Here is a 284,512-nt window from a genome sequence, read left to right on the forward strand (position 1 = left end):
AGATAATAATATGAAAATAGTCAAAGCTGCTTTAAGGGACTTTAGTAAAACTCCGATAGCCGCTGCAAAACAGAAAACAAAAATATATATTTGAGTAGGATTTCAAACATATTAATGTGATGCTAGTAATATAAATGAATGTAAATCATATTGTTTTGCCGGGGACTTCATTTATCATTTCAGTTTGTGTTGAAGACATCGTAGATAACCGAACACATGCGATACAGACATTTAGGAAGCATTAGCAGCAACGATGAGACACCAGAGCAGAGAAGACGAGCACCTCGAAATCTACATTCGTCATCGATGCCGGCCGCAACCGGGAAACATGCCGTGATGATCAGAGACGTCGGAGGAGGGCGTCGCGTCACGAGCGCCACGAGCGCCACGCAGAACCCGACTGAGCTTCGTCTACGAACGTTTTATATGTTCTCCAACCAACGACCTCATAAAGGAGACGCATTGATTTTCAAGAATTCATCAAATAAGTCTCTTCTTGATGACGGTTTCCACCGAGCGTTTCAGGTGCCGCCGGACATGGCGTCGCTCCCCGTCGGAGCCTCGGTCTGTGAGTCACGGCGGTCCGGATTGTTCTGGAGGTCCGTCGAGACGCTCTCTCGGCACGTTGGAGGCGCCCGGGACTCGATGGGCCCGGCAACGCGGCGAGGAGCGCTCTGCTGGCAGTGGAGTTTGGGGCTCATGTCGGCCTCTAACGCGGCCTCGACTGTGGGCAGTGTGGGCGGGGCGGGGCCACGCCCACTGAGGAAAGTGGGCGTGTCATTGGCGGCGCTGTCCATCGGGTAGCGCAGCATGGGGGGGGCGTTGTGGAAGGGGTCACCCAGGCTCATGTTGGAGTAACTCAGCACGGAGGGGAGGGGCACAGAGTAGGGCGGAGGACCCGCCTCGTGCAACGAGCAGTCCCAATCCTCCTCCTCGTCTTCATCTTCGTCGCCCTCCTCGTCCTCCTCATCCTCCTCGTCCTCTTCCTCCTCTTCCTCATCGGAGTCAATCGTGTCCAAGCTGTGCGTGCTGCAGTCCGACAGCCCGCTGCAGACGCTGCTGCCGTCCTCATCTTCCTCGTACGCCTCATCATCATCATCCTCCTCCTCTTCGTCTCGATGTGAATCCGCGTTGCCGGTGTTCTGGAGGTGCATGATGGGAATGTGCGGCGGGCCACTCATCAATGGGAACTGCAGGTTCGGCTGCTGCTGCTGCTGCTGCTGCCGGACCGAGGAGTGGTCGCCATGGTAACCGTTGCCGTTGGTTACAAGCTGCTGCTCCGGCTGCTGCCGCCGCCGCTGCTCCTCGCGGCTCTTCTCCAGCTCCAGCTTCATGATGGTGTGCAGGAAGTGTGTGCGCACGCGGACCGGGTTGAACTCCAGGCGGCCCGTGTCGTTGCTGCAGCCGTCTCTGGTGCAGCCGCAGGGGAAGGACATGCGGTCCACCTGGGGACAGAGAAACGGGGTCTCCAGTCCACAGCGGCAGGGGCACAGAAGGTGTGTAACGACACACCTGAACTCACATTTAATTGATTTCCATGCTTCCTGTTCAATTATGATGTTTCTTTGCTTTCAAGACTTTTCACTCTTTGGTTATGCAAGTCCTCCAAAACCTTGAGAGTACGTTCAGTGAAAACAAGGAGGCCTTTTTTTATGTTTAAAAAATATTCATAAGAGAAGCTGTCAGATTCCAGAAGGAGCCTGGAGCTCCAGAGCCTTGGGGACATGGTAGACTCTAATTAATGTCTTCTTAAAAGCTTCAGAGATTAATTGAATTTTGAAGAGACAGTGAAGAAATACAAAATAAAAATTAAACTTTCATTTGATCATTATAATGTTGTAAACAACTAATTAAACGACTAATAAATAGACTTAATTATAGTTTCATTGAATTTTGAAGAGACCGTTTGTGTAAATAAATACAAAATAAAATACAAAATAAATTAAACACATGTTGTAAACAATTAATTAAACGACTAATTTATAGATTAATTAAATTGTAAAGAGACTGTTTGTGGAGAGAACTACAAAAGAAATACAAAATTAATTAAACAATATAATGCTTCCCCAAAAGAACTTATTAAATGACTAATAAATAGACAAAATTATAGATTAATAGATTTTTGAAGAGACCGTTTGTGTAAAGAAATACAAAATATAATACAAAATAAATTAAACACATGTAAACAACTAGTTAAACGACAAATAAATAGACTAAATTCTAGATTAATTTAATTTTAAAAAGATCGTTTGTGTAAATAAATATAAAAGAAATTGAAAAATTAATTACAAATTATAATGCTACCCAAAAAGAACTAATTAAACGACTAATAAATAGACTAAATTATAGATTAATTGAGACCTTTTGTGTAAATTAATACAAAATAAAATACAAAATAAATTAAACACATGTTGTAAACAACTAATTAAACGACTAATAAATAAGGACACATATATTTAGTATATGTGAATAGACATCTGTGTAGAGAGAGCTGTGTACGTGACTAACGGGTTAGTATGATAGAGGCCTCACCACGGTTCCATTTACCTGGCACTTAATGCCGGCCAGGCTGCAGGCGCAGGTCGCCGGGTCGCACGCCCCCCGGCAGCGGCAGCCGCACTCCTCCCGGGACGCGCGCAGGGCGCGCAGCTCGTGCTTCTCCTCCACGTCGAGGCGTCGGACCCCCGAGGCGCGCAGGAGGGCCCGTCGCCTCCTGGTGGTCAGAGGCTGCAGGAAGAAGTAGTCGTCCACCTCGGTGTTGTCCACGTCCAGGTCGTCTTCGGATATGTCGTCCAGCGCCAGCGTGTCCGCCTCCGCCGAGGGCACCGTGCCGTTCTGAGTCAGCTGCAGGACGGGGACAGTGAGATCGGACCAAATATGGACGCCTACATGTCGACCAGGGGGGTCAAACTCATGTTCACCCTGGGCCACATCAGCATCCCGGCTGCCTCTTAAAGGGCCAGTGTACCTTTTAGAAACTACTCAAACATAGTGGTAAATAACTCCCTTTGCATTTGATTGTTGTTTAATCGAGTGTAGAAATATTGTAACATGAGAAGATTTCTCTAATATTATCACATAAATCCATTTATTTTGAAACCTTCAAAATAAAAGCGCAGGATATTTTTCTCCAGTTTCTTTAAGAAAAGGGGATCGTGTGTCTTTCAAGCCGTCGGGGGGCCACAGAACACGATGTGACGGGCCGTGTGTTTGACACCTGAGGTGTGATGGGAGGAACACAACATTCACAACACGAGTCTCCATCCTCCCACTGACTTTGCGTTTGATGGCGTTGAGCTTCTCCTCTTTCAGGTGATCCCTCAACATCATCCGGTGGCTGCGTTTCTGCTCCACGGCGAACTCCCAGAGGGTGAAGCGCCTCACCCCGCTGTGGCGCGGCGACATGCCCAGGGTGCTGCCGCCCTGCGTGGGCACGCTGGTGAAGCCCTGCCGCCGGTTGAAGTAGTACACCGTCACGCTCTCGAAGTGAACGCTGCGGCCGCGCAGACGCTTGGCCGGCGGCTGGAGGGACGCTGGAGCGGAGAGGTGGGAACAGGTCAGCCGGCTCTTTATTTAGGACTCAAAAAATGTGGAAGAGCCCCTCCACCAACAACAAAAAATACACTTATGTGAATAATAAATACCTCTAAATGATCCCTATTTTATTTTTCAAAGCCATGGTTGCACATTTTCTGTCTATTTGATCAATAAACATGCACTTTCTTTTTTAAGAGCCCTCACGTGTCTCCATTGTACCAGAGCCCACTAGCTGGAGCTGTCACACAGTGTGTGTGTGTGTGGGGGGGGGCTCACCGTCCAGCGGCCCCGGGGGGACGGGGTGGTTGAGGCTGTCGCTGCTGTTGCCGCTGTCGCTGCCGGAGACGTCGTCATCGGAGCCCCGCAGGGTCCGGTAAGGGGGCGGGGCCTCCTCCAGCTTCCTCTTCAGGATGCCGCTCATCGTGCGGCTCCTCTCACTGGTCGCACCTGCACAGAGGGGGAAGCTCATGGGAGTCAGGTGAGGAAAAATGACTCAATGGATGTGTACATATCAGCTGCTTCTTCTGCCCCAAAGTGACCTAAAAAAACAGTTTTTTAGAACAAGTATAGCCTCCTTAAAGTTAATTGAGTCAAACTCTCTCCATGTGTGAGCTGTGAATGTACTCCTCATTCATTATGCCCATTTTAATAAAGATATCAGACCTTCTGACCGTGTTGCCACAGAGGAGCACTTAAAAGCCGAAACGTGTGGGGCACAAAGGATTTAGACAAATATGTTTTTCTCAAAAATCCCAGCATGCAGTGCGGTGCGTTATGGTTATTAGTGTTCCTAAGTAGTCCTTTATCTTCAGCCTATGTGCTGCAGCTGAAAGGAGACATTACCAACCAATATTAGATTTTTGTGTTTTTTGGAACATTTGTGAGTTGAGTCGCCCCGCGCTGTGTGGGGACTTTGCTTAACTTTAAGATGCTAAAAACAAAGTAGAAAATGACGTCACATTGAGCTTTTCTGATATTTTGTGTTGGTTGCTAAGCGACGCTTCTAATATGTGCACACTGTCATTTTAAAATACATTTTTTTCAATATTTTTCCTGGAGCTGACTGCTTGGACCGGTAGGATTACATCATACGCAGCCGAGCCGGACGCCGGGTCGAGCCGCTTTGTCTCCTTCCTCTCAACACAGGACGCCCTCACGGCCTCGGCGCAGGTATCTTCTATCGCCTTCCTTTTTAAAAAAAAGTATTAGTTCCCTTTCATCTTCCTCTCCATCTATACGGGCTCCAGGAAACAACCTGAACACATCACCGTGGAGCCACTGAGGAGGGGGGGGGGGGCTTCTTTTTTCCCCTTCTTGGATCCAGGAGTTTCTTGTGCTGCCCATGCCTGATTATACACACACGCACACACACACACACTCACACACACACACACATGCACACACACACACACTCACACACACACACATAGACACACATAGACACACACATAGACACACACATAGACACACACAGACACACACACACACACACATAGACGCACACACACACACACACACATAGACACACACGCGTGCCCAAAGTGCACCCAAAGCCTGCTCACGTGTCCGCGTGCACGCGCGGCAACCTCCCACTCCCTCTCATGCATGTGCCCCCCCCCCCCCCCTCAAAACACCAGCAGGGGACTGACAGGCAAAAGCTGGCGTTGTCTACGCGGCGCCCGGCTCTGCCGCACCGACACTGACCTGTTTCCTCGCCGTGCCTCTCGGTGTCCAGGAAGTGCTCCTCTCTCTCTCTCTCTCCTCCGCATCACAGTGTTGTTCACCAGCGGCAGCGGAACATCCCCATGCGTCGTGATGATGCGGGGAGCGCTGCCATGATGCCTCTCTCTCTCTCTCTCTCTCTCTCTCTCTCTCTCCAGCAGCCTCTGGCACTATCTTATGCGCTCTCCCTCTGCAACCTCATCCTCTGCTCCCACTGTCTGATTCTCTCTACCCCACCTCCCCACCCACCCCTCTCTCTCTCTCTCTCTCTCTCTCTCTCTCCTCACAAAGACTTGTTAGCTCGAAGCTGCTGCCGGCTGGAGCGCTGGAGCTTGACTGAGGTGAAGCAAGCCCTTCGAGACCCCAGAGAGAGGGGGGGGGGGGGGGGGTGAATGTGGTGGTGCATGATGGGGTGGACAAGTGTGAATTCTGCTATATGAAACAGACCCTTTCCACATTTTTTCCCACCAATAATAGTCTTGCCCTCTAACCAGTAGTTGTCTCATCTAAACCTAACCCAGTATTGTTCCTGCCTAAACCTGAACTCTTGTTCCCTGAAGCTAACCAGACCGTGAGGCTGTGGATCTCTCTGTAGTGCGTCTGATAGCTGTGGTATCTTTGCTTACATATATGAGTGATGGGATTTAATATTAGGTCAAAAGATGAGACGGCATTTTTATGCTACCCAGCTAACGCCCGCGCTCGTGAACGTTAGCTGTATTTAGGGTTATTAATATTTGGTTATTTGTGGCTTTCTGGAAAACACTAAATGTTTACATTCAGGCACCCTGCTATCATCACTGTTTCTGTTCCACACTGACCCCGCCCCCATCAGAGAAGGGGAACGTTCTGAGGCCCTCACAGGAGAAAGTTTGGGGACCCTGCTCTCGCTCGATGACTCACCGCCGCCACGAGCTCCACACACGTTGAGCCCTTTGTGAACTCTTTTCGTAGACTTTGCCTCAGGGAATTACCCACAATTCACAGCAATGTGACGTTGAACCCGGGGTTACCAGTGGGGGGGGGAGTGTGTGTCCATGTGAGACCAAAAGCCTCCGATGACTTGTTTCTAACTTGAGTTCTTATTTAAAACCAAGCCGTGACGTTTTATTCAACCTTACCAAGTAGTGTAGTTGTGCACACGTGACCTTCACGTGACCTTCAGGTGGCTTTCAGGTGAGCTTCACATGCCCTTCATGTGACCTTCACATGACCTTCAGGTGAGCTTCATATGCCCTTAATGTGACCTTCACATGACCCCCGCCGCAGCATCAGGACCAAATCTGAATCGCCCCCTGAAACGCTTGTTATTTTAAATATATATAGATATAGATATCTGAGGTATTGATAGTAGCACCGCGACAGAAGAGTCAAAACGTGTAGTTTCTATGAAAGTAAAGGTTTAATGCTCAAAATGGGCAACTCCTCGAGGCGCATAATGATGTACTTCAATGCTTTCCAAAAGCTTGAATGTCCTTTTTGGCTGAATATTTAAAGATATGAGAGTATGTCGTTCCCTTTTAATATCCACAAACCAACAATAATGATTGTGTGCTGGATTTTCCTGGCTCAGGTCTTAAACAGTTTTTCTAGCACTGTATCTATATCAGGACTGTGAGATGATGATATTTTTATTATATTTCCAGACTTTTTCTTGGGAACCACCAGGACCTTTTGGCTCTCTAATACGATATTGAAGTGGAAGTATCGAGCGACCCAGCTCTCTGACCGGTTCACTGGAACATTGGACATCTGTGTGCACTTCTCTCTCACAGCGGAGACAACATAAAGTGAGAATAGTTGCGTCCATTTTATCTTAATCCAAGGGATGATATTTCAGTCTGTCCTCTAAAGAAAGTTGTCTGGAGTCCTTGGCCAGGAATTCAACATGGGAGCCAACACCGGACCTAAAATATGTTGTATTTAATAGAAGCTGACAGTGTTTTTATCCTGGTGGATCTTCTCCGGATAGTCAAATAACAGTGGAAAAAAAAGAAATTGTCAACAGAATAATCAGACATCGACTTGTTATTTGTCTTTGTGTCTACGGATGCGTGCTGTAAGCCGAGCGGCCTCATTGGACACTGGATCCGACTGAAAGTGACACACAGACCTTTGGTCCGCTCTGAATAATGTATCTGCCTCTGGTATAATTGGAGTGATACGGTGTCCTCCAAAGTACTATCGGATGCGTATATCATGACCGTTCATTCATTAGGATTGGATTCTCTGGGTTGCCTCTCAGCTCCTCCCCCCCCCTCAGTATTGATGTTTCTATTGTGGCTCTGACTCACTGCTTCAGACTTTAACTCCGCTCGTCTTTGTCTCCAGACGATGCTGGAGCTCAGCCGTCACTCCATCACTTGACCTCTGCCCTCTCTTTTCCCAGCTCACCTGAATCCGATTCTTTAAAGGACCATTTCCTAAAGGAGTTCTTCAAAGAACCTACAAAGGGGTCTCAAACGAATAAATGGATCTTCGGTAGGTGATGGTTGATCGTAGAACCACAAAGCCTTTTAGAACCGTTATTGTTCTGTCAGTGGAGTGAAACATGAACAATGCGTCCTCAGGGCCGGTGGGGTGAGTTATTATGGGCCTTCCTTGATTTGTTCAGGAATAATGAGCTTTCCTCTCTCGACCGGGGGGGGGGGGGAATCTGTTTCCTGAAAGCCCACAGATGTTCATTTTATGGCCAGTTGGTGATTTCATTTGTGTCCTCTTTTAATCCTCGTGTTTTGTTGATGCTGGCTTTGCTCTCTCACTTTTAGAGTCCCACGGTCCGAGTGTAAAAAAAGATCAGTGCCAAAATCAACCATTTCTTTTCTTTGGGAAGCTTCGTTCTTTTCTTTTGACCTTATTAAAGCCCACGATGTAGAAAGAGCTTAAAGTGGTAATCCTCCCATTCCCCCCCCCCCCCTCCACGCGATTTACGCATTCATTGAATGTGACAAAATAATTACCAGAAAGCACCATTATTACATCAACTGAGGAATATTTCATTTTTGACATGTAGCGTTCGGCCAAATTACTTTAATACTCCAATCTCTGACTCCTTCATTATACTAATTTAAATGTCATTATATTACATAACCAATTAACAGTAACACTTGATTTCATGCATTACTTGTATTACTCACTCCGTTAAAAGGTGCTTTTAAACACCTCAAAATCCACTTCTGTCAGAAAATGAGAAATAATGGTTTACCGTCAGCTTAGCGATATGCTTCAAACTTCTCCCTCCTCTCTCCTCCTTTTTTCCTCTGCCTCCTCCTTCCCTTTTCCGTCACTCCTCTTGGCCTGCCCTTACAACTCGTATCTCAATTTGCTTTTTCCGAGCTCCCATGTGAGTTTACATAGGCTTCTGTGTCTGCACGAGTAATTACAGGGCAGTGAACTTTCCTCCTTTTCTTTTCTCCTCCTCTTTCCTCCAGCCGGCACAACCCAGAGAGCCTCCAGAGCGGCGGCTCCTGCCTCTCCATCTCCGCTCCTCACCCTCTCATAACTCCCTCCGTCTCTCCCCTCGCTTCCTCACCCCCTTTTCCGAATCGCCTCTCGCAATAGACTTTCCGAGCACCGGCCCGAAGAGGAAAAGGCGGAGGTGGGTGGTGGGGGAGGAGGAGGAGGAGGAGAAGGAGAGGGTATATACGGTTTCTCTGCAACAATGGAAATTCAATCAGGAAATGGAGCGGAGGTGGCGGCAGCGGTGTCGGCGACCTCGGGCTTCGTTTCCCGCAGCTCCTCCGGGCCGCGGGTCGAGACGCCAGACGATCCGGCGGCGCTCCGAGAGGACCAGCAGGCGGCGAAGAGGATCGAGAGGTTCGACATCCCACTCGAGAACCTGAAGAGGATGTTTGAGAAGCCTGCCGCGGCGGACACTGTGAGTTCACCGGAGTCTGACTCTTTAGCCATGAACTGTACTTTATTTCGTGCCCGTGAAATTGGACTTTCGATTGAGCGTTCGGTTACTTAATGGATGGGTTTGATGCAACATTTACGAAAAGCTTTTGCGCCCTTCAAAGGAACTTGAACATGCAAGTGGTGGTGAGATCCTGCCTCAGGGAAAACAGATCCAGAGGGCTGGAACTGAACACGACACAGACTTCACTGTTCTTTGTTGTGGACTGAGTCTGTCCAGGGCTGGAGTGGTTGGCTCTACTGTTGACTTGTTTTGGGGTATAGGAACAAACAGGATGTTGCTTATCTCGGAGATTTAGTTGTTCCCGTCATTTCGTTGACCGGTGAAACAAACGCTGACAGCGAGCGTCTTTCTTTGCCAGAGAGCGGGGCGGCCTTCTCTCTCCCACTTAGTTTTTCCATCTCAGCTGGCTTCTCCGAGAGGAAAATCTACGTCCGTTGGAAGTGAAGCGGGTCATTATGAGAAAACCTCCCATTTAGCAAATGTCTGGAAGAAAAAAAAAGACCAGATGACCTACTTTGTGGTCGGACATCGAATCTGACCCCTTGAAAAAGTTCCAAGCCCAGTGGGGGGTGCAGAGAAGCCTTTCGCTTCAACTCTTAAAACGAAATCCTCAAAATCCAATGCATTATGGGGATTGTGATTGTGTGTGTTTGTGCCAATGCCCACTGGTGGCACAGACACACACACCGGCTGCCACTGGCCGACTGATATTTGACACCCTGTTATTTCGGACCTATTTTTGGGGGGCTTTATGGTTTAGCAGGACTTTATAAATAGCCGTGTAATTGGCATGTGGGCTGCTTGCAGGGCGAACCTTCTCGGCCGGGCCGGAGACCACGTATCGGAGAACCGCGGTTCTGCTGGAACATCTGCTGAGGAACATGTCCCAGATTGCTGTGCTTAATGATCCACATCACGAAAGCCTTTTGAGGCTTTTCCTTTTGTCGTCGGTGCGTTTGGTCTGCCGCGGTACGAGCCGTCACGGTCCCGAGATAAGATGCCCACTTTGGTTTTATTATGGCTGTTTCACTCTGCAGGACCCTGTTGACCATTAGGTACACCCTCTCCTGTCTCCAGACCGCCGTTAGGATAATGGTCTGACACAATGTCACTGGGCCTTTAGTGAGCTTCAGTGTTATCCGTCTTTCTTGGTCTAAAACAGTCACACACGGCGTTCAGAGCATCACGATAGCAGCAAGCAGCTACTTATGTAAAGATATAGGGACCTGAAGTCTCTCTCCCTGTGTGTGTGTTGCTATCAGAGCGTCTCCGTGGTTCGTTGACACAGCTAGGTTAAGTGCACGTGCTTTTAGTGCACGTGAAGGTGCCACCGCTCTCATGCCGAAAGTCCCGTGTTTGTGGACCTCCGCCCTCCACTGACATCTGGGCACCAGACATCAGAGAGACGCAGTTAGCAGAGCCACAGACTGTCTTTGAAAACAACTTGGGAGATAATATATCAACGCTCTGTTTACAGCTTGTTTCTGCTGCCCCCTTGTGGCCAAGAAGTCAACTACCGTACCTTTAAATTAGAGGTCGGCAACCTTTCCTCTCCAAAGAGCCATCTTGGAGCCGTATATACAGTCATATTATATACAACTATAGTTTGTTATTCCATTACCTAAACATCTCAGACATTGGGGTTCACCCTGGACCAGACAACCATCACGCTCATTATCACACCGACAATTCAGAGGTCCAATCAACCTGAGCTGCATGGAACCCGGAGAACCCAAAGGGAACCCACGCTGCCACGGGGAGAACGTGCAAACTCCACACGGACCGCCCAGACTGGGATCCGAACCCAAGCCCTTCTGTCTGACGTCTCGATCTGTCGTGATGTTATTCAGTTTGAATCCCTCTTTTGTTAAGTGGGACAGGATGAGAGTTTGTCTTGTGTTCCCAGCATGCCTTCTGTTATTATCATCCTTTCAGGATTCATTGTGAAATAAAGCACTTCATCACAGCTGGTCCACTTCCATCCGACTCACCTCTTACATTTAGTTTTCTTCGACTTCCCACTTATTTACTTCCAGCAACAAGCTGTCCAGCTGGTCCAAGCGTCGGCATGTCACATGCAGCCGTCGGAGCATCTGTTGAATCTTGGCGAGTGCTTATATGTTCCCGTGCCTGTGGTCGGTGTTGACGGCGTGTACGGGCAGTGTTCCCAGATGAGGACCAGATCTCTGCAGCCGGCTGGTTACAAAAACACCACCTGGTCTCCGACTCATCTGTAAGGCTTCATATTTCATAATGCACGGCATTTGTTTCTCCTCGTGCCCTATTTGGTTCATTTAAACGCTTGGATGTCATTGGCCGCGTAACAATGACTGGTGGATTCCCGATGGAGTCCGAGAGCAGATGCCTCATGATGCAACGGTTTATCTCTGAGTGCAAAGAGCGTGCCCCCCCCCCCCTCCTCCTTTTCTTCTCTGGAGCGGGGCCCGATCCTCCAGGGAATCCTGGCTTGTGTTTACAACATCTGGCTGACCTCCTGGTCACGACCGGGGAGAACGATGCACGTGAGACAGACGAGGTGCAACAGTGTCATGTCACATCATGCAGAGTGTGTGTGTGTATGGGGGGGGGGGAGTTCTCAGAAGCACAAACACATGCATGAGCAAACACAGGCCATGCTTCTAGAATGTTGCTCTTCATCTTTGTTACGAGGCAGCGGCTCATTAAAATGCCACGGCACGCATTATGAGTGACGTAACTCGTGGAACAAATGTTGCTGACGCTCGTGACCTGACACTCGGCCAGCGGGTGGCAGTGTAGCACCTGTGAGCCCGACTGTGTTAAAAAAACAGTTTATTTCATGTCGCCCAATATCACAAATCACGACTTTGCCTCCGAGCCTCTTTAAACCAAAGACTTTGAGAAAGCAGGAGGATCGATGTGGGGCTGCTCATCCGCTCGTTATCAGCCTGAGACGATGAGTCATCACCTGGTGGTAATTGGAGTTCATATCTGAGGCCTGAAGGCGTCTCAGACCGACTCTTCTCTGGTGTCTGAGCCGGTCAGATTATCGAGGTTCGCATAATTGGCGGAATGCCTAATTCTGATGTGTTTGGTCATTTTAAATCACGTCATACTTTGCGGTGCAGCCAGTCACGGCGAGCTAACGGGATGACATGGTGCCGTTTGGGGAAGAGGGGGAGAGGGGAACTTATTTTGGCGGAGGCCTCATGTGCATAAATTCAGACGGTGGCACCAGAGGTCTGGAATGTTGCCTCGGTTTATTTTCACAACTCGTAACGTCACTTTAACGACCTCAATACCTCACTACCTCCCCCTGGTGTCATGTCTCTGGCTCAATGGACTGAAAGGAAACTCTCACATGTTTTCTGAAGAGCTTTTCACAAAAGGCTCTTCGACCCCTTTTTCTATTCAATTTGAAAAACAGCAAGTAAAGCAATGCGTTCAGCCCTTTATGTGCTTTTCTTTAATGGCTTTTAAAGTCACCATCCTTCAGCTTTTTGAACAAAGAGATTGAAGGTCGTCACGTTGGCGTGCGGGGAAAAAAATCTCACTTAAAAACGTAATGTTGAAAGATGAGTGCTAGACGCCCTCGTGGTTAACTAGGAACCATTTCCTCGGAAAGGAATACAAAAAAAAACAGAAACCAAACAAACCAATCAGTCAATATTCATCACCCACCCTAAACGCACTTCGTTAAATGTCAAGTAAACTAAAAGCTACGTGTGGCAGCGAGAAATTGATCCAGACTTGATGAGGACACCGGCGTCCTCATCAAGTCCAATGAGCTCGTAAAAAAATTCCATTAACTTTTTCCCCGGCATCTCTTTCGTCTCAATTTCACAGATTCAAATCTTTTAATGGAGCTGGCAGCGGCGCCCGGCGGCGCGGCGCTCGTCTGTTGTGCGATGACGACTTGTTGCTCCGACAATAGTTGTTACGCGGCTCTGGAAACTCTCCGCTCCATTTGACTCGGATAACGAGCCCGGTGTTTGCTTTGTTTATGGATTTTTATAAATTAAAACGCGTCTGCTCTGTATCGCTGTCAATAAATACGACGTCGCCTTTCCCCCCCCCCCCCCCCCCCCACCAGAGGAATTGTGGAAGCATGAGCATGTCCATTCCTCCGTATGCTAATACCCGGGTAACGAATGCATATCCGCGGGCCTCGTTTTCCGTACGGATTGTTGCGTGACTCGGATTATCTTTTCTCTACTCGGACACACACAGCCCCGCGCAGACGTCTATTTATCTAATTAATACCAATTTACAGTTCTTCCCAGAACAATCCCTGGGAATCAGAAAAGGATGAAAAATGTCAACAGTGTTTCCAAAAGGCCAAGATGACGCCATCAAATAACTTGTTTTGTCCAAAATCCCAACGATATTCATTTCAATGTCATAACGGAGGAAATAAACCGTAAAATATTCACATTCAAGAAGTTAGAACTTTGACTTTTCTTTCTAAAATGACTATTAAACGATTCTCAAAATAAAACAACGAATCGCTGCAGCTCTACAGGGAACCACGGAAAGATTCCAAACCCTCTGGACGAAAGCTCAGATTTCATGGCAATCCATCAACAGTTTCCCATAAAACCCAAACCTCATGAGTCATCCTCTAGCACTCTAACCACATGTGGTGGCCATCCATCCAGAAGCTATTGAGAAACTTGGGTCTGGTGAAAAGTAGTACCAGTGAAACCGGCGTGCTCAGGTGACGTGAAGATCACCCGCATGCAGGAGCTTGTGTTACGCATCCGCACCGTTATAGCTCCAAATCCGTGGAATATCAACGATGTCAGGTTCCCCGGTTTCAGTGTATATTTGGAGAGGCTGAAAAAGGAGCCGGATCCCAAGCCACTTCAGAGTCGTCGTGTATTAATAGTCGTGGCCGGTGATGCTGGCATCGCTCACTGAGCATTAAGAGAGACCGGGGGCCTGATGAAAGAGACTGAAATGTGATTTACATTCAGTGAGCATAGGGGCCATAATGTGAAGGATGGGAAGGCAAGAGGGCAACGGGGATGAAGATGGATAAGGAGCGACAGGTTCCGGGGCGATAAAGAGAGATAATCAGAAATGGAAAGCAGGCTCATATTCTAGCAGGTAAATCAGTCTGATGAACAAATTATACTCATGTTTCAGTAATGATCTGCTTCATCCGGCCCCACAGTCTCCCATAGCAACACGGTTTTTCTTTCCTTCCCTTTTCTCATTTCGCTCTTTTTTCCCACAACTTCCTTTTCCCCCTGGAGACCCGCCTGTGTCAGATTGCAGGCCCAGTTGAGAGCCCTGATCATCATGGAGAGAGGCCCGGAATGCAGAACAAGGCGCTCGGCCACGAAATCTGTGGACGCGCGTGAATCTTTTCCCTTGAAAAATCCCGTTGCCTGAGCTACCGCGCCGTTCCGCGACCTTCCGACCGCGAGTAGCGAGTACTTTGCTCAGCGCCGCCAGCTTCTTCCTCTTTTACTTGCCAAGAACACAGTTTGTCAATAGTTTTTCTCGGGCCAGAAAGTGACCGTGGAGATTCTCAGTGCGTGACTCGTCTCTCTAAATACGGCCTAATTGGACATTTAGCGACGACAATGGAGCCGTTGCCGTCCACAAAGCGGAAGGGTTTCTGCCATTACTTTCGCCCCCAGGAGGAATGGATGCACTCGGACAAAAGGTTTTATCATTGGGTAATAAAAAATACTCATAAATTAAATCAAGTACCACCAATTTCACATTTCACAGCTAGCTAGCGGGACTTTGGTGCTCGCGAGCTGGCTAGAAGACCGGCAGCCAGGTTGGTTTACTTCGCCCTGTAGATCTAATATTCATGAAGACCTTCAGCGGAGCCTAGAGACTCCAAGTAGCTCGTAATGATGCCAGGAGAAACTATTGAAGAGGGGTGGAGGAGTGCCAGTGAAATGTTTGTGGCTGCAGGAGTAAATACTTTACAAGCTGTTTTAAGAAATCTTCTGTATACATTCATCTGCTGGGTTATCATGGATTCATCAAACATAAAGTTCAGTACTACATGCCACCAGCTGTGGAGACATTGGTAGTCTATTTATGAAGCATTCTTAGTTCGATGTATTTTACTTGTGGTTTTGTCTGTATTTTATTCTATTTCAATGTTTTGTACTATCTGGACCGTGAGTCTGAAATAAAAGTTTGATTGGCGTAAGGTGAATATACAGTACACATCATTACTGGGATCATATATTCAGTGACCATAGATTTAGCTTGAAATGTCACGATGTTCTTACATAGGTACGTTATCGTAAGAATGGACAGAAAGCTACAATTGCCATTTACGTCAGTATTCATACGTTTGTTAATATATATATATTTATCATTCCTAATATCATGAGCTTTTTGCATAAATCTAGCACACCTCCAGGGTGCATTAATGGCCCCTTAATGTGCCTGTGAATTGGGAGTTTTTGCAGCCAGAAGCTTTTTCTAAAAATTCTCTCGTTCTGGGTCAAATGTGTCATTAGCAAATGAATGGGCCCAGTTGGGGAAGCTAAATGGCTCTCCTCTGTCCTCTCCTTTAAAAGCCTCCAGTGAGCACGACACTTAACTCTGGAGACAGGTGTGAAGCAACGAACGCTGCGGAAAACACTTTGTCTTGTCGGTTGGTGAGTGAGTCAGATATTCATTTTTTTACTGTTCAGGCCTTGTGGCAACAGAGAGACGCACATCCGAACTCATCAGAACATCTCCGTGAAAGACTTGAGACTCTGTGATGTAGGCCGACCCAAACCTCCTCCTCATGCGCCGATATCTTTGTTACCTTCGCATTGAAAATGCGGAAGGTTATGTTTTGATCGCCGTGTATTTATTTATTTATTACCTTCGCATTGAAAATGCGGAAGGTTATGTTTTGATTGCCGTGTATTCATTTATTTATTTATTTATTTATTTGTATGCGTGTTACTCGCATAACACAAAAAGTATTAAACCGAATCGCATGAAATTCGGTGGGATGATTGGTTATTATCCGGGGACAATTTTATTCGATTTTGGGATCAATCGGGTCAAAGGTCAAGGTCATGAAAAGGTCAACATCTTCTTTTTACCATAGCACGGTCAATTTCTATCCAATTGGCATGCAAGTAATGCCAAAATGTTCATAATTCAATGCCCAATCTTGTGATATGCGAAGGTATGCGCTCTACCGAGTGCCCGTTCTAGTTTTCATTGTTTTTACGAAGATTCAATGTTCTAATGTGTTAACTATGGGGGGGTTGGTTCTCTCAGTAGAATCTTTACTGCTGCTCAGGGAAACTGTTTAATCATTGGCTATAATGGTCAACTCATCCTCTTTATTGGAAAAGCATTTCCATGTTGCCAATACCCTCTGCTGGCGGTCCGGGAGCAAAGCTGCCCCACGAGGAGTGTGAGCAGAGCTAAATATAGCAGCAGGTTTAGTCATAACCTCCAACCGCTCCACAATGAAGCCGCTCAGAGGGCGGCAGCAGACAGCGCTGGTGGTACCGGGCAGACAGGTGTAAAGGTGTGTGAAGGTGAAGTCTGACGTCAGTTCTGTGAAGTTTGACGTCATCTTTCCGTTGGAACCGTTCAATAATAATAATAATCATACAGTCGTATCAACTTGGACTTTTTGCGCCGTTAGCTAATAGCAAGCCGCCGATCTCGGATCCGGTTGTTAGTGGCGACAGCATGACTCAGCCCCGGGCGGCCATCTTTAGTGGGAAGATAGCAGCTATGAAGAGTCTCAAAATGAACAAACGGAAGTCTTCTCGACGGACCCCGGTAGTTGTAATTCCACCGCTTGGCCGCCGTGTGACTCAGAAGTGGTTTTATTTCGAACCACGTTGGAAACAAACGAGGAACTTGGCTTGGCGACATGGTGAAAAGTTGAGGAAGTGTCCCGCTGCTCCGGGGATACAGCAGGCAGGGCGCAGATGGCGTCAACACTTTGTCTGTGACAAAACACCTTGTTTTTCTTTTGGATTCAGAGTGATGTCTCATTAATTCGTCGTATTCCATCGACACAACGGATTTACGCCAATCAGCATTTGAAATAAAAGTTTTCTTATACTAAAATAACTGGACATATAGACGGGGGTCGTATGGTCATGGAAAACCTGGAAAAGTCATGGAATTTAAAAAAAGGTTATTTCCAGGCCTTGAAAAGTCCCTAAAATGTTTTTTTCCTAAAGGTTTTGTAAAAAATCCTGGAAATGTTATATTTATATGTTCATTTACGTGGTTTGATTACAAGAATAAGCATTTCTATAAATATTTATTCTTGTATTCAAACTATTGTCTCATTCATTTGTATCATTTAAGGTTATATTAATTACTCGTGTATACGCCGAGATTTCACACAATGTTTGGTCATGGAAATTTGCTTTAAAGTCCTGGAAGCTCATTGGTCAACACGTGTATGAACCACTAAGAATGATGTTCATTGAGTCGCACGTTGCAGACCATATGCTGTTCTCAAGTCACCAAGCGTTCAGCCTTCCTGTGAGACCTCAACACGACGCCCGTCACAATACTAACAGTCCAGAGTGAAGATTGAAAAATATATCTCACCTAGGTTTTTTTTTCTCTTCCTCACCTCGCTCTTTGAATTCAATGCTTTTCACAGCAGAATGACAAATAGAGGAGAAAGCGTGGCGCTGTTTGTCGAGGCGCCCCAGGGGAGGAGGGCTCTGACGGGGCCGCCGGCACAGCTGAGGGAGGACCCACGAAACGTTGCATCATGCACCCACGCAAACACTCAGACACGGGAGGCGACATGTTTTCTTGAAGATACCCTCTCTTTAAGCATTCATGTGAATCGTACGTCGCTGCAGGCTTAGTCCGGGCTGCCTATGTCTGTCCGTCTGTTCTTCTCTTTCCGTGTTCGCCTCCTGTCTTTTCTCCGTGACCTCGGCTGCTTGTTTGACTTTCAGTTAATTCAAGGCTGGCGTAGGAAGAAAATATGAAATGACTATTACCAAGCAACCGGCAGCTCCCTCTCTTCCCTCTCGTGTACTTTCACACTCGTCTTCTCCTCTTCTAGTGCTTGAAATATTGAAGTGCCTCGAGGGATGGGGACGTCGGTCCGTCGGCCATTTCGGTCCGGACTGAAATATGACGACTTTGGGTTTTTCTCTGGCACCACAAGCAGGTCGATGTTTTTACACGTCGAGTGAAATATCCCAACATCCACAGGATGGATTACTGCAAACGTTGGTACCAACACCAATCGCTCCCAGAGGATGTATCCGACTGAAGGTGGCTGACTCTTCTAAGTTTTACTTATACTTAGTTTTTTGACCAATCGCATACAGCGCTAATGCCATTAGCCATTCCCGTTAGCCTCAGCTGCATTCTATGTTGGATGCTAATTAGCACATGCTAACAGACTAATCTACACTAACATGATAAACATTGTACTGCGAGAGCATGTGGACATCTATCCTGTTTCATCATCCCGCTGTACTCCATGTAATTCCTGGTTTGTCCTGTCGGTACAAAGATCACTCCGAAACACTTTAGCAACTTCCAAAACCATTTTCTCCATCACAATAAACATGGAGCTTAAAGAGGCACTTTTAGATTTAATTATGCTTGAATGCCTCGCCATCAATCACCCGGCATTCAAACTCACAGAAATACTCTTTGTTCCCTTATTTCATATATTGTCCATCTTTTGTGTTGGGATACTGCAAACAGCTGTCTTTCACCTCGGCTCTACACTGTTCCACGTTTAAAAAAAGCCAATTATATTGCCAAACATATCAAAATGATGTGGGTAAATGCGAGCTACGTATATATGAAAGTAAACGGGCTGAAAGCCGATTCCATCTTTTCATGCGTATCAATATATTTTCTCACAAGAACCTCCTTCAACCTGCCGCTCGCCTCACTTGATGAACAAAAGCCCCTCGCTCCGACATTCACACGTTCATGCTCATCGATTTCATTTACACAGCATGAGTGATAGAGGCGTCGCCGCGTCCAGCACAAGCTTTCAGTCGGCGTTATTGATAAAGCAATGTACAGCAGGGGAGCAATAATACAATGTGTGCATGCATATACACATAGCACACTGAGTTATGATCAAAGGTACAACACTTTACATCTTTTCCACCATCAAATATTTTTAAAAACGTCATGTCGGCCGAGGCCTTCCGGCCCAGCGCTCTGAACAATGGCAGCGGGTCAGGCGCGAGTCCAAAGCAACCGGTGGCCTCGGGTTGGCGAACCCGTACGGCGGCGTTTCCCAGCCAGAAGCACCGCCTCCAAGAGCCGAACCGCACATGTAAACACAGCGTCCGTGTCCTCACGCCCGGAATGCACAAAGCGCTGTGCGGCGAGGGATCCTTGTGATTGAAGCCGCGGTAGCCAATCAGTGAGTCATGCGTTCCTTGGCGGGTCACTTGGCGGGTCCAGTGCTCTTCCGGCGGGCACTAAATGGACCGAGGACATGGGGGGAGGGGGGGGGGGCTCATCACTGAATGCATTTGTGAGAAAATTGGCAAGAGCAGGTTCAGAAACTGGGGGGGAGGGGCGGGGAGGAGGAAAGAAAAGCTCGCCATGCCGCCGAAGACGGAAAGACTGAGAATACGGATGGAGAAAGACGAGTAAAGAGATGGAAAAGAACAGGAACGGGGTCGCAATCCAAAAAATAAGATTTGTTCTGAGGAGTTGAGCTGGGCTCTCCTCCAAAGAATGTCACACCTGATATCGAACCCGCCGGTCTTTATGGATTCGCGCTGCTGCAGCTTCTCCAGCTTGAAAGCACTCAAAGCGACATTCTCAAGCTATTTAAGTCCAAAGTCGTGGCAGCAGAGACGGAGGAGCAGCTCCGAGTGATACCTACATGATCAACAGACACCTGACGGGTGTCCTTGAACTGCACACGACAGCTCGTTCGATGTCGGCAGTCTTTTTTTGTCGAAAACACACTGGCTCATGGTGGCCCCCCGGGCTAGCGGTGTACAGTTTTCTGTTACCATGGTTTCCCCATCACAGGTCCGAAGGGCCTCTTTGTGGGCGTCTGTCACGTGTGAAATGGTCCCAGATGGCGTTTGAAATATAATGTTTTATATTTTTTATTCTCAATGTTTTCGACACATTCCACAAAGCACTGTCCCTTATTAATAACTCTGTCAGTCTGTAAGAGGTCCTCAGAGACCACCGACGCCACCCCTCCCCCGCTCCTCTGTTCCAGAGACGACATATGGCGGGGGCTCGAAGCTCGGTAGCAGTCGCTGACGGCTGCATGAGACGTTGGGCCGTGACACGGCTGCTGTTCTTCCGGTTATTGTATTTCATAAAATGGATAGCTGCAGTTTGGTGGAATCGTATCAGAAAACATCCGGTGAACTCACAACTGGGTCTGTTTAGACGCCGTACCAATTGATCGTAAAGGATCCACCGATTAGCTGCTGTTGGCAACAAAAGACAATCCTTGCTTATCCGTGATATTATTATGATTAATATTGTTATTATTATTATTTGAGCTCATTATGCATTAAATACAGCAAATTACAATCTCTTTATTGAGATGTAATAATCTCAGGTTAGGCACAATTGCAAACTTTTTAAAGCTGATAAATGGGTTACGGCTGTTTGGGGAGTTTTGGTCGTCAAGTATTTAGTTGGCGTGCCCCAGGGTTCCTTCCTGGGTCCCCTTTTGTTTTGTTATATACTTCCTCTAAGACAACCAAAGAGAGATACGTGTTCCAATCCCTTTTAATGGCTTTTATTCAGTGGCATCCACATCTGTAACCTAATGAACTCAGGCCACCACTAACTCACTAACCCTCTCTCACACTTTCTCACCATCCACATCGTGCACTTAATCATCCCCAGAGCCAGTTACAAAATGCTACGTTTAATACCAGCATTAAAACACCGTGCGCTGGGGTGCTGCGTTTGGTAGCAGCACAGTGTGCTCACTGATTTGAGCTTCATTTAATGTGAATGCTACTTCAGAGAGAGAGAGAGAGAGAGAGAGGAAAAGATTATGCTTGTCTCCCTGTTTTGGAAAGTATGCAAATTACCGTGCATGTCTGTCAGGGATTTTGTTAAATGGGATTTTTGAGTATGTTTTGTCCTCTGGTGCATTTCTGAAATTATGGTTGACACCTTCCTCAGAGAGAGAGAGAGAGACAAAACTAGACAGATATGTGTGTGTGTGTGTGTGTGTGTGTGTGTGCACCCGCACCAAGTGGTTATGCAGAGTCTGTTCACACTCCACGGTGCTCGCAAAGCCGCTGTCGGGAAAAACGCTGCTGGGAATACAAATGAAAGACTCACACACACACACACACACACACACAGGTGTGTGTTTGTTCCCCGCACGCATCATTTGCAAGTGAATCGTCGTGTTGCTCATGCTGACAAAATGCTTCCCGGGGAACAACAAGCCTGTGCGTACCAAGGACACGGCATTTACCGCCGACGTACCTTTATCAATAGAAACGGTTACGGCGAGAGTGACTGTATTAAAACGTAACCGCGGGCTGTTTGCACGAACTCTGCAGCCAATGAACGCTGCTCAGTGTGTTCAAGGTCGAGCCGCTTTGCACTTACACACGTGTGTTTGTGTGTGTATGTGTGTGTGTCTCTCTCTCCCTCGCTCTCTCAACCAGGAAGGGACAGCCGTCCACGCCTCCCCGTCCAAAAGAGTGACGTCCGGCGATCCCACACAGGCCGACCCGTCCACAGATCACACCACGGCCGCTCTTAGTGAGTACCTGCTTGTCCGTCCGTTTTTTTGAAAGAAGGTTTTCAGAAGGCGTCGTCTCAGCATATGGCGGTGGAGGCCCGCGGCGCCGCGATTGCATCACGGTATGGTACGGTATGAATGCAACGCGGTGTCACATTTGTTCTATGAGATAAACATTTGGCAGAAAGACGCTTTTGAGAGGCAGATTGTTCATTGTTAGATAAGGCCGCCTCCCTGGCAGCTTTTTTAATGGCTCGCCAGATACCGAGCTTCCATTTCTGCGATAGCTACTCTGCGGTGGCTACCTCCAGTTTGTTTTCCACGGTAGTGCACACACACACACACACACACACACACAAACAGAAGGTACAGTCCCGTTGGTACGTAGGATCATAAAAAATAAAAATAAGAACAAGTGTTGTTCTTCTTTTTAAAGTATGCAAATATTTGGGTTATACGAAAATAAAATATTGTTTTTGTTCGCTACATAAGGAGGGAGAAGCAAAGAGAGAAATAGGACTGTCTCGTCTTCGGTAAAATAAATATAACCTTGAGATATTCACAGTTTTTATTGAGCATTAAACCACTATTTGCTCGGCCCCACGCACGTCTGTCCGTGTGATGACGATGCAAATGCAATTTGAAAAGAGAGAGACGACGAGAGCGCTGGTGACTTTAAGAGTCCAAAGTGATGGAGGTGACAGCACTCAAAGTGCGCACACACACACACACACACACACACCCTCGTAAACTCAGCCATGCGTGTTCACACCCGATATGTATTCACAACGCAGCCTGAGAGCCTCTCTCTCTCTACTTCCCCTCTAAGTCCCTAAATCTCCATGCCGGGTCTAAAATTGGATCTTCTCGACAATCTGTTGTCGTGACTGAGCGACGACTTTTGTCTTTGCTGACAAGTTGTCAGCGAACGACGGCGCTCCATCTGCAGGAGGTCAAACGACTTGAAGCGATGACATAACTCTTTGAAACGGATGCAAAGCTCGCCTCTAAATCTCCACGCTTGTTTACTTGTTTCCTCTCGTCTTACACCGCGCCGCTTTCTGGCACACGCGGTAGCGGGAGTTAAATGGGAATGCTCTTTTTATTGTTGTGTATGTACATATATATCAGTCTTCGAGACGCACTCTGCCCAAGATAATTCCTTAAAGTGGGTAAATGCTGCCAATTTGGAGATGGATTTGCCAAAAGACGTTTATTTTGTGTGTTTTAATTCATCTCCTCCCAGATTTTCGTGCCAAATGACGATGTCTTTGTAATATTATCTCGGGAGGAACAAAGACGTTCTTCCTGTCAGTTGCTGGTGCGATGCCCTTCGAGGCTGTTATGCAACACACGTTAGCACGAAGGCGTGATTGATGCGTGGAAATGGAAAACTGACGTTTGGACTATATTATGCATTAATGTGAGGCTGGCAAGTGGCTCCTGGTGAACCAATGAAATGACTTTAAAGATGTTCTTTATGCACGGTAAACTCTGTCAATGGGTGGATGACGGACACGGTTTGGTAAGATGTGTTATTAACCATCTTTTTTATTATAACTTTTTTCATGATAGTATGAGATATGTCTATTTAAAGTTGGAGACTGATCCAATGCACTTTTTTTGTCAAATTCAGTGAATATCTCCTTTGGTTCACCAGCTTCATGGAGGTTTTTAAGTTGAGCTTTAAATGTTTGTTCATACAGATGCAACCTTTCATTTATTTCATTTATTGAAGAGCAAACAGTTTTATGATCACAGTAAAAAAAAATTATATTAAAGGGTAAACGCCAGGAGATTTGAATTGAAGCAGGACATTTCATTAGATAAATACATTTTGGACCTGTTATGTTTTCTTAAATTCAGACTTTTGGATTGAGGCCTGAGACAGTTACAGTGTGTGTGTGTGTGTGTGTGTGTGTTTGTGTGTATGTGCGCGAGTGTGTCAAATAAAAACTTAACTTAATATAATCAGAGGTTTTGCTGGTATGACCAGTAGTTTATGGTAATCTAATGTTAGCCTTAGCTTTAACTTAGCTTTAACTTAGCTTTAGCTTAGCTTTAGCTTAGCTTTAGTTAGCAAACTTTAGACACTCCACATTCCTCACCGGTGGACTTGTGTGTTTGTTACATTCAAACGACTAAAATGATTGTAAAATCTTTATCAGATAAAATAGCTATCGTAGAGAGAGTCTGACATGCAGTTGCTACTTGTGGCCACAGGTGGTCGCTGTTCAGCAAAAGATACATCGGAGAAGTTTGACATTTTGTGAATCATGCACCTGTGAGCACCTCTGGAGCTCAACACACAGATTGCTCAACCAACCCTCTGAGGGGAAGAGTCCTTCTGTGAAAGATTGCTGTTTGTTTATTTCCCTTATCTTTCCTTGTTCTCCTTTAAAGTTTAAATGTCATTTAATTAGCCTTTGTGAATGCTTTAACGACGGAGGCCTCGAAAGGCCAAACGGAGACACTTTCTTTGACACACACAGTCCACACAGCCTGGAACTCACACAAATACCGTGTTTGGCTGAATATACGACGGCCTATATCGCAGGATGAGCTCCATTCTTCCACCGGCTGTTATTGGAAAATAGATTTTGAAGATGAGAAAGCACTTCTAAGATGAAGAGTTGCTTTCCATTCAAACTGAACACACATTGCATAATAAGTAGCACATTCAAACTTTCTAGTTTAGCATTATTCAGGCTACAAACTCCTTTAATGCAACGATCTCGAACACCAAAGAAGTGAAAAAAGGAAATGGCTGGGAATTTGTAGCATATTTAGATTATGCTAAATACCCCATGACTCATAAGCATTGATTAGCACATCCCAGATACCATTTAGACTCATTGTTATATTACATGGAACACTTAATCTCTTTATTGGCAATTTACTCTCACAAATTGAAGATATTTATCACATTCAGATGTTTTTTTCTCCTGAAGTTATTTTCGTTGGATAGCCCTTGAACTTCACTTTGGGGATTTTCTGAGGCCCCTTCATTGGGTATTCTAGCGGAGTATGTTTATTTTCCGCGTTAACAACAGGAAATCCATGTGCAATTTCAGTGGGATTATCAGCAGAGTGCAGCCTCTCTATAAACCCGATAACCACGCCGCCGAGAACACCTCGTGTTTCATACACAAGGTCGACCGACAGTCCTAGAGCACATCGTATGGAGGGAGTGAACTTAAAGACTCCCGGAGCTGGATTCTCACTTCTATTGCAAGGTTGGAAAAGAGTGAACATGAAGTCACGGATTTAAAAGAAGACCTTGATCTTCCTCCCTTCTTCAGACCAATTACCTGTGCCTCAACCCGAAAAGGTTTCTTACTCAAGCTTCTTGGGCCTCACTTTGCACCGCTCCACCGAGGAGCTTTCTCTGGAAGAAAAGGTTCATGGACGCCTGGCTGGAAGGCTTTCAGTGTCCACGATGTTTTTAGAGGGAGCGAAGGTGTCTCCTCGTAAATGCTGCCAATTTGGAGATGGATTTGCCAAAAGACGTTTATTTTGTGTGTTTTAATTCATCTCCTCCCAGATTTTCGTGCCAAATGACGATGTCTTTGTAATATTATCTCGGAGGAACAAAGACGTTCTTCCTGTCAGTTGCTGGTGCGATGCCCTTCGAGGCTGTTATGCAACACACGTTAGCACGAAGGCGTGATTGATGCGTGGAAATGGAAAACTGACGTTTGGACTATATTATGCATTAATGTGAGGCTGGCAAGTGGCTCCTGGTGAACCAATGAAATGACTTTAAGGATGTTCTTTATGCACGGTAAACTCTGTCAATGGGTGGATGACGGACACGGTTTGGTAAGATGTGTTATTAACCATCTTTTTTATTATAACTTTTTTCATGATAGTATGAGATATGTCTATTTAAAGTTGGAGACTGATCCAATGCACTTTTTTTTGTCAAATTCAGTGAATATCTCCTTTGCGGTTCACCAGCTTCGATGGAGGTTTTTAAGTTGAGCTTTAAATGTTTGTTCATACAGATGCAACCTTTCATTTATTTCATTTATTGAAGAGCAAACAGTTTTATGATCACAGTAAAAAAAAAATATATTAAAGGGTAAACGCCAGGAGATTTGAATTGAAGCAGGACATTTCATTAGATAAATACATTTTGGACCTGTTATGTTTTCTTAAATTCAGACTTTTGGATTGAGGCCTGAGACAGTTACAGTGTGTGTGTGTGTGTGTGTGTGTTTGTGTGTATGTGCGCGAGTGTGTCAAATAAAAACTTAACTTAATATAATCAGAGGTTTTGCTGGTATGACCAGTAGTTTATGGTAATCTAATGTTAGCCTTAGCTTTAACTTAGCTTTAACTTAGCTTTAGCTTAGCTTTAGTTAGCAAACTTTAGACACTCCACATTCCTCACCGGTGGACTTGTGTGTTTGTTACATTCAAACGACTCAAATGATTGTAAAATCTTTATCATGATGGCGCGGCTGTGTCCAGACGCCGTCGAGGTAGCTCCGCGGAGATTGTGCGCTCTTTTAGTTTTTGTGTTTATTTTTAATGTTTTCTTTGCCACAAACACATCGGCACTAACAGCATACGACCGCAGCACACTTTTGGACATAAACTTTTGCGCAAAACAAGGGTTTTTGTCCACTTTTTCCATCGATCCAGCGTGGCCGGCCGAGATCGTACGAGCGAACCACAACAACAACAGTGGAGCCGCTACTACGGGGACGACGAAAACACCGAGGGAAACGGAATTCGGAACAGACTGAGAGTTCAAGCCCACCGTCCACCTCTGCCCAGCATCCTTCTTGCTAACGTCCAGTCTCTGGAAAATAAGATGGATGATGTTAGGGCAAGGATCAGATTCCAACGGGACATGAGGGACTGTAACATCTTTTGTCTGATGGAAACTTGGCTGACCCCGCTGGTGCCGGATCGAGTCATATGCCCAACCGAGTCCTTCTCTGTTTTCCGTGCAGACAGAACGGAAGAGTCTGGTAAATCTAAGGGTGGAGGGGTTTGCTTCATGACTAACAACAAATGGTGCAACCCCAAGAACATTAAGACTCTTTCTCGTTCCTGCTCGCGAACCTGGAACATCTGACGATCTCATGCCGTCCATTCTACCTTCCCGGAGTTCAGCTCGGTCATCACCACAGCCGTCTACATACCACCACAAGCGGACACCGACGTAGCACTATCGGACCTACATGATGTGTTATGTCGGCATCAGAACAAGTATCCCGGCGGCTGTGGTGGTGGCTGGGACTTTAATAGGGCAAACCTAAAAAGTAATGCGAACTTTCACCAGCACATTACGTGTGCTACCAGAGGAAAGAACGTTGGACCACTGCTATACGCCATTCAAGAGAGGCTACAAGGCTGTCTCTCTCCCTCCGCTCGCAAATCAGACCATGCCGCCATTTTCTGCTTCCGGAGTACCGCAAAAGATCGCGGGAAGCGGTAGTGACGAGGCGTAGCGGTGGTCTGACCAATCAGAGGCTGAGCTACAGGACGCTCTGCGTGCCGCCGACTGGGACATGATCCAATCCAGTTCCAGTGACGCCAGTGAGTTTGCGGAAGTAGCAATGAGCCTCATAGCAACGCTAGCGGACACCATCGCCCCCACGGTAAAAGTTAGGGTCTTTCCTAACCAAAAGCCGTGGGTTGATAGATGCATCCGTGAAGCTGTGAACGCCTGCATTGCTGCCTATAACTCCGGTCTTGTATGCGGCAACATGGACGAGTACAAGGCAGCGGTCTATGGACTGAGGAGGGCGGTGAAGGAAGCCAAGAGGAGGTACCGAGACAGGGTGGAATCACAGATGGAGCAGCGCGACACCAGGCGCCTATGGCAGGGGCTACGGACTATCACAGACTACCAGAGCAGACCCGGCGCAATGGTGAGTGCCGGCGCATCCCTAGCGGACGACCTGAACTCATTTTATGCACGGTTTGAGGCTAGCAACAACAGCGCTAGCTCGCCGGCTAACAACAACACCGTGAGCGTAGCCGAGGTGAGTTCTACCGCTGGGGATGAACACACACTCTCTGTGACCGAGCACAGTGTGAGGAGGGCTCTGTTGAGGGTGAACACCAGGAAAGCTGCAGGTCCAGATGGCATATCTGGGCGAGTACTGAAGACCTGTGCTAACCAGCTAGCTCCAGTGTTCACCACAATATTCAACCTCTCCTGGCTGAGTCCGTGGTCCCCGCCTGCTTCAAGAGATCCACTATTGTCCCTGTGCCCAAGAATGCTTCTCCAGCATGTATGAATGACTACCGACCGGTGGCCCTCACCTCGGTGGTCATGAAATGCTTTGAGAGGCTGATAAAGGACTACATCTGCGCCTTCCTCCCTTCCTCCATGGACCCGCTGCAGTTTGCTTATCGCCCAAACAGATCCACGGATGATGCTGTCTCCCAGGTACTGCACACCACACTCTCTCATCTGGACAGCCAGAGGGGGGGCTATGTGAGACTGCTGTTCATTGATTATAGTTCAGCTTTCAACAACATAACTGGCTCAATCAGACTGGCCGGCAAGCTGATTGAGCTGGGACTGAACACCCCCCTGTGTGCTTGGATCCTGGACTTCCTGACCGCCAGGCCACAGGTGGTCAGGGTGGGCAGACACCTCCAAATCCCTCACCCTGAACACAGGATCCCCCAGGGTTGCGTCCTCAGCCCCTACTGTACTCCCTGTACACACATGACTGTGTGGCCAGGTTCAGCTCAACACCATCATCAAGTTTGCGGATGACACAGTGGTGGTGGGCCTGATCTCCGACAACGACGAGAAGGCCTACCTGGAGGAAGTTGCTGATCTGTCACTCTGGTGCCAGGACAACAGCCTCATCATGAATGTCACCAAAACTAAGGAGCTGATTGTGGACTTTAGGAGGTACAACAACAGAGGACGTACTCACCACTGGGGATTAATGGGACTACTGTGGAGAGGGTGAGCGGTATAAATACCTGGGAGTCCACATCACCGAGGATCTGACATGGTCAACGAACACAGACACTCTGGTGAGAAAGGCAAGGCAGCGCCTCTACCACCTCAGGCAGCTGAGGAAATTTAAAGTTTCCCAGAGGATCCTTCAGTCCTTCTACTCTGGAGCTGTAGAGAGCGTCCTGACAGGAAGCATCACAGCCTGGTTTGGCAACTGCTCCGCTCAGGACAGGAAGGTTTCAGAGAGTAGTGCGTTCGGCTGAACGCACTATTGAACTACACTCCCACCCTGCAGGACTTGTACACCAGGAGGTGCAGAACCAGAGCCGCAGGATCATGAAGGATCCTCACCACCCCAACAACAGACTGTTTCAGCTGCTGCGGTCAGGCAGGCGCCTCCGTAGTCACGCTGCAAGAACAGAGAGACTGAGACGGAGTTCTTTCCTCAGGCCATCAGGACTGTGAACTCCGACCTCACCAGGACCCCCACATAGACCCACACAACTGCCCCTCTTAGGCACACACACACACACACACACACTTACTGTAAATATTGTGTTTTTTATTGTAAATAGTGTGTACTTGTTGCCCTTGCACATTCCTGCTGAGCATTGCCACTTTCATTTCACTGCACACCCTGTGTGTGTATGTGACAAATAAAACATCTTGAATCTTGAATCTTGAATCAGATAAAATAGCTATCGTAGAGAGAGTCTGACATGCAGTTGCTACTTGTGGCCACAGGTGGTCGCTGTTCAGCAAAAGATACATCGGAGAAGTTTGACATTTTGTGAATCATGCACCTGTGAGCACCTCTGGAGCTCAACACACAGATTGCTCAACCAACCCTCTGAGGGGAAGAGTCTTTCTGTGAAAGATTGCTGTTTGTTTATTTCCCTTATCTTTCCTTGTTCTCCTTTAAAGTTTTAATGTCATTTAATGAGCCTTTGTGAATGCTTTAACGACGGAGGCCTCGAAAGGCCAAACGGAGACACTTTCTTTGACACACACAGTCCACACAGCCTGGAACTCACACAAATACCGTATTTGGCTGAATATACGACGGCCTACATCGCAGGATGAGCTCCATTCTTCCACCGGCTGTTATTGGAAAATAGATTTTGAAGATGAGAAAGCACTTCTAAGATGAAGAGTTGCTTTCCATTAAAACTGAACACACATTGCATAATAAGTAGCACATTCAAACTTTCTAGTTTAGCATTATTCAGGCTACAAACTCCTTTAATGCAACGATCTCGAACGCCAAAGAAGTGAAAAAAGGAAATGGCTGGGAATTTGTAGCATATTTAGATTATGTTCCCACAGAAATACCCCATGACTCATAAGCATTGATTAGCACATCCCAGATACCATTTAGACTAATTGTTATATTACATGGAACACTTAATCTCTTTATTGGCAATTTACTCTCACAAATTGAAGATATTTATCACATTCAGATGTTTTTTTCTCCTGAAGTTATTTTCGTTGGATAGCCCTTGAACTTCAGTTTGGGGATTTTCTGAGGCCCCTTCATTGGGTATTCTAGCGGAGTATGTTTATTTTCCGCGTTAACAACAGGAAATCCATGTGCAATTTCAGTGGGATTATCAGCAGAGTGCAGCCTCTCTATAAACCCGATAACCACGCCGCCGAGAACACCTCGTGTTTCATACACAAGGTCGACCGACAGTCCTAGAGCACATCGTATGGAGGGAGTGAACTTAAAGACTCCCGGAGCTGGATTCTCACTTCTATTGCAAGGTTGGGAAAGAGTGAACATGAAGTCACGGATTTAAAAGAAGACCTTGATCTTCCTCTCTTCTTCAGACCAATTACCTGTGCCTCAACCCGAAAAGGTTTCTTACTCAAGCTTCTCGGGCCTCACTTTGCACCGTCCACCCGAGGAGCTTTCTCTGGAAAGAAAAGGTTCAAGGACGTCTGGCTGGAAGGCTTTCAGTGTCCACGATGTTTTTTAGAGGGAGCGAAGGTGTCTCCTCGTTTCACTCGAGAGGGCCAGCGTGTATGTCAGGCCCGAACAACAGCAGCTTTTAAGTCATGACTCACCATCTCAAAGTATTGACTCATAACGCAACACAATGGGAAGCGTTCTGCTCGTAAGAATCATCAAATATATAATCAATTCTAGAAAGAATTTCATTTTGGAGCTAAGTCGTATATGTGAGATACCGAGTCATTATGTTGAGATAACTACGATGATATGGGAAAGTTTCTTGTTTTTTTGTTGCTTTAATTCATTATTTCGAGAAAGTTGATCATTATTAGGAGATTTAAAGTCGTGAGATACTTCCAGCCCGGATCTAGATGAGAAGATTGACACCAATCTCATGTCTGTCTGCTAGGTAGGAAGCCAGAGCTAGCAGCTGGTTAGCTTAGCATAGCATAAAGACTGGGAACTTCCTGTTCAAATTGTCAAAAAAACTGTGACCTAACTTCCTGTCACGACAACTTTCACGTCTCTTTTTGTGAACAGACTAAACAAACTGTGTCTCATTTTGTGAGCTTTCGAGGTGCCGTTTGAAAAGCCGGACGTTACTTCCGGTCTTTATGCTAAACTCGGCTAATCCCCTCCCGGCTCCACCACTAAGACAGTGAAAAGGTCCATTTAGTAGAACTATTCTATCCAGAGAATCTGAGTTTCTTGTAAGTTTTGTCAGCATGTCGTCAGGTATATACAGCGCAGGTGTAATCCCTCTCACTTTCCCAGTGTCTGTCTATAAAGCAACGAGTGTGACATCTATCTCCACTGTCTCAAATGCCATGATATTTACCGTGGTAACGAGCAGTGATTTCAAATGCCAAATGTCTCTCCGCTGCGAGAAAATGAAGGATGCCCCGACTGTGAGTCACGGCGCGGGCCGTCTGTCCATAAGGCGAAAGGCGACTGTGACATAAGGCTCAGGGCATGCTGGGCACCTCGATACTCGGGTCTAAATAAAGGCCAGCCCACTTCCACCCCCCCCCCCCCCCCCCAGTCACTCCTACGTATTTACGAAGGGGACTTCTAAAATAAAATCAGCTGTCCCTGAGCTGTCGAGCACTCTGCTGGAGCCGGTCTCCAAGCCTCGCTGTCCGTCTCTGGGATTTGCTTTCCGCGTTGGGCGACTTTTACCTTTTACTCGCGATCCAAGCCCCTCGTCTATTGGATTGGATTGTTGTGTGACGTGCAGAGCCGCCTACACGGTTAAAGGAAGGTAAGTCATCCGTGGTTTTCAGTATTATCTCTGGTTCCAACATGAGCCCCCCCCCCCCCGGCAGCCTTTCAAGGGGGAAGAGGTAGGAGACCGATTGGAAATGGTGGATGGCATTTCAGCCGATAATGAATTGGGTCTCGACGTGCCCACAGGGGGCTGGCTTTTATCGGCGCTCCGCAAAGAATGATACAGCAGCACGTTTTAAGGTTTTATCCACCGTCATAAAACATGCATGGGCCCTTTCTGTTTCCTTCCACCCGACATAACCGGCAGCAATCCGATCCCGAGTATTCTTAAAGTGTTGCCAATTGGAGAGAAAGTGCTTAGACTAGCATGAGGACGCACCCCGAGGGCGATCCGGCTCCCGTGGGAAAAATAGAGAGTTATTTTGACGGGTTTGACAGCTCAATTATTGAGCCTGTTTTGCTTTAGTCGGTGGAGGAGAAATCGCCCGCCACGGCGGACATTTCAATTAATGTAACTCGATTTGTCTCCGCTCGCGAAAAAACCTCAGCGGCCAAAAGCGGTGGGCAGTAAATACTGAAGGGAAGATTGGGTTGCTCAAGGGTTCTTCTGCGAGGAGAGGCTGCAGCCTCTGTCATTGGGGGGCGGTCCTCACACAGATCTATGGGCCCTGATCCGCCTTGAGCCTTTGCCCGGTGAAGCTCTGAAATGACTACATCTCTCTCTCTCTCTCTCTCTCTCTCTCTCTCTCTCTCTCTCTCTCCGTCCCCGGACATATTCTCCCCCCGTTTGTGACCCGGCCCTCACACCGGTGCTTTCTCCTCCAACCGGTCGTGCGGCACCACCTCCCGTCTGAAAAGGACCGTGACGGGGAGGTCGGCGGCCCCCCCGGCTCAATATAGCCGGCGAGTCGTTGCACACCGCCCCCCCCCCCCCCCGGTGACTGCCCCCCCCCCCGCCCACTCTCGCTCTCCATTAAACGCCAGCCGGGTTTCCGTCGCCTTGATTTGGAGAGATAATACGCAAATGAGCATCGAGAGGAAGAAGATCACAGCGAGTGTGGAGGAAGCTGTTCAACAGGCTGTCTGCGAAAAGCAGAAATGAATGAATTATTTTCTGATATCGATAAACAGCTTTCATTATATTGCAATATATAAGCAATGAGGAAGCCGTTATGAATGCTAATTAAACATCCGTTGGCGCCAGTGCTAATTAGAGGCGGCGTAGGGAGATGGGGACCTCCAAGTCTCAGACAATATCCTCGTCTCGTTAGACATTCAATTTGGCCTTTACTTTGTTTCCTTCCGTTGCCGTCAGAAGCCTGAAGTCTCAGACCGTGACGTGGGACGTGTGTGAGTGATGAACGGGAGCGTTGTTCCCCTGATTCTGTCGCCAAGCCGGAATTAAGGGGGCGCGTCCGCCTCATGCGTTGGATCTCTGACCCATATTTAGAGGACGTTGCTCCCGTGTATTTTCAGACGCAGCCTGACGGGGTTATCGGTTACACTAACATGCCGCGCGGAGCACAAAGCTAAAACTGGTGGGATCTCGTCAGTCGCGTCTGAATTAAGGTCTCATCATCATCATCATCATCATCATCTGTGCCTTGTTAGAACATCAGGAGCTCGAGGACTCTGGAAGCCTCTCTGTGAACTCCCTTCTCCGAGGAGCAGCAGTCTGACGATACACACGCTCTGCTCCGTTAAAATAATACATGCGTGTAAATCGATTTCCAAATATGTCGCCATGTCATCAGGTATCTGTGACTGAAAGAAGGATCAAGAAGAAACATCGCTCCGTCGCTGTCGGCCATGTTTTTTCACTTACAACCCGGGACTCTTGGAGGTCGAAGTTGGATATTTCACGTGGGTTAAATTCCGACCTCTGCGTTGTCTAGAAGGTACGACTTGTTTTCAGGTGCCGGATGGTAAACGAGCGTCGACCGAGCAGCTCGCCGCGAACACGATGTCCCCTCAGGAACGTCCTCGTGCTCGCCCCCCCGGGCGCCTCGTTCTTTCCTCTGCGCTCGTGCCGGTGACTCACGGTGATATTTTGTTATCGCAACAACGTTTCATTGAATAAAGAGCGATTGAAGAAGGGCAACCGCTGTAATAAGTATCACGGCCTGATTAATAGGCGTTCCTCCTTTGTGGACTCTCTCTCTCTCTCTCTCTCTCGTTAACTCCGGCTCCCAAGGTGCATTTTGCCAAAAAAAGCCTCCGACCACGAAGATAAAATCTTGTTCCAACAACAGCAGCTGGAGGTTTAAGATTACGCTGCAGAGAAAATGATTCCTTTTGGCTTTTACTTTAGGTTCCTGTGACTTTCGTCTCCTCCTTATCAGCCGGGGCTCATGGGTATTGTATATAGTGTTTCGGAGCAATCCAACTGATGGGGGAAAAAAACATGATTTTTCAAAAGCAAAGTAGAAATAGTTCAAACTTGTCGCCGTAACATAAACCTCATAATTGGGGAGAGCCATTTTTTTTTTTTTTTAAAGCGTGATTGGGAATAGAAAATGGGGAGCGCATGTCTTTTTGGTCGATGTCACATGAAGGTCGAGGCCGCCAGGAGGGGCTATATGGAGCCAGTGTGGTCATGTCGGTGGGCTCAGACTAAGCACTGAATCTGCTGCTAATCTCTCAGTAGCGTCACTCCATCCAAAGAAGCAGCCGCCGTCAAACCTTTTGAAGTGGAACTCACGCTGAACCTCCACTTATGATCTTGTGTACATGTGGAGAATCATATGCAATAATTTAGAGTAGGGAAAAAACCCAACGAGGCAGAAAGGCTTTTCAAAAAGAAACTGCTAAAGGTTACAGCGAGAGCAAATGAGGAGAGAGAATCATTTCTATTTAGGGGCCGCTCTCCTCCCCCCGGCTGGATGGAGGAACATCGCGGGAGCCCAAAGGTCCGGTGTGGGCGTACGATGCTTTGTAGCACAGAGGAGTCAGATGTAAAAGCAGCGGTCTTCTCTAATTGGCTATCGTCAAGGATGTGCAGTAGAAACATCCGCAGTAGAACTTTGCATCCTCGAGACGCCACATTGAGAGATGTGCTTCCTTCCTGTTTGACTCCTTTCCTTTGGTCCGTCCGCAGCGGGACGTCCGGAGGACGGGGCCCCGAGCGCCGAGGACCAGGAGGGCGAGCCGGTGTCGGTGAAAGAGCGGCGGGCGATGTATCAGGCCGCCGTGTCCAAGAAGGAAAGCGGCGGCTCCTCCTCCGCCGCGGTAAGACGACGAGACTTCCACGAGGGCGTGCGCAGACACGGCGGCCGCGGGCGTGTTCGGACGTCATCGATACGTCGGCAACGTGGCCATCGCTGATGTCGAAAGTTGTGTTCACACCCAACACCTCCTGGTCAAGTCCTCACGGGTCCGCGAGTTCAAGTCTGTGTGTGTGTGTGTGTGTGTGTATTTATGTGTGTCTGTGTGTGTAGCTCTTCTTGCCTGTATGTTACCAGTGCATACATACCGGTCAGGGCTGAGCATTTGATTCTTCCCAAAGTAGAAGTGTGATGTCACTGAACGCCGTCTCGCTCCGAGGCTGCTTAGGACATCGGGTTACCGGGGCAACGGGGCAGCGGGGCAGCTGGCGGGATGGAAGCAGTATTTGTCAAAGTGTAATGCAGCTCAGAGCTGGATGGGAAATCCAATCCTCCAGGGCGAGTCATGCAACAGTCATTTCATAGAGGGCTGCTCTCTCAGACGGCTATAATATCCCTCATTTCACACAAAAAATGTGAGACAATTTTACACAATTTTACACAATTTAAGACAATTTTACACAATTTTCTCCAAATATGCCATTTAAAGTAGGATAGCTTGTAACAGCCGATGACTGGACCGCATTAGAACAGCGTGCAGTTCAGGCTCCTTGCCATTTCCTCTGTTCCTCGAGGTTTATAGAAGTAAAATGATCTAATATTTCACACAAAAATAACAGATGCATTCGTAGTAAAGCTTCCCGATGTTGTTGCTCAGGCTTTCAAACCCAAACATTCACATTTCGTAGAACTACGTATGTTTTTACGTCAAAATACTATTTTGCCTATAGCCCTTCTGACACGTTTTTACCACTTTCCTGAATGATAATACATATAAATGTGCATAAACAGAACATGAAGATCCTCATACAGTGTATCTACATAGATGGAGGTCTGGAGGAGCAGACACACGGCAATGTGGATGCTTAAAATAATGAAAATATTGATTCTTTCAGGCGTCTAAACAATATGTTTTTCCCTCGTTCTGTCAATCAGCGCCTTATCTCGCCAACGCAGCTGTTTTTTTGACGTGGAGCTGAGGCTGTTTTCTCGCTCTCTTCAAAAGCCACCAGACTTAATTAACAAAAGCATAGAAAAGGCAACTATAACTAAAATATTCACGTCTTTTCAACATTAAATGTAAAATGTGATTTTTTGACTGACTATTTTGAGAGTTAATGGTACAAACTGATTATGTGTGTCATAATGGGGAACTGTTGACAATGCTCAGCCCTAACCGGTATGTATGCACTGGTACTGGTAACATCCAGGCAAGGAGAGCTACACACACACACACACACACACACACACACACATAAACACAGACTTGAATTTGCAGACCCGTGGGGACACAACTTTCAAAATTGAATAACAGCACACTTCACACACACGTCTTATTAAAAAAAGCATCAATCACCATGATGGTGTCGTTTTGCCTGCATCTGAAGAGAGAAAACAAGAATTCAGCGGACCTTCACACTTAAATGAAATACAAAACCCCGTCTGAGCCGTCGGTCTCATAGTAACAAGCCCCTCGAGGCCCAGGGTCACAGCCTTTTCAGAACTGATGAGGTCTGTTGGAATATGAAAGAGGGCTTTTCTATCTGCACACATCAAGTTGCTTTGTTTTGTGCATAATTCTGCTTTAAATAACCACCGTCAGATAAACTCAAAAAGCCCTCCATGTATTTTAGTTTATTAAAGCCAAATGCTAAGAATATTATCTACTAATGGTGTGGCAACCGGTAAACCTTACCGCCTACTGACAGCTGTGTGTGTGCGTGTGTGTGTGTGTGTGTGTGTGTGTGTGTGTGCAGCTGTTGTCTGCATGTCCACACAAGTGACACGTTGTTTAAAAATAGCAGGACTTCTGATGGACACCATTCAGTCTGTCTCCTCACTCCCGACTCATTAAATACTGACCTCAGGTCAGTGCAACCACACGCCTGATGCAAGGCCGCCTTCAGTGTCTGTGTGGCCACTTCACGAGAGGACCTAGTAGAGCTAAGTAGGAGGTTAGAATGGATGGTCGAACACCTAGCAGACCGCTATTTGTGTCTTGTGTTATGTACTTAACTTCTGCCAGTTACACAACAAACATGCTGCTTTAGCCACAATCTTAGGAGCTGTAAGTAAAAAACAAAAACAGTTGAGGTTCATTTTGAAAAGGTACTTTCCGTGTTATAATCGTAGACTGTTTGTTTCCTTTAATTGCAGAAGTCATGTCCATGTTATAAGAGAAACTGTATGTTTCCTGTGGATAAAGACGCTCTATTAGCATTTCAAGAGCGGCAACAAGCTGTCCACGACACTAGAGGGCGACTCGGAGCGTCATAGTTAGACGGCTGATGGGAATTAGACTGGTGGGGTATTAGACTGGTTGGGTATTTGACTGGTGGGGTATTAGACTGGTTGGGTTTTAGACTGGTTGGGTATTAGACTGGTTGGGTATTAGACTGGTTGGGTATTTGACTGGTTGGGTATTTGACTGGTTGTATATTTGACTGGTTGGGTATTAGACTGGTTGGGTATTTGACTGGTGAAGTATTAGACTGGTTGGGTATTAGACTGGTTGGGTATTAGACTGGTTGGGTATTTGACTGGTGAAGTATTAGACTGGTTGGGTATTAGACTGGTTGGGTATTTGACTGGTGAAGTATTAGACTGGTGGGGTATTTGACTGGTTGGGTATTAGACTGGTTGTATATCTGACTGGTTGGGTATTAGACTGGTTAGGTATTAGACTGGTTGGGTATTAGACTGGTTTGATATTAGACTGGTTGGGTATTAGACTGGTTTGATATTAGACTGGTTGGGTATTAGACTGGTTTGATATTTGAGTGGTTTGTATATCTGACTGGTTGGGTATTAGACTGGTTAGGTATTAGACTGGTTGGGTATTAGACTGGTTTGATATTAGACTGGTTGGGTATTAGACTGGTTTGATATTAGACTGGTTGGGTATTATACTGGTTTGATATTTGACGGGTTTGTATATCTGACTGGTTGGGTATTAAATTGGGTGGGAGTAAGAATGTGTTGTTCTCACATGAATATGTGTACAAAGACCTGCAGTACTTATCTACAGCGGTGAATTCTGGGTCGTTTCCCTGCTGAACCGGTCTGAACCGGTCTGAAGACGACTGTGTGTCATTTGAACGAGAGATGTTGTTTTGATGTTGCATCGACGCAGCTTTCATACCCAGAAGTAGTCAAATATTGATAACGTGGTGCCCTGCCATAAAATGTTGCTGACCTCAACTCCTCTGATATAACTTGCAAATCGCACTGTACCCCTCATTTGAACAAAAAGTGTGTGTGTGTGTGTTCAACATCAACACACACACACATAGAGCAGCGAGCTTCACATATATATTGTAGTTTCCCAGAGGCGATAGGCAGAGACCTATATATAAATGTTTTATTAAGAAAGTAATTTACATTCCGAAAAGTAGATTATTGCATCAAGTAGTCAGCGAGCATCCTTGCCTGTGTCTGGTGGTGTGAGGACCACGTCTTCCATACTGATGAGGAGCAAAGGGTCTCCTCCTCGAGCTTTTATACTTTTTAGTTTTAAGGAATAATTCCCCCTGTAGCTCATTAAAAAGTATAGAAAAGCCCTTTTTTGCTGCATCAAACTGATCCACTGATGTTTTTCCTCTCTGCTGCAAGTTAGATTTTAAAAATACATGCATTCAAGTTTGGGTGTGTGCCATTTCTGAAATTCCTGCCAGAAATATACACAGAAGATACGTTTAGATTAGGATGGATTTCTCTTGAGTTCATCCCAGAAAGGCCTCGACCTTCCTCTGTGTCTCTCGGTCGTCGTTCAGCTACATCGCGGTGCGTTGCCCTCGGCCCTTCATACCTTCTGGAGGATTGCAGAGGAACCATTCATGTCACGTTCAAGAGAACACCGGCGCTGCTCACGCTTCTCAAATATTAGCATAACGGCTCTTGCGTTCCCTTTGATATCGGCAGAAACCGATTCACGATCAATGAGAGCGGAGCACGGTTCACCTCGAGGTCAATCACAATCTCCCCACTCTCCCATAGCGACGGTTCACAGTGTGTTTTCATTCATAGATTGATCACCGCGTGTGTTCCCCTCTGCTTGGTAGGTGATGGGTGAGTCCGAGGCCTGTTCGCTGCCCGGAGGCCTGGCCAGCGTGAAGAAGCAGTTCGAGAGCCAGGAGTTCTCCTCGTCCACCTCTCAGTCCAGCGTCGCCCAGTTCCACTACGAGCAGAGATCCGTCCAGGTGAGAACTTTGACCTGGTCATCAGGCAAGCGAGAAGATTGGCTATTTAGGACCCTATTGAAATTGCTAGGGGTATTATTATTACTCAGCATTTTATTTTAGAATAGCAGGCGCATATTTGGGGTTCTTAACAAACCCCAAAACTCATCAAATGGTGAAAATAGACGTATGATATAAACGTCAAATTTGGGTTTTTTAAAAATTGCTCACTAGCGCCCCCTCAAAGTTTGACCGCCGACGTCCCTCACCCAGAAGGTCTGATTGACTTGAAATGGTTCACACATGTCCACTTGGACCTGCTCTTCAAATAAGCCTCTCAGACCCTTAAGCTCCGCCTTCTTAGATTTTCGGCCATTTTGAATTTGGTGAAAAGCACATAATTGGCCAGTTCTCCGACACGCCCATTCTGCCCCTCCCCCATCTGCTCATCGCTGATTCATCGAGCGCACGCCGGATTCACGGTCCTTGCTGAATGCTAAATTTCACAGAGGGGTTGGTGAGGGGAAGTGTCTATTTGATCAAGTTATTGCCTCTGCGCCAAGTTTCCCTCACAGGTGTAAAGCTCGGGTTTCATTAAACTGGTCGTACGTCGGGGGGGGGGAAAGCGTTATTATTCTGACATCAGTGGTTTCAAATAAAGAGCACACGCCCAGCCTCCATGTAGCTTTCACGTTACAAGCACAAATATTGTATTTTTATTTCATCTCTCTTCAAATGTTCTTGAATCTCACAGAAGGGAAAATGGCCGAAGTAGTTTTATACTGTAAAATCCTCTTTTTTTTAGTGCAATTTAAACTGTGTTTTTGTATTCCCCAATGTAAAAATATCTTGCTGTTTCTTACAGCTCGGTGGCGTGTGTGTGTGTGTGCGTGTGTCTTTGTGTCATGTGTGGTGGATTTGAGGGAGGATTTCACACTCCCATCGCTCTGTGTTTGACAGGAGACGTCAAGCTCCTCCGAGGTGACGGTCAGAAGCAGCGGCAGAGAGGTCGTCCACGATCAGCGGGAGGTAAACATCGGATGACTCCGTTTAACCTGCAGAGAAACGACGGGTGGAGAAACAGACCGGGCTGCACCAACAAGGTGGAACTCCATCTCGAGTTTAGCGAAATGAAAATGAGTGAATCCAGATGGAAACAAACAAGGAGCTCCGTTGCTAATCTCCTCTCAGTAAACACAACTCACCAGTGCGACAGTGTTCACTGGAGACACGAAGTCGTGGGAGCTTCAACAGCTGCTGTGGAAAACAGTAACAGCGTGAAGCATTTTGGGTTGAAAAAAAAAGCGGAATACACAGCGCTGTGTCATCGGCGTCTGATTTAATATGGAATATATGCAATTCCAGTTATTAACTTACACTTCTATTGTATTGAATATTTATTAAATAACTATTTTGAAAGGATTTTTTAATGGATACTCATCTCAAGTACCCCCTGGAGGGCCTTCACATACCCCCAGAGGTACATGCACCCCCATTAGAGAACCATTAGAGAACCATTTGAGAACCATTGGTCTACACCAACCACTTACCTGAATGATTACGAGCAACCACGGAAGTCCCCGGCTAACGCAAACACCCGCTGCATTGAGACCTGTCGGCATTCTGAGCAACAAGCACATTTCTTTATATTTTAAGTGACAACGTTCTGTTGCCAACATGCACACAAATGTTTTTAAAGACATCGGCTTTGAGAAAAACTTGCTGGCTGGAAGTAAAAAACAAACAGACAACGGCTGAGAAGGAGAATAAAACTTGTTCACGTTCAGGAAACAGAGCCGATTCCTGGCTGAGTCGATATCTTGAGGGGGAATTCTGCAGCAGCATCATGAAACTCAAGGAACTGTATTATTTTAGCTGGATCCATTTTAAAAGTTACACTTTCTCAAACGTTGGTTTGAATCATAATTTAGGTTTAGAGTCAGATCTGAAGTGACATTTAAATTCAATCTTTCTTCATATTTTTGTTCTTTAATTTAAAATCATTGTTGCTTGCAACCCAGCCTCAAAGTTGGTCGAATTAAATCTAGATTAGATATACACAGAATGTCCCTCCAGCAAAGTGTGTTTCACTCCAGTAAAGCCACAGTGCATTTGTGGAGAATTATTATTATGGAAAATATCATAATATCACATTTAGCGACGTTGATAGCTGTGAACACAAGTTTATGGCTATTCGACATTACAAAATAAATCAAACATTCGAGCATTCGAGTGCTAGAGGCGCTTTACTTCAGCTGTATATATATATATATATATATATATATATATATATATATATATACAAATTGTGTGCTGAATAATTTGGTTGTAATTTAATTTTTTATTGATTTAGTTTCTGGTATTTTATTTTATTCGTATCATTTATTTACTTTTAGATTCTGTTGCCTTCAACACATTTACAGTGCACTGATTGTGCCTTTTGGGGAGTGAATTCAATTACTTTATTAACTATTTAATTTTATTTCAAAATGATTTTATTTTAATATGCATGTACTAATTAAAGTCCTCTGTGGCAAATCCATAATTTGTGATATTGGGCTGTATAAAATAAACTGAATTGAATTAATTGGTTCCCTGTTGTTATATGTACATATATTTGCTCTGGTTCAGGTTTTCTGAAGGGCAAAAGAAAGCACTCAGCATGTGTCGCCATCTTAGCCCTGAGAGGCTGCTAGTAAAGCTCTTTGATTAATTCTGAACTTTCTGCCCTGCTCGATATATAAAATTAGCCTCATGCTAAGCCTTTAACTCCTCACTGATTAAAAACAGTTGGGGTCTTCAATGCCGTCGCCAGTTTACTGATGATTTATCTTTTCACAGGTGATCCATGATGAACGAGTGCTCCAGAACAATGTGGCTGCCAGTTACGGGAACCACTACAACGAAACAGGTTATTGCGCTCATGGATTTCAAGTTGTAATTTGCACGTTTTCATCACAGTGCCGCTTGTGTCCTGTATATTAATGATCGTTCTCACTACAGCTGAATAAGAGATGAGCAATGAAAATGAGTTGGAGTGCAGATGATTCTATTCAGTGCATAGCAGCAAATCTAATCGGGGCAAAGTTAGGAAGGTAAAATATTGGATAGTGGAAATTGGGCAATCACAGCTGCATGGTTTCAGAAAATGAAAACTACTCAGGTTTTTAATGAAATGATTTATTTCTCTTTCCAATGCCCCTGAGCTCTCTCACTGCGAATGACTTAATGAGGCAGCCTTCTTCTTCTGTCTAATTCAGTTATGCTCATTGGAGGAGAGGACCTACCAAAGGTTTCCACTCAGTCTTTGAAGCAGCAGTACGAAAAAACGATTGAGGAGGCCGCACCAGTCAAGGAAATTAAGGTAATGATGCCGTCTATTTATCTCAAAGAAGATAGTTGGGCTTTTTTCATGATATATCAGTATGAAGATGAAGCCACATAAAAAATTGCCCATATCAGTTGATGGAGAATACATTGGATTGGATAAAAGACCTAATGTTATTACACAGCCATGTTTTTTTTCCAGTGAAAAAATATTTTTTTAAACTCAAACAAGAACTCCAAATACTGTCTGCAGTTAAAGTGACGCTCAAACCAGTAATTACAAACATACATAACTGAATATGTCTGGGTTTAACGGACTGGAGGTGTGTCTGTATTTGTTTACATCGAAATAAGGTATATTATTTGGTGCTTTTAGACATACATTTTATTTTGAAAGTTGAAACTTCGTTTCCTAAATCACTCTGTACTTTGAAGCTATCCTTTCCTGTGCTATTTATGACATAATACCATTTTGAAATTTCTATTTTCAACACCCTCACTGTCCCTCTCTCCTTAACCAAAACCACTTACGAACCATAGGTTGATGTGGATTTTAACCAGTTTCAATGGGCACCAGTGAATAAGTCCTCCAAAGCATCAAGCATGACAAGCTATGACACCTCTTCCACCTTAAAGACGGCCACTCTCACGGCCTCATCATCAGCATCTGCCTCCTCATTGGCTTATGAGCTGACGGATCATTTCCCTCCTCCGCCCTCGAACCTGTTACAGGAAACCCCTGATTATGTCTCTTCCCAGCCCCAGGAGCCAGCCTCCCAACATAAGCATGCTCTCACTAAGGAGCAGCACTTTAAAAACAAGAGTACAGCTGAACTAAAGCGCCTCTACAAGCACATCAATCCAGAAGTTCGCAAGAACCTTGAGGAAGACTTCTTGAGTGAGCTCACCGAAGCAGAGAAAAGGGACATGGAAAGCGAGGAAATGGTGGGAGACGTCCAGCTGGCATGCTATATGTTCGAAAATGACGGCAACGGCTCGAGTAAGTGTTCGAGCCCCGACCGCGAGTACCTGGAATGGGACGAGATCCTCAAAGGCGAAGTGCGGTCCATGCGTTGGATGTTCGAAAACAAGCCGCTGGATACCATCAAAGACGACAACCTCGATGAAGACGAGGTGGGGAATATCGCCCAGCAGGAAATCATAGCCGGCAAAGATGTCCGACACACAGCTTGGATGTTTGAGACTCAGCCCATTGACGCTCTGGGGACCGAGGCTACCGATTCAACGGAGCAGTCACAAAGAGCGGCCGATCTCGCAAGAGGCGATGTCCGCACCGCCACGTGGCTTTTTGAGACGCAGCCACTGGATTACCTGAATAAGATCTACCAAGAAGACGAGCAGGAGGCGGACGTCGCCGAAAGCATCACCGGCGGAGATGTGAAAACCGCCAGATATCTCTTTGAGACGCAGCATCTGGATTCCATGGGTAAAACGGAAACTATTGAGGAGAGCCACTTCCTGAACCTGAAGTCTGAGCTGGAGGAGATCAAAGGGGATGTGAAGACAACCACTCGCATGTTTGAAACCCGGCCCATGTGTGTCATCAGGGGGGATTCGGGAGAGATGCTGCAGATCACCACGATCCGCAGGGAGGAGACTGAGAAAGGAGACGTCAAGACGTCACGCTGGATGTTTGAAACCCAGCCTCTGGATATAATTAACAAAGACCCCGCGATGGTGAAGCTGATATGTGGCATATCCATGGAGGACAACATCGAAAGAGGTGTGAACAAAGGTAGGTGGCTTTTTGAGACAAAGACCCTTGACTCCATTCAGGATGAGGAATGGGAAAGTTCCAGGAAGCAAAAGGAAGACGTGATTGGTGCTGATGTGAGGAAGCACTGTCTGGTTTTCGAGACTCAGGCTATGGATACTCTGAAAGACAATGCCAATGCTCGACCTTTGTCTTCAGAGGAGATTGTAGGAGGAGATGTTCAATCAGCCAAACATCTGTTTGAAACCGTACCCATGGAAGATCTGAAAGAACTGCTGGAAGTGGGAAAACTTCAGAAAATGGTTGCATCTGAAGAGGAAAAGGGTGACGTGAGACATCAAAGGTGGGTATTTGAGAGCCAGCCACTGGAGAATATAAGGGAGGAGAAGAAGGAGATGACGAGAACAGTGAATGTCGACACACTTGACAAAATAGATGTGACCAATTATAAAGAAAGGTTTGAAAGTATGGATTTAAGTAAGTGTGAAGAAACACAGAAGATTCAAGTTGAAGGTGTCACAAGTGGATCCGTCAGATCCAACAGAGTTCTTTTTGAATCCACCCCGATGTACGCTATGCAAGACAGCTCTGGCCACTACCACGAGGTGAGGACCGTGAGGCGTGAGGAAATTGTAAAGGGAGACGTGCGAAGCTGCAGATGGATGTTTGAAACCCGTCCGATTGATGAGTTTGACGAAAGTTTAGCCAAGTTTCAGATCATAAAAGGTATATCCAAGCAGGAGGTTGAGTCGGGGGATGTCAAAACAGCAAAGTGGTTGTTTGAAACCCAAGCGCTCGATGCGATAAAATCTAATTTTGAGGATGAGGAACATACAACGAAGGAAGATATTGAAATTGAGAAAGGGGACGTTAAGACTTGCAGGTGGCTATTTGAGACTCAACCGATGGATGCTCTGTATGAAAAGGTGGAAAAGAGCGAGGCTGACGTCGAGGAAGTTCAAAAAGGTGACGTCAAAACGTGCACTTGGCTCTTTGAGACCCAGACACTTGACAACATACGTGATCATACAGAGTCTGACACCATTCTGAAAACCTGCACCGTAAAGCAAGACGACGTCCAAGGAAAAGACGTGCGAATGGCCCGCTTCCTTTTCGAAACCGAGAACCTGGAAAATATCACAGGTGAGGACGTTGGTTCTTTCAGGAGGGTTACGGAAATTAACATCCAGTCGGGTGATGTTTCCAGAATGAAATATATCTTTGAGAATCGCTCGTCTGACATTATGACCTCCACCTCTGAGGAAACGATGCACAGGCTGAAGACGCTGCAGGCCAAGGACATCCAAAAGGGAGACGTGGGGAACTGTACCTGGAAGTTTGAGCATAATCCAATTGATGCCATCCGTGACGAATCAGTGGAGGAAAAGGAACGTCCCACTGTGATTGACGTTCAGGGCGGTGACGTTGATAAAGGCCGCTTTATTTTCGAGACTTACTCTCTGGATAAAATTAAAGAGGAGTCCACTGAGACTGATATTACTAACATCACGAGTATCTTTAGAGATGAAGTCGAGAGGGGGGATGTGAAAAATTACACCATGATATTTGAAACTCAGCCGCTGTACGCCATCTGTGACAAAGAGGGCCATTATCATGAAGTAACTACAGTTACGAAGGAGGAGATTATTAGAGGAGATGTGGTGGGGGCTCGATGGCAGTTCGAGACAAAGCCTCTGGATTCAATTAGAGATTCCGAGGAGGTCTATGTTATCAAAGCTGTCACGGAGGAAGGCCTCAACAAAGGAGGCGTTAGCACTGCGAGGTGGAGGTTTGAAACGCAACCTCTTGATGAAATTACGGAGGGAATAAAAGAAAGTTCGAAAACGGTTGCAGATATCCAAGGCGGCGACGTGAAGACAAATACGCAGCGATTTGACACCGACGAGATGTCGCAACGGTACATCAGAACCGTCAGCGTCAGCGAAATCCAAAAAGGCGACGTCAGATCTGCCACGTGGATGTTTGAAACCCGCACAATTGACGAGATCCGGGGCGAAGGCGCAGAGTACGATGGCATGGAGAGAGTGACAAAAGAGGAAGTAATGAAGGGGGACGTCAAACAGTCTGTGTGGCTCTTTGAGAAGCAGCCCCTTGACAGTATCAAAGAGGACGACGACACAGAGCTTGTGGTCTTAAAGGAGGAAATTCCACAGGCCGATGTGAAGACGACGACATGGCTGTTTGAAACCACACCGATCAACGAATTCAACGAGAGTAGCATGGCAAAAACACACATCATTGGTAAAAGCATCAAAGACACACTTGAGGAGCTGTACTGTCAGAAGATGGTGGATTCACAAGGTGTTCTCATCGAGGCAGATGAGGTCGGAGATGTCCGCATGGCAAAGTTCAAACTCATGAACCAGGAGGCTCCACAGATCCAAAGAGAAGAGATTATCAGAGGGGATCTGAGCAACATAATGATGAACCTCCTCAACCGCGGAGAGATCACTGAAAGAGGGATAACGATCGACAGGGTGGAGCGGGGCAACATCAACACCACGGTGAAGCAGCTATTCAGCCAGGAACGGGGAGTTAATGTGGAGAAAGAGGAAATTGTCCGCGGCGACATTCAAGAGGCCGTAAACAATTTGCTCAGGAAGGAGGGCTCCTCCAAGCGTGGCATTCTCATTCAGGAGGATGAGAAAGGAGACGTGAGGTTGACGATCTACTCACTCTTAAATAAAGAGGAGCGGGCCAGCATGGAAAAAGAGGATATCATTCAAGGGAACGTCAGCAGGACCCTTCATCGACTTCTCTCCAACTCGGGAGGAGAAGACTCGAAAAGGATACGGGTCGGAGAGACGGAGAGAGGCAACGTCAGCTTTTACTCCACGTGCATTGAGTCGGGAGCCTTGGATTATCTGAAGCAGCTTCAATACGAACCCGGTGAAGCTCAGGAAGAAGTAACAAAGGAGAATATCATCGGCGGTGACGTTCAGGAGACCAAATTCTTGCTGCGGAAGAATCATCAGCAGATTGGTCGCACGGTGGCAGAAGACGATATAGTTCCCGGTGACGTGCACCGCAATGTGAAAGTCTTCATGACGGAGCCTGCCGTCACCTACAGAAACCTGGAGAAAAAGGATATTGTCAAAGGTGACCTCAATGCAGCCCGAGATTCACTGACGCAAGCTATCAATCAGAAAGTTTTAATCGAGAAAGAGGAGGTGGTGAAAGGAGACATACCCACGACGTTAAGGTCTCTGGAGGAGGCCCAACATCAAGCCAAGGGAATGGAAAAGCCTGAAATTGTCAAGGGAGACATCAGAGGAGCTCTCCAGTCCCTGGAGAAATCTGCAACCACGAATACGGAAACGACAGTTGAAGATCTGGTTCCCGGTGATATCAAAGGTGCCCTGAAGTCCCTGGAGGAGGCCACGCAAGCTGTGAAAGAGGTTGAGAAAGAGGAGATTCTCAAAGGGGATATCCACACTGCCCTGCAAAGCTTACACGAGGCAACGAGTGAGAAAAGGACTTTCCAGCATCAAGTGAGCGAACAAGGGGATGTTAAAGGCACCATCCAGCTCTTGCTCGAGCCAACGACTTCTTCCAGACTGCGGCGCAGGGGCAGCATCGAAGGAGACGTGAAGACGTCGATGAAATGTCTCTATGAAGGACAGGAAGCAACGCAGGTGGAAAAGGAGGAAGTCGTAAAAGGGGACGTTCAAGGAGCGATAAATAATCTAATGCAAAGGAAACAATACTCGAATCCGAAACACACGCACCCCCCTCAGAAAGCAAAAGTGCCCGTGAAGAATCCATTAACGGTGAAGCAGGCGGAGCAGGGATGCTTGCATGACGCCGAGAGCGAGAGTGAAGCAGTCGATCCGGCCCCCGCTGTGAAAAAGCTCTCTCAGAGCCGTGAGTCACAGAAGCACTCGCAGAGGCACGATGAAAGCAAATCAGTGGAAACACAGGTAATAACCCAAGAGGCCCGCTCGGTGACTGTAGCCAAAACAGAGAATCCCACTGGGGCCTCTCAACAGAAGAGCACGAAAGTGCTGCTCCCGCAGAAAATACAAGCTCCTAAGCCTGTTACGATACAGAAAAAACAGACGACTAATAATGATCACGCGGAGATCAAAGTGGCTGAAGCTTGCGTGACAAAAGAGCTGCGGAGCGAATCGCAGACCAATGCTTCAACCAAGCAGGTGTGCGAAACAAAGTCAACCAAACGGGTGCAGACGACGGTGACGGAGAGGACCGTCGTACGCGAGCAGCACGTGTCGTCGGAGCAGGTGTCTCAGAAGCAAATGGAGAACACGGCGCTCACGCAAAAGCAGAGCGCTAAAAACACGACGAGCGATCACCGCAACCTCGACACGAGGGCGAAAGGCGCGATCAAAAAGGCGAAGCCAGAGATTCACTTTCCTCCCCCTCCCTCTTCGCCGCCTCCCCCCTCGGAGTCGGAGCTCTCGCTCCCTCTGCCGCCCTCGCCGGTGCCGGAGGGCCCCGCGTTCCCCCGCCCTTCTCTCACGACTCAGGACAGCGACCTCCCGCCTCCGCCGCCTCCGCCTCCCATGGAATGCAACCGCGAGCTGGATTTCTTTCCTCCGCCTCCTCCGCCTCCACCCTCTGTGGGCCAAGATTTTCTCCCACCACCTCCCTCGCAGCAAGAGCTCTATGCAACGCCTCCTCCCCCCGTGAAGCTGGGCAAACCGATCGGAAAGCCTCTATTCAAAGTGCCCGAGCAACCGGAAGCGCAGAAGCAGCCGGTACAAGTGAAACCCAAATGGCAGAAAAAGCAGCCGACTCCTCCACCACCACCACCACCTCGGCTCCCTCCCAATCAAGCAGACACGTTGTCAACGGAGCGTCACGAAAGAGCTGGAGTTCAGGAAGTAAAAAAGGAAACGACCCAACAGATTAGAACAAGCCAGCAGATTCAGTCAGAGTCAACAGCAGTGTCGACGACTAAAATACCAAGCGTCCCACATGTGAAACCGATGCAAAAAGAGAGCCCAAAGCCACCGAAGAAAAGCTTCGTCCCTCCTCTTAAACTGCCTCCGCCTCCTGAACCCGCTCCAGCGGCAAAGCCCAGGCCTTACGCCCGCAAATTTAAAACCCCTCTCATGCTCGCAGAGGAAAAGTACCGCCTACAAACGGAGAAAGAAGAATCCGAGAGGATCAATGTCACCACTCCCACGTCACCACCAATTAAGATGCCCTCCTTTGCTGCAAGTCCTGAGCTTCACGCGGCATTAGGCATAGAGGCGGAAGAGGCCACGGAAGTCACACAAGCAAAGAGAGAAGAAGCTAAGATTGTTTCTAACGAAGCAATATTGGCTGCCAAGAAAATCCCTTCCCAGATCCCTTTGAGCAAACCCTCGATCTCAGTTTGCAATAAGAAATCAGCATTCGGATCTTCAAATGTGTCCGTGGATAAAAAACACGTCGCCGCCGATCACTCAGAAAAGACGGCCTCCGCTGATGTCGTGAACAAGAGTCAAACCGCACACAGGCAGCAGACGCACGCTGTCTCTGTTTCTCAGGCCTCAGTTATTGAAAAGCAGTCATGCGTGAACGTGGTCACTTCTTCAGTCACGGAGCAGCAGCAGTTGATTAAGAAATCCAGCAGCAGGTCTATCGCTGTCCAGGAAAATGCAAATCTCCAAAGCCAGGCTGCGGTCACATTGAAAGCAGAAGATGTGACGAATAGTAATGCACCGCCGACACGGGAGGGGGAGACGAGTCCCTCTCAACCCACTAAAATTCCAAAGGTAACTCCGAGCTTCAAGGTGAAAACCTTTAAGATGCCAACGGAGAGGAAAGAGGAGAGAAGTGAAATGCATTTACAGCGGGAGAAAAGTAACGCGTCGCAGAGCAGCCAAACAAAAGTGAGTCAGAAGAACAACCAGCTGACGTCGGCAAGAACCGAGGTGAAAAGAGAAGTCAAGGAGAAGAGCAGTCGCGTGAGCCCACCTGTAAAGGAAGTTGAAGTGGAGGTTCATCTTAAAAAGGGAGAGCGGCTGCAAAAGAGTGAGACTGATATAAAGCTGTCGCCATCAGTTACTGTTCTAATCCCTAAGATAACATCTGCAGCAAGTCATCAAGGACAAAGCCATGTCTCTGCCTCCCACAGTCAGCAGAGCGTAAAGGCAGAGCACGTTCGCCATCGCAAGGAGGAGGGGCTGGTGACTGAGAGCGTGGTACAGCAACGCGTTCACAGACAAGAGGCGGTTCACATGCAGCAACACATGAAGGTGCAGGCGGCGGATGCGAATGCGATGCAGATAAAGGCGGCGGAGTCGAAAGGTGACCCGGTGGGCGTGTCTGTGCAGAGGACGGGCGGAATAGCCCGTAAAGACGAGTCTCATTCGGGAGAAATCACAGGTTTGGAGAAATGTGATGTGATGCAGAAGCTGCTCGCTGAAATGAAAGAGCTCGAAGGCACAGCGAGCAAAATAGACTCCGACGCTGTCAGGGTGATTATAAGCCGACTGCCGGACTGGGCGATGGGCTCGGAGGAGAAACATAATTTCAGCGAAATTGCAAAACAGCAGAGCAAGAAAAAGCTGAAAGAGATGATGGTCTACGTGAGAAATAATTGTCACGCAAAGTGCTGTGCTCTTTTGAAAGAGAGCTCGACGGCCGCGGAAAACGAAGCGCCGCCGACGCCTCCGAAACCGGACGAGAGCGTCAGTATCGGCTCGTCCAAAAGTGAAAGGAGGCTGGTGGAAGAGAAGGTGTCCCTCCAAGAGAGGAAGGTGCATCAGGAGTGGAGGGAAGAGGCCGGTCAGAGGGTGTCCTCCCCTTTAGCGAGCATCCGCTCTCCGTCACCCACTTTTATAAGCATCGAGTCGAGGAGGGTGGACTCGCCGCTCCGGGTCCCCTCGTCTCCACCGCTCAACAAGTCAGTCGGCACGCCTCCGCCGCCTCCACGCCGGCCGTACACGCCCACGTCTACGTTCAGCAGGGCCACGCCCTCCCCCACCCCGAGTCGCTCCGAGAAGCTGGTGAAACTACGGGACTCCACCTCCGAGCTTTCTCGCGGCGCGACCCCTCCGCTTCCCACGCCGGCGCCCGAGTGGTTAGCGGCCCAAAGGGAGGTCTCGACGGAGGGACTCGAGCGAGAGGTGGCGGACGCGGCGGAAATGTCGGACTCCATGCAGACTGTGAGGGGCAAAAAGTCTTTCTTCGAGGAGGCGCAGAAGTCGGAGGTGAGCAGGATGTACGTGCGGAAGGACCCCGTCGACATCCCCGAGCGTCTGGCGGCCGACTCCGAGGAAGGCGGCGAGGCCGTGCCGATGGACTTTTCGAGAGAGGATCTCCCGAAGGTCGACCTCTCGGAGCTGGTGAACAGATTTGAATCTCCGCGACCGAAAGTCTACGCGAGAAGAGAGCCTATCGTCATCGCGGAGCGGCTGGGCAGCGACGCGGAGGACGCGGAGGCCGACCCGCCGAGAGCCGACGACGTTCCCTCGTTCAACGTGAAGGCCATAGCGGATGTGTTCGAGACGGGAGAACACGGATCTCAGGCGGCCCGAGACCTCCGAGAACAAATAGAACGACGAGAACCAGGATCGGCGGGCCGCTCGGAAACGACCGCGGTCACCGAGCGATTCCGCGTCGCCGACGACTCGGCGAGCGAGACGCTCCGAGGAAACCCGCCCTCCTACGCCGACGTGGTGGGGGGCGCGGTCCCGACGGTGGCCGTGCCCCCCGAGGCCTCCACCACCGAGGAACTGCTGAGAAACTTCCAGCAGTCCTGGGCCGAGAGCCAGGAGGCGTTCCAGAACCTGGGTTTCAGTGTCACGGAGCAGAGGACCGTGACGCACCGGCAGGAAACCGTCGTGACGGGTAAAGCGAGCGGCGAGGCATGAGGATACTAAACGGGCGTGGCGGTGTGTTTGCCGTTGTGTGTGAGAAGTCGAGAGCATCGCCGTGCATCGTGTGCAGAGGGCGGAAGCATTAACATCGGTTTGACAATGTGACATGGCGTGATTTCCTTCTGGGTGCTGCTTCCTGTTCATGCGCCTTCCGTTTTGAATATCCACAGGTGACACTCTGTCCTCTCGTGTCGTGCTGCTGGTGCATGAAGCTGGCAACATAACAAACTGGTATCTCTCACGCCTGGGTGTGTGATGGCGAGACGTGCTTGAAGTGTCTCGAGCGAGAAGAAAATGAGTTGGAGATTCACCTTTTATTCTACGTTCATGAAGGGATTACAAAACAAAAGTCACTTTTTGATGCATGGAATTAATTACATGTTCAAAGCTTTTACATTAATTATGAAAATCACTCTTAATCCTTCTAACACAAACAATTTAAAACAATAATAGCAATCATAACTCTTAGTGACACTTGTTTTTGTTTGCTGCCATCCATTAAACATCCAACACAATAAAATTAAAGTTTGTTTTTTTATTTTTGTAACATTTCAGGTCACTAACCTACCTTGAAAGAGTTCTGTCATTTGAGTCGTACTGTAAAGGATTTAAGGCCTTAATAAGTGCTTTATAAAGAGCCGAGAAAAGGAAGCGATTAACATTTTTAACATGACATTAAAGTTCTTTCTTTATTTCTTTGCAGAAAATTCGAGTTCCAGAGTCCGAGCTGTGTCAGGCGTGTCGCAAGAGGGTGTACCCGATGGAGTCGCTGTTTGCAGACAAACAAAACTTCCATAGGAGCTGCTTTCGCTGTGAGCACTGCAGCGGCAAGCTCAGGTGACATGTGATCTACGGTGACGCTGTGTCACAGAGCCAACGCATTCTCCTCCTTTAACCTCTCGTTGTCTTCCTCCTCCTCTCCAGCCTCGGGAACTACGCCTCTCTCCATGGACGAATGTACTGCAAGCCACACTTCACGCAACTGTTCAAATCCAAAGGAAATTACGACGAGGGATTTGGACAGAAACCACACAAAGAACTCTGGAATAATAAGCACCAGGACCATCCAGCTGAAAAGAACAAGGTCAAGTCGCCGTCGCCTGAAAAGAAAGTCACCGAGTCCAGAATCCCCGCTGCCCAGAGCACATTAGTCGCTCCGGAGGACGACAGGAGGAAACCAGAAGATGAAAGCAAAAAGCTCGCCACGAAGATTTCTGTCGTATGGCCTCCACAATCAGATTCTCCGAAGAAATCCTTCGCTATGGAGGAGGAGTTGAAGTTGGTTAAACCATCGTGGCCCCCGAAGGAGGGCTTGGCTCAGGAAAATGAACATCTAAATCACCCCTCAAAGTCGTCATTAGAGGAGACCGATAGCCCCGCGGCGAAAGCACAGCATGGACCTGAGGAAAAGGACGAGATGCGAGAGAGAGCAGAGGATGTGAAAAAGACGGAGAAGACTCCGGCTCAGTCGAGGGCTCCGGGGGTCACTCGGGACGAGGCGAGTGTTACTCACGCTCGAGAAACTAGAGAATCAAACAGTGGCTCCCAAGTGGCTTCTGAAATGGACTCTGAAGTAGGAGGAGTTGTGGAAGGCAAGAAAGTACCGCGGGGGAACGGCGAGGACGGCGCTGAAAGGATGGAGGAAGTGAGAGTGAAAGGACACGATGGGCAGACGGAACGTGCAGCGGGTGAGAAGGAAAGCCGAGGGGAGAGAGATAAAGAGAACGCTGACAGCATGGACAATGGGGAGGCGGGAAAGGTCACCTCGATAGACGAAGAGGAGGAGGCGGCGGGACGGGCGCTGAATGCAAACTCCAACAATAACAACAACCACGGCCAGACGGCGCCGGATCGCGACTTCGTGTCTCGAGGGCCGAGCGAGGTCGGGGAAAAGAAGGGAAGTCTGGCAGCGGATCGCGGCGAGGAGGACGGCGCCTTCGCGCTCGAGGCGGCGGCGGGGGGTGCCGAATGTGCCGAAGCCACGGACATTTTCGCCGGCCTGAGCACCGGCGGCTCCGGCCCGCTGTCCGATTTCAGAGCGCCGGACGGCCTTTTTTCGGACTTCGCGACTGAGGCGAGGGACGGAGCGAGCTGGGATGAGGATGAAGAGGAAGAGGAGGCCCTGACCGTCGAGGAGCAGATCAAGAGGAACAGATACTACGACAGCGACGACTCTTGAGCTCATTTGACCTCACGTCCATGGAGAGATGACCTGCCCCCTTTGAATCTGGCGGTTTTTGGTACTGCGTTTAAAGACGACGCTTCAATATCCAGCCGCGTGTGATGGAATGCACCTGGTGTGCAGAGAGCGTCTGTTTCTCCTCGTATGTTTCTTAGTACGCATATCTATATTTTTGATCGCCGACTGATCCAAACAAAGGCTATATTTTCAAATCACTGCATTTATTAAAAACTGTGTTTCTTCCTCTGAATGAATGTGCGCCAGATTTCTTTTTGTGTCTAAATAAAGAGGTTTCCCCCCCTTTTTTTGTCATTTATGTCACGTGTTGAAATAAAACTCCACGAATGCGCGACAATGTGAGTTTTTAATCGGGGAGTGCACAGACCATAATAGTTAGCCGTGTCCCCTTTTGTGTGGCTGGCTCCTTTCGATGAATATGACCTATCTTTCGAAGACCTGTTGAGATCTCTTTGGGGAGAAAAGGCGTATTGATTTTCACTGATGGAGCAGGCCTGCTGTAGCAGTTACAGATTTTTCCATTAGGTGGCCTTTGTCGCCGCTGACAGATTCCAGCCCCTCTTTTTGGTTACAGCGAGAACACGCCGGGGTAATGAGAATATACGGTACTGTTAATTACACCGGCAACAAACAAAAAAACTACTTTAGAGTCAGACAAGTGATGGCTCTCCGAGTTCAGAGCGGGTCACGATGCCGCATTGTGCTGACTGCTCATTTAAGTTGGGGGAAGGACGGTTGAAACCCCTCCAGAAATGCAGTTTGGCGTCTTCTTTTTTTTTTTTAATTGGTGCTATTTGTCTCCCCCAGTAACGTTTCCAAAAGTAGATGCCGTTTCGTATCGTTTTTAATTGTTTTATCCAACTGCCGAACAATTAGAAACCCAGACAACTGTCCACCCAATTAGATAGGAGAGGCAGCGATAATAAAAACGGCCCACACAGCTGGCATAGATACTCAAATCGGTGCTACATTTCGCAATGAAAACTGCAGATGTATCCATGAGCCCTGGTGCTTGACAGAGTGCCACATAAAGGGACCCCCCCCCACCCCCGCCCCCAAACGTGTTGTGAGCGGTTTTATGATGACATTTCTCGTAAAAAAGTGTAGATTTTCTTGAGTAATCGGGTCACGACTCCTGAAAAGAGATTTATTGCCGTCTGTTTTTCTGAAATGTCTTCTTTTTTTTAAAACGCTGTGAACACCACAAGCTGATTGCCATGGTCCCATTATATATATAATATATATATATATATTATATATAATATATCTTGATGGCAAGTATTTCCCAAACGCTAAGCAACTTTCACTAAAGAAATCTAGATTGATAAATATCACTGCAGGGGAGAGGAAAAATATGTTTTTATCTGTTTGGTGACGTTATTTATATCACAGGAGAACAAGTAGAAATTTCTTTAGCTGTGTTTATTACAGAGCCTATTTCAGGCATCCAATCAGAAACACATAACAAAAAAACAACGGTAAATTAGCTGAATTGATTCATCAAATTTTCATCAATGAATTTGATTTTGATCAACTAATCAATTTACAGACTAATTGTGAGTATTTTTATTAAGATGGGCTTTCAAAAAAACCTGTCCAATTTAAGATGAGGACCTCAAAAGGTCCCTGTGCCGCTAAACCGGGAAGTGGTGTTTATTGCCCCCCCCCACACCCATATGACGTCACACCGCCCAGGCAGAGCCGGTGGTGTGACGTCATATGCGTCAAGTCAATCTCAGTTAATAATCACAGCCGGTCCGATTGGCCGACATCCCGCAACACAGCCGCCTTCTGATTGGACGGCTCCTCTCCTCCGGTCCGCTGCTCCCCCCCCCCCTCCTCCTCCTCCCCTCAGCCTTCCACCAGCGTGCAGCCCGAGACACACGGAGCAGGAGGAGAGGAATCCGCGCGCGCCTTGTGGAACGGACGTTAGGCTGGAGAGAGGACCCGTTCGGACACCGGAACCCGGAGGAGGACGACCCCGGTAGGTGCTCCGACATGCCGAGAGAGCCGGGTCACAGTCCGCGTTGTGGTCGCACTAATTGCTCCTCTCCCGTCTCCGGACGCCACGGTTAGCTGTCCATGGAAGTGAAGTGAGTTGACGGGCTTTGCTTCGATGTGGTGTCACGCCGCTGTGTGACCTCTCTGTGTGTGGCGGGTCACCGGGTCGGCTCTTCTGCTTTCCCGACTTTCCCCCGGCTGACGGCGGTTAAACTTGGCTGTTCGGCTACCGGAGCCCGTTTCTACGTAGCGTTGTAAGGAGCCGCTCGCGTGCACGCGAGGTGGGAACGCGCGAGCCCGGAATCATTCTCGTGCGTAATTTGGTCGTTTTTAAGTGCATGCTACTATTTCTAATTAACTGTCTGCTCTATGGCAGGTGTGTGTGCGTGTGTGAGAGAAAGAGACGGTATACATCCAGATTAGTGCACGAGCGCATCCCATAATGCCGCGCGCTCCACGAGCAGCGAGCACGATGATTTATCCCGCTGCTCATCCGCGTCACTTAACGGGAACTCGTAACAATCCATCAGTCCGGTGTTCCTCTGCGTAAAAGGGGGATGAGAGAGGCACTCGCCGGGCTTCATCCCCCCTCCCCCCTCACCTCGCAGTCGAGGGGGGTCACTGCAGCGTGAACAGCGTGGTCTTAATGAACCCCTCCATTTCTAAAGCTGTAAAGCTGAGCGTCGCCTTCGCCCCGTGTCATGTTGCCTCTTCTGGGGGTCCTTAGCGCTGGCTGTCCCCCGGTTCTTCATTCGTCTCATGTAAATGCAGTGGTTTTTATCTCAATTAGGCAAATATTATATATATTAAGGAATCTGAAATCAATTAACTTATTTTTTACAATATATATAAAAATCAATTAACAACCTCAAACATATATATTGACTTTTTTTACAATATATACTTTTTAAAAAATCATTTAAACAACTTTAAAAAATATATTTAGATTTGTGTATATATATATATATATTAGTTAAGGGATCTGAAATCAATTAACAACTTTAAAAAATATATATATATTTTTTTACTATATATATATATATACATTCTTTTAAATGAATTGACGACTTAAAAAAAATAATTACATTTTTATATATTTTGTAAAAAAATAAATATGAGTCAAGGGATCTGAAATAAATGTTAAAAATATATATTTATATTTTCATATATTTTGCAATTTAATTTGTTTAAATATATATTATTAAGTTGTTAATTGATTTCAGGTTTAAACTTCATCACGCAATTTGTATTTTACACCCGGCAGACTGTGACTGCCTCGGATTGATGAAGGCGGGTCTTGTCAGAAGATGTACCCGAACCAGACCTTATGATATCCGATTATTGACTTATATTGTTCGTTATTCACTTTAAAAGGTTCTCAATGAAACAAAAAAGATCTCCCGTCTGGAATTAGTGTCTTCACAAAATGTAAGGCAACCCATAACTATAGGATATCAGGATAATATGGCGATTGACTTTGGCCTGCATTATCACAACATGAATCCTCCCATGCCTACTGACGCCTGCAGGTCCCCAAACTTTAATTCTTCACAATTAAACCCTTCTGAATCTCGTCGCATCCCGTATATCTCTTATTATCTAGGACTGCTGTGTCGTGTGCATCACATCGTATTGACGTCCTGCGAGAGGAAGCCAGCCCCTGGGCGAGCATCTCACCGGCTGGGTTCAACTCATTTCAGAATGTGGGGTTTTCTGGCATCCTGTACGAGTTATTGGGCCAATGAAATTGAGGTCATCGTTTGAGACGAGAAGCACTAAATAATCCGAGAAGAATCCAGAAGAAGCCCTCCGGCAGGACTGGGTTCTCTTAATTACGTCATATTTTTTTGATTGGAATCCCCCCCCACGGGACATTAACTATCTGACATTGATGAATGGCATTTGTTAAAAGTGTGACGTGAAGTGTATTACAAACCAGCTTATTAACTCATAATTTAAATGCCCTTTTTTTGGGCTGCTGCTTTCCTCGTCAACACCCTTTGGAGGCGGAGTCTGCATTTGTTTCCCAGAATGCAACCAGGTGGCTGCTGTGCTGCTTCAGTGAGAAGCTAAATATACACGGAGGGGAACGGGCTGCGAGTCAAACGCTTCTTCATTAAGACGTTGGAGTGTGCTCCGTGCGTCTGCTTTGCAGTTTTCATTTCCACTTAAAATGAGTTTTCTCCTTTTCAGAAAGGGCTGTTTTAAAAAATGGCAAAAACAGAAGATTAAGTTACGTAATTAAGAGTTTTAACGAGCTGCGGCAAGAGACGTCTCTCAGACGGCAGCTGTGGATTTCTCCGGCCGTAACGACGGTACGTTTACTCAGCGAGTCGGAGAAACACCAACAAAATAATCTGTCGGCTGTCCAGTTAATGAGCGCTCTGCACGCCAGCGCTGGGCCGACGCCGGGGATGGATCCCACACGGGGTTTCCTTCTGGATTTAGTTCCACGTTTGGCAAAACTCTGAGATTTGTTCAGCTAAGTAATCTCCGATCAGCCGTTTCATCCCACACGCTTTACTGTGAGCGCAAAGCAGCAGAAAACAAACGAGGAGCAGCTTCTCTTTCAGCTGGAGGAGCCACAGACTCCAGATCAGCTCTGCTGGCGTCAGATAGTGTGGAAAAGGAAACTTTCATGGTCCGTTTGGTCTGGGGGACGTTCAGAAAGACTTGTCCGTCGAAACAAAGAAGAAGAAGAACTGCATTGCTGTTTAAATCTGCGTGGACTTGACTCACAAAGGACCCGGTTCCGATCGCACACAGTCGTGAGTCGTGTGTCGAGGTCAGCAGAAAGAAAATAGGAGCGATCTTTTAGAGCTCACAATACAGATCGTTACCCCAATGTTAACTGAATAAAGCGTGCATGCGTCATGATCGGCAACGAGAGAGCATGAATGCACCACGACCAGCAACAACTACCCCAGGGGGTCTCTGAGGGCCAAGGGGCCAGCGGGCCCCTGGTGTGTGTGTGTGACTCGGTTGCAGACGTCCATTCACTGGAATGTGAACTGGCACTGCAGAAATCTTCGATCTCGGGGGCTGGGGAGGAGGAGGAGGAGTGTGTGTGTGTGTGGGGGGGGGCATTAATGTGAATGTCGCCTTTGATTCACATCATATCAACATTTCAAAATGAATCTTCCGAGTCGTAAATCAGCAGCTTCAGTTTGTAAAGAAGGTCGCCGCTTAAATCAATGATGGGCCGTGCGGCGCATCGCTGTGAGCTAACGCTAACGCTAGAGTAGATCTGCGAGTGGCATCGGGGGTCAAAGGTCAACACGGCGTGACCTACTGGAGGAATACAATATCCTCCCAGATACAGTGTTCTCCATCTTGCTTGTTGCAGTCATTGGAAATTAATTAATTTACAGCCCATAAAGTCCCCGGGGGGGGGGGCATGGATGACCCTGACCTTAAACACGAAGAGCATTATTGTTATTAATTTGGCTCTCTTTGTGAATAATAAATGACCAATTTAATCGCCGCCCAGGATGAACGGCTTCTGCGTGACGCCTCGTACTTCACGGTGCATCAGATTCCACGTCTGCCTGACGACACTGATCACCGAGAGGAGGAGGAGGAGGAGGAGGAGGAGGAGGCGGCGACTCGCAGGGCGGCCATCTTTTATAAAGCTAGACAGCCCCCCCCCCCCCACACACACACACACACACACGTTCATAAGTTTATTGCATCATTCGGTAATCTCGTTGGCCAGAGCTGAAGCCACGTGCGCCCAGAGTTCTGCATGTGACTCCAACAGACCCAGAGGAGTCCAGCTCACTGTGATCCCCCTCCAACAGCATGGCACCGCGCCATAAATAAGCCAATTATATCTCGCTATATTTACTGGATAAGACCCCCAAAAACACAGTGAGAGCAAGGACACTAAATGCCATGTTGTTCATCCATTTCCCTGCTTTTGTTGACCAAGATGACCGATGATGAGCCGTAATCAGCCGCGATTATCCCCAAAAAAGGCTCAGATGGCAGATTCCCTCTTTTGCTTTGCGGAAGCATCGCGTGAAAATACCTGAAACGACCAGGTTCCCTGTTCCCCCTGTGCAAGGCTCCGGGGTTTATAGCGGTTCAGTTACACGGATGTAGTCCACAAACCCTCCTCACCCCACCCTCCTTTGGTTCTTCTTGCTAAATGAATGCGATACCTGAGAGTGCAGCTCGGCCGCCACGGAGGGCCGCGTGAACTATGATATTTAATTGATTTTGAGTGCAAGCATATTTAATGTGGAGCACTCTTATCTGCATCTCATCCCAGTTGGTCTTGTTAAGCGCCTTCACGCCCAGCTCCAAGGGGAGTGGCATTGGAGGGAATGCAGCAATCTTTTTTTGGGGAGGGGGGGCCGGATATTGTCTCCAATAATTTATAGATTGGTTCAATCAGAAAGTGATGCTGCTCTGTCGTTCTGCTGCATTCAGCATCTGATAACACAACTACAGTCATAGGGATATTCTATGACACTATCACAGAGATAAAGATGAACTGGTTCAGCGTCAAATACACCATTCAATGGGAAAGGATGTAATAATAATATATATTAATGCTAAGAATAGAGAGATCACAAATCAGTGGCTCACAATTTTAATTTGGGTCCATATCCATAGCTGCAGGGATTCACCGCTCACACCCAGGATCTTTGAGTTCAGCGCTCAATATTGATGGTGGTGAAAGCACGAGTGACTCGGGTATCTGGTATTATACCTGCGAGTTTAATTTCCAGTAGAGCTGAGATAGCGTTGGTTGATCCTGAGTCTCTTTGCTTCTCTGTCTTCAGTAAGCTGTGCTACAGCTGCAGCAGTAAATACAGCATGGGGGAAATAACATGAATGATGTATGATCTGCATGCATGATGCACTTAACGTCCTTCAAAACCATAATCAGTTTGTTTTTTTATCAACATTGATTATTTATCACAATTATTCATTAATTTTAAAGACAACATATTTGTATCACGTTTAAATTATCAATAACTTCAATTATTGTGCTACATTCTGGCTAATATACTAACCTCTGCATCAGATTGAAGGAAAATATACATATAAGCAGGGTAGGACATTTACATATTATTTAGGGGGCAGTTTCTTCCCCCACTGACTGAAACTCAGGGGCATTTAAAAATAAATTGAGGGACACTTTTTGAAACTTGTGAAAGAACATTTAACTTTTGTTCCAAAATAATAAATATACTTATTTAGGTGTACAGTATATGTTCAATTCAGTTTATTTTGTATAGCCCATTATCACAAATTACAAGAAACTAAAAATTCAGGGAGCAGGAAAAAAAAACATAAATCAGACAATCATATTCAATTATATTCTTATTTCTTTGTGGTTATTTATTGTTAATACATTTTCTATACAACTATTAACAATTATAACGTATATATTTTTTTATAATTCAAAATTATATGTATTGATTTATTTATTGAAATAAAACACTATTAAATTATGGGGGCATGTTTTGCCCCTCTAGTGATATCGGGGCAGCATTATATTTCTCCGGGGTGTTTTTCCCTTTGCCCTGGTGTGTTTCAGACGCTGAATCTAATAGCATTAACACTTTTTACCCCAAACTAAATCAACAGCTCACTTCCATGTCGTGTTCCAGTCCGGCTAATGTACTAAACGTATTCGCCTGAAGCAAAATATAAATCAAATGTTTCCCCAAAATAAAAGGCCAACTAAAAATAAACAAGCCATCCCAGAACAACAGAGCCACTCAGCGGGCCCCGTAGCTCTGGTCTAGTGTCTGGTCCATTTTCCTGAAGCCTTCAATGCTCACAGGATTTATTGGACTCGCGTCTTTGGCCAAATGAAATGCAGCTGTTGTTATTATTCTATTCAGTGTGTCTGTGAGGAGGACGGATTCACAAAAGACGATTCAAGAGTGATTGTGAATCACAGAATCAATTCTGTAATGTTTGTAGCTCGTTCTCAAAGAGCTCTATCTCATTGAGTCATTTACTTGCCATGGAACAGATGTAAGGAAGATAAATAAACAAATAACACCAAAGTAAAGCCGTACAAATGATAATAATACAAGACCTTTAACTCGGCACATATTCTTGATCTTTTCTGTATGGTCACAGTTTTACCACAAAAACTGTTCCCCTATAGATTTCGAAGTCATTTAATTTCTGCAAAAATGCAAAGAAAATGTTGTGCGGGTGTCCTCTGATGGCAATTAGATATATTTGTGTTTAGGACTATTGCTCGGCTGAAGAAATAAAGAACATTTCTAGCAGAAATCCCTTTGGGATCTGAAAAAAACCACAACCGTTTCTCATCATCTGACCTTTTCAAAGATCTAACGATTCACACAAAAACAGTCTGCAGAGACGAAACCACAGGGAGCCGATCGGTGTTCTTACATCAGGTCGATGGCAAAGACCCATGTGGCCAGAACTCAGATGACGGAAAACAATATCGGCAGGATATATATCGGACTGTGTGCTCTCTTGATTTATTGCAGCATAGTCTGTCGGTATAATCTCTTCTTGAAGCGTGTTTGTTTCGAGGCATCCGGGAAACTTTTATTTATTGTTGTTATATTTGCACTGCGGGCAAACCATTCATCTCTCCAGAATAAGCCTGTGCATTTGCTGGCGTATTGATTTAAATGCCGTGTGCTGCCCTCCATTAGCCGCCGAGTTCTGACTGCACACATGATCTGAAAACGATAATCGACTCGTCTGAAGCGGCGGTGCTAAAGATCCTTCCATCGGCTCGGGTAACTCCAGGAATGTCTTTTCTTATCTCGTCGGGAAGCCGTGGAGCAGGGCGTCTGTGGGATGCACAATGCGTCCCCTCTAATATGTGAACCCCATGCATTTTTCACCATTGCGGTTGATTACATTCCCCGTCATGATTTTTTTTCTTTCTTCTTCATATTTAATCAGCTTCAGGCGCTTCGGGTTTTACTCGCACGAGAGTGGCCATTAATATTCAGTGAGCCCTCATTTCAGACATGCATTTACTCCGCTCGCATTCACCACCACGCCTTTTCATTTCATGGACTATGGGAGGAGTTCTTGCGGAAATAATATATTTGCTGCTTAGTATTTTGTGACATATCCGAGACCTGCGCGATTTAATGACGCTTCTTTTTACCATTATTGAGCTCACGATTATTTATCAGGATCAGTCATTGATTTTAGGGGCGATATATACAGTATAATTGCACTTTCACGGAAACAGCACTGGAGTGAGACCTCTGGATCTCCTCCGCATCTTCATCCTGAACCCTTTCCCAGAGTTTTCAGTTCATGAAAGTCGGCTTTAACGTTGAGAAGGTCTTGATGGATATCGGTTGTGCTCAGCCCCCGAAGGCGCTGGACAAACAGCCAACCGGAGGCTTCAAAACAACGGGTTACCTCACGGGGACAAGTCGCCCCTCAGTGTACTGCCCTGACCGCTCTCCTACAGGGAGGCCACAGCGTCCTAAAAGTCATAGTATAGTATGCCAAAATATGTCAAAAATAAAGTCATAGTATAGTATGCCAAAATATGTCAAAATAAAAGTCATAGTATAGTATGCCAAAATGTCAAAATTAAAGTCATAGTACAGTATGCCAAAATATGTAAAAAATAAAGGTCATAGTATAGTATGCCAAAATATGTCAAAATAAAAGTCATAGTATAGTATGCCAAAATATGTCAAAATAAAGGTCATAGTATAGTATGTCAAAATTAAAGTCATAGTATAGTATGCCAAAATATGTCAAAATTACTGTGGAGTGCAGCTCCCAGCCAGGTGAGCCTGCCACCTCCATCTCATCAACACACGCCGCAACGCCACGACATCGGTGAGCGCCGCGGGAGTCGGCCGGCTGCTTCCCGCGCATTCGGCCCCATTAGGAGCTCGGGTCAGCTCCGGCTGTGTGGGGAGCAGGCGGTGGAGATGGCTGGACCGGATCCAGACCTCCACACACACTTTATCAAGCCGTATGATCTATTGAGGGAGATATCCGCAGCGGTTTTCAAATAAAAGCAATAACTGCGGCGTGTCGTGCCAAGCCGGACAGCCACACCTCCCCGACTCAGTCGTGCATACGGACCTGCCCCCCCCCCCCCCCCCCCTGTCGTCTTACTCCGGTGTATCACCAGCTGCTCCCCGTGGATGGCTTATTGCCTTTTCCACCCTCATCCGTCCGCCTGGCTGAAAGCGGCCTCCCAGGAAGAGATTAGCGATCCAATAGCTTGTGGAGCGTCCACCTCGGCAGCAGGTGCTCCAGAGGGATGATGAGAACAGGACTTCATCACAAGCGGCCGGCCGCGCCTCCTCGAGCCCAGGCAAACTTCTCGTGAAGCCAGAGCAGGTTTCTGTGCTTTTGTTTTCATTCGGAGGAACTGTGTGCAGAGTGTTTCTGAAATGAATGAACCGATGATAGTGGCGAGTGTTCTGAGCGTGTGGATTCAAGACGTGGACTGACTGACATGTGGTGGAATGGATTTGGATGTAGCGCTTGATAATTAGTGATTCATCGCGAACATTACCAGGATAATTAATTACAATTAGACAATGACAGTGACAATTAGACTTAGTGTTTTGGCCCATGACAGCCAGCCGGCAGTAAGATCAAATCTGTATGTCATCAAAGATGTTCTCAACTGCTAGCCTCACATTCTCTAACTCATTTTGGACCCATAATGACTCATTTCTAATATGCAAAAAAATTCTACCAATGGATTAATAATCTCCTGCTCATCGTTATTTTTATTTTTTTATACGTGATATTTTATTAAGGTATTTTTTACAGAAATGCAACCTTCAAAAGTAAGAATACATAATAGTAATAAAACATCAAAATAAAGTAGAAATAAACAATGCATCTGGCCAAGAAGGAAACACCCAAATAAAAATGTTCTTCAATTTTCCTTCTCCTTAATCTGAGCCTGGATTGTGACGCACACAATCCTATACAGATGGTTCTCTGTTGTTTTGGTCAGACTAGCTACCTTATTTATTCTTATAAATTCTATTTCTTTTTCTAATTTCCATTATTTTGCCTGATGTTGCAATTACGATATGATTAGAGGGAATGATGTGTATGATGTGCAGGCCCGGACAATATTTAATTTTAAAAAGGGTATTTTTTAAACCCGTACGCAGCCGATCGTTGATGCTCAGAGTCCGCGCTCGGTGACGGTCACAGGAAAACATGCTCTGGGACAATTATTCACTATTAATATATTAGAAATTGGGGTCCGTAACCACGGTGCGATGTTGGTGGTGGCGGCTCGAGGTGCTTTTTATTTGGGACCAGAACATTCCGCTGTTGTGCAGATGTTGTGTACCCATTGAAACCAGGACTTCTTGGTAATCACTTCTCACGGTTTCTCAGCCCGTGGTCGGTCGTAAGGAGTGTTGGCGCGTTGGAAACCCCACTGGAGGTGTCACATTGTCCTGTTGCATAACACATTTCATGCAAAAGCCATTTTACTCTCTTTTATTTTATTGACTCCTGCTTTATTACGCTATTCACTCTTCTGTTCCTCCATGTTTGTCTTGTGTTCTCTGGCTCGTTTATCCTTCGCAGCTCCCTCTCGGGCTCACCAGTTAACTGTCACCTGTGGTTTTATGGAGCAGTGCAACTCGTTCTACCGTGGCGTCTGGCTCCTCATTATGACGGCCCGTGGGTATGAAACACTTGTGGAACTGTCCTTAAAGATGAGCTGAGCGGTGACTCTTGCGATACACAGAGACAAAGCACCGTGTATTACAGAGTTTATTTTGTAGAGCTCGCCGTCGATAAAGAAGGTTTCTGCCAGCGGAAGATAAATCAAGTATGGAAGTGTGCCGCTGAAAATGTACTCATAAAACACTATCAGTGGTTATTTATCCATGCAAAAGATTTTTGTGAGCCAGAGTCATAATATGAAAACAATATCTGCGGCTCCACAGCCGTAGAATAGTTTTCTTGTTTTATTATACCTCCTTCTGATATCAACCCTCCTCCCAGAAGACTGCACAGACAAGGGGGTGTGTGCATTTTATTTTGATGGGCGTCACAAAGAGGACACACCTGATGGCGTGACTGTGACCCGGCTCGACCCATGAACCCTCCTGGCCTGCTGCAGGCTGGCTGGCGAGCGGCGCGCTCTCCTCTCAGAGGGTGAGACACCGACCTCTCCTTGGCAGTCGGTCCGTCGTCTGGAGAAGAAGAGAACAAATAAGACGGCTTCTCAGGGGTCAAAGGGGATTATTTTTAGCACATAAATATTGAAACGACACTCGTTTTTAAGATGAGGCTGGCGGTGAATTGAAGTAGCTTTGCGTCCTCGTCGTCATCTTCGCGGCTCTCGACCCGGCCGCCCTGTCGCGAGGCTCGGCCGGAGAGCTCGTGCAAGAAGCGTTCCAACTAAAGACAACATGATCAGTCAGTGCAACTCATGTAAAATTCAGCTCTCATCATAATGCCATCAAGCCATGTGACTCCAGTCAGTGGAGTGACTGAACTCTGCTGTCTGCTTGTTGTAGTTCGTTCATCATAATCACAGACAGTGAGGGCAGTCTGTCAGCTGTCTGTCAGTCATCGCTCCTGGTCTTTGATTTTTTGGATTTTTTTCCAAACTCCACTGGACGAGTTTTTCAATTGGTTTTTGAACATCATGAACATTTTCATCTGGGATTGTTCTGAAACTCAGACCCGTTCACGTCAGCTCACATCAGCTCTACAGATCCTCAGATTTAAAAATTATCATAATAATACATATATGAATCCATTTTTGACTCCTCATCTGTCCTTTCCAAATAATATAATAAATGCAATTTGCAATCAATCACAATAAAACAGATTGCTCTATCAGAGAAAAAAAAAAAAAAAGTTTTGTGAGCTTTTTGTTTTGAGGACACAACAGCAGAAAAGCCAACTCACGGGTAAGAAGAGACCTGGCAAGTCGCCAAGAATCGGCTGTCGCGCAGGCGTAACCTGTTAATGCCATAACGTAAACATACACGAAGGTACAGGCATTTTTTAACATTTATTATTGTAGCTTTTGGTTTATGTCGGTGTACTTTGACTTTGTATAATATGTGAAGTATCAAATAGGTCTTTCCTTTCATTTCCCCCCCCCCTGTAGTGGTACGTTCCACAGCTGGGGAGCACCTGGAACAAACACGGCTGTGTAAGCGAACCTTTTTTCAGGCGTTCATAGATCAGAGGATAGATCTTTCATCCAGTCTCAGAAGAAAACAAAGACACCTCAGAAAATGTTCGAAACATTTATTTTGGAGATCGACAGGGAACGTCTCCGAGATCGACCGGTCGATCGCGATTGACGGGTTGGCGACCACTGAACTAAAGCTTCTACTTTGAGGTCTTTTTGCGGTCGAAATATCTGAGAAGCAGCGAGAAAGGGAGACGGAGCGAGAGACACTAAATACATTTGTAACTAGAACGGGCACTCAGTAGAGCGCATACCTTCGCATATCACAAGATTGGGCATTGAATTATGAACATTTTGGCATTAGTTGCATGCCAATTGGATAGAAAGTGACCACGCTATGGTAAAAAGAAGATTTTGACCTTTTTCATGACCTTGACCTTTGACCCGATTGATGCCAAAATCTAATCAAATGGTCCCCGGATAATAACCAATCATCCCACCAAATTTCATGCGATTCGGTTTAATACTTTTTGAGTTATGCGAGTAACACGCATACAAATAAATAAATAAATACACGGCGATCAAAACATAACCTTCCGCATTTTCAATGCGAAGGTAAAAAGCAAAGAGACGTCGATGAAAGGGTCTCTGCTCTGCCGTTGGATGTGCGCCATCTTGGTGGGGGATAGGGAACGCACCGACCGGGGAACAGTCGGGCACAGGTGCAGTAAAGGATCTTCACTAATTGAGTGAAGTCGGGGAGCCCAGGTGTGCAGACGCTAGCCGGGGTTAGCCGCGGTGCACGGCTAACGCAGAGAGCCCTCCCCTTCCGCTGTTCTCCTGTAATTGCAGTTGGCCTAATCTGTCCCCCGGCGTCCGGTCGGTGGAGAGGAATCCGTCTGGCTGGAGCACAGATTTGCAGCGTGGGCTTGGCATTCAATTGGCCCGCGAGATGAGGAACAAATGAAAACTGAATTACCAGGCTGGGAGATTAATGGAGGGAAATGAAAAAGGACAGATTGGACAGCGCCGGCGTTAGACGTGTCGGGGGAGCAAAGGTGGATGCCAGCCGTCAGACTCTGGCACCCAGAGGTGCCTCGCGTTCCAGCCAAATGATAGGCTTGTCATAATAAAATAGGCTGAAAAGTAGCCTGAAATTAAATGTGACCGGCATCTCCTCCTCCTCCATCTGAGAGCAGCTCTTCTGAACAAGGAGAACCCGCCCGGCGAGAGTTACGTCATCACAACGTCAACAGATACCAGCTGGAGCTCGGAAAATGAGAATCACTGTGTTCTCCTTTTTTCTTTTCTTTTTAAATGTCATTTCTTTTCTTATCTACGTCTCGATGAGCTTTATTTTCCGTTAAAGTAAAAATATATTTACAATGCGGTAAATATTGTACGTTTCTGTATGAACTTTCTGTATCATCATTCAGTCATTTTGGTATTTTTCAAACAGTTTGTCGACGTGATTGTAACATGTAGTGAAAACAGTAAAGTAGAATATGAACTATTGCGCAATTTTGCTCCCACAGTTTGAAAATAGCTAATAATATATATTTTTTAATGTATTTACAACAACGAATCGATAAAAATTGATTATTAAAATAGTTGTCACGAATCAATAATGAGGGGGCGGGGCTTATCTCCAATGTTTTTGAATAAAGGGTTTGAAATTAATGTTATTTTTAATCCAATGAATCTATAAATTAACCAACAGATTAATCGATTATTAAAATAATCGTTAGTTGCAGCCCGAGTATTTATTTATTAACAAGTTTTTCATGATTTTAGGCATCTAACAATAATCTGCATAGTTGGTCAATGAAAAAAGAAAAACCAGAAAGCGTTGCAGTGTGAAGGGACCGAGTGAGTTCAGGGTCATGAGCCTCTTCCCCACATGACACAGGCATGTCATCTTGACTACATCCCGCTGTTGCTCGGCAACCGACGTCTGTGCTTTGCACCCAACATGCTGAAGTTGGGGTAAAATAGCTTGATTTGCCAACCTTTAATTAATCCGGCCGTGATTGGCCGTTCCTCGTCACATGACAAAAAGCAGTTTTATCTCGGGGGAACAGCCTGGAAAAAAGCCTTCATTTTATCCTCAACACCGGTGTAAAGTTTGACTGTGAAATGTAGACTCATTGTGAAACCACTCCATGGGAATCCTAAAGCATCCGGAGTGAGGCGAGTCGTCGTCTGTTCATCTGCATCTCCTGTTTCGCCTCCATATTTAATTTAACCGCCACAGGTTTGACATTTGACATATTGTCATATCGACCGTATGCAGGCGTTGTATTTCATTCTAATCAATACGCCCATTGAGAAATGCAACCGCACGACATGGAGGATGCCATTACACTCTGTTTGCTGTCCGTTGCAACGCCTCCCGCTCGTCCAGGCCGCCGCGTCCACACCACCGACTTCTTCTTCTTTGCATCGACACTCCTGACAGCCAATGAACCGGCGCTCACACGGGCGCCGTCGTGCTTCTGGATTATGGATCGGGCCTTTAATAATCAACGACGCCGCGGTTGTCGCTACAGATTAGCGGCGTAATCTCCAGTCCGCTCCGAAATACTCTTGACACTGCGACTCTCTCGGCGGCAATAAAAAGCCCCGGCTTCAGGCGGCTGCAGATAATGTTTGCCGCCATATTGGTTTCCATAGAGCAGCATCGTGGACTTTTTTTTAACACGCTCCGCCGCGTGTGAGTCTTCTGCCGGCGTCACCAGATGACAGGTGTCATCAATATCACACCTGCCACAATGTGCGGAGCGGCGGCGTTCTCCCAGCTGGGTTTATTTACTCACAGACACTATCAGACGTAATGATACTTCAGTGTGAGGCAAAAGACTGCTGTGTGTGTGTGTGTGTGTGTGTGTGTGTGTGTGTGTGATCATTCCAGTGGTTTGATGATTCCAGCCGCACAGGAAGTTTCATTTGTCGCCTGTCTGAACGTCCAGGTGAACTGGCCACACACAGGCCGTGACTGGGGGGGGGGGTTTCTGCTCTTCAGTCCACTGAAGACCTGTGTCTGGTCCAATCGGAGGAAAGTACCCCCGACTTCGCACAATTAGAGTTCAAGATCTCTCAGCGATGGACCAGGAATAGCCCAATCACGCTGGGATGGAACCCATGTTGCGTAATCTAATGAAACCCAAGAGTCTCATCCTCACAACTCTCATCCCAATTAGAAACGAGACGCTGTGAAACACGTGGGTGGGATATAAGTCCAAAAAAAGAACAGTTGGGCGGAAGTGTAAATTACAGGAGGCCCTTCTTCGCTCGCTCCCCCTTTAAGTGAATGCCAAGGGAACTTTGTTAGCGAAAGGTTAACTGGGTCGTTAGGATTCGGCCCGCGGCTCGTCTCCGTTCATTTATGGATCCGTTTTTGGGGCGAAGGCAGCGGCAAGATTTCAATCGCAGAGCGCCGTGTCGACGCGAGGCGCTCCGTGTCTTTGACTCACGGGTAGGGACGGGTATGTTTTTATTTTTTATTGCTAAACCGATACCGGTGCCTAAACGGTGCCTGAACCGTTCCTTTTTTATTAAACGCAAAACAACGATTGCCCACATTAAAGAAAGGCTTTTATTTAATAGGCACATTGTTTAAAATTACCATAAATATAAATAATGCAAAATCCGTGGCTTCAAATTACATCTTGAAACTTTTTAACTTTGACAACAGTTTACAGTATACTTAAATAAATATGAAGAAATACAAACGCACACACTCTGTCTACAGCTTCAAACTTCAGCGATTATTCTAAAAGCGGTACCGGGTCGTCGGTACCGGCAGAGCGTCGCCCGGCAAACTAAAACTCTCATTTGAATAAATCCCACGATGACGACATCCGAGTAAGTCAGCTTCCAGGTCCTTTTAAAATATCCGGCTTCGACAGCGCCGCTGGGTCTTCATTCCCCCCCCCCTCCAGCGCGGCATGAAAACAACAACACTTGTCAGCCTGATGCTCGTCTCGGTTGAGGAAAGTGCAAAGACGTTGGGTGGCGCCGGCGTCTCTCCGACTGATTAATGGCGAGAGGTGGAGGACCCACGTTGTGGCTTTGATGAGGCAATTTGTAAACCATGTGAGGGAAAACCATGGCGGTTCATTTCATTGCGCTGCGTCTCCGGGGACGCATCAGCACGGCTGCTACTTCCTACCGGGAGGTGTTGCGCCCAAGAATAAATCCAAAGATGCTGATGCACGGGGGAGGGGCGGCATTACAGCTCACTCTTTAAGGGCCTCCACTTGGAGGCAGGGTTGGAAACTGGCATCTTATTGTCTCCAGTTATGACGGCAGAACCAGAGACTATTAACGCCGGCGCTTTCGTCCCCGTGGGCGTGCGGAGCGCCGGCAGTTGATCGAGTAGCCGTGCGTTTCCAGAGCATCTCCAGACTATCAAAAGCAAATGATTTCTTCAGTCACTGTCTGTTTATTTTTTCACTGCTAACACGCAAGAAGAACATTTTTACAGGCAAAGCAGAACAGAACGTGTGAGTCACAGTATTGCGAGGCCAAATATATAACGGTGGAACGGGATGAAACCATATAGCAGGAGCAGGGATATTTCTGTAGCGCATTTAATATACATGTATACTCATTCAGTGTGTACAACGTCAATAAAAGGAAATAGAGTATGATTAAAAGATAGGACAAAGTACATACAATAGAGTAATTTGATCAAAAGAAAATACGGAGTCCATCAAAGACATTCTACACACATAGAAGCTCAATCGTGGGGCCCTGAACACATCCTCCAGGCAGTTGTTTACAGAAGGACGTTGGCATGGTGGAAACTAGAACGGGCACTCGGTAGAGCGCATACCTTCGCATATGACAAGATTGGGCATTGAATTATGAACATTTTGGCATTAGTTGCATGCCAATTGGATACAAATTGACCGTGCTATGGTAAAAAGAAGATGTTGACCTTTCCATGACCTTGACCTTAACCTTTGATCCCAAAATCTAATCAAATGGTCCCCGGATAATAACCAATCATCCCACCATTCCAAATTGTTCAAGAAGATTTTTTTTTTTTTTTTCGTGACCTTTGACCCGATTGATCCCAAAATCTAATCAAATGGTCCCCGGATAAGAACCAATCATCCCACCAAATTTCATGCGATTCGGTTTAAAACTTTTTTTGTTATGCGAATAACACGCATATAAATAAATAAATAAATACACGGCGATCAAAACATAACCTTCCGCATTTTCAAATCGAAGGTAATAATGGGTTCTTCCTGATTCTCAATGACCTTGTTATGTTCTATTTATTTTGTATTATGGATTCCATGCCTAAAGGATGCTTTTCAGTCGTATCTGCCTTTTGGGAAAGAGGTTGTTCAGTGTTTTGAGAATGAGAGGCCTTGTGCATGCACATACAGCATGTTAAGATGAACGGGATGAGAATTCAAAGTTTTAAGATAATAAGTGCAGTTATTTGTGTTCTTTTTTATTCAGAAGTGAATAGAATTGTCGGATACTTAAAAACAAGTACGTCTTTTTTGTTCGTCAAGGAGAGAAATGGCATATCTTTGGAAGGTTAGATGTTTGTAAAGTTTTCATTCATAAATTAAAATCATTGCCAGAATGCAGCAAAAATTAAACTTATAAAAGAACATTTCTGGCAGGCATACCCCGGACCCCCCTATCACTTCTTTCCTTCGGCGTTTTGTTATCGCAGGACCTGGACTCATGCAAAAAATCTATCTATATATATATATTATTAATGTCTATCAGTAAAGGCATCCTTTCCGCTTCATGAGCCCTCTGCCGGCTTGAGGACGAGCTGTGATACGTCTGACTGGTTTTCTGTTGAGAGACTAGATGTGTGAGAGCCAGTCAAACACACCCCATGATGCTGGAAGGCCAGCTGCTGTCCAACCCGGCCCTCGGGCTGGGGGGGACTAATTGGCATCTTGGGAAATTGGGAACATCTTTGTGAATTTCCTGCTTGGTCTGAAGCTGTGTTCTCGCTCCACTTGCTGTCGGGATGCGGAGCGCTTCAGTTCACGCTTTCTAGCTTTGTCTCAGTCCGTCTACGACGGGACGCTGAGTCTCGGCTCTGAAAAGTAAAGCCGATACAGAAGTGACTTCAACTTGGATTCTCTCTAGTGATCGGCTCCTTTGGCTGTATAGAAGTCTAGAAGAGATTAACTCCTTTGGTTGTGTATAAGTTTATGATAGATTGACTCTCCTTTGGTTTTATTGAAGTCTATGAGAGCTGTACTCTCCTTTGGTTGTATATAAGTCTATGAGAGATGTACTCTTGTTTGGTTGTATAGAAGTATATGAGATATCTAATGTCCTTTGGTTGTATATAAGTATATGACGGATTGACTCTATTGGTTTTTATAAAAGACTGAGAGATTGACTCCTTTGGTTGTATAGAAGTCTATGAGAGATTTACTCTCCTTTTGTTGTATAGAAGTCTGAGAGATTAACTCACCTTTGATTGTATAGAAGTCTATGAGATTTGCTCTCCTTTGGTCCTATAGGGGTCTATGATATAACAACTCTCCTTTGGTTGTATAGAAGTCTATGAGAGATTTACTCTCCTTTGGTTGTATAGAAGAGAATGACTCTACTTCTCACTCGATTCTCACATTCTTTGACTCCTTTCACCATGGATGCCTCAGTACTTAAGGTGAGTAATGTATATAGCAATAGTCATATTACTGGTTAATATTCCCATTAAAGTGATCAAGCTAATGTCATTCTCGTGACACAGTGACCTCATATACCGTATATACACACCGCGGTGAAATGCTGGGGAGGTATGAAAGAAAGAGCAGATACAGTCCAAACCTAATCCGAATCCTTTGTTCCCGTTCCCATTTATTCAAGTGATTTAATTGGTCGCCCGTCTGCATCCATCCAGCTTCGTTTTACAGTTCCTGTCATCACTGTCGTCGTTATTCAGTCGGTTAATGAGAGCCATTGGAGATGCGGCGTACGTCTCTGAACTGGACACATGGTGGTGGATTAACTCATTAACAGCACTGCTCCTCTGTTACCGTCCCTCCTGACACGCCTCTGTGCGCAGCAGGGAGTTTAACGTGTAATATCAAGATCACATGAGCAGCACCGGCATATGCAGCGGGTTGAACGCCGGTCGTCTCAGCTGCAGGTGTTCCCACCAAATCTTGGTTAATTTGCTTTTATTTGATATTTGCTAGAAATGGCCACAAGTGAAATGCTAATCTCCATGTTAATATCTTTGCAATAAACTAGTCGCTGGGAGTTGTGAGACGTCACCGAGGCGCCGCCGCTCGGCCTGCAGCGGCCGTGTTCACGCCGGCGTGTTCGTTTCCCAAAGCCTCGCTCGGCGGACGGATTCGGATGCTCGTGTTTCCGTGTTAACAAATGCAGCGGCGAGCGAGCGGTACGGCGCCGTGCCGCCATCGTCACCGAGTGCAGCGGCACGGCAGCTCGACAGATCGGCTTCCGGTCGGGCGGGAGGTCCACTTGAGAAGTCCTCCAGAAGTCAGCGGCTCTGCTGAACCCGGTCCTCTTTAATTGTGGATGCTGGTCCTAGGCGCCGCTAATGCTGCCCGCAGCGTTGTCACGGTTCAGAGTGGAGGATCGTTGTGTTTCTGTTTTTGTGGATTTTAACGATTCTGGTTCAGTTTCATTTTTTGGTCTCTCATACAGCCTAAAATACTGTTTTATTGTTATTATTATTATTCCCTGTGCAGACGAGTAGACTCTGATCGTGACCTTAAAATCAAATCATGGATTAGGAGAAGTGTTTTACTCGTTCCCTCTCCCTTCCCAAAGTGTAATTGTACCATTCCTTATCTGTCAGAAACCTATTCACCGAAAGCTCTGCAGGGCATTTCAACTCAGAAACATAATCATTGGTTCTGAGAGTGATCCGAGTGGTTTAGGAACCAACAAGCAGAACCAAAACTGTCATTTCTGTAACGCGCCCTGTGAAGCAGCCTCGATCCTGGAGACACCGATGTGCTCAGGTACTTGTATTATAAATGCATTTCCCTTTCTGACCTCCAGCGAGCATCACTGCTGCATCCCGTTCAGCCACACATTGAAACCTGCATGACATTAGAGACGACCTGGAGCGATGGATGAGTCGACGGAGCAGAACTGGCTCGTGCTACGATTGGCCAATCTTTGTTTGAGGGGCGGGACTTAGCAAAGGGTAATCTGAGGGGGGAGAGTCGTGCTGTAAACCTGATCATGTGCACTGCGTTGCCCTATCAGAGGCATTTGGTTTGTATTCATGGAAAGGACTGATGTTCCTCTTCAAGGGGCGGCAGGGAAAATACCAAGACATCAATCCAGAATCTGTACTCCGATATTTCCTCACAGTTTTGAAGTGAATCGGCAGAGGGGATGACGTCTGAAGACAGAAGAGATGGCAACAGCGAGGGCTGGATACTCCGACAGACCCTGGGAAGAGACGATTTTCTGTTTTGCGCTCGGCTCCACGCCGCAGCATGCAGACATGAATACAGAGAGCCGGCTGGAATCGGCTCTGAGAACTGGAGCTCGGCACAATATGGTGCCGCTAATCAGTCCCCTCAGCTGCCGTCCAAACCCTGCAAACAAAACAGACTCGCGCACACACACACACACAAAAACACACTCCCGCCGCCTAAACAATCACTTTAGCGGGTGTTACCTTTTTACAATTGCTTTTCTTTTATCCATTCGACACACTTCCACTGGAAGTATGTGCTCTGCAGCTTACAGAACACACACACTGGATGCTGTTTTCCATATTGACAACTATTCTTCGCCAGGCATAATATGTCATCTTTAAGTCTCATTTTTTATGAATTTTCACACAAACCAAAAAGTTGATTAGTCGATCCTCTGAGAATACTTTAGGGGGAGGGTTTCCTGACGTCATACATTTTAATGGCAACATCAAATGAGGCAGGATTAGTGATGTATGTCTGCTTTACAAACAACTATAAAAGATGGTGTAAGGTGTGAGAGAATATTGATTCATGAGTATCATGATATTATGTTTTTTGCATTGTATAGGTTCTCAAAAACACAAACATGTTGACCGATATTTAAGCCAATGGTAGTTGCACTTCAAAAACTAACAGGCTGACCTCCATGTGACCTCCATGTGACCTCCAGTGACCTCCATGTGACCATGACTTTGAATTCCCTCCGTTTGAAAGGTGTCCTATGGAAGAAACAACATCTGCCTCCCCTTCCCTTGTGAATGTAGATTCAAATACATTATAGATGATTCGTGGTGATCAAACAGCTCAGAGTGACAGTATGAGGGGGGGGGCAGGGGGGCACACTTTCATTCACACCGCTGATTAGCCACCACCAGCTCACACAGAGACGTGAGGAGAGAGTATTGGGTGTGTGTGTGTGTGTGTATCCTCTGCACCCCCCTCACCCCATTCCCACATCAGTCTCACCAACACATGTTTACTTTTCACTGCAGCAATGCATCAGCCCCCTGGAAGGGTGTGTGTGTGTGTGTGTGGGGGGGGGGGGCATTTTGACATGCTGTTTCCAGCTGACAGGTTCACAATAATCACTTCACGACTCCCATGAAATTTGCTAATAAGCTGTTCGCTGACTGAAAATGGGGCTTTTTACCGGAGCGACGTGCGCCTGTGAGAATTCACAGGTTTTTTTCTCTTCTTTTTCCCTTCCTCCTTCTTCTTCTGCTTCCCCCCCTCTTCTTCGCTCACTGATTCGACAGCTGCTGTTCTTGATTCTCTCCGTGGCTATTTCACGAGGATCCATCTGCTGCCGCGGAGAGCGAGGGGCCGAGGGGGGAGCAGTGCACACACACACACACACACAAACGCACAGGCACAGATCAAATACTCGCAAACGCACCTTGGCGAGAGCGGTGCTTCTTTATTTGTGGGCTTTCACACGCTGAACATGCTCGCCAACACCGAACAGGCGGTTGGAAACACACACACACACACACACACACACGTAGAGAGTGTATTTATGATTAATTTAAGGTTATCTTCATTGACAAATACAGTGCTTTGAAAAATAAGGACCTTTCTGAGTGAGCACCAGCAGTAACACTTGCCGGTGGAGGTAACGGGCCGAGAGGAGCTCAAAGGGAAGGCCGACTGACTCGCGGATGTGTTCTTGTCAATTTTTGACGTGCACATTGAAGCATGTGAGACACAGAAGAAAGACCAATTACACTCGGCGCCTTTTCTATTTGGGCCAATTTGAACAAGAGGAGCTTTCTTTTCTTTCTCTTTCAGCGCTTTTGTGACTTCTTTCTTTTCTCTTTCTTATTTTCTGCCGTTGGCCGTTTCCTTTTTGTCTCCTTCCACGTGCAGATTATTCCTGCGAAGTACCGTCAGCGCTGTCCTCCTTCCACCCCGCCACAGACTCACATTCACTTTATTTACCCCTTTGTCTCCTCTGGAGGCTGCGATTCTATCGCCTCGGCGCGGTTAACGACAGCCGTAATCCCATTGATCCGGAGAACTGATCCCTCCTAATCCTTGAAGCGGACAGTTGTGCAATGTGATGCTGGGAGCCGCGGCTTTGGACCGCCGACGGCGTCGACTACAAAGAGGCAGTTCTTTGTGAGAGCCTGATTTGTCGTGGGCTTTTCAACGCGCCGCTATCGGGGGAGAAGACGAAAGAGCATTTTTCCGATGAGCCTCGGGGGAAATGAGCCCCGACTTTACCCGCTTGCCTTTCTCTCCGCTTCCTCCTCTTTTCTCCACATCACTCGGCCTCTGTGCAGCCTCCCTGAAAGCTTTATTTATTCCTGATGACACACACACACACACACACACTTACCCGTGACTGAGTGCTCCTCGTTACAGTACATGTTCAGGTTTACTTTGTCCGTCTCATAGATTCCCTTCAGCTCGACGACGAGTGTTCGAGGAGCCGCCGCGCGGCGATGGAGCGATTCTTGATTTTCCGGCAATTTCTTGATTGATTGATTGATTGATATATTTATTTGTCGTTTGCCAGAGTACAGGTACAAAAGCATCGAAATTACAAGAAAGGGTGGATGAAAGATTACAGCATAACATGAGGGAAGAAGGCGAGAAAACACCAACCCCGACTATGCCCGAGAGGTACAGTGTGGGAGCAGGAAAAACACCTTAGCACATAAGCACATACATTTTAGACATGACTTGCAACGAGTAGGAAGGGGAGGAGGTAATCCAACAACTGGGTGATCTAAGCCCATCCATTGGGGCAGAAGGTAACCAGCACCGACAAGCAGCCAGCCGGTCCGGCGCCAACATAGCAGCGCCAGCCACAGCCCGTCCGGTCCCACTGGGGTGAAAAGCAGGCGGCGTGGGATGGGGGAGGGGTAGTGAATGCAATCAGTATTATTGAAAGTTCGTGTGCGTGTTCTGGTATGTCGTCCTCCCAGGCCACAACAGACAGAGTTCTCAGTCCATAAGATGGTCGTTGCCATGGAGATAGCCTTGAAAGGTCCTGGAGAAAACAACCACAGGTGTCTGTGGATCGGGGGAAGGGAATGAGATTCTCACTTCAGAGGTCTTCAGGGGAGTTGTTGTTGTTCCAGTAACGGCCTTGGCCAAGGCCCGTTCTGGTTGAGGCTGCCGAAAGCAGATAAGATTGGGTTTGCTTGGACTGCCAGCAGCTACCTCCAATTTGCGCACCTGCTATTCCACCACTTTCCTCCCATTTTTCAAATCGATCCAATTTCGTCGGGCAGCCTTAGGGGGCTTTTAACGGCTGTCACCGTTTCCTTAATTTTCCGATAAACCAGGGCAACGCCAAATCCAAACAGCAGAAATCCTGTAATCATAGTTCCGAATAGGTAGATGTCATCTACGTCCTCCACGGAAAGGCTGCTAGGCACACGACACGTCCATCGTGTAACCAGCTGCAACGTCCCGGCAGGACGGGCAGGTTCCCCCAAACCCAAGCTTCTCGGGAAATGAGCCCCGACTTTACCCGCTTGCCTTTCTCTCCGCTTCCTCCTCTTTTCTCCACATCACTCGGCCTCTGTGCAGCCTCCCTGAAAGCTTTATTTATTCCTGATGACACACACACACACACACACACACACACTTACCCGTGACTGAGTGCTCCTCGTTACAGTACATGTTCAGGTTTACTTTGTCCGTCTCATAGATTCCCTTCAGCTCGACGACGAGTGTTCGAGGAGCCGCCGCGCGGCGATGGAGCGATTCTTGATTTTCCGGCAATTTCTTTCACAATACGCGTGTTTTGGCCCCTTCCGGAAAAAAACGCCGCACTGATTGGCCCCCGGTGCATTTACAGCTCAAATCAAGGCGTCGGGGCCGACGTGCGCAATCAGCCAAATGCCGGCGACGCGCTTCCTTGCCGAGGAGCGCCGCCGGAGAGCGCCTCGCTCCGGAGGCGCGGTGATGAGCGGCGAGGGCGCGGAGGAGATCCAGTGAAATGGCTTCTGAGCGGCGTCCCTCGTGGTGGAGAACAAAACCCGAGGAGCAACACTTAGAACCGTCAACTCTGAGACCCACGTCAGCACGATGACCCTCCCATATATCTCTTTAACGGCACAACAACACAAGAACAATTACACGGTGGACTTGATACATCGATCGGGAGAGAACACACACACACACACACACACACATATAAAACAATCTCTCTGCAAAGCCCATCTTTATTCGGGGTGAGAGATGCGCGCATCACTCCATCATTCCACGATAGAGAAACGGGCCGAGAGATAAGAAGTGTAAACTAAAGGTGCGTTTGCTTTCCCTTTTTTTTAAATCAGCGGGCCGCCGTGGTCACGAGGACGCCTCCGCCGCCTCTTTAGCTCGCCGTTTAGCACGCTGATTGCTCATCAGCCGCCTCCTCCGAGTGTGTGAACCTCGGTTCTATGTGGTGTGTGTGTGTGTGTGTGGAACGTGAGCGGCTTGCTAACGGAGGTTCCTCCGGAGCCGAGCTGACAGCCCGACAGGCTAAGCTCCGATCGGGGGAACCGAGGCACGCCACTCGAGTCCGGGGGCAGGAAGTTCTTTCCCAATTACCCAGCGTGCACTGCAAGCCTATTAGCCAGTGACGGCGCTCCATCCTGACCTTGACGTGGCACTTCCTCTCTCTCTCTCTCCCCTCTCTCTCTCTCCTCAGCTTGATGACCACGATAGTCGACACGTTGCCTTTCTCTCTCAGGGATGTTCGAGTGGCAGCGAGGCTCGGCCTGTCTGGAGCCTAACAGTCTATATATATATATATATATATATATATATATATATATAAATAGACTGTTGGGCTCCAACTGTATGAAACCTTTTTTTGATTCTCTTTTGAGTCGTTCTTCTTTTCTTCCTCGGCTGCTTTCAGCGTTTCTGATTGGATGATTTGCTGCTTTTCACATTTTTCATACCTAATATTTTGGGGGTTTTGGGTCGTTGGACACAAATTGATCGCGTTTCTGTCATTTTTCATTGCAAAATGCCAAATATTTGCTTCTCAAATGAGACGATTTGAGATATATTTTTAGTTACAAACGGTCAATTCTCAAAACCCGTTAATAATGCGAGTGTGTCCCTCTTCTTCATCAGCATGTAGTAATGTGAGTGAATGAGAGCTCCTTCCAGACAGGAACCCCCCGAGCTCTCCAAGTGAAACATCCTCCTCTTGAATACATTCATTGGACTTGTGTTATCCGAGTTCAGTGTGTGTGTGTGTGTGTGTGTGTGTGTGTGTGTGTGTGTGTGTGTGTGTGTGTGTGTGTGTGTGTGTGTGTGTGTGTGTGTGTGTGTGTGTGTGTGTGTGTGTGTGTGTGTGTGTGTGTGTGTGTGTGTGTGTGTGTGTGTGTGTGTGTGTGTGTGTGTGTGTGTGTGTGTGTGTGTGTGTGTGTGTGTGTGTGTGTGTGTGTCAGCATCAGCCACGGAGGCTTATTAATCAAGTGAAAAACTCAATTTGAGATGAGAGAATTTTGATTTGACCTTTTCCCGAGCGCGTTACGAGCCTCGGATGATCAGTCCTCTTAAAAGAGGAGCGCTCCCTCCACCTCCTCCTCCTCCTCCGCGGGTCACACTTAGGCCTTGTGGTTCCGGTCCAGATGGACTGGAGCCTTCGTCCTCCGTCTGCTGCTTGAAGACGAGTGGCGCAGGTCAACTCATCTGTTCAGAGACGCTTCTACTCTCTGGTTCTACCGACTGACAGCCTCAGTAAAATATGTTTATTTAATAAGTAACGTTTAGTTTGACGGTCTGACTCTTAAGAGCATCTTCCAACATTGTTTACGGTCTTTTGGTCATCAGTCGTCCTGACCTGGCTCTCTGTTCTCCTCTTCCTCTCTCAGGCATGTGATGAAGACACGGAGCCCATATCCACCGAGACGAGAGCCAGCTGTGTCAGGTACGCTGACCTGGGATCAGTCAGGGTGCAGCCCTACTTCTGCTTTAAACAGGCCTGTCACAGACAGAGAGACACACAGACAGACATATACACACAGACATAGACACACACACAGAGACACACACAGAGACAGACACACACACACACACAGACATATACACACAGACATAGACACACACAGAGACACACACAGACATATACACACAGACATAGACACACACAGAGACACACACAGACATATACACACAGACATAGACACACACAGAGACACACACAGACAGACACACACACACAGACATATACACACAGACATAGACACACACAGAGACACACACAGACATATACACACAGACATATACACACAGACATAGACACACACAGAGACACACACAGAGACAGACACACACACACACACACAGACACAGACACAAACACACACACAGAGACACACACAGACATATACACACAGACATAGACACACACAGAGACACACACAGAGACAGACACACACACAGACATATAGACACAGACACACACACACAGAGACACACACAGAGACACACACACAGACAGACACACACAGACACACAAACACACACACAGAGACACACACAGAGACAGACACACACACACACACAGACATATAGACAGACACAAACAGACACACAGACACACAGACATAGACACACACACAGAGACACACACACACAGACACACAGACATAGACACACACACAGAGACACACACATACACAGACATACACACAGAGACAGACACACAGAGACATAGACACACACAGAGACACTCACAGAGACAGACACACACACACACACACACAGAGACATAGACACACACACACACTTACACAGACATACACACACAGACACACACACACAGAGACGCACAAAGACGCACAAAGACATAGACACACACGCAGACAGAGATACACACAAACATACAAGGCACTGACATACTGGCATAAAATACATACAATTAATAATGAAGTTTTTTCTATTCAATATAAAACTATTTCTCGCGTAGTAACAAGCTCCTCCCCCTGGCTGACGGCAGCAGCGCCTGCTTGTTTATGAACATCGTGGCCGACTCCGTGCGCGGGTCCTCTGTCGTCTCCGATCCGCCGGGCTCGGGTTGTTCTCTGATACTCGTGGAAGGTCGCCCGGCCCCGAGGGGGCGCGGCCCTGGAGTTGAGGGGGATCAGCCCATTTACACAGCTAACGTCAGCCGTGAAGAATCATAAAGACCCTGACTGTGTGGCTGTGAACATCTGGAGGAACGCTGGCCTCGAACGCCACGCCGTGTGTGTTAAATACGACATTCAGAACATCCTGCTCTCTCTCCACCCCCCCCCCCCCCCTCGGTGTCGGCCCGCAGAGACTCAATCACTTAGCATACGTAAGTCGGATGCTGCGTGCGAGCTAAAGTTCAAATCCCCGCCACGCGCTTCCCTCGGCGCCACGGGCGAAGTCTGCGGGAGAAAAGGTCGCCTCGCACGAAGCAGAGAGGAAACCGCCCGGCTCTCACTCCCAGCCTCACCTCCTCCCTCTCACCCGATCGCCACCCGGCATGACTTACCACATGACTCAGGCCACAGTAACTACATACAACTAGAACGGGCACTCGGTAGAGCGCATACCTTCGCATATCACAAGATTGGGCATTGAATTATGAACATTTTGGCATTAGTTGCATGCCAATTGGACAAAAATGTATCGTGCTATGGTAAAAAAAAGATTTTGACCTTTCCATGACCTTGACCTTTGACCCGATTGATCCCAAAATCTAATCAAATGGTCCCCGGATAATAACCAATCATCCCACCAAATTTCATGCGATTCGGTTCAATGCTTTTTGAGTTCTGCGAATAACACGCATACAAATAAATAAATAATTAAATACACGGCGATCAAAACATAACCTTCCGCATTTTCAATGCGAAGGTAATTAGCATGTTCTAGCCTCGAGGAGCGATGGCGCTGAAATCCCCGAACGCCATCAATGAGGAGGAGCCGGTAGTCGGCTGATTGAAATAAAAGCTGTAGTCGGCGAGTACGGAAGCTCGCGGGGGGGATCAGAGGAGCGGGGCTTTTTTTCTCCGGCTACAAGGAAAGAAAAGCAAACGCAGGGCTTCAAAGACGCGTCTCATCACCGCCTCACGCATCACCGCCCGGTGAAGTGTCGAGTGGAAGGAGGGAGCGGAGGTATCGACCCAACGGCATCGCAGAGGAGATTCAGCCTCCTTTGAAGCCCCTCCCCTTCCTCCCCGGACCAGGACTCTGGGCGCTTCTGGGACTGCACATCGTGAAAAGCAGCACTCCAGTCGACTCTTTTCAAATATTCGATCGACCCTCGAGTCGGACGATGCGATTTCTTTTTTCTTGTACTAATTTAGCGGAATAGAAAAACTATGATGAACTAGAATGGGCACTCGGTAGAGCGCATACCTTCGCATATCACAAGATTGGGCATTGAATTATGAACATTTTGGCATTAGTTGCATGCCAATTGGACAAAAATGTATCGTGCTATGGTAAAAAAAGAGTTTGACCTTTCCATGACCTTGACCTCTGACCCGATTGATCCCAAAATCTAATCAAATGGTCCCCGGATAATAACCAATCATCCCACCAAATTCCATGTGATTCAAGAAGATTTGACCTGTTCATGACCTTTGACCCGATCGATCCCAAAATCTAATCAACTGGTCCCCGGATAATAACCAATCATCCCACCAAATTTCATGCGATTCGGTTCAATACTTTTTGAGTTTTGCGAATAACACGCATACAAATAAATAAATTAATAAATAAATACACGGCGATCAAAACATAACCTTCCGGCATTTTCAATGCGAAGGTAATTATAGTTGATACACTGCAGCCGAGCGTAACGTCCGCACATGATTTTACTTCCTCGATGAAGCGTCTTCCCTCGCTGCTATGTTTTTAAAAGCATAAAGTATTGATTTTAAGATTAATCTGAGCTTCGTAGTTTGCTCTTGTTTAAAACATTATTTTTTATCTCTACAGAACTCGCGATATTGCTCTTGATTTCATCATAAAGCTGGGTATGAGACTTGCATGAATTTCAATAATAGATGGATTCATTGCTCAGCCAGTCCAGGTATTAGTCTGCCCCCACAGCGAGGCGCTAACTGATCAGCACAAGCCGGAGATGCAGGCGCTGTTTGCATAGCGCCATCACAATTTATCAAATACACCTCAGCGGGCACTTTATCATGTCTCAGGAGCAATTTCTCAACACTTTCTCCCCGTGAATACGTCACGCCGCCGACTCGTACATCTTCCCCGACCGCTCGTCCGCCGGTTTGAAAGTGGGACGAGATGTCGGGGAGCGCAGCGGCGAGGGCGCCTCGAGAGACTCGTGTGGTTGTAACTCATTAGTGGGTTTCGCTGATCAATCACGGCGGTCATTAGGAACACCAACCTCCATGTCGGCCTCGGGGGGGAAATCCGTTTAGGCGCAGCGGGAGGTAAAGCGCTTGATGAGTTTGAAACTGGACGTTTCCCTCGGAGCGGATGAGCTGTAATGGCTCCGATTGCTAATTAAAAAAGGAATTTATCTCCAAAGAGTTTTTGAGGGGAGAGCGGATTGTTCCCCCGTGGACGGAGATAATATATGGATGTAGTGACAGTGAAATAACCTTTGGTTTTGTTCTCTCGCTTTAATTTTTACGGTCATCATCTTGGTTTTTTGCCGTCACTATCATCGTTTTTTCCCGTCACCATCTTGTTGTTTTTTGCCGTCACCATCTTGGACCTGGATTGTGTCGCGCCGAACAAATCAGCCCATCGATGAGTCGATGACCTTGCGCCACAAAGCCTGGACGGAGGCGTTCAGGGCCCCGCGGTCACTTCAAGGTGTCGATGCCGTGTTTTGTTTTGCGTCCCGTCCACTTGAGCCGAGAGCTCTGGCGTTCAGAGCGTCTCTTGACAAATGAGCGTTTCATTTGAAGTGAAGGTCGCAAGCTGCTTTTGTTTTTAAATCGCTGAAGTGAATCCCGTCTTTGTAAACACGTCAACATTCACGTTTACATGCGGTGACACTGCTGCCGCCTCCGATCCCAAACGTCGTGACGGTCAACAATGTAGAAGCATTAGCAAAGCATGCAGGAGTGAGACTTTGTATGGATGTAATGTATTAGAGCGGGTCAGTGTCGGCACAGTGTTGGACCAGAGTGTTGCATTCTGGGACATTGTGACTGCCCCAGGTTGTACAAGTAGTAGTTGATACTAGTGAATGAAATTCTCTTATCAGCGTCATGGTCGCCAACCAACCTGAACACACACAATCCTCCTCCTCCTCCTCCTCCTCCTCCTCCTCAGGAATGTGCTACAGAGAGACAGCTGTGTATTTTCTGTTTGTGAACAGGGAGAGGAAAGAGGAGTTCAAGGACTCGATAAGGGCTCAGTTCCCCGGGGGGAGGGGGGCTCCCTCCCCCCTCCCTCCCACAGATACAATGATGACTCCCCACCCCCCCCCCCCCCCGCCTGGCCTACCTGCCTCCTTCCTGTCCTCCATTTTGACACTGAGCCATGAGGCTCGCTCTGACCTTGCCGCAATTTTTTGAAAATGTGGGCCAACGTGGCTACACACACACACATACACACACACACATACACACACAGATAAGTGTACATCTACTCTGTTTTTAGGTCCCTATCATCACAAGGTCCAGCAGTCTACAGCTCTGCAATTCAGCACTCCCTCCATCTCTCTCTCCCTCTCTCCCTCCCCAGCCCATCACACCTCCATTATAATAAGTGTCTGCGGCAGTCACACCGTGGCACCGCGTGCCCCCCTCAGTCATCAACGGCATAACCCCTCCACACCTCCACCCCATAACCCCTCCACACCTCCACCCTCCCTCCCCATAACCCCTCCACACCTGCGTGTTGGTAATCCAAGCAGGTGCGAACCATTTGTCATTCCATAGATAGCATTTGCATAAAGGTGAGTGTGCAGCAATAACTCTGAATGTGACAATATTTAGAGTTTAATACTCGTCCTGTAAATTTTTTATTTGGATGTTTCAAACGAGGCTTTAATCGGAGCGGAGCCTTTTTCCGAGAGGCTGATAGTAATCAGGTCTCAGGACATTTCGATTTTGCGTCTCAATTTGTGTGTTTCATGCTAGTTTCCTGTTGACTGTTGACTCCCGTCGACACGTTCGCACCATGTTCACGAAGACAATAAGTTCCCCTTCAAACATCACCCTTTATATTATTTCACTATTCTGGCATTGAAGCTTTGAAGAAGAGCGATGCTGTACAGCAAGAGATTGGAGAGATCAGAGGGACTGAATTGTATTTCCGTGTGTGTGTGTGTGTGTGTGTGGGCGGTTGTGATGTGTGCTGGCAGCATAACTATCAGCAGGTGGGTGTGTGCAGTGCAGTAGCATTTAAAAAGTACGGATGTGGCGAGCGCCAGTTCAAACGCTCTTCGTTTAAACTGAACTATGAGCTCAGAGTTCACCGCGTGTCTCAATCTAAACGATGGAAATAATCCAGTGAAGGCCGAGCAACAATTACATGTGTTCTTTTAAAGCATACTGCGAGAAATAACCGGGCCTGCCTCAGTGATCCCGCCTCCTTGTTTCTGGAGGCAGGTTGCCATGGGACCCTCGAGGAGAGATCTGGATGTCGAAGCTGAACCGGAGAGAAGGAATTGATCCCACACCTCTTCTCTCTTCTTTCCACCACGCCGCCGCCTCCTTCCCGCTTTGGTGTAAGGATGCCCGTCCTGTCGGTCCCGCCCCCTCCTCCGTTACGATTGGTCGGCTGGCGAATATGGACGATGACCGTCGCCTAAACATGCAGCGCTCGCATCGCTAATAAATCATAAAGGAAAATGTCGTGTCAACGTCGATTATGTTAAATTGTGCACCTGCCCAGAGGACGTGAGCTGTCAAGGTATTTTTTTAAATGAAGTCCTGTGGGGATGTTTCTGATGTAACGGGTTAAAAGGAATCTCCAAACATCAGCCCATGAAGTGACATTAAAACCGTGTGAATTGCTCTCAGATATTCAGCAGTGTCGTATCAGCCCCCCCCCCCCCCCCCCCGGAGGTTATTGAGCTTGAAATGAGAGAATAAAACAAACCTGGTGAATTGCACAGATGGGTATCTGGTGTGTGTTTTCCGTCGGCCAATCACACGGCAACCTTTCTGTCCCCAATTTGTGTTCAACAACTCCCACGTGGTCCATTCGAGTGCAGCCGCTCACGGTGCTCAGCCGTGTCCTCTGATTGGTTCCCCAAAACAACTCGGTTTTGCTCTGAACTACTATCACCTCCACTTATTCTGAGACGGAGACGTGTCCGACGCCACGGCAACGATAATCAAGAGTCATCAGGAGGTTTTTCCGCGAGGAGCTTTGTCCATTTTCCGTTTCATTTCCCCCCAAAGTACGCGGTCGCGAAACAAGGCGCCGCAGCGTTAAGAGTTCATCTCGGCCTCACGTTGGGGGAACGCTGGTGAACACGGCGGAGCCAATTGCAAATTGTTCTGAGCCGAAACAGATGAGTGTTGGAGTTCATTAGCGGCCGGCTAATTGGCGACGCACTGTTGCATCGTTCAGGAACAGTTGGACATAACGACATTCTCTTGCATCCTATCAACGCCGATACACGACGGTGGGGAAGGAAAAGAAGAAGAGCAGCCTGAACTCAGAGTACCGTGACGTTGATTTCAAGTCTTGCATTCATAAAAATAGGCCAACAAATAATAAATTGGCCGTTATAACCATGTTTGAGCTAGCTCGTAGCTAGCGGGAGCTACGAGCTAGCGCTATCCGTTTTCTTCCAGTGCTCCATGAGAACGGCTTTTACATGGAATACGGCCCAAGAAGTTCTTTACATCGTCATTGTCAATCGTCGTTTTATGCTCTCTTTTTAAAAGTCTCGGTTTAGCACCGGTATCGAAAAGAAGAAAAAAAACGATACCCATCCTTATTTATGTTGGACAAGTGAAAAACAAACTTTCAATCTTCTGTATGTTCAACAAAAGGAAAATTGTTCAGACGCCGATTAGGAAATGTAAATATGTGCATCCGTGGCAACACGGATCATCATTTATAACACTCGTGTTCAAAAAGCCGGAAGGCAAAGAGCAACCGCACGGTGATGCCTTCAGGGAACCTCCGTCGTCTGCTGCGTTTTGTTTCCCACCTTTACGTGCGTGTAAATAGACACTGACATCCACGCAGGGGACCGCGGAGCCCCCCGATGGGCGTCATGGGGCTTTGAGGTTGACTAAAGCAATGTTCACTGTGTGAGGTCACAGCCTCCTGTATCTCCGTCCCCTGGGACCCCGGCAGAAACGAAGCCTCTCTGGAGGTTCCTATCCGTCGCCGTAGTTACCGTGGTGGGATATTTCTGTCTCCTCACATCTACTTGTGTCTCTGCTTTCTGTTTGTGATTCCCGTCACAACATATATCACATTCATGCATCTCCGTTGTAGCGGAAGATAATCGCAGAGCTCCCGCAACAATAAACGTAAATGACCATTATTTGTACATGTGTGCCTGTAATAGAAACACACACACAACTAATATTCAGCATGAAAATAGTTTCCACAAATGTCTTCTTCCTCGTTTCTCTTTCTCTCTTCGCCAACTCTGCCGTGCGGAGGCTCCGCCTCCCCGCGTGGCTCCGCCTCCCCGTCAGCCGCTCACACATTCTCTTTGAAGCCACCAATATGTCCCCATTAGTCCACCTTGATGTTCAGAGAGCAGCAGAACCTCCCCGCGCACCGACTCGCTGCAGTGGGTTATGCAACGGGCAGAGAGGTGACATCACATATCAGAGACGAAATGAGACGCTCCGATTGGCCCATTTGGTGTCGGTGAAAGCTAAGAACCTAAAAGTAACAGTTCAATTTAGCCCCCACGCTCTCGTAGACTCGAGGATGAACTACAGAGATGCTGTTGGTCAAGCAGCTCAACCTTTACCTCACTCATCAATTCATATGCTAATTATGTCAATAAAGCCGTGGTTTGAGTTTGCAATTGGATCCCAGCATTATATCTCACTTTTTTTAATATCCACTGGGCCGACCTGCTGTGGAGCTGACCTTTACTCCCAAATAAAACCGTCTCCCAGTAGTGTGGCGTGTGGCCCGAGCCTCTTCCACGCCAGGGGGAAACAATGCACCTGGAAAACTAGCAACTAGGAACCAGGGCCAGGTCAACTCCAACTTGAAGGTAAAAAAAGATCTTTAAAACTTTATTAGGTCCCATGAACGTCAGCCCCATCTCCCTCCTACTTCCACACACACACACACACACACACACACACACAGCCTTCATGAGGCAACTTAGCTCACAGGACGATGTCTGCTGGGTATTTTCTCTTGATACTCTCCGGCTGCACAGCTGGAAAAACATCAGGAATAATTGGCCATTAGTGTATTTGCGGTAAAAGAGCATAAGCAAAAGCTTTTTAAGCAACACTGGTGTCCGCCTGCTCACGGGCGGACGTTCCTCCACATCGCGTGTGTGCGCTTGAGGAAACTACATTAGAGTCATTACTTCACCGCAGGTTACTGGCGGGGAATCGGGCGCCGCTGCTGCGGCGGTTCCGGCCAAATTGCGCTCATTATGGGCGCCTCAGTTCAGAGCCGGGACCCCGTTTGCTCGCCTTTTGCGTGGCTCCTGGTATCAGCTGAACAAATCTCATTAAAGGGAGAAGACGGACCCGGAGAGGAGGCGAGATCAAACCGTAGGAGGTAAATATTGACAGTGAGGCAGCGAGCCCAACCAAACCGACATTCTTTTTGTTTTGTGCCTCGCGGCTCGACTTTGTTCTCCTACATTCAGATTTCACGGACGGACCGGCTCTGTATGATCTGGCTTCAAATAGTAGCTTTCCCCAGTATATATTGGGTTTCTTAATTGGACTCTAGTTGAAACCAGTCTTGGGATTTAACTAACGCTACAAGCACTTGCCCCTTGGCTTTGAAATAATGCTAAATACATAAAGCAGACGCTGCTTTGTCGTCTGTGGACTCTGGATGTTTATCACACACTTCTGTACTATCTGATTTACTTCTGCAACCGGAGGAGTCATTGACTCGAGAGAGTGCAAGTTTTAAGACACTTCCTCTTCAGAACCGAAGGTTGCCTCCTGGGCAGTACCATTCCCCCCTCCCCACCCCCCCGTGCCAATTGCCCCTGAAAAGACGCCAAAATCTGGAGCACGACCTCACAGCGTGCCCTCCAATTTCGTGGGTTGGAACGCATAGCCGGCGTATCAATACGGGACATTCAGAGACAAACATGTATTTTCCATCAGCCATACTTGTATCGTGTAATTAAACATAATTGCACATTCAGAGCTCGATGGGTCTTGCTAATTGGCCCCACATTATCGACCATAATTACCACTGTGGCCGCAGGATAATGTGTTTTCTGCGTCTCCATTGTCACTCATTGTCTGTTGGAGGAAGCATTCCACATCAAGTGCTTGTATAAATGTTTAAGGTAGTTTCTAAACTCGGATGCAGAGGATAGAACGTATCAGCCCACTTTATTGAATTCCGAACCTCTTTGAGGAGTGACAAATAATTGGGCGAAAAAAAGAAAGAAAACCCGTCCTTGGCTTTCAATTAATTATCTTTTATTATTATTTTTTATTTTTATAACCAGAAATGGTTCTTCTATGGCTTCACACTGAAGAACCATTTTCTGTTCCCGATGGCGCCTTCATGGTTCTGTGTGTATTTTATATATTTGGGCTGTGTATTGGCAGTATTGAATCGCGATACAGGGGTATTGATAATACAATACTGTAAGCAAGGTGCTATATTAATTTAAACTTAGGAAAACTATCATAGTATAATAGTTATTTTCTGAAATTTTTTCATTGTGTGTAAATATTTGACCCCAGATTTCCAGGCTCTGTATTTATGTTATGCAGATTTATTCAGTCGGGAGGTCTGTTTGAGATCAAGAGACCCGAGAAGTAATTACACATCTACAAGCCACCAGATGAGGCGCACATCACGGCGACACGCTAATTAAAACAAATATTATCAATGATATCAGCACAACAGGAAGTGATCAATGAACGCTTCAGAGAGCAGGAACCTTATCTCAGTGGGAGCGTTCACAGTTTATCTTTGGGTCAAGCTTTACTCGATCAGATACGGAGCTCATAAGCTGCCAGAGAAATGGCCCTTTGTACTTTGACTTGTTTTGCATCAATTATATTGAAATGCATGTATTAGCAGAACGTTGCCAATGTGTTCCTGATGTCTAACAGACGGCAACCTCCGGCTCTGAATAGTAACGCCAAAGCTGTTTTAAAAACCGTAAACCTGCATTCTTCCTCATGGACAGCAGGGGGCGACTCCTCTGGTTGTACAGAAGTTTATGCTTCATGTGTTAAAGCTGCATTCTCTCTCCTGACCACCAGGGGGCGACTCCTCTGTTTGTACAGAAATGTATGCTTCATGTGTTAAACCTGCATTATCTCTATTGACCACCAGGGGCGACTCCTGGTTGTATAGAAGTATATATAATGACTCCACTTCTCTCTTGAGTTCTAAGTCTTCTTCTATACAGCATGACGTCATCGTCATGCTCATTGGCCTCCAGTGGTGAGGAGGAGGAATATCTCGTAAATGAAAACGCAGACGACTTGTGGCTCCCTTGAGTACTGCACGGCGCTGTGATGTCGGGTCTCTACGACCCAGAGTACCGAGTAGAGTCTCTTCTCTTATTTTGAAGGGACGAACAAGCCCAGTTCTTATGTTCAGGGCTTGAATTTGCCTTCAAATTAATCCTCAAACCATACCTGAACCCTCTTATTGCACAGATCGTCTCGTCTGATCCGTCATCTCTCTCTCCCCAAAGCTGTGGTTAAGAAGTGAGGCGTACCTCAGTCACATCTCCACCACCTTCATGGTTCTCACCACAGGTTCTTCTTCTAATTCTCCCTTAATTACAACGAGCCATCACCTGAGCAGTGTAGCAATCAGCACTTAGCTTAATTAAACCGATGGAGAGATGATCCGTAAACCCTCACACTGTGTTTTAATTAAGTCGTTTAATGGTCGCTATACTGCTCACCAATAAAGCCCCGCGGCGTCTCGTGGTAGTCAACGTTGTCTTTATGGCCGCGGCGCTCCGATAAGACACAATTATAAAAGACTAAATGATGTATTAGAGTCGCGTTGCGTATTTCATGATTTGTTTTTACGACATTACCAGATGATTTTATTTCCGTCTAAGTGCACGAACACCACCAGTAACCTGGAGCTCTGGAGTGGAGATACGCATTTAAACCACGAGGGGGAATCGGGTGTTGAAATTAAGCACGTGGGACTTATTCAAATTTTTTTGGGGGGGTGAAATGTTCCTGTAATATGAGTCAAGCCCCAAAAGAAAAGAGATAAATAATAGAGTCCACCTTACGTCATGTGAATGTTTTACTTGAAAGAGAGCACGGCTACGTCTTTCTGAAGAAGAGGACATGAGGAAAGCCTTGAGCTGCCCTCCTCCTCCTCCTCCTGGGCAAAGAGGTGTTGGCGTTTCTCTTCACTTCAGATACATAAAGGTGAGAAATTAGTCTCAGGGTCTCATGAGTCTGAGGCGACGCCCCCCCCCCGCCCCCCAATCGATCTCAGAATGATCAGCCGAGTCGAGTCGCCGCCACAGAGAGGGATCGGTCTCATCACAGGTGCTGTGAGAAGTCACCGCCCCATCGAGGAGGAGGAGGAGGAGGAGGAGGAACACACACACACACACACGCTCTGCTTTACTCCTCCTCCTGCTGAAGGTCTTTCCTCTGACATTCATATCAACTCAAAGCTGCCAGGCGGCAATATGAGGAGCTATATTGCTTTTCAAAACATTATTCCATTGAGAATAACCGTGACCTCAAGTGACCTCCGCTCGGGTCCTGAGGAGCTGTCGCCAATAAACTTGGCGGTATTTTAACTTTTTGGGGAGTCAGTGGGAATATCCCCCCCCCCCCCCCCAAAAAAAGTTGCCGTGTTTCATCTATGAAGCGACTACAGATGGAGGTTTGCAGTCTTCTGTTCTCACCTTTCACAATAAAAACTCAGAAATACAATATTCTACATGTCATTATTTAGATTATTTGTTGTGGTCACGTACCCCGTGTGTAGAGGCCTTCAAACATATAGCAAAATGCACATACACATAAATAAACATACTGTAGATGCTCCGCCCACGCTCAAGTATTCACACACACACACACACACACATCATGCATCATCCCTGTGATCTGTTTCCAGAGGGCTGCCCCGACACAAACAAAGCTCCGTTTAGGGTTAATGCCGCCTGTAAATACTCCTCCAGCCAATAATGATCGGCGCATCAGAGGTGGAAAGTTCAAATATGTGCAGTGTGTGTGTGTTGGGTTAAGCCCAAATTGCATCTTCCAGTACAATGAACAATTGTAAAGGGGTTTTCTTTTAGGTGGAAGCCAAATGAAATGTACTCCCACGTACACGCTAGTCACATACATTAAAAAAAAGAAATGTTCTCTCTCTCTCTCTCTCTCTCTTCGCCGGTCTGAAAGGTGGAATCACTTATTTAGCGGGGGCTATGCCCAGACCTCACGCCGACTGGAGATAACGGCCTCGCCTCGGAGGGCCCCGTGGGAGCCGGACCACGGGGTTATCCATTAATATTTATCTCCCTTCTCTGACATCCACTGGCAGACATCTGTCTGGATTTTTACACGTCTTGCAGTCGCAGATGAATCTCTCCTCACGTTTATGCAAATGAGCCGGTTCCCTAGTGTGAATTTTTAAAAAAATCGGGAACCTCTTATTTAAAATGACACGACATCTCGACTGAACACGTCCGTCAAAAGTCTGAGAAGATGACGACGTGTCTAATACAAGAGGCTGGGGGAGGAGCCTCGCTGAAGCTCCGCCCACACAGCAGCCACATGACCATGACACCAGTTAATAAGTGGGCTGGAACAGACCAGCTGTGGCTCCCCGGCTACTAAAGCTCCGTCACCCACCACACCACGGCACTGGAAGATTGAGATATACTTTTTTTGAAATCGTGAACTTCCAGCTCGGTTCGATTCCCAAACCCCAGAATCATCAGTTTACTCTCAGACCACTAGCCAATAACCTGGAATCTTCACCAGGTTTAACTCTGTTCTCTTCAGAGGGGATCTGTCCCATCGCATTACGCCTATTTAAAAATAATTTCAGTTAAACTTTCATGAATACAATATCAATATTTCACGCCCATCCACTTAATATTTCTCAATCAGCAGAAGAGTCCAGCCGTGTGACTGAGTCAGATACCTCTGGACGATAGATCTGGACATGTGGAGTTCAGTGTTGCACATTTCACTTCTTTAATCCACAATTTGTTTCTTATTGAAAGCAATCAGAAGTAATTCCTCGTAAATTGTTGCTGTATATGTCGTGTTGTAGTCTGAGCTGCTGTTGACTCGCATGAAGTCACAATGAACACGAATACCAGTGAATATCTCAGGAAGCGATTTACACATGGGAATATATCTTGTTTTTGATCAGTTATTATGTAAACGTCATACGTAGGATTTACATATTTAATTCAGTTTGAAAAAACATCCTGTTAAAGGTGAAAATGTAATTTGTGAATGTCCCAAAATACAGTGATAGTATTTATTCTTACCTGTGTTTAAAACTGGACACAGTATAGAGGACAATGGTGTGTGTGTGTGTGTGTATGTGTGTCACATGGAGAGACAGTTGAGGTTATCTGCAGGAACCTGTGAGTGTGTCTGCTGCCCTGTGTCTCTGCATCGTCTCTCTGACCCCCCCCCCCCCCCCATCACTGTTCCCTGGAGTCGGCGGTGTTATCTAGACAGGTGCAGTTGTCTGCGCCCTCCTATATAATGGGATGTGCTGGGTCTGAGATGGTGTTCCTGATACCTCTCCCCCCCCCCCCCACACACACACACACACTCACTCTCTATGTTAGGGCTACTGCTGATCCTCTGTCTGCAGCAGCTCCCTTCCAGGTCTTTACTTCGGTCAATTAGTGGGTTGTGAGTTGACCAGCTGCCTTATAGAAGCGCTGTCTGTACTTGGGAAGTTTACTAACTATTTGTGGTTTGTTCGCGTCGTCCACACTAGACACGCCGGAGAGGGGGCGTGGCTTATCTGACCGCCACATGTAGTCGGATGGTTTGTGTTCACGTCTCCGGCCTGAAGGCAGCCGCACCCGGACCAGGACTTTGAGACCAAAGGATGTCGCATACCAGACAGATGTGCAGTCTGGATGAGGGCTCCGGTTCAGAGGCTTTTTAATCCAGCCTCGAACTGCAGTGTTTCATAGGAGGAGGATCCTCTGAGGGAGGATGAGGGTCGTCTTCATGGAGCATCCGGCGTGTGCGCGTTGAGATCTGGACGACGATGTACTTCGAAGTGATTCATTTAATCAACTAAGTGCTGAGAATACCCCTTTGTGGGTCACTTGTCTCTATTTCTGTCCCACCCATCACAAGCTGAGTGGTGACGGCCTCGTGGAGTGAAACACTTCATGCCGTGCTTTCACTTCAATTTAGCGTCTGGTAGATTTGGGCCATTTACGGGCGAGAAAAGCTGATCTCTCAGAAACGTTTAGGAGTATTTAAAGCTGCATGTTTATCTTTTTACTGTCAAATGTGTGTGTGGTTTAGATCTGGTGCATTCAATGGCGGTGCCTGTCCTCAGGAGATATCACTCACAGCATTATGGAAGTCTGATTCGTTGTTTTGCTGATGGATGCAACAAAAGGAAAATAAAATTATGGACAAACACCCCGAGGGACCTTCCAGAGCCGGATCGATGGCCGAGGATTTACAAGCCCATCAGAGGCTCATCGCCACGGCTTTTAGTATCGGAGGCGCTTGTATACACTTTTCATAGGCGGAAGGTCGATGTTGGAGGGGAAGGGGAGAGAGAGGACGAGGTGAAGAGGTGATCAAATGAAAACAGTGGACTGGAGAGGCGAGCGCTCTATCGATCGCCTTCTCGGTTTGTTTTTCACTCTCCGACAAAAAGGTTGAGACGCCGAGAAGACCCCGTTTACAGATCCTCTGATTTAACTGAGTGCAACATCTTTACAAGAGCATGACGATGAATCCCCTTTCATCACCAGGAATGACGAGTTGAAGTCGGACAGATTAGAATCTGACGCTCGATTGTTCAGCTCAGAACGACATCATCGTGGTGATAGTTTTCTTTATGTTGGTTCTGGTTGATTCGGGGTCGATGGACGTGGGGAATGACCCGCTGGGAACAGACCCGAGAGGAGACGGCAGCTTCAAAGCGCCGACGTCGTTGTTTTTCCCTCACGACGTCTTATGGTCGGCGTCGTAACTTATCAAAGGGGTTGGAGGCCATGTTTGATTGTTAGACTCCTTTCACGACTCCAGTTTCGTAAGACTCGTTGTCGGACTGCTCTGACCAAACCCCCAATATACCCATGAGGCCTTTCTGCAATGGGCCTTCAGATGGTTTTTGGGATCATGTGCTGTTAGACCAATAAGCTTTTCACTCCAACTGACTTTTATTATTGGTATTAATGGTTTTGTAATAATTAGCTGTCGGAATATCGGCATGGCACCTTGAATGTAGAGCGATGATAAACGTTAGGAGTCAGTTCTAAAGTGCATTGGACCTGGAATATTATATAGAAAACGTCATCCACAGTGCCAATACAAATGCATATAGTAAGAAAGACAAGATAAGTGTCACGCCCTGTGCTCTTCCCGGTGTCCGCTGATTGGTTCGTTCCCTTCACCTGCCACTCCTCTGCCTCCTGTATGATTGCAAGCCCCGCCCTCATTGTTTCCACCTGTGTCTCGTTCCCCTGTGTATTTAGTCAGAAACGTGACAATAAGTGGACAGAAAGACCAAAGTATGGTGGTGAGTGTTGGAGGCTGATCCCTGTGGTGCTCCACAGGTCAGGCTGAACTGAGGAGCTGTTTGTTTAATTAACACTGGCTGTTTCAATAGTTTTTCCATTGATTCATTTCACGTAGCTGTCGACAGACCGTTTCAACGCGATTGATGAGTGCGTGAGCCGCACTGTTGAAACAGTTGAGGAAAGCATCCATGCAGCAGTCCGTGAAAACGACCACATGGCGCTAGCATCCTGTGGCGGATCGGCAGGTTGCAAAAAGGTCAATCGTCTATTTTGTCACCGCCGTCTTGAGCGAAGCACTTAGGACTGAATTGCTCCGCCGAGGACGTTATCGCTCCACGGTGGGAAAACGGCGCAATTGTACGTCTGGGGTCACTGCTGAGAGCGCACGCTCAGCACAACCGGGCCCTGGGTAATGTAAAAGTTTAAAAGAAAGCGAGCGTTGCCTCGCCCGGCCGCCCGCGGCTACAGCTGATACATTTCATCAATACTATAAACCTCTGACTTTTACAGCCGGATCTGTGAAGGTTATTACCCCCGTATCCCGCTTCCCCCTCTTTACCTCACGCCGCCGTCACAGAAACACCGCGCCTTGTTTCCCCGTTAGCTTGGCGTTTGCCCTCCCCAGCTGCTTTCGCTAAATGTTGAATTTTTGGGGGCGCCGAGTGTGCTTCAGTGGCATTACCATAACTCCAGCTTATCCGCCCTCCTCCCTCCAGAGCAGCGGCAAGCTTGAATATTGCATTACGGCAATGTCACCCCAGTCGGAAAGCAAAATGTATTACCTGCATGAATCAAGTTGTCATTTCCAATTTATGGGGGAAGCTTGGCATTCAGAGCACATGTCTGGCTGAAGCCGCTCCACCTCCTTCAGCAGCAGCAAGTGCCGCTTCCCCTCGGGGTCAGAGGCCCTGCAGAAAGAAAAAAGACAGAAAGAAATGCGCCCCACGCTCACTTCTCTTGAGAAAACACGGACTGGGAAATTTCCCACAACGCGGCTGACACCAAAATCAACCCTGCGCCTCTCGCCCGGCCACTCACCCACCAGCAGGGTGCGGACGGTCATGGGGTTTTTAAATGGTTATTTAAGGCATGGAAATGTGTTATTTTAATATATTCAACGAGTTTTTGTTATTACCCAGGAAGCAAAGCGCTGGCAGCCTCCCAGCCCCGGCGTTTTAATTGTGCTCCTCTCATATTAGGAGGGATGCAACCAATTTGACCGCTGCTGTCAAATTCCACGCGTTATTCCTCCTTTTGAATGTTTAGCTGCCGACGGGTTTCCGTCTTGGCGTTTGGAGGGAAAGAGGATCAAACGCCAAGACGGGAGACGGCCTGTTTTTTTTATTGTGGCCGACAATTATAAACCTCTTTATAAACCTGTTGAGCTTATCACAAGCAGCAGGAGCTCCAGATAAGGTGGCGAGCTGCGGGCTGCGCACGAGCATCCGCCAGAAAGGTTCGCTCAAGTGTGTGTGTGTGTGTCTACTTTGTACACTTTAAATGCACGGAAAAAATCTGTAGTGGAGCGGCGAGCTCCGAGCGTGGTTTCTTCATCTTTGGAGGTCGTTCGCTCACCTCCCACACACACACACACACACACAATGTATAACAAAGAGCAGCGGACAGACATCACAGTCCATTAAACCGCTTTGTTTTACCTTTCTGTAACGCCCTCCACCCCCAGGCAAGGTCACTGGACGCTGCACTAATGACGGCAATCTATTACCTGGTGCCGCGTGAACCGGCTCGTGGCTGCAGCTCGTGGAGGTCGCCTGGTCGCCCTTCGGTCGTGTATGATGGTAACGCGGTGCTACACACTCCGGCTCATTTGTAACACAAAGAACAAAACAAAGACAGCGGTCCATTCCTGTGGTGCGTTGTTGGCGTTTTGCTCGTTGAGGAATGTGAAGAGAAACAACCGGAACAATTCTCCGGGCAGATAATAAGGCCGATGTCTTCACATGAATAATTCAAGATCAGGAGAAAACAATCCATCACTGAGAGTTTGAGCGTCGTAACAAACACACCTGACAGGTGTGTGTCTGTCTTCATGTGTTTGGACTCAAGGACACGCTCAGTAGAACCTGGTGGTGTGTTCTTGTGCCTCCTCATTTGGGCCTCGACTCCAGAACATTTCACACCAACGAACGAGAATACAATGGAAAGTCCTCCTCGAGTCGGCGGAGTACTTTAAAAAAAGAAGAAGTTTTTTCCAGATTCCCCATGTTGCCATTAGAAAAGCTCAAACACAGCGTTACACCACAAAAGCTCAGGATGACATTCTCAACACAAAAAAAACCCCAAGATATTCTGCGTTCGCTGTGACACAGCAGAACAAAAGCCGCATGAATGCGCGTGGGATGGATTTCCTGTCAGTCGACATGAGTCGGAACACATCCCGTCTCCATGCCGACGCCGAGGCCTCCCGGTGTCTCGCTCCTCCACGCGGGGCGTGATGTGGCGGCGCTCGGCGTGAAGCCGCTGAATCGACTTCCTTTACAATCGAAACACTTTACGGCTGACTGCAACCGCCCTCTCCACCCACCACCGCCGCTTCCTGCTACCCCCCCCCCTCCCCCCCCTGTGACCCGTCGCTGTGCTGCCATGACAACCAGTTCAGATCAGCAGATCATTAGCACTCGGTTCAAGGCTGTTAATGAACACTGTAATTATTGTGCTGCGATGCCGTGTTTTCTTCGGGTGTTATTCCACTGCCGTGTTCTCAGCAGGGCGGTCGTCGTAACGATCTGCAGCACCAGCAGTCGTGTTTAAATGTGCTTCTGGAGCCACAAACAAGTCGAAGTCTCAAGCCGGCACACATCGTCATAACAACTGTACGAGCGGCAGAGCTTTCCATAAGCGACAGCCGGCGGCCGAACAGCCCACGACTCACGGAGCTCCAGACGCTTCTTTTATTATTGATTTCTGGCTTTCATAAAACAGTACAAAGCCCGAATTATTACTGAGGACGTCTGTCTGTAAAATACGTGATGACAAGACACAGGGAGAATTGCATAGATTGGGTACATCGTCATTAGAAGAGCGACTTGGGAAAACACAGCTGGCGTATCATGTTCATTCTTAAAATCATCCCATATACGTGGAGTTTTAATAGAGGAAAATGTAACGTATTAAATGTTACTTAAATTCATCTTCCTGGCTACGTGGTGTTACATCATCGTCACAAGCAAACAAGAGTGTAAACAAATGGAGAATGTCTGTCGGATTTGACGCAGATGTCACACACACACCGACACACACACACACAAAACAAGACAATCAAATGGTGACAGCAGGGGATCTCAGATGCCACCAAGCACAGGATTGGATGAGGGCCTTCATAACGACCTTCTGGAGCGGCATACGCTCGCGTGGATGGTCTGGTCGCCATGGTAACGCGTGTATGCGACAAAGCGAGCGCGTGCAACTTCACATTTGCAATACTTTAAATCTGAAATCGTTAAGCGAGGTGCTCTCACTGTGGTCTGAGCAGGACACCTGAACATGACACCTGAACATGACACCTGACGGCTGTTTCCTGTGTATTTCTACTACACACGCTTGACAGACCTGGTGACTCACAATTAAAATATGACACGTTGTCATGAGACTGAAGGAGCCTCTCAATCGGCCTTCATCTGAAATGCACACCTCATGCTCCCCCAGGGAAACGACACCAGGTGAGAAGGCGCTTTGTCTGCAATACCGGCCGAACGAGGTCAAGGAAAGGAGACAGCGATTTAGTGATCCTGTCTGAGGGAGTAAGGGAGGAGGAGGAGGAGGAGGAGCTGTGGGGAGACTGATTGCGATAGGAATTGTCAATAACGAGCCGGAGGAAAGTAGAGCGGAGGGAGTGTGGGGAAACTTCAATCAAGAAGTCCGGAAGACAAAAACAATCAAATAAAAAAAGAAGGAGGTGGTGAGACGAAGGAGGGAGTGATCGAGAGGACGGAGGTGAGGAGAAGCAGCCGTGATGAGATGGATTCCACCGGACCGAGAGATTGATGACTCTGCTTGAGGAAGAGAGGGAAGCGATAGTCCAGGCGGGGGAGGGGCAACACTGATGAAAAGAACCGGCAGAAGTCTGATGTGAAGAACGAGTCGGCTTTATCTCTAAAACAGAGCGCGCGCCGCAGAATCTCTAATAGGAAGTGAGCGTAACGGCCCAATAAAGACGTGTTCAGAGCTGCAGTTCATCCGTTTAATTGTGGCCAATCAGAGCGGCCGTGCTGGAGGCCGGTCCAGCTAACGAAGGAGCTCGTTAAAGAACAAGGTGTGGGTGGAGCGGCGGGAGGAAGTAGATATTCATCTTTTCACCTCGACCCCTCTCTGTCTCACCCCTCCTCCTCCTCCTCCTCCTCAGACTGGCTCTGATTGGCCGGCCTGTGTCTGAGCCTGGGGGGGTAAGAGGGAGATAAACGGCGTTTGCAAACAGAAAGTGGTCGGACCCCATCAGCGAGAGAGCTTCCTGCAATATGCACTTTTCGGAGGCACTGATTGGATGATGGGGTCCCTGGTGGTGGCGCCCTGGAATGAAGGCGGAGTAAAACGTTTCATCAGACGTGTCACATGCCGCTAAAATGCCTCTTCATGAGAATGAGATGCACCTTTAGTCAACGGATGCTCCGCCGCCGCGTTTTCATTCTGCAGTTTCGTTTTACGTCTGTTGTCTCGTCTTTTTCTTTTTTTCCAGACGTCGCCACCGAGAGCTGAAGGCGCCCCCCCGGCGAGCTGCGATGGGACACGGCGAGGCGGCGCCCACCAGAAGACGTCCCCGCGCTGCTTCCCCTCAGCCGCGCCGACGCTAGACGGGCAGAGCACCCCCGTTGCCGTGAGGTTGATGCGTGCTGCGTCGCGGAGGCGGCCTCCAGCTGCGAGACAACCCGTGGGGGCGTGGCCTCGACGTTTCCAACACCGCTGAGCGCCAGCCGAGTGACCAGCGATGCCTTCGAAGGTCTCCTGCTTATACTTGCTGACCGTGGTTTGCTGGGCCAGCGCTCTGTGGTACCTGAGTGTGTCCCGCCCCTCCTCCTCCGACGTGGGCCAGGTGACCATCCCCGTCCGCCAGTCGTCCAAGGCGGGCAAGAACGGCACCTTCAGCAACATCCGCACGCGCTCGCTCAACCCGCACGACTTCGGCTACCTCGTCAACGAGGCCAAGAAATGCGAGGCGGAGCCGCCCTTCCTCGTCATCCTGATCAGCACCACGCACAAGGAGTTCGACGCCCGGCAGGCCATCCGGGAGACGTGGGGCGACGAGAGCACCTTCCCGGACGTGCGCGTGATCACGCTCTTCCTGCTCGGCCGCAGTACCGACGGCGTCCTCAACCAGATGGTGGAGCAGGAGAGTCAGATCTTCCACGACGTGGTGGTGGAGGACTTCATCGACTCGTACCACAACCTGACGCTCAAGACGCTGATGGGCATGCGCTGGGTGGCCACCTTCTGCCCCAAGGCGCAGTACGTGCTCAAGTCGGACAGCGATATCTTCGTCAACATGGAGAACCTCATCTTCAACCTCCTGAAGCCCACCACCAAGGCCAGGAGGCGGTACTTCACGGGCTACGTGATCAACGGCGGGCCAATCCGAGACATGCGCAGCAAGTGGTACATGCCGAGGGATCTGTACCCCGACAGCAAGTACCCGCCCTTCTGCTCCGGCACCGGCTACGTCTTCTCGGCCGACGTGGCCGAGCTCATATACCAGACTTCTCTGCACACGCAGCTGCTGCACCTGGAGGACGTGTACGTGGGCGTGTGCCTCCACAAGCTGGGCATCCACCCGTTCCAGAACAGCGGCTTCAACCACTGGAAGATGGCCTACAGCCTGTGCCGCTACCGCCGGGTGGTCACCGTCCACCAGATCTCCCCGGAGGAGATGCACCGCATCTGGAACGACATGACCAGCAAGAAACAGCTGAAATGTTAGCGCGGGCGTTTACGGATCGGCGCTGAGGAAACGTCCGCGGGCTTTGAAGGACCCTCTAGTGTCTCTCGCCCTCTCTCACTCCCAGAGCTCCAACTCACTAACCAGAGTTAGAAACACCTTTTACACCCGAAGAAAGAAGATAAGAAAGTGCGAACTGTTCAGGTGGTCGGGTTTCGGGGTTCTTACGGTCATGGAAAACCTGGAAAAGTCATGCAATTTAAAAGTGGTTATTTCCTGGCCTGCAAAAGTCCGTGAAAAAGAAAATGTAATCCCAAAAGTCCTGGAGATGTGTTACATTCACATGTTAATGTGCTTTTAAAAGAAAGACGCTCATTATATAAGCCGGCATTCGCTCTGGAACTCGCGGCACAATTATATATTTTTTCCCGGGCTGCGAGTGAACGCACCTTAACTGAAAAGTTCGGTGGCCATAGCAACAGTAGCTCAGGGATGATCCACTATCATGTTATATACATTTCCCAAAATGTCGAGGGAATTTGGTTTAAAATCCTGGACACCCATTGGTCCCCACGTGTGTGACCCCCGGGGGGTCGACGCCACGCGGCAGGAAGCTCAGAGTGTTTGAGTCTTCGCTTGCAAACTGCAGATTACCCCTGAACGCCCCTCGTGCTTTCCGAGCGAGGCGCACATGTGGGACTATCGAGTCGCCGTCGGGAGGACGCCGCCGGCGAGTCTTACAGCGAGATGACTGGTTTTATAAGGCTGCTCCCGGAAAGCACCGGAGCACCAAGGACTCCGGCGTTCACACTTATTTTCTTCCGGCCTCGCCTTCTTGGCGATGTCGGCGAATGTCCTGTGAGCGTGTGCCGTGCCGTTGTGTGTCCCACAGACGGACGTGTGCCGTGCGAGTGTTCTTCTTTTCCGTAGCTCCAGGTTAAATAAAGCGCTTTTTGTAAGATTCCATCTTGTGTTTATTACCGAGAGACGGCGACGCGGCGGCGGCGTTACACGCCGGCTTACGCCGACGAGGGAAAACCGGATGACGCCGACAAGGAGCTCCGTGTGACCGCTGGAGAAACACGGCGCCTCATCAGATCGCCACGCCAGCTGGGCTCTGAAGCCGGAAGCTGCTGCATGCAGGTGTGTGTGTGTGTGCGTGAGAGAGAGAGAGAGTGTGTCTGTGTGTGTAAGAGAGATAATGTGTATGTGAGAGAGTGTGTCTTGTGTGGAAGAGAGCAATTGTGTGTGTTTGAGGAAGAGTGTGTGTGAGAGAGTGTGAGTGTGTGTAGATGGAGAAATGGAGCATCTGTGTAATTGGCAGCTAAATGTCTGTTTTCTAAAAGTGAAGAATAATTACTAAATTATTTACACATAAAACCTTCTTTTAAAAAGTGCATTCAACATATTTTAGATTTTCTTTGTTATTAGTTTTTGTTTCTCCTCTGGGGAGAACTCTGCTCCTGGCAGCAGCGTCACCTCCTCCTCTTCCTCCTCAACACCACGCTCCCGTGGACCCGGACCATATGGGGGTCCAGAGGAGAACCAGAACCAGGACTTGGCGTCTAGCAGACTGTCAAACCTGCTGCTTTAAAATGAGCTTTTCTAAAGTGTTGCTCATGGGCACAAGTCGGCAGCGTCGACCCAAATCTTCACACAATGGAACGTCGTAACTTTTGTGTGTGTGTCTGTGTGTGTGAGTGTGAGGGAGGGTGTGTTGACTTTGAGATCCCTTTGTTCGGGCATCTTCATCATGTGGGGTTTGGTGTTCCTCCCTCTCAGAATTCAATTGTTTTATTCCCAGTGTTCTACAGAACCGGCTCACAGCCTCGCCTATCAGTGGGTTTATAAAGTTAAAACATGCCCCCCCCCCCCCCCCCCCATCATGGCATTATCTGCTGAGTCATGCAAAGTCTGCTCTAATTGGCCAACCAGCCCTGTGGTGGTGGTGGTGCATTTAAAAAGACTGAAGCTTCGGGGGAACGGGAGGCGAGTGATTACGTTCCGGGGCCCGCGGTCGATGAAGCTCGTAACGAGCGAGGCGGAGCGCGAGGCCGCCGGGACGCTCCGGTTCCTCCGGTTCCTTAACGGCGCCCGTGGCGCCTCGGGTGGACGGAACGGCGCTCGCGAGGCCTCGTTACGCCGCCAAGCGTCTCGCAGGAGGAGCGGCGTCCTCGCATTAACATTCCTGTTCCCGTGGATACGTAATCGGCCTCTCGGTTCGCGTGACCTCCCCGTGACCTCCGAGGCTCGGGGAGAGTTTACGAGGACACAGCGGCGTGCGATCATCCCGAAAGCAATGACGACGACTTTCAGGCAATAAGTTCGTTCAGGTTTTTGATTACTTAAAAAAGTATTTTTTAAAACTTTTTAAATTGGACTTTGTGTTTCTTTCCGTAATATCTTAAACTCTCAAATTGCAACGCGTGGAACGCAATTAATTTAATGTATAATTATAATACAGGAAGATGAAATCAAGCATTCTGATTGGTTGAGAGGTGTACTTTAGAGAAGTGGTTAGCCAATAGGATATAGACACATATGGATATATGTCCATATATAGACATAGGGACTATATAGACACATATCACATACATATATAGATATATGGACATATATGGACATATATAGATATATATGGATATATATAGATATATATGTACACATAAACATATATAGATGTATATGGATATATATAGACATATATAGACACATAGATAAATATGGACATATATAGATATATATGTACACATATAGACATATATATATAGATACATATGAACATATATAGACATATATGGACATATGAACATATATGGACACATATAGATATATATGGACACATATAGACACATATAGACCAGCTGCCAGGAGGCGAGTGGAGGCTCATGAATACCTGATGGTCTTGAGAGGAGCTCCAGTCCAACACCTGGAACATGTTCTCTGTGTATCTGGAGTCTGTTTTTGTCACTTGGCTCACCAGGACGAGTGTGTGACTCATATCTGTCTCGAGGCTCTGCTGGTTGTTCTCTTTGATGCACATGAAGGGCAACCTTGTATTCTTTATTCTGCTTGCATCCAGGCTACCAGTGCTCTCTCTCTCTCTCTTTCTCTTTCTCGCTCTCAGCCATGTCTCCATCACTCGTTTGCATTCATAATAATTTCCCTCGTAGAAATGATTCACTCCTTTATCTACTCCTAACTAACTATTGTAGCTGTTTAACTTTTACTTCAGTTTACTACATTAGTCATGTATTTATTACTTCTAACTATGTTAGTCATGTATTACTTGTATCTCCTATTGTAGCTGTTCTTTTCACTTGTACTTTCCTCCCTTAGAAAGGACGATGAGAGTCCGATGGATGAATGATGTTCTTGAAGCTAATATAACACATTTTGCATCTTAACACACTTTTTAATTGATCAAATGAGTTACGGCCCGTTGCTCAGTGTCTCAGCCTCTCCGGTGAACCAGCACATAATTCATGTTATTAATCACACTTGTGTGCTCAGTGCATTCAGCGTATGGTAGCCGACTGCTTATCGTGGAAATACATTTACTCAAGATCGGCTTCACCCATTTGTAAAGATGCTTCTTCTCCTAAGTAACACAAATACCTTCCTGTTTTTATCAAATAATCCCATTTGTATTCAACGTGTCTCCTCATTTTCTCCATAACTCATGATTATAATACCGATAAGATATTACACTTGAAATAACCTTACATTCTTTCAAATAAAATGCATAAATAGTCCTTGCAAACCTGTTAATGTGTGTTCCCGGAGTCTAGAAATGCATCATGTGGCCCCTTTGCATCCCGTTGTGTTCATTAGAGTTGAGGGAAAGGAAGCGGGGGACACCTTCGGGAAAACGCTTCATTAGTGATGATGTGGCGTGTTCTCAAATAACCAAGTGGAGCTGCCTTCTTCTGAAGGGCCAAGTGATGACATAACCACCACTGACATATTCTACCACGTAATTGGTGAGCGTTATCCTTTATTTTTAACCCCCGTTGTCTGCGGGGAATGCTCTTCCTAACGTACAGAACTGTTCCCTCTTCCTGTTTGCTCCGGTTCTCTTCGTCCTCGCTGCCGTGTGCACCGGCTCATTTATTTCAACATCGTTCCTTTTTTCACGGTGATTTATCGGCCTCACATTCACATCCTCCACGTCTGTAATAGAGATCTGGGTGACGTCACTCTTTAAATGCTGTTGTGCCGTGCTCGACGATTCAACAATGATCCCCCCCCCCCCCCCCCTGTTTACGGCGGTCCAAACCACTTTGACGAGGACCCGCGTGGGGGGTGTTCGTTGCCTCATTTTGGGATGCAATTCATCTCTATTACAAACCACACGCCTCACCCGAACGCACACTGTCACGCACAATCGTGTGTGGGAATGTTTCGGAAGAGCTGGTGGGGAAAGGGGGGGAGGGGGGGGGGGGTTAGAGACAGGAAAACAATACACTTGTGTTTGGTCGAGGTGATTCACAAGAATGATGGCAGGCTGTGCTTTCTACTTAACGGCACACCTGTCTACTGTGTGCCCGTCCCTCTCTCTCTGTCCCCTTTGATAATCTGAGCCAGTCTTAAGCCTCCATCTACTCCCACACACACACACACACACTGTCTGATCCATGGCAGAGAATTTTCGGCTCCTGCTGACAGACAACACGGCTTTACACGTGAAAACAAGGCCAGTCGAGACAGAATGCGTGAATTTAGTGTGTGTGTGTGTGTTGGGGGGGGGGGCACCTCACAGACGTTTCTATTTGTTTGACATTCTTTTCTGAAACCTGTCAACAGGAAATGGTTTCTAATATTAATGTATTTTACCTCCTCGCTGACAACAAAAAAAAGAAGGTAGAACTTCACGATTTTTTCCCGACTTCCTGATCTCATATTCCCCGACTTCCCCCGAGGAGCCGACGTGATGCCACTTGGTTTCCAGTCAATCTGCATCTCCGTGTTTGTGTTCTACTGGCGTGACATAATTAATGCACGTCGTTAACAGGTTGAAGTGAGACTCGCGGAGGAAGACGAGCGTCGTTATGGTCCGACGTCCTCGATTGCTTCCAACCGTCTTGGAGCTATCGTTTTATTATTATTTTATTGTTTAGTTTCATACTACTTGTTAACATTTTTTAAAATAAACAAATAAAACAATAATACACTGTAGTTGCCGTGAACTTATATTATAGAAAGCGTTGCGAAGTGAAGCCAAAAGGGACTTAAACCTGCATTACCTCTGGTGACCAGCAGGGGGCGACTCCTCTTGAGTTTGTCTCAATCGCTAGTTTCAACTCTTCTTCAACACGATGTTCATTTAGTAAATTATAGTCATTTAGTGTGAAAGAGAAGAATGTTATGTTCATTTTTGTATCACTAATTAATACATGCAAGAGCATTTTAATGTCGTAGTTCATCAATGTGGAGCGAACTTAACATAATACTGGGTCCATTTGTAAGTTAGTGCCTCATCTCACATTAGCATATTATATTTATTTTTAATGTGAAAGGCAATTAGCAACTATAAACGTCAAATAAATGTAGTGGATACATGTAATGTATAATTCAACATAGCATAATGTTCCCTTTCCCAGAAGTATAAAGTAGTAGAAACTGTAAATACTCAAGTGCAGCGTGTCGACATTGTGTTTGATTAATGGTGCTCCGATTCTTTAGGGACCATTCCACCACAAACACAATGAATCACACGTTGTACTGCATCACAGCGTCAACCAACGGGAACCTGCGGGACCCGCAACTCAACGGACACCCCTCCGCCTGACCCCCTGACCTCATGATCTCCTGACCTCATGTCAGCTTCTCTCTTAACCCATAAACTGAATGGATGAAGGTGCTCCGTGTATAAATGTGTGTGTGTGTATGAATGTGTGTGTGACCTTGTCTGCTCACTCTCGTGACTTCTCTCTCCTACAGGAGGAGTTATGTCACTGTCAGCAGTATTGACTCACACACACATGCAATGAGTGCACACCTCCCCAATCATGACAAATCACCCTTTATCCGGCGGCTGTCTCGCCTCGGAGGGGTGTGTGTGTGGTGGGGGGGGCAACAACAAGGGAGGGAGGAGACTTGCAGGCGAAGGAGTCATTGAAGGCGGCGGCCCGCTTCCTGCCTTCATGTTAGCGGCCGCTTGGATTCATGGCGCTCTTTGAAGGTTTGAAGTCTCTCAGATCTTTATTCATCTTCTTCTGGAGGGGGGGGGGGGTCATTCTGGGTGATGAGCTGAATCTGAGTGCGTTTCTCTGGAAAGAGAATAATCCTCCAACAATCAGAGCAAATATAACGTGGAAGGATACAAGGAATATTCTGCAGGTTGAATGTGATAACCTTTTAACGACCCCTGACCCTCCTTCCAACAGACCCCTCCCCGTCGGGCCCTGGATGTTGATGATGGGGGAGGATGAAATGACATTTTGGGATGAGGGTTACAAAATAAAATCCCTGCTAACGTTACAAAATAAAACGCCACGATGGTGTGCAGAGGTGTGGTCGGACTCTTGAGGCGATGGATGCGCCCCCCCCCCCCCTCCCTTGCTATAGGTGCTGTAATAATGATTACGATAATGAAAAGCTTTAACGGTAGTGACCGTCAACGCTAATGAGCGCATTAGGCCCTCGTTTCCTCGTAGCTCCTCCCACTTCCCCTCGGGGTTAATGATACATCTCCAGTCTGGATTTATTTTACAATGACCTGTAATTTCCGTTTTTATGGGCTCTTAACATCTGCAGCCGGACTCAAATTAATTCACATGACGGAGAACGAATGAAGTGCTCGACGCTCGCATCCGACGCTCTGATTCTGATGAAGGTCACGCGAGACGACCTTTTTACGGATGAAGCCTCTTCAGGCTCCTCCAGCTGCTTCCCGGATTACACGCAGAACTCTCTCCTCCTCCCCTCTCTCCTCTGCAACATTTAAATCCTGCCTCCACCCTCCGGGCCCCCCCCCCCCCCCCAAAAAAACCCTCACGGCTCCCTCTCCTCCTCCGTCTTATTTACCGTCCTCCGCGTCGGCCAACCGGTGGGCCGCGATGGCTTCTCGCCCGTCAGCGCTTCGAGTCCGCTAAAAACAAAACGATCCTTGTGGGAAATTAAAAGCGGCGAAGGCGTAATTACCAAACGATAATCAGTGTGAATGCAACCCGCGCCGGATATAGTCCAGTTTGCCTGGCGACCTCATCATCAAAGTTCATCAAACATTCTGATGAGCGCGCACTCTTACTTTTTTTATTAGCGCCCGGCTGCATTCTGGAAGTCCGCGTCGCTTCTTAAGTTGTCCGCGTCGGGGCTTGTGGATGTGGGAGATCACAGGAGACGCTCAACAGGGTCTTGCTGGTCTTCATTCGTGCTGCCGGGTCTGAAACCTTCTCCAGATGTGCGATCCAGCCCGTCTCCGGGTTCTGGTTTTCCTGTCTTATTCCATCGTCGTGTGGCGACGCAGATGAAAGCAGGAGCTATTATTTTATCATTTAGCTATTTTGGGAGTTGTTTCTGATCCGATGTAAGGTCAAAGGTCAGTTTCAATAGTGAGTGACTCACAAATGAAAACACGAAGATTCACAATGAGCACAGAACAATTTACAAATATTAAATTTACAAATGCACGTAGAACGATTCACAAATACATTTCAATGCACACGGAAATAAATTCAGATTTATATAAAAGTACGAGAAAAATCACAAATATATTTATGTATTTCTATGTGGATTTGTCTATTTATTTGTGGATCGCACTGCATTTGTTTGTGGGTCGCTACACACGGATATCCGGATTTATGAAACTCCCCTGCTGGTTTTTTCAACATGGACCGATCCGTAGCCAATCAGATGTCGTCCTCATTTCCAAGGGGCGGGGCTATTGTTTAATTGTTCTGCGAGCATTTGTATCTTGAATATATTTGTGAATTGTTCTGTGTGCACTTATTGAGGCGGATCTGACCCGTACAGGGACGTCTCTGTGTCCAGGTTGTAAAGCCCTCTGAGGCGAATTCATAATTTGTAACATTGGGCTAAACAAAATAAACTGAATTGAATAATATGGAGCAACCACAATTCAAAGTTATAACTGAATAAACCCAAGAATACTCCAATGAGTATAATACCTTTCGTTAACAATTAAGTTGGGATATAAAATACAGCGTTTTCTCAGCCTCCACTGCGTTTGAATCTGTAATTAAGGGAAGTTAAAAGAGGCAGACATCGCCAAAAAAACAATATTGGTTTCTGTTGGTGGCCCCCGGGGGCCCGCTGAGAAGATTACGCTGCAGATATATAAACGTAAGAGGTGAATGTGTGAGTCTGCTATTAAGATGTAACAAACAGAGCAGGCAGGGTGTTAAAGTGGATGTTTAAATGTGTAAAGTACATGCAGTGCACTTTATTATAATTAGGCTCAAGCCACCTTTTAGATTACTTTTAAAAATTCACAGCCGGCCTTTTTTTTAAACGAATAGTCGGCCCATGGGCCGCGGCTTGGCCGCCGCGGCGCTGCCTCGCTAACATGATGATGCTAATAAAAAATAAATAGAAAACTGGATGTTGACAAATTTAAATTTGCAAGTATTTGAACCGGCTAAAGAAAAAAAATGCTTTTCTCATTTATTACCCAGTGATTGGAGGTTAGGATGAATAAAGCTTTACTCTCCATGTTTAGAGTTAAATTAATATTGTCATTAACTGATGTGTTAATTTAATAGTTTTGACAAGCAGATTTCATGTCATCTTTGCTTACTGTTTGTTGTCCGAATTAGTTTGAAGGGGGGGGGGGGTCGATGGACTAATTGTTGCAGGTGCTGATGGCGGGAGACATCACCAATCTTATTGGTCCGTAGAGAGGCACCTAGCTAGCATCGGCTAGTTAGCTTAGCATAGAAACAGAGAGAAACGGCTAGTCTAATTAGCTGAACTGCAAACACCTGTGGTTATTTAAGAAAATGACCTCACATAGGGGACGTTTTAGGATACACTGAGCACCCATCTCCTCTCTCTTGAATATTTGACCACTAGGCGGCAGGTTGTGAGCATTCCTGACGATAGTTAAATGTTTCATCCGAGCTCTCCGGGACGCGTCTGACTCACGAGGCCGATCTTCATCCTCACACCGAGCTCAGTCAGGCTCACACACTTTGATGGTTTTTATTCAATTCCCACATAAAGCTACAAAAAACATAAGACGACGCGTACGGCGTTCAATTCACAATCGGATGACGGTGGAGAAAAAAGACACACAATGAGAAACCGAGAGGAGGAAATACATCTGATCGGTTAAAGGGAATTATCTAAAAGCGCGTGACAGTTTTGAATGGTGTCTGTCCCCGAATTATAAGAAGGAATGATTTGACATTTGGGGAAATAATTTGCTCTCCTGCCGAGCATTAGACGGGGTAGATGGATACCACTCATGTCTGTACATTAATCATTAAGCTAGAGCCAGCAGAGGGTTAGCTTAGCCGAACGCTAGCTAGCATCAGCTAGTTAGCTTAGCATCAAAACTGGGGAGGGAAACCTGACTGTTAGTATAGATAGAGAGCTTCAGAGCTCACTGAGCCGGTCTCACTGTTTCACCCTGATTTCAGATTTAATGCTAAGCTAACTAGCCACTGGATCTAGCTTCATATTTAGCATATAGGCATGTGAGGTATCAATCTTTACGTCTAGTGCTTGGCAAGAAAGCAAAAAGGCTTATTTCTGGAACTATTGCATTTTGTCAAAACTGTTAATAAAATGATATTTCATATATAATTATAATACATACCAATATTATTCTGGTCACACTCATCAAGAAGAATATATTCCCTTTATTACAGTGAGCGTACAGTAAATAGTAACCATGTGTAAAAGTATAACTGCAAAGTGTTTGGACACAAATAATATAAATAATATTTAGGCATGGAATTGATCTTCTTTAAGTGTGTTGGGTATTGTTAGAGCTCTGGTTCTGAACAGTAGACCGGGGTGGATTGTGGGATACACTCCTGAATGAAGCGTATAGACAACTGCCAACACAACCCGAAGGCAATGAGTCACTTCCTTTCCCCCTAATTAAGTGTGTGAAATAAATACTGTAAGAGTGAAGAGGTGTACAGTGAAGGAAAATAAGTATTTGATGCCTGAGTCCACTGACAAAGAAATGACCGGTCTATAATTAGGATCTATCATTTTAATGGTAGCTGGGAGACGGAATAATTTTAGCAAAATCCAGAAAGTCACATCATATATACGTTATAAATGGATTTGCCTGTGATGTTTTTGAAGCAGCAAGAATGATGGCTCCCACAGACCGGTTAGATTCATAATAAAGACCACCATCCCCCCCATGGCAAGAGGTGGAAACATGATGTATTGGGAGTGTTTCTCTTCTCAGGGGACAGGACGGGCGAGGCCACGAGGCCGACGACCTCCTTCCCTCAGCCAGGTCACTGGAAACGGGTCTTCCAGCACGACGATGACCCAAAATATAGACGGCCGAGGCAACAAAGACACGTCGGACCTCTGCTGCCACCAGGTGCTGAGTCAAATACTTATTTTACACGCAAATATATATATAACTTGTGTGTGTTTTTGTCTCTTAAAATGAAAGATCGTTCATTTCTTTGCAAGCGGGCAAACTCATCATCAAAGACGTATTTCCTCCGCTGTGTATTGGCATTCGGTCTCATTGCTCCTGACACTCGTTTCTCTTTGCCGCCTTGCTGTGATTGGCCCCTCCCCCTCCTGCCCCCGAGCACGTTAGCTGATTGGTGCTCCCGTGGTAACCAGCTTGTAGTAGGCTCCCTTCAGCGCCATGAGCTGGTCGTGCGATCCCTTCTCGATCACGAAGCCCCTGGACATGACGGCGATGATGTCCGAGTTCTGCACGGTGGACAGGCGGTGGGCGATGACGATGCACGTCCGGCCCTCTCTGGCTTTGTCCAGGGCGCCCTGCACGGTCTGTCGTGGCACAACACAGGCGTGAAGCAGCGCCGCTCTCCCCCCACGCGGGAAACAATTACAGTAATTTCCCCCGCCGCGCGCCGGCTGATTGCCGTCATTAGAATGTTCCCGGGCACCGGAGCGCCGCCGAGACCTCCGGGCCCCTCGGCGTGCGTCAGCCGTTACGAGCTAGAAAAGTATGACTAGATTTGTGTCTTTATTACGCAAACAAAAAGGTAAGTTGGCATCATATTGCAGCACGGTGCCGTGGAGTCTCTTTTTGTTGCCCACGTTACATGCATCAGGTTATTTTAAAGCATGTAATATGCAATGTGATGCCAACTTTCCTCACCGTGACCAAGTCAAACCCACCAATAGAAACTCCTCGCTCTTCCAGCAGCTTAAGCCCCGCCCACTACGTCCAAACTCAACTCGTAGATTCCTGTTGTGAGAGTGCAGGGTTTTGTTTTGAGTGTGTAAGGCAACATATTCTAGTTTCATCAGCAAAACCAATAATTAATTTACTTACAAACGAGAAATTTGCTGTAAAATTTTGCGTAATAACGACTACAAATCTACCTTCATCGAAAAGCTAGCACGTCGCCTCTCAGACACAAAGAGGCTCGACTGGAGGGCTGCTACGATCTGTGCACCGCCGCTGATAATAATAGAGATGATGGATGATAATGGTGTTGATGATAATAATTAACTGCCGACCCGCCTCGCTCCGACGAATATCGAGCAGCTGCACCGTCGTGAGAAGTGTGTGTGGATTCAACACGCGGCGGCGGCCGCTGATCAGAGGGTAATGAGGCGTACCTTCTCGCTCTCCGTGTCCAGGGCGGACGTGGCCTCGTCCAGCAGCAGGATCTTGGGGTCGCGGATGATCGCCCTGGCGATGGCGATACGCTGCTTCTGACCGCGAGACAGCTGAGAGCCCTGGGCGCCGACGTTTGTGTTGTATTTCTGAGGCAGGGTGGGAAATGATCGTGAGTCATGTCAATAAATTGTGTCCACACAGCACGAAATAGTTCTTGTAACGTAATTTTGAGGGACATTTTTAGCTTCAAATGGATCCACATAAAAAAAATTGTTTGTGTTTTATCTATAAGTATTTATATCAGTATCGACTTAAAAAGTCCATTATCAGCCAATAATAAATCCATTATCAGTCAATAATAAATCCATTATCAGTCAATAATAAATCTATTGTTCGTCAATAATAAATCCATTATCAGTCAATAATAAATCCATTATCAGTCAATAATAAATCCATTATCAGTCAATAATAAATCCATTATCAGTCAATAATAAATCTATTATCAGTCAATAATAAATCTATTGTTAGTCAATAATAAATCCATTATCAGTCAATAATAAATCCATTATCAGTCAATAATAAATCCATTATCAGTCAATAATAAATCCATTATCAGTCAATAATAAATCCATTATCAGTCAATAATAAATCCATTATCAGTCAATAATAAATCTATTGTTCGTCAATAATAAATCCATTATCAGTCAATAATAAATCTATTGTTCGTCAATAATAAATCCATTATCAGTCAATAATAAATCCATTATCAGTCAATAATAAATCTATTGTTAGTCAATAATAAATCCATTATCAGTCAATAATAAATCCATTATCAGTCAATAATAAAACTCTTCTAACAGGCTTTTCGTCATTCGATAGTGAGAATAACAAGTTGATAGAACACAATTACAAATCTGAACAGTTGATCAAGGATTATTTTACTCATTCATTTTACAATGGAAAATAACTTTCTGCAGCTTTAATAAACATGAATTATCTGAGCTGTCCGACAGTTGACGTCCCAAACCTAAAATAACACATGTCACAGTCACTCACAGACTGCCGTTTGCAGTAACCGCTGTTCTCTACACACAAAGTCAACGGTACCTCCGGAAGTGACACGACGAAGTCGTGGAGCTGAGCCTTCTTGGCGGCCGAGATGACCTCATCGATGCCGATATCGCCCGAGTTGTCGCCGTACTTGATGTTCTCTTCGATGCTGCAGTCGAACAAGATGGGCTCCTGGGACACGATGCCAATCTTGGAGCGCAGGAAGGACACGTTGATCTGGGTCGAGTCGTGGCCGTCAATCAGCTGCGGGAAGCAATTGATTTTACCATTAGGAGAGAGCAATATAATAACCGCAGGACTGGGAAAACAATCCACTCAATGAACCATCATAACACCATCTCTGCCGCGACGTCTCTCTATGCAGAGGTGACGCCGACCTTTTTAAATCTCAAGCAGGGAATGAGGACCACGCGTTTCCAAACCACTTCCAATTCAATTAAGGCCATTTGAATCTTGGCCGGGATCCCTTCCTGGCACTAAGACCCCTTTCTCATCGAAAGCACAAAGTCAGCATAAATGTCTGATGGATGAAGGAGTTGAAGTGATATGAGCGCCATAAATACTTCAGTCACTGAATGTGCAGTAGTTATTCTTTGACTTTGACGAGCTTCTCCGAGTGACACTACAACTGGGCCTCGTGAGAGTGCAGCTGAAAGCAGACGACACATCTTACCCGACATCTTTTTACTATTTACAGAATATAATAACTATGAAACAATTCATGCAGCACTTTGCATCCCGTGCGCTCACCACTCGGCCCTGGTCGGGGTCGTAGAACCTCTCCAGCAGCTGCACGCTGGTGCTCTTCCCGCAGCCGCTGCTGCCCACGAAGGCGAGCGTCTGGCCCGGCTTCACCGACACGTTCAGCCCATTCAGGACCTGCATGTCGGGCCTGGTGGGGTAGGTGAACTTGCAGTCAATGAACTCGATGTGCCCTTTGAAGTTTTCCTGAAAACACAGTGGAGGGAAAGGGGGGGGAGGTAGATAACAGAACAAAGGTTAGAGGTTTATCTGTGTGTTCGGGTGCCACCTCCTCAGTTTCAGTTTTTTATTATTCTCACAATCCGTCCTCGTCTCCTCCGTCTCCACATCTCTCTTTCATGACTAGTGCAACATTAATGAGGAGAAGTAATAATACATCCGGGCAGCACTCTCTGTGTCACACGCTCGGCATAACACACGCCCTCGCACCCATTTGTCTCCCTTGTCGCTGTAGACGCTGATCAGAGGCACGCGGTCCAGCAGCGTGAAGAAACGCGCCGCCGAGATCTTGGCCTTGGCGTAGTCCGGCGTGAAGGAGGAGGCTCTGCCGAGGGCCGTGCCGCTGGTGATGATGGCCGAGATGACCCTGTGAGACAACACAATGCAACACATCAGACGCAATGTGACACACCAGACAACCCTTGTGCGCACACACGGGCGCGACACACAATTGTTTTTTTCTCCTTCCCCTGGAACGGTGACATTTTTTATTTTAAAGTCAGAATTCTTAACCCTCCTGTTACCTTTAGGGTCAATTTGACCCCATTCAATGTTTAACGTCGGTGTTTTTTGGGGTCAATTTGACCCCAGGCTGTTTTTCACTGTGTCAAACATATAAGAAATATCAACTTTTTTATATATTTAAAGGGCTATTTATGTAGTCAACAAACAAACATAAAGTACCTCACACTTAAACTTGGGAAACAATATTAATTCTAATAATTTTCTGGAGCTTATAATTGCTGGGGTCAAATGGACCCCGAGGATAAAATATGTTAGTAAATGTGAAGATAACAGACTATATATTTTCTTAAAAACATCTGGTTTGCAATATTTAGTAACAGCTGTTAGATGCATGGATTATGTGATGACCTCCCGATACAGGAGTTGAGTGGTGTAGTGGTGCAGGCTAACCAGTTAGCATCCCACTGGTTCCCTATGCAAAATGGCAAGGGGATTTTCCCATTGGTTTTTAAATTTTTTTGCAAAGATAATCTTCGCAAATGACTTTTAGAATTTTTGAAGCGTGAATGCAATCTGCAGCTAAACGCAAATCCCATGAGCGTGAGGACACGACGAGGCCGTGAAGTCTCATTGAGCTGCTTGTTTGCAACCTTCTTAAAAACAAATAAAAGCTTCAAAATTCACGAGTATTAACTGGCGGATTTTACGTCGCAGAACAAAAACTTTAAAATCTCTCCAGACCTTATTTCAGTCACCTCCAGACGAGGGAACCGGAAGTGCAAACACGCTGACTCGAGTCCTGCAGCGCTTTGTAGCAGCGACACGGTCCACCATGTTCAAAACAATACTAATCAGACAGAGAAAAGCTGTCGCCGGGAAATTGAGGACATAAATTGTAAAAAAAAGAAAAAAGAATATGCACAAACTGAGTGACGGAGCACTAGATGACGCAGCACGTCTTGTGGCCTGTCTTCATATATATATTTTTTTCTCATGCCAATCAGAGCAGACTCGACTTTTTTTTCAGGAGGGGGGCTTAAAGAGAACCTGAAGTCGGGCGTATGAGAAAAATAATGTGTTGTGTAGAGACCCAAAATACAAGTGTTCTCATTCTAATCGTGGACTGAATAGCGGTAAAGAAAAGGAAGACCTGACAGCCTTCTCCTCTCACCTGAACACCAGGCTGAAGTGGAGCCCCTCCTGTTGCACCAAGTACCCTCCGAACCTGTAGGAGGCGGAGTTTGTCAAAAAGATGACGCACTGGGAGAACCCGTAGCAGGCCCCGTACACGTGGGCCTTCTTGATGGCCGCTTCGTACGGCGCGTCCAGCTGGGCCTCGTACGCGTCCACAAACAGCCTCTCTTTGCCCAGGCCTGCGATGGTGCGGATGTTGTTCAGCGCCTCACCGGAAATCTACAAATAAAAGATACCAGATATATAAATGGCACAGTTAGAGCCCCCCAAAAAAGAGAGATAGCTGAAAAGAAGTTGTTTCAAATTAGTGTTCCACCTTTGGGGAACTTATGTGACATTTGCTAAATTTTTATCTCTCAAATCTTATCTTCCCCATCGGGATCATTGAACTTCCAATCCACGTCATTGAGATGGCGGGGGTTTACCGCATTGGAATAAATGAGATGGTTGACAGTAAATCGATCGTGAACCGTCACTGTGACATCGTGATGACGTCATCGTCTGAGGCCCGGGCGTTGCCAGCAGGCATTGAGCAGGACGGCCGTGTACCCGCCTTGAGCAGCTCAATAAAAAGCTGCTGTACGATCTGAGTGCTGCTGGAGGGCTGTGGAGCTCGTTCCTCAGTGATGAGGGAACAAACTGAAACCTGGAGGCTGAAATAAACTCAAACGTGTTGACGCCGTCACCTGCTGCCTGTAGATGCCGATAAAGCCGACGGGTGAAAATAAAGCTGTACATTGTAAACTAGAATGGGCACTCGGTAGAGCGCATACCTTCGCATATCACAAGATTGGGCATTGAATTATGAACATTTTGGCATTAGTTGCATGCCAATTGGACAAAAATGTATCGTGCTATGGTAAAAAAAGAGTTTGACCTTTCCATGACCTTGACCTTTGACCCGATTGATCCCAAAATCTAATCAAATGGTCCCCGGATAATAACCAATCATCCCACCAAATTTCATGCGATTCAAGAACATTTTGACCTTTCCATGACCTTGACCTTTGACCTGATCGATCCCAAAATCTAGTCAACTGGTCCCCGGATAATAAACAATCATCCCACCAAATTTCATGCGATTCAGTTCAATACTTTTTGAGTTCTAAATCTAATCAACTGGTCCCCGGATAATAAACAATCATCCCACCAAATTTCATGCGATTCGGTTCAATACTTTTTGAGTTCTGCGAATGATTTTGACCTGTTCATGACCTTTGACCCGATCGATCCCAAAATCTAATCAACTGGTCCCCGGATAATAAACAATCATCCCACCAAATTTCATGCGATTCGGTTCAATACTTTTTGAGTTTTGCGAATAACACGCATACAAATAAATAAATAAATACACGGCGATCAAAACATAACCTTCCGGCATTTTCAATGCGAAGGTAACAAAGCCTGACCTGTCCGGCGATCTCCATCGCCTCCTTGTCCTGCTTGGCGAAGCCCGTGAGCATCTTGGCCTGGAAGCCGCCCGACAGGGCGATGAACGGCAGGAAGCACAGGATGACCATCGTGAGCTTCCAGCTGAAGAAGAAGGACATGATGACGGCCACGCCGATGTTGGTCAGAGAGTTGACGATCATGCCGATCTGCGAGCCCGTGGCCTTCGAGGGAGACAGGGAGGGAAAGAAGGTGGCGTGACCCGATGTGAAGGCTCTTCTCAATGATTGAACCAGATTACCGGAAGGACACCAGCGCCATGTTTCTACGGTAACGGACGGATCGAACACGAGGTGGCACTGAACCCTGCACAGCGCTGCTTTCAGGTGGGATGAATGAATCCCTCTAAACCTGGGCTGTCAAACTCATGTTCACCGTGCGTCAAATCGGCATCATGGCCGCCCTCTTAAAGGGCCGGAAACACTTTATAAACTCCTCGAACATCGTGTTAAATAGCTCTCTTTGCATTTGATTATTGTTTATTTGAGTATAGAAATGTTGTACATAAGAATGTATCCATAATATTACAACATAAATCCATTTCATATAAAACCTTCAAAATAAAAGCACGGGATATTTTTCTTCAATTTCTTTAAGAAAAGGTGATCACGTGCATTTAAAGCCACCAGGGGCCACAGAAAGCGATGCGGCGGGCCTCGTGTTTGACACCTGTGCTCTAAGCCGTAACTCACTCCTTGAACTTGCGAGGCGTCGGTCGCCAGGCGGGTTGTCAGAGCTCCGGCGCTGTTCTTGTGATCATCGAACCAGCCGATCTCTTGGCCCAGCATGGCCTGGAAGCCGAGCCGCCGTAACCTGCGGGTCAGCAGCTCTCCGGACTTGGAGAACGCGTATCCCTGGAGGAAAGAAACCCCAAAACACCATCACAGTGATCGTCAACGTCACGTCAATCGAATCAGAGAATAAGAAGTCATGGATCAATTATTGGATGGACTGTATTTTTCATTCGAAGAAGCTATTCAAAATAAAAGAAAAGCTCTCTCGGGACTTTCCCTCCGACCTGAAGCGATCCGTCTCGCTGAAGCAGCCCCCGCTACTCTACCTGCAGCATCTGGGTGAAGAAAGACACCACGCCGACCACGACGAAGAACAGGCAGATGCCATCGATCTCCTTCCTCTGAAGCACGGGATCTATGATGGAGAATGTCTACACAGAGAGAGAGAGCAGAAACATGTTAATATAGACCGTCATACACAGACAGTTGGGGTAGGAAAAGGAAAAAGAGAGACCAGACAAGCATGTTGGAGTTGGTCAAAGCCCTGAATGAAGACTTGTTTTATTCATTCATATTAAGTATGAGCTCATTGTGTATTTCAGAACTCGCAATGACATCCGGAAGCTCACCGCCAGGATTTGACTGAACAGCAGGGAGTAGACGGGGTTGACCCCTCCGTTTATGGCGGCACCGACGGACCCAAACACCATGTAGGGCCACTCGGGCAGGTTGTACTTCAGGATCCGGGTGACGGGAGCGGGCTCCACTGGCTCCTCCTCGTCCTCCGGGACGGCGTTCTGAGTATTCACACACGCAAACACACGCATCAGCCGGCAGTCGCAGCCGTTTTCCCCGACGATGCAATCTGAGGATTGATGCAGCGAAACGAACACGGGGAACATTTCGAGCGGTTCGCCGCGGAGCGGCTCCGACCGCCCACACGGAAAATTGGAAATACCGAGAATTTGTCCGCCTGCGACACGGAGTAGGCTCTGGGGCCGAGCTCTCCGACCATGGGGACGGAAGACTCCGGGACCAGATTGGACAGCTGGGATCGGGAACGCTGGCGAAGAGACGCTCTGCGAGAACAGAACAACAGCGTCGAGGAGGGAAACCCGTCTCTCCGTGCACACGAATATTCAAAGGCCACAGGAGGGTGGCGTGCTGTTCTCCGCGCACACATTACTTTGCGCTCGGTGGCGTTCGAGGACCTCGAGCCTGCTCTGCTGTTTGCGGCACTTGTGATACTGTCAGCTAAATACTCCAAATGTCGAAGCAATTTCAAGAGAGCAATTAAGTCAAATGGAGGTGTCGGCCGCTGCCACGAAATGATCCGATTTAGATGCGCAGTCAGGACCGTGGAAATGGATATGACAGCTTAGACAAATACACAAATGAGTAATACCTGAAACTGGCCCGGTAGCTGCCTGCTCTGGAGAGATTCAGCCTCGCCGGCTCTTTTTCGTTGTCCGCCACTAATGCAAGACAAACAAAAGAGGGGGGGTGTCACAATCGGCCGATCCTCGTAGTTTCCACATGATGGAATATCTTTTTTTTAAGTTCGGGACTCACTCTGCCGGGCCTTCTCGTTCAGAGCCTCGTCGCCCTGGCTCTGCAGCGTGACCAGCGTGAAGTAGACGCCCTTCCTCTCCAGCAGCTCGCCGTGCTTGCCCCGCTCCACGGCGCGGCCGCGCTCGAAGCCCACGATCACGTCGGCGTTCTTGATGGTGGATAGGCGGTGGGCGATGGAGATGGTGGTGCGGCCCACGCGTACCTGTGGGGCGTAAATAACACCAAAACAACCACACATTGCTTTTTACACCCAAGTTTGGTTTCACATTGGATTTCTTTTCTCATTTCCTCATCTTGTACTTTCCTTTTTCTTTTGGTCTTATTGTGTTTGATATCCACAAATAAGAAAACGCGTATATCTGGTTTCACGGAACTTCAACTATATTATCTACACATGGGATGAGCTGAGATATACATTTCCCTCTTGAGTATGACAATGTTGCAGCAGTGCTAAATCAGTGGGTTACTCTTTCAAGTCAGGTATATCTTTAGAAACGTACTCAAAGAGGTGTGCTCAAAGAACAAATAGATGACTCTAAACTCTTTTCTTTCAGCACATAAGAGCGCTCAGACTCACTTTATCCAGAGCCTCTTGAACCAAGGCCTCGCTCTCGTTGTCGAGGGCGGAGGTTGCCATGTCCAGCAGCAGGAGGCGAGGGTTCCTGACCAGTGCTCGGGCGATGGCGATACGCTGCTTCTGGCCGCCGCTCATCTGACCTCCACCCTCTCCCACCAAGGTGTCGAATTTCTGTCCAATTTTGTTATGTTATTAAGGCAGTTAAAACTCACACTGGTCATTTGGAAATCCTGAAACCCTACGCGTCACCTGCGGCAGGTCCATGATGAAGTCGTAGGCGTTGGCCTGCTTTGTGGCGGCAATGATGTCTTCCTTTGAGACGCCGGGTCGACCGTAGCGTATGTTCTCAGAAATGGTGGTGGCAAACAGCACGGGCTCCTGCTCCACGATGCCAATCAGCGAGCGCAGCCATTGGATGTTCAGTCCTCGGATGTCATGGCCGTCCAGGGTCACCTGAGTCGGAGGGCACAGAGAGCGGCTTAGAATTGATGGATGATGCTATTAAAGTACTTTGCCTGTGGGGGGGTTTCCAACAAAGCTAAATTGTGAGTGTCGCGCATCGCCTTCATTGGGCCGTAAGAGGCTTTTTCCTCATCTATAAACTGAAAGCAATAAGAGGGTAAGGTGTTCAAAGACATCTTATTCCAGTAAAAGTGAAAAATGAGGCTGTCAGGACCCATCGGCTAAATAATGAAGCAGATTATCATGTTCTTCTATCACCGTCGGGGGACTGTTATTTTTGATTCGACGAGAATAAAGCTCCAAAAGAAGTCGTCAGCGACGGCGTGTGTCGAGGGAGTCTTCCGCTTCAGTGGTGGACAAAAAGCACCAGTGAGGAAAGCGTCATTGCCTCCGCGGTCGAACCCACCATGCCCTCTTTAGGGTCGTAGAAGCGCTGGATGAGCTGGATGGCGGTACTCTTCCCGGCTCCGCTCGGCCCGACGAAGGCTGTGGTCTCCCCTGACTTCACTGGAACGCTGAGCTGGTCCAGGATCTGATGAGAGATCACATGACGCCGCGGCAAAATATATGTTTCATGAAATCAAATTCATCCCCTCAGCTATACGTGACCAACGAGTGAGTACCTTGACTTCAGGTCTGGAGGGGTAGTGGAAGGTCACATTGTGAAACTCAATATCTCCCTTGACCTTGTCGAGCTTGTATCCAGCCTCAGATAGACAATCAATCTCCGGCTCCTGGCAGTGGGACATTTATGAAAAATGAGACGTGTCAAGCCAAAACGAGGGTTTCCTGTCGAGAAATACGGGACCTTGTGACGGTTCAAATCTTGCAAAGACGATAACACCAAGCATTCTCACTTTTTCAATGGTCTCGAAGATGATGGTGGCAGCTCCACGGCCTGCAGCAAATGCCTCCAGGCATGGGGAGGCCTGCCCCAAATTCATGGCTGCTATCAGAACACCGAAGAACACCTCGAAGGAAGATGTCAGAATGTTATCGCTCCGAAGGCTCTTTCAGTCACATGGTAATGGTGACATTCAATATCCACTATGGTCATAGTAATGCTAACAGTGTGATACCTGTAGTAGTGTTCCTGGTGAGTACTCCTCAGTGTCCACCACCAGACTGGAGCCGTACCAGAAGCCCAGACCGTAGCACAGAAAGATGATCAGCCACATGTATCCGGTGAAGAAGCCCATGATCAGACCCTTCCTGATGCCCAAGCGCTGCGCTGAGATCAGGTTCCTGTCGTACCTGGAGAGGAGAAGAGCTCATGCACTGCCGCAGAGAGAGAAAAAGTCGATTCCTCAATTTTCATCTGTTTCAAGTTTTTTTTTACCTTTGCACTTCTTTTTGCTCCCCACCGAAAGCAGCCACAGTCCTGATGGAGGAGAGGACCTCGTCGGCTATGGCTCCGGCTTTGGCGTAGGCCTGAAGCTCCAAGCCTGTTAGCCTCGCCACGAACTACAGGACAAGAGAGGTAACGTGAACTGTAGTTAAGGAAAGACAAGTCACGAGAGGGCAAGAGAGGTCAAGTCAAGAGAGATCAAGAGAGGTCAAGTCAAGAGAGGTCGAACCAAGTTAACAGGTAAAGACTAGTCTATTCGTCAAGTCGACATGTAGGCTGATGAAAGGTCTAGTCATTAAGTCCATAGAAGACATTTCAAATCAACATGTTCCAAAAAGTCGAGCCAATAAGTCAAGTCAGGGGAAGTAAAATTATCAAGTGAATACAAGTTTAGTTGAGATGTCAAGTCAACAAGTCAATAGAAGTCAAGGTAAGTTGACAAATGCTGTAGGCTTAAGACAAGTCTTATGAACAAGTAAAGACAAGTCTAGTCTACATGTCACTAGAAGTCAAGTCAACAAGTAGGCTAAAGACGGGTCTAGTCAACAAGTAAACTAAAGACAAGTCAACAAGTAGGCTAAATACAAGTCAACAAGAAGGCTAAAGACGGGTCTAGTCAACAAATAAACTTAAGAAAAGTCAAGTCAACAAGTAGGCTAAATAGTAATACAAGTCAACAAGTAGGCTAAAGACGAGTCTAGTAAACAAGTAGGCTAAAGACGGGTCTAGTCAACAAGTAGACTAAAGACAAGTCAACAAGTAGGCTAAATACAAGTCAACAAGAAGGCTAAAGACGGGTCTAGTCAACAAATAAACTTAAGAAAAGTCAAGTCAACAAGTAGGCTAAATACAAGTCAACAAGTAGACTAAAGACGGGTCTAGTCAACAAGTAGGCTGAAGACGGGTCTAGTCAACAAGTCAATGGAAGTCAAGTGAAATTAAACCGCCAGATGTCAAACCAAGAGAACTTCTCACCATCGCCATGAGACCGGCTGCCAGACCGATCAGTGGACTCGCTGCGACGATGACCAGCGTCAGCTTCCACCCTTTCACGAAGCCGATGCAGAAGCCGCACACGAAGGTGGTGAAGCGCTGCAGGAACATGGAAACTTGGTCCGCAATGGCGTCGTTGATCTTGTTGATGTCGCTGTAACAGACAGCACCACGTTGACGCTGAGACGTCAAGACCCCCCCCAAAAAATACTCCGGGACACGGAAGTCATGTGATCATCGCCCCACTCACTCTGACATGCGAGTGTTGAGCTCCCCCACCGAGGTGCAGTCGAACCAGCCGATCTCCATCCTCATCACTTTGCTGAAGTACATTTTCCTGATGACTCGTATCTGCTTGGCGGCGGCCGCCACCCACAGCGCCACCTATCGGTCGAAAAATATGTTGGTATCAGGACACTGACCTTTGACCCGCCTTTGGAGGAGAATTGTCCCGTAAAACATTTAAGGGGCACTGCATGAATATTATATGATGATGTTCAGCTTCTTTGACTTAAGGAGTACAAGCCTCAGAGCACAGCTGCGTAAGACTACTGTGGCTTTGGAGGAGTTTTTCTCGTGTTAGAGAAAATAACCCTCATGATGTGCATTATGGGAAATGTAAGATCAAGCAATTTTCACCCATAGGGACCAAAATTAGGATATCTCTGCCTCTCCTGCTTTGATTAGATCAAAATCTGTCTCTTGTAAGCCTCCTATCGTTATCAAAGTGTAATAAAATCTCTAAACTAATAAGTGTTCTATAATCCAATTGTGTTGGAAAGTCAAAGTAGTCCATATCTGAATGTAATCCTGAGATGTAATATACTAAGACATGTGAGAACAAACTGTTCACCGGGACGCTGTCGATCGATAAGAAAGGCTTGATAACTGTTTCCGAGCTGAAGATCTGGAGCCAGACCGGGGATAGGATCAAAATATGTCACGCTGAGTTAATTGGTTTTTAGATGGATGACGCGTATAAATCTCAATTTGGATCAGTCTCTTTGTGTGAACACAATAACATTCGGAGACGGACCTGAAAGTACCCGAGCAGGAACACAGCCGCTGCAATTCCAACATAATAGTAGGCAAAATTGGTCATTTCATGTTCAATGTCGAGGATCCTACAAAATATCAGAAATACAGCAAATGAATCATTCATGAGGGACGAGAAACCCACGTGCACTTCAACGCAGAGCTCACACTTCAAGCCTCCCATCTCGCCGTGTTTGAAGCCCACCTCGTGCATTTCTCACGACCCACTTACCCACATGTCCTGTTCCTCAGCGGCGTGAGCATCTCCCACGTTGAATTGTTCATTAAGCTCCAGTCCCACGGCGCCGCCGTGTAGTTCCTCTTCCACTGGATGGTGTTGTTCACGCACTCCTTCCTGGCGTCCTTCAGCTCGTTGAGCTCGATGTCGTACTCGATGAAGGTGTCGGTGAGCAGGCCGAACACCAGCAGCATGAGGGGCTGGGCCGAGCCGTGCACCACGGCGCACAGCGAGCCCACCACCATCATCAGCACGTCGTTGCGCGTGGCGAAGCGGAACTGGACGGGCGCGTGAACAACGTGAGGGGGACGGATCTCAAAGTGGACATCGGGAAAGAAAACATGCGTCACACGGCGGAGAATGAACATCGTACCAGCTGGAAGAAGCCGACCCGTATCGCAGGTAGATCTGCATCTTCCTGGTTTCTGTTTGGAGAAGAAGGTCGTCAGTTTTTATTGCAGGAGGATGTGTGCGCGTATACGTTCCCTCTACGGCCATCTTGTACTCACTTCCCATCTCCCTTAGAACTTGTTGCGGCACTGCGTGCGAGAAAAAAAAGATAAAAAGCTCGAGTGAGCTGCTAAACTTATCTCCATGGTAACACTTTGAAAATATAGGCACAAAACACACGTTTTAAAGGTGCAGTGTGTAGGAGTGTGCGCCATCTAGTGGTGGGTTTGAAGGTTGCAACAAACTGAAACTTCTCCCCAGTGCGTAGAAGTACGGCTGTAGGCGGAACATGTCGGGGTCGGTGTTTCGTTTGCAACGGTTCTCATTTTCAGAGAGTTTACACAAAAGAAAACGTACTTTTTAAATTTCATTTTCCTTCTCTGCTAATACAACCGACTAAATCCCTACGCGTCGGCCCTTTCAGGAACACATTATGCTGTGTATGCATGATGTATGATGTATTTCTGCTGTGATGGATCATCAAGTAACAATTGTTCTCTGTCCCATTTATTACCACTTTCCTTCATCAGCCCAGCAGATATTTAACCGGCCCTTTTACCACTCGCTCTGGCAGATATCCAAGATAAAGATGTGTGTGTGTGTTTGTGTGTGTGCGTGTTTGGCTCCTCCTCCCTTTGTTCCTGGAATTCACCAGTCATGACAATTTAACCTGTCAGCTATTTATTTAATTTATGATCCTGTATGGTGGCCCTGGAAGCTCAATGCACTGCAAATTAAGAGAGATTAATTAGTGACAGAAACAATCCGTAATCGAGGCCCAAGCGTCCATTAAATCTGGCAATAAATCATAATTTCTAAAGAACATGGTATTCATCATCACTTAATATGTGGTTTGTACTCGTTTTGTTCAGTGTTAACCAATTTATGATGCAGCAGCGCTGTCAAAGAAATCTAGTCAACAAGTAAAGTAAAGACAAGTATAGTCAAGTCTACAAGTAAAGACAAGTATAGTCAGGTCTACAAGTAAAGACAAGTCTACAAGTAAAGTAAAGACGAGTATAGTCAAGTCTACAAGTAAAGACAAGTCTACAAGTAAAGTAAAGATGAGTATAGTCAAGTCTACAAGTAAAGACAAGTGAAGTCTACAAGTAAAGACAAGTCTATAAATATAGACAAGTCTACAAGTAAAGTAAGGACAAGTATAGTCAAGTCTACAAGTAAAGACAAGTCTACAAGTATAGTCAAGTCTACAAGTATAGTCAAGTCTACAAGTAAAGTAAGGACAAGTATAGTCAAGTCTACAAGTAAAGTAAGGACAAGTATAGTCAAGTCTACAAGTAAAGACAAGTCTACAAGTATAGTCAAGTCTACAAGTAAAGACAAGTCTACAAGTATAGTCAAGTCTACAAGTAAAGACAAGTCTACAAGTATAGTCAAGTCTACAAGTAAAGTAAGGACAAGTATAGTCAAGTCTACAAGTAAAGACAAGTCTACAAGTATAGTCAAGTCTACAAGTATAGTCAAGTCTACAAGTAAAGACAAGTCTACAAGTAAAGTAAGGACAAGTATAGTCAAGTCTACAAGTAAAGACAAGTCTACAAGTAAAGACAAGTGAAGTCTACAAGTACAGACACGTCAATTCTACAAGTAAAGACAAGTCTATAAATATAGACAAGTCTACAAGTCCAGTCGGGAGAAGTCAAGTCAAACGTCGTAAGTATTACTTGAAGAACTTAACATCTGATCAATAACCTGTAGTTTATGAGCCCTAAAACAATAAGTCCAAGAGAACAAGTCCAACGCATACTTACTTCTTGGAGCCAGCTGGTTCTGCAGGACAGAACAGAAGAAGCATTACACTTGTTGACATCCTTAGATGTAATATAATAATATAACATAAATAATACAACAACATGTCTCCGTATTATTGTCATGTTTTCGGAGTATTTCTGGTGAACTTGTATCGTGTGTTTACCTTCATTGGAGAAGTCGTAGCTGTGGTTTTCATGTCCCAGTTTTTTTATACTTTGCAATTTCACAGATCCACTCGGCATGTTGTCTCCTCTGGGGAAAGAACAAATATGTATTGAAGAGCAGATTGCACACGTCCAAAAACAGAGAGCATTTATTTTGAAGTTTGACACTTACCTACACCTTTCCTTTCTAACAGAAATCTTAACTTCCTTGAAGTCCTCCTACTTAAGTCCCGCAGCCGGACATTCGGTGGTCGGCCGGCTGATCGTTGCGGCGGCACACTGAGTCTCTCGTCGGCGAGTCCCGCCTTCTTATTGGACGGAACTAGCCGGGCCTCGGGGTCAGAGTGTGTGTGTTTGAGGGTAAGTGTCCTGTCGGTTTGTGCTGCGTAAAAGGCCGGTGACCTCGGCAGGGCAAATACTTCACCTGCGGGACGGCTGCATCCCCACTAACAGAACGTGACTTATTTACTCACTCAGGTGATCACCGTGTTAGCCTGCAGGCAAAAAGGAAACGTGACTCCAAATTCTTCAGATGGGAATTTATTTACTTCAACTTGGGTCCAATTCAAGTTCTGTGTGTACTTGGTACACTTGGCACGTGGCACTGAGCCCCATCCCTTGAACGCCTCTCCAACATGCCATTGGCTCCTGACTAACATTTAATTGAGTAATTCTGCTTCTGGATCGTACGTTCAAGCATAAAGGTTCCCGTGTGTTGGTTTACACGCCATGTTCTCAAGATGACTCTTATGATTCGTCTTTTGCTGCTTTTTGATTTAATATCCCATCACACGCATTCGAAGCTTCCTCTCGGCCGTACATGTGAGCACCTGTTTGCTCCGGTGCAGCTGCAGCTTGACTTTCAGGTCATTGCCCTCGTCCAGCGAGACTTCCTCAACGTGTTGCACACATACTTCTGTATCCAGCGTAACCTTGAATGCAACAACAAGGGGAATGCTGGGTATTTTTAACACTGCAGAAATCTATTATTATTATTACTCACGGATGCTGCTGAAGGTTTGTTTACACCATTAGGCCTATATTTTATGTTTTTAATCATTTGAGACGATCACAAAAACAAGCCAAATTTGTTTTCATCTTTAAATCAGGGTTTTTTAATCATGTAAGAGAATTAGAAATTTAAAAAAGCATGCTTGTGATTTGTGTTGGAAGTATGACGGAGAGCCCAGCACGCGTACAGATGAAAACAACTGTATTACTCACTGGTGTTATTATACTGGCGGTCATTCACTGATGCCTTTAAGTGCCGTCGGGAAACTCCAAAGAGAAATATTATGAGCGCGTGTCCATGATGCAACGTTTCAGAAATCAGAGCACGTGAATTATTCCGAACTATAATCATATTCTTCAGTATTTTTCATCATCTGAAAAGTCCAGAATGAGGAGGATCATTTTATTATCAACATCAAACACATAGTTTTTCATTTGTTAGTGCGTTATTATTGTTGTTTTTTATTAATAAAGTAATATTATTTATTAATCTTATGCACGAGTTTTACACAAAGTCAAGCTAAAGGAAACTGCACTGACAATATTATAATAATTAACTGATTGCATACAAACAATCCAAAATAGTATGAATTGCAACTTTAAAGGTTTACATTTTATTATTGTTATTGTTACATTTACGCTGAGTGTAATTTACTTCATTTAGTTTAGCAGCGCCGTGTAAATAACAACCATCTCTTATATCTCTATAACATGTTTCCTCCTGAAACATTGAACGCAGCCCTGAAGGATGCACATGCGCACGACGTTGTAATTGCTACTTTACTACTGGAAATCAGAGCGCTTGAAGGCAGCATTTGCTCAACATTTCCAAACAGCACTACTGCCCCCTTGTGGTCGAAATGTATAGAGATATAAAAAGTCTCAGATGACCGGGGTCAGCAGCAGACACGAAGGGCGCGAGGGAAACGATGATTATTTTACTTCAAGGCCTTTATCGACAATTTAACAGATTACAAACTACACCGACATAAAACTAAGTCATTAATAAGTAAAGAGTAAATTGCCTGTACTTTCGTGTACAGGTTACAATGCGCATGCGCGACGGCCGAGATTCTTGGCGACTTGCCACCTTGAGTTCGATGTTTCTGCAGTTGCCCTTCAGAATAAGAGCTCAACATTGAGCTTTATTGAGAGAGGCATATCAAGCCTGCAACCCCGTTTTAAAGAGAGGTGAAGTGGAATATATACAAATATATATTTATATATATATATATACAAATGTATGAATTATATATAACATATATTTATAATATATATACATATATATAAATAAACTATATTTATAAACACAATATATATATATAACTATAAATAGTTATATACATTTATAAACATAATATATACATATATATACAAGTATGTATAGATATGTATAAACTATATATTTATAAACACAATATATATATATATGTATTTCTACACAATATATACACACTTATATGTGTATGACTATTTTATTTTTAATTGTGTGTTTATAAATATATATATAAATACACAATCAAAATTAAAATAATTACATTTAAAGGATATTGAAAAAAGCAGGGTTGTCATATTTTATTTTTTTATTCTAAAAAAAAATGTATAGTGAATAAGGAGTAAACTCATGAGCACGAACAGCTGATGTGGTGACGTCATCAAGTCAGAAATACTGTCCTCCGTCCTTTGGACTCTGGACCTCCAAGACCAAACTCCAAACTGCAAAGGTTCACAAGTACTCAGTGTACCTAGAATGGATAAATGCTGTGAACTGCTCTCCCACATAATGAGGGGAGGGAGGAGTCAGCTGCTTTCCCCTCTGACATCAGCTCTGCTGGAGGTCAAGCAGCTGAAGGCCGAGTTGTGTTTTAAAACCATAAAACATCTGAATATTGAGCTTTAGAGACACTAAGTATTTATCATACAATGAGTCCTGCACACAACCTGTCGTCTCAAACAGTGACACCGTACTTACACACCTGAGGTACTTAAATACTTCGTTTTGTGTATATTATTATACAGGTGAAATAAATAATTAAATAGGCCACGTAAGCATATATCTATCTATGTGCCCCCTGCCATGGCTCTACTGACCCCCCCTCTCTCTCTCTTCCTGTTTCATGGATGGTGGAGGTCTGGATCGTGGTCCATGCCGACTAATAATTATTAATCCTTTCTGTCATATTCAATGAATGTGTTGTAGCTCTGTAATGATTCATTCTGGACACATGACATATATTCTATCCAGGAGAGGGATCCTCCTCTGTTGCTCTCCTGGAGGTTTCTTCCATTTTTCCATGTAAAAGGTTTTTTTTCTATTTCTTGGGAGTCGTTCCTGATCCGATGCGAGGTCAAAGGTCAGGGATGTCGTATGTGCTCTCTGAGGCAAATTTGTAATTTGTGATATTGGGCTATACAATTTAAACTGAATTGAATTGGATCTAAATGAGCGATTCATAAAATTCTACTTTCAGGCCATGAACAAAAAAAGAAGAAAAAAAGACTCTCGCTTAGTCTTTAAATTAATAACCACGGACTCTGCCCCCTGCGCCTGCTTGGACTTTAGATGGCAAACAGAGCGTCGACCGGCCGCGGTGCTCTCCATTGTTCATCCGCTACAGAGCAGCACTTCTCCACCCGGCAGGTGAGCAACCGGAACTCCTTGTTTAATTAGTATTCCCTATTTTCTTTCCGTGTATCAATCCGCGTCACCACGAATCTCTGGCAATTACTTGTTCTCGCCGATAGATGGCGGCATCGTCCTGTACGGTTCATTCAACAAACCGACGAACAAGAGCGTACACGGACCCTGTTGCCACGGCGACGAGGGAGGTGCCGCCGCTCTCCCATTGGTCGGCTGCGTTGCCCACCAGGTTGCGCGCGCATCACAGCTGGACTACATTAGCCAGCCAGCGGCGGGAAGTCCAGGAAAGCTTTCGACGCAACAGGTAGGGGTCCGGGTTCCTTGAACGCCTCGTGGACGCTGTTTACGTGAAGACGAGGAGTTTTAATTAACGCATTTATGTATATCCATATATATATATATATGTTCTCCGAACTCAGCTAATAAACCTCACGGTATCGTTGTGGCGTCGGTGAAGCAACAATAAGGACGTTAATTAAAACTACGAGACATTTAACTTATCTTGTCTTTTAAAGTAATCAAATTGTGTTGAGCAACTATTGCTTCATCCACTTTTATTATATATATATTTATTTATTCCGAAGTCCCTGTTCTAATTGACCGATGGCAAGAGTCCCAGTTTCAGTGTGTACAGAGTTCACCTCTGGTGACTAGATAAGTTTATACTTCAAATGTTAAAGTTACATGAGTGTAAAAGTACACAAAATGTGCTTCTATAAAAGACTAAATGCTGCATTTGCAGTGTTATATTTGTATGTGTGTTATTACTGGATCATTGATAATAATTCACCAATGAGTATTTTATTGTATATTTGAAGCTATTATATGATTGGTTAAAGTATGATTTACAAGGACCTCTAAACCAAAGTGTTGTACTTGAGAACATGTGCCGCCTTTCCAGCCATGTTCCTGTATCTCCTGGCGCTGGTGGGGGTCTACTACCTGTACCGCTGGTTCAAGGAGTGGCCCCATGTGCCCGACAAGGGCGATAAGTACGTGTACATCACGGGCTGCGACAGCGGCTTCGGCAACCTCCTGGCACGCCACCTGGACGAGAAGGGCTTCAGGGTGATCGCCGCGTGCTTCACCGAGAAGGGAGAAGAGGACCTGAGGAAGTCGTGCTCCCGCAAGCTGACCACGACGCACCTCGACGTGCGCTCCAAGGACAGCGTGGCCAAAACCACGGCGACGATCAAGGAGAGAGTGGGGCAGAGCGGTGAGTGGAGCGGAGAGAAATAGAGCCCCGACTGAGGGATTGTGTGCATGCGTTCGTGGTCCCCAGAGGATGAATCGTGCATTTTTCTGCCCTCTTGAGGTGCAACGCCGCTCCTGAAGGGACTTGATCCAATTTAGTCGAATTAAAAGTGATTCAGCGGACTGAAAGTCCCCCGTGTGCATCCCCCCCTAGGCCTGTGGGCCGTGGTGAACAACGCCGGCGTGTCCGTCCCCACGGCGCCCTGCGATTGGCTGAACATCGACGACTACAAGTCCATGCTGGAGGTCAACCTCCTCGGCGTGATCGCGGTGACGCTGAGCGTCCTGCCGCTGATCAAGAAGGCGAGGGGCCGGGTGGTCAACGTGGCCAGCGTGTTCGGGAGGATCAGCCCGACGGGGGGGCCGTACACCGTCTCCAAGTACGGCGTGGAGGCCTTCAACGACAGCCTCAGGTGAAACATTAACCGGCTCGATCGTTTACCGTGACGCCGCGGAGATTCTTTTGATAACGACGCGAAAGGTTTCTTTCAGGTTGAATATGAAGCCGTTCGGGGTCAAAGTCCTCTGCATCGAGCCGGGCTTCTTCAAAACCAATGTCACCGACACCACGATCCTGAGCAACAACGTGAGGACGCTGTGGGGGCGACTGCCCCAGGACCTGAAGGACGCCTACGGGAGCGAGTATCTACAGAAGTGTACGTCGGGGTCGTTGCTTTTCGACATGCGCGTGCCGGTTTATTTACTCACTCTGCTCGTTTTTCCCTCGCAGCTTTAAATCTAATATGCAACAAAGTCGCCAAGATGAGCGACGGGGATCTGATGAAGGTGGTCAGCTGCATGGAGCACGCCATCTCCGCCGTCCGGCCGCGCACCCGCTACTCGCCGGGCTGGGACGCCAAGCTGTTCTGGCTGCCGCTGTCCTACATGCCCACCTGCGTCATCGACTACATCATGTCCAAACAAGCCATTCCTATTGCCCAACCGGGACAATGAACTGTGCACGTAAGGCAATATAATGATGCCCATATATTCCTGATCAAAGATTTGTTCCTATACATGTTTGTGTAGCTATTGCTGCACAGCGCCACGGACAAAGTATACTCGTGTGTCTGTAAACGTTCTTTTTTCTTAACACAGTGGACATATTCAAGGCCACCTTATCTACAGGCAGATAGCAGGTTCAAATCGATATGGGAGGGTCAGGGAGGAGCAGCCACATTTAGACTTGCTTACAAAGCAGTTGAGCAGGAAGTTGCTTAAAATATTGCAGATGGTGATTTACAAAAACATTGCTGCGAGTAGATGACGCTGCATTATAACTTCCCTGTCGATTATATACAGATTTGATTTTTGCGAGAGCAGCAGACACGGGACGGATTGTTTCCACTGGATGGATAAGTGCCTTAAGGAGATTGTGGGCGGTCACATTCCACACCAAGAAACTATTGTGCAGCAAGACGCTTATCAATTCTTCCTGTAGAAATAAACAAGCCTTGCTGTAATTACTGGTGTCGTTTTTTGGCTGACCTTAAAAAACAAGGGGTATAAGTTACATTTTATCCTGCAGTTAAACAGTATTGTTCCTCAGATGGAGCCAGAGACCTCTGGCCTAGAAAACCTGCTGATCCCTAACAGGTAATGCACGCCTTGCACATCGTCTGATAGCCAGAGAAAACTAAATACCTAGTTTCAGAAATCTAGATTGTTGCAAGTTTTTACTACCGATTATAAAATTGCTTTGGCTAAGAATAAAATCAGGTAAATAAGTAATGTCAAAGCTATATTTATGGTACAATATAAGCTCCAGTTTTCCCTCTAAAGTTGAAACAACCATCCAGTCGTTTGTCCAGTTTTATTTCAGTTGGGGAAAAGCTGCAACACAATTCAGAACGTTCAACATGACTCAACACCGCCACCAGGTGGTCAGACTAAAAAACAGCATTTCATTAAATCCTTCATGAACAACATTCTAAACAACTATTAAGAGCTTGAGAATTATACAGCTGACCAGTGGTTTTGTGTAAAGACAGCGTTTTATTCCCTCTTCCATTGGAAACATTAAATAGAACTTTCTTTCAGGATAACGAGACAAGTATATTTTGCATTTTGACATGTTTTACAAACCAAGTGCTCCTAACCGCAGAACCCCTCTTTTGTTGTGACTCCTCCCCTTAACGGTTACATCGAGTGCTCCTCAGCCAGCCTCGCGGCCTTCTCAACCACTTCCTCGATGGCGCCGACCATGTAGAAGGCCTGCTCGGGCAGACTGTCGTACTCGCCTGCAGAGAAATCGGTTGAAGAAAATATAAGTACGACGAAAATAGTCGGCGAAGTGATGAATATCAAGTCCACGTGACATCACTCACCGTTGAGGATGCCCTGGAAGCCCTTGATGGTCTCCTTGAGGGGAACCATCTTTCCCAGGTGGCCGGTGAAGACCTCGGCCACCTGGAAGGGCTGGGACAGGAATCGCTGGATCTTGCGGGCGCGGGCCACCGTCAGTTTGTCCTCCTCAGACAACTCATCCATACCCAGAATGGCAATAATATCCTGCAGGGATTTGTAGTCCTACAGGGGCAAAGTCAACTTGTTAGAGTCACACAGAAAAAAAAAAATGTATTAGCATACAGATTTAAAAACATCAAGTCACAAACCTGAAGGATTTTCTGCACACCACGGGCGATTTCATAGTGCTCTATGCCCACGATGTTGGGGTCCATAATACGGGACGTGGAGTCCAGGGGGTCGACGGCGGGGTAGATGCCCAGCTCAGCGATGGCGCGGGACAACACGGTGGTGGCGTCCAAGTGAGCAAAGGTGGTGGCTGGGGCGGGGTCAGTCAGATCGTCAGCGGGCACATAGATGGCCTGGAGGAGAGAAGAGGAAACATTTAAATGGCATCAAATCATGGGTTTTTTCACAAGTGCTCAACAAGTGGGCGAACCAGTACCTGCACGGATGTGATGGAGCCCTTCTTAGTGGTGGTGATCCTCTCCTGCATGGTACCCATGTCGGTGGCCAGAGTGGGCTGGTAACCCACAGCAGAGGGGATACGCCCCAGCAGGGCGGACACCTGGGGAGCAGGAGGACTTTGTCAGGCGTGCACGATGTTTAAAAATCAAAAGTTACAACGCGATTAACTTTACTTTCTAAGCACACAACGTTTCACCGACCTCGGAGCCGGCCTGCGTGAAGCGGAAGATGTTGTCGATGAAGAGCAGCACATTCTGACCCTCCTGGTCACGGAAGTACTCGGCCACACTCAGGCCAGTCAGAGCCACTCTGGCGCGGGCGCCGGGGGGCTCGTTCATCTGGCCGTACACCAGCGCCACCTAGCAGGGAGAACAGGTGAGCGTTCGCTACCACGACGTGGCACAAAAAAGAAATGTTAAAATGTTTCGCGCTTGAATCCCTCACCTTGGAGGTGTTGTCCTTCAGGTTGATGACGCCGGACTCGATCATTTCATGGTACAAGTCGTTTCCCTCGCGGGTACGCTCTCCCACGCCGGCAAACACGGAGTAACCACCGTGGGCCTTGGCCACGTTGTTGATCAGCTCCATGATCAACACCGTCTTGCCCACACCGGCACCGCCGAACAGCCCTGTGGGCGCGAGGAACGACGGTTAACGTCGAGATATTAACAAGAGGATCCAAACGGTCACGCCACCGTCTTCCCGTCTGCAGAGCGCGTACCGATCTTTCCTCCCTTGACGTAGGGGGCCAACAGGTCCACCACCTTGATGCCAGTCACCAGGATCTCCTGGTCCACGCTCATGTCGGTGAACTCGGGGGCCTCGGCGTGGATCGGTGCAGTGCTGTGGAGAAAAAGTAATGTAAAAAAAACAGCAACTTCATCCTCATGAAGACTTTATCACAGGGTTGTTACACATTTTGACCAATGGATTTCCAGGACTTTAAACCAAATTTCCATGACCAAACTGAAATCTCGGAATAAACATGAACAATTTAGAAAATGTTGCGTATTGAGAGAGTACGCCGGCTTATATTTTGAGCGTCTTTCTTTAAAAAAACGTATTAATTATTTCAAACTCTGCGTAAATGAACATGTGATAACACATTTCCACGACTTTGAAACTTTTATGATTTAAGTTTTTTCCATGAGTTTCAGGCCAGAAAATGACCATTTTAAAACTCCATGACTTTTCCAGGTTTTCCATGACCATACGAACCCTGTTATCATAACAACGCATCGTTATGGTCAAGGTGGACTCACTGCTTGGTGTTGATGGGACCTCTCTCGTCGATGGGCTCTCCGATGACATTCATAATCCTGCCCAGAGTCTCGGGACCCACTGGGATTCTGATGGGGGCGCCGGTGTCCACAACCTTCTGTCCACGGACCAGACCCTCAGTACCATCCATAGCAATGGTACGCACTGTGCTCTCCCCTAAACACAGATTCAAAATGTACTGATTTCCTTCATAAAGGTGCAGCGGACCAACGGTTACACGCCGATCAGATGCTCACCGAGATGCTGAGCCACCTCCAGGACGAGCCTGGTCGGGCGGCCTGCGACTTCCAGGGCGTTGAGGATGGGAGGAAGGTCGTCGTCGAACTGGACGTCGACCACGGCACCGATGACGGCCACGATGCGTCCGGGCGTCACGGTGGTGGCGGCGGCGGCAGGTGCGACATAGTCCCGGCCTGGAAGAGTAACGCGCGTACGCGGTTAGCATTCAGGAGGTGCTACTGCCGTGACCTTGCGATGCGAAGCTCGGGGAGGCCCCTGAACGCACCGCGGAGAGATCAGGGAGACTCGAGTGTCTTTAGCGAAACGCGTGAAGAGGGAGGACTCTGCATGTCCTCAATGTCACGCGAGAGCTGTCGGCCAAACGACGAATTGGCGTTTAAAAAGAGGATACTGAAATGAGCAGTGACGTCATTAAGTGCGCATACGGTACTCATTAGTATGCACGCGCGACGAGTCATTTCAGCAACTAAACTAAAAGCTAGCTTAGCACAGACTCGCAGCGCCTCATGTCACTACACAAAGGTCATTGCTGCTAGCGCGAGGAACACAGCGCAGAGTTGTTTTTTGACACGTGACATCAGTCAATAAGAGCACATATGCACACGTGTGGCGGCGTAAACGGGTTCAGTCACTCCAGCAGATGTTAAATTACACAAGTGAACATCGAAGGCCTGCTAGCTTGTGGCTAGCGGCAGCTAACGTTAGCAGAGCCCCTGCCCTTCTCTGACAGCCTCGGGGACGAGCCGTTTCTCTTCCTACGATTTCGCTCATCTTGCAGGACTTACGTGAAAGGACGGCTGGGGATCCAATGAGGGCCTTCAGAGGCTGGGCCCCAGGCTTGAGAGCCTGCAGTACCCCGGTGCAGCAGCGTCCCACAGCTCCTAACATTGTCATAATGGCTGAAGGTGGAAAGAGACGGTGCGACTTGCGGCTTTATACTGAATGGCCGATGAGACGAACTGCGCGTGCGTGCAACGTCAGGGGCTAAACTGAGCATGCGCAGATGGTCAGCGCGGCCAGCTGACATTCTGCCCTCCAGGACTGGACTATTTGACAGTGACTGCTGAATGACAGTCCAGACTACAAGTTAGATAGAATACACGTTTCATTTTTGCTCATTTTTACCTCTAATTATTTTTGGAATCGTTATCCCATTTATACAGGGTTAAAAGTTTTAAGTGTTAAGTGTTCTGCTGCACGCCTGACAGTTTTTTGGTTGTTCTTGTCTGGAGTCCCATACAGACACTGGTGCCCAGAGAAATAACAAACATGTCCTCTGTCGGTTCCACGTTTACACTGAAAACTGGACGACTGTGTTTATAGATCTTTATCTTGATATTATTATTGTCTGTACTGTTTCATCTCAACATGATGTGTCAGTTGACCTCACCATGTCAATGGTGTGTACACTTACATCGTATCAGCACTGACTATACAGCTTGTGGAGATGGTCGTTCAGGGATTTAAATGTTTGAATTGACTCAACAAGTGTTTTTTGTCTTATGTCTGGACTTGTAACATAGTGTTTTTAACGGAACCAATAATGCTCTCTAAGAGAAGGACGTGTGAACATGAACGTGAGGAAAGCCGCAACCAATATCCAAAGTTTGGTGTATTTTGGAAGGGCAATGAAGGCCAATTATGGATTGTACAATACATACATTTATTGATTTTTGTTGGGGGGGAAAAAACAAAAAAAGTGCTGTTGATGAACGGCATAAGAAATATCCATTTCAGTCTGTGGCAATACTTGTTTACAGTGGTCAAATGAGTAAAACCACACTGTATAATACTCCTGCCTTCAATACAGTTTGACCTAAGAGGTACAGAAGTATCATCAGCAAAAGTTGAACTTCAAATATGTGGAAGCATTCATTCTACAGATCCAGTTTAATTTACAAGTAAAGATAATCCTTCGTTAGTCCCACAGCGGGGACATGTAAAATAAATGTATCTGCAAAGGCACATGTATGTTGTGGAATAAAAAGTTACGACATTTCCTGATGAATTAGAGTAGAAGTGTCAAGTAACAGAAACTGGAAATACTCAAGTAAAGGGATGAAGTAAATGTTCCACTACTGCTTGCTTATTCTTATTCTTAGTCAAAACATGTACTTAAGTAAAAGTACACAAGAGTATCAGAGTCCCTACTGTGAGGACTTTTATGTTGCTGCTGGTAAAGAAGCAACGTTTAATTACTTTATGTACGTCTTGGTACCTTTTACATGTCCCTTTTATCTTCTGTTAATTTATGATAAGACATCTTGTGTTGATTATAGTTTTCATAATCAGTCTGAATTGGCAACGTAGATGTATTAAATACATGTGGTGGATTTAAAAGTACATTATTTGCTCTGAATTGTGGAAGCAGAACAATGTACCTCTGTACCTCTTCATTGTACTTCACAGTACTTCAGTTATTATGTTACATTTCAGTCAGAGGATCGACCTGAAACTATAAAAAGAGAGGGACACGTTTGGAAAAGCTGTGAGACACTCCCACATTCCCAGTGGGAAGTACATATTGCTTATGCTCCAGTGTACATCCCAGTGTGCTGGAGGAGAACGGTCGGCAGTCGAGTCTCAGCTTTTTTACATTTGCGGAGCGGGACCACCGAGTTTTGTACGACTCCAATTCTGCCATGAACTCTGGAGCCTCAGTCTGGTATGCAGAAACACAGAAAGGAAGCAGCAGGGCCCTTCTCGTGGCCATGTGACGGCCCCATTGAGTGTGCTGTTGAGTGTCCCACAATGCAATGCAGAGAGGAAAGGGAGGAACTTTTCACAGCTGGGAAACATTAAAACAAATTAAGAAACCAAACGTGATATATTATATTCTCTGTCTCTCTATATATAAATAGTGGACTCTTCTCTGGGCTTTCAATGCTCACATGCTCTGTGTCCAACATGTCATAATGTATACATAATATAGTAGAATATTAAAGATACTGAGTTTTATAGTTTACATTTACTTTTAGTTAGATTTTAAGATATCAATACATTTAACCGTTTGTACTGGTAGAAACATGTATGTATATGTATAAATATATATATTTCTATAAATATCTATCTTTCTATAAATATATATATTTATATATATTATATAAATATAGATATATATTTATATATATTATATATTTAAATATTTGATTATATATATATATATCTATAAATATATATATTTGTATAAATATGTTATTATATATATTTATATATATATATATATATATATATAATAACATATTTATATATATCTTGATATCTAACTAATTCTAACTAAAAGAAAATGTAAGAGTCCACTATTTCTACACTAGAGGGTGCTGCTGTATTAAAGGAGACAGAATTTGCAGGGTGTGTGTGTGTCTGTCTGTGTGTGGGTGTGTGATTGTGTGTGTGTGTGGGGGGGGGTCCTCTCCTTGTTTTGGCCTCTGTTAAACACGTCGTGTACAAGCTGTGACTAGTCCACACAGATTGTGAACAAACAGCCCTCTGGTAGAATAATACCTGGACTCATCCCATCAGAGGTGTGTTGAGTTAAAAAGAGTTCACCTCTCTGTGATTGTGTTTTCAGACTCACGCACTGTAACAGGGTTAGAACCAGGGACGTGCGGTCAGGGGAGGCAGTAAAAATAAATAAAAATGATAACATCAAATATATATGAGTATTTGTCCATTTTATAGTCAAAATCGCTGAATTTGCCTATTTCCTGTTCAGATACAGGATGAAACGAGAGTTGAGGCAGCGACGAGTCGAGCCTCACCTCTGATTGCGCAATCCTTCACAAACTGTGTTGAGACATGCAATTGGCCCGTGCGGATTGCCGTATCTCTGCATGTCGCCAATATAATGTTTGCAGATCTGTTTATTTGCCATGATTTTCCGCAGTCTGTCTAAGTTCTTTTACCATGACAGCTTAATGTTTGTAAGTGACATATTTAGTTTGCTGAATGCTGATGTGAAATAAAGCCACAGTGAAAAGGCGCATGGTGAGGCAGATAATACTCTGCCGCCCTGCAGGGGGCGCTAGTGAGCCAACGGGTACTTGTTGCTGCTTCTTCTACGCTCAGGCGCCAGGCGAGTCAAGTCCGTTTGTTGTTGTATTTTGCTACGTCAGACCGCCAACATGGAAGAGGATTATATATCTAAGCTTAAAAATGTATCAAAACTGGACTTTCAGACAAAAGTGGACGTGATTAACACAGGTAGACCAACGCCGGAGCTAAAAGGTTTGCTTCAAACTTTTTCTTACTTAGCCTACCTTTAAGTATCTGTAATATGTACCGTGTGCGTGTGTGTTGTGTGGAGAATGCTGATGAGACATGAAATAACCAGTAGCCAATTGAATAAGCCCCTTTTGGGTTTATATATTTGTAAATCTGACACTAAAGGAGTCAGTGCCTCACCAACCATGAACCGCACGTCACTGGTTAGAACTCCGTCTCACCACGTGGGACTCTGCAGGCACGGCTGCATCTCGACTCGTCTGTATTTGTCCGTGAAAACAAAGCACGTGTTTGACTTCACAATCCTCGGCATGCCCCAAAGTGGAGTGTGTTGAGAGAGGAGTGAGACTGTTTGCGTTGCCGGGCGTTTGTGCTCCGTGTTGTCGGATCATCACGGGCACGTGCACGGAAATATACTCCGAAAGTTTAAAAAAAAAATGTATTTTTTTCCCCACTTCGGAGCGTTGATATCATTCTTCAAGTGCAGGTTCCATGTCATCCCTCCTCCGTGTTTGGAGGGATTGGGATGTGGGAATGGATCCTGGATGGACATGTTCCAAGGCTGCAGAGGACGTCTGATGACCCACATTACGGAGCCATATGTGCAAACCGGCCCTGCATTCAGAACCACAGCAATAACCTCCTCACAGCACCCCTCTCCAGACCGGGGGCATGCTGGACGACGGGCTCTATGTCCTCCTCAAGAGGAGGCCAGAGTGCACTCGTGATGTTCGATGGGAAACAGATGGTGAACCTCCGTCGCCTTCGCTGATCCCCGTGATTTTCTCTTTTTCCCGTCGCGCCACCATAAAGTTGACGTTTGTGACGTATTTGATGCATTCTCATAACACCTTGTGCACACATTCAGGGATTGCAATAACTTTTGGGTGGTTCCTCGACCTTTCATCCGGAGCAATCATCAGATCAACATTTACCTTCATCCAAAACTTTGGTTCACGGCCAAAAACCTGAAAGAAAAAGGATTAAAAAATCCCATCAGCGTCAGCTGTAGACATGAAACTGAGCATGGGTGGAGTATGAGACGACGGGCCCCTGGGCACAGACATGCAGAGCAAACCACCACCTCCCATGGGGCCGAGACACACAGGCTGTATCGTTGTTTAGCTCTTTGCTTGGTTTTCATGTCTCTTTGTGGTCATTTTGAGTCTCTTTGTAGTTATTTAATGTAACCTTATTGGTCTTTTTTAACAGATTTCTTTGTAGCTGTTTTGCATTTCTTTGTCGTCTTTACTGTCTCTTTCTAGTGGTTTAATATTTTTTTGACTCTTTGCCGGTTCCTTTGTATCTCTTTGTGGTCATTTTGTCTATTTGTAGGTATTTGTGTCTCTTTGTGGTCATTTTGTGTCTATTTGTAGGTATTTGTGTCTCTTTGTAGTCATTTTGTGTCTATTTGTGTCTCTTTGTGGTCATTTTGTGTCTCTTTGTAGTCATTTTGTGTCTATTTGTAGGTATTTATGTCTCTTTGTGGTCATTTTGTGTCTCTTTGTAGGTATTTATGTCTCTTTGTGGTCATTTTGTGTCTATGTGGAGGTATGTGTGTCTCTTTGTGGTCATTTTGTGTCTGTGTAGGTATGTGTGTCTGTGGTCATTTTGTGTCTATTTGTAGGTATGTGTGTCTCTTTGTGGTCATTTTGTGTCTGTGTGTCTCTTTGTGGTCATTTTGTGTCTCTTCGTAGGTGTTTTTAAGTCTCTTTATAGTTATTTAATTCAACCTCATTTCTTTGTAGCCGGTTTACATCTCTTTCTCTTTACTGATGGTTTTTAATCTCTTTATGTCTCTTAGCCGGTTCCTTTGAGTGACATTCTGAAAGTGAAGGCCAAGGGAGGCCCTGACACTTTGGGCCCCTGGGCCTGTGCCCCGTAGGCCCCGTTAGTAATCCACCCGGGCCTGTCAGTAACCATGCAAACTCACAACATACACAACTGCATCTGAACGTTGTTCAGCCACCAGGAACACATTCCTCTGGTCGGCCATGACGGCGACACTGAGGATTATTTCCATCTTTTCCTCGGTCCGCTCACGCCGGTGTGAGAACTTGTCGGGACATAATTTATCTGCGTTTCGCACGCTATGGAAATCAAACTCCACGGATGCTGTAACTATACAGCATGTTGAAGGAACATGCATTATCTTGTAAAAACAGCGGTTAACCAAATGTCCCAGGAAACACACCTGGAGGGGCAGCGGATATCAAAGAGCTTACGCAGTGTCATAAAAACAAAATCCTTCCTCTCGCTCCGTTTGTCCTCTTTGTTTACGGCACACCTTCTTTTCCCGAGGAAACTACCTGCTATATACAATTAAATAAGGAGGCATTGAATGCAAATATACTCCCAGACACGCTGAGTGAATGTCACCCTAATTGCCTGGTTTAGAGACGCCGTGGAGACGGCTCTGCTTTTAGAACCATCACGCTCGTTATTCGAGCATCCCCGCTGTGAGAGGAATCACAACATTGAGACGATAACTCAAACAGAATGCTTTAAAAATTAAAAAAAGATTGTCAGAACATTTTTTGTATATATTCTGTGTTTTCCCCCCCCCCATTTGAATATGAAATGCCGTATTCCTATTCAAATCCAGCGCTCTGCCGTGTCCCAGTTGTGCCATGTATCGCGTTAGAACTCTTGAGGTCGGACAGCGGCGACAGCCTCCTCCTCGTTCTCACTGCAGGATAACTCCGAAACAGACGCGATGTTAATGTGACAATTCCCCACAAACCCCTCACGTTGCTTAATTAGCTCTCCACACGGAAGACAGGTGGGGAGGGGGCGGGGGGGGGGGGGGGTCCAGATTTGAAGAGGTCCATCTCTTGCATTCTTGAGTGGCAGCTCACCTTTCCTTCTTTTCGTAATACAGCAGGCAAAACACACACACACACACACACACACATGCCGTCATCCCCCGCTGCAGAGGTATGTGATTCCACCTCGCAGCTGTTATGGCTGCAGACCGTCTCTGTGGACGCTGAGACTCCTCTGATCCGGGACTGTGGAGGAATCGTAAAACGTTCAGGGAGTTACGAGACTTCCCTTTGGTGCTGAAAAGGACACCGGCTTTCAATAAAAACCAGACTGATGCTGGAGAACTTCTAACCTTTCACGTACGGCTTTGAAGAGACCCGCCAGACAGGAGACCAGCCACAGAATGTGAATGTTTGAGCGTAGGCTTGAGGTGGAGAGGATGCACCGGACATGCATATTGGGTGGATCGCACCCATTTTGATGAAGGGAGATGTGAAGATCTGACTAGACCAAGAGACAAACTGCTGTCCTGTCAGAAGAGAATGAAACATGGAGGCTATTTAGCAGTAAATGGGGTTTACTCTGCTCTGGCTTCTGGAAACGTGTGTTTACAGTGAATCCTGCTGAGCGAAAGACTAACAACTGCTGCGGCTGTTATCTCGGATGAATCACGGAACGCTGCTCCTGCAAGCTGTGTTGCCTTAAGGTATAAATCACCTGTCCAAACATCTCATCTCTCTGGATTAGAAGGAGGGCGAGGCCTCTGGAGGCACAGTTACAAAACGTGTGGACAATACCTACTTTAAAGCAGCTACAATAGAAGTTTCTACATCAACAGTGGCTTACATTATTACGTGTGAGGTTAAAAGGTAGCTTGTCGTGATGAACAGAGGATCATCACGCACCTCTCAGCTTGATGGAACTATCGATCATCTTTAATATGCACCTGTGTCTACAGCAGCAGAACGGACACATTGAAACACTGGCTCTACACGGAGCCTTTCACCATGTAGTGGTTACATCTGGTGATGCAAACAAATCTATCCTTCTATCATCCATCCACCTACCTACCTATCTACATATCTATCTATCTACATATCTACCTACCTATTTATCTACCTTCCTACATATCTATCTATATCTACCTACCGATTTATCTATCTATCTACATATCTATCTTTTTACATATCTACATATCTATCTTTTTACATATCTACATATCTATCTTTTTACATATCTATCTTTTTACATATCTACATATCTATCTTTTTACATATCTACCTACCGATTTATCTATCTGCCTGCCTACCTATCTATCTACATATCTATCTTTTTACACATCTACATATATATCTATCTACCTATCTATCTACATATCTATGTTTTTACATATCTACATATCTATCTACCTACCAACCTTTTTTCCCGGGCGCATCACTGCAGCCCACTGCTCCTTAATAACTAAGGATGGATTAAATGCAGAGAACTAAATTTCCCCTTGGGGATTAATAAAAGTGTATATTATATTATAAACCTATCTATCTATCTACATATCTATCTTTTTACATATCTACCTACCTACCTATCTATCCATCTACCTACCTATCTATATATCTATCTATCAATGGTGTGTTTTATTGCTTATGAATTCAACTTGTTCATGTATGAAAGGGAGAATGAGCTGTAACCTTTTTCAAATCAAACATAACCCTGCTTTCACATTTCTGTCCCGATCAGCCTTCAGACATGTACATTGTCCACTTCAGGCCATTGTACACTTCCCTAAATGTCACCAAGGACATGACCGTGGCGACCTCTCAACACATTGGCAACATGTTGACAAAGCCTTGTTCTGATTTCAACCAGCTGTCTTGGAAAATTACCCCCCGGGTCTTTCGTCTCGGTTCCTGTTTGAATAGCATGAATCACAAAAAAAATAGGGTATGTGTGTGTGTGTGTGTGGGGGGGGGGGGGCTCATCTCTCTGTCATGACGAGGAATTTCTGTAGTGTCTCTTGCTGCCTCCCGGGCACCCCTCCCACACTCCCCTCTGCATGGGAGTGAGTGAGTTCAAGAAAAGAAAAAAGGGCTGGACTTTCCTTAATTTGCTACGAGTTAGAATTACTTGAATCTGAGTCTCATGAGAACACTGAACTGCTGCTGCTGGGCTCGACTTGAGCTGCCCACTGACCTTCAGACTCCACTCAGACCCTGGAAGAGGACACCCAGCTGGATGCTCATGGAACCACAATAAGTGAATAAGGAATCTCTCCTCTGCCCTCTTTGCACTCCTCTGAATCTCCTCAGAGCTTCATACAGCAGAGCTCACAGGAGCCCCAAGTCAGCTACTTTGTGAGTTATGCACGCTCGAGTCTCAAACATGCCTGTTAAAGCTTGTCCTCTTCAGTTTGTGCAGTATGGGGGATGGCATTAACATGTGTCTGGGTCTTTTAAAAAAAAAATCCATCTCTGTCTTCTCTCTATCTTCCAGGGAAGCCATGGTGCCCTCGCTGCACTTGCTCCTGCTGCTGTGGGGACTTCCAGGTCTCTGGGCACAGGAACACGACTATGAGGAGGAGGTGGTGACCCCCAGGAAGAAGAATAGACTAAGTCCATCCAATTCCCTACCTCAAAATGGAAAATGTAAGTCTTTGATTTATTTGATTTTTTTTCTACATATTTTCCACTGTTGCTCTGACAGGTGGGCTCAGCTTTCACTTTTTCCATCACCGAAAAAACTTTTAAAAAGCTGCTGCTGCCACAGGTGGAAAACCCCCCCCAAAAAAACAAGGACATCGCTGAAGGATCCACTCATATCTCCCGGACTCCTCACAGCCATCCATCTCCTGCGTGTCTGCTCAATGCTCCGCCAACTAAATGTTTTACTCGGTCCGAATCCTGTTGCCCCCCGGGGCGCTTTCTCCCTGTGACATATTTCCATGAGGGTTAATGTGATTTATCCCCAGCACATATCAGATCGCAGAAGGTTGTTGCAGCAAGTTAAGTTGCTTTTATATCCTCTTAATAATAAACAAAAAACGATTCGCCACAATCACAAACTTAACACAGTGTTCCTGAAAAAGAGGCGAGACAGCCGGTAAATCACCGTTACCCTTCCTGAAGGCTCCACAGATGAACATCCCTCCCTCATGACACCTCGAGCTTATGAATCTTAATATGTGGCTGCATATGAAAGTGTGACGCACGCCAACTATATCTTGCTCAGCCGGCCGATATGAAAGTAATGAATCTATTTGCACACAGAAGTTTTGACTGGCTCCAAATCAAATAGAGGAGAGGCCATCTTTGCAAGCCAGATGCCGTTGGCCCTTGTTATGGCACTCGTGCGCAATCTTTTGGGGAAACTTTACATGACTTTGAAAAACAAATCTTGCTTTAACGGCCTCGCTTTCAAACCTGTGCCATGCTGTGCAGTAAATAGTTTCCTCCACATTCTCTAATCTAATTGTTTCCACACTAATGCTCGCCTGTTTTTCGGCTCGTAAACTTTCGTCTATACCCGGCAACATTTTCTCACGAGTGCCCGGTCGGTATTGAGACAAAATTACTTTTTCATGGTATTTTCTTTACTGAACCCTGCCATGCACATATTTTAAAAAAAATCCTGGCTATCTCGGCTAGCTGGCTCCACTTGTTTCCAGGTTTCATGCTAAGCTAAGCTCACGAGTGTACTTTCTCCTCTTACAATTCAGCGCTCGCAAGCGACGATTGCAACTTGGAGTTGGCCTTTCTGATCGACAGCTCGGAGAGCGCCAAGGAGAACCACGCCCAGGAGAAGCGCTTCGCCTCGGAAGTGATGGAGCGCCTGCAGAACCTCCAGCTGCAGACGGGCCGCCGCCTCAGGTCCCGCGCTGCCCTCCTTCAGTACAGCAGCCATGTCATCATCGAGCAGACCTTCAAGCAGTGGAGGGGCATCGAGGACTTCAAGGCCCGAATCGCTCCCATTGTGTACATCGGCCACGGCACCTACACCACCTTCGCCATCACCAACCTCACCCGTATTTACCTGGAGGAGTCGGACCCCAACAGCATCAAGGTGGCCGTCCTGCTCTTCGACGGCGTCTCGCACCCCAGGAACCCCGACATATTTGCAGCTGTGTCCGACGCCAAGAACCAGGGCGTCCGCTTCTTCACCGTCGGCATCACACCTGAAGCCAAAGCGGCCGCCAATTTAGCTCAGCTGCGGCTAATTGCTAGCACTCCGGCCTCGCGCTACCTTCACAACCTGCAGGACAGAGGTGTTGTCGATAAATTCATCAAAGAGATTGTGAGTAGGAATTATATTCAGATTTCTCTTTGGTTGTCAAAGTCTACTTTTTGATTTTATGCATGATTTGGTCATTTTGGATGACAATAAATAATGCTTATTCTTCTTTCAAATACTGGAACAGTACTGTAACTTTGTTTAAGAAATACATTATGCTCTTGCTAGATTCCTTTCTATACGTGGGAGTTTTTAATTAATTGCCATTTTGTGTTTTCTCCCGAAAGACTGACGATTTTTCAAAAAACACTTGCAAGAATGTGTAAATTGAATGCATGTTTTAATATTTGTTCATTGCCAAGTGTCTGGCAGGTGGAAGCTTCAAAGAGCTATTATGCAGAGCGACTTGTCAAATTAATCAAATGTTGGCGTCTCTTACGTCTTTGACACCACTCACTGCTTCATTCCTTGTCTTGATGCATCCCTGCTGCCATGGCAACAGGTCTGCTCATCACTGTAAAATGAAATGCACTCGTGACATCCACTTAAATGGGGCGAAATGAAAACTAAATTCCTCTTCGACAGCCACGTGTTAAGTCCAAAAAGACGTGTCTTTATTTTCAGTTGTTTACCGAGTGATTTGGGTAACTTAAAAAAAAAAAACGTTAATTTACCAGATAATTAGAACAAAAGCTGGAAGGCAACAACACCCTGCAGACACAACCGAGCTGACCGTAACACATGCTCCGCATTAAAAACTATCTGTGGGGTATAAGTTGGGTGCAGCAGGAGCACGGCAAGTACATGCATGCACGCTACATAATTCAGCCAGCTCCTCGAACGCCACCTCCAACATCACTCTTGACAAAGGTGGTGGGCATCCGAATATTACAAGGGGAAAAGTAATAGAAAACTTGCACTGCGGCTAGGACAGCATTGCACCCGACAGCCTCCAGAGTCCAGTACCAACCGGGCCGCGAGCAGGCTTTCTTCTCAATGCCCTACACAGGCAGCATCTGTATGCAATTCTTCAATCTTCCGTGATGGCATCAGACCGCAGCGCCCGGCCTCTCAGACCGTCTGTTTTGTCTTTCCCTTGCTATGGAAACACCCCCCCCCCCCCCCCTTCCTCTGTGACGCTGATTTCACTGATCAATCAATGCATGTGGTTTATGTTTAGTCTGGGCAAAATTTCCGCAATTTCCCCTGGTGCAGAGAATGCGGTTTTGCTTTGAAGAAAAAAGGCGACCCGCGGTGTGAAAACAAGGCCTGTCCTGAACACGATGAAACTCAGAGCCCGCTCGCAGAATCAGGTGGAGGAGGTCATCTGTCAAGCTGAACCCAGGCCAGCTGAGCGCAGGTTTAATTTGATGTTTGAGTAGCAGGTGTTTGTGGCTCCACACTCTTCCTGTGATGTAACTTTGAGACTAGAAGTAAAAGCTGACCTCAGATTGGGAACGTTTTCTACGGTCTCTTGTCTGTACATGTGTGCTGGTTGGATATAAAAATACCATATATGTAAATGAAGTCTGACAACATCTTGACATTCTTCTTTTCTTGCTCCACAGACGGCGCTGGCGGATGAAGGCGTGAGTCTGTAGAAGTTGGTCTTTCTGCACATTTCCCACATTTGTGTGCCTAAAATGTATCCCACCTGATTCTCCTTTCCCTGTGTTTGAAGTGTCCTCTGGCCCAGAGCAAGTGTGCCTGTGACAAGGGGGAGAGGGGAGCCAGCGGCCCTACTGTGAGTATCCCTCCGACCCCCATGGACGCCCCAAAGAGTTCATTATTACATCATTAAACTAGAACGGGCACTCGGTAGAGCGCATACCTTCGCATATCACAAGCTTGGGCATTGAATTATGAACATTTTGGCATTAGTTGCATGCCAATTGGACAAAAATGTATCGTGCTATGGTAAAAAAAAGATGTTGACCTTTCCATGACCTTGACCTTGACCTTTGACCCGATTGATCCCAAAATCTATCAAATGGTTCCCGGATAATAACCAATCATCCCACCAAATTTCATGTGATTCAAGAAGATTTTGACCTTTTCATGACCTTGACCATTGACCCGATCGATCCCAAAATCGAATCAACTCTGTCCCCGGATAATAAACAATCATCCTACCAAATTTCATGCGATTCGGTTCAATACTTTTTGAGTTCTGCGAATAACACTCATACAAATAAATAAATAAATAAATACACGGCGATCAAAACATAACCTTCTGCATTTTCAATGCGACGGTAATAAGTCATTATGATTAGAAATTGTATTCCAAATGTTTAAATCTTCCAGCGAATCATAAGCCTCTTCAACTGGCAGCTACTTTTATTTATTTAGCTGAACAAGGCTGCTACAACTAGCCACCTAGCATGGTAATTAGCTCGCTAGGTGGGATTGAGAACTTGGTTTAAAACTAAGCAGTTTTATTTTTTCTTTAGACATAGACAACTCTGTAAAGAGTCAAATGGTAGGCGGTATTTCTTGTTTTCTTGCTCTGCCCAGCAGGTGCCAGCTAACATGGCTAACACCCTCCACACTCTTCTAGCCCAGCTTGCTAGCCGGCTAAGTGAGTTGGCATTATTCAATATTTCATATCAAACTCTTTGGGTGGGAATCTATCTATCTTCTGCTCCAGACAGTGAGATTACTCCATAAAGACACAGCTGACAAAAGCACCTTTGATGCTAACACTCACGATAATTGCATGTGTGTGTGGGGATGATTGGTAATCATGTGGTTTCCCTGCAGCAGTGAGAGTAAAGCAGTAAAGTAAATGCCTTACATTCCTCTAACAGTATATTAGGAACGGGCCTAAACGGATATAAACATGGGAAATCAGACGGATCTTGTCCGTCGGCCGAGAGAACTCTGCCACTCGGGATGGTCTGAGGACGCATGGATGAGTTGTTGAGCGCATGACTTTCTTCGCCTGCCAACGCCATGTCGTGATGAGAGCGCTCCTTTAATTACACGGAGGTCATCCACAATTAGACTCAGCGGTTTCGCTTTGATGCGTCTTCACAGGATGAGAACAGAGCGATTACTCCGTTAAGCACAATGAACAAAAGCTGTTTCACATCGCTGGCAGCAGGCGCACACTGGCGGGAGCAGAGTGTGCCGTGCGGAGGCAAACGGACGAGATACGAGCACGCGCAGCGACGACACGAACTGCAGGAAGACGAGAGAAGAGCCAGACACTTGTTCGGGGAAAGTCGTCTCACACACAGACGTCTCGATGTCCCCCACTGACTCATCTGCTGCCAGAGGCAATGGCCTTCATCCACGCTGCATTTCAAACGGGCTTCCATGAGAGATCAGAGGGACGACTGTTCTACCGGCCGTCATCTGTTGTTCTACTGGCGGATAGCAAAATAATTACATTTTGGGAAATGCATTTGCCAAGAGTTAGAAGAGTTAAGACTAATACCGCTTATATCTCTCCGAAAGCCATAGCCAGCTGGCAGTTTGTGTAGCATAAAGACTGGAGACATGGTTTATTTCCAAAGGTGATGAAATCAGCCCCTCAAAGGCTAATTGACAAGTTTGGCTTCCTGTTTCCCTCTACTTCCAGTTTTAATGCTAAGCTAAGCTAACGGGATGCAGGCTGTCGCCTGATATTTAACACGCATACAAAAGTCATATGTTCTCATCTACATTCTTGTCCCCCAAGAAGACTTTTTATGTCCTTTTTTTTATTCAACAGATAATCTTGATTCAGATGATCTCATTGCCCTGGATACTAGAAATATAAAGTGCTTTTCCTTTAAAGCTTGGAAACAGGCTGAATCTCCTTCTTCCATCACTCTGAAGCACTCCTGATTGATTTCCAAGTCATTATTACCTTCGCATTGAAAATGCGGAAGGTTATGTTTTGATCGCCGTGTATTTATTTATTTATTTATTTGTATGCGTGTTATTCACAAAACTCAAAAAGTATTGAACCGAATCACATGAAATTTGGTGGGATGATTGGTTATTATCCGGGGACCAGTTGATTAGATTTTGGGATCGATCGGGTCAAAGGTCAAGGTCAAAGGTCATGAACAGGTCAAATCTTCTTGAATGGCATGAAATTTGGTGGGATGATTGGTTATTATCCGGGGACCATTTGATTAGATTTTGGGATCAATCGGGTCAAAGGTCAAGGTCATGGAAAGGTCAACATCTTTTTTTTACCATAGCACGATACATTTGTGTTCAATTGGCATGCAACTAATGCCAACATTTTCATAATTCAATGCCCAATCTTGTGATATGCGAAGGTATGCGCTCTACCGAGTGCCCATTCTAGTTACACATGTGCTCGGCCTAATGGTGCTACCATGACTTTCTCTTCAGGGCAAGAAGGGTCGTTCTGGAGAAGATGGAAGCCCCGGCTTAAGAGGAACCAAGGTGCTACCTACTCATTTAACCATCCGTTGTTTTTAATTAAAAATGCAATACACGCATATCGCCAGTTCAAGATATTGCTTGTGCAAACCAGGAGGCTTTTCCAGTTCAACTAAAAATCCCTCTTTCCTTTAGGGTGAGGGCGGGATAAGTGGACTTCTGGGTCGGGATGGAGCAGAGGTGAGCTGAGGGTCTTAGATCCGGTTGTTAAGATTACGTCTTTTCGTCTCTCACATTATTCCTTGCTCTTAAAGGAAAAGAGACACGTCTTGTTCTGTTTTGGTTGTTGCCTGTCTGCTTCCAACTTAACAGGACTGTTTTGTGCACACAGGGAAAGTCGGGATACAAAGGAGAGAAGGTACAGTATGAATTCCGCTGAAGTCTATATGCATATGCTCCCGATGGTCGGTCAAAGTATCGGGTTCCTCCCGCTTGTGGAAAATCTGCAACAATGAGAGAAACTGGAGAATTAGGTTTTCCAGACCTGATAAAGAGCCTTGAAAGGGAGCATGCATAGAGAAGAACTATCTACGCTTTTTATTCTCCATTTTTCATCTGTGTTTAATGTCAAGTCTGTCTGCAAGTATCTCAAGTTACTGTTAAAGGAGTTTAATTATGTAAATCCTGTGTCATCAGTTGTTGCACACCAGCAGCTGGGATGTTATATCTTCCAAAAATAAATTGCTCCTCATAAATTACTTGAATTAAGGAAATGCTCTGCTGAGAGTTCACTTCACTGCGTTTCCTTCCCTTACAGGGAGAGAGAGGGGAGTGTGGCACACCTGGAATCAAGGGAGACAGAGTAAGTCACCTTGTAATGTTGTAAAATCATAAGGCCTTGTTTAGGATCACCATCGATCATGAATATTAACTTTATTAACTTATATTTTCTAGGGTCCTGAAGGTGCCATTGGCCCGAGAGGAAACCGTGGACTTCAGGTGAAATCGGACATTCTTTTTTCTTGCATTTAATCCAATGAATCCTTTGCTGAGCCCCATTAGTTATTGCTGCTACACATGCCACCATTCTCGCATGGCAAATATGCATTTTACAATTATACAGATTCACCACTCTGAATTTATATGGATTTTGGAAACAATGTGTCTTCAAATTGTAGATGTTATCGACTGAAATGACAGCTCCGTAGCATATTTGATCAGTTGTAGCTAGCAAGCTAATTAACAAAAGCCTGTGTGCTGGTTGAAAACAGAGTCTCCAGCTAACGTCAGTGTCTCCAGCTAACGTCAGTGTCTCCAGCTAACGTCAGTGTCTCCAGCTAACGTCACTGTCTTAAGCTAACGTCAGTGTCTCCAGCTAACGTCAGTCTCTCCAGCTAACTTCACTGTCTCCAGTTAATGACCAATCTCCATAATCTCCATTAACTTCTACTTTATAATACCCATGAGTAACCGCCACATTTTTATCCAACAACTCAGGGTACGCTTGGTCCACCTGGTGATATCGGACCTGAAGGTATAATGGGTAAAAAAGTAAGTGTTCCTCTTGATGCCTTTGAAATGATGTTTTGCCACCAAATCTTTTAAATCTGGGAAGTGTTCAAGTAAAAAAGGAAACTAAGAAAGTCAATCAAACTTCCTCCTCTCCAACTTGAGTGCCAAAGACATCCCTTTTCCCTTCTCCAAAACCAAATACATCTCTGAAGGATTCAGGGTTTTAAGTTGTTTTCCAGTCTGGTTCCATCATTGTTTCCGTGTCACGGGATTCATCAGCACACAGATAATGAATAACCTCGTTGCCTGTGGCAGAGAGGAAAAGTGAAATGCGTTGCTGCATGTGGAGAAAACCCCATGTGACGTAATTAAGTGTTTTCTCTGTTTCTGAGGATTTTCTCAGAGCAAGGGTACATTCTGGAGGTTCAGACAAAATCCATTTATCAAAGGCATGAATAAATACAGAACAATGATATCACAAATGTCAAGTAGCACTACGAACTGATGGGATGACCACGCAGTTAAACACTCATTTGTGAGTTATGTTCCGTGGAACATTTGAAACCCCTCTGAATTGCCACATCTGTTATTGCCTTGCCAGCTTATTTGTCCGTTCCTGCTTTTTAAACCACCTTTCTCATGTTTTATAGCTGCCAATTCTGCCATGAGCCCACACTCCCCACCGAGTGTTCCCTCCTTAATTATTTTTGGAAGAATGTTCACGTTGATTGTCTGGCTGTCATTCTATATCACCTGAATGGCGGTGTAATGTCTGGCTTTAAACATTGCCCCAACTTGCCTGAAAGAGCAAGGGAAATGGCAAACAAGAAAGTGCCGGTATGCGCATGCTCACATTTCCACACCCTCTTCACGCCTCTCGTGTGCCGATCGCGTTGATTTACAGCCTCCGAGTGAATAATTACATTCTTTAAGAATATATTCCTGACTGTAGGAATGACGGAGCCCTATAGCACAGGTCTAATCCCCCTTAACACAGGTTGAAACCCCCTTTTTAAAATAACAACATATGAAATGTGTAGCAGGGATTGGGAGAACATAGAATGTTTGCTGGTTTTGGGTTTTCATTATTTGCACTCGGATACATTTTTTAAGACAGGATTTTTTTTCTTTCTTAATACGGGAAAAAAATAAAATAAGAATTTTCGCGGCAGGGTCTGCATCTAAAATGTTCATTTAACGTTGATGATTGTGTTAATCCTCCACCGGGCGTACACAATCACCCATTAATGCTGTCAAACCTGCACAGCTCTACTGACGTCCCATGGTGTCAAAATGTGGGCATGAACAAAGCGGCGTGTTTGCTCACTTGCACATGTCTCTCCCTGCCCGACTTTTTTTATAGGGGGAAAGGGGGCTTTCTGGGCCACCTGGAATCCAAGGGGAAACAGGGATCGGCCTTCCGGGACCCAAGGTAAAGACTTATTTGACAATGATCTCCCTGTGCCTCGCCCTGTTCCTGCACTCACCGTGTCCCTTTCCACTCCACAGGGGGATGTCGGCTACCAGGGGCCAACCGGGCCCCACGGTCCTCCGGGAATTGGCGAGCACGGACTACCGGTGAGTAAGAAGCACACACACCTCATACCGAGGCTACAGGCGGTGGCAGCGCAACATCGATGGACCCTTGGCTGAGCCCCGGCACTGATGCTGTTGTGTACCTGTCAAGCCTTCCACTGTAGCGCGCCACAAATGCAGTTTAAAATAATAATCCATAGCTCGCCAATTCTTTTAGCTCGCACAGCAGACACACACTTGTTTTTTGTTTTGATTTAGCAAATAGTGAAATGAGATTAAGTTGAATTTTCATTGCGTTGTTCTCAGGGGCCTCAAGGGCCACAGGGAGTCCAAGGAGAGAGAGGACAGATCGGAGAAGGTCTCCCTGGACCAAAGGTGAGTTTGTGTGTTTTATCGGTTTTTTTGGGGGGGTGCTCACCGTTTTCTTTCCTTGGCACACCTGCATTCAAACATGTTTCAAGCTTTCAACCTTTTGACCCCATTTCCATGCGTTCAATTTTAATTTGTCGCCCCTAACCTGACACGCTCAAAGGCCTCGCCTGACCTACAGATTCCAGAGGGTAATGACAGGGCATCGACCGCGAGAATGTTTACAAGAGACGATGACGCAACACAGACGTTACATAACACGTGCAGTCTTATGTAACGTCTCGTGCAGTTCAAGAAATAAAATGCAGTAGTGAGATGCAGAATTTGATTGATATCCTTGAATCTGGTTCAATTAAAGGCAACAGCAAACAGAAGTCTTCAATCTGGATTTAGAGGAGCTGTGGATCTCTGAGGGACTCTGAGGGACAAAGTATTTTCAAGAGCTCCTTCCTAATAACAACAAGTCGAAGGTTTTCCAGAGTATATATGTTTCACCCCCCCCCCCCCCCACCCACTCCTAAATACTGTAGCAACAACATTGTTATGCCTCCACGCCGGTAACATTATGCTCGTCCGTCCATCCGTCAATAAATTGGTATAAAATATGTGAAAATAGAGAAATAATGAGCTAATATTCCTTGTGTTTAATGCTGCCAAAGGTAAATAAGCTCATACGCGTGTTCAGGATCTTCTTCTCTGGTATTTGGCACAACGTTGACGTCGCCTTCACCGCCACCTAATGGCCTCGGGTCATTATTTCAACTCTGATAAAAAATTTAAGACAGGGGTTTTTTTTCTTTCTTAATACGGGAAAAATATAATTTTTTTGAAATATTCGCGGCAGGGTCTGAATCTAAAATGTTCATTTGATGATTGTGTTAATCCTCCACCGGGCGTACACAATCACCCATTAATTCTGTTTAGTGTCTTTAACGCGAAGCACAGATGTTTCTTTACATGCCGTGTCGGCGGAGCGAAACCAACAAACCAAAACCCTTTGTTCTTTTCATAATTGCAGACAGTCAGCCGAAATCTAAGGGGCTCCAGTTACTGGAATGCTTTTAGGTAATCGCAGAACGGAATCCCGTTTTATCTTCAGTCACAACACTCGAGCGACATCGCTGTAACTCAGGGGAAAATAATACTTTTTTCCACTCCCCCCCCACGCCTTCATCTGATTTATCGTTTGTCGCCTTTCCAGCTAGTTTCCCCTCCTGAACCGGAGGCGTTGTACCTCGTACCCTTAGATTGGCCTCGGGGGGGCAATTTTTTTTCTTCCCTCTCCAAGAGGTGGCGTTCATGTTCTCGAGGAGCGTTCTTCACACGGCGTGTCTCGACAAGCTCCGGATTCACGGCAGCTCGGCAGCAGTATTAGCTCCACATCATTAGCACCTTGGCTCACATGCAAAAATAAGATTGCAGAGTTATGAAAATAAACCTCTGCTTCCCGTACATGCAAATGCTCATCAATGTATTCATGTACCGCTTTACTTTACTGTTGTAATCCCTAACTTTATGTCTATCCTGGTCTTTTATGATTCTTACATTTACAGATCCTCTCCAGACACATTTTAATCAGAATGTTGGACAAACAAGAAATTTGTAAAAGATGTAAAATAGTCGTTTCCCTCATGAAATAGTCAGTAACCGAGAGTCCAACCACCGAGAGGAGGTTAAAAGCACCTCCTTCTCCCTCTATGCAGAAAGAAATAGGGAAGAATATATAAAGCGTGTGGGGGGCGTGTCCTGTAGTGGGCGTGTCCTGTGGTGGGTGTGTCCTGTAGTACATGTGTCCTGTGGTGGGCGTGTCCTGTAGTGGGTGTGTCCTGTGGTAGGTGTGTCCTGTAGTGGGCGTGTCCTGTAGTAGGTGTGTCCTGTAGCGGGCGTGTCCTGTAGCGGGCGTGTCCTGTAGCGGGTGTGTCCTGTAGTAGGTGTATCCTGTAGTGGGCGTGTCCTATAGTGGGTGTGTCCTGTAGTACGTGTGTCCTGTAGTGGGCGTGTCCTATAGTGGGGGTGTCTTGCAGTGGGCGTGTCCTGTAGTGGGCGTGTCCTATAGTGGGGGTGTCTTGCAGTGGGCGTGTCCTGTATTAGGTGTGTTCTATAGTAGGCGTGTCAGATAGTCCCACTTGTAATTAGGAGGTACCTCAATCATTCTCACAAACAACTATATTTCCCGGGTCGTACAGAGAAGGAATGTGGAAACTTCCCTCTGTTGACAGACTGTCGATGCTTTACATCAGTTTACATCGTAAATGTCAGACGGTGAAAACCAACAGGAACGCCGTGTCGGGGGTTACGGGGTCTTTAAAGTCCGATGTGGGACTTGTAATAACTCACAGTGATTTGAAAAGCATTGTTTTGCTTTGTGGTCACAACAGGCCAAAGCTACCCGCCGGTGAAATGGACTCCGTCTCTATAAACAGGGCTGCACGTCAACTTCAGACCAAGACATGTAGCCGTAAACACAGACAGGAGTTAAAAAAGAATGTTTTCACCCAAACCTCAATGTGGATGCCCAATTATGCAATAGAAGTGCAAATCACATTCTCTGTCTGTGATTGAGAAGGAACTTTCTCTGGCCTTCACCGTTGACCTCCCTGTGCTCTCAAAAGATCTTTCTCTGTGAATCTTTCCTTTTCAAGAGGCGATAGATGCCATAACTGCTGTGCGTCTCCACAGGGCGGGCGAGGCTTGGACGGGCAGCGGGGGCTCAGAGGACAGCCGGGCGCCGGAATCAAAGGCGGCAAGGTAAGAGCGCGAATAAAGACGCCCGCACACGAGCACGGAGACAAAGCCCGAGTCCAGTTGCGGGGGGAAAGAAAGAAGAAGAAAGTGGGCAGCGTCTCCACCGAATGCATTCAGCGTGGCGTTATACACGAGGTTGCAGTCGAATGGAGGACAGAGTGTAGGAGGAGGGAAGCGTCACACTGTGTGGACCTTAGGAGAGCTACACAAAGGTCCTCCCGATCAGGTGTGTGTGTGTAGAGCTACACAAAGGTCCTCCCGATCAGGTGTGTGTGTGTAGAGCTACACAAAGGTCCTCCCGATCAGGTGTGTGTGTAGAGCTACACAAAGGTCCTCCCAATCAGGTGTGTGTGTGTGTGTGTGTGTGGAGCTACACGGCCATCTGGCAATCCTTTAGCGCGCACACGATGATTAAAAAAAAAAAAAAGTGTAGCACGATCTCCATTATGTCACCGGAACATTTGGGAATGAATGAAACCCTAGAAGAAGAAAAGAGCGTTTCATTAAGTGGGTCTTTTTAAACCAAATATCAGTTATTACTGGCAGAGAGGCCGCTGGCAGTTTTACTGCAACGTTTCCGTGCGGTAATGACAAACCAGCGCCCTGACGGATGACATGCCGTGGATGAGACTGCACCTTCATCATGGCACACATCCTGAGCCGAGAGGAAGCGCACACGGGCTCTGGGAAACGCGCTCCTTTCATATGTGGGTGCTTTCCACATCATCATAAATCAGGAAATGTCCCAGTCGGTATCTGAGTGCGATGCCCCGTCGTGTAATCGACGCTGAACACGCTGTAATCATCATGAACCTTCACATGTCAACCCACAGGGGGACTTTGGGCCTCTGGGTCTTCCAGGGCTGCTCGGTCTCCCAGGAGCAGGAATACAGGGCGAGAAGGCAAGTGACACCACTTTGGCTTAAACTGACGTACAATTAAACTTGTGCATGTTACTCCTTGAACCCCCCCCCCCACCCACCCACCCTCCCTCCCTCCCTCCCTCCTCCTCCTTCTGTTTCATACATGGTGGAGCTCTGGATCGTGGTCCATGCCTCCTACTTATTATTCATACACTCTGTCATATTCAATGAATGTGTTGTAACTAATGATCATTCCGGTCACATGACATCTATTCTCCTCCTCTGTTGCTCTCTTGAAGGTTTCTTCCCTTTCTTTCTCCTTTTTTCTATTTCTTGTGAGTTTTTCCTGATCCGATGTGAGGTCAAAGGTCAGGGATGTCGTATGTGTACAGGTTGTAAAGCCCTCTGATGATAATTCGTAATTTATGATATTGGGCTATATCAAATAAACTGAAAATTGAAATTGAATCCCAAGAATGTAGATTCTAAATAATTCAATATTTTTAGGGACTGTGCAGAAATGATTGGGGTGTTTTTTTGTTTACATGAATAATTCCAAATAATAGAACTCAAGATGGATGAGTGAACACGATGTGGTCTTTGTATGAAGTCAGTCGGACTGAATAAGGAACAGGAAGTGCCAAAAAATGCTGATACATTTCCTGCCTGTCGGACTCGTCCTGGCTGCACTATTGTTCACCAGCCAGCTCCCCATCTCTGCTTGAACTTCCGGTGGTCCCATTGCATTGTGGGTAATCTAAGCATGAGATTTTGACAGGGAAGAATGTGCAAGAAGAAAGGATATCTGAGGTTCTACAAATCCTTTTTCAGGAGACCATCAAAGCTCTCGGAGTGCAATGCTTTTATAACGTAATAATGCCATGTTTCACATCTTTTGGGGAATTATGGGTTTTCAAACTTTGGCCATCTGCCAATCATTCTGTACGGTCCCTTAGCCGTCCACTGTGTGTTAGTTTTAGATTTTTTGGTATTTAATTATTATGTCTATCACTCCTTTGCAGGGCATGGAAGGACCGAGGGGGCCACCGGGGGGCAGAGGCCAACCAGGAGAGGGCTTTCCTGGATCCAAGGTTCATACATACACTCAACGCTCATTTTAAATAAACACGCTGTTTTAGTAAAAAAAAGAAAAAACAAAACTAGGGGTAATATTCGTTCAGGGACTCAGGAATCTGAAGCTGCATCTCAAAAGTGTCCAATGAGATCTCGATGAGGCCGGTGTTGTCTCCCACAGGGGGACCAGGGGTTGCCCGGCGAGGTCGGCTCCACCGGAGAGAGAGGGGCCGGAGACGCCGGAGCTAAGGTACACACTCACATCAGCAGCTCGCTGCAGAGCTTCAGCGGTCCACCACCTGAGACACATCCAATCTGTTCCTCAGGGCGAGCCGGGGTCCACGGGGCTGTCTGGTTTGCCGGGTCTGCCGGGAGAGGACGGAGCCCCCGGGCAGAAGGTACCTCAGATCACCACTGACTGCGTCTGAATGTTTCCTCTGATATCAAAACCCCTGAAAGTAATCCGGTTTGTTTGGGTCTTTAGGGGGAGCCGGGAGCTGCAGGTCTCAGGGGGTCCGAGGGGGCTCCTGGAATCGGCATCCAGGGGGAAAAGGTAAAATATAAAGTGACGCACTTCCTGTTTACTTTCCATTAGGACTTAGCTGCCCTGTATATATAAAGATGATCGTCACAGCTGCTATCAGACGAGTAACTGTGTTCCCAATGTGACCTTTCAGGGCGACCAAGGCCAAAGAGGAATAAGGGGCTTGTTGGGTCCACCTGGCATTGCCGGACCCTCCGGACCAAAGGTGAGGAGCTAGTGAGCTGGATTAGCCAATCAACTCCGTCCATTGTCCTGCTAGACGGGCCGTCGTGGTGAGGAATAGCCAGGAGACACGTGAGTTCATGATTTTGACCACTTGTCTCGCATTCATCTTCTTCAGGGGGAACCAGGTTCACAAGGAAGGGGGTCTACCCGGGCCACCGGGCCGCTTCGTCTCCGGGCCCAAGGTAACGGCTCCCAGATGGCGACTGCGAGTGTTACAAGTGTCGGTAACATGTCGATGAGTGTTTCATGATCTCCATATTCAACACGTCAAGAGACGATTAGAATAAAGTGGAAGAATCTCGTGGCACCAGCGCCTGTCTCTAGTCAACGTGCCCCCTTCATATTTAGAATCACCGATTTATTATTATTTTACGTGGAACTGCTTTATGTTCGTGTTTGTCGTTGTTTTTTTTCATTCTTTTTTTTAATTGAAAGTAGGCATTAATTAATATTTTTTGTTTTACATATTTAGAGCAAGAAGTGTAAAAAATACAGCAAACAAAAAAGATACAGAATGAAACAAAAAACTGAAAGAAAAAATATATATACTGTATATATTTATATTTATAAATATATATTTATATATATTTGTGTTTTTGTTGTTTTTAATTATTTTTTTAATTGAATGTGGGCATTAATTAGTCATTTAAAGATGTCTTTAAGGCAATTGACATTGCATGTGCAGATTTTTAGATGATGCTCATTTTAGTTTTATATTTAGAGCAAGAAGTGTAAAAAATACAGCAAACAACAAAAAAGAGACCGAATGAAACAAAAAACTAAAAGAAAATATATATATTTATATATGTATATATATATATATATTTGTGTTTTTTACTGGTTTTAATCACCTCGGAGAGGAGGAGACTTCAGACGCCAATGGTGGTGAAGACAGAAACTCCCATGATGCCACGCTGCACCTCCGCCAAGACCACCAGCTAGATTAAAATACAATGCTCCTCTCATATAGTTCTGAATCAGAACCACCCCAACGTTGGGCAGTGGAAAGGGGGAGGGGCCTGTGTTGCATCATGTTTTATAATCTCATCAGAGGTTTTGTATAACTTGTCCAATATTTCCTTTTATCTCAAGTTGATTAGTGCTCCCGTGTGTTCTAGGGGGATTTGGGCCCAAGTGGTCCTCCCGGTCCGATTGGAGAGACTGGCTACGGACTTCCTGGTCCAAAGGTAAACACCCTCTACACATCTGCTCTGTGTGTTTGTGTGCGTTGCTCTCTGTAAATCTCTCAGTATCCTTTGCGTGAACGGACTGTTTGTCTGCCCTAGGGGGACCGGGGGATTTCTGGACCTGCAGGTCCATTCGGCCCCAAAGGAGACGGCTACCCCGGCCCCGTGGTGAGGAACTGACCTAGAAGCTGACGCGTCCACGCGTACATCTGTTCATCCACCCCACATCCTGTCGCCCATCCATCCGTCCTCTTCCAGCCCCGTATCCATGTATTACTACACGTTACAGTAGCTGAGCCTCATGAACCTTCAGAACGAGGACGTAGGGGAGTTGGGGCCCAATGCAGAGCAAAGGGACGTCTGGGCGATGGGGGTAAATGTACTGGAGAAGATATTTATATATAGTTTCCAAGAGTTGTTCTTGTCGTGCAATGACAACCGGAGCAGATCAAACAGAATATAGTTCCTATGTTTCAACTCTGCTTGTTTAGATGATCAAACAAACAATACATCATTATTTAGTTCTTTGTGTTTGGATGCTGGAGCGTAGCTTGCGTTAGCAACATGGCTAACAAGCAGAAACAACAAAATAAACACAGATACTTTTTTGGGGCTTTGATGTTTCTATTTGTTCCAGAAACAAACCCAGATGTTTGTTTTTGGCTTCATTGTAACTCCATTTTAAAAAAGGACAAGTTTGATGGGCGGGACTATCACCTTCCTGGAGTCTCCGCCAGTTTCCCAGCTAAACGTCAAAGGATTTATTCATTCATTCCACTCATGTCTGAGAGTATTCACTGTGTGCCGTGTGGTTTTAGGGCCCTCCCGGTCTGCCCGGACTCTTAGGGGAACCGGGCCAGGAAGGACTGGGCGTCCCCGGACCCAAGGTGAGAACCTGGATCTGTCAGATCGAACACGATGTTTGTCAAGGAAGTGCATGTCGGTTAAAGATGAGGAGAGCGATATTATGATACAGATTAATTATTACTGCCGCGTTGCTCGTGATTAACCTCGGAGCCAAAGAAGATGTCCAACGCAGAAGGTTTTGTCCTTTAGTTTCAGAGCTCTGAAGATGAGTGAACGATGTGGGGGTCATTCACTTGAGGAAACTACTTATAGAAGCAGGATTCTGCTCTGCATGGGACTCATTAGAATGATGTCTTGTACATTTCTGTTATGTAATATGCAGGGTTCGTACGGTCATGGAAAACCTGGAGAAGTCATCGAATTTTATTTCCAGGCCTGGAAAAGTCCTGGAAATGTGTTATATTCATATTTTCATTCACGCAGTTTGATTAAAAGAATAAACATTTATATAAAGAGGAATTTTTTTGGTGTTAATTCTGTAGAATACTTTTTTTTTTCTAAATATATTTCCACCAGGACAAAACTTCCCCAAGAGGTTTTTGGTCCAATGAACCGAACAAAATATTTTTTAAACATAATGTCTGTTTTTCTCATCTTTATATAAACTTTACGTTCGTTTTTTAAACAGTTGGTTGTCAAAATATCCAAAAGAAATCAAAAATCAATTATTTACAACTATTAAATAACCCACAAAACAAAAACAACCTTTTAATCAAACTATTGTCTCTCACTAATTATATGTAATTTATTTGTGTCATTCATACTTCGTGTATACTGAGATTTCACACGATGTTTGCTCATGGGGACGTGGTTAAAGTCCTGTGAATCCGCTGATGTATCTGTTCATATATACTTCCTCCCTCGCAGGGGGACGTTGGTTTCCGAGGACTTCCTGGTTTACCGGGACCCGCTGGCGAAGGCCTCCAAGGATCTCTGGTACTTGATATCTTTTCATATTTGACTGTCTCTGCGCCACATTGACACGTGTTGACTTGGGCACAACGGCGAGATTTCACTTGACATACGACCGAGTGGATGGGATTGAGTCATACCCTCTGAAGGTTTACAGCTTAGAAGGGGGGGGGGGGGGGGGTGGAGTGCACAAGGGCCTTATATTCCAACAGTCCCCATATGCGTCTGATGAGAAGCAACACCCTCACATCTCCACATCCCCCCCCCCCCCCCCCCCCCGAAGTCCCTGCGGGCTCCGGACCGGCGTTGTTTCTGCAGGTCCGGGCGCTGTCGTGAGGCAGGATTTTAATTGAGGACTCAAGAGAATTTGGCGTTGTCAGAAACTCAGGTGGAAGACGGCAATAGTCGACACCTAGAAAATGCCTTTTTGCACATAAAAGTTCGGGGTCACCTAGAAGAAGGGAAAACAATTTAGAAATGTTCTTATTTTTCGAAGAAAAGCACTGTTTTATTCAAATTAGATCACATTAAGTTAATCATAAATACACTCTCTACATTGTTAATGTGGTAAATGACTATTCTCTGGTTTTTAATGACTAATCTCTGGTGTTTAATGACTATTCTCTGGTGTTTAACGAAGTCTCTACAGAGGTGTGTAGAAGCCCATCTTCAGTTCAGGTTCTGGGGTTCAGGTTCTAGGGTTCAGGTTCTGGGGTTCAGGTTCTCTTCAGATGGGGCGACCTTGATCGGTCCTTTCTTGCGTGGGGAATCCAGGAAGTGCCGTGTAATGCGGCGCTCACTGTGTTCTCCGTACTGCAGGGTAACCCTGGGCGGCCCGGCTCCCCGGGGCCAACGGGGCCACCGGGACAAGGAGTCCAAGGACCAAAGGTAGGCACACGGGTGTTGTCCTTCCTCGAGAAGTCCAGCTCTCTTTAAACTCCAGAGGTTCAAAGTAGATGCTTCCCGTGTGTGATTCAGGGGCAACTCGGGTCCCAGGGCATGACGGGCCCGCGGGGGATTCCCGGAGAAGGTTTCCCCGGAGCTAAAGTGAGTCGCCTTGTCGCGCAGCACTTCTGAACTGTTTTTGTTTCTTCATGCACACGTAATTGACTTTCTCCCGCCACGTGTGACAGGGGGACCGCGGCTCGGGAGGAGAGAAGGGGCTGAAGGGAATCAAAGGAGATTTGGGGGATTCTGGAACCACGGGGCAGACTGTGAGTGACCCATGAAGTCCATTTATTGTTCTCTGATCCATACTACTTATCAATAATACTGTGTATTCTCACCTCAGGGACGATCTGGGGTCAAAGGTGAAGCGGGCCTCACGGTGAGTCGTCACATTCTTTTATCTACGTTTTTTTCCAGTGTTGGAATGTTGTTAACTATATTTACTGAAGTAGAAATTGGAGGTATTTTTACTTCATAATAATAATAATAATAATACACTACCGTTCAAAAGTTTGGGATCACCCAGACAATTTCGTGTCTTCCATGAAAAATCACACTTTTATTTATCTTTCAGCTGTGCTAACATAATTACACAAGGGTTTAGTCTTCTAAAGCGATTAGCAAACAAAATGTACCATTAACACTGGGAGTGATAGTTGATGGAAATGGCCTCTATACACCATGGAGATATTCATCATTAACCAGACCAGTTCCACCTAGAATATATTAGATTTATATAGCGCTATATAGAAAACTCAAAGACGCTTCATACTTGTCCATATCTCAGAGAAAGATACTCAAACACTAGTCTGACAGCTTCTAGTCATGGAAAACCTGGAAAAAATCTTGGAATTTTTAAATGGTTAATTCCAGGGATGGAAAAGTCATTGGAAAAAGAAGATAACAATCTTAAAAGTTTGGGAAAAGTCATGGAAATGTGTTATATTCATTTGTTAATGTACACGGTATATATACTGTACGCTTTGGAATTCTCATTGTTAGTTTAAATAGAGCATTTTTTCACTTTTTCCAGAGATTTCAAAAAATGTTTGGAAAATTCCTGAAAACCCATCGGTCAACACGTGTATGAACCCTGCTTCTAGTGACACTTTTCACACCCTTCCTGTCCAGTAAAAAGCATTCATCTCCACATGTTGGTGATTTTTGTCATTCTAATGTTTCTTATAAAACTGGAGGATGCGGTACAAAAGGCTAAAAAGGGATTAAAGAAAGATGTATTTCTGTTGTAGGGTAATGGAATAATGTTGTTGTTTTTTAGGGAATTATTTATAAAAAAAATCTTGAGAGTTAAAAATGTAAAAAAAACGGATTAATATGGAAGATGTGTGTATATATATATATATATTTTTTTATTTTGTTTTTTTTTTTTTTTTTTTTTTTTTTTCTTTTTTTTCTTTTTTTATTTTTATTTTTTTTTTTATTTTTGATAGGAATTAGGATAGGAATTTTTAAGCATTTCTTTTTTTTCCCTTTTCAGTCTTTCTTTTGTAAAGTGCTCCATGAAAAAAAACCTCCTGCTATTTTTAAAGTATCTGGATTCTCTTTTCGCCGCTCGTGTTTATTTTTACACTTTGTTGGTGTGCTTTTATTTCAGAGAGAGGACGTCATACGGATGATCAAAGAGATCTGCGGTAAAGTATCCTTGAGATCTTTTGCAGTAAATATGTATCGACCCGGCAACACGCATGTCATGAGAGACGTTTTCCTTTGTGAATGTCTCGACTTATCCGAAACGGACATTTCCCCCGTGATGTCAACCGCGCTGTGATGTGATTCCAGGGTGTGGGATCAAGTGCAAGGAGAGGCCCATGGAGCTGGTGTTCGTCATCGACAGCTCCGAGAGCGTGGGCCCGGAGAACTTTGAGATCATCAAGGACTTCGTCAACGCGCTGGTGGACCGGGTCACGGTGGGCCGCAACGCCACCCGCATCGGCCTGGTGCTGTACAGCCTGGAGGTGAAGCTGGTGTTCAACCTGGCTCGCCACGGCAACAAGCAGGACATCAAGCAGGCCATCAGGAACATCCCGTACATGGGCGAGGGCACCTACACCGGCACGGCGATCCGAAAAGCCACGCAGGAGGCCTTCTACAGCTCGCGAGTAGGTGTCAGCAAGGTGGCCATCGTGATCACCGACGGGAAGACGGACAAGCGGGAACCCGTGAAGCTGGACATCGCCGTGAGGGAAGCGCACGCCGCCAACATTGAGATGTTCGCCCTGGGCATCGTGAACACCTCGGACCTGACGCAGGCCGAGTTCATGAGGGAGCTCAACCTGATCGCCTCTGAGCCGGACAGCGAGCACATGTTCCTCATCGATGACTTCAACACCCTGCCAGGTTAGAGAGGTCTGGCTTCGTGTTGTGTTGGGTACGAAATGTCAGTCAAGGGCCAGGCTAGCAGTTTCCCCCCGCTTCCAGTCTTTGTGCTAAGCTAAGCTAACCACCTGCTGGCTCTGGCTCCATATCAAGGCACTGTTGTGGTTCATGATATGCTTTTGAAAAACTGGTTCAAACTCAAACACAGCTATGGTCCTTTAATACATCACAAATGTTAGATACTACAACCGAGGCTTAAAGCTAACGTGATTCCTCTTTTCCTGAGTGTCCTCAACTCGCTAGAAAGGTTTTAACATGAGAGTCTACAGAGGAAAAGACGACCACGGTCAATGGGTTTTGGAGCCTTTGCCTCAGAACCACAAGCGTGACCCTTACGGAGACGCTAGAAAACAAAATAGTTCGTGCCCTTTGTAGCATTCAAGCGGTAAGATCGGCCAGAGGTACCGGTAACCTCAACCAATGGGCTGTCCCGTATCCCCGGCTCTGACTTCTCCTCCCGGTGTCTTTTCTCTCTCAGCGCTGGAATCCAAGCTGGTCAGCCAGTTCTGCGAGGACGAGAACGGAGACCTGATATACAACAGATTATCTAACGGCTACGGGAACAACGGCAACAGGAACGGCAACAGGAACGGCAACAACCACGCCGCCGGCGGCTACGGGTACCAGCCGGCGACGGAGCAGCAAGTGCTGAGCGGCCGGCGGTCCGGCGGCAGCTCGCAGAGCCACGGAGGCCGGGCAGAGACCACCGGGCACGTCAGCCACGGGTCCAACGCGGGACAGGTAGGCGGACATGTGAGTGTACGCGCATTATTTTTTTTAAAAAGTTAGAAAACAGGTTTTAATACTGCTGGTTTTTGTCACCGCCAGGGAGGAGGAGGAGGAGGAGGAGGAGGAGGAGGAGGGCAGCTCTTGTTCACCGAGACACACGTGGGACCCGAGCGCGGGGACACATTTAACCGCAACACCTCGGTCGTCAGAACTCCCACCCGAGAGGATTCCTCCAGTACGCGAGGCTCCTCCTCATCCTCCTCCTCTTCATCTTCTTCTTCGACCAGAATTATCACATCCTCCTCAGGTGTCTCCGTATCGCACAAGCCCGCCCTGAGGCCAGCGCTCCCTAAAGGTACAGACCGCCTGCTCTTCTAGGTTAGGATCATCGTTACGTAAGAGGTGGACCACAACAAACACGTCAATAGTAATTGCAGAGAAACACGATCAACAAAGAAAGCAAGCCGCTTCCTGTTCAAGAACATTATTCAATCATACCTCCAGTTTCTATTCAAGTCAAACAAGACTTTCCTCGTAGCGGCTGCATGAGTGTTTCTGAATGCATCGTTCCTCTTGAGTGTTTTCAAAATAGCACTCCCTGGGAGACACGTTTTTAATTGTAAAAAGATTAGATTGAATGTAGATATATGAAAAGCTGTGATGAGTGTAAATTAGCTGCTGTGTCTTTTCAACGCCATGAGAGTTCATGAAATCTGAGGTGTGGCTTCAAGACGTTCATTTACCTCGAAACACACGTCAGGCTCTGAATTCACTCCGTATGAGACACAGCGATCCCTCTGAGAGCTCCAGGACGCCACGTAGGAGTAAAAATGCACTTCGCTGAAAGAGTGAGATCTTCTTCGATTTACTAAATAAATCGTAAACCCAGCCAGAGGCAATTATCCGGAAGCAAGGAATGTTTAACGATGAAAGAGAGAAGAGTGGTGTAAAATTGTTGGATCCTCTGAAACTAAAAATAAAACATCGGATTAGCATACGACGATCCTCGATGCATCATCTCCTCAAGTCCCGTCTCACGGTGATCGGTGATGTCTGGTCACCTGGATGATGACTCTCCAGCCCGCTGTGTTTCGACTGACCTGTGGGTTGTGAGTGACAGGCGCAGTAATGAGGTCACGTCGGTGAGGAGCAGCGGCGGGGCAATTATTTCTGACGCCACACGGGGATAATTACCTTCGCATTGAAAATGCGGAAGGTTATGTTTTGATCGCCATTTATTTATTTATTTATTTATTTGTATGCGTGTTATTCGCATAACAAAAAAAGTTTTAAACCGAATCGCATGAAATTTGGTGGGATGATTGGTTATTATCCGGGGACCATTTGATTAGATTTTGGGATCAATCGGGCCAAAGGTCAAGGTCATGGAAATGTCAAAATCTTCTTTTTACCATAGCACGTCAATTTTCATCCAATTGGCATGCAACTAATGCCAAAATGTTCATAATTCAATGCCCAATCTTGTCATATGCGAAGGTATGCGCTCTACCGAGTGCCCATTCTAATTTCATATAGAATCGTCTCATTTCCCTCCCGCAGAGACCGTACCCTTGGACCCGCGGTGCGTCCTGGTCCTGGACCAGGGCACGTGTCGGGACTATAACATCCGCTGGTACTACGACAAGCAGGCCAACGCCTGCGCCCAGTTCTGGTACGGAGGCTGCAACGGCAACCGGAACCGCTTCGACGTGGAGGAGGAGTGCAAGAGGGCGTGTGTGGTCGCCTGACCCCCCGGTACGCTCTCGTGACGCAGCCCTGACATATTCATGCTTTACAGCCAAATCCATCAGTTTTTTTCATCTTTTTTTTCAAATTTCCCGTCGCTGAAATGCCAGCTACACCAATTATATTGGTTCCAAATGTTTGAAAGTATTGACTCTCTCACATGTTGTCTCTTTCCAGGTGGCCGAGTGAAGGCATCTGCCTCTCGTCTCGCTATACTTCAAGGAGGGGGCGGCAATCCAAGCCATTTTTTTAACAGGGTTATGGAAAGCCTCTGCCCAATCCTTCGGGCGTGTACATGTACACGGATGTTCCGTGTCACGGTTACATTTCAGTTTCCATTCTTTGTGCCCCCCCCCCCCCCCCCCCCCTACTCTGATTGATACCTCCACTGCTCTGTATTTCTATTTCAGCGCCTCACTCCGGTAGCGGGACATGATCATAGTTTTTCCATACGTGAATGCTGAGATTGTGAAAAAGTGGACTGGACAGTAAGAAAAAGCCTTTTCAAAGAGTCAGTCAGTCAGTGTGTCATAGAGACATGGTGTAGCTGTGTGTTCCTTTACTCAATCAATCACTGTATTAGCGCATAATCACAAGAGCCGATGACACACACACACACAAGAAGCCTCTCATGTAGTTTGTTCTTTCCTTCATATGAAACAAAATGACTGATGCTCTGTAACTTCATGAAATAATGGTGCTTGAATGTGTTTTTTTCCTTTTTTTTATTATTATTTTTTCCGAATGAAAATGTGATGTTTTGCGTTTCTTTCTGACCACGGACTGTGGACAGTGATGATGTCACTGTAGACGCTCGACTTGTACTTTCACTGTCACGACATTAACCAGCTGTGTACCGACTGTATCAATCCATATTGTGACATTACATGGACGACATTTGACGTCAAACATTTGTAATAAATCTGATCCAAACTAATATAGTGTGTGTAATGGCATCACATTCATGGTAAGGGGCTGTATGCTAATTATCTTCGCTTGATTGACTTTACATGAAGACTAGATCATGGTGAAAGTCCAGCAGTGAATGTTATCAATTGTTTTAATTAACAGTGGAGAAATTAGAAACATGTTGATTTTCAGTTTTTGGACAATTTAACAGCATTTTGTATATTTTAGTTCAAAAATAAAGAATGGATGGACTATTGGGTAAACGGAAGATATAATTAGTTTGCCATACATTTGATAACTGCAATTTAAATTTTTAATGTTGAGGAAATTATTAACACCAGCATAACCACCGTGATGTCTTCACGTTGAGTAGAGTCTTCACTTTAATCTACTGTGGCTGTGGGGACGAGTTTTCTATCGCAGAAATCTGCTCTCCCCGTCTGGTTGAATGACATGTTAGACACTCATCGAGAAGTAGTCTGATCTATCTTTAGTGCTGCCCACGGGAGAAATGTTACCTCACTCCTCACACTGTATCAAGCCACACAAATAAGACTTAACAATACAAGATCTTATTGATCCAGACACATCGGTAAAGGCGTTTTTACATTTTTTTCCTTTTTACATATATGTGCGACTGAGCAAATTTACACCATTTATCTTTGAGAAGAAAGAAAAACACAGTGAATAAACATGTTCAGTGGTGAAATGAACGGATTGAGGTGTGTTTATATGCAGAGCAACACACTCTCACGCGGTCACACAACCAAGCGGCTGGATAATGAGACACCCCACGGGGGAAAGGGGGAGCTGATTGGTGGACAGAACAGCTTGTAAGTGAAGCTTCACCTGTTTCTGCACACAGCTGCTGCACCCAAACTTTTCTAGTCCGCTTTTAGCTTTTCAATCTCACTTAAATAACACCACGCTGTGATGAGACGGCACAAAACAAGGCACGATCCTCCACGGATTTGGCTGGTTCCTTGAAGGAATTGTAGCAAAAGATTCAGCTGAGGAATAAGTGAAGGAAAGTTTAAAAATACCAGTAAATCTTAAAAAATTAAATAAAACCTGTAAAAGTTAGAATGTGTTGATGCGAATTATTTTAGTAGAATCTTGGGAATTATTTAGATGAACTCTTAAGCCATTTTTTTTTGTTTTAAATCTAATTTTCTCATTCAAATGTTGTATTTGCTGCTTTTCTTTATCACATGCGATAGTAAATGGAACATCTTTGGTTTTTGGACTGCTAGTTGAACAAAACGTAAAAAATAATCAGAAAGTAACATAATAATAATTATTATTATTATTATTATTAGAAAGTAACATGATAAGTAGTTGTTCGTTGCAGCCCTATCTGTGGTGATACGAGTGACTATAATTGTTTTTAATTTCAATGAACTGTCCCGGTTGCTGCTTAGAAGTACAAAGTATGACGAATCACTAAATCAGTCCCGTTGATTTGTCTGTCTTATAAATGAAAGTGATCTACGTCCACATTAATTCGACCATGACTGCGGCCGCTCTAAATATTGCTCCCTGTCATAGGTACAGCTTGTGGACGAGCTATTCAGGGCTTTGACGGCATTGTCTCCGGTCGTCGGCCACATGACCCTGTGGGGGCTGAATCTCGACGGCCCGAGCAGCCAGTTGCTTCCTTCAGTCTGTGGCAGCAGCTGCTCGAGCCGAGGCCTTCGCTGCGATTTGGCCCAGTCGGATTCCAGTGGAGCTGAAGCAGGCAGAGGGAGCTATATTTAGAGAGGGACGGGATTAAATTGCTGGGTCTTCACTCTGAGAACCTCTCTTGTGTTCTGCCTTTTCCAACCAGGACCGACTTGCCACGAGGACCCGTGGCCGCCCCGTCTCCTTCCACTCTCCACAGACCCCCTTTTGTCCGCCCGCCATGGACCCCAACGCCATGAAGGAGGAGCTGCGCCTTTTCCAGAGCACCCTGCTCCAGGACGGGCTGAAGGAGCTGCTGAATGAGAACAGGTTTGTGGACTGCACCCTGAAGGTGGGCGACCGCAGCTTCCCCTGCCACCGGCTGATCATGGCCGCCTGCAGCCCTTACTTCAGGGAGATCTTCTTCACCGAGGATGGGAAGGAGATGGAGAACACCAAGGAGGTGGTCCTGGAGGATGTCGACCCGGCCATCCTGGACATGGTCGTCCAGTACCTCTACTCGGCCGAGATTGACCTCACCGATGACAACGTCCAGGATATAATCGCTGTGGCGAACAGATTTCAGATCCCTTCTGTGTTTACGGTGTGCGTCAACTACCTCCAGAAGAAGTTGTCTGTGAGCAACTGCCTTGCCATCTTCCGGATGGGCTTGGTGCTCAGCTGCCACAGGCTCGCCTCGGCCGCGCGCACCTACATCGCCGACCGCTTCGAACTCCTCTACCAAAAAGACGAGTTCCTCCAGCTCGCCGCCCACGAGCTGTTCGCCGTCATCGGCGGAGACTCTCTGAACGTGGAGAAGGAGGAGCTGGTGTTCGAGGCGGTCATGGCCTGGGTCCGCCACGACAAGGAGCGCGTCAAGGTCCTGAAGGACGCGTTCAACTGCATCCGCTTCCGCCTGCTGCCGGAGAAGTACTTCAAAGACAAAGTGGAGACCGACGAGCTCGTCAAGGCCGACCCGGAGCTCCAGGAGACGATCCGGGTCGTCAGGGAGGCCTTCGAGGGAAAGCTACCGGAGACGCCCAAGGCGAAGGAGGCGGAGGAGGGGGAGGAGGGCGCAGCAGCGGAAGACAGCCCGTTCCCCGGCTTCCTGAACGACAACCGGCGACAGGGCATGTACACGCGCGAGTTCATCGTCATGATCAACGACGCGGCGGCGGTGGCGTACGACGTCGGCGAGAACGAGTGCTTCCTGGCGGCCGTGTCGGAGCAGGTGCCGCGGAACCACGTCAGCCTGGCGTCGCAGAGGAACCAGCTCTACCTGCTGGGGGGACTGTTTCAGGACGAGGACGACACGGCGTGTCCCTTGCAGTGTTACTTCTTCGTGGTAACTGGGTTGTCTCTTTCACGTGATATTGCACCCTTCAGAAATATGAATAGTTTTGACATTTTGGGAAATACTCCAATTCACTTTATTAGAGACATTTCGATGAGTCACGTTTAACCCTTGTGTTGCCTTCGGGTCATTTTGACCCGAATCAATATTACACCCTCCCCCCGCCTTCGGATTAATTTGACCCCATTCAATGTTTAATGTCGGTGTTCTTTCGGTAGTCAACAAACAAACATAAAGTGCCTCACACTTAAACTTGGAAAACAATATTAATTCTAATAATTTTCTGGAGGTTTTAATTGCTGGCGTCAAATTGAACCCAAAGGGTAAAATATGTTAGTAAATATAAAGGTAACAGGAGGGTGTAATATTGATTCGGGTCAAAATGACCCGAAGGCAACACAAGGGTTAAGGGCCTTTTCCCTCCCACCTGTAGCGCTATTTATCAAACTGTTTTGCCATATAGTCCCATTATATTGGAGAGAAGGCAGACATCTTTACCACTGATAACTCCAAGATTGATAAATTGCCCGACACATAAAAGGAAACATGAATTTGGGGGGAACTGTACCTTTAAATACAAAGCTAGAGCCCAGAGACTGCTAGCTTAGCGAACCACAAAAACGGCTAGCATTGTGAAACTAGCTAGCACGGGGGTGACATTTTTTAGACTTTTTATGAATTAAACTTATATAGATTATATTTTTGTTTTGAGTCTTCAGAGTCGGGCTAGCTGGTTCCTCCTGCATTCAGTCTGTATGCTAAGCTAAGCTAGCTGCCTGCTGGCTTTCTATTGTAGCTAGCTGACAGCGCTAACGCAGTGTTTTAATGTACTTTTCTTCGTAGTTGGACGCACTCACATCCGACTGGGTCGCCCTGCCGCCGATGCCTTCCCCCCGATGCCTCTTCAGCATCGGAGAGAGCGACAACCTGCTGTTCGCCGTGGCGGGAAAAGACCTCCAGAGCAACGAGTCTCTGGACACTGTGATGTGCTACGACGTTGAGTTAGTAGCATCGTTTTGCTTCTTTTCCCTCTCGCTTTCTTTCTCACCCGGTCTCTCACCATTTGTTCAATTCTAAGGTGATAATTAACTGCAGGAAATTAAATATTGCTGCCTTATTTAATTTTAAAAATACATCTGGCGTTTAATTATCATGTTTTTATGTAATCTCACCCTCTGAATTGGTCTCTGATAATACAGCCACCTTTTCTTGGGTTTATATTTATCTTTATATCACAAATCCAGATGTATCGACTCTAAATTCTACCTAAAAAACAGAATGTAAAATGATCTGTTAAATATCAATTATTCAGGAAGATGAGGTGGAGTGAGACCAAAAAGGTTCCTCTGAAGGTCCACGGCCACGCCGTCGTCTCCCACAAGGGAACGATCTACTGCATCGGAGGAAAGACGGACGACAAGTGAGTAAATGTGTGTGTGTGTGTGTGTGTGTGTGTGTGTGTCCTGACGCTGTGAGCAGCAGCTGTTGGTGGTCTCTCATTCTGCCAGACTGCAGAGCTGCATCGTACTTCACAGACAACCATTGCTCCAGTCCAGGCTGTCTAACATGGGGCCGGAGAGGAAGATGAAAAATGCAAAGGAATGAAAAAACGTTTTTCATTGTCACATTACGAATAGTTACGTACATTTATGAAATGTATTCTCTGCATTGAACCCATCCTTAATTAGGTAACATGGTGCCGTCGGAAAAAGAAAAACCCACAATGCTTTAAAAAAGTGTCAAATAAATACTTTTCATCATCAATGCATAAATAAATACATTAGTAAATGAATAAAGTATAACATGTAGTTTATAGATATAAAAGGTAAGCATACACTCATATATACATACATAAATACGTACATTCATAAACTCCCAACCAACTGGACATGGGGCTGAGAGCAGAGGGAGCACATTATCATACTATATATATATATATATATATATATATATATATATGTGTGTGTGTGTTAGTGTGTTGCCACATCTATTTATATCAAAAGTATCTCCAGATGCATCTTCTTTTAGCTACATGATAATATATTTCCAGCATTGTTCCACATTAGGTGATATCGCTGTAATCCAGGCCCACTATAAGGTTCGTTGTCAGATACCAAATATCACGTTAGGGACTTTAGGACGCTACCGTCAAACTGTTAAACATTTGATATATAGTGACCGGGCCCATTTTTAGATAATTCTATACAGGACTGTCTCAGAAAATTAGAATATTGTGATGAAGTTCTTTATTTTCTGTAATGCAATTAAAAAAACAAAAATGTCATGCATTCTGGATTCATTACAAATCAACTGAAATATTGCAAGCCTTTTATTCTGATTTATTGCTGATTATGGCTTACAGCTTAAGAAAACTCAAATATCCTATCTCTAAATATTAGAATATCATGAAAAAGTATACTAGTAGGGTATTAAACAAATCACTTGAATTGTCTAATTAACTCGAAACACCTGCAAGGGTTTCCTGAGCCTTGACAAACACTCAGCTGTTATAAATCTTTTTTTTTACTTGGTCTGAGGAAATATTAAAATTTTATGAGATAGGATTTTAGAGTTTTCTTAAGCTGTAAGCCATAATCAGCAATATTAAAAGAATAAAAGGCTTGCAATATTTCAGTTGATTTGTAATGAATCCAGAATGTATGACATTTTTGTTTTTTTAATTGCATTACAGAAAATAAAGAACTTTATCACAATATTCTAATTTTCTGAGACAGTCCTGTATATAAATTGTCTCTATTTGTTTTATTTTCATTTCTTTCTTATCTTTTCACTCATTATTGTGTTACTTATTGTGTCTCCATTGAGTCTACTCCATTGAGACGTTTAGTATTCAGCTGCCACTGTTCTCCTGCTGCCTGTTGATTGGCTGCTGTGTGAACTCAGGCTTTTTTTGTTGCTAATCACGTTTGCGAAGCCATTTATTCCACATGATCCTCCATGTGTTGTCCTTCATTTTTCATGTGGAAGGAAGGTAACAGTTCACATCAACATTCCTCCACAGCAAAGCCCTCAACAAGATGTTTGCGTACAACCACAAGCAGTCGGAGTGGAGGGAGCTGGCGGCCATGAAGACGCCCAGAGCCATGTTCGGCTCCGTGGTGTACGGCGGCCGCATCGTGGTGGCCGGCGGCGTCAACGAGGACGGCCTCACCGCTCTGAGTGAAGCCTACGACTTCACGGCAAACAAGTAGGACTCTGGTTTCTGGGATTTTGGAAAATAACAACAGCAAAAGAAGAAAAAAGTGTTACAAATGTTCACATATAACCACATATAGACCTCCTTATTCTCACGGCGTACGCATTATGAATAAATAACGCATCGGGAAATAAGCACATGAACACATTACGTCAAATAATGAAGCAAATGAAACCGAATCATTTGGAAATGTAATGTAATAATGTCTTAAATGTATTATTTATCAAGTAGCCCAATGGTACTCATCAAGTAGCCCAATGGTACTCATCAAGTAGCCCAATGGTACTCAACAAGTAGCCCAATGGTACTCAACAAGTAGCCCAATGGTACTCATCAAGTAGCCCAATGGTACTCATCAAGTAGCCCAATGATACTCATCAAGTAGCCCAATGATACTCAACAAGTAGCTCAATGGTACTCATCAAGTCGCCCAATGGTACTCATCAAGTAGCCCAATGGTACTCAACAAGTAGCCCAATGGTACTCAACTAGTAGCCCAATGGTACTCATCAAGTAGCCCAATGGTACTCAACAAGTAACCCAATGGTACTCATCAAGTATCCCAATGGTACTCAACAAGTAACCCAATGGTACTCATCAAGTAGCCCAATGGTACTCATCAAGTAGCCCAATGATACTCATCAAGTAGCCCAATGATACTCATCAAGTAGCCCAATGATACTCAACAAGTAGCCCAATGGTACTCAACAAGTAGCCCAATGGTACTCAACTAGTAGCCCAATGGTACTCATCAAGTAGCCCAATGGTACTCATCAAGTAGCCCAATGGTACTCAACAAGTAGCCCAATGGTACTCAACAAGTAGCCCAATGGTACTCAACAAGTAGCCCAATGGTACTCAACTAGTAGCCCAATGGTACTCATCAAGTAGCCCAATGATACTCATCAAGTAGCCCAATGATACTCAACAAGTAGCCCAATGGTACTCAACAAGTAGCCCAATGGTACTCATCAAGTAGCCCAATGGTACTCATCAAGTAGCCCAATGATACTCATCAAGTAGCCCAATGATACTCATCAAGTAGCCCAATGATACTCAACAAGTAGCCCAATGGTACTCATCAAGTAGCCCAATGGTACTCATCAAGTAGCCCAATGATACTCATCAAGTAGCCCAATGATACTCATCAAGTAGCCCAATGGTACTCATCAAGTAGCCCAATGGTACTCATCAAGTAGCCCAATGATACTCATCAAGTAGCCCAATGATACTCATCAAATAGCCCAATGGTACTCATCAAGTAGCCCAATGGTACTCATCAAGTAGCCCAATGATACTCATCAAGTAGCCCAATGGTACTCAACAAGTAGCCCAATGGTACTCAACAAGTAGCCCAATGGTACTCAACTAGTAGCCCAATGGTACTCATCAAGTAGCCCAATGGTACTCATCAAGTAGCCCAATGGTACTCAACAAGTAGCCCAATGGTACTCAACTAGTAGCCCAATGGTACTCATCAAGTAGCCCAATGGTACTCATCAAATAGCCCAATGGTACTCATCAAGTAGCCCAATGGTACTCATCAAGTCGCCCAATGGTACTCATCAAGTAGCCCAATGGTACTCATCAAGTCGCCCAATGGTACTCATCAAGTAGCCCAATGGTACTCATCAAGTAGCCCAATGGTACTCATCAAGTCGCCCAATGGTATTCATCAAGTAGCCCAATGATACTCATCAAGTAGCCCAATGGTACTCATCAAGTAGCTCAAGTAGCCTCCCAGCTAAGTGCCAACCAGCTAGCTGACTTTAGCGATGACAGAGAAAGTTGTCTAAGTCTTATTTATGGTTATGTAACATTGAACCTGTTGGTCCGCTCACACCTGGACGCTGTCCTAACGCTGCGTCTCGTCAGGTGGGAGCCCTTCGTGGACTTCCCCCAGGAGAGGAGCTCCGTCAGCCTGCTGAGCAGCGGCGGCTCGCTGTACGCCGTGGGCGGCTTCGCCATGGCGGAGACGGAGAGCAAGGAGGTGGCGCCCACAGAGGTCACCGACATCTGGAAGTAAGTCTTCGGGGGGGGGGGGGGGGGGGGGGGCAGGTGTAAGAGGTTTTTTCGGGGGCTGACTCTGTCTCTCCCGGTGTGGTCAGGTACGAGGACGATCAGAAGCAGTGGGGCGGGATGTTGAGGGAGATGCGCTACGCTGCCGGCTCCTCCTGCGTGTCCATGCGCCTCAACGCCGCCCGGATGCCCAAACTGTAGACACAACTATGTTCTTTCTTCCTCTCTTAACCCCCCCCCCCCTCTCCCTCTCTTCCTCCTCCTCCTCCTCCTCCTCCATCCAACACCACCTCCTGCCCCAGCGAGCTGCCTCCGAGGCGTCTCATCCTCTGCACTCAGATTTGTGTGTCGAGTTGACCTTTGACATTCATTTTTCTCTGAACTCCGATGATTTCTATAAACACTCGCCGCCTGCTGCTGCTTCAAAGACTGCACCCTCCCCACGGTGTCAAAGAAAGAAAGAAACCATTTACATTGACCTATAAAGCTGTTTACAGCATATCTAGCATTTCCTTCTTTTGTAAAATAAACATTTGTAAACTTCTGCTTCTCTTTACCGAGTGTGAGTGTGTGTTACAGTGTGTGACTGTGTGTGATCTGCAGAGATAAGTGACATAACAGAGAGTGTGTCAGGGCGGCGGAGGCGGAGCAGACGTGTATCTGTAGGCTACTTTGTTCTTATAGGTTAAAAAAAGGAAGAGGAGGTAAGTATTGGTACCTGAACGCAGCACGGGACCGAAGTTCAAGGAGTGGGGAATCCCAAAACGTGAGTCATGTCTCTGCAGCTCATTCAGTGTGTTCACACCTCCGTTAACAGGAGGGTGGAGATGGGGAAGTTTACACCACATTTAAACTGCAGCAGCCAAAGATGTGTTCATGTAACTCTGTAATGCTTCATTCTGGTCACATGACATCTGTTCATCTGTCCATCCTGGAGAGGGGTCCTCCTCTGTTGCTCTCCTGAAGGGTTCTTACCTTTTTTCCCCGTGAAAGTTTTTTTTTCTTCCTGATCCGATGTGAGGTCAAAGGTCAGGGATGTCGTATGTGTACAGATTTTAAAGCCCTCTGAGGAAAATTCGTAATTTGTGATATTGGGCTACACAAAATAAACTGAATTTAATTGAATTAAAAAGAGACATATAGAGGATGCACTGTCAGCTCATTAACGTTTAACATTCAGGGTTAAGTGTGGAAATGTGGTTTGAATTACGACAGCTTGTGGAAAAAAACTTAAAACTTAAAATATTCTGAAGACAGACACATGAATGGGAGTTTAAGTGTGAAGACTGTCAGCTCGAAGCACGAATTCATTTAATCTCATTTCCATACATGCATTTTATTCACATCTCTCCTCCGTGAACTCTGCATACAAACAAGTTATTGACGTCTGTTGTCTGGAAACAACGAAGCTCGTTACCCCTCGATGACGGCGTGATGAACTCGTGATCTCCAGATAACGGAACAGAATAATCCAATAACATGTGAACGGCGTCGGTTCAAGGTTTTCCGTAGCTCATGATTGATGATTTTAAAAAACACACTTCATGCCCACAGCTGGAAACCACCATGTCAACACCACGGCGCCAAGAGTTGACGGACTGACGCCGAAGGGCTTGGAGTGATGAGGACACTGGAGCTCAGAGTAAGTAGAGAAAAATATCTTTTTTAATAATGCTCTCTTCCACCCAACTGAAATACACTTTTTGGAGATAGAGTTTGTATTTTCCCACAAAGAAAGTGATTATTTTAATGAAGTCTTACAGCCTTAGGACATCTGACTCTACATGCACAGTGTCGATGACCCTCACGTGCGCTCTATGCTGAGAGCAGATTGCACTGACAGCATCACATGGAGACATAAGCGCCGCCGTGTGCTCGGAGAATTATTATTTTTCTCTATTTTTCTATTATTGGTTTCCCACTGGTTTTCCTGACTGTTTGTTCGGCTCTCGCCTCCCTTCCTCCAGCACTGTAATTGGCAATCGCCGACGGGAAAGGGAACGATGATTTATCATCTATTTCTATTTCTCTCCTCAGCCGACAACATGAAATGTGTGTTTATACACCTGCATTGGTAATTGGAAACAACATCCGGCTCAAAACATGCATAACAAAGAAAAGGCACACGTTTTACATGGTGGTAATTATCTGTTGATTGGTATAACCTGACACCTTGCACATGACATGTAAGGATTTGACTAATTGTGAAGATATTTATCGTTGCAGCTTTATTTTTATATATACTATATATTATATTTATATATGTATATATAATATATATAATATACATATATATTATATATATAGATTAGATATTAGATATAAGATAAATATATATATAAATATATCATATATATATGTATTCCCCTCGAGCTTCCTGGGGAGGAGCCCAAAACAGAGATAAAAAGAGAAAGAATATTTGACTTCACAAGAAATGGGACTCAAACTCTTTGCTAAAACGTTCCCCACGTCCACTTTAAATGGTGACGTGTGTTTACGCCACAGATTGAAGATGGACAGCTATACATTTTTACGACTATTGTGGTCAGATAAAAAGACAACAGAACATCAGCTACGGGCTGAAGGGGGATATATCTCCAGGAGAAGCTCTGGAACTCTTAGATTAAAGTCGTAAATTTAGAAGAAGAAGCTGAGATGTTCTGAGATTGAAGTTTTAAATCTGCGGAAGGAGAAAAAGAAGAAGAACCGGTTTCTCTTTGTGAAGTTGGATCAACCCGAGAAAGGAGGCTGTTGGCGTTCAGCCAGCCAATCGGTTCCTTCTATTTTCCTCGTGGCTATTTTAACTTTAAATGATCCATCTGGAAGCGAAGAGCCCGTAATCAATGTCCTAATGGTGGAAACACCAATGTTCTCTCGCTGTGATGCATTTCTTTGGTGAGAACATGCTGTGAGAAAAGGGAGCGCAGGCCGACAGAGACGTGACGGGAGGCTGCATGTTTCTTTTTTATTATTAGACACATTTTCTGCAAGGAATTACTTTTTCTAAGTCAGTCAGAAAATGAATAAAAACACTTTGCAGAATATTTTGCCAAGTTTGTGCTTTAGAATTCTTACGAAGCCGAAACACCACAGTCACTACGAGATTTCACTGGTCAGCACGCCGCTGGATCACACACACGACACACTCAGGGGCCTTCAGGGGCCTTCAGGGTCTTTTAGGGGCCTTTACCGTGTTTACAATCGGCCTTCTGTCGTCCGTCTTTTATTCTTCAGCTTCAACTAATCGTGAGCCAGGTTTCAGAACCGCTTGGAGAACCTTCAGGGCCGGTGGAGGAGGGAGAAGATGTGCACTACTCACGAAAAATACGACAAAAGAAATATGTACAAAATGTTGCATGACAAATACATCCATCATAAATAAGTAAGACACCATCCAGCAGTCCGACAAGGATCTAAGAGGCACAGAACCATGGAGGTTCTTCAGAGTGATGCCATAGAAGAACCATTTCTGGTTCCACGAATAACCTTTCGATCCAGCGTTCTTTAAAGAACCATGTCCTTAAATAGTTCTTCAAAGAATCTATAAAGGTGCCTCAAATAACCTTTACAAAATGGTTCTTGAAGGCACCATTTCCAGAATGGTTCTCCAGTCGGTGATGGTTCTTCGGAGAACCACGAAGCCTTTTAAAGAACCATTTAAGAACCGTTCTGTCTCTGTGTGTGAGGGCGGGAAGGGGTTTTGGCAGATTCACAGCAGAGGAGAGTAAAGCGTCGTGTCTCTTAGTCCCGCCTCCTCCTCCTCACCACCTCACCACCTGGCTGCTGTAGTCCTCTGTCGTGACGACCTCTCCTCCCCCCTGCTCCTCTTCCTCCTCCCCTCCTCCTCCTCCGAGTCTCCACAGCTCCGACAGGTAGTTCCTGTGCAGCCGCTGCCGGTGCTGCCTCTCCTGCCACCTCCTCTCGCGCTCCTCCTGCCGCTGCCTCTGGCGGTTGCGCTGGTAGCGCCGCAGGAACAGCTCCTTGGCGTACTCGTACAGCTCCACGTCGAGGGCGTTCAGGCCCTCGATGCGCCCGCGCACCGCGCCGCTGATGCCCACGCTGGCGGCGCGCGTGCTGCTGATCTGCGTGAAGGCCCGGATGAAGCGCAGGCCGAACGTCCGCTCGAACAGGTACTGCGTCTTGCGCTGGAACTCCGTCAGGCCGTAGAACGCCATGTTGCGCAGGTTGGCCTTGGCGCTGGCGAGCAGCGCGCCGCCGCGCTCCGGCTCGCCGGCCGCCGACGCGTTGTAGCAGCCCACCAGGCTGAGGTCGGCCAGCATGCGCACCTGCCGGTTGTTGGCGAGGTTGGAGGGGCAGCCCATGAAGTCGGCCAGCGGCACGCCGGTCCAGTCCTCGCCGCTGTAGCAGGCGGGGAGCTCGTCCTGCGTGGGCGGGCGGCCGTCGCACATGTGCAGGGCGGTCTTCCAGGTGGCGCCGCGCTGCACGTGCTTCCACTCGCTGAGGAAGCGCGACACGGGGTCGCGGAGCATGGTGATGTAGTAGAAACTCCTGCATGGGGGGGGGGGGGGGGGGGGGGCAGGAAACGAGGCGCGTGAGACCAGGGAGTCCTGGGATGAACGTCGATGTCAGGGCATAAAAAACAATTATCTTTATGAATTGAGACTCTGTTGTCTTAACAACAGTGAAGTGTTGGTGAATTGTGGATTTGGAGATGAATGGCACCACTAGTGTGTGTGTGTGTGTGTGTGTGTGTGTGTGTGTGTGTGTGTGTGTGTGTGTGTGTGTGTGTGTGTGTGTGTGTGTGTGTGTGTGTGTGTGTGTGTGTGTGTGTGTGTGTGTGTGTGTGTGTGTGTGTGTGTGTGTGTGGTTGCAGGGAGAATTTAATATCCTGCAGATGTGTAATTATATATTTCTCCCTCCTCTGGTAATTACTTCTTATTTTCATCTCCGGCACCTTTCATCTGATCTGCCACGAGCAACGCTTCAAATGAACTGCTGTAACTCTGCTGCACGAAAGAGGAGGAGGAAGAGGAGGAGGAGGAGAAGAAGTAGATGAAGAAGAGAAGAAAAAGTAGAAGAAGAAGAAGAACAACAACAACAAACAAACTCCTTTCAACTCTCAACAACAGTTGAAAGACGAGTAATGGCTCCATAATAATACAAAATAAAATAAAAAGTGTCTCTCACGACTCTGACAGTTATTAATTCAGTTTTTCTTTTCAGTTTAGTTTATTATTTTTTTATACCACAAATATAGTCTTCATAAAGCAGAGTAAAGCAGTGATTGTAGAGGAAATTGGAAAATAATAAGCACTCTAAGTTGAGCTAATGTTCCCGGTGTCGGACACAGTGATGGTCCTATTAGCTTCTGATTTGATTATTATGAGACAAATAGAGACACCAGTGTTTCCTTTATGAAAGCCTTCTTTTATCCAAGCTATTTTTTTCTCTATATGAGAAATCGTACAAGAGGCTTGAATAAAAATATTCATTCTTTCTCTTTTTCCGACCGCCGCTTCGTCCCCGATGGTTTTCATCTGTTTTAATTAGTTTTTTTTCACAACATGCATGACCCTCCCTGTCCAGCAGTTGTCCCCAGTGTATCGCCCCCTTCTTGGCATCCCACCTGCACACCTGCTCCACATTCCCTCATTCCTGCCTGCTTCCTCTGACCACCTGTTGCCACACTTTTACTTCCTGTTTCATTCCACGATGTGTATTTGAGACCTTTTTGCCGATTTTTTTTACTTCCTCTTTTTTGTAAATTCGTAGCAACGGTGGATTGAAACAATAAAATCATAAAAAGGACGTCGTGAAAAGCGCCACGGATGCCGATGTCACGCCACCAGGATGCGCTCTGTGAGAAGGCGTCGGGCGCCGTCAGTCGGGTCCCAACACGAGCAGCTGCAATTTGGATTTTGAAAAAACTGCGAAATTAGATTGTTACCGAGCAAAGAGTGCACGGCCAAACGGCCCTAAAAGGTCCACGATGTAGCACTTACTGCCAGACGGCAGATATCAATCCGCCGTGATGTGTCCTGGAGTGATGACATCATGGCGGAACATACCCGCAGACAGGCACCCAGAGATAATGGCCATCCACAGTGCAAGCTAAGTGAATTACCCCGCCGTCTTCGCCTGGGTATGAGCGGACAGCGCGAGATGGATGGACACACACACACACACACACATGTGAGCGCCTCTCAAACCGGCCCCTTTGTTGTACTTCCTGAGACAGCCCGGATCGATAACCGTCCGCCCCGCCTCATCGTGACCTATCGACAAAGAGCAGCAAATGTCAAAGCTCTCCTCTTACTCGTGTCGGGGACAGCGGTTCGGATGCTGAAGGTTTAGGAGTAATTACTCGTTGAGCGTTTCTGGAGCAGGAAACGGGGATTTTTAATTCATCCATTCTGATCCAAAAATGAGTTTTCAATAGAAACATTTCACCCACAAATGTGACTTCTTGTTCAGTGAGTCTCTGGTCTCCTTTAGTCCTCATGGGGCCGACAACGCTGACATACTGTGTGTAGCTGGTGTGTATCTAGTGTGTATCTAGTGTGTATCTAGTGTGTAGCTTGTTGGCTGCTCCATGCTCCACGATGTCCCCTCGTTGCTAACTCTGTGGTAAGAATGAACCAAAACAATTGGCTAAAAGCAACTAAAACTCCCCTTTGCGACGAGTCATTGATTACACCCCACGCCGAGGAGGTAAGAGTTTCAGTTTGATTACAGAAAAACACTTGAACGCTTTGGGTGTTTTCGGATCTCCTCTTCGATCGGGGCCCAAATTCTAACATTTTGAGTGCAGAAGCTAGAGTTGAATCGGCTCGTCGCGTTCTGCCAGCGATCAATCCGACGCCTCGCTCGTGACCTTCTCTCTTGCCTGTCACCTTTTATCCATACGACGAGGGGGTCTCTCTCTCTCTCCGTCTCAATCCCCAATTGTTTCTCTCTCTTTAAATCACCATCAAAGAGCTACGGAGGAAACTCGCAGCAAAACGGTCGATATCTGGCTTTGTTAATTCCCTCCCTACCATCAAGGACACAGTGGGGCTCACGGTCAAAGCCTCGGTGGAGACCGTTTAATGTCGTGAAGAAGCCGCCTAAACAATCACTAACGGGATCCACGGCAATCCTATTTACTTCGTCTATTTTATTTCATGAAAATGCTTCATGTTGCTTTTCGCCGAGGCGAGTCTGAAGAACGGCTGAACTGTTTCCGGTGGCCGCCAGCAGGGAAGTGTCGCTGTAGATTGAATAAAACATTCTAAGAAAGGCTTTTTTCCAACCTTATATTTAGATGTTTTAAATTATTAACAACTGTATAATGTGTTATAACACTAATAAAAGAATACCAGAATTAGACACCAAAATAAGCACAGAAACAAATATATACATATTGCATTGGTGTCTCTTATGAGCCTCTAAACGGGGAGATCATTCAGCGCTTAGACCAGGAAGGAGTTTGTTGAAAAGCAGATAAAATATTCAAACACAACCCACTGGTGGGGTGTATAAAACCACTTGATGGATGAATCTAAAGAGCACGAGGAGAGAGAGGCTGAGATCTCCATCGATTGCAGATGAGATGCTATTTTAGGCGATAAAGGGAAGAAATCCCCAGGGAGGCTGATGTGGAGACGAGGGAACCGAGCGTGCTTACGCGAAATTACCTTATTTTTCAAATTAAAGCACTTTTTTTCAAATTAGATAACGTTAAATGAATCATAAATTCACTCTCTACATAGTTAATGTGGTAAATGACTATTCTCTGGTGTTTAATGAAGTCTACATCGGTGTGTGTAGAGGCCCATCTCCAGTGTTCTAATGGTACATTGTGTTATCGCCTTAGAAGACTATCGGAGGGGTAGAAAACCCTTGAAAACCCTTTTTATGTGAGCGCAGCTGAAAACAGTTATGCTGGTGAGAGAAGCTATAAAACTGGCCTTCCTTTGAGCCACAAGATTAAAGAACAACATTAATATTTACAATAAACATCCGTATTTCAAACCTTGACTATATTTTCCATTGATTTTTCAATTCATTTGATAAATAAAAGTGTGAGTTTCCAAGGAAACACAAAATTGTCTCAGTGACCTCAAACTTTTGAACGGTCGTGTCTAATTTTCTCAGATGTTGTTTTTCTCAACGCGCCACAGGCGAAGTGTTGGTCCACACACAACAGCCTTCCGCGTGCAGCTTTAGCGTCTTAACCTTTCCCTGACATCTCAATCTTTGCAGCTTTGCGAGGTGTCAGCCAGTCCTTTCAGTCCATGTAGATATGGAAGGGCTCACTGCGCTCTGCAAAGGTCACATCTACCCACACAAACTACCGAAGGCTTCCTGAAAGGCAAAGACACTTATAAGCAAGATGTGATTGCATGCTTCATACGCCGTGTTTGTGTGTTTTCCTTCAACCTTTTGGCTTTTTGAAAAGTCCAGAGCGACTTTACAACTTTTTACAAAAAGGTCTGAAGGCACAAAACAGAAACCACGAGGCAGTTTGAGGATCTGTCAAGCAGGGGCCTCCGCACTCTGATGTTTTATATTTTGTCTTTTAACAAACGCACCGTTTTGGGAAAGGAAATCTCCGATCCAGACGACAGGTTTCCGTATGAATCTTTAGTTCTGGATTAATCCCTCCTCTTCTTCCTCCTTCCTCCTCCCCCGTATAATAAAACCTGTCTTCGACTGCCCCTAATCCCCCTAAGGAGTGTGGAGATGACCAAGATCCTCGGAATTTCTCACAAGAATACAACAAGCTGCTCACTGATCTGGAGGGAGGTCTCAGAGAAACGACAAACGGGGAACTCGATCCTTTATTCCACTGTATGGAATCATTCCTCAAAACAATAAATCTAAAAAATGTACAAATGCTCATTTTTATTAGTTATTTCATATTGTTATATACATATTCAAATTCAAATAATGTGATAGTAGGCCAATCTGATCATTTTGGGAAATGTCCTCCATAATTTGGAGATATACTGTGTCATAATTCTGAAAGGGTTTCACTAAATCAATATGATTTTGCAGAATTATGAGTGAAGTATGCGATGATATTTTGATAGCAATCAATTGGCAAAATGACAAAATGAAGGAAATGACACCTGGGGTGTTAAGAAGCAGATGCACCTTGCTTTAATCCCATTATAATCTCCATTGATTTAACTTGTTTTACTATATAGTGGTACTTTCTGGGATCAAGGTAATGAGTATGAGTCGCATGTTTGGGAATTGTATACGTGTCAAATACACTGATCCTGTACATCTACAGATAAAGCGACTAAACCTGAAGACAAATCGATGTTAAAGGGTCAATACTCTCCTCAGGTTGCAGCCGCTTTGGATCAAACATCAATAATTGCCTCCACAAGAAGTTCAGAGGTCATTCAGCGCCTGTTGGACCGAATTACTAATATATAAATAATTCTGCTGAAAGACAAGTCATCAAGATCACAGTGTTTACATGATATTGGCACTGTGTGTGGCATAGATCGCAATATGCCGAGTGATGCAAGAGGGGATACTGTTAACTCAGACGTCATCGACAGGCTGGTGAGGACGAGTCAACGTTGACAGTACAAATTCAGTATTACGCCAAAAGCGTAATTTAAGGAATGCATTCAGTTTCAAGCAGAACACATTTTCTCAGTAATGTACATCCCTCTCTGAAATCTCTACGCTTATTTCTCTTTGGTCGAGGATTTAAATTAACTGACTGCTACTGTGCACGGGGAGATTAATGTCAAAAAACTTGAAAACCGGATGTTTCTCCCAATCTTTTCAGTGAAACTTGATTTCGAAGGAGGAAGCCGAAACCCCACATCTTTAAAAAACTGCATTTAGATCAAATCATCTCTCTCTATCCATCTCGGTTTGAGAACTGAACCATGTCAACCTCCTGCATACTTGAATGCCTTTAGTGTCATTATCGCCAGCAATCGAGTGCCATTACCAGATGAAAAGAATCACCGTAGCTGTGAACTAATCAGACTTTGGCTCATCTGAGTGCCGGCCTGCATTCTTTGCTTTAATCTGAACTAATGAGGTCAGTAATAAGGTTACAGTCAGCCCACATGCAATTGCCCAGCCCCAAACCGACCCCCAATGGCTAGCATCCCGAGCTGAGCTCGAACAAAACCTGGAGCCATGCCAACTCGGTTGTTAACCGAGGCGCTAATTAGCGATCAATCTCTCGTTTTCTCCGTCTTTATTTTAAGCGTCTGAAGAAACGTTTCATATGTGAACGAGCCACAAGCAGAGCAATATGTAAAAAAATGTTTACTATCACGAGGAATATGTATGTAGAAATTCTAAATTCCAAAAAATTCCAAATTAAAATTTTGGCGGCAAAAAAATACATTTTGGCGGCAAATAAAACCGATCTTTTTCAGGCTACGAAGATACTGTGGCCTTCTTTACTAAAAGTTTGAGGTTGTGAATGTTCTGCATCCTCTTCTTCTACCACCAATCTTCTACCAAATGGGTGCATCCGCACCACGGGCTGTTTTCATCTCGACCCCGTGACACGGCGAATATTTACGCGAGAGAAGTGGAAGAAGCCGCGCGATTCGTTTGCGTTGAGCGTTTCGGTGAAGCAGAAAGCCACAGAGCGGCAGGAAGATGGAGGCGAAATGATATTAACTGAAGTACATCACACCCTGCAGGATGTAGCCTTGAGATAGGTGTGGGCGTCATCCATTCCTCCGACGTTTGATCCCTGACTGTCAGCTCCCATCGCCATACAGGACTTGCATAAGACACGAGTCATCCTCCCAGAACACGCCATTTAGTCATTTGGATTGTGCAATCCGACTAGGAAATTATCTTCTGAGTGGTTTTTAGGAAATACATCGGCCTAAAAACAAAATGTGACTTACGGTTCCCAGTACAGGAAAGCAATGGGAGATTTATATAGAATGGAAAGCAAGTAATCTTTCTTAACTTCTTCCGATAAGAAGAGGCTGAAACACAAGCAGAGTGATCTCACAGGATGGATCAGCCGCATTAAGTGTTGGTAAAGACGAGCGGGGACAAGCCTCACTCTCCATCAACCGAGGGGTCGCAGAGTGACAGAGGGGGGCGGGGGGGTAATGCCAGAATAAGCTCGATCCCCGTCCAGCCGTTTAGACTGAAACGACAGAGCGGGGGGGCTCCGCTTAATTCCACCTGCCTTATTATTTCCGGGCCCATCCGATGCCCCGCTGATATTTTGAGTGCGTCTTCATTTCGCCGGCGTGGGCGGACAAATAATAGCCGCCATTTCCTCTGGGAAATGAGACATTAATGTGACAGATTTGTGGCTGCGGACTGAGTTGTGACTCAGAGCCCGTTGGACATAAATTGAACAGTATAGCGCGAGTTATGACTCACGGTGCGTTTGGCTCAAATGTGATACCTTCCTCCCTCTCTCGCTCTCTCTCTCAGATACAGATATTTATGTTTATATAACTGCATCTGGTCGTGTGTGACAATTGTGCACGCAGGACTTCGCTGTAATAACTAAGGAATGAAAGCATGTAATGGCTCTCACACTGCGCATCCTTATGAACACAGGTGGACAAAAGCCCGGGAGAAATCGGTTCAAAAAATTTATTACAAAAAATCCAGTTACCTCAGAGCCTCCGGTGAGCAAAACAAGCGTACCCGCTCTAATCCACTGAGCCGCTCCGGTTTGCTTCATCAATTACTCTCCAATCCATTAAGGGAAGCGTCATCCATTCATGTTGTGTTAATTGACTAATCAATTAATTTACTGATAATTGAAATGACACACTGCATTCCGTCAACTATTTAGACTTCTTGAGTGAATACTGCTCAGTAGATCTAAATAAGTGAGGGAGTGAAGGGTGAGTGAGGGAGTGAATAAGTGAGGATGTAAAGGGTATGAGTGAGGGAGTGAATAAGTGTGAATAAGTGAGGGAGTGAATAAGTGCATGAGTGAGTGAACGAGTAATCCTCTCCATATGATCGAGTGAATGAGTCGAGCACATTAATTATATTCTTAATAATGAACTGGTGGCCGCCCACCTGTCCTGCAGGTCGCCCCCCCCCCCTCACCTTCGGTTCTTCTGGGCACTCTTCTTGTCCCTCTTGTTCATCACCACGGGCACGCAGCTCGTGAGCTCGGTCCAGTCGGCGTGCAGCCCGCAGCTCCAGCCCGTGGAGAACCGGGAGAAGAGCCACGACTCGGCTCTGCCGGGCCGGTGGCAGGTGCACTTCCTCTGGCCGGGCGTGCAGTCGCACGGCTGCTCCAGCTGGATGTTCTTCACCAGGTGGCGGCCGAACGTGGTGCCGCCGGTCTTCTGGATGTGGAGGAACACCATCACGTCGTCCCCGCGGATGTTGAAGTCCACGTGCCGGTCCAGGTCCCGCTCCGTGAAGTTAAATCTGGACGTGATCTTGGAGGGCAGGTCCTCGTCCGCCTCCGGGTACGCGGACCCCGACGAGACGCGCTGGAACAGCCCTCTGTCGGCCCCCCGGAAGTAGCAGGTGTTGCTGTCCGCCGGGCACACGTACTGGTAGCCGATCATGAGGAAGAGCACCGCGGCGATGGGGATGAAGAGGAGTCTTTTGAACTTCTCCTCCATGGTGGCGGCGCGCTGTGAAGTCCCGCCGCCGGCACTAACGGGGACGTGAAGGCGCGCTCCCGGTGCCCTCGCGTCTCATCCTGCCGCCGCTGGAGTTTTAAGCCGCGCGCACGAGCGTCGTCCCGCAGCGCGAGACCCGGGTCCACTTCTCAAACTTGAAGCCGCCACACTGTGGACGCAAACATGCAGACACACGTTCTTCCATTAATGTGTAACACTGGTGGCATAACGCGCGTGCACATTTATTTTTTAAAGTTTTGTTTTGTTTAACATAAGACACGGAGAAGATGCACATCCCCGCGCGAGGAGCGTTGGGGCTCGGCTGTCCTGCACAGAGCCGACTGCTGATCAGTATCTGAGCACCAAGCCACAAGTTACACGACGTACACGCGGTCACTTCCGGTCAACGCTTTCAAAATAAAATCTACACGACCCCATTGCGTCGTTTAACCACTTTAAAGGGGATTAGGGCAAACTCCAATTAGATTCATTCTGTTCAGATCAATCTGAGACTAATTACTTGTCTCGTGTGTATTTGAGTCTGTTTCACAACTTTCAATTAAATAAATAAATGGACTCTAAAAGCAGTAAATCACAGCTCTGTCTTTATGTTCCTTGAGAACAAATCAATGTATTTGCCCTTTTTTCACCAAATAAAAATAGCCAATCTGGTTGAAATGCTGGACAGCATTACTCTATAGTCATCTATGAAAATATATTAGGAATCGAGCCAGAACCCCATCTTCACATTGCTCGTAGCCCATTAGTGTTGTGTAAAGGAATGCCAGCTCTTTTGAAAAAACACTGTTTCTCCCCTCTCTACTCACCCAGAGGAATACACCGCCTGCATTATATCTATGTTCGTGTCCCATTCACCAGAGAGGAGAACATAACTGAAAATCAATTTGGAGTTGAAATAACCCCTGCGCTTGCTTTTATTTTGAAGGCGCGCACAGAAGATCAATTTCCGAGTTTGCTCTGGCCGGCTTGATTCTGCATCTGCGCGAGTCATCTGTCCCGGCTGCCGAGCCGGTGATGCAACCGCATCTCTCACACACACACACACACACACACACTGGCAATTCGAGTTGCCTGTGTCGACTAGCTCCGATAATAATTGGGGAACATTTTGGGACATAAAACCTAAATGATCTCAAACAACAGAGTTTTTTTTCATGGCATTTTTTGCTTACTCGTTTATATTTGTATTAAGTTAATATTAGTGACATGTGCACCTTTTGATACCACACAGTGTACTTTAAAGTGTCAACACACACCGGTGTGTGTGTTTATTCCACATCGTGTCCCGCAGGAAGGAGTTAAACCCTCAGGCGCGCGCGGCGAGTCATTTCAGCACCATGGACAGCTCCCATCAGGTCACGTCAATAATTGGCGTGCGCGCGTGCGAACGAGCACGACTTCCTGTAAGCTCGTGATCAAAAGCTTTTGTCATGTTTCACGAACGCCATCCATCAAGGGATTTAACCAGCATGCACTCTGGCACGTATATTCTTTCCAAGCCCCCGTTGCCCTCTTGCTATTGACTAATCTGCATGTGAGTTTAGCCTGCAGGCCCACCTCCTTTTGTTATGGAAGCGTCGGCACGATACATATCTCATTCTCTTTAAAGGTCATGCAGATGTGGGGACAGCTGGACACGATGGGTTTGTTGTTGTTGTTGTTGTTGCCCGTGAGACGTTAATGTGCCGTGTCGGCGTGCTCTTTACCTGCACGGCCTCCTGCAGACATGATGCATCCTCACTTTTTGTGTGTGCAAAAGAAACCTCGTCTTTTGCCAAATGGCATGCTGATTAGAATCAGAGCAGGATCCCTGACGGGGGGGGGGGGGGGGGGCATTAATGTCTCGTGCAGTGGAGCGAGACTTGTGATGTTCTGGCCGTGCAGCTGAGATATTTACGAGGTCCCCGGCGCTGGTGAGAGAGGAGCCCGGCAGAGTGCTGACGCAGCAGCGCCGCGCCATCAGGCTCCTGGTAATGGAACTAAAGCTTCCTGGAAATGATGATTGGCTTAGCTTTAGATCTCTGTTTGTCTTTTCTTTCTTTATTAGTTATGGCCTGATACAGATGTGCATGTATTTCTCTGTATTTTCTGGACTGAGCTTTTTCTGCGTGAGCGTCATATCTGGAGTGTGTGTGTGTGTGTGTGTGTTTTAGATGTCCTCCGTCTCTCCCAGATAGTTTGATGACTGCCAATGGGGTCCGTCGGCCTTGATGACTGACACCAAGATGACCACGGAGTCTGCGAATCGGACCAAAATGGCGCCACGTCTGACAGACGGCGGCGGCCAATCAAATCCATCGATGTCAGGTTGGATTGGTTGAATTAGCCTGAAGAAGAAAGGAAACACTAGTGCGCATGCTCACTGGTCATGGAAGATCATATGTATATATATATAGCTGTCGTAACTTCATACGCGGAAGTCAAACTTGTTTTTCCCTCTAGTAGGAATGACTGCGGTAGCCAGGTCTCTTTTTACATCCACGGGCCCGACGACCTTTGACCCTTCAGGAACATCTCCGGTTCACCTAACTTTGAAGTCTTGTTAAACTTGTATCCACCCCAAACTTCCAGAGCCTAAATCAGTGTGAATCCACAGACATGTGCATAGCTTTGTATGACATTCATATATTACTGTTGAAATGTTATTCAGAAGTCCTCTGCAGTCACTTTGAAGTTCTCTCTGTTAAAACATGTTTATTCAGCTTTTCTATTCCTGATATTTTAGGAAGCGCTTCACACAGAAGCTGCGTATACCTTTTTTTTTACTGCCCTCCATTCAGATAATTGAGTCCATTTAAAAAGCCAGAACTCCCTTTGCAATGTGCTTCCCTTCATTTCCAGGGCTGTAAATCCTATTATTAGACGCCATAGAGCAGGGCTGTCAAACTCATGTTCACCGTGGGCCAGATCAGCATCATGGCCGCCCCCTTAAAGGGCCGGGAACATTTTATAAACTCCTCGAAAATATTGTCTCTTTGCATTTGATTATTGTTTATTTGAGTGTAGAAATGTTGTACATAAGAATGAGTCTCTAATATTACAACATAAATCCATTTAATCCTAAACCTTCAAAATAAAAGCACGGGATATTTTTCTTCAATTTCTTTAAGAAAAGGTGATCGCGTGCCTTTAAAGCCGCCAGGGGCCACATCAAACGATGTTGCATGCGGAGCGGTGGACTGACGGTTCTCGTGAACCCTCCTCCGCCACGGGGGTCCAACAGCATGGCCCCGACGGATGGCACCACGCCAGTTCCAGGGCCTCGGCATCTCCAAAAAACGCTTAATCAAAAGAGACGCGCTCGCCATGGAGAAAAGGGAAGCTGTCGGCGACCCGCTGTGCAGCTCGCCAGAGAATAACCCAGGTCAGTGTGGACGTCGCCAGAGAGCGAGGACATCGGAGAGGACAGTCTGCATCACGAGTATGTAGCGGAAGCTTCTGGGTGGATGGTGATGTCTTCTCCATCAGCTCTGATGGATGCTTATTGTCCCCTTGAATAAATGTCAGAGAAGTCACCTTTTCTTTTTCGCGGTCGCACCGACTCATTTAGACGCTGCTGTGCAATTTCCCCGCCAAACATTATACCACACTTACGTCTTTTTTTTCAATTTGACTTTTTGATTATGCGTCTCTCCTGGAGTCACATTACGGGAAGCAATTTCCCACTTCTGCTTCAAAAGGTGGTGCAAAGGGAGTCAAACGCTGGGGGTGGACTCCCATCGCACCAGGCAATCAAAACCTGCCCGCAACACCACGATTGGACATGTAGTTTCTTAAGAGTCCACCTGATAACACGTATTACCATTTTCATACAGCAGGGGTTTAATATTGAGCGGGGAAAGTAGAACTAATGACTCGCTCCCCCCCTCCCCCACCACACACACACACACACTTGTGTCGCTTTAGCGTCAGAGGTGAAATAACGAACATCTGGCTAACATCTGCCGTGCGAGTTCACGCCGACGGGTCATGATTACATTAATGTCGCTACATCTCAGGTGCCCGAGACTTTACAAGTCGGAGCGGAGAAGAATGTTAAAAAATCAATGTTGCGCTCTTCAGGTGAGGTGTGGATGGAGAGACGTGTTTATCTGGAGAAAACAGCTTCCTGGGAGGCGGCGAGGCTTCACAGGGAAACTTTTTAATTTTGTATGCAATCCAAACAATTTTACAGAAAAAGAAAGACAAGCCAACATCAAAGACTTGAGTATTCAGGGGGGGAGAAACTGTACGAGTAAACACACCTATGGATGCAAAAGCACGTGGCCGAGTGAGGAAGGCGGGTCAATAAAACATGGGATCAAACTCGACGACTTCACGCTGGCGGTTTAATATGCACGGCGCCTTGTTGTGCAGCTCCTCCTCAGGATGAATCCACATACACATGAGATATTCAGGTATTTATGGCGAGGAGATGAGAGGTTTTATTTGTATGTCTGTGATCCACGTGGGTGAGGATTCAGGATCCCAGAGAGCCACAAAGCCCCGTGGCTGACTGCTTAAAATTCGCCGCCGTGTATTTGTGGATCTCTCTTCAGGATACCGGGCGGCCCTAATGTACGATCGAAGAAGATTGTCCCGTTAGCCTCTAAAAAGAGAAAAGAAAAAAGGCACATTTCATTGCAGCTCGAACGTGAGCCGAAAGTCGGGCTTATTCCGTTATCTCGGTGGCCAAAGCTCTCGGGCAGAGCTCCCCTCCTGGCATTTAAAACACAAGTCTGCGATAACATCCTCGGTTCCCCCCGGAGAGGATCTCTGAGCGTCTCTAAATGTCACGTTAAGTGCTTCTCTTGTCCCACACTGATACAAAAAGCGAGCGGCGCTCCTGGAATACAAAGAAGGTCCACGGTGGATGGGGAGAGCGGCGGTTTATCTTCTCTCCGAGTAACTAATAGCCTCCACAGGCGGCCAACCGCACAAAGCACAGCTCACGTCTGCTCGGACGGCCGGTATTAACGTTAGTCAATGTCGTGGCCATTTGTCGAATAAATCAATCAAAAATATATAAAATAGCCGCTGACGCACCATCGGGTTTGTAGTTTACGCATCCAAAAGAAAGTAATGTCCCATTCAGGATTCTGTTATTCTGATTATTTATTTAACTCAACAAAACAAGCAAACAAAACTGTTAATGCTGCCTCCCATGCGCTGGTAAAAACAAACATAGGCCACCAGGTGCATGCTGGTCCTTTACCTGCCTTCTACACAGTGTTACCCAATTAGTGAACAACCAAGACTAAATAAAGTAAAATATAGTAAAATAAAGTACTGAGAGGTAAATAAGATCAGATCCTTCAGGTGAGAACTGTGTAGTAATTATGCCTCTTTTCAAATGTTAATGTCACCCGTTCTGCCCCACATCTTCAGTCGTTGGTTAGAGACGCCAAGTGGCGTAGAATGCAATTGCCTTTTTTTGATTTTGGATTTGTCCCTCCTCTCTTACCGTAGCTAGTTCCTGTTTCATGATTCTACTGAGTAAACAAGCTGCAGCTACGTTTCCCCGTTACTGCTTTGTAGCCTTTTGAAGTTCAAAGTCTGTGAGTATTCATGTATGTAACATGTAACTATCTGCTCCTGGATATTATCTGTGGAAGTACTTTTACGGTGTCATCTTTGTGCTGTAGCAATAGATGCTAATTAGCATCTAGCTAATCGCGATTAGCATTCCGTCATTGACATCCATGTTGGGCGTGGAGCTGCGACCGAATAAGTGTGAAACGGAGATTATATTCGTTTTTGTTGGCTTCCTGTTAATAACAGCTTCCACGTTGTCTTTTTACATTTGCGTTTACACATGTGAACCCAGCATGGGGAGGGCCGACCAAAATGTAGCATTTTAAACAGGATTTTAACGTAAAAGTTCCACAAAAGTAACTTTATTTTCTTCCTCGCCAAGAGTTGTACCACTCGCACATCGTACGAATATGAAGATAAAGCCAGCGGAGACCTCTGGTTCTGCCAAGTGCAGCGTCTTAAAATGTGCATTCTCTCTACTGACCACCAGGGGGCGACTCCTCTAAGTTGTATAGAAGTCTATGAGACAATTAGCCTCCTTCTTGATTTATTTTTCACGTCACAGGCAGATATAAGAGAAGATAACAAATAAGTATATTCCCCAAACATGTTAAAGGTAGGAACTTGGATATGCTGTGCGAATTTGCATGTTCCAATTGTTTAAATATATATATAAATATATATCACGTCTTAATATGTGGCTTTTCACATTTCCTTCTATTTTCAGCGACACTGCGAAAAATGATGAAATCACACGACAGTCTAAAGTGTTCAAAAATGTCCGCCCTGTGAAAAGGTTTCCGACGCCTTGACGAGTACCAACCTGAATCCATCGGCCGCGTCGAGGGACGTGTGCACGGGGGTGTTGGCGTGAAGTCTCGGAGTAAAGTCTCGGATAACTTTAACCCCCCCGTGAGCACACATCTTCAGTCCCTCCACATCTTCCACCTCCGTTACCTCGATTTCCTCCGAAGGCCGATTTGCCCTTTTAGAGCCACGGCGGCTCAGTGGGAGGACAAGAAGAAGAAGAAGAACTCCAGCAGCCCATCATCATTGTCTGCTTATATATATTCGGCGCTACTCTTTTACTCTTCGCAACAGCAAACATCGCGCGACAGAAAGGAAAGGAAGATGGGATTCTCTCCTCCCGCTTCTTCTCTCCTTCTCTCCTTCCTGATTCACCACATCACCACTCCCGGCCGGCCTTGGAAATAGACAACAAAGTGTCTGAGATGAGGAAAGTAAAGAAGAAAAAAACCTGCCGGCTTCAAGGAGATTAAAAAGTGAAATACAGAGTCACACACTTATTTTTCCTTTTTTTTAAGCTGAAAGGGCCATCGCCAATGAATTGTGGGAAAAAAATTCCCACGTTAAAATCATCCCCTTGTGGACTACGTGAACCACGAGGCATCGATATGAAACATATTCACAAACGTCATTATTAATGTATTCATATATGAAGGCATTCTATATCTTACATGTTCCCCCTTTATAACGAAATAAAGCTACCTATAGCCGGGGAGATATGGCGCCTCACACCCCCGCCCTGGGAAAATGAGCTTATAAATCAAGCGCTACATTGAGTGTAGGGCCGCTTACTCATCTCAAGAGGTCTGCTCCTCTTCCTCCACACTCCACTGCTTCCTGTTTGGGGGTTTTTGCCGCATGACTAATGGAGCGCCGCAACTTTTTGTGCATGCACGAGTCTTTGACTCCTTTTTAAAACTCTTACCAAACAGCGGAGGAGAGCCTCCTCTTGCCCGCCTCGGGCTACCCTGAAGGCCGCGGGGTCCCTGTCCGGAGGAATTAAAATCCTTATTCATCAGGACTCTACGGAAGCCGTCCAGGGACACGGCGGCCCTGACGGAGAGTTCAGAGCCCGCATTGTCCCGCATGTCAATCATTCTTTAATGCGTGAAACAAAGAAGAAGAGACTGATCCTCAGGATGTGGATGCACCCCGCTGCGCGTGCGCGTTGCTTCCCCCAATGAAGCGGCATCGCACAGCTGAGACCAGCTCTCTACTGCCCCCTGGCGGTGGAGTAATGCACCTGCAAGGGCCACTGCCACCAGGAGGAGCAGGAAAGATGTTGTTATTATTACTCCACCACATTTGTCTTCTTCTCCCATTTTTTACTTCTGTCATCACTTCCTCATTTCATCCCGTCAAACATTTGTGTGAAATTGACACATGAATTCTCGAGTGGTGTGCAAAGTCGTATGTTTTTTTTAGGGAAGTCAGAGAGAGCTTTGGACCTTCCAATTCGCCCCTTGAGTTCTCAAGAGGAATTTATGTGCAAAATTGTAAGACATTTTGCTCAAAGCGATCCAAGCGGGGATATTGAAAGGATTGGGTGAGATCCCCGTGACCTCTGACCTTCCGAATTCCAATGGGTTCATTCTTGAGTCGAGGTGGACATCTGTGCCAAATATGAAGAAGGCATTGCTAAGGAACCAGACTTTTAGGAATATTTTTTTTTACTGCAGTGTAAACCAAACGCCATTATTATTATTATTATTAGATCATAAAAAACGGATAAAGGAAAGATTACTCGGATGTGAAAAAAGGGGGTTGATGTCAGTGATAGTTTCGACCACTAGGAGGAGCCATTGCACAAGACCAGCACACCGACTGTAGGGCAGAGTTTGCAATACCTTCACTCGCTCTGCACCCCTCAAAGTACTGATGCATATCTCACGCATCACTTCCAGCGTTGAATGTGTCCCCCTCGGCTGAAGGAGGGACCGTTTCCAACCCCGACCCCCTCTCCCTACCTCCAGACCCGCCGTTTCTCCATTTCAAAGCCCTGCAGCCTGCTTCTCTCCCCCCCCCATTCTCACTGCGAGCTGCGTCAAGTCACGACAACACAACAACACCGGAAATGAGGAGCAACGTTCTATATATTTCTTAGTTTGAATTTATTTTTTCTTGTTTGTCAGCATGATATATTTTCGTCGTAATTTACCCATGGACTCGTGTTTGTATAAATTGTTCTTTTACTAAATGAGACAAATCTGTAACCTGACGGAATAGACGGGATAGTTTCAGGAGAAAACAGATTTCAAAAAGGAGAGCGAATGAGATCATATGGAAGGAATGTTGTAACACGCTGTGTTACATTATAATTTATAAAGTATTAGGGGACATGTAAAATACAGGAGGAGAAAAAATAAAGCCACATTGTATTAAATAGATACTAAACTAGATAGCATTTAATTAAGACATTCATTCAAAGTCAGACAATTAAAGGACATGGAAAACAATCACAGTCTAATGTAAATGTCATAAAATGGTTCCATGGCTCAATTAAACTTTTGCATAGTTTTTAAGAGCCCATGTATTCACATGCTGTATCTACATTGAACTGTTTAGGGATATTGCACATATGTATGTAAAACTACCACTTTTCCATCTGCAGTCCTTTTGCCCGGATGTCAATTAAAATACCACAAACAAGATGTGTATTTTTTTTAATGTTATTTTACGGTCCCGTTATCAGAATAATCTTATTTTGAAAATATTTACCGGAAGTTAGATGTAGTTTATTGCAGTTAGCTTGATGGCGGTCTTCTTCTTTTTTAAGCAAGCAGGGATTTAGGAATGTGGAGACCAGTGGCTACGTCACCCTCAAATCGCCTGGGGTCCCGAAGATAGAAAACTTTTCCCGAAGGCTGTGAATTCGGAACACAAACCCTCCGGTAAGTTGTATTCACGAAGTCCTGTTGTACATAACTCAACATTAAATAGTATTCTTTGTTAGTGATGTATTGTAACGGTAGTTTCAGTCCAAGGTGTTCAAAGTTTTCCCCCCGCACGTTGACACGAAAATAAAAATGTCCGTTAGCTCGCGGTTTGAAACGAGGAGCCGTCGCGAGCTCGCAAACAACACGCGGATGAAATTGATGGCAAAAGTAGCGTTGAGACCTTTTTTTAGGAAGACTTATTTAGTGTCGCTCAGACGAGTTTGAACATGTGTGTTATTGTTTCGGTTGAGCTAAAGAAAGAGGATTAAGAAGAAGAAGAAGAAGAAGAAGAAGAAGAAGAAACCTGCCCCGACATGAGCAGTTTGTTTCGGAGACGTGACGTCAAAAAGAGATTAGCGCTGTTCTCCGTTCGCTAGGAAACTCAAACTAAAAAACCCTCCGCGTGCTCATCTGCAGGTAAAGGAGCGCGGGGATGCACTGCGGTCCGTCCCGCAGGAGCTAGTCCGCCTCCCGCACACTCCGCAGGGACGGGCAACGTTTACCGATTCGCAGCCAGTGTTGTGATAACATTCATCTCTCTGTCTCCCCCCTCAGGGACGCTCGTCTCTCGTCTCCATGGCAACGCGGTAACGCGTCGGACGCCCAGCGTCGCGTCGCGTTGCCTGCGAGGGGGCGGAACCGGAGAGGAGCGACGGGTCTCCGGTCTCTTCCTGCCCGCAGAGGCGAGATCGGTCGGAAGATGGTAAGGAGAGGCCCCCGGTGCGTCGGGAGCGCGTGCTAGGTAGACGGGACTGTGACGCTCACGTGACGTGTTACGTAATGGATCTACATATGAGAATTTAAAACCTCTTTTTTTTCTTCTTCTCTGCAGCCATTTCACGACGGAGCGTACTACCCGTACATCAGTGACACCCAGGGGACCTGCTCGTCGGCGGGGATCCCGTCCCTCCTGAATTCGCCGAGCGGCATGACTCCGTCCAGCGGCGCCTCCGCCTTCGCCCCCTTCAAGTTCCGCCCGCGGCGGGAGAGCGTGGACTGGAGGCGGATCAGCGCCGTGGACGTGGACCTGGTGGTGAGCCAGCTGGACCTGGACGCCCTGCAGGAGCACATCAGCGGCGTGACCTTCTGCAGCCTGGACGGCGAGCGGTGCCAGCGGTGCCAGAGCCCCGTGGACCCGGCTCTGGTCAAGCTCCTGCGGCTGGCGCAGCTCACGGTGGAGTGGCTCCTCCACTGTCAGGAGTTCCTCGCCCACAGCGTGCGCGCGGTGGAGGAGCGGGTGGCGGCGGCCGGCAGGGAGCGCGAGCAGCTGCTCGCCCAGCAGAAGAAGCGGGAGGAGACGGTGAAGACGCTCACCGCCGAGCTCAAGCAGCGGAAGAAAGTCATCCGGACCCAGCAGTCCATGCTGGCGCCGCGCATCGTCAGCGGCCAGAAGGTACTGCTGATATGCTAAATGGGGAGGGGGGGGGGGCAGGCACCATTTGTATGTTTGGCAAGCATACAGCCAGCTCCATCACCCCCACCCTCTTCGCCCCTCCTCCTAAGGGCCCCCACGCTGTCATTGTTCCCAAGGTCTATTCACCGCTCAAGCTTTGTGCTTTTCCTTGAGTGGGTTTAAAAAAAAAAAAAGAAGATATCATTGGTTCTGAAGAGGTTCTGTGTTGTGAGCCGCCACGGCCGCCTTGTGGTTATAATGAGCTTTGTCTACAGGCGGGAACAAGAGGGCGGAGGGCTGCAGGACAGATGGTGTCATGTGGTGGCAATTAGTTCTTTTCTTTTTAATCCACTTACAAAAGCGTGACAAGAGCAGTAATCAAGACGACCGTTTGACTCCACACACACACACACACACACACGTCCTTGATGAAGACGTGTGTGTGCTCGAGACGCGGTGTGATCCGTCTGTCGGGTCCATTTGTCGGCGGTATTTATAGCACCAATCAACAACAAAAAATGTCCCCCTCTCCAGATTGTACGGCGGCCGTTGACCCGGCTGAGCGGTCGCCGAGGCAACAGACCGAGTGCGTCTTGACGGCGTGTGGTTGCTAGGTGTGCGCTCGCAGCTCGGCTAACGGAGATAGCTCAATAATTGATAGATTGTCCTTTTGAGGACCTCTGGCACTTGCTGCTTGATGTCGACCCACATGTACCACACACACACACACACACACAAACACACACGTGGGGGGGGGGGGGGTAATTTCATTCCAGTCTCCACGGTAATGCCATAACCCTAATGTGATCACTCGTCGTAGCGGCACACTTCTCTCTGGCCTGTGGCTCCTGGCTTCCTTATGGTGTGACAAAGATATCATGAGCAGCAGCAGCAGCAGGTTGAATGACATGTGGCGTGTGTGTGTGTGTGTGTGACTGCATCTATTCTAGTAGAGAGGGAACCTCATTAGTAGCTAAAGGAGATTTTGGACTATCTATGAATTGGTACAGCTGGCTCACTAAAAGATTAATGACACTTCATTACTGCTAAAAATGTAGGGTCAAAAATATTGAGCATAACTTTCACACACAAAAATCAAATGTTTCAGCTCTACTGTGAAGTAGTACAACACTGTGTGCCAGTTAGTAGGAAAGAAAGCAACTATTTTGGTTATTGCCTAACAATTGTGGACTTTTTGATGATTCCATCTCTTCAAATGTGAAGATTTGCTGCCTCTCCTTGCTTTCCACGATCGTGACTTGAGAGTTGCAAATACACACAACGCCAGCGCGTATGCACCTGCTTTGGTTTTCCTATGTGTGGCGTCTTCTCGCACCCTTGCTTGCAAGTGTGTTGGAAAAAAATGCACATTTCAATCTATTACTGAAACAGTTTTTTTTGTTTCTTTCAGTGTCCACATTGTGATAAATCCTTCCTCAATTCCTCGTTCCTCCAGAATCACATGCAGCGCCGTCACCCCGGCGAGTACGACACGGGTAGGTGGAGCCGAGGGTGGCGATGCATGAACCGACGGGCAGATAAATCCTTAGCACTAGAACATTCCCTCCCATGGTGTCGTTGCATCAACAATATCTCTCCTTCCTCAGAGTGCCGCTCGGACAGCGAGAAGAGATCTCAGATGGAAAGCCTCAAATCTGAGATCAGCGGCCTGAAGGAGCAGGTGGTTCAGCAGCAGCTGGACTTGCAAGCCAAAACCGCTCAGGTAGGAATAACTGGGTTCGTACGGTCATGGAAAACCTGGAAAAGTCATGGAATTTAAAAATGGTCATTTCCAGGCCTGGAAAAGTCATGGAAAAAAACTCAAATTAGAAAAGTCATGGAAATGTTGTTATATTCACATGTTCATTTACGCCGAGTTTGAAATAATTGATATGTTTTTTTTAAAGAAAGACGCTCAAAAACGCACACGATTTTCTAAATTGTTTGGTCGTGGAAATTTGGTTTAACGTCATCATGGAAAAGTCATGGAAATCCATTGGTCAAAATGTGTAAGAACCCTGGAATAACCAGACCATATATATTTTTTATTTCTGTCCCTAAAGCTCTGTGTGGCTCCGTGGTGACTGAGCTCTTGGTTGTTCTCTGTGGTTCCAGGAGAAAGAGCAGCAGTCCGTGCACAAAGACCTGCTGAGGGATCTGGACCGCTTCAAGGCCGAGGAGATGGTGCGCATGGACCGCAAGATCGAGGACAGCCGGGATGGCATGCGCAGGGAGATGGAGTTCCTCTACACCCGGAATATTCAGGCTCTCAATGTAGGAAAGAGGACACTTGATGATCCCGTCCGTGGTTTTCTGGATGCGTTTTATTCATAGCGCGTCGTTTTAATTATCTCGCTTGTGTCCACATTCATAGGAAGCCAATCAGAATCAGACGGCCAAGCATGAGAAACCGAGCAGCCCCGTGTACTCTCAGCCGGAGAGAGATCTGGACAACTACAAAGAGATGCAGACTCAAGCCATGCAGAAGATGGAACACCAGCTTAAGAAACAGGTTCGTGGCGTCGAGAGGAGGTGTCGCTTTGGGACAATCCACAAGGGAATGAAATCATTTTTTGAGCGGAACAATATTCTCTTGCAGGATAAAAAGTGGGGATCCCGGCTGCAGGAGATACAGGAGCAGCACGAGTCTGAGAAGAACCGGGTACGTTCTGTCACCTGTCGATAACCTTGTGTGGTCAACCCAAGGCCGCCCCGCTTATCACAGCCAGAAGCTCGGAGAAACCCACGTCATCGTCCGATTCTCACCTTTCCGACGGGCCTTGAACACGTCATGTGTAACCAACGCTTCCATCAGAAATGGCAACCAAATGAAAGCTTTCAACTTTAAAGTTTACGTAAATAGTTTCATAATATTTATATATATTTAGATTTAAATATTTATTTTTAGATATTTATTATATATATATATATAGCATGTGGAGCCAAATGTAAAAAAAATTATATATATTTATTTTTATTTATTTACAAATATATATATATATATATATAGCACGTGGAGCCGATTGTTTGCAAGACGTATTGGTTATGATTATTAGATGTAAAGATTCCATTGTTTACCTTTCTTTATTCATTTTTTTCTACATTAAATGATCAAAGACATTCCTCTTGCTTTTTATATCTAACAAGCTTCATATTGAGATTCTGTAAATTAAAAAAAGAAGCCTCTTCTCCTCTGCCGTCTCCCAGCTGCTGAACGAGCTGAGCCGGATGCAGTCGTCCGTGTCCGACCACCAGGAGAGCAGCCAGCGGCTGCAGCAGGAGATGAGCCGGAGGCTGCAGGAGAGGGAGCACACCATCCAGGCCCAGAGGGAGCAGGTCAGCGCCGACTCGCACGACACGCGAGGAAGCGAGGCTCATTCAGGACATCCTGTATTTGCTCCTCGGGCTCTCTGTATGGAGACGCGACCATACTGTATATCCGACAGGAAGCCGGTGCTTTTCCTGGATTCACGCCACAATTTCCCCTGAGCGATTTAATACTAAAGGGCCCAGAATTCTGCTCCAATATAATGGCACTTTTCCACACACGCAGTGGAATATCCCCGACATCTTACCCTGAAAGAAGACCAAATATAATAAAAGTGTTTTTTTTTTTACTTCCAGATAAGGAATATCTCCTCGAATCCACCCACCAAGATAGTGGAAGTACCAAGTAAGAATTAGTTTTGTTGCCTAAATTGAAAAGGTTCTCCACTGAAGGAACCGGCCCGTGTTCACCGTGTTCTCTGTGTTCCAGTGATGGTCAGTGCGCCGGCTCCGGAGCCCAAACCAAAGAGAGTGGTGCTCGGTAAGTCGGCCGTCACGAGCGTAATAAAACATCGTCGCTCCCAGAGAGGCCGACGAGCATGTGCTTCTACATGCTAACATCCCCGCGCCACCTCCCATCTTTTTTTATACATTTGACCTCCCCTGTTGACTTTTTTAATGACCTTTGACCTCATGTGCTGTCCTATTAGAGGAGCCAGTATCTGCTCCTAAGCTGGATCCTATCCAGGAGCTGTCGGAAGAGGAGAAAGGTAAAGCGGGCAAAGAGACCAACGCAGTCGACTGCATGCCGTCTGCATGGATGCACCAGTCTGTCGTGGGCAGCGCTCTCCCCTCAGGGGACAGCGTGGACGGTTTTTGAAGTGGGGTCGTGTGAGCTACTCCTCCACAGTCAGAGGGTGGATGTTTTTTTGGACCCAGAAAAAAGCCGATGGAGGCAGCGGGAGACCAGCAGCTCACTAGTTCCACGAGGAAGAAATGTGGCTTTGAAACAGCTTCAGGTTTGAGTCCGAAGAACTACAGTCAAAATGATTCTCCCTATAGTATATGTTTATTTTATTTTCTATGAAGTCTATTTTCCGCAGCAGTACGTTGCTTCGCTCCCCCGACGGTGGCCCGGTCCGCCTCTCCGAGCTCCGTCTGCCGTAGTGTCACACCGACTGTGGAGAAGTAGCTCATACGACCTCACTTGAAATGATCCAAACCTTCACATCCAGTCCACACTTAAAAAAAAAAAAGCAGTCAGCTGAATGTCTGTGTTGACGCGTTGCCGATCATCACACCCGCTCGTCATCTCGTGGCAAATAAAGCCGTCAACATTCTCCTCTTCTGCCCGCCCGGCTGCAGTCGCATCCGTCTCCCCTCCCCCCCCCCGACGTCGGCGTGGAGCTTGCTGTGAACGTTGGCGACTGCATGTTCATCTCGGCTTCATTGTTGCCTCTCTATCGTCGTTATATAACCGGAACCTGATTTTGATTAATACTCTGTTGATGAAGTGAGATTTCTCCTCAGACTCGAGCAGCTTCTCCGAGCGGAGGCCGGCGGAGAGGAGGCCCCCCGAGCCCGCGCCGGAGAAGAAGCCGAGGGCCACCGCCAGCGCTCTGAAAAGGAACCCCAACATCAAGAGGGAGATGCGGCCGGATCTGGAGCAGGCCGTGGTGGAGAAGCTGGAGAACCTGGGAGTCAAGTCTGTACGTTCACGGCACGCGACGCAAAATAAGATGCTCTTAAAATGTCCGATCACTCAAACGCTTTGTCATCGATCTGTTGCTCCAGGACCAGAGCGGCCTGAAGGACAGAGAGCTCAGCTCCATCCTGGCCAAGGTGCACTCGAAGAGGGAGAGCGTCGCCAAGGGGCTGCCCGACTACTGGCGCCGGCGGGAGGAGATCGCCGGCGCCGTGGAGCAGAAGCTGTGCGGCCAGAGAAGAGGCAGCGAGCCGGCGGCCGAGTCGCAGGCCAGGTCCAGACCGTCGGTTCAAGGCGAGTCATCGGAAAAGGACGAGACCGATTCCCGCCGTCGGCCCGCGTGTGACGAGCGTCCGTTTGGTTTGTTTTCCGTGTGCAGTGCTGCAGATCCGGCCCCGGTCCAGCAGCCTGCCCTCCCGGGCGTCCCGGTTGGTGTCTGCGGTTAAACAGCCCAAGACCCCCCAGCCGATACCGAGGACCAGGACCACCGCCAAGCCCAAGACATCTACACCCAAGACCGCTCCGAGGACCTTCACAACCAGGTAAGGAAAAGGCTTCTTTTTTATTTTATTTCTCCATAAACGTCTGCGTGGCATCAACGTGTGTAAACTATCGTGTTGTTAGGCCGGCATGTTGTTTCTATCGGGTTCATTATTCTGTTCTCGTGCCTTTTTATGGTAAAACACAACCTCTTGAGTGTCAACGGGATAGTTCTTTAGTGTGTTTGCATGAGCTCCTCCACCAGTGATTGTGTTCCTACACGAGATGGAGTTAGGAGAAAAAGGGGGAGGAAGACTACCTGTTGGATGGTTAGTGAAACCCTGTCTGTGTTTGTCGAGGACCCCGCCTTTCAGTTCGGGCGAGGAGTCCGACGACGTGGACACGGACGTCGAGGAGGACCGCCGGCACCAAAAACACCAGCGGGGCAAGTCGCCACAGCCCCGGCTGAGCCAGGTCCAGATGGGAGCGAGCAGAGCCGGTCCGGTCCAGTCCAGGCAGGCCCACGGCCCGCAGTCCTTCGCCTCCAACCCCCAGCAGGCCCGGGGGGGCTCGGCGGTCGCAAAGATGGAGAGCGACGATGACGAGTGGTCCCAGGTCAGCGAGCTGCAGGAGATCGACCCGAAGCGGCTCCAGAATTTCAAAGACCAGAACGGCAACGTGGACAAGAGGAACTTTGGCAAAGGCAAGTGGTCCAGCCTCCCAACCCAATGACTACCGGGCTCTAAAAACACCAGAATCCACCGAGACGTGAAGGCTGGCGGAGGAATCAGGGGCTCTTTAAGCTCATGTCTTGACGTCTTATATTATATATTTTACATATCTTTTTTAAAGATATGTCATGTTTTGTTTCTTTTAGAGAACAAAATCAATGACCTGGTTCGAAAAATGGACAAGCAGGTAGCAGAGAGAGCCGTGAAGAAACCAGCAGGGGGCGTCAGCGTCTTACCGGAGAGGAAGGACGAGGTCCAGGAGCTCACGGTGAGCTCCTCCACCGACAGAACCTCTGTGCGTTGGCTTCGGCCTCCACTGTAGACGGCTCATTTGATATTGTGTGTGTGTGTGTGTGTGTGTGTGCGCTCTGACAGTACACGGACCTCGAGGAGAGCAGCGAGTGGGCGGTGTCCTCCTTTGAGGACAGACGGGAAGCGGCTAAGCCGGCTCCGGGCCACGGACCGGCGAGGAAGAGCCTGGAGTCGCCCAGCACCAGCGTGTGGGGCACCTCCACGGGGAAAGGTGCCAAATCCGGTGAGTCCTGAACACGCCTTCATCACCTCGAGGTCACCGGCCACGTGTCCCTCGAAGAGGAAGGGAGACGAAACGGAACAGTGGGATAGAACAGCATTCAACGATAGGCGCATGATGATGATGATTGATTGGACTTCTCAGAGAATTTACTCAACTTTATTTTTTTAGACTCTTTGTTTTCAGCAACTTATTGTTGTTTATTAATAAGTCATCCCCCCCCCCCTCTCCCCCGGCAGGTCTGACCGACGGCGGGACAGGAAGCACCCTGAAGAGCAGCCTGTGCTCCCTCAGCGACATCAGCGACTCCGAGGACACGAGCAATAAATAGCAAACCGGTGACGTAGCGACACCCAGACCTCAGTGTGACACCCCACATGTGACACCGCCATGCACACGCCAAATAGTCCTATTTCATTCTGTGGTGACACGGAGAGAGCAAGACTAGATTTTGTGGATTCAAAGAAAGCGCATCTCGTGAATCTGATGGTTCAATAACATAACATGTCTCACCTCGCGCCTCGGGCCAGTCGCTTTTCAACTTTTATATTTTTGTTTTTGTCTTTTCATTTGGTAAATTCATTCTAAATATAACCCCAAACGCTCCAAAACAAGATGCATGTATGCAGTTTGTGTCAAATTTTATATCTCGCCTTCACGTGTGAAATTTGAGCAATGAGATTTTTGTAAAGAAAATATTTATGCGCGTAATAAAATGTCTATGTGGAATCAGAAGTGGGGGGAATTGGTACGTGGAACATTCCGGTGCCGTGTCATTTTTTTCTTCAACTAAGCAAAAACAAATTAGTTTATTATCGAGTTCAATACATGGAAACAAGTATTTCAAGAACCACAAAACATTCCTTTGTCCTGGGTGCAGATGTTCTAACAGTCATCATGTATTCTTTATTTTCAGTGTTTCTGAAAAACAATAATTATGTCATCAATTCATAAAAGATAATTAAACTAAAACAGAACAGGAAGTAGTTAAAAGGACCTCGACCACAACATAAACAGCACAGCTTGCATATTACAGACATGATGAGATGCTGATGGAGAATTATGCATCATGAGTCATTTAACCTTTAGACGCCTGGAGCATATTTAATGTTGGTGCATTAATTTAAAGCGCTGATCTCGTAGGGTTTTATTTAAAAGCGGTGTCGTGTGGCTACTTTCACTGCACACGTACACGCTTCACACTTTATTTTCGGTGCTCTATTCTGATTGGCTCACCCCGACCGCCACACTCATTTGTAATATGAGCAGCTGCGTCTTTTACAGGAAGTAGCAGCTGTGACGGCTTTCTGTGGGCCTCCCTTGAAGGTCATCGGCTCTTTTCGCAAAGGTCAAACGTCCGAAGGCATATATTTAATTATTCCTCTCCAGCTTTTTGATCTATATTCATCCAAACGTCCTCCATCCTGATGAAAGCTTGCTCCACCGGGATGGAGTCTGAGGTGGACCAGTGACCTGAGATCAACAGCTGGACCACACTAAACATTACCAGATGTTGGAGGGCCATCTACTGGCCACTCAACGGAAGTTCATGTGTAAATGAAGAACTCTTATGAATTATGAAGCCACAAAGTACCAAAGAAAGGAACTTCAATAGGAACGCTGTTGACAATGTTTTTAACTTAACTTTTATCGAGAAGAAATAGCATTTATAAAAAGATGGCATTTTACAAAAAAGATGTCTGTAATGTTATGTATACCATCGTATGTGTGGTAATCTATATATGTATAAAATATAGCTGTTCCTCCTAGCTCCAGTCATTATGCTAAGCTAAGCTAACGGAACACTGTCTCTCGCCTCATATTGAACGTACGGACCACGACGCTGGTATCGATCTCCTCCTCAAGCAAAAATGTCAAACTGTTCCTTTTGAAGTCCTTTAAGCCCCGCCCCCTTCAGACAAAGCTGTCCCTGTTGAAGGTCAGGCTGGTCTTCGTTGCCGCGCGGCTCCTCCTGCCTTCGTAAAACAGCGGCGGCCCCGGAGTCCTTCTCGGGGACGAGCCGGGCAGCATGTAGGTCCGTCGGGTCCGGGCGCTGGCGTACGTGGCCGGCCTCCGCGGCCTCGCCGAAGACCTGTCGACGCCACGGAGACAGGGCGCGTATGGCGGAGGTATCCATGCAGGTCATAGCCCTGGTCACAAGTAGAGAGGCAATACAACATGACCGATTTCATATTTACGTTTTTGGGAGACCTTCTTTCCCAGAGAAGTAAGTCAGCACCGTCCCTCCAGAGAGGAGGAGGATGGAGCCGCCCCAGCCAATGAACACAGCCGCTCCCAGTTCAAATCTGAACGACAGGTATTCAGGTACAACAAGAGTTCCGGTTAGTGCCCCCCCCCCCCATTGCTAGACATCACTTGTAATGATGACCACAACTGCTCCAAAGGGTACTACTCACTTCTGTTCCCGGTAAGTTGGGTCCAGGAACTCCGTGATGACTTTCCTGGCCCACCAGGAGTAGGTGATCATACCGCAGAACCCTAACAGAAACCAGGCCTTACTCGACACATCCTGAGGGCAGAACCCTTCGCCCGCGGCTCCACGCCTCCAGAATGATCACGTCTTCACCTGAAAACAAGTAGGTGATCCCGGCCGCGAAGGTCACCCTCGCGTTGGCGATCTCCGACCCGCCGATTTTGGTGCACTTCATGCCGACGAGGACGAGGACGCCTCCGAAGAACCCGCTGATGACGGCGCTGATGGCGAGCGCCCTGCAGGCGTGTAGGAACCCTGGAACAGAGCAGGCGACATGGAACACGGCCGTACGTCTTTACGGAGGACGCCGTTTCTGTTGGTGTTGGTATAATTTTCATACACAAAAAAGACGACTGGTGTTGATATTTTGCCGTTTCCCGAGCGTCTTTACCAGGCAGGGCCAGCATGGACGGGTAGTCCTTGCAGTCCGACACCCCCGTGGTGTCCGAGATGCAGTCCCTCCACAGGTTGGAGTAGTAGTTGGAGGTGGTCAGCACGATGCTGCCCACCTCGGAGAAGGTCCAGTACTCCGTGGGCAGCGTGGAGCACACCAGGATCCAGCCGCACAGGCAGGAGACGAAGCAGCCGATCTCGACGTACATCACCACCGTCCGGTACTTCATGGCGAGTCCTCGGGTGGTGCGACTCTCCGTGTAGGTGAGGTGGGGTGGAGAGCAATAGTTGGAGCGATTTCCTCACCGTGGGAATCCGGACTGAGCTCTCCTTCCCCCCCCCCCGGGACACATCTTATCATCTCATCTGTGTTGAGACGGTTTTGCCTCGTCAGCATCCGTCACGTTCCCAGCACCGCAGGTGGAGGATTACGCGTCTCTGGCTCGTTTGACCCCTTTGTTTTTATGGTTTGATGTTGCGACGATATTATTTTCTTTCTTTCTTAATTCTCTATTCAAATACCACAGAACCAAACTGGATCTGAGCCTGGAGCGTAACTCGCGAGGGGGATTTAAAAGGACGCGTATTACTTCAGTTTGGGTGGATTTGCTTTGCCGTGTAAACAATAAATAAGAAAGCTGCTCTTCCGTTTATGCATAAACAATAGCCAGCCGTGACTGACACGCCCTTTAAGGGGTTAAATTGAAGCAGCAGAGGCTGAGATATTCTGACTGAAAAAGCTGAGTCCTACGTTTCCCATAATGCAACTTGATAGCATCTTTTATTGGACCACCCCCGCCTTTGAACTGCCCTCATCTTTCAAACTCCAAACCTCCAATTTGTAACTCAGGCTTTCTGTAAAAATATAAATACAAGTATCGAGCCAATCGAAACATAACCCTGATGACATCATCCCCCTTTAAAGGAACAGTAACATTTTTGTTGGTCTGTGAATAAGTAGAAAAACAATTGGGAAGAAAAGACGAGTGTATTTCCCATATTCAATTCAGTTTATTTTTTGTAGCCCAAAAACATTCAATTACAAAACAATCTGTACACATAACATCCCTGACCTTTGACTTCACATTGGATCAGGAAAAACAACCAAAAAGAACAGAATAAACCTTCACAGGAAAACAAGGGAAGAACCCTTCTGAAGAGCAACAGAGGAGGATATTATTTTATTCAAATAATGTAAGTAACATAAATACATCCTCAGATGTGCAGTAATTTAAATGGCAAGACATAGATTAGTTTCCATGACATTTCCAGGATTATTATATTTAAAAAATATATAAATATATGAAACCATTTATTCCGCAGAACACCCGCCCGTCATTTGCATTCATATGTCTCCGTCACATGACTCATTAAATTAAATATATGAGCTTTTCATGAACGCCGTGCTCCCGCTCCTCGAGCTGCCCGACAGCGAGGACACTGTCCGCCGGCTGCCGCTGCTCCTCGACCCGGTGATCGTCGAGGCGCCGGACCGCGACGAGCCGGAGGATGCCGACCTCACTGACCCCGCAGACCGGGCGCTCCTCCGGGGCCTGGACGAGCGCTCCGGCCGGGCCGCGCGTGCAGACTTGGACACGTCCGTGCGTTCCGATCGCGACGAGATACCGGACACGTCCGTGCGTCTGGATTTGGATGAGATACCGGAAACGTCCGTGCGTCCGGATTTGGATGAGATACCGGAAACGTCCGTGCTTCCGGATTTGGATGATATACCGGAAACGTCCGAACGTCCGGATTTGGACGACAGCTCGGACACGGAGGACAGAATGGTCTTGGAGGTGACCTCGGACGCTGCGGTCGCGGCCGTGGGGGGCGCGTTCTGCTCGGGGTCCAGCGGGGCCTGGATCGTGATCACCCTGGAGAGGGACACAGTAGCCAAGTTACCCAAATAAAATGATTAAATATGAGTATTTCTCATGAGTGAATGTTGCGTCCACGCCCCCTCAACAACGTGTGTGTGGCGCGCTCACGTGGTCGCCCCCCCGCAGAGCGGCCTGCACACCGACCACACGTAGAAGAAGCCGCCGGTCACCTGGAAGGCAGAGCCGACCCAGCCGAGGAACATCGGGGTGCCGAGGTCGTACCTGTTGGGGTGGAAGCAGCGACGCTGTGACATGTACTGGTCCAGAAGGGTTCTAGAGGATCACTCTGAGCCCGGTCACCTACCTGAGTCCGTCAAAGTCCGGGTTGAAGTACTCCACGGAGACGAACTGCGCATAGACCGCGTAGCCACACGTGGACAGGAAACCTGGAAATATGTCTCAAGACTTCAGAAACTTATCATATATATAAATAAATATATATTTATGTAAATATATATATTTACATAAATATATAATTATATATGTTTGTATAAATATGTATATTTATATATATTTATATAAATATATATTTATAACTTGAAATTAATTAGTATTGTTATATGTATACATTAATGTATATATAGCAGTGTATATATATATACTTTTTTATAAATGTATATATTAATGTTTATATTTTTGTGTATATATTTTTGTATATATATATTTAAAATGATGTTTATACATTAGTAAAAATATAAAAAGTATCTAATATTTACATATATTTTATATATAATTGGCAAAACCCAATTTAGTAAAATCACACAAGAATCTGATTAAAACAGATTAATAGTTTAAAAAAAACAATAGCGTAAAATAAGTACATATGACAATAGATTAATAATATATTAATTATATAATATATATCTATTTTGTAATAGAAACAGTAAAAAAAGAATAAAAAACAAGAGCAGAAATATGAAGTACATGGTGAGAAGGAATACTAACGCCAGAGTACTAGAAAATAAAAAAGAGGGATTCAATTACTTATGATCTTGTCAATGACAACACAACGTAGTTATTATTGTTGTTGTAGCCCTATAGTGACCGATGTGTCTGCTGTCTTTCCTGCAGAAGGGGGGGGGGGGGGGGTCTAAAATACATCCGGCTGCCGCCCCGCCCCCAGCGATCCACCTCTTACCTCCCGGTCCTGCTGCTACTCCAGTCTGACCCGTAAGGTACCGCATTACATTTACAATGTGCATCAAAACCCAACATTACCGCTGACCACATGGCACCAGGCGCCGGCGTAGATCTTCTTGTGCTTTGACTGGTCTTTCCCCCCGATGAAGGTGCACTCCATGCCCAGCAGACTGAGCACGAACCCCAGCATGCCCAGGGACAGCGCCGCCATCAGCAGGCCTCGTACGATCTGGACGTGGCCTGCAGGGAGACACGCGGAGACGCCGATGAGTCGAGGTATCGGCGAGACGCGTCGGCTCTGTTGGGGATCGGGGGAGAAAGACGAGACCTACCCTCCACGGACCAGAGCACGGGGTAGTCGTAGCAGTTGCTGACGGCGGTTGAGTCCGTGAAGCAGGATCTCCACAGGCTGGACCAGAACCAGGCCACCTTGATGATGGAGGAGCCGCCCATGCCCCCGATGGCGGTGATCTTCCAGCCCTCCATGGCCATGGTGCAGGCCACGAAGATCCAGCCCAAAATGGTCATCAGGAAACCCCAAATCTGGACCACGCGGATCTTCATCTTCGACGCTCCAGGTGAGTTGATCTCCTCTCTAGATGTTCGGAGAGCGCCTCTGACTCGAGTCCCTGATCAGCCACAGTCCACCGGCGTGATCGCTGAGACGTGGACGCGGCCTCCTGCTCAGCCGTTAGTCACAGAAAAAGTGGACAAGTGTACAAATCAGGGGGGGGGGTGGGGTGTTTTCCAGGTATTGCGTTACATGTGGGTGAGAGACAACAGTCGCTCCGGTTCCCAGGGGCCACAGGAGAGACTTGCTGACCTAAGCGTTCATCTCCGCTTACCCAAAGCAGCCTCATGCCTCCTGTCTTAAAGTCTTAAAGGAGGAGCCTTTATTCATAGCAGCAAACCATAACGCATCTTTTTTTTAATAAAGAATTTCCCTGATATCAGTCCAATCTAAACACTCCATAGAGCCAACTGGATTTATCCAAATTAAAGGGGTATTCCAGCAATTTCATATTGCACTTCCAAAACGATGTAGGACTCACGACAGACGGATTATAAAAAAAAGTTGTGATAAATACGGAGCAATACAGCGCCATATGTATAAGGAGTAACGTAGCTGTTGACTCCACCCACAACTCCATCACTTGCTTTGTTCCACCAGGAGGGGGCGCTGTCTACTGTCATATGTATGCTACACGCTACTACCTACGTTTTATATGATGGGCGTGGCCCCGAATGTACATTTTGATTGAATGCGGTTGTGGACACACACCCCCACGAGTTTATGATGAGTCATCAAAAGTCTTAATATTCTACAGGAAGAGAGAATAAATAAAAACAATGTCGGCTTTTAACGAGAGATAACAGGACGACTAACAGAGACACATTCCTTTAATTTCACTGGGTCTTTGAATCGATCAAGAGTGATTAAAATGTATTGATGAATAACAAAAACCTCTTGACTTCATGTGTACATATTACTTAGTTATTTTAGCACATATGCAACTTATTTCAGACCAAAACACTCAGTGCATTTCTGCCTCGGTGACCTTTACATGTTCTGGGAAATATGTAATTCCCCAGCTGCCCCCGGGCTGTAAGCTGCTGGTTATGAGTCATTCTCCTTATTAGACTGTGGCTCTCACAATTGCAGCATAACGTCTCTGTGCCGCTGTAATGAGAGTTAAATCTGAGGTAATGAGAGTCGGGGAGAGTGATGAAAGAGCTCCTCTTTGTTTCCCTCTGCTCTCGGCTTATGACAAAGTTATTGGTAAAGCTGGGGGGCTCTGGGTGGGGGGGGGCTGCACAGGCTTTACAGGAGCTGCAGCACATAACATAAGGACACACGTTTAACTCTTCCCCATTGGGAAGTGATCGTTTGTGAACCCGATTTGTTAACCATTAAGTATGCATTAACACTGCTCTCTGGTGGTGAGCCTGCACTACTGGCTCCGGTCCTTCAGATGACCTCCAGCCCGTCTGAGATGAACACAGAGGTCAGGAGTTTCTCACCTTTCTGGTGTTCCCCTTTAATAGAACGCAGTAAATGTGTTTTTGCAAAGCCTCCGTGTTTTATTTAGATATTTCTCAGAAGCCTGGGTATTCAAAACAATAACAAATCCACATGGAGGCAGCGCAAGCGTCTTCTTTCTATTACATCATCGTTCTTCACACGCTTCGATGTTTCAGGTGCACGAGGTGTCTGCATTTGTGTCTCCCTCAAGTCGAGTGGTCAGAACGTTGGTGGTCCATCGCAGAGACGATTTAGAAACGAGACCTTCAGATGACGCTTCAAGGATGTTCTAATTAGATACGAACTTTGGATGCATTTGCACATCGTGAGCGGTGCTTTATTTTGAAAAGTAAAAAAATCATTTAAAAAAGTCCAAGCCAGAAGGAGATTGATGCTCAGCATCGTCCCCGTATGTGATGCAGATGTCGGACAACACAATACCGCCATTATATCGGGACACCTGACACTTGTTCACGGATGTAAGGCGCCAGAAAAGCACGGGGGCAACTGCTCCCTGCCAGCTGGTTCAAGGATCCCACCTCTGGGCCAGAAGGTTTTGCGTAACATAGCCCAGGGTTCCTTTTTGATAATAATTCCCAGGTGGAGATGGATGGCTGATATGAGGGGAAGCCTCCGGCCGGGCCTCCTGCTCCGCAGAGCCAGCTCTGTGGGGAGGGGGGGGGGGGGTTCAGACGTGACCGGGTGACCCTTGAAAGTCAGATCAGTCTAGGCACCCCCCCTCCGAGAAAGACCCTCAGCTTATGAATTATTAACAGGGTGTCCCATATATTTCCTTCGAGTGACAGGAGAAGATTAACTGGAGTTGCGTAACAGCTGCCCAGGTTTTAAGAAGTTATCTATTCTTTATTTGTTGGTTACGTACCAAACTACTATTTGGTCACATATACATAATTGTTATCAAACAAGCAACTAGTCAAAAAAACTAAAGTAACTTATAAATGATTTTACATTTTGTGCAAAAATATCCCCCCAAATAAGAAATCCTGACTACAACCACTGAATATCATCTTTAAAATGCTTTGAAATATATTTTCCTTAAATATTAATGTCCAATTGGCCTTTAACTGAAATTATGAAATAGATATTGAATATGTCTCCAGTCTCTATGCGGGACAGACGGGGAGAGGCCGGAGAGGTTGAGCACTCTTTTGGGGCCAAATCAAATTTCCTGTCTTAAAAGAAGAAGAATAAAAGCTCATCTTTTGCATACGGCCACTGATAGAAATGGCCCCAAAAAGTGGCCATGTTTATGTTCTGACTACTGCAGAATGTGGAGGCACAGAAGTTCATAAAGGTGAAATCCATCGATGAATTCGATGATGTCACACGTAGGCGTTTCTTCCAAACTGCCTCGGCGGCTCCCCCGGTTCCTTCTGCAGGCTGCTGACTGTCTTTTTGTGCTTGTTGCGCCCCGACACAAACGCCGCAGCTCCAGGGTACGAGTGTTCAGCTCTGCAAAGAGACAACAACAACAAAAAGGATAACAAATGAAGCCCTTAAAAAAACTAAATGTTTAAGGCCTGCTCATGGAGATAATAAAACCTGCTTCATGAGCTAACGCTGTGCATCAAACTCCTCCTAGCTTAAAAAACAAAAAATAATATAAACTGTGAAACACCCTTATAATTCAGTGTGTTAAAGTCGCAAGATGTATCTAAAGACTTAATCTGACCATCCCGGTAGCAAATAAGAAAAATAATTGCTATATTTACAGCTATGCTAGCAACTCTTTGAAGCACAGCTACATGCTAACGTTAGCATGCTAATGTTAGCATGCTAACGTGCTAACGTGCTGATGTTTACCAGGTGCATTGCTTCCCATGTTTACTATCTTAAGCCACAAATACCTCCCTGTTAAATTACTGGGATGATCTTTCAGGGATTTTACTTGACGCTAACATTTTCCAATTAGCACTAAACAACAAGAAGAGCTGATATTTAAAGTACACGGCTGCCTTCAAATCTCTGGAAACGACCAACATCCAGACGAAATCCTGCTAAATATTTCTTTATATCGTCTCTCATTTCTGTTCCTCTCGGCTTCTTGTCCTTTCAGCTTATACGTGGATATGCTAGGCAGAGCTGACTGTTATAAAAAAAAATGAATGGATCTCATCTAAAGAGAAAGTTAGCATTCTTTGCCTGATGTAACATCCTCAGTGAAGGTGACTTTCCCTTGGAAATAAAGGTCCCTATTACTCGACTGTAACAAAGGAAACATTCAGCCATCTACGACCGCATTACTAATCAAAATGACGATCTCACAACCGGGCCCTGTAGGTTCGGCAATTACGACACGAGATGTTGAGAGAGATTACTGGATGTTTGTGTCTCTCCGTTGCAGTTAAAGTCATGAATTAAATTGCCTGATTGAGTTTGCAGTTTAAGAGTCGGTCCAAATCAGATTTCCTCTCAGCCCCTTGTTGCCGATGACAGACGCCGGCTCACAACGTTAGCATCCAGCATGTTCGAGAAGAAATCAAGCAACTCGCCTGGCGCTGGAGCCCTCGGACAGGGAGAGGCAGAAGATAAGTCCCCCCAGGATGCACAGCACAGATCCAGCCCAGCCGATGAAGAGAGCTGCCCCCAGCTCAAACCTGGAGGGTTGAAGTGTAGGGGGGGGGGGGGGGTACCAAAGACATTTATGACTGGACCTCCTTTCATCTGAATGTTAATCCCGAGTACTTACTTCTGGGCAACAAAGAGGGGGTCAAAGAAGTCGGCTGTGACCCTGTGAGCATATATGGAGCACGCCGTCATGCAGCAGAGCCCTGCGGAGAGAATTAAGAGGATTTCTACCTCCCAAAATGAAACTGAGATCGAAGCAGAAAAGAGACGATTGTGTCGTTGTGATTGAACCCAAAGCGGAACAGCTTCCTGACACGCAGCTGGGTTTCACGGGTTGTACCGCTGAGGACGAAATGTGAGCCCGAGAGGACCGTCAGGCGGGCCTTGGTGGTCTCCGAGCCGCCTATTCTGGTGCACTTCATGCCGACCAGGGCCAAGGTGGCGCCGAAGAACCCCAGACACACGGCGGCGATCATCAGCCCCCGACACACCTGGATGTAGACTTCACGAGAGAGACGGAGAAGAGGGGAGCACGCTTTAACCTCGTGGAGCCCAAAACAATTACAACTTCAATTTAAATTTATATAAAACAATTTCCGAGGGTTGGAAGAGGTGAAAGTATTCTACTTTAAAGGGGCAGTTCCATATTTTACACACTTAGTTCCAGGGTACATCAGTCCAGCTCAGCTCTCTGAAATATGCCTCTCCTGGCCTTGAGCTTTCACTGTTGTGGCTGTTTGTGGCCAGAAAAGGAAATATCAAGTTCCAGATGCTATGGTGGTCATCAGTCCAAGAAAAGATCAGTGGTCAGACCTCGGGAAGACAACAACGCACACAGCCACACTCATCTGCCAACTCACCGTCCAGCGCCAGCATCGAAGGGAAGTCCTTACAGTTGGACACGCCGGTGGAGTCGGTCACGCACGTTTTCCAAAGATTAGACCAGAATGTCGCCGTGGTGATGACCGTCCCGTCCACAGAGGACACCTTCCAGTAGTCTATCGGCAGCGTGGACGACACCAGGATCCACCCGGAGATCGTCAGGACAAAGGCAACGATCTCGGTTGCCATGTTGCCCATTATTTTATTTTGTTTCTGTCCCTCCCCCCCCACACCCCTCACACCCCTCTGTGGCTCGGAGGTCCCGTCTGGGACGCACGGGACGGAGATCTTTCCCTCGGGAGCGTTCACAGAGAGGAGGCGGAGGAGGGTCGGCCCCCGGGCACAGGTGCGTCAGCGTCGGGCCGTCCTGGAGACTTCTCCTCGTCCGGCTGGCCGAGCATCTACGCCGATGCTTTTCATTCGCTCACACACACTCGGTTGCTGTATATTGTGTGTTTTATGTGTGTGTGTGTGCGGTTGGTGGGAGGCGCACACGCTGGGCATCACTCCACACGGTGTGCGTCGGGTCTGCAAGGGGATCTGCAGGAGGAGGAAGTCTTTAATTGGAAGGATCTGAAAAGTCTTTGACAGAGAGGGAACACCAGATGAGAAGCAGAGATAGGAGAGTTTTGTACTGCGGATGGATGGATGAAGGATGTGTGTTTTCATCTCGCTGCTGTGGGGATTCTTATCACAATGCAGCAGCACGATGGAAAAGCCGGGCAACTCGTCCTTGTGGTTTTCCTACATTACAGCTCCATCAAGTGGCAGAAAGGAGAGGACGCTCCAAGCACGACGACCAACGTCTGTTTTTCTCAGGAGCTTTGGCCAAGTTGGCTTCCGTGCTGCAAGAGGCCGGACGTTTTAACAATTTACCGTGATGTTGAGCTATATTTATTTCGCCGTTTTCAGAAGGAACTGTAGCTAATGGCGGCTAACGTTAGCGCGGTGAAACCCGGTTAAATGATTCAGCAACTTTTCACTTTTCGTGTTGTTGTTTTTAAGGAAGTTTTGGTCGATGCACACTTTGGGATTCAGTTGAAATGGTTACAGTAGCAGGAGGACGTGATCAGAGAAGATAAGTCAAATATAGTATATACCCCCTCGGGCTGGATTATGACAACAACACTTAGTGGCTTCCTGTCTGTCGGCTTATTAAAGGCTGCCGACCACGTGGTGAGTCAGAGGAAAAACGAGTCAGTGAAATGCAGTCTTAATCTTCCAAGTAAGAATACAACATGTATGAAATGAGCCGAACGAGCCCTGTCCTAAATAACTAAACTCCTAATCTCGTCCTGAAAGAGGTGTGAACGGTGTTGTGGGGCGACCTTTCTGACGGGTACCGTGTTCCCTCAGTCGGAGCTCCTGGAAAACTAAACCCAGGTGTTTTGAAAGTCCAACACAGGTGCCGAGAACATTGTTACGTAAATCTCTAGATATATGATGCCTTGATTGCGTTTCCATGGCCGCGGGTTGCCGGGCAATCTCAGAGGGGGCCCTAATCCTGTAAATCTGCGAATGAAAGGGAGGCAGCTGGAACAGATTGTTGTTTGCGTTAACCTGTTGCTGACATGCATCCCATTAACACCGCGGTGATACGAGGATGAGCTTCACCTTTCCATTGCTCCACACAAAAGGAAAAGGGGAAGCATCACCACAGCACCTCCTGCAGGAGGAAACGAGTCACGCGACAAATCTAAATGTGATTGTAAAATTTCCGAATGAATCATCACACGTGTGCTGACGCGGCTGAACATTAGCATATCGGCATCGTCATGGGCAAGAGCGCGTTAGCATTTAACTCAACTGTTGGTTAAATATTTCTGTTCCCTGTATGAGTCTATGACTGAAATCTGCCCCGTCATGTTGCATAAAAGCTCCAGATGAAGACACTTTATTTAGTCAATCTGACACAAAACAACGAAGACGCGCTGCATTCCTCTCGTAAACCTTTTAATAAAACTAAATAACGAAAGTGGGCCTATCACAGGACCGGCAAAGCCTGGGAAAGGAGTGTTGATCCCCTGCAGATGATGAATGTTACTGGGCCGAGTTCAGCTGCTATAATCTCCTGCTGGCTTCTCTCCGGCGGCCCATTCCCCAGCTGGAGCTAGATAAACATCAACAGGCGGATAACCTGGGAGGTGCGGGGGCCATGGCCGCTCCGGTCTGTTATCGTTAGACTGTGGGTGTCGGGATCATAGTTTACCCCGGCGCCATGTGACTGGATTTTTAAAAAAAAAGTTTTTTTGAACGTTGAAATGGGAGAAGCCAGGTAAAATGAGTTCATTGCCCTGGGAAGAGGAGGAGGGTTCTCTCTCTCTCTCGCTCTCTCTCTCTCTCTCATATGTGTGTTCTGTCAGTGCAGGAAACACCTCCAGTGTGTCAGACGGCATCTGTCACCCATAACCCGCTCTTTATTTATGGGAGGTCCTTGTGTGTTTGTGTGCGCTGTTCCCGTTTCAATCAGGAAGAGCAAACAACACATTCTCTTGAAGGGACTTGTTATGGGGTTATTTCCTTTTTCCCATGGACAAATTGAGATTGGAAATGGTAATGAATCACAAATAACCCGCGTTAATAAATCACAGGCTTTATTACCGCGGCCACCTCCCAGGCGTGCTTTGTTTCCTTCTCAATAGGGATGTTTATACACCCTTACCATGAGAGAGAACGAGAGAGAGTGAGACTTTGATGAGTCATTGTGATAAGACTGAAGCAGGCCACACACTCCGCAGAAAGTGCACTTGGGGACCTTTGAACACACTCAAATTTTAACATTGTAAAATTATAAACACATCTTCTCCCTTACTTGTAGACCAGTATTTTCAGGTTCTACCATTAAATATTTAGTAGATATTAGTATAGTTATAATATCTTTATTATATATTTATTTATATATTATAATATATTTGTGGCCGTAGATGTCAGCTTCTTTTAGTCATATTTACTTTCTACCATTAAATATTTAGTAGATATTTGTATAGTTTAAATATCTTTATTATATATTTATTTATATATTATAATATATTTGTGGCCGTAGATGTCAGCTTCTTTTAGTCATATTTACTTTCTACCATTAAATATTTAGTAGATATTAGTACAGTTATAATATCTTTATTATATATTTATTTATATATGATAATATATTTGTGGCCGTAGATGTCAGCTTTTTTTTTTCTTCCTATAAAACATTTTTTATATTTACTTTAATTTATTTAGATAAATTAATCAAAGTAAATTTATGAATTCATTGTAATTCTAAACAAATCAATGTAAATATGACTAAAACATTATTTTTTTAGGAAAACCAAGCCAATCGTATGGGTGAATATTCTCAGCCAATCGTGTGATCGCAGAGGAGGAAACTGAGCCAATCGCGTGGGGCGGACATGTATTTGCAGCCAATCCACGAGTCTCATGGGGGCGGGGCCAAACGAGACGTTTGCTTCTCTTTTTTTGTCAACCTCTTCTCACCGGTACGGCACTCGCACCCTTCAAGGAGCCGTCGCAGCCGCCTCAGCCGCCTCGGGGCCCCGGACGCCGACAGAAATGTGAAAGTGAAGCGGGCTGAAGTTACGTCACTGGCGCCGGAGGACCGTATTGAGAGAAGGAAGCCACCGCGCGAGCGTGTGGTCACCATGGAGAACGCCGGGAAAAACCCCAAGACGAACCCCGCGGCGGAGGCGAACTTTCTGTCCTTGATAGTCTTCTGGTGAGTCCAGCGAAAGGACCCGGATGCTGGACGCAGCTAGCTTCTGTTTGCGGCAGATTTAAACAAAACAATTTAAAAAAGAAAAAGAAAGAAAAGAAGAAATAAACCGCACGGAAACGGAAGTGTTACATCTTTTTGCTTTCTTAGGTTGCTTTCTGTGTATTAAAGTTTAAAACTACACATACTTGTTATCATACTCGTATATCCAGTTTAATTGTTCCACATTTTTACACCCTTAAAATATCTTGTTTTATGAAAGGCAGCCAACAAGTGCTGCAAGTGTATTTCATGGTTTTTAAATGCTGCTCTGACACCTCCCATGTATGAAAACATGTCATGAATGGGATGCCCTGTGCTCCTCTCGATGGTTTCTCCCTCAGGTGGCTCAACCCTTTGTTTCGCACCGGGTACAAGCGCAAGCTGGAAGAAGATGACATGTACGACGTGCTCCCCGAGGACCGGTCCGAGCACCTGGGACAGAGCCTGCAGAGGTAGAGGGGCTCATGACGTCGTGCACCATCACAGGTCGTGTTTGCGATGCAGCATCCTCACGGGATTCACATCACGGCACCGTCAACAAACACTCACTTCCCCTCTCGGCTCTCCTCTCCGGGGCCGTTAGGTCTGGGAGGTCGACGATCGCCTCAAAGGCGAGGATCCTCCTCGTCTCTGAGAGTTGTACACGGGCACTCGTAAAAACTGGCTTTTAATTGCCCTCTGTTGCGATGTAGAATTCTAACTTGATAAATCAAGCCGGTGGCTGCAATAAAGGTCGTTCTCGACCTTGAGTCGTTTCAACGTTCTCACGAGGTCGCCGGACACCGTTTACATTGTAATGTGTAACTTCAGCAATGCGGGACAACATTCTGAAACAGTTAACTTTATACGTGGAATGATTTACCTGTTCCTGAAAAGCCACGTGTGGCACAACACGTGCGTCAGGCTCGCAATAACTAAATTGTCTCTAAGCCCCGCCTCCTCCGGTCATAAACGCCACGTGAACGCTGAGGCTGCCCAGGATGCGGCTGTTGTGTCAAATTCAGGTCCAAATGTGCACCGCACCCAGTTTAAATGGGATACAGAGTTTTGATGACTGGGCTGTTTTATGGTCTGTATTCCAGCGAGGTCGCTCAGTGGCGATCTGACATCTCGTTGTTACCAGTGTGGTGACGGTGAAATCTGAAGTTATTGGTCAACCGACGGGCGTGAAGTCCCCGACCCCGAGTCCCGCATCTTTATCTTCATGCACCGCGTCAACGTTTGGACACGCGCTTGTTTGTGTTTATGTGTGTGTGTTCTGTCAGCAAAATGAAGTTGAATTGAAACACGACAGTTCCAATAAAATATGATTAGTCTAAAAAAAAAAAAAAAACTCTTAACGTTATCACAAATGTAATCGCACGATGAGAAGTATAAAACACACCCCATAGGACAGATCCAGCGCTCGCCCCCGGACAGACGGCGTAGATTGGCACGAGATCACCTGATTTTCCAAAATGTCTCGGCCTCGTAAGCTTTGTCATGCTCCCCCTGGTCAGCACCTCTTCCAGCCCTGTGATTGGACCAGACCTCGTTCTCTCTCCATTATCACGCTCGCTATCTTGGTTTTCGATCATCCCCATTCCTGAGCCGTCGGGCCAAGTTGACCCCTCTTTCTCCGACATCCACACCGCCTTCGTGCCTGAAGCATTTCCCTTTCTTCATCTCGCGGTCGTTTGGGGTCGTCCACGATCGCGTGGGAACTTGCCTTTGAGCAGATTGCCTGACGAACACAACCCAACCCGTCTGATTAATATTTGTATTAAGTAAAAGGAGAGCCTTCTTGATGATGAGCTCTGATTGCTGCCTCACAGGCGAGTCCTGACGTGTTCACGGCACAGTCAAAACCCACATGGAATAACATGGCGTCTCTTCTTCACGGCAGACACTGGGACCTGGAGCTGGAGAAGACGACCAAAGAGATGCACACGCCGAGCCTCTCCAGGTGCATCATCCGCTGCTACTGGAGGCCGTACGCCATGCTGGGCTTCTTCACGCTGGTGGAAGTCAGTGTTCTCAGCTTAGTATTGCAACTCCAGCGTCACAAGCATCAGAAATCGGACCAGGGGTGTAAAACTGTACATGTGTCCAGCGGTGATTCTATCCCCCGTTTCTCAGGAGGTCATCAAAGTGATCCAGCCCCTCATCCTGGGCAAGATGATCGAGTACTTTGAGAGCTACGACCCGCTGAACATGACGGCGCTCTACGAGACGCTGGGCTACGCCACCGTCATGTCTCTGTGCACCATCGGCCTGTTCCTGCTCCACCACCTCTACTTCTACCACGTCCAGAGGACGGGCATGAAGATCAGAGTGGCCATGTGTCACATGATCTACAGGAAGGTCAGTAGGTGGGTGGGAGCGACTCGCGCGTGCTTCCTCGAGGAGGATCGTAAAGCGCCGTGAAGGAGTTGGAGATCGGCGTGTAGCTCCAGTTGGTGTTGGATGCGAGTGTTTGTGATCCTTCCCTGACGGGGTTCTTCTCTTCTCGCGTTCCAGGCTCTGCGTCTCAGCAGCTCGGCCATGGGAAAGACCACCACGGGCCAGATCGTCAACCTCCTCTCCAACGACGTCAACAAGTTCGATGACGTATGTGAAACTAAAGACTTTTAGGTGCATTTGAAACCTCAGCCCTGAACGTTGCTGTGAGATATTTAGTATAAAATACTCTTTTTACTCTGTTTTCTTGCAAAGTTGGAGCGGCTACGAGGTTCAGGCTTTTAGAAAATGATTCTGACTCGGCCCATATTCCAATACTAGAACAATCTTGGCGTTAGTAGTTTTAATAAGCTGCTTAGATCTAGGATAAGGAAAAACTCTCCAAAAAAAAAACGCCCGCAGGGAAACAAAGAGAAGAAACTGATTCAATGAATGTGACAGAAACTGAAATGATATCCTATCGAGTCGACGTGGATGTGCAAGTCGGCTCGAGGAAGGCCGTGTTTCTGTAACCTTTGGGTTGTGGTGAGTTGGTTCTGTGGCACCAGACCCGCTTTGTCTCGTTTTAATCAGCTGTAAAGTTTGCGCTCTCTTGAGGGCACCGGCCTCTTTATGAACCTCTCATGCTTTTTATGGAACCCTTCCGGCACAACCTGCCCAGAGATGAGCGAACCTGGACCCACGCCTGGATTCACTGCAGTGGTTTCTTCCTGTTCTTGCACGTCCCCCCCCCCCCCCCCCCTCGTTCACGCTGAGTTCTCTCCCAACAGGTGACCATATTCCTGCACTACCTGTGGGTGGGGCCCCTCCAGGCAGCGGCGGTGGTGGGCCTGCTGTGGCTGGAGATCGGCCCGTCGTGCTTGGCCGGCATGGTGGTCCTCATGTTCCTGTTGCCCACGCAGACCATGTTCGGAAGGCTCTTCTCCAAGTTCAGGTACCACACACACACACACTCCATATATTCAGTCATGCTCGTTTATAATTCGGTGGTTCGGCTCATGCAGTTTTGTTACTTTGCAACTAAAATAGGAAGAAGAGTAACAGATCAAGCAGGATTTCCTGGAGTTCAGGGGTCACTAAACAGATTCTCCTCCAAAATAACCTGGACACTTGTGTAAAAACACACTTTTTAAAAGTGTAATTACTAATGGGAGAAACTTTTTAATGTTTCCATTTTTAGAATTTCATCTTTTTGTTGAGCGTTAATGAATTTGCTGCTGCATGTTCAGCTATTACAGAACAATCATTGTAAATGTTCAATGAGATAAAAAAAACAATCTGGTTAGTCACATTAGTCAAGCCTGATTATTAAAATGGAAAAGTAGCCGTTTGTTGTCATTGTAGCTCGGTGTAGGAATCGTGTGTTCGCACACGCTCTCCATTACAACGTTTTCCCTCGCCTCTCGTGCTGAAGCCAACGCGGTGTCTGCTCCCCCCCGCAGGAGCAAGACGGCGGTCCTCACGGACGACAGGATCCGCATCATGAACGAGGTGGTGTCCGGGATGCGGATCATTAAGATGTACGCCTGGGAGAAGCCCTTCGCCACTCTGGTCTCTGAGGTCAGAAGGTAAAAACTCTTATTCTCGTGTCAGACTTGATCTTTTCAGAATCAGAATCAGAATCAGAAACAGGTTTATTGCCCAATCAATGCGACAATGAGATGGAAGGAAGGGTCTCGAGAGGCTTTATTCAGTTTAGTGTCTTTCCTTACCGAATAATTACATCCCCGCTCTATATTTATTGTTCATATGACGTTTATAGTGAACAACCGCCTCGGACGGAAGGCAACATCCACTGCTTACACCTTCATGGATCAAATGAAACCTCATATTTTTACTTTAATTTTCGTTTATGGTCCTGCCATCAGCTCTAAATGTGGTTGGAGATGCTTCCCGTGGCAACGGGGACGAGCATCAGGTGTGCCGAGTCCCAACGGGAGCTGCATGAAGCGTTAACGTTGTTGTGTTTCTGCTCCGCTGCCTCAGGGTTCAGATTGTGCTCAAGAGGCAGATTCAAACTGTGCCTATGACATTTGGGGGGCGTCGTCTCTGTGCGATAACTCAAATAAGACGAGCCCCTCTGTCAAAACATGAACGTTTGGTAGATGCATTTGTTTTTTCTCATCACTTCAAAGTGACGTGTCTGATACTTCATATTTGCCGTGAGCACATTTCTGCTTTAGTTGTTGCCAAAACCACATTACGCTGCAGCTTTTATTTTTTTTTACTTCTGGTTGTCGAAGGTTCATCCTGGTTTAATATTAAACACATTTATTGCTGTGAAAGTCCTGTTACCTTTTTGTGTGTGTGTTGCAATAGCAACTCTTTATTCACACGGCCCCGTTTGATTTATTCTCTGTACCACTATGGTGCTCATGTTTGGTTCTGACTACATAACGTATATTCTGATATACATACATTTTAATATCCATATATATTATATATGTTTTCTCCCTTTTCCTTACCTAGGGTAAGCGAAGATGCCCGCCTTAGGCTACGCTTAGTGCGTTTAAAACTGGAGGCTCAGGAAAAAGAAAGATGCCGAATACAGTCACAAGTTGGCTATTCGGAAGATAGAGTTAGACATGGAGAGCAGCAGAAAAAGAGGTGAAGCTGCTGTGAGTTCAGCTCAGCCTCTTAGTCCTACTAGGTCCATACCTTCTGATCACTCCACGCCAACCAAAGGTTTTGATGTGAGCAGAAATATAGTGTTGGTACCTCAATTTCGTGAGGCGGAGGTCGATGCTTTTGAGCGAGTTGCCACCTCACTGAAATGGCCAGAGGAGGTCGGTCTTTGGTTGCTGTGGAGCTTTTGTGGTAACCTCTACCGTTTCATTTGGTAGCAGCCTACTTTAGTTGTGTCTCGTTTAATTCCTTTTTGTTGTGTGCACAGGGTCAATGAGACAGGTGAGATACCCCGGGGTTTACATGCTACATACGTAGGTTTACTTGTTGTTAATACCCCAGGTTAGAGTGAGCACCACCCACTGTACTTTTGGGTGCACAGCACTTGTCAAGGGGGGGGGGGGGGACGTGGGTTTTGTTATGTTCTTTGGTGCCACTGACAGTCCTTGTTGGTCCCTGTGTTGCTGCTTGTTAATAAACACTTTTCGTGTCATGAATTGGTGTGACTGCATCCTCACGTAAGCAAACCTGCTGCCCTTATGTTGCGTCCCACTTCGAGCCATCAGGAGACGTAACATAAAAACGTAATTTATGTTACGCCTCCTGGTGGCTCGAGGTGGGACGCAACATAAGGCAGCAGGTTTCCTTACGTGAGGGTGCAGTCACATCAATTCAGGACACGAACAATTATAAGAAAAGCGTTTAACCAGCAGCAACACAGGGACCAACAAGGACTGTCAGTGGCACCAAAGAAAAGAACATAACCAACCCACGCTCCCCCCTTGACAGGTGCTGTGCACCCAAAAGTACAGTGGGTGGTGCTCACTCTAACCTGGGGTGTTAACAACAAGTAAACCTACGTGTATGTAGCATGTAAACCCCGGGGTATCTCACCTGTCCTCATTGACCCTGTGCACACAACAAAAAGGAATTAAACAAGACAAAACAAAAGTAGGCTGCTACCAAATGAAACAGGAGAGGTTACCACAAAAGCTCCACAGCAACCGAAGACCGACCTACACTCTGAACAAACACATGACTATTTAAAGGGGAATGGTTGATGGGTGATCAGGAACAGGTGTGATGATTTGATGACTGGAACCAGGTGTGCACGTCTGTGAAGTATGAGTGTGACAACAGGAGGGGGAGACAAAGCAACAACACAAAACAAGACCAAAACAGAACACAATACAATACAAGTAGACCAGTGTACGTAATATATATATATATATATGTATGTATATATATATATATATATGTGTATATATATATACACATATATATATATATGTATATATATATGTGTATATATATACATATATATATATGTGTATATATATATATATGTGTGTATATATATGTATATATATATATGTATATATATGTGTATATATATGTGTATATATATATATATATATATATATATTGTGATGTCATAAGAGGAATGGAGATTAATGGGAGGTACATTCCTTCCCGGTGGTTGCAGCAGGGACTACAACCAGCATGACATCCAGTGTAAAAGACTACAAAATTCCCACTCAGCAGTGCAGACGGGCCAAGGCTGCTGCACAGCTGAAAGGGATGTGGCTGATGAGCCTGCGATGAGCTGGTGTGAGGGTGAAGACAGGATAGGAGCTCAGGAGAGTTCTGATATCATGTCAAAGACGATGAACCAGGAGAAGACTGAAGCACTTATGTTTGTTTTGTACAACGACTTTTGTTGGCGTTAAGTTTGCCTTTTTGTTAAGAAGAATCTAATTCCAGAAACTTTGAGTAAAAGAAACCCTCGCCTGTCGTCTTGATTTGTGTACCCACGCCTCACCTCACGATCCCGTCCTCTCAAGACATCACAATATATATACAGGACTGTCTCAGAAAATTAGAATATTGTGATAAAGTTCTTTATTTTCTGTAATGCAATTAAAAAAACAAAAATGTCATGCATTCTGGATTCATTACAAATCAACTGAAATATTGCAAGCCTTTTATTCTTTTAATATTGCTGATTATGGCTTACAGCTTAAGAAAACTCTAAAATCCTATCTCATAAAATTTTAATATTTCCTCAGACCAAGTAAAAAAAAGATTTATAACAGCTGAGTGTTTGTCAAGGCTCAGGAAACCCTTGCAGGTGTTTCGAGTTAATTAGACAATTCAAGTGATTTGTTTAATACCCTACTAGTATACTTTTTCATGATATTCTAATATTTAGAGATAGGATATTTGAGTTTTCTTAAGCTGTAAGCCATAATCAGCTATATTAAAAGAATAAAAGGCTTGCAATATTTCAGTTGATTTGTAATGAATCCAGAATGCATGACATTTTTGTTTTTTTAATTGCATTACAGAAAATAAAGAACTTCATCACAATATTCTAATTTTCTGAGACAGTCCTGTATATATGTCGTCTGAGCGGAAGAAGAAGTCTTCCTGCTCCGGGGCTGACGTAGCCTCCACATTTATCCACGTCATCTCTAACTGATGTGATCTGGATTTGAATTCAAACATTAATGTAAATCCTGAGTAGATTCACCTGCCATCAAATGGACTCAATAAGATGTAATTTCAAGGGTTCCTGACACTCCCTACATGTGATTGTCTCCTTCCTGTGCCCCCCCCCCCTTCCTCCTTCAGAAAGGAGATCTCCAAGATCATGAAGAGCTCCTACCTGCGAGGCCTCAACATGGCCTCCTTCTTCTGCGCCAGCAAGATCATCCTCTTCGTCACCTTCACCCTCTACGTCCTGCTGGGCAACACCATTACCGCCAGCCGCGTGTTCGTGACGGTGGCGCTGTACAGCGCCGTGCGGCTCACCGTCACGCTCTTCTTCCCCAGCGCCATCGAGAAGCTGTACGAGACCCGAGTCAGCATCCGCAGGATTCAGGTACGGCGTGGCGGGTTTCATGGTGACGGTGCAGCGTCTGTGTGGCGCTTTCAGGCCCTCGGTTCAGGCGGCTTATCTCTGGTCACGCGGCTCCAATCTGAAGGTCCAGCTGCATAAAGTCACTATCTCTTCTCTTCACGCAGTTACCGAGACATGTCGTTTCAAACCAGTGAAACCTGCATGATTTACAGCAGAAGACCTCCTTATTCTCCTTAACCCTGAGAGTTCTTTTAACAACTTTTTAATGTTTTATGTTTCAGGAGTTCCTGATGCTGGATGAGATCGTGAGAAGCAAAGCTGAACCGCCACTTGTTGGGAAAACGGATGCCGCGGTGGTGATCCAGGACCTGGTCTGCTACTGGGACAAGGTCAGACCCTCAGTGGGAGCCCTGGTCTGGTTCAGGAGATGAAACGAGTCCACGACGAGTGGGATGGAACATGACTGATGCTCAGATATTAAGAAATAAGCGTCTTTGTGAACTAGAAAAGTGCTATAAAAGTCTAAATTCTTATTCTTATTATTCTTATTATTACCAGATTGTTCAAAGTAAAGCATCAAATACTTCCCAGTGAGCGAGGCTCCACACACACACACACACACACACCTGCCTTGTTGCTAGAAGGTGACGGTGCAGTTTGATTGGTAGATGGACGTCATGGTTATTGGCTTAGAATGGTTTCATGTTTTGTTTTTACAATATCACAATTAAAAGCTTTACTTTTAGCCTTTTCGCCATGATGTAGAACACGTGACGCGTTCAAGGACTGTCGGGAAAAATCCGGCCATTAATTGTAATTCCACATCGATAAACACTCGATCCCACTGACTGACTCTAAAAGACAAACTTAGAACAACACGGCCTCAAACATCAATGCAATTGGATTTTATTTCCACTAAAATGAATTTGTGTGACATTGTGAATATGTAAAAATATAAATATTGATTTCGGGCCATTACCCAGCATGCACCTGCTATGACATCCACAGCAGCAGGTTCCTGCTCTAATGTCAATGTGTTCTGACCCCTGTAGAGTCTGGATGCTCCCTCTCTCCAGAACCTCTCCTTCACCCTGAACTCCAACCAGCTGTTGGCTGTGATCGGACCCGTCGGCGCCGGAAAGGTCCGACGTCTCCGCGCGTCACCATTTCACACGTAGAAGCCTCCGCTCGGTGTGTGTGTGTGTGTGTTCACGTCCTCAAGCTTCCCTGTGCCGTCCCGTCCAGTCGTCGCTGCTGAGCACCATCCTCGGGGAGCTGCCCGCTGAAAGCGGGGTGCTGGAGGTCAAAGGTCAGCTGACGTACGCCGCCCAGCAGCCCTGGGTGTTCCCCGGAACCATCCGCAGTAACATCCTGTTCGGGAAGCCGCTCGAGCCCCACAAGTACGAGAGAGTCCTCCGAGCCTGCGCTCTGAAGAGGGTGAGATGTCGTCTTTATTTTAATTTGATTGCATAACCAAAAGGGTTATGACGTCATCATCAAAAGTGCTTCTAAAAAGTGTGTGTGTGTGTTGCGGTGCTCCTGCAGGACCTCGAGCTGCTCCCAGACGCGGACCTGACTCTGATCGGGGACCGGGGGGCCACACTCAGCGGGGGGCAGAAGGCTCGCATCAACCTGGCCAGGTGAGAGCTTTTATTGTGGCGGTCCAACCGTACGCCAGCAGGAAGCAGTTTGACGGGATTGAACATGAAGACGTCTCATTATCTCCTCATGGAGGATATTTATAATATAGAAGCAGAGTGTCACGTAATGGACCCGATTAAAGGTGAGAGCAGTTTCATTCAACGTCATCAGGAGTCAGAGGAGGCTAGTGCAGAGGAGACTAGTGCAGAGGAGACTAGTGCAGAGTGTGTGTGTCATGGCGCCTGTAACCTCGTGTGTGTGTCTTCAGGGCGGTGTACCAGGACGCAGACATCTACCTCCTGGACGACCCTCTGAGCGCCGTGGACGCCGAGGTCGGGCGACACCTCTTTGAAAAGTGAGTTACAGCGGTGTCGTGTTCACACTGGAACCGGCTGGATCCGGTTACACCACGGGGGGGGGGGGTCTGACAAACAGAAAAACACTGGCGCTCCGGTCCCGTCGGCAGCCTCGTGGCTTCAGAGCTGCAGCGGGAAGCCGCCGGCCTTAGATCTCAGCTGGAGAACGTTCTTGTAAAAACCTCCATTATTCAGAAGAAGAGACAGGAAGCGGCTTCAGGAGGACAATGGAGTCGGCGCCGCTCTTCCTGTTGATAACACGGTCTGATGTAGCCAGACGCACCACTTGGGTTTGGCTCCTTCTCCTAATCACAAGATGTCATGACCCCTGACCCTTGTCCACGCTCAGGTGCATCTGTGGCCTCCTGAAGAACAAGCTCCGGATCCTCGTCACCCACCAGCTGCAGTACCTGAAGTCGGCCGACCAGATCGTGGTGCTGAAGGAGGTCGGTGCTGAAGGGATCCTCGTGGACCCACAGACCGGACAGGGAGCATCCTAACTGTGTGTGTGTGTGTGTGTCAGGGTCACATGGTGGCAAAGGGGAAGTATGCGGAGCTCCAGCGGTCCGGCGTGGACTTCACCTCCCTGCTGAAGGAGGAGGAGGAGCCTCCTGGAGACGTCCTGATGAGGACCCGGACGCTCTCCGAGAACTCTGTGCGCTCGCACACCTCGTCGCTGCACTCGGTCAAAGACGGAGACCAGCTGCCGGTTTGTACTCCACCTTTTTTTATCTGATCTGACCCGGACCAGAAATACTGATGATGATGATGATGAGTGCCCCCCCCCACCCTCAGGCAGAGACGGTGCAGACGGTGGCGGAGGAGAACCGCGCTCAGGGAAACATCGGAGTGGCTCTGTACCTCAAGTACCTGAAGGCCGGGGCCAGCGTGGCGGTTCTGCTCGCCATCATCGGCATGAACATCCTGGCTCAGGTACCGAGGCCGGAGGAGACGTGGGCCGGGCCGGAGGAGCGCGAGGAGAACCGCTCACTCTCTTTTGTCTTGCAGCTGGCGTACATCCTGCAGGACTGGTGGCTCGCTCACTGGTACGTTGACTCTGGAGACTCGGCCGCACGCTCCTCATCAGAATCACTTCCCGTCTCCTCACGCGTCCTCTCCACGCCATCAGGGCCGACGAGCAGGAGCAGCTGACGGCCAACGCCACGGCGACCCACGGCGCCCTGAACGCCACGGCGACCCACGGCGCCCTGAACGCCACGGCGGAGCTGAACATCAACTTCTACCTGGGCGTTTACGGAGGTAATGTGACGCCGCCGGGAGAGAGGGAGAGGGAGAGAAGGAGAGAGAGAAACAGCGAGAGAGAGAGAGAGAGAGAGAGACAGCGAGAGAGAGAGAGACAGCGAGAGAGAGACAGCCGAGAGAGAGGCAGCGAGAGAGAGAGAGAGACAGCGAGAGAGAGAGAGAGACAGCCGAGAGAGAGAGACAGCCGAGAGAGAGATAGCAAGAGAGAGAGACAGCAAGAGCGAGCGAGAGAGAGAGACAGCTAGAGAGAGGCAGCGAGAGCGAGAGACAGCGAGAGAGGCAGCGAGAGAGAGGCAGCGAGAGCGAGCGACAGCGGCACGCGGAGGCTTCAGGAAAGAACTTCCTGTCTCCACAGGTTTGACCGTCGCCACCGTCGTCTTCGGCTTCATCAGGAACCTCTCCCTGTTCCACGTGCTGGTGAAGTCGACTCAGACGCTGCACGACCGCATGTTCAGCGCCATCCTCGGGACGCACGTCCGCTTCTTTGACATCAACCCGATCGGTGAGTTTAACCTTTACGGGCGTCCGAGCGGACCCGACGCCGTCGGCAGCGGACGCCTTCTAGAGACCTCGGCTCTCGATCCTCCTCCTCGGGAAACTAACTCTCTCCTCCCCCCCGTAGGTCGAGTCTTGAACAGGTTTTCAAAGGACGTGGGCCAGCTGGACTCCAACTTGCCGTGGACCTTCGTGGACTTCATCCAGGTGAGCCTCTGGGCTCCGGCCACGCCTCCTCTTATCAGTCTGTTATCGTCAGAGTCTTTATGGCCGTGAATGTCATGAAACGATTGTAAAAAAAGAGAACGGAGGAGTCGTGCGGTTGTAAAAAGAAGAAGAGTTCCAGATAGAAGATGGGCGTGTGATCGCCACGCCGTGTTCCCTGTGCGCAGGTGTTCCTCCAGATCATCGGGGTGGTCTGCGTGGCCGTGGCCGTGATCCCCTGGATCGTCATCCCGGTGCTGCCGCTGCTCCTCGTCTTCATCTTCCTGCGCCGCTACTTCCTGCAGACCTCCAGGAACATCAAGCGCCTCGAGGCCACCAGTGAGTGCTCCTCCAAAGTGTGTGTGTGTGTGTGTATGGAGAGTGGAACGTAAACATTGATTCTCTGTCATCGTCCTGCAGCTCGCAGTCCGGTGTTCTCCCACCTGTCCTCGTCTCTCCAGGGCCTGTGGACCATCCGGGCCTTCGGGGCAGAGGCCCGGTTCCAGAAGGCCTTCGATGCTCACCAGGACCTGCACTCTGGTCCTCCTCTCCTCTCAGCCCGACCGCCTTTGAATATGAAGCGATGGGGATGCTCCGGTGTTGATGATGTCATGTGCTTTTTTTCCCTGACCAGGGGCCTGGTTCCTGTTCCTGACCACCTCGCGCTGGTTCGCCATCCGCCTCGACGGCATGTGCTCCATCTTCGTCACCATCACCACCTTCGGCTGCCTGCTGCTCCGAGACCGTAAGGAAGACGCCACTGTCACACTTTGTGCTGCCGGCCGGTCAAACCCGTCGTCGTTTAGTAACTCCAACGTGGTTCTGTAGAGCTGGACGCCGGCGCCGTCGGTCTGGCGCTGACCTACGCCGTCACCCTGATGGGGATGTTCCAGTGGGGCGTCAGGCAGAGTGCAGAGGTGGAGAACATGGTAACACCCTCCATTTGACTATTTACACCTGGGATTCTTGGCTGAAGGAATTCTGTCATTTATTTAAACGAGTTGGGCTTCATGTGTGAGTATATATATATATATGTGTGTATATATATATATATATATATGTGTGTGTGTGTTTATATATATATATATGTGTGTGTATATATATATGTATATATATATATATATGTGTGTATATATATATATATGTCAAAATAAAAATCATAGTATAGTATGCCAAGTGATTTGTTTAATACCCTACTAGTATACTTTTTCATGATATTCTAATATTTAGAGATAGGATATTTGAGTTTTCTTAAGCTGTAAGCCATAATCAGCAATATTAAAAGAATAAAAGGCTTGCAATATTTCAGTTGATTTGTAATGAATCCAGAATGCATGACATTTTTGTTTTTTTAATTGCATTACAGAAAATAAAGAACTTCATCACAATATTCTAATTTTCTGAGACAGTCCTGTATATGTATATACATATATATGTATATGTATATATATTTACATGTGTATATATATACACATGTATACTACCATACTAAACTTTATTTTGTCATATTTTTACATATTTTGGCATACTATACTATGACCTTTATTTTGACATATTTTGGCATACTATACTATGACTTTTATACTAGTAGGGTATTAAACAAATCACTTGAATTGTCTAATTAACTCGAAACACCTGCAAGGGTTTCCTGAGCCTTGACAAACACTCAGCTGTTATAAATCTTTTTTTTACTTGGTCTGAGGAAATATTAAAATTTTATGAGATAGGATTTTAGAGTTTTCTTAAGCTGTAAGCCATAATCAGCAATATAAAAAAAAATAAAAGGCTTGCAATATTTCAGTTGATTTGTAATGAATCCAGAATGCATGACATTTTTGTTTTTTTAATTGCATTACAGAAAATAAAGAACTTTATCAAAATATTCTAATTTTCTGAGACAGTCCTGTATATATATATAAGAGCGTGTGTGAGAAGACAATGTTTGAGCTCCTGATCACGTGTGTTGCATCTTTACGGCTTTCAGATGACGTCAGTGGAGAGAGTGGTTGAGTACACTGAGCTGGAGAGTGAAGCACCCTGGGAAACCCAGAAGCGGCCTCCTCCCGATTGGCCCAACAAAGGCCTGGTGACCTTTGACCGGGTCAGCTTCTCCTACAGCAGCGAAGGACCGCTGGTCCTCAAAGACATCACGGCCATGTTCCGGCCGAAAGAGAAGGTGAGGCGTGTCTCCAGAGGACGCCGCGGTGACGCTCGGCTGATCTTCTGAACCAGACTCTTCTCTCCCGCGTCAGGTCGGCATCGTGGGCAGAACCGGCGCCGGGAAAAGCTCTCTGGTCTCGGCTCTGTTCCGCCTGGCAGAACCTCAGGGGAAGATCTACATCGACGGGGTCCTGACCTCGGAGATCGGACTCCACGACCTGCGCCAGAAGATGACCATCATCCCTCAGGTGAAGCGCCGCGCACCTGGTTTACTTCCTGTCTGCCGGACGACACTCGAAGAGAACCTCGGGGGGGAGCCCAGAACTTTATTTACAATGTTTGGTTTTGGGTCAACATTTTGAAACCAAAACAATTTAAATAATAAACAGGAAAGACTCCTAATGCCTATTTGTGATTTAGAGGTGTACTGGCCCTTTAAATCCCGGTCTGGGTCTAACCCGTGGTTCCTCTTGTCCTCCAGGACCCGGTGCTGTTCACGGGCACCATGAGGAAGAACTTGGACCCCTTCGGCCAGCACTGTGATGAAGACCTGTGGAAGGCGCTGGAGGAGGTGAGCGTCCGCTTGGCGGGGTGTAGGGCTCACGCTCCTCCTGCTCACGCTCCTCCTGCTCACGCTCCTCCTACTCACGCTCCTCCTGCTCACGCTCCTCCTGCTCACGCTCCTCCTACTCACGCTCCTCCTGCTCACGCTCCTCCTGCTCACGCTCCTCCTCCTGCTCACGCTCCTCCTGCTCACGCTCCTCCTCCTGCTCACGCTCCTCCTGCTCACGCTCCTCCTACTCACGCTCCTCCTCCTGCTCACGCTCCTCCTACTCACGCTCCTCCTGCTCACACTCCTCCTGCTCACGCTCCTCCTCCTGCTCACGCTCCTCCTCCTGCTCACGCTCCTCCTGCTCCTCACGCTCCTCCTCCTGCTCACGCTCCTCCTGCTCCTCACACTCCTCCTGCTCCTCACACTCCTCCTCCTGCTCACGCTCCTCCTGCTCACACTCCTCCTGCTCCTCAGGTGCAGCTGAAGTCGGCGCTGGAGGAGCTGCCGGGGAAGCTGGAGACGGTTCTGGCCGAGTGGGGCTCCAACTTCAGCGTGGGCCAGCGGCAGCTGGTGTGTCTGGCCAGAGCCGTCCTGAGGAAGAACCGCATCCTGGTGATCGACGAGGCCACGGCCAACGTGGACCCCAGGTACTGCCGGCGGGGGGCGGAGCGCCGAGGTCGCGTTTCGCTCCAGAGAACTCGACCGATGGCGCTCGTGCTCCGCAGGACGGACGAGCTGATCCAGAGAACCATACGGGAAAAGTTCAGCGACTGCACCGTGCTCACCATCGCTCACCGCCTCAACACCATCATCGACAGCGACAGGATCCTGGTGAGGCCTCCGAACGGCGCCATGGTGCCGCTTCACTGAAGCGAGAGTTTCACTAATCCCACGCGCGTGTCTGCAGGTTCTGGACGCCGGGAGGATCGAGGCCTACGACGAGCCGTACGCGCTGCTGCAGGATCCGAACGGGATCTTCTACAAGATGGTGCAGCAGACGGGGAAGCAGGAGGCCGCCGCTCTGATGGAGGCGGCCAAACAGGTGAGCGGGCGGCGCGAGACGCGAGGCTCCTCCCCCTCGAGCCGGTCTCACTGTGAACTCTCTGCAGGCGTACGACAGCAGAAGCCATCCCGTAATACCCAACGGACACGCGGAGACGGCGGACGGTAACCTGGTGATCTACGAGACCGCCCTGTGAGCCGAGCCTCCGGCGTAGCACACGGGGCCGATAGGAGGCCTCGTCCAGCAGCCGGTCAGGAATCTAGATATGCACGTCGCCCGTTTCCTACAAGGAGAGAGCTCGGAAGAAAACTGTTGAAAGAGATCACTATTTATTTTGTATGCTTATTTTATTGTGCGTGAGACATTTATTTTAGTTGCCTTATTAATCCTTACAAAAACTGTAAGTGCCTTATTTCAAGTTCATTTAACCAAACGGCAGTGGATGGAAGCCAAAGTGCCTCGTTCCGGAACACTGTTTGTACGCTGAGGAGACAATCACGACCCGGCGGAGTCTGCCGAGGTCTCACCGGGAATAAAGCTCAGTTCCAACATCACGCCGGCTCTTTGTTTGTTTGAGAGAAGGTGTGTGTCCCGTATATCCTGCCAGGTGTGTGAAGTCCCGCCGTCAGTCTGAAGAGGCCTCCGGTCGGCTGCTCCCAGACACAAACACTCTCATTGGGTTATCACTCGTAACACAAGTCTCTGGTACGTGTCAAAGTATTCGTCATGTTACTTTTCTAGGGAATAATACGTGTGCTGAAGCCCTCGTGTCTCACCTCCCGCTGCAGCGTAGTGGCCGAGGGTATACTTGTCTCTGTACACAGACAGCCCTGTGCTGACGGAGCTACGGGGGGTGGAGACAGATAGGAGGGAAAGACTGTGAGAAAATATAAACCAAAAGATTTAGGGCGGATGATCATTGAAATATAAATCATCATATACATCAACATAATAGAATTGTAACGGATCCCCGTATATGAAGTGGCATGAAACTTACTGCTGGTGGAATTACTACTTTATTTTCTTCCTTTGGGTCCCAATACATTAAACTTTTAAACTATAACTTTAGCCTCAGACGGGTCCATTAAACTATTAAACGTTCTTAAATATAGAAATGTCCGTAAGAAGATGAGTCGTACAGTCAAGTTCACATTCAAACAAAGCAAAACTGATTCCTTTTAACTTTTCAAAATAAAAGTCTGAATTATCTATGAGAGGGGAAGTAACATAAAGCCTCTATAAATTCTTCATACAATATCATCAGGCATAGTTCAAACTAATAAGGCAAATACAAAACAGGCAATCAACCCAAAACAATAAACCTTCCATGGGGTTATTTACCATAATATTTTAATATTTAGAATATTTGAAGCGCTTTATTTATCTCGTCTTTCTTAAACTAATAACGATTTGTTTTGGTCAACCCCCCTTCCAAAACACCCAAACTATCCCTTCAATGCCTTTGACTTGAGTAAAGCACATTAAATTGACTTGTTGAAGGTCCCTTACAAATAAACAGCCTTTCTTTGATTCAGACGAGCAGAGAGGAAAAATAAATAAAATCAATGAATCTATTGTAGCTTTATTTGTTTTCCTCCAACACAATACTCTGGGGTGGGCCATGTGTTTGCTTACTTGAATAAGGTGACGAAAGCCGCCACTCTCCAGCTCCATCTCCATCCGTATTTCACAAAACCCCGGACGCCTGCATTATGGGCCGAGCGCTGATTCAGACAGAAAGGACACGATCGTTAGGATGACGCTCGTGTCATTAGCACATTAAAATGTAACTTTTGCATGACGTTCTCCTTCATACATTTGTGGCATATAAGTAAGTGATGCTTCTGAGATGCTCTCCTATTGGCTCACTGACACGAAGCTCCTCCACCACCTCGAAGGATTCAGTGTGCACTTGGATGGTATAGTATTTTTAATAATGCAAAAACATTGGGTGCTTTATAGGTTGCTATTGGTTACATTACAGGTCCTGTGTGCATATCAGATACCATCAACCTCTCCAAGGAAGTGGAACGTCTTATTGAAAGTGTATCCGCACGCGTCCTCGTGTGGGACGAGCGGGTCCGTCCAGCCACTGGCGGAGCAGTTGCGTTGCACTTCTTCTGCAAAAAAATCTTGCTTCTCTTATTGTTATAGTGTCTAATCTATCCTGAAAAAGTATATATTGTATTGGTCACTGGTGTGTGTGTGTGTGTATGGCATGTATATGTGGACTAAAAAGCTGCAAAACCATTACTTTCCGTCTTCAGGCGCTTCAATAAACATCTGCTTCTTCAGATAATATATCATGACATCCATCATTCTCATCTCGCCATGTAAACACAGTATAATGGCTGAATGTTTGGATAGAGAGCCACGTGAGAAGGGGGGGGGGGGGGAGCCTTCTCAGTTCTTTAAGAAAACAAATCAGCTCCCTGGGAAATGATTAACTAGTTAAATGTGTGTGTGTGTGTGTGCGTGCGTGCGTGCGTGTGTTTGTGTGGACGCTCACCATCCGAGTTGAAGAACTCCGGACACGGCTGGGAGACGGTTTCCCCAAGAGAAGCAGGTGGCCAGCAGTTCAGGTCATCCCACATTCCCATACAGTGTACGCTAATATAGTTTTCTTCATGCGTGGAACATAAATCATAACTATTTTTTATTATTTGCTGGGATTTTAAACAAATAATATAATATATGTTAAGTAATAAAAAAGAAATCTGTCTCTGCCACTCCAAGACCACCACATCTGGATTAATCCATCTTAAAATACAGTCTGTCTCGTGAACATGATATATTTCAGGGTGCCTTGCGTTGTCTGTCTAAAACATTGCATCACATTGCTGTACGGTCTGTTTTATAAATCAGAGATAAACATGTATTTGTTTTAATGGAAAGCAGAAAATCTGTTTTGTGTCAATATATTTGTTTTAATAAAATTGGTGTAAAATACACAACTTGTACACTATCAATACACTATTAATTCACCTGTTGCTTTGTGTGACTTATAAAGCAGCAGATCGGCCATGCACTTTTCCTCCTCTTTCACCAGGTTACCATGAGGATGACACCCTGATGACGATTTTACCTGTTAAATCAATAGACAATAATGCACTTGATCTTTAGATACGTAGATTTAAATACACATCTGTGTGCTCACCTGGGGTAACAGTAGCACTCCAATAAGTCCAACTTGTTTCATTGTGTCTGGGGGCTTCCTCTGTGCATCGACAGCTACATCCGAACCTCAAGCCGCATTTCTGATTAGAATGCAGCAGATATAAGAGGTCTGGAAATCAAAGATAGGACTACTCAGGGTCGATAATTATGCACGGTATTCCTCGGGACAGTCTGGTAAACGCCTATCAAGGCAGTTATAATCAAATGGCAACTTCCAGTGGGAACTTTCAAAATACGGTATATTTATATTGACATATATGTGGTGACGTTTAATTTATGTATATAGGCAAAGGAACTTCAGTGAATACAACATCTGAATTAATAACAATGTGTATTTAATGTGTATAATCAAGCAAATGATAACAAGCAATGCGTACACAGTGAGGTTTGTAGTCTATGCTTTTATTTTGAAGGTGACATGGCTGGCTTCCGGTGTGATTCTGGGTGATGATGAGGTTTAACGGGACTCGCAGCCAACAGATCGCTCTCGCCCGGATGATAGTCCCGCCCATTCAGAGAGCGAGCGTCTCTATGGCAACCGTAGTGTTTGAGATCGGGGTCCTCCCCTCATCGGCGCGAGCAGCAGGTGTGTGGCGTTAAACACAAACGCTTCTGGCGCGAGACCAGACGGAACGTGGCTTTCTTTAACTCAACAACTAAATACAACCGGTTGTCTAAACTTAAGTAAGTTCTGAAGTGCCGTCGTTCAAACGGTGTTTCAGTAAAGCTGATAAAACCCTTAATAAAGTTAAGTTAACGCCAGCATAGCTGAGGAGCATTAAGCTAGCAGCACCGGAGTTATTTTCCGCTTCTATTGTTCGCATCTTTTCTCACGTTGCACTTCGGTTTGCCACACAAACATATAGCCAACTGTCATTGTTATACATTTTAAGAAAGCTAGCCTATCTTTCTGTTTCTGACGGGAAGTCAGCGCCACTAGGTTCATTCAATTGTATTCAGACACATCACTTTGTTCTCTTGTAGTTCTCCAGCCTCCTGCTAACAATGGTTTCTCATATTAGCCTCAATACACAATAATGTATAACTGTTGTCAATTCAATATATATAGTCTATATATGTGTGTCTATATATATATATATATATAAACATATATACATATATATATATATATATATGTTTATATATATATATATGTAAATGTGTATATATATATCTATAGATATAATTTAAAAAAATATATATATATATGTAAATGTATATATATCTATATATTAAAAAATATATATAGATATATATAAATATATATGTGTGTGTGTGTATAATATACACACACACAACACGTTTAACTACTAAATTTAATTCACTAACATATCTCTACAAATCCACACGTATTGACCTGCTGTCTTTCTTCTTGTATTCCGATTATAAATTCATAGGTTTTCCAACACAATATTTCCCAACACGCCGCTGTCTCCTTGCCAACCTTCTGTCATTTCCCTCAAGAGGAGCCAGAGCTGACCTCTTGGCCAGGATGGAGGTGGCTCCTCCTGCCCTGCAGACACCGATGGAGCCCCTCAGAAGGAGCACCCCGAGGCCTCTGAGTCAGCTGGTGGAGGAGAACAGGAGCCCAGCCAACTTCCCCAATCATCTACTGGAATCAAGTACATGGCCCCAGGAACCTTCTGATAGTCTATTTATACCGTTTTCAGCCTCACACTTGACGTTTTTTGTTGATATCTACAGATATGTATGTCAAACCTCTTTGCTTTTTACATTTCACTTATTGCTCCCCCCCCCCCCCCCCCCCCAACTGAAAAGCCACAGCTTGATCCACGCAGAGCCTCCAGAGCTTCACTTCAGTGGGTTTGAGCTGAGGAAGGATTACATAAAGATCCTGGTGAGCAAAATACCATTTAGGAAAATATGATCTTGCTTGATGGAAAGTGGTCACGTTTAGTTGAATGCAGCATCCAGGGCTTAAAGCAGGAAGTGGAGATCGTTGTGGGAGCAATATTCCCAACATAAATTCATCTCCTTTGGATTCCATCCAGGCTCAATTTGATTTAATTGAATAGGCACTAATTGTACCCCATTATATGAGATGAAGCACTGGCTGTAAACACCAAGAATGTGCAAGTGGTTTTCTCAAGTGTACATGATTGGATGACAACATTCTTCTCTCTTCCCCCTCTCTCAGAAACTAATCGACATCTCATCTGATGTCGTGAATATTCACATCATCCCCACCCAAACAGAGCACTTCCAAACAACTTACACCAAAAAGGTCTGTTTAAAACCATTTTTTATTACAAATTGCTTACATCAAACTACCATCGTGACTCCGCTCGTCCATCAGTGTTGTCTGTAACATTCAACCTCGTTCCCATCTGCCCACCTTCCAAGTATCGACTCATCCCAGGCCTCGCCTACACACTGAAGGTCCGTCTCTGCCCCGACGAGTGGCGTTACTTCTACGACTGCATTCGGGTTCACTGCAAGGTCAGAATCGAGCCGGTTGTTTTACCCGTACATCTTTAGATTTTGACAACTTAGCAGAAGCTGGAAGTGACGGATGAGTCTCAAAGGACTTCATATTGATATTTGTCTGGAAAGTAAAAAGTAAAAAAACCCCACCAGAAACAATTCCTAGCTTCCTTCCACTCCAGCTTTTACATTCCCATGTTTACCTTGAGAGATCTCTCGTCCTCCGTCTTACCTCCAGCTCTTCTCGCGTTGCCTCTCTTCACTTGTTCTTTCAACCCAACCGCACTCTTTCCAAGGGGGAAGAGAACCTGTTGATTCCAGTTCACGCTTACCCCGTCATCGATGACCTGCACATCCCTCCTCGTATCGACCTATCAGTCGTACCACTTGGGCAAAGGTGTGTGTGTGTGTGTGCTCGTGCTGTACAGTATGTGTTATGATCTTCAGTGGACTGTATTTGACCCACCCACCCCCCTCTCTCTCCGCCGTACAAAATAAATACAGTTGAAATATACTTTCGCCGAACCCCTTCTTTGTTCACGGCTCTTGCTGTTAACTGAAATCCTAAACTACCTAAATGGATTAAGCCATTTTCATTCATTATTCTTCCCTTGAAAGATGTCTTTGATCTAGCTGTGGAGTCACAGAGGAGACTCACTCCACTTGACCAGATAACGCCACTCTTGCCTGTCTTCAATACTTGAGAGCCCTGAGAGAGTAACGCGAGTAACGAACTCATTTAAATTTCAGTAATTGTAACTGCGTTAGTTGATTAAAAAAAATACTTCGTTACATGCTCGTTACCGCTAAAAGTAGTGGAATTACAGTAACGCGTTACTCCCAACACTGCTCATTACACACACACACACTCGCACTCACACACACACTCACACACCAACGTGTGTTTCCAAAATTCATAACGGACATAATTGGATATCGTTCTGTAATTGTGGATCTCCTCATTTATAAGAGTATAACCTATTCACATTTAAAAACATCTCTACAAATGCTGTGCAGCAGGTTTGTTTAATAGTAGTTAATATAAATTTGTTCACGCTTTGACTTATTTTTAAGGAAAATGGGAATTTTTAAACCTGCTAACGTACTAAACATATCACCTGGGGCCGGTATTTCAAAACTTGTAATCTCGATCAGAATGATCCGGATAACCAGATCCCCCTGTCCTCAGCCACGGATCAACCTGATCCATCCCGGTATTTAAAAACTTTGCGGGATTGGATCAGAGTGATCCTGATACCGGCAGATTGGGATTTCCAAATCCGTCCCCGCCCCCTGGATCAGACAGGAAACCGGAAACGGAGCGAACATTTTACGGAAAAAAGGAGAAGCTGGTACAACGATCGTCTCTAAATCTAAGTATAATATTGGTCAGTGTTGATGCGTCCTAAAACGAGATGAAAGACAATCACGATATTAAGTTAACAAATTACGTAAATCCGCACAAAGTTGAAAGTAGAGCTCGGCGAAGTAAAATAAAGCCGAGTTCGCGCTAACGCGAGCTAACGCTGCTCCATTGACTTCTGTGTTAAGGAGCTAACAAGCTAGTAAAGAGGCTAGCGTCTGTACGTCGCGCTCCACATTTTAATGCATTTACTCGCTATGCATTGGGGGGTGTAGATTTTAAAATGTGTTGTGCATATCTCCGATGTGAGGTCCTCGGACAGGGATGTCTCTGTGTGCAGTTTGTAAAGCCCTCTGAGGCAAATTAGTAATTTCTGATAATGGGCTTTACAAAATAAACTCAATGAAGTTGCATTTTTAGGAAACAGTTGTCAACAAAAGAGATACAACCTTAATATGCGTTCTCTTTAAATATGTTTGTGGAAAGAGAAGACAGCCAGTTAACACAGAGCTGCTCCAAATGCCATAACCGTTTAAGCTTTGGCTATGAACATTAAGTGTGTGCTGAATGCATGTTTATAAATACATTTGACTGATTTTCAACTAATACGTTGTATTGTTGTTTTACTTAAATTGTTCACTGTGTTTTCTGAAAAAGAAAGGAAAGTGCAAATAAAATAAACATTGATCAAACAGCAGTCTATCTGTATCAAACAATGAACTTTGGGAGCAGTTACACTTCGGCTGGTCCAACCTTTTCATGTAATCTCCCTCAAATCCACCTCTGAGGTGGGATCAGGGTAATCCTGATTTTTAGGATCAAACTGATCCAGATTTTCCACTAAAGTTTTGAAATACTCAACAGCAGTGGTTAATCCGGATAAAAGGCAGGATTGGATTACCAAATCCGAATCTGAATCTTCAGGATCAGATTTGCTTTGAAATACCTGTTTTTGGGATCTGATCAGGATTTAATCCAATCCAGGAGGATTAATCCTGGTGGATCATTTTGAAATACCGTCTAATAAAGTCTCAAAGTGACGAACTGGGCTCCCATGTCGCCGCCTTTATCAAGTTTCTGTTCAGTGCCTGGAGGGAGGGAGGGGAGGGGGTCTCCAAATCCAAACCTGTGGCTTGTCTGTGTTTTTATTTCTATTTTGTGCCCATATATGGCATCGACTTTCTCTCGGGAGATCTGTTATCATTCCCGACCAAACTGCGATCTCAAACGACCCAAAGCGGTCCTTTCATCCGAGTGAGATGGAGTAGATTCCCCACGGTTACCTCGCTCCGGTAATGTGTGGTCTGGCTCTTCAGGGGGAAAAGCACTGTGTGTGTGTGTGTGTGTGTGTGTCCTCCTCTAGGTGTGTCGACCACAGCACAGATACGCTTCCCCTCGCAGCCCCGCCTCCTCTCACCGGCCCTCCGTAAGCACGCTTCGACGTCCGGGGATCTCCTCCAAGCTCTTCCCCCGCTCAGACGATCCGTTTGTCTTTGTCTAGATGCGAAGGCGCCGGAGGAGTGCAGCTCACGCCGGAGATGATCAGAGCAGAGTCCTTGTCTGCAGAAGCTCTGGTCTCCAATAGCAACCTCACCAGCACAACAACAGTCAGGTGAGTCTGGTGTGTTTTTAGGAAGAGTGATTTCTCATTCACACAAAGGAAGCGCCTCCTATGTAGATTCAAGAGTCTTCCGGATAAACCGGGCATGAAGTGAATGAATCGTTCACCTGGAGGTCCGTCCTACAAAAGCTTCCTGGAAGCAGAAACACTCGGATGCTACGTTTTCATAACAAGGGGACGGGAGGAAATTCAATCCGGTTGGTCGTTATCTTTCTTCATTTATCAAGATTGCGTTGTTATGGACGTCCAGAATTGTCGCAAAGACATTGAGGATGAGCTGTGAGTGAAGTCTGCACCTTCCCTGTGACAGTCAGGAGTTACCATGAGTTATAATCATGCACATTCATCATCCAAGTCAGCCATGATAATGTCATTCTGGGCTCAAATCAAATATTATTGTTTATTAATAAGATTGAGGCCAAATCCCCGTTAAACAAGCTTGTGTTCACGCGGTTGTAAAATGAAAGCTGCTCCGGTCAGAATGAGATTCTCAAAAGAGCGGACAATCCTGTGAACTCACTGAGAGTCCAGCTCGCTCACCCCTAGAGGGCGCTCCAACTCTGTGTTTCACACTTAGACTGAGTGTGTGTGTGGTGCTGTGTACTCACTTTATGGTCGTGTGCTGAGTGGAAGGACACACTCGAGTACCAAAGCCTAGAGCCACACCGCTCCACTGTCAGAATACAGTGACGTCACATTAGGTGTGGGGGGCTTAATAGATAGAGTTTACAATGCAGCGTAAAATAAAAAAGGATCCATTGAGGAATTCCCTGCCAAATCCCCATGGGAATAAATACTATATATATATACATATTTAATTAGAGCCACAGCAATGCTTCCCATTGAATAAGTAATGGATGGTGTAATAATAGTAACAGGAATGTGTGTGTGAGAGAAAGAGAGGAGGAATAAAGAGATACAGCCTCTTACAGTCTGTTTGTATAATCTATTCACCCAGCAGAAGAAGAAGAGACCATTTCCAATCAAAATGAAAAGACGTGGTTCCTTTTAACGGCTCACCCCGTTCATTGTCCTCCGACCTGATTGAAACGTTGGGGCGAACCACTAACTGGGGGAAAACGGGAAGTGTGGCTTCAGCCGGCCCATTTTGAGAAAATGGCCTCGCACGGTTGACACGATGACCCCGCCCTCTGGGAACAAGAAGCTAGAGGGTCGTTTGTTGAGTGCTTCTGTTGTTGCCTTGATTCACAGCTCAAACCAACAACAACAAACAACGTTTCTGGGCGCAGTCCGTGTTTGGAAAGGCTTCAAGTTGAGCTTTTAAATGTCTTCAAGGCCTGATTTGTTTCGCCTTGAACACAAAGCGCTGCCTCTTGAAGCTTTTAAAATAAATCCAGCGTATTGCCCTTTTCCTTTTGCATTGATGTCTGTTTTCAGCCACACAGAAGAGAAAAGAAGGAAGGAGTGTTTATTGAAATGTGTCTGTCGGGACCCGGTGATATTGAACATCTCCGCCGTGCTCCCATGTCAGCAGTTCATCCACCACCAACCGCTTTGCTCTCAATAACCGGGGCGGCGTAATGGCGGTGGCGAGGTGCCCTGGACCTTTTTGAGCCAGAAGGGAAATAACTGAACGGCCTAAATTGGACCAACGGTGCTTCTACCTCCGTCTGAACGGGGTGGCACCACCGCGACTCATCTTAGAGCTACATCCACAGATGATGGCTGGCGTTGAGTGTGAGGGTTTCATGTAGACGCCATCAACACATTCGCCGAGTTAGCTACAGCTAGCCGTAGCTAAAACCGCCGTACTATTTATTTATCTTATTAACAGTTAATTTAAATAAAACATGTATCTAAAACAAACACACGATTGTCATGACATGTTATCATTAGACATGACTAAAGGCAGTATCTCTATCTTTTCACCCAAAACCCAGCTATACGGTATACCGATGCTAACGCGAACTAGCGTAGCGGTGCAGGAGCGCGTGGGGAGGTCTGGTTGTTTGTTGAGCTCGGATATTTAAATATGTTGAATTAGAAATACATTTGTGACGGTGGATTTTAATAGATATTAATGCATTCAATAACTAGAATGGGCACTCGGTAGAGCACATACCTTCGCATATCACAAGATTGGGCATTGAATTATGAACATTTTGGCATTAGTTGCATTTTAATTGGATAGAAATTGACCGTGCTATGGTAAAAAGAAGATGTTGACCTTTCCATGACCTTGACCTTAACCTTTGACCCAATCGATCCTAAAATCTAATCAAATGGTCCCCGGATAATAACCAATCATCCCACCAAATTTCATGCGATTCGGTTTAATACTTTTTGAGTTATGCGAGTAACACGCATACAAATAAATAAATACACGGCGATCAAAACATAACCTTTCCGCATTTTCAAAGCTAAATGACATCTTATTTGTAGATGTCGTGATTTTAGCCTTACATCCAGTCAAGTATCTGCATTATAAAACCTTTTATTTTTAGTTTGGGTATAAGAAGATACTGTAAGATCAAGAGCACGTGTACTAAACGTGACGGCTCCATTATATGATTGATTGATTCTTTCATCAACCCTTATGGTGCTGTGTGATTTTTTTTTTAAAGGAAAAGAAGGTGTAGATTTAGTCTTCCTCACTCTGTCATTGTGGTGCGAAAAGCTTTTTTCTTTTTGAGTCCTCCTCTCACCATCGGCTGCAACATCTTTTCACAACTTAAAGTGATGAGTCAGCTTTGAGTGAGCCGTACGGAGGCAGTCTGTCTTTGTGTGACGCACTGAGAGTGAAGTTGTGCGTTGAATGGCGTCCTGGTGTCTCATTACCTTCCTTTTTAGATGCCTCATAGCTACAACTTGTCTCAAACAAATCTACTTCTGCTCCTTTTGTTCTGCAGTGACTCTGTTCTTACGGTGCATTTTGAAATGTCGGCCTGAGGCGGCGCTCCACTCGCCGTATCCTGACCGCCGTGGTTGCCGACCGTGTGTTATCAGTCCGTCGGTTTCTGTAAAATGTTGAATTCTTTCCGTCGGCTTTTTCTAAATGGCATCAGTCAAACGTGTACAACTCCAATTAACTCGGAAGGATATCAAGTTGAGAGTTTTTCTGTCCTCTCGCTTTATTGAACTGAGGTGAAACCACTTGAGATGGATATGCAACATTAACAATTCTCCATCTCTCACTGAGGAGATCTATTTTAGATTTGATCTGACAGGATGCCGCTGATCTTTAACCCTCTTTTTGTTTTCTGAAGGGCATCGGATAAGAAGTACTCGTGCTAGGTGTAAAGGACTACGTCGATTCTTTAAAAGATGAATACCTTGCAGTAGTGGCCAAGTGGCACAGGTGAAGCCGGGAGTCCCATTTCTTCACCTTTTCTGCCGTTGTCCTTTAGTGGGCGACGACGCACCGGAAATAGGATTGGTATTAATCCTGCAAATGCATTTCCAAGAACGCCCTATCCGGGAATCTGAATTTGATTGGCAGGGAACATGACCGGCAACATGCAGAGCAAACGCTTTCATTTCAGGTTGTGAGGAGTGTGTGCACCGGGGCATTAAATATGCCACCGATACAGAGCGGGGGCCACATAAATCCCACTGACGCTTCTGCAGATGGAAATACGAATGTTATTTGTGACCAGGGGAGAAAATAACAAACTCATGGAAAATGAAATGTACATTTTTTTTCCTGGTAGCCGCAGATCCAGCAACTTTCAAGGGTGTACATCCATGTACACGTCTGTATGTATATTTTTCTGTAAAAACTCAAATATCCTATCTCTAAATATTAGAATATCATGAAAAGTATACTAGTAGGGTATTAAACAAATCACTTGAATTGTCTAATTAACTCGAAACACCTGCAAGGGTTTCCTGAGCCTTGACAAACACTCAGCTGTTATAAATCTTTTTTTTACTTGGTCTGAGGAAATATTAAAATTTTATGAGATAGGATTTTAATATTTCAGTTGATTTGTAATGAATCCAGAATGCAAATAAAGAACTTTATCACAATATTCTAATTTTCTGAGACAGTCCTGTATATATATATATATATATATATAATATTTATACTGTATATATATAATATATATATATTTATATATAAATATATATATACATTTATATATATATATATATATATTTATATATGTCTCGATCTCAGTTGTGCATCTGTGTCGAGATATATTTCCCAGAAAAGGAACTTGGAGCTATTTCAGTCTGTTTTTCTTGTGACAGTATTTTCTATTTAAAGAAGAGCTTTACACGATGTGTGCGTATGCAGAAGATCTTTTATTAAAGATGTTCCAGTTATCCTCGCATCCTATGTGTCTGTACTCTCGTGAAATCACAGAGTTCTCCAATTATCTGCAGCACGCTCCCCGAGACGACTTCTAATCTCTTGCTATACTTGATAAATGAAGGTATTGTGATTCATGGGAGGCCTCGTGCTATCCTGTTAGCGCTTTATTGAGGCGGGTGACGGGGAAGCAGTGAGGAATACAGACGAGGTTTGGAAAGACGTCAATATAAAAGCCCGCGGGGTGTTTATCTTTAAATGAGATCCAGTTGCCTGGTTGCTGGACGTCTATGGTTGATCCCCACCATGTGACCGCACAGATAAGTTGTTTTTGTTTTGGCACCGATGCCGTTTTGTTATTCAAGAAATACACACACAAAAAAGTCAAACGTGGGCCGGTCACATCGGCTGCCACTACTTTGCGTGAGCTCCGTTTGGAGCCGGAGGCGTCTGTCCTGAGCCCCAGATTGTTTCTGAGTGAAGAGAAGCTCCCCCTACAGCGACGGGACCGAGGTTTTTTTTGCAGTCCCAATAACTCCAACCGAGTGATACATCTTCCATCTAGTGGATCGCGTAACGTCAATATCAATCTAGTTCAACTTTAATCCGTGTATCAATAATTTAATCGGATCCACTTTATATCTAAACCAGGAAGTTCATAATTTAGACCAAATTTAAAGATTAAGGGGTGTCCGTCATATTGAAAATACTGGCGAGGCGGGTCAATTATCACTTTAACCCTTGTGTTGCCTTAGGGTCAATTTGACCCGATTCAATATTTAACCCTCCTGCCGCCGCGGCCTTAGGGTTAATTTGACCCCATTCAATGTTTAATGTCGGTGTTCTTTCGGTAGTCAACAAACAAACATAAAGTGCCTCACACTTAAACAACGCCGGAAGAATGCACATAATTACAGCGGGGAAGACGAATGCGGGGCGCCGATAAATAGACCGCCGCGGGAATTTGAGGAATCCTCTCGGCCGCCCTTCGAGTTTCCGGCTCGCTGATTGTACCATTTACAACCTCGGCTACCTTTTTTGCGTGAAACCGCTCTATCCCCACGGTGCATTGAATGCACCATCCGCCGTGCTGATCGTCGACGGGCGTGCACGAGGTCAGAACCCTCGCAGGGATGATTGTCATTGCAATCACCGAACCCCTCGAATCATGCGACCCCCGGAGCCTTTTTCCCCCCCGTGCCATTGAAGAGCGACGCTCTCCCTGCTGTCCACACGCTTATTTCCCTTTCCTGGGCTCATGTTTGTATTATTGATTTGACGTGACCTCGAGCGATTCGATGCATCGACCGCGTGTTCCTCATTTTGAGTCGCAAACCGGCCCAAAAATCGGAGGTAATTGGAGCGCCGAGTGTTGATAACTCCCTTCTGTGTAATTATTCCGGAAAAGACTTTGAGCACACTGTGTGTTTGAAGAGGAATCGAAGCTTCATCCTAACGGTGCGTCCCGGGGTCCGCGCGGACGGCCGTCGAGGAAAATCGAACGAAGCGCACACGGACTTCTATATTTTTTAAGCTCGCGGGATGTAATGTATACTGAGATATACCAAATAAATAAATAAAGAGGATCCGATCCCCTGAGGTTTACCGCGCGTTGGAGGGACAGACCGTCCGTCCGTCCGATAGCCCGGAGCCGACGCTCCCTCAGCTGATTCCATCGCGAAAGGCAATTATACCTGAGCGTTATCATCTTGGGATATCAACCGGCTGCCAGGTCTCGACTCCCTTCATTTAAATTGTGGCTGCTCTCCACTGTGCTGTGGCACGCCGTCGCAGCCGGTCGAACACCACCAGCGCCATCGTGCTATATCAATAATTGAGATGGAATAATAATGTATGCGGTGGTGAAGTATTCAGGGAGCAGACAAAAGCCGGGAGAATAAAAAAAGCAGGAATGCAATAATATTGAAGGTGAATTTCGATTTAAAAAGGGGCCTCGCAGTCATATGAAAGTAATTTGTTTCAAGGTGGTCCGACAAACAATCAGGAAACCTTGAAATCAGTGATTAAGAGTCGAGCTCGAAAGCCTTCCTGCCTTCCGGTCGTCTCGTCGGATGAACTGACGATTCGGACGAAGGTTTCTTTTGCGCGCTGATTATTTTGACCGTGACATTTCCAGCCGTCATAACTGTCGCACCCGGTCGCTGCTAATTGGCATCCAGTGTGACGCGACACGCTTTTGTCGACGCGCCGTTATCCAGAGTTGACGCCCGGGTCGAAATCCCGGTCGTCTCGCGTCGTGTTTCACCGGCATCAAACCCCACTCTGCTCTCGGCGATCCCGATTTTTATAGTAAAGTCGCCCCGTGGCCCCCGGGGTCACAGGGGAGGAAGTGGTGCGGGGAGGTTCACGGACGGGTCACGAGACGCGCGTGAGGGCCAAATGTCCTCACAAGAAGGGAAAGATTTAGAGTTGCAGAGGTTTGCTAATACTTGCCTTTTTCTTTCATTCTATCTCTCTCTCTCTCTCACCTTGCGTGTGTGTGTGTGTGCGTGCGTTGCGTGTCTGAGACCTTGACCTGTTCGTGTAATGTGCATTCTCTCACCCATCGCTAACATCCATCAGTGTTATTTGCTGCACGGCGATGCTGCTCTAAACACCTGAAGAGATGAAATATTGATTTCCCTTCCAGACTCTCACACACACACACACACTAAAGCTAACCTCACAGCCTATTTCATATTGTACTTTTGAGTCATAGACTACGCAGCCAAAATGATTTGCGTGGCGACTGCACGACTTCATCGTTCCTTTTATTTATGTTTTCCATATTTCTCAGACGTTAGAGACGCATGGGAAGAAGAATTCAACCTGAGAAATGCTTTGATCATTGTATGCATGGGAGAATCAAAGGGTTTTGGACAAGGCTTTTGCACCTCATTGCTCATTGTCCCAATTTAATACTTATTACCTTCGCATTGAAAATGCGGAAGGTAATGATTTGATCGCCGCGTATTTATTTATTTATTTGTATGCGTGTTACTCGCATAACTCAGAAAGTATTAAACCGAATCGCATGAAATTTGGTGGGATGTTTGGTTATTATCCGGGGACCATTTGATTAGATTTTGGGATCGGTCGGATCAAAGGTCAAGGTCATGGAAAGGTCAAAATCTTCTTTTTACCATAGCACGGTCAATTTTTATCCAATTGGCATGCAACTAATGCCAAAATGTTCATAATGTAATGCCCAAACGAGTGCCCGTTCTAGTTCTCTTAGTTTTAATGTGTCAGCATGCTAACATTTTGTATTTTGAAGTGCACTTAAAAGTACAGTTGGGGCTGGTGGGAGAGAGGTTAGCTTTGTAAGAGTACGGCCGTCAGAGTGCTGATGGTGGCATCTTGCTGCTTTCCCGATGTACCTTTCTGCTTCCATACCAAAGTCAGGTCATTTTGAGCTTTTTGAATAATCAAGGCCTCCATCTGGGGACACTCAATCGAATGAGGACCCCCCCCTTACCTCAACTACCGTTATTAAAAAGTCCTTGATCAGAGCACACGGACCTTGCTCAATCACCGCTGGTTGAAGACTTCTATTTTTCTATCAAACCCCGAATAAACACCACGTTTAATTTCAAGAGGCTTCAAACGACAACGCATTTCCTGTCCATCCAGACGTTCCAGACGTAACGAGCACAGACGCCCGCTTGTTTAGCGTCTCGTATTTTCACCAACTCATTGTTGTTTGGAGGGTTCTGCAGCACCAGTCAATTATCTTCAAGTGGACTCGACTGTGTGCCCGTTAACACTCGCAGTACAGTGGGTGCTTTGTATGTACTTCAACGCCGTACTGTGTGCGGTGGCAGGGTATGTCGTTATTCCAGCATCTGCGAATATATCCATTTCACACGTTTATGTCCCGTCATCTATCGTGTTGGACAGTGCGCCCCTTGTTTATAGCTTGGCTTGCATCCAGAGCCCGAACAGGAGCTCGGTGCGCTGCACAGCGCCCGTTTTATTTGTTTCTGCCTCTGCAGGAGCGCAGCGCTGCATGTCGCCCAGGTGATGACTGCAATCTGTCTTTTCAGTCTCCTTCGCTCGCCCCAGATCAGCAACTCGTGGCGGCTGGTGGGATCTAGGGGGAGGTGGTGGGGGGGGGGAATGCAACAGCTGATGTTTCTTCGTGATGCAACCCCAGCATAAAGTGGGTAAGCACGTCGGCAGCAGCACAGCAGAACTACTTTAGTTAGTCGTCTGCTCAGCGGTTCAGCCTGTGGGGCGCATGTGTGTGACTCCACACGCGGGGAACAATGTACCACAGGAAGGTAGTTTCCACACAGCTCAAAGAAAACGAGTGAATTTGTCTTGAAATGAATGTAAATGGTCTGTTTACTTGTACTCCGTGGCAGCTGTTGCTGCTCATTTTCATCCGGTGTGGCACATGTACAATGCACCACTTAGCTGGAGGAGTCTGCTCGGGGAGAGATGCTCAGAGTATTGAAATGTCAAGTACTTTAGCTTTAGCTTCTTTCAGCTCTTTGTTTTGGTTTTAGAGCACATTTCTGATAAACCCACTCGATAATACCTGACCCGCAAACAGACACACAGTTAGTGACTAGCTGGTTATAGTGAGTAGCATTTCGCGGCAAAAGAAGCGGATATTTCCCTCTGGTGCTGGTGGCGAACAAAACGGAGCTAAAAGATCATCGAGTGGCCAGAAACCCCCAAAAGCGTGAGATGATAATATGTTAATTCTCGCAAAGATTAACATCTCAACTGTGTTTTTTTTACTGTAGAATATAGATACACGCTTTCAAATCAGACCTGATGTTCTTCTCAAATATTCCGGGTCCGTTTTGCAAGAAAATACGAAAACGAGCGTCAGCAAAGCGAGCTGACTCTATTTGGAAAGTCGATTAATCGGCACGTCCTTCTCCCAAAGCAGCGTGTGACGGAAACATGGAGCGCCCCCAGTCATGGCGCCGCATCGCAAAGGTTTCCAAACAACGTTTTGAGATGCGGCGTTCCCTCCTGCCGACGAGAACGAGCAATCAAGCCACGTTGCACTCGAGGAAGACGGGAAAACAATCACACTGTGGCTTGACACAAAAAGAAAAAAAAGCAATTAACACCTGTCCCGCCGCCCTCGCTCGTCACTCCTGGCTCCCAATAATTATTCACAGAATGGTCAACTTGGAGTGTCTGGTGTGTTTGTGTGTGTGTGTGACTCATATCCGTGTAATCTCAGCCCCTATTATGTATTTTTTCGTGATTTGTTTTCGGCGGAAACATGTATTGTAATTGCTTTTAGTTTTTTTTAACTTATACATCAAAACTCTGCAGCCGGTAAATCATGGAGGAGGCATTTCCTCGACAGATGGCAAAATAAATCTGCTCCTATTTTCCTTGCGATAAATTGGCCTTTTTCTTTCTTCCGGGTGGACAGACGCAAATTTTGAACAACTAGAAGACATTCTTAGCGACAGTTAGCGAGCTCATTAGCTTTATTAAAAAACATGGCTACTTTCTGGATAACCTCCAGTTCTACAGAATTGCTGCGTCAGCAGATTCTCACAGATTAGTGGCCTGAAAGCTGCCGTGTTGCAGTCGGTTTAACGATGTCCTTTCAACACCGCAGACTTTAAGTGACGGGTACCAAACTTTCCAACGCGACACGAGAACCGTCCTCCAGCGCTCCGGCTCATAGGTTGCCTTTGACTTCAGGAAGCTGCCCACTCTGTTTGATTTGGTTTCTGTGAATTTGAGCAGCTCTATCGAGAGATTCCCTTTTTTTTCTCCTCCTCCTCCTCCTCCTCCTCCTCCTCCGCCTCCTCTGCTGGGGGAGGAAACAGAGATGGCATCTCTGCCCAGTTAAAGCCTGAATAGACTTTCAGAGGAGACATGATTTATTTAAACCAGCAACATCACGCAGTTCGCCACTCTTCTAATTCTTCCTTCTTTTTTTTTAAAGTGGGGATTTCTTCTCCAAAAACCAAGCACTAAATAAAGACGTGCAAGCCCTCCTTTTCATATCCGCCCTGTGCTGCTGCTGCCGAGGCGTCTCAGCTGCCATGCATGATTGAATGAACCTCGTCTACCAGGGAGAAGAGGGTCGCAACGAAAAAGAAGAGAAAAGCCATGCATAATAAAAGGAGGCAGGACAGAACCACAGCAGGAAAACAGAGGTGTAGAAAGTAAATGAAAGGAATGTGTATTGTCTAAGCTGCAGACACATGCAGGTCACTTGTAGTGACTCAGTGTGATGTTCAAATAGCTCTAGATTCACTAGATTCATAGAAATGCTCGGCCGCGGACTTGGTAAACGTGCGTCCATCTGCTCACGCAGAGTTTGTTTTTCACATAATTCCAGTGAGATGAAAAAAAGAAAGACAACAACACAGTTGTGGACAGAAGTCGGCGTGTTGGAAACCGCCGCGTTGCGTCGTCGTAGCTGAACCCAGGTGACTTCATCCTCGAGTTCGGCTTCACGGTTCAGATGCTTGACAGAAAACCCTGATTACGAGCTCGGGGCCGTGGAGTTTGACGGATGAGCGTGTGGAAAGTAAAATGATGCTTTTCAGTTGCATGATGGGAACTATGGGATCCAAGTTGGGTGTGTTGTTGCGACACCTCCTCGCCGACACGCACACAAACACAGCAACAGGCTTCCCACTAATTATCCTCTTCTTCCTGATTGCACCTCTGCATGATCTACATGTGTACGGGAAGTATTCACACCCCTTTAAATGTTCACTCTTTGTTTCATTGCAGCCATTTGCTAAAATCAAAAAAGTTCATTTTATTTCTCATGAATGTTCACTCGGCACCCCATCCTGACAGAAAAAAACAGACATGTAGAAACTTTTGCTAATTTATTAAAAAAGAAAAACTAAAATATGACATGGTCATAAGTATTCAGACCCCACTGTACGTGTTGTGTTCACTGGCCGTAGTCAACATGAGCTCCTGGTCGCACTAGACTGTAAAGCTCATGGCACCACCCTTAACTCTGTTACTGTACCATTTTATTACGTAGAAAACCTTTGTTTTTATGCTACATAATGCTGCTTCTCATTATTTAAAGCAAAAATATAAACACAAAATCCTCAATAACTTAAGTGAAAGTATAAATACGTTTTTAAAGGCTGAATACGATGCAACTCCACCGGATGTGAATAAGTAATAATATACATGAATATTTAGCGGCGTCTCGTTTCACGGCGCTGAATAAGAGCCGCTCTGCTCGTCCAATCAGAAGCCGGTGACCTTTGCCACAAGTCTCTCGTTTCGTATTTAAATATTCAACATGCAATATGTCTCCGGAGAGGACTCGTGAAATCGATTTTGAATATCAAGTAGGCGAACCCGCCCGCTCTGGATGTGTTATGCTCATAATTCATTTTTGGACACTCGCCCCAGTGTAAACGTCTGCTCGTACAAGCCCCTCCCCCTCCCACGGGTCCTCGGTGGCCCTCCTCAATATTCCCGTCGCACTCGATTTTAATTACCGCTCCCAGGATTTATTCAGACGCTCCTGTTCCCTCCGTCACCACCTTGTTTATCCCCGTCTTCTTTCATAGGGGCGCACCGACGTCTCGCCGGTAGATCGCCCCCCCCCCCCCCCAACTCGTGGACACGTGTGCACGCCGCCCCCGGGTATCCCCACAAATCGGTGCGTGATTGATGTGCGTTCCCGCAGGAACCGAAGCGCCCGCTTCCTGCGTCGTGCAGATAGCGGGGTTGTTGAAGAGGTGCATCGCCAGCGGTGACTTTAGATGTCATGAAATGGAAAGGATGGCTCTGCTTCTTCACGAGGGAGACGCCATCTTCTCCTCTTTTCTCGGTGTGGGGCTCTGAACATGTCTTTGAGAATTGCACGCTGTTCATTTTGGGCCCGGTAATTTTCCCGCCTGTGACGGCTTGCTCAATAAAGAACCCCCATTCATCATCTTTCTCTCTCTCTCTCTCTCTCAGAGCTGATGTATCTTATGACGCATTTGCAGATGCACATGAAAATAGTTTTTGCATTCGTGTGAACTCGATAATAGCGCTCTTGTTTCCACCCCTACTTTTCCCGCACACAACATTTCCACACAAATCCAACTCCGAAAGAGAAAATGTCAAGCTCGGCACATAACAAATAAGTTATGATGCGTTTTCAGCTGGACACGGCTAAACAAATGTATCCGGTACAACCGGTGTGTGTGAACAGGTTACCGTGCACACGCAGGCCGCTCTTACACCGCTCTGGAACAACTATTTTCACCTTCTTTCCATCCAGTTAGCGTGTGCACCAGGACACTGTGTCGACACACATCTCTGGGAAACAGCCACCCACCTCTTTGGATCAAAGCTAGTGAGACACACGACTGTCACCAGCCAATTACCGCCATCTAAGAATATTCCTAATCCTACCCCGCCACGCTTGTGTATTTCTTGCCACGACTAAGGCTCCGGGATACGCCTTGTCATCCCAGGCAAGAGCCGACAACAGTGATTATTGGCTAAAAACAGCTGTAGGAAGGTGTGTGTGTGTGTGTGTTTTTTTCTTTCTCCCACCTTTTCCTGCGCATTTGTGTGCATTTAACCAAACAACACATTTTGGGTTTGGTCGAGAATGCCTTTTTAAAAATGTAAATTTTGTGGATAACCACCTGCTCCCACACACACACACACACCCGCACAGGATGTGCACACATGCTAGGCTAACGTTGATTTATTGATCTAGCAGCGTTAACATTCACACAGGAGCAGAAACAGTGGAAAGAGGAGAAGAAAAGGCTGAGTACCCGTCTGATTGGGTTATAAATACTTTCAATGGGGTCTCTGCCTCCATGAGGATTATCTGCAGCACACAGAGGCAACGTGTGTGTGTTTGGCATTGGTGTGTGTGAGATGTAAAGAGAAAGACGGTGTGCACATTCAGAAAAATTCCATCCGGAGTGTCTTCAGCTTGCAGGGATGAAGCCTGAATATTTAATTTGACTGCGCGCCTGGATCGGAGGCTTTAAAAGCTCCACTATGAATGCGGCGGGCCATTTTCAGCCCAGATCCCAGAGCAGATATAAACGTTGTGCCTTTAACCCTCTGGGTGTGGAGGTGTGGAGCACGGCCCCCCCTCATAATAATAATAATAATAATCATTTATTTTATATAGCGCTTCTCTAGACACTCGAAGTCGCTTTACAGTCCAGAGTCCAGTAGTCACACACACACACACACACACACACACACACACACACACACAGGCATACATCAGTAGCCACAGCTGCCCTGGGGCAGACTGACGGAAGCGTGGCAGCCAATCAGCGCCTCCGGCCCCTCCGACCACCAACATACATTCACATCCATACGAACCGGGGTGAGGCTGCGGGGCATGTCTTTATGATGTCATCAGCGTTAGCCGGGTTCACTCTGGCTTTGCCACAGAGCTCATTATATATATATTGATGTATATATATTTACATATGTATATTGTATTTATATATATATATATGATATATATTGATATATGTTTAAATTGATATATATTTAATTATATATATATATTTTTATTAATTTATATTTATTTATATATATATATTTATAAAAAAATATTTAAATTAAATCACCAAAAACAAAGGTTTCTGTACCAAGTATTAAATACATGTCATTACGTATGATCAATACATTTTCCCTATTTTTATTACTCATAACTTCATTCCTCATCTTTTTCTTTGTACGTATGGATCACTTGTGTTGTTAGCAACGTCATTAGCTTATTTAGAAATCTATATTTACTGAGAAAGATGGTGACGTGCTCAAAACTTATTTAACACGCCGTTGAATGTCATGTGATTGACGGCCATTTGAGGGCCAAAAAACTGCGAAACTATTTAAAAATACCACACGATTAAAAATAAGATTTTTAAAACACAAAAAGTAGAATGAATAGTAAAGGCAGACTAGTTTTTATTTCAGTAGATGCCGGTAGACTGACTATGTGACCATAACATTACTCACCAGTATTTTGGAATTCGAAAGATTCATATTTTGTGAATCGCTGATGATGTCTATATTTCCCGAGTGTGTCCAACACTATTTAAAGCCACAAATCTCGAGGCCTTTTAAGTCTAATCAAAACCAGTCATCGTGTTCCAAGGCTCAGAAATCAATTTGAATCCTGCAGCCCAAAGATTGATATTAGTGATGAAGATTAAATACAGTCTGCAGCGGATTTCTAAAGCAGCCCGGCCGTGAACGGGGAAGAATCCAGCTGCGTTCCTGAGTGGTCCTCTGAACGCCGCACCTGCGTGGTTGTGTCTCCGGCTTCTCCTCTGGCGGCGTCCTCGCTGAGGTAGCAGCTGCCACGAGATTGCCTTTTATTTTTCTTTCTCGCGGTTTTCTATTTCAAAGGTGCACGGAAAAATCTCACCCTGAAGTATAGGCTGAAGTCTCTAAAAGCCACTCATGAAAAAGTTTGGCTTGTTTGTTTCAGATGAAAGCAACATGTGCACTTTAAATTCCTTTCCTTCCAGCGTCATGAAATAGACGTCAATGGCGGGTCAATACATCACGTGACCCCGTCGCGCTCTGGTTTTGGGCTCGGCAGATTCTTCATCCGCCTTTTGAAGCCAATTGGGACGTCTTTGTATAAGTCCTGACACCTTTTGGGATGATGTATTGCTTTCCAAGATGGCTGCCGTACCGCCAGTCTAGGATTAAACTCGTGCTTTAAGAGTAAGAGGAGCGTCATGGCGGAGACCGTTGGCCACATCGGCGCCAGCATCTGGTGGATGTGACGACTGTGACGGGATCCAGAAAGACCAGCAGAGCTGTCACAGACGTTTGGACAACAGCTGCTCATTCCTCTTAATGAAAGTCCCGAGTCACGGGGTTAGTGCGTGAAGCGAAACAAGAAATATCCGTTTGCGATCAACGCTTTAAAATTCTTTATTTGCAGATATTTAAGATGGTGAGTATTTGGAGCCTGTTATTGGACAGATCTATCATGTTTGGTCTTGCGTAATTTAAAGTGGATATTCCTCATTTGATCTGGGTGAGCAATACGATCCCGTCGGATGAAGCTCTGGAGCTCCTATTTGTTACTTTAGGCTCCCAGACTGATGCATCTTTAACGAAGTGGTCGGCACAGACTCGGACAAACATCGCCGGCGAGCAGATTTCCCCCGAGTTCCGGCTAACGAACAGTCCTCAGATGAGACCCGATTGTTCGTGCGGCGCAGGCCTTCATTCCACCAGCCATTTATCCGCCGTAATGAAGTCGACGTGCTCAGTTTTCATTCCTAAACTCTTCCGAATATCAGATGGAATCATGCCGCCACCGAGCAGCGAGGGGTCAACGCCTCCATCACGTTAAAGGCATCGTTGTCTTGGTAGCTTCAGGTCAGACTGTGGTGGTTTTCTTACATTCAGGTTTGAAAAGCTATTTGTTGAACTCCAGGTCTCGTATTGTTATGAAATTGCTGTGAAGTGTCCATTAACACAAGACATGGCAACAACAACAATTCGTGCAGCAGACGAGCATCAATTATGGCCACAGATAAAAGATTCTACTTATTTCATCGTGTCATTTTATTTATTCAGTTAAATGTTCTCTTACAATGAATAACAATTTCAGGATTCTGGTCTGGAAATAGAAAAACATTCATTTATCTGTGTGTTAGTTTGGTTAACTCAACATTTCCACAGAAGAGCTTAGTTCCCTCAATCGCCCCCGTGTGTATTTATACAAATAATACTGCGGAAAAGTCTTGATTTGCGTTCTTGCCGAGTTCTGTGAGCGATACCGCTCATGTTCCTGCATTGAAACTCAGAGGGGTGGTTAGCTTAGCATAACATAAATAGTGAGAATGGGCAAAATAGTTCACCTACTAGCGCTCAGAAATAGACATCTTATGTCTTGTTTGGTTAAAAAAACCGGACTTGTGTCTTCAGATGAAACAAACAAGACGTAACGTGGTAATCGTGGGAGCTGTAGCTTTAATGTTAGCAGGTGGCGATTAGCTTAGCTTAGCATGAAGACTAAAAGGGCAACAGAATATCCAATATCTTATAGCTGATAGTATTTCAACATGCGCAACAGTCGCTTCCTCTGCAGCCATGCTAGCAGCTATCGGAAGCTACTGTTGCGCATGTTGAAATGCTATCAGCTATAACATCTGTTGCCCTTTTAGTTTTCATGCTAAGCTAAGCTAACAGATGACATATTGTTGTCATTTATCTCATCGCCTCTTCCTTGTTGTTGATGGAGATCTTCTGATCAGGGCTGTGATGATGTAATCTCTTGTTGTTCACCGCCTTTGATCACGAATCCTCTGGATCTTGGAACTGATTCCGACTATTTGTCGTGATGCAAAAACAACGAGCCTCAGCGCCCTCCTCACGGCCCACGAGGCTCCACCTGTCCCCCCAAATCAGCTCGTGGCGTCGTGGCAACGCTCAGAAATGCACGATTGGTTTCCCTCCTCCGTGTCATCCTGCTGCTGCCGGGCGAGGAAAATCGGATGGTTGAGAGAGCGGATAATGACCCCCCTGCTCAATTTTTCTCCCATTATCGTGCGGAAGCATCACGACACACACACACATACATCATGGATTCGGGCTGCCAGCAGGGATCTGTTTGTGACGCTGCAGAAGTCCCATCCCACCAATTTTCTCTTCCCCCGTTGTCAGAAGATAATGACACAACACCGATGTGTCCTTGATTACCATCAAAGGCAGAAACACACAATTTCCATTTAGCACCGATACAAAAAAGTTGACGTTCAAATTAGGCTTTGTGCAGTTTCCACTTTAAAGATTGAGGCTTTGCAAATTACCGTCACTTAAAATCAGGACAATCAGGCAATCACTTAATTTAACGGTGAAAAGTTCTTCTGGCTTCGTGGATCCGCTGGAACTCTGACTGTGAAAGTGAGGAATGGAAATGAAGGAGAGAAGACGGATAACTAAACTTTAGAGTTGATTATTTTGAAATCTCTCAAATACACGTGTCGGTATAGAAGTCCTGATAGCATTGCGGTTCATTTAATACATTTATTTAAAAAATACAGAGCACATAATACACTTAAGACCAGTTGCCTGCCTTTGGCCTGTTTACAGACTGTACGGTCTTGGATTGGCTTCCTAGCTCCTGATTGGCTTAGAGCCCACGTCTCCTAGAAATTTACTAATTTGCAACGGCTAATGTGTTTTTAAGAAATGTATTCTCAAGTTTAATAAGTCGAGCGAATTATAATTTATGCTTAATGTTTATGTGCTATTCATAATACTGGTAGAAGACATATGTACTTATGTTATTACTTGTGGTATTATTGTGGTATTACTTAAGTCGCTTTGGATGTTATCGGGCCCGAGGTTGTTTGTAAGATTTCGTTTGTCAACATCGGAACATCGAACTGGACCGACGGAGCCGATGGACGAGCAGCGGGGCAGCTGAGAGGGTCACGATGGCGCCGCCCGGGTCGCCTCAAGTGGAAAGGCTCCACTAAGTGTTTAAATGATGGTGTTTCTTTACTGAATAAATGCCACATTTTAGGACCTATTCATAGTTTTTCTTTGTAAAACTTTGAATGCAGAATTTTTATTTTTAACAGTATTTTACACGATGGAATCTTAAAGTTTGGTTTATTTTAGGGGATATATATGTTTTGGATTCTGTACTATGAACTTTATTTTGGTATACTATACTATGACCTTTATTTAGAAATACTATACGATTACCTTTTTTTTGACATACTATACTATGAACTTTTATTTTGGCGTACTATACTATGATCTTTATTTTGACATATTTTGGCATGCTATACTATGACCTTTATTTTGACATATTTTGGCATGCTATACTATGACCTTTATTTTGACATATTTTGGCATGCTATACTATGACTTTTACTTTCACATATTTTGGCATACTATACTTTGTGACTTATATTTTGGCATACTATACTAATATAGAAAAATGCCCGTCTCAGTTCCTGTTACGTGTCAGTGGTGCGTGTTCTCCCCTCCCTCTTTGTTTTCCCTTCAGGTGCCATCACTTGCCACCTGTACAGGCCAATCCGACCGCACCTGGGTTCCAGAGGGCCAGTCGGCCAATCGGCTGAGTGTTTTCAAAGTTCAGGGGTGGCTTTGGCTTGTGTAATGTTTACGGTGAGAGGTTAAGGACAGTCGGTGAGTTTAGGGTAAATAGTTAAACTGTACAGTCAGCATTTCTAAATAGTTGACTGTGACATTCGCTTTAGATCCTGCAGAAACAAATTAAGGTTTAAAAAAAAAGGCCATGGAAATATAACCAAAAGGCAGCTGAGTCAGCTCGATGTGGTGAGTTACAGCTGCACACCATCTGTGATCCAGGGACCTAGAAAATAGATGGTGTGAGTAAAGGAACCGTTGTATGACTTTGGGTACTTGGAGAAGCGCTATATAAGATTATTATCAAGCAGACTTACTGTTGAACACCAACTGGGGGAAGTGAAGCCATGTGTTTGTTGTAGGAAGTATAAATGTGGCTGTAACAGCTCGACATATGTCTAAATTAAAGTCAGTATAGTATGCCAAAATATGTAAAAATAAAAGTCATAGTACAGTATGCCAAAATATGTCAAAATAAAAGTCATAGTATAGTATGCCAAAATATGTCAAAAATAAAAGTCATAGTATAGTATGCCAAAATATGTCAAAATAAAAGTCATAGTATAGTATGCCAAAATATGTCAAAATAAAAGTCATAGTACAGTATGCCAAAATATGCCAAAAATAAAGGTCATAGTATGCCAAAATATATATATACTATGACTTGAACTTTGACATATTTTGGCATACTATACTAATAAAGAAAAATGCCCGTCTCAGTTCCTGTTACGTGTCAGTGGTGCGTGTTCTCCCCTCCCTCTTTGTTTTCCCTTCACTTGCCACCTGTACAGGCCAATCTGACCGCACCTGGGTTCCAGAGGGCAAGCCGGCCAATCGGCTGAGTGCTTTCAAAGGAGTTCAGGGGTGGCTTTGGCTTGTGTAATGTTTACACTGATACTGCTAGGTGTGCAGGTTTGCGGTGAGAGGTTGAGGACAGTCGGTGAGTTCAGGGTACCCTGTACATGTGTGCATTCACGTAGGTAGTGTGTGTCTAGAAACATTAGACTCTTGGTTGCTGCTCCCTCTGGATTGTTTTGACCATAACTGCTAGAGAAGCAAGTCAAGCCATTTTGTTTGTTGGAGGTATTCCGCCAGGCACAACTGTCCCAATCTCTCCCACTTCATGGGACCTTATCCCCTGGACCAAGAAGTGGACGTAACAGTTCCTGAAAAGTAATTTGCATGAAAACTCAAACAATGACGCGGTTATCAAATATAGTTGGCAAGAAAATGAAATATTGAGCTGCTTTGAGTGAGTGGGGCTTGAGTAATTATTTGTATTGTTATTGATTACTTTGTATGTGTATGCGCGCATGTAGACATTGTTTCTCGCATCATTCCGCAGAAACATTCTGATTTAAAAAGAGGAAATGCTTTTGTCAAATGATCTACTATACGCACAATACTCCACGTGGTTATTTCATGTAGACTTTACGTTGCGTGACCCACGTACTCTCTTGTCTCTCGTGCTTTTCACCTTGGGTCGTTTGTCACTTTTAGAAAAGCCAAGAGACCGAATTTTGCCCACAACTTGTTGAATATGAGGATTTCCTGCTTGGCTTTACTTCACATCTCTTCTGTTTCAGACTGTTACAAAGACGCTTTTTTAAGCTCTGGGAAAAGTGAGATGGGCGTCTTTGATTGACGTCTAACTTTAAGTTGCAGCCGGTTAAGAATAAACTATAAGGCCGGGTTTGTTGCTTCTACCTATACCTTTTCAGTCTCTCTTTTGTATATTATATAGAATAATATTGTATTTGATTAACTGAATAAAATACACAAACAAAATGTTAATGCACATTATACACACACACACATAGTTTAACCACTTTAACACAACAAGCTTACAATGAATGTGTTTTAAATGTTTATTTGTTGTGACTCCACTAGCAGTGTATCAAATAAACATTAAGGTTATATAGTTAACCTTCAATTGGTATACATTGTTAAATTCTTGGCCTGAAAAAGTTGATAATCTGGAAGATCCATTCCAGGGGTTTGTGGTGGTGGCTCCTGCTGCTCCTCCTGCTGCTCCTGCTCCTCCTGCTGCTCCTGCTGCTCCTGCTGCTCCTGCTGCTCCTGCTGCCTCATCAACGATTGAGCTCTTTTTATACCCCTGGTGACTAATTGGACCGAACCAATACCATCTATAGAGGTGAGTTTATCCATCGCAAAATGTACGCTAATATATTTACACGCTTTTACTAACCCCCAAAATATCCATATTAATTTACAGCCACATTTAGACTTCCTATAACTGAAGTAAATTATAAATTCATAGTTTTACTTTAATAAACACAGCAACACATGTCTTCACTTCCCCCTACCGATTCCTTCAGTTGGTATTTCCCAGACCTATAAAGCGGTGGTCACGGACCTTGGGAACTATTTTGGCAGATATCCATGGAGAGAGAAGACCTGTTCCAGAGATCCATGGGAGGAAGACACCTGAACCAGATAAGTAGTTGCAATACACACACACCACACACACTGTATGTCTGCAGCCACATGGGGAAAAAACTTGCATTTTCTAATTCTTGGCATTCCCGTTGGAGTACCCATGGGCTCAGACATACACTCTCCAACCATACATCCATACACAAGTTCCTTTACCCCACCACATCTATATTCTACGTCCCTGCATCACAGACGGTGTGCAGCTGTTGGTCTGGAACTCACCGATGGACGTCGAGCTGACTCAACGTGGCGCTGAGACTGCTGGACAAAGGTAGCGCTTTTTACATTTGTTTCTGCAGGATGAATGATGACATAATGTGCAATACGTTCCATATTATGCCTAATATTCTCACTAACGTTATGGTGCATGTTTGAGTGTTCTCTCCCCAGGTTTTCTACACAGGAAAAACGAGAGTAATATTAAGAACACGCTCACGAATGTCGTTTCTGCCGCCATTTTGGTCACCCGAGTTACTTAATCAGAGCAAATGCTAATAAAAATAACCTTTTCATGTCATGCAATACAGAATAAATTTATTAAATGTCTCGTTCATAGCTTCCAAGTTCCTTCAGAAAAAACAACCTAGGTGTGCGCAAGATCCAAATGGTAAGTTTCATTCATTTAATTTTTGTTGCAGACTACATCACATGCTTGTCTTTTAAAAGATGTTTTCTCAAACTTTGTCCTTTTTGTCACAGATGGGGACCAGCATTCACTGTCAAATATGCGGTGAGTGGAAAACCTAATACACTGAAGATTGCTTAATTTATTAAATGTCTCATTCATATTAAATTTGAAATGCATTTTTGTTATGTTCACAGCTTCCAAGAAGTTCAGCATCCCAACCTTGGATGACAGCGTTTGATTTCCTTATGAAACCTAGGTGTGCGCGAGAGATTTGTTTTGGACAAGGTCCAAATGTCTTTAATTGTTTTTGTTGCAGGTCATCCAGTTTGATCCTGCTGCCACATCAAGCATCACATTCTTGTTGTTTTCTCAAACTTTGTCCTGTCAGATGGGGACCAGCATCCTGATGGAATCGCAGACAGCCATACCCGCGGGAACGTGTTTCACTGTCAAATATGCATATTTTTGAAATGTTTCATGTAATAAAATCAGTTACTTTTGATCTACAAATGGTCTCAATTTAATGCATTTCAACTTTTGTACACAATGAGCTTGTCATAAAGCATTAAAACTGAACAAATAAAAGTTTTGCACAACAAACTTTATAGACATGAATTACATTCACCTCCTGCAAAATAAATACTTAACCAAAAAAAAAATCCAATTTTTGACTTTATAATATAACATTTACAGCCCCAACTTACAAAGTCAAAAAAACAATACTTTAATCCACCTCCCACTCTACCAAAATTTTTTTCACAGAACCCTGTACATTGACATTAAACTAATAAAATTTGTAACCTCCCACTAATTACATTCCACAGCAATTAACACACCCCTTCTCCAGCAACTCAATACCCCTGCTAATAATGAAAAAAGAAACAACAACCCATTTATATATCTTCCTCCCAGCATCCACGTCTAACAATCATATAACATTTCTAAACACATTCACCCTTCTACTAAAAATTTATACACAACTCTTAACATTAATCCCCCTCCTAAAAAAACATATATGCCACCAATTTATAAATCTGAAAAACACCAACTTAACATATTTAAGTGAACTCCCTCCGCTAACATACTATTACACACCAAAATAAATTCTGGTCCGGTTGACCCAGTGAATCAACTAACACTCCTTTTCCAACTACATTTTTGCATGCAATAAGCTATCTTTTAGTATGAACTTGAAACTTATTTTATTATGGCTGTATATAACAACACTTGCTTTATAGATTTTTACTTTGGCATGCTATACAATGAAACTTATTTTAGTACACTATGGGCATGCCTTACAGTTATACTATACTTTGATGGCTTATTTTAGTTACTATGAGCTTGAAACTTATTTTAGTATATGGCGAGTTATATTATGACTTTGGCATGCTATACAATGAGGCTTTATATTTTAGTAGATGGCAACTTTTGCTTTATATTTTATAATGACACTTATTTTAATATATTAGTACACTTTGGCATGCTATACAATGAGACATATTTTGCTTTGGCTTAGTATACTATGAGCTTGAAACTTATTTTAGTAGATGGCGACTTTGGCATGCTTTATTTTATATTTTGACAAGCTATACAATGAGACTTACTTTGGCATGCTATACAATCAGCTTTATTTTAGTACACTATGAGCTAAATTATGACTTTTATTTTGACATGCTACGCTGTATACTATGAGCTTGAAACTTATTTTAGTAGATGGCAACTTTTGCTTTATATTTTATAATGAGACTTATTTTAGTAAATTATGGCTACTTTGACATGTTATAGTATGAGCTTTATTTTACTAGATTTTGGCATGCTATACTATGAGCTTGAAACTTATTTTAGTATATGGCGAGTTATATTATGACTTTGGCATGCTTCATTTTATTATGGCTGTATACTATGAGCTTATTTTAGTAGATGGCAACTTTGACATGCTGTACACTATGAGCTTTATTTTAGTAGATTATGAGCTTGAAACTTGCTACATTATGAGCTTATTTTAGTAGATGGCAACTTTGACATGCTGTACACTATGAGCTAGATTATGACTTATATTTTGGCATGCTATACAATAAGACTTATTTGAGTTAGATTTTAGCATGCTACATTATGACTTTTACTTTGACATGCTGTATACTATGAGCTTGAAACTTATTTTAGTAGATGGCAACTTTTACTTTGACAGGCTGTACACTATGAGTTATATTATGACTTTTACTTTGACATGCTATACAATGAGGCTTTATTTTAGTAGATTTTGGCGAGCTATATTATGACTTTGACATGCTATACAATGAGACTTGTTATAGTATGAGCTTTATTTTAGTAGATTATGACTTTTATTTTGGCATGCTGTACACTTTGACATGCTATACAATCAGCTTTATTTTAGTATACTATGAGTTTGAGACTTATTTTAGTAGATTATGACTTTTACTTTGACATGCTATACAATGAGACTTATTTTAGTAGATTATGACTTTTACTATGAGCTTGACTTTTATTTTGACATGCTATACAATGAGACTTGTTATAGTATGAGCTTTATTTTAGTAGATTTTGGCATGCTATACTATGACTTTTATTTTGGCGACTTTGACATGCTTTATTTTAGTATATTATGACTTTGGCATGCTATGCTATACTATGAGCTTGAGACTTATTTTAGTACACTATGAGTTATATTATGACTTTTATTTTGACATGCTATAATATGAGTTTGAGACTTATTTTAGTACACTATGAGCTAGATTATGACTTTTACTTTGACATGCTATACAATGAGACTTGTTATAGTATGAGCTTTATTTTAGTAGATTTTGGCGAGCTAGATTATGACCTTTACTTTGACAAGCTATACAATGAGCTTTATATTTTATTATGAGCTAGATTTTTTAGTAGATTATGGCTGTATACTATGAGCTTGAGACTTATTTTAGTAGATTATGACTTTTACTTTGACATGCTACGCTGTACACTATGAGTTAGATTTTGGCGAGCTATATTATGACTTTGGCATGCTATACAATGAGCTTTATATTTTACTATGAGTTTGAGACTTATTTTAGTAGATTATGACTTTTATTTTGGCATGCTATTATGACTTTGGCATGCTATACAATGAGACTTATTTTAATAGATTATGACTTTTATTTTGACATGCTATACTATGAGCTTTATTTTAGTAGATTATGACTTTTACTATGAGCTTGACTTTTATTTTGACATGCTATACAATGAGCTTTATTTTAGTAGATTATGACTTATATTTTATTTTGGCATGCTATACAATGAGCTTTATATTAGTACACTATGACTTTTATTTTGGCATGCTATACAATAAGCTTTAGATTATGAGCTTGAGACTTATTTTAGTAGATTATGACTTCTGTATGAGTTATATTTTGGCATGCTATACTATGAGCTATATTATGACTTTTACTTTGACATGCTATACAATGAGACTTGTTATAGTATGAGCTTTATTTTAGTAGATTTTGGCGAGCTATATTATGACTTTGACATGCTTCATTTTACTAGATTATGAGCTTTTATACTATGAGCTTGAGACTTATTTTAGTAGATTTTGGCGACCTTTACTTTGACATGCTACGCTGTACACTATGAGCTATATTATGACTTTTACTTTGACATACAATGACTTGTATAGTGAGCTTTAGATTATGACTTATATTTTATTATGGCTGTATACTATGAGCTTGAGACTTATTTTAGTAGATTATGACTTTTATTTTGGCATGCTGTACACTATGAGCTTTATATTATGACCTTCACTTTGACATGCTATACAATCAGCTTTATTTTAGTACACTATGAGCTAGATTATGACTTATATTTGACTTTGGCATGCTATACAATCAGCTTTATTTTAGTACACTATGAGCTGTAGACTATGACTTTTACTTTGACATTTTAGTAGATTATGAGCTTTACTTTGACATGCTATACAATGAGACTTATTTTATAGATTTGAGCTTTATTATGACTTTTACTAGCTTGATTTTGAGCTATAATGAGCTTTATTTAGATTATGACTTTTATTTTGGCATGCTATACAATGAGCTTTATATTAGTACACTATGACTTTTATTTTGGCATGCTATACAATAAGCTTTATTTTAGTATACTATGAGCTTGAGACTTATTTTAGTAGATTATGACTTTTATTTTGGCATGCTATACAATGAGCTTTATTTTAGTATATTATGACTTTTACTTTGACATGCTATACAATGAGCTTTATTTTAGTAGATTATGACTTTTATTTTGGCGACTTTGACATGCTATACAATGAGACTTATTTTAATAGATTATGACTTTTATTTTGACATGCTACGCTGTACACTATGAGTTATATTTTGACATGCTATACAATGACTTTTATTTTGGCATGCTATACAATAAGACTTATTTTAGTACACTATGAGCTTGACTTTTATTTTGACATGCTATGCTATACAATGAGCTTTATTTTAGTACACTATGAGCTTATTATGACTTTTATTTTGGCGACCTTTACTTTGACATGCTATACAATGAGCTTTATTTTAGTAGATTATGACTTATATTTTGGCATGCTATACAATGAGCTATATTATGACTTTGACATACTATGAGTTTGAGACTTATTTTAGTAGATTATGACTTTTATTTTGGCATGCTATACAATGAGCTTTATTTTAGTAGACTATGAGACTTATTTTGGCTGCACACCGTCTGTGATCCAGGTACTTAGAGAAGCACAATTAAAGATTATTATTAAGCAAACATACAACATGTATGTATTGCAACAACTTGCCTTTTAGGTCCAGGAAACACCAACTGAAGGTAGAGATCCGACATTTAGCTCCTGCAGAAACAAATCAACAGTTGTTATACGTGCAATTTATAAGATTATTAAGCAGACATACGGTGTGTATTGCAACAACTTACCAGTCTCCTCTTCAGGGATATTTGGCCAAATAGGGTCCAGGAAACGCCGACTGTAGGAAGTGTAAATTAATACATGTGAAGCTGGGTTTAAAATGTAACAGCTCGACATTCGCCTCCCGCTCTTTAGAAACAAATTAAGGTTGGAAATATAACCAAAAGGCAGTAGTTGACGCGCAACGTTGAGTTACAGACCGAGAGGTGGGGTAAAAGAACCCCACGTGTATGTGGTTGATCCCCCTGCCAATAATCAGAAAATGCAGGGAGTTCGTAAAACATACAATATGTGTGTGTGTATTGCAACAACTTACCTGTTTCAGGGATCTCTGGCAAAACAGTTCCCAGAGTCCATGACCACAGCTTTATAGGTCTGGGAAATACCAACTGAAGGAATCAGTAGGGGGAAGTGAAGCCATGTGTTGCTGTGTTTATTGAAGTAAAACGATGGATTTATAATTTACTTTAGTTATAGGAAGTCTAAATGTGGCTGTAAATTAATATGGATATTTTGGGGCTTAGTAAAAGCGTGTAAATATATTAGCGTACATTTTGCGATGGATAAACTGACCTCTATAGATGGTATTGGTTCGGTCCAATTAGTCACCAGTGGTATAAATATATATATCTTTATTCCAGACTCATGGGTCCATAAAACAACAATATATAAAATACAATACGAGGCCACCGGTCCGGATTAAAAAACACACAAACATTGCTTCCAGAAACAAGACGAATACCTGGTATCACTCAGTGGGTCAGCCAAGGCTTTTATAACTACATTCTCTGAGACACTTAGTCGACATTTAAATTTATACATAAAATTCCTCACAACAGTGATTTGCGCTTGAGCAGGATTCTGAAGGCATCATTGAAAGCCACCTGCATCTTTTTCATTTTCCCTTCACTATAACTGCACCACAGGTGGACTGTAGACAGAGGAGTGCAGTAGGCTCCAAACAGAGCAGTTTTAACGTCTTCTGTACACATGTTGGCTTGTGCATACAGTTTGCATCACTGAGACCAAATACCTGTATTTCTGAACCGCTCCTGGTCTCCCAAAAAGAATGAAGGAAAATGTAGCTTCTGATCCTCCCTGGTTTATGATCACACTCATTTTGGAGTTGAACTCGATATCATAGTGCACCCCATACCTTGAGCACACTGAGCAATTGCTGTAAACCAGCACTATAAGGAGACAGGACCACCAAGTCGTCAGCGTAGATGAGATGATTAATGAGACTTTCTCCCACCATACATCCTGTCTTACTCTTTAGAGAGGTCATCCATATAGAGATTAAACAGTGCAGGGGACAGTATTCCACCTTGTCGGTCACTAGAAAGGGTGCAGATACCCTCTTACACCATCTAACTCGCATGGTTTGATGTGCAAAATCCTAATCACATATGGTGGCACCCCTCGCTCTTGTAATTTGACAAACAATTTGGAATGATTAATTCCATCAAAAGCTTTAGATGCATCCAGGAAACACATAAATATTGTGGTGTTATGTCTCCTGTACTTACTAACAACTTCCTTCAGTCTGTGCTATGTTTACTTTTAAAACTAAATTGATTATCAGTGGTTAAGATGTAATCTTGAAGCCTATCAAAGAGGATTCGTTCGAATACTTTAGAAAGTATACTGGCCAGGGCAATGGGTCCATAATTGTCAAAAGAGCTCGATCGTTTAGCCAAAAGCGCTGGTCCGTTCAGTCGGCTCCTGGGTCGAGAGACGGAGCTCTAAACTACTAACGCCCCCGAGCAACCGGGAACCACCAGCAGAGGAAACGACTTAACGGACCCTCGGCCGTCACTCCGGGCGGGTTTGAATGACGCCATCACGATGAAGACCATCCAGCAATGCGACCCCCCCCCACGTCCCCAAACGCCTCTGAAGTCTGTTGTTTGGTTCTCTGAGAGTCGTAACCGGGGGAACCACATTTTGGCATACTAAACTATGACATTTAATTTTGACATATTTTGGCATGCTATACTATGACCTTTATTTTGACATATTTTGGCATGCTATACTATGACCTTTATTTTGACATATTTTGGCATACTATACAATGACCTTTATTTTGACTTATTTTGACATATTTTGGCATACTATACTATGACTTTTATTTTGACATATTTTGGCATGCTATACTATGACCTTTATTTTGACATATTTTGGCATGCTATACTATGACCTTTATTTTGACATATTTTGGCATACTATACAATTACTTTTATTTTGGCATGCTATACAATGAGCTTTATTTTGACATACTATGACCTTTATTTTGGCATACTATGATTTGGGCTGGGTCATCGTAGGCGAGATCTGCCTCCACAGGGTCCAACAGCCAGATGCAGCAGAAAACAGTGTGGTGGAGCATTTCCAGCTCATAGACCCAGATCTGGACATGGAGATTGGCCACCAAGGTCACAAACCCGTCGCTAGGCACACACAGATTCCAACGCTTTTCTAGCTGGAAATCTCTTGTGAGAGCTATTGCCACACTCACCCATGGAGCAAAGTCATTCTCTCAATCGACTGACACACAGACCTGTAAGAAATGGCATACGTGCATGAAACCTGGCACAACAGAACGTTCACAGGCCAAGTCTACCATCATCAAAGCTGTTCAGCGAGAAGCGTACAAAGATGAATTCAAAAGCCAAACACAACACAGAAGTGTGTCACAAGACAGCTCACTCAAGAGACTAGATCCCTTCACCGACGGCGAGGGACTGATGAGAGTGGGCGGTCGCTTACAAGCAGCTGATCTTTCTGACCAAGAAAAGCATCCTCTGATCATGCCGCCAATCTGCTCATTCAGCACTACCACAGTCAAGTGGCACATCAAGGCCGTCACTTTACTGTGGATCGTTAAAGGTAAAAAACGCATCTCTGGTCTAATCCACCAATGCGTCACGTGTAGGAAGATGAGAGGAAGGCTTGAAAATCAGAAAATGATAGAGTGTCTGTGGATCCTCCATTCACACACAGGGCTGGCCGTCATGTTTAGCTGCACTAGGGCTGTTCACCTGGAGGTGATCGAGTCCATGTCAAGCTTCATCGATGCCTTCCGTCGTTTCCTGGCTATTAGGGGGCCAGTTCAACATCTGCGGTCAGACAGAGGCACAAACTTTGTCGGGGCCTGCAGAGAGCTACAAATCAACACACAAGATCCAGAGATCAAAAGCTTCTTGCAAGACCGAGGCTGCACCTGGTCATTCAACGCACCGCATTCCTCCCACATGGGAGGAGCATGGGAAAGAATGATTGGCGACTCACACACAAAGTGTTGACCACACTTATGGCTGAGGTCATGGCCATCGTGAACTCTCGACCTTCGACCCCCATATTGTCCGACACAGAGGTTCCTCAAGTCCTCTCACCTGCGATGCTACTGACCCAGAAAGCAAGCGTCGCTCCTGCCCCTCCGGGCGACTTCAAAATGGATCATCTGCACAAAAGTCAGTGGCGACAAGTCCAGAACATGGCGGACTCTTTCTGGAAAAGATGGGGACAGGAATATCAAACAACTCTACAGCCTCGAAGGAAATGGACAGAGAGCAGGCCGAACCTTCAGGAAGGTGACGTCGTCCTACGGAAAGAGTGGCCAGTAGGACTCATCTCAAAAGCCATACCGAGCAGTCATGGTCAGGACTGTAACAGAATATCTGAGACCCATTAACGATGTTGTTTTGCTGCTTTCCCGGGATAATGTAGTAATGTAGTGGTATAATATTAATCGTACCAGACGGGGAGTGTTCTGACTTAATTTACTGAGTTAAGCTTGTCCAAGAAAGACACCTGCTGGTGTATTTTGGTATCGCTCCGCCGGCATGTAGCTTGTGGTTATTGTCAGATATGTTTAGCATTTTGCTTCTTTACAAGACACATGTTTAACAATATAGTTATGAGACATATGTGATATGTTGTCTTTCTGTTTATTTTATAGTTTTACCTGAAAAAGATAGAGAAAAAAGAGCAACAGAGTTATCTAAAGAATGAACATCTGAAAGTAAAGTTCATCAACAAAACATTCTGGAGCGTCATTCCTTCTGCACTCTTTGGTTAGCCATCTGTCTGTGCCTTGTAAGGATGCACACAATTGCGATGACAGAATATCATACATAAAATGTGTGTGCGTGCTGATTTGGGTATAAATAAATGTTTTTATTTAAAGATATTCATGTAATTTGCATGCAAAAGAGGTCGACCCGAACCAGCGGACAAACAATTCAAACCGCGGACCTGGCAACACTGGATGTTACACTTCCTCGCTTATTTCGCCTCCCTTCAACCAACTAACGTTAGCTAACGTTAAGTTAGCTATTAGTCACACGTCTCACCACACTTGAAATTAACACATCATTTCATATGAAGATAAACAGCCTGTATAAGTAAATATAATTTGTACTTACCTTCTGAAATAACAGCTAAATATATTCCGGACTACGAGTTTTCTTCACCGTGACTTCAAGAAGAAAGAGCGTGTTGAAACCGGATGTGCAAGTAACTCGGTCAGGAGAGCATCACTCGACGAGCCACAAGATCTCCGCCCCCAGAGCTGTTTTATAGGGAGGACTCAAAATGACTCAAGTGTAAATAAATACAGGAATGAATCAATATAAGTTATAAATCAACAGGACATCATTAAATAAATATATTTCTACATTTCTGTGTCCACACGTATTTATTTATGTGTGACATTTACGTGTCCGTATTATTCAAATGAGCTGGGGCGTGATTATGCACCTGGTGTGTTATGCTCTACTATTTCTGCCTGGCACATGACGCTCAGCTAACCGTCAGCCTAGACAGCTTTTTGACTTCAGCCGTTTATCAATTCAAAGTACACCGAGTCCAGACTCTCGAGGACGCAGGACGGTCTTTCTGGTCACGTCACCACATCAACTGTTCTTGCTCATGAATTTACTCCAATTATTCACTGTAAAGTATTTTACAGTGGAGTGCGGTGTTCACTGTTGTTTGGCGTAGGCTACGAATAAACTGTAATAAATATACAACGTCTCGAAGCTTTCCTGACCCAGGGTCGCTACAATATGAAGTTATGAATCTTAACCCTCAGTAAAGTTGACGTAACGTTATCTTTTCGTCAATAAACTCGTTGTGCTCTTTAGATCCTCCAAAACCGAATTATATCTCATGTTTAACCGCTACGGAGACGTCAGAGCATTTCAAAAAGTCCTGCCGAAATCAGGCTTCTCTCAGTGGTCCCGCGAGCAGAACCTCAAATCTCCGTCGCATATCCTTATTCGGCTGAATCTCGATAAACTACCAACTTGTCGGCTGAAAACACCCTTAAATTACATTGCGTGACTCAACAACAGTAGAATGTACAGACAAGAATGCATAATAAACGCTGTTCATCTACAGCAGGGGTGTCCAAAGTCCGGCCCGCGGTCAGATTTCATACGGCCCGCGACATCGGTCATATAATGTGTTATTTGTGGCCCGCCAGATCTGTCAGAATAAATAAATCATAAAAACTTGAAAGACGTAATTCCTCCTTTCTAATGTATCTGGCTCTGCATCCGTGGCGTGAACCCTTCTCGAAACCTATTTGCCATGGCGACGGCAAAAAAAAGGAGAAAAGTTGACAGTGAGGGCCGCCGCTTTCAGGAGCGGTGGGAATTACTAGTGTTTCCCCTCCCATGAGAACAGGGTGGGGGTCCGCCCCACTGAAATGTTCTCTATAGCGCCAGATTACAACATAAGTAATGTCAGGTTGTTTTATTCAACTAAACGGTTGTATATTATTGATCGTATCTACACAGCGGCATGTCATTTCTGTCTCTACGTGGTGGCCAGGGTTGCCAGGTCTGTGTGACAAAACAAGCCCAATGGCCAATCAAAACCAGCCCAAAACCAGCCCAATGGCCAATAAAACCAACCCAAAAACCAACCCAGTATCAGAACTCAAAATATGCCCATAACTCCTTCATGATGCCCCCTTGAAATAGGAAAGTGACCCACTGCGAGCGTTGTCGACGGGGGGGGGGGGGGGGGACGACGACTAGTGAGAGCGTGCTCAACTGTGTGCGCGCGGATGTGTCGGCGTGTACGTGCTGATCTGGAGTCAGTTTGGTAGGATTTGGGAATAAATAAATTATTTCATTTTAAATATGGATTTTTATTTAAAGATATTCATGTAATTTGCATGCAAAATAGGTCTACCCGAACCAGCGGACAAAAAATTCAACCCGCGGCAACACTTCAAAAGTAGCCCAATTCCGCGGGAAAACCGCGGACCTGGCAACACTGGTGGTGGCGTTCACACTTCTCCTGGCTCTCGGTATCGCGGCGGAGCTCCGCCCCCATGCGCACAGACAGGTGCGCACAGACAGGTGAGCGCGCTCCAACCAGCCGGCAGAGAGCGTCCAATATGTCGCGGGAACAGCAAACCGATACCTCTGCGTTCCCACGGTGGTGAAGACAAGTCGCCTCAGAGTAGCTCTCTGCTCCGGGTTCAAGAGCAGAGACAAGGTGGGGCGTCAGGGGAAATGCAGATTCTTTTATTTCAAGACCTTGTTTGAGAACTTCACATATTACAAACTACACGGACATAAAACTAAGTCATTAATAAATAAAGAGCGAAATGCCTGTCGCCGACTTTCGTGTAAATGTGTACGTTACGACGTTAACCGGTTACGCTGCGCATGCGCGACAGACGAGATTCTTGGAGACTTGCCAGGTGTTACCTCTCAGCGTTCCAGCTGTTGCCCTTCAAAACAAGAGCTCAACATTGAGCTTTATGGAGAGTGGCCATATCAAGATAAAAGATGAAAATATATGCAGTGTCACTAACACTCAGTAAACTCTTTATGCCCAAATATTTGATCTTATTTTGTTTAATTTTTCACAGGTTGCACTTTATTGATATTATCTTGAAAAGGTA

The 284,512-nt window shown here is 46.0% G+C and overlaps 15 protein-coding genes and 1 long non-coding RNA gene across 32 annotated transcripts in view; 8 read left to right on the top strand and 8 right to left on the bottom strand.

The window, feature by feature from the left end:
- LOC130204530 (cysteine/serine-rich nuclear protein 3-like) overlaps positions 1–5,259 on the bottom strand; it is a 6,020-nt gene extending 761 nt beyond the window's left edge. The window contains exons 1-5 of one of the 4 annotated variants that reach the window (XM_056431324.1): positions 5,242–5,259; positions 3,814–3,984; positions 3,277–3,533; positions 2,533–2,844; positions 1–1,445 (exon numbers count right to left, since the gene is read on the bottom strand). The exon at positions 1–1,445 is cut by the window's left edge and continues 761 nt beyond it. In XM_056431324.1, the coding sequence (XP_056287299.1) occupies positions 522–1,445; positions 2,533–2,844; positions 3,277–3,533; positions 3,814–3,958 (1,638 nt within the window). In that variant the 5' untranslated portion in view covers positions 3,959–3,984; positions 5,242–5,259 and the 3' untranslated portion in view covers positions 1–521. Of the gene's footprint in view, positions 1,446–2,532; positions 2,845–3,276; positions 3,534–3,813; positions 4,128–4,571; positions 4,628–5,241 lie in introns of those variants that run through there. The other 3 variants (XM_056431325.1, XM_056431323.1, XM_056431322.1) reach the window with 3 other exon arrangements.
- A 2,942-nt stretch (positions 5,260–8,201) lies between these two features.
- Positions 8,202–53,401, top strand: xirp2a (xin actin binding repeat containing 2a). Of its 8 annotated transcripts, XM_056430897.1 has the most exons (10): positions 8,202–9,136; positions 21,775–21,871; positions 35,070–35,200; positions 39,357–39,494; positions 40,434–40,502; positions 42,315–42,384; positions 42,734–42,837; positions 43,341–52,359; positions 53,092–53,225; positions 53,313–53,401. In XM_056430897.1, exons 1-9 carry the CDS (start codon positions 8,921–8,923, stop codon positions 53,184–53,186), a joined length of 9,939 nt encoding a protein of 3,312 aa, XP_056286872.1. In that variant the 5' UTR covers positions 8,202–8,920; the 3' UTR covers positions 53,187–53,225; positions 53,313–53,401. The 8 variants fall into 8 exon arrangements, with proteins under 8 accessions (XP_056286872.1, XP_056286873.1, XP_056286878.1 ...); XM_056430903.1 differs by lacking the exon at positions 21,775–21,871 and having other exon boundaries at positions 9,050–9,136; XM_056430901.1 differs by lacking the exons at positions 8,202–9,136; positions 21,775–21,871 and adding an exon at positions 21,890–21,973.
- On the top strand, positions 53,232–54,871 carry LOC130204291 (LIM domain and actin-binding protein 1-like). Its single transcript, XM_056430906.1, has one exon. The coding sequence runs from the start codon at positions 53,344–53,346 to the stop codon at positions 54,565–54,567; it is 1,224 nt and encodes a 407-aa protein (XP_056286881.1). The 5' UTR covers positions 53,232–53,343; the 3' UTR covers positions 54,568–54,871.
- Positions 54,872–56,497: 1,626 nt separating this feature from the next.
- Positions 56,498–104,841, top strand: LOC130204473 (beta-1,3-galactosyltransferase 1-like). Of its 3 annotated transcripts, none has more exons than XM_056431227.1 (3): positions 56,498–56,572; positions 82,005–82,060; positions 102,684–104,841. In XM_056431227.1, the coding sequence occupies exon 3, from the start codon at positions 102,933–102,935 to the stop codon at positions 103,917–103,919; it is 987 nt and encodes a 328-aa protein (XP_056287202.1). In that variant the 5' UTR covers positions 56,498–56,572; positions 82,005–82,060; positions 102,684–102,932; the 3' UTR covers positions 103,920–104,841. The 3 variants fall into 3 exon arrangements, with proteins under 3 accessions (XP_056287202.1, XP_056287203.1, XP_056287204.1); XM_056431228.1 differs by having other exon boundaries at positions 56,516–56,681; XM_056431229.1 differs by lacking the exon at positions 82,005–82,060 and having other exon boundaries at positions 56,516–56,681.
- On the bottom strand, positions 72,290–74,543 carry LOC130204749 (uncharacterized). Its single transcript, XR_008833780.1, has 2 exons — positions 72,778–74,543; positions 72,290–72,679 (listed from the first exon to the last, which is right to left on the bottom strand). It is a non-coding gene; the product is annotated as an uncharacterized LOC130204749 (long non-coding RNA).
- Positions 104,842–113,028: 8,187 nt separating the features above from the next.
- abcb11b (ATP-binding cassette, sub-family B (MDR/TAP), member 11b) lies at positions 113,029–131,126 on the bottom strand. 2 transcript variants are annotated; one of them, XM_056431195.1, is made up of 29 exons: positions 130,317–131,126; positions 130,144–130,232; positions 129,980–129,998; positions 128,267–128,296; positions 128,131–128,182; positions 127,752–128,035; positions 127,521–127,608; positions 126,735–126,868; positions 126,467–126,638; positions 125,483–125,607; positions 125,223–125,397; positions 125,001–125,114; positions 124,767–124,877; positions 124,550–124,675; positions 123,931–124,134; positions 123,682–123,852; positions 123,105–123,306; positions 122,938–123,007; positions 122,491–122,611; positions 122,162–122,329; positions 121,859–121,963; positions 121,491–121,652; positions 120,759–120,962; positions 119,327–119,568; positions 117,901–118,057; positions 117,460–117,657; positions 116,746–116,952; positions 115,638–115,784; positions 113,029–114,836 (listed from the first exon to the last, which is right to left on the bottom strand). In XM_056431195.1, exons 2-29 carry the CDS (start codon positions 130,220–130,222, stop codon positions 114,636–114,638), a joined length of 4,068 nt encoding a protein of 1,355 aa, XP_056287170.1. In that variant the 5' UTR covers positions 130,223–130,232; positions 130,317–131,126; the 3' UTR covers positions 113,029–114,635. The 2 variants fall into 2 exon arrangements, with proteins under 2 accessions (XP_056287170.1, XP_056287171.1); XM_056431196.1 differs by lacking the exon at positions 130,317–131,126 and adding an exon at positions 128,388–128,483 and having other exon boundaries at positions 130,144–130,181.
- A 2,868-nt stretch (positions 131,127–133,994) lies between these two features.
- On the top strand, positions 133,995–136,513 carry LOC130204422 (retinol dehydrogenase 7-like). 2 transcript variants are annotated; one of them, XM_056431152.1, is made up of 5 exons: positions 133,995–134,100; positions 134,698–135,012; positions 135,205–135,463; positions 135,543–135,706; positions 135,781–136,513. In XM_056431152.1, exons 2-5 carry the CDS (start codon positions 134,700–134,702, stop codon positions 136,002–136,004), a joined length of 960 nt encoding a protein of 319 aa, XP_056287127.1. In that variant the 5' UTR covers positions 133,995–134,100; positions 134,698–134,699; the 3' UTR covers positions 136,005–136,513. The 2 variants fall into 2 exon arrangements, with proteins under 2 accessions (XP_056287127.1, XP_056287126.1); XM_056431151.1 differs by lacking the exon at positions 133,995–134,100 and having other exon boundaries at positions 134,107–135,012.
- Positions 136,514–136,849: 336 nt separating this feature from the next.
- Positions 136,850–140,442, bottom strand: atp5f1b (ATP synthase F1 subunit beta). Its single transcript, XM_056431161.1, has 10 exons — positions 140,291–140,442; positions 139,502–139,678; positions 139,247–139,421; positions 138,706–138,827; positions 138,429–138,613; positions 138,185–138,343; positions 137,962–138,084; positions 137,666–137,878; positions 137,378–137,579; positions 136,850–137,290 (listed from the first exon to the last, which is right to left on the bottom strand). The coding sequence occupies exons 1-10, from the start codon at positions 140,397–140,399 to the stop codon at positions 137,190–137,192; spliced, it is 1,566 nt and encodes a 521-aa protein (XP_056287136.1). The 5' UTR covers positions 140,400–140,442; the 3' UTR covers positions 136,850–137,189.
- Positions 140,443–148,767: 8,325 nt separating this feature from the next.
- On the top strand, positions 148,768–173,651 carry LOC130204734 (collagen alpha-1(XXVIII) chain-like). The gene is given in 37 exon segments (XM_056431681.1): positions 148,768–148,846; positions 148,986–149,137; positions 150,208–150,782; positions 152,288–152,308; positions 152,401–152,463; positions 155,070–155,123; positions 155,256–155,300; positions 155,452–155,478; positions 155,878–155,922; positions 156,015–156,059; positions 156,558–156,611; positions 157,936–158,004; positions 158,082–158,150; positions 158,415–158,483; positions 161,157–161,225; positions 162,056–162,124; positions 163,108–163,176; positions 163,341–163,409; positions 163,486–163,557; positions 163,644–163,712; positions 163,837–163,908; positions 164,044–164,072; positions 164,074–164,110; positions 165,047–165,115; positions 165,215–165,283; positions 165,934–166,002; positions 166,850–166,918; positions 167,714–167,782; positions 167,873–167,941; positions 168,028–168,108; positions 168,186–168,221; positions 169,458–169,494; positions 169,643–170,200; positions 170,718–170,980; positions 171,068–171,323; positions 172,529–172,723; positions 172,892–173,651. Coding segments are annotated over 35 exon segments (3,669 nt in total). The 5' UTR covers positions 148,768–148,846; positions 148,986–148,992; the 3' UTR covers positions 172,717–172,723; positions 172,892–173,651.
- Positions 173,652–175,141: 1,490 nt separating this feature from the next.
- LOC130204733 (kelch-like protein 41b) lies at positions 175,142–182,420 on the top strand. Its single transcript, XM_056431680.1, has 6 exons — positions 175,142–176,630; positions 177,483–177,640; positions 177,952–178,059; positions 179,662–179,847; positions 181,732–181,878; positions 181,965–182,420. The coding sequence occupies exons 1-6, from the start codon at positions 175,527–175,529 to the stop codon at positions 182,074–182,076; spliced, it is 1,815 nt and encodes a 604-aa protein (XP_056287655.1). The 5' UTR covers positions 175,142–175,526; the 3' UTR covers positions 182,077–182,420.
- Positions 182,421–184,826: 2,406 nt separating this feature from the next.
- LOC130204702 (heparan-sulfate 6-O-sulfotransferase 3-B-like) lies at positions 184,827–195,433 on the bottom strand. The gene is made up of 2 exons (XM_056431647.1): positions 193,903–195,433; positions 184,827–186,384 (listed from the first exon to the last, which is right to left on the bottom strand). Exons 1-2 carry the CDS (start codon positions 194,430–194,432, stop codon positions 185,637–185,639), a joined length of 1,278 nt encoding a protein of 425 aa, XP_056287622.1. The 5' UTR covers positions 194,433–195,433; the 3' UTR covers positions 184,827–185,636.
- Positions 195,434–203,568: 8,135 nt separating this feature from the next.
- Positions 203,569–212,553, top strand: dzip1 (DAZ interacting zinc finger protein 1). Of its 2 annotated transcripts, none has more exons than XM_056431670.1 (18): positions 203,569–203,665; positions 204,266–204,413; positions 204,543–205,103; positions 206,515–206,599; positions 206,711–206,826; positions 207,219–207,377; positions 207,478–207,615; positions 207,703–207,765; positions 208,311–208,439; positions 208,728–208,776; positions 208,861–208,911; positions 209,901–210,079; positions 210,165–210,369; positions 210,455–210,617; positions 210,915–211,258; positions 211,433–211,554; positions 211,662–211,821; positions 212,058–212,553. In XM_056431670.1, the coding sequence occupies exons 2-18, from the start codon at positions 204,411–204,413 to the stop codon at positions 212,147–212,149; spliced, it is 2,619 nt and encodes an 872-aa protein (XP_056287645.1). In that variant the 5' UTR covers positions 203,569–203,665; positions 204,266–204,410; the 3' UTR covers positions 212,150–212,553. The 2 variants fall into 2 exon arrangements, with proteins under 2 accessions (XP_056287645.1, XP_056287646.1); XM_056431671.1 differs by having other exon boundaries at positions 206,560–206,599.
- A 1,179-nt stretch (positions 212,554–213,732) lies between these two features.
- Positions 213,733–214,935, bottom strand: LOC130204612 (claudin-10-like). The gene is made up of 5 exons (XM_056431442.1): positions 214,704–214,935; positions 214,406–214,567; positions 214,236–214,317; positions 214,017–214,124; positions 213,733–213,910 (listed from the first exon to the last, which is right to left on the bottom strand). Exons 1-5 carry the CDS (start codon positions 214,933–214,935, stop codon positions 213,733–213,735), a joined length of 762 nt encoding a protein of 253 aa, XP_056287417.1.
- Positions 214,936–215,122: 187 nt separating this feature from the next.
- LOC130204398 (claudin-10-like) lies at positions 215,123–218,292 on the bottom strand. The gene is made up of 5 exons (XM_056431116.1): positions 218,061–218,292; positions 217,807–217,968; positions 216,893–216,974; positions 216,697–216,810; positions 215,123–216,582 (listed from the first exon to the last, which is right to left on the bottom strand). The coding sequence occupies exons 1-5, from the start codon at positions 218,290–218,292 to the stop codon at positions 216,081–216,083; spliced, it is 1,092 nt and encodes a 363-aa protein (XP_056287091.1). The 3' UTR covers positions 215,123–216,080.
- On the top strand, positions 217,996–242,774 carry LOC130204396 (ATP-binding cassette sub-family C member 4-like). Of its 2 annotated transcripts, XM_056431113.1 has the most exons (32): positions 217,996–218,306; positions 226,725–226,937; positions 227,318–227,428; positions 228,862–228,982; positions 229,095–229,319; positions 229,476–229,565; positions 230,186–230,349; positions 230,858–230,983; positions 234,675–234,924; positions 235,185–235,292; positions 235,956–236,045; positions 236,149–236,340; positions 236,449–236,543; positions 236,813–236,899; positions 237,250–237,346; positions 237,424–237,609; positions 237,696–237,833; positions 237,909–237,946; positions 238,030–238,160; positions 238,519–238,665; positions 238,786–238,865; positions 239,051–239,201; positions 239,283–239,402; positions 239,497–239,607; positions 239,691–239,791; positions 240,847–241,038; positions 241,115–241,270; positions 241,504–241,593; positions 242,050–242,222; positions 242,301–242,406; positions 242,483–242,617; positions 242,685–242,774. In XM_056431113.1, the coding sequence occupies exons 2-32, from the start codon at positions 226,864–226,866 to the stop codon at positions 242,772–242,774; spliced, it is 3,975 nt and encodes a 1,324-aa protein (XP_056287088.1). In that variant the 5' UTR covers positions 217,996–218,306; positions 226,725–226,863. The 2 variants fall into 2 exon arrangements, with proteins under 2 accessions (XP_056287088.1, XP_056287089.1); XM_056431114.1 differs by lacking the exons at positions 217,996–218,306; positions 226,725–226,937; positions 227,318–227,428; positions 228,862–228,982 and having other exon boundaries at positions 229,239–229,327.
- cldn10a (claudin 10a) lies at positions 220,489–223,486 on the bottom strand. Its single transcript, XM_056431115.1, has 5 exons — positions 223,201–223,486; positions 222,681–222,842; positions 222,462–222,543; positions 222,265–222,369; positions 220,489–221,224 (listed from the first exon to the last, which is right to left on the bottom strand). Exons 1-5 carry the CDS (start codon positions 223,418–223,420, stop codon positions 221,095–221,097), a joined length of 699 nt encoding a protein of 232 aa, XP_056287090.1. The 5' UTR covers positions 223,421–223,486; the 3' UTR covers positions 220,489–221,094.
- Positions 242,775–284,512: the final 41,738 nt, after the last annotated feature.

Source organism: Pseudoliparis swirei, chromosome 14 (assembly GCF_029220125.1).
Source record: "Pseudoliparis swirei isolate HS2019 ecotype Mariana Trench chromosome 14, NWPU_hadal_v1, whole genome shotgun sequence".
Taxonomy (NCBI): Eukaryota; Metazoa; Chordata; class Actinopteri; order Perciformes; family Liparidae; genus Pseudoliparis; species Pseudoliparis swirei.

Excerpts from the sequence above, each read along its gene's own strand:
- LOC130204396 (XM_056431113.1), top strand. The coding sequence starts at position 226,864 with ATGGAGAACGCCGGGAAAAACCCCAAGACGAACCCCGCGGCGGAGGCG. Across the intron at positions 236,544-236,812 it reads GCTCGCATCAACCTGGCCAG|GGCGGTGTACCAGGACGCAG; the intron begins GTGAGAGCTTTT and ends GTGTGTCTTCAG. Across the intron at positions 242,618-242,684 it reads TGATGGAGGCGGCCAAACAG|GCGTACGACAGCAGAAGCCA; the intron begins GTGAGCGGGCGG and ends AACTCTCTGCAG.
- LOC130204702 (XM_056431647.1), bottom strand. The coding sequence starts at position 194,432 with ATGGAGGAGAAGTTCAAAAGACTCCTCTTCATCCCCATCGCCGCGGTG. Across the intron at positions 186,385-193,902 it reads AGTGCCCAGAAGAACCGAAG|GAGTTTCTACTACATCACCA; the intron begins GTGAGGGGGGGG and ends CCCCCCATGCAG.
- xirp2a (XM_056430897.1), top strand. The coding sequence starts at position 8,921 with ATGGAAATTCAATCAGGAAATGGAGCGGAGGTGGCGGCAGCGGTGTCG. Across the intron at positions 21,872-35,069 it reads TCACACCACGGCCGCTCTTA|CGGGACGTCCGGAGGACGGG; the intron begins GTGAGTACCTGC and ends GTCCGTCCGCAG. Across the intron at positions 42,385-42,733 it reads GAACCACTACAACGAAACAG|TTATGCTCATTGGAGGAGAG; the intron begins GTTATTGCGCTC and ends TGTCTAATTCAG.
- LOC130204473 (XM_056431227.1), top strand. The coding sequence starts at position 102,933 with ATGCCTTCGAAGGTCTCCTGCTTATACTTGCTGACCGTGGTTTGCTGG.
- atp5f1b (XM_056431161.1), bottom strand. The coding sequence starts at position 140,399 with ATGACAATGTTAGGAGCTGTGGGACGCTGCTGCACCGGGGTACTGCAG. Across the intron at positions 139,679-140,290 it reads ATCCCCAGCCGTCCTTTCAC|GCCGGGACTATGTCGCACCT; the intron begins GTAAGTCCTGCA and ends TTACTCTTCCAG. Across the intron at positions 137,291-137,377 it reads CTTCCAGGGCATCCTCAACG|GCGAGTACGACAGTCTGCCC; the intron begins GTGAGTGATGTC and ends ATTTCTCTGCAG.
- cldn10a (XM_056431115.1), bottom strand. The coding sequence starts at position 223,420 with ATGGGCAACATGGCAACCGAGATCGTTGCCTTTGTCCTGACGATCTCC. Across the intron at positions 222,843-223,200 it reads TTCGATGCTGGCGCTGGACG|TCTACATCCAGGTGTGTCGG; the intron begins GTGAGTTGGCAG and ends TCTCTCGTGAAG. Across the intron at positions 222,370-222,461 it reads CCCCTCTTTGTTGCCCAGAA|GTTTGAGCTGGGGGCAGCTC; the intron begins GTAAGTACTCGG and ends TCAACCCTCCAG.
- dzip1 (XM_056431670.1), top strand. Across the intron at positions 206,827-207,218 it reads TGCAAGCCAAAACCGCTCAG|GAGAAAGAGCAGCAGTCCGT; the intron begins GTAGGAATAACT and ends CTGTGGTTCCAG. Across the intron at positions 210,080-210,164 it reads AGAACCTGGGAGTCAAGTCT|GACCAGAGCGGCCTGAAGGA; the intron begins GTACGTTCACGG and ends CTGTTGCTCCAG.
- LOC130204422 (XM_056431152.1), top strand. The coding sequence starts at position 134,700 with ATGTTCCTGTATCTCCTGGCGCTGGTGGGGGTCTACTACCTGTACCGC. Across the intron at positions 135,464-135,542 it reads GCCTTCAACGACAGCCTCAG|GTTGAATATGAAGCCGTTCG; the intron begins GTGAAACATTAA and ends GGTTTCTTTCAG. Across the intron at positions 135,707-135,780 it reads GAGCGAGTATCTACAGAAGT|CTTTAAATCTAATATGCAAC; the intron begins GTACGTCGGGGT and ends TTTCCCTCGCAG.
- LOC130204612 (XM_056431442.1), bottom strand. The coding sequence starts at position 214,935 with ATGAAGTACCGGACGGTGGTGATGTACGTCGAGATCGGCTGCTTCGTC. Across the intron at positions 214,125-214,235 it reads CCAACTTACCGGGAACAGAA|ATTTGAACTGGGAGCGGCTG; the intron begins GTGAGTAGTACC and ends CCTGTCGTTCAG. Across the intron at positions 213,911-214,016 it reads AAAGAAGGTCTCCCAAAAAC|GTCTTCGGCGAGGCCGCGGA; the intron begins GTAAATATGAAA and ends TGGCGTCGACAG.
- LOC130204291 (XM_056430906.1), top strand. The coding sequence starts at position 53,344 with ATGTACTGCAAGCCACACTTCACGCAACTGTTCAAATCCAAAGGAAAT.
- LOC130204398 (XM_056431116.1), bottom strand. The coding sequence starts at position 218,292 with ATGAAGATCCGCGTGGTCCAGATTTGGGGTTTCCTGATGACCATTTTG. Across the intron at positions 217,969-218,060 it reads CGTGCTCTGGTCCGTGGAGG|GCCACGTCCAGATCGTACGA; the intron begins GTAGGTCTCGTC and ends GTCTCCCTGCAG. Across the intron at positions 216,811-216,892 it reads CCGGACTTTGACGGACTCAG|GTACGACCTCGGCACCCCGA; the intron begins GTAGGTGACCGG and ends CCACCCCAACAG.
- LOC130204733 (XM_056431680.1), top strand. The coding sequence starts at position 175,527 with ATGGACCCCAACGCCATGAAGGAGGAGCTGCGCCTTTTCCAGAGCACC. Across the intron at positions 178,060-179,661 it reads GGAGGAAAGACGGACGACAA|CAAAGCCCTCAACAAGATGT; the intron begins GTGAGTAAATGT and ends ATTCCTCCACAG. Across the intron at positions 179,848-181,731 it reads TACGACTTCACGGCAAACAA|GTGGGAGCCCTTCGTGGACT; the intron begins GTAGGACTCTGG and ends GCGTCTCGTCAG.
- abcb11b (XM_056431195.1), bottom strand. The coding sequence starts at position 130,222 with ATGCCGAGTGGATCTGTGAAATTGCAAAGTATAAAAAAACTGGGACAT. Across the intron at positions 123,853-123,930 it reads TCATCATGGACCTGCCGCAG|AAATTCGACACCTTGGTGGG; the intron begins GTGACGCGTAGG and ends AAAATTGGACAG. Across the intron at positions 121,653-121,858 it reads TCTTCACCCAGATGCTGCAG|GGATACGCGTTCTCCAAGTC; the intron begins GTAGAGTAGCGG and ends TCTTTCCTCCAG.